We start from the raw sequence: 209,828 nt of genomic DNA, 5'->3' as shown, positions 1-209,828 counted from the left end.
AACTTCCACAATTGCACTAATACACGAGAGTAAAGTATTAAATATACCAGTACTAGGGTAACAAAATAAATAGGTTATCTGAACAGAGCAAACTAGTCTCTTCAAGCGACACCATTATAGCACATCAATATAATTTACTAAGGTTACCTTCTATCTTCATTTCTTTATTAAATATGCAACAATACAATTTTCATTAAGAGATGTGAAATCTTTCTAGACGAGTGACTTAAAAAGTGGCTAATTTTGTACAGTAAAACATGAGAAACTAACTTTCAATTAAGTTATAGCTACCCGCAACTTCTTGCAAATAATGAAAAAATATTTAATAGTCTAACCCAAAAAAGGCAATTAAATAATTTTCATCCTTATAACCTCAAAAATGACGAATTTCCATACAGAATTCCATACAACTCAATCAATAGCTTAAAAAATATTTTTTAACCTTTCGGCTTTAAAAATGACGATTGTTCCATACAACTACGCATCTCTCCTTTCAACCCTTCTTTTACATTCAATTGTAACCTATATCCTTTCTCAGGGTCTAGACTATCTATATACCAGATTTCATTTAAATCGCTTCAATATTTTGACGTGAAAGTTAAGGTTTGCTTTTTTTTGTAAATACATACATAATATACATAGAAAACACACAAACGAATACAAACAATCTTAGTTATGGATACAAATGTTTGTATCGTGCGTTGAATCGAAATTCGCAAACTTTGAAAGTAAAGTGGTGTGCTAAACTGCAGCCACCACCGAGGACGTGTGTATCCGTATTTCATTACATTAGATTTCAGTATAAGTCGATTTATAAAAAAGGATATATATAGTATGTATATTATAGATTGTTATATTTCCTCTTCTGGACTTATTATTTACTTCCATTGTTATAAACTAGATGGTTGAGTTTTAAAAACAAACAATATGTAATTTAATAGTATTTATTTATTTATTCTTATGTAAACTAGACATAATTATGACTGAATGTGACAGAATCGAAACAAGTAGAACAATAGCTCAGTACGTAACACGTTGTGTTATAATTAATGATATTAAGTAATTACAGTTAGTTCATATAAATATGTACTTTGGTTCACTTAATATATGTATAGATATTAGGCGTCTGTTGTGTACACCTGAAACAAAAAACATGTCATATGAGTGTCTCGTAGTAGACATAATCGAATTTGTCAATAACAAACTGATGCAGAGTTTAACAACACATTTAATTTCTCTTTTAGGGTTAACAAAGATTCAATTTGGAATAGTAACTAGCCGTGTAATAATTACAAGCAGTAAAAAAGTATATAATAATATAGAGGGTATATAGAAATAATAAAAACGCCTGTTCAACGCAATTAGCAAAAACTACTGACACAATGTTGGTTTTAACAATGAGTAACATAGTAAAATACTACGAAAATAATATTATTAAATTCAGAACAATTCACACAGTACCATCTAGTCTCAAATTGAACAGAGCTTGTATGATAGGTACTGAAGAATTGATATAAAATTTTTAATACATATATTATTTGTGAAAACAATACATAAACACCTTATAATTATAAGCAATGAAAGTGACTATCTATCATATAAATTAAATTGTAGTGTTTGTTTGTAATTTAAAATTGACAGTTTTTTACTATGTTAGGCACATAGTAAAAAACTATCAATTTTAAATTACACACCTAGTTTAAGTTTAATGTACACCTAAAAATTAATGATAAACAAAAATTATTTTTGTTTATCATTATTTTTTAGGTGTAAGTAATAAACCTATCTATCCCGTCATATTCGGTCCAAACGTTTCAAAGATTAATAAGAACAAATAGACAGACTGTCAAAATTACATGAAAGTATGTACGGTATACTTTCATGTAATTTTGACAGTCTGTCTATTTGTTCTTATTAATCTTTGAAACGTTTGGACCGAATATGACGGGATAGATAGGTTTATTTTTTTATTATTATAAATAAAGTTCTGACGACTCGCAGCTAACAGTTATATAAAATTACCTTTCTCTTCAGCTTGAACTTTTTGTTGTCTATGTAATCTTGCAGGGCGAGGTATATGAATCTGTATTGCATCTTATTCTGGACCATCCCGTTTCGCTGCGCCCTCACCAGTTTCACCGTGTTATGTACGTCAATGTCACAGTTGAAACCTACAACAAATTGGTCATATAATATAATCATCATATGACCTTATGAGGTCATAATATGACCCGAAAACTTAAATATATTTAAGTTATTATATAACTTTATTAATAAATAACCCTGGACAATTAACACAACGCCATCTAGTCTCACAGTAAGCAGAGCTTGTGTTATGTCTACTACACAACTGATATAAATACTTAGATATATATATTGTAAATATATGTATATATATACACAAATACAAACAATCATACTCATGAATATAAATCTTTGCACAGTGGTGTGCTAAACCGTTAGACTAGAGGGCCGCAAATATACAAACAAAAACATAAAAATGAGTGATTTTTTATAATTTATATATAACTAACTACCAGCTCCGGCTTCGTACGTGTGTATAAGTATTATACATATGTAAACCTTTCTCTTGAATCACTCTATGTATTGTTAAAAACTACATTAGAATCCGCTGCGTGCTTAGTTTAAAAGATCTAAGCGAACAGACAGTAGAAGCAACTTAATTTTATACTATGTAAAGATTAAAAATAGATGTTATTTATAAAAATAGCCTCTCTTGATATGAGTTAATAAAGAATACGCAATTTTAATTTAATATGTATTATTATTATCATACATGTAAATAAAGTTAGTAATCACAGAACATAATTACTTGTAAAACTATCCAAATCTGCTGATAAAAAATAAAGAAGTTACTAAATTATTATTTTTATTTTACTACTGACGTCAATTAAAATAGATTTTAATCCAATTTGCAGGTACAATATACTAAAACAGTGTATAAACTATACTATTTCTATAAACTTGATAAAGTAAAAATGATGAAATAAAATAATTGAATGTCACTGAAAGTATAATTAAAATAAATACTCAAAAATAATAATTATTAACTTACCAGCTGATTTTATTTTGTCGATAAGCATGTCCAGGACAATGAATGTGCCAGTCCTGCCTACTCCAGCTGAACAATGCACGCACAGCATATTCTGCAATAAAAGCATTTTGAATAACTTGATCTAAGAAATCTTCTATTATGAAGTCCCACTGGTACAAAGAGAACCAAAACTTCATTATTTACTTTACCAAAGGAATAAATAGTAGTTCGATAAAGTTATCATAGTGTTATTTCATAGGTAAACAGAGAAATGTGTTATAAAAAACAATCAATAGATTCGACAAGTTATTACAATTAATTAGATTCTGTCCGCAACTTCCTTAACTGAAACTAGCAGACTGATTGACTGTAAACATTAGAAGACTTGACGATATGAGACAATCAAATGATGCTACTGATCCCATCATTTAACTAGTAGATTGCCTTAATCTACTAGGATACAGTGGGTAAAAAAAAAATCCCCAGGTCATTTAGACTAAGCAGAAGAATAATCACGAAAAACTCTCACAATACCTGTTCAGGAGCATTTTTGCTGTGTGTGATTTGATACATTTTTCTGTTGATATCTGCGATAAAGCTGAGCACTCCGTCGGGTTCAGCTGGCGTTCCGTGATCCGGCCAACTCTGAAAATGCAAAGAGTTTAAATTAATGTATTTATGCAATTAAAAATATATGTAGCTACATACCTAAAACCCAAATGAGTTAAATTTAAAATAATCTACAGCTGAGATCCGATTTTGCAAATTTTAGTTATGTAACTCACTTATCGAAGGAGGCTATGTAATACCACGTTAAAATCTCTAGAAGCGGAACTGCAATTAATAATATTGCTATAACGGGGTTGTAAATGACGCAAACGAAGTTTCAGGGTAGTATTCTATAAAGTAGAATAAAGACACGATAATAGAAACATGACTGAATATCCAATTAAGTACATTACATACTAATGTCTTCAATAAAGACATTTTCAAAACAAAAACTGTGAATACGTACCGTAAATTGATATTGATAGATTGTTCTGCAGCATTTTTTATCGTCCGTTACATCCAGTTCCCTCAACAGATAGTCCTCATAGTGAGTTTCCGACATTGATTTCACTATGAGACCATCGAACCTCTCCTCACGCCCTGATAATGGCCAGTAACGCTCACACTTTTTCTACAAAAAAAAACAAGTTTTTTAAATAATTATAAATTTAAAGTTGTAATCAAATCATCACTGGAATTTAAAAAAAATCTCAATATTAAAACACAAGCACAAACTAACTGTTGGTAAACAGTAATCGTTGCCAATATATGTACTCGTACATATAATAGGACTACGAACGTCACGTTATCATGGAACACCCGCGATAGCACTCATACTTATTCTGAAATACCAGAGGATTAAGATGTCATGCCTTATCCTGAAATTTCACAGCCTAATCTGCATAAGCAGCCTAAGCTTACAAAGCATGCTTGATGGCCTCTGATTGATCCTCAGTCTAAGTCTGATCCGTTCGAATATAAGGCCTTCCGCGGGTTTGTAGTGCCATCTGCCCCATATCGCCCGGTGAAGCTGTAAAGACCAGCTGCGGCCAACAATATCACCGTTTACCATAAGGCGGATCGTCAACTTGTTTATCATTCAAATTATATACAAAGAACATATTTTATACATTTTCGAAAATTGTAATACACGTAACTTTGAATACGCTGTATCATTTGTATTCATTTAAGTATATGGACAAGGTTTTACAGATACTTATTTTGAAAAATAATGGTATTTTGGATTTATAATTGTGCAAAAAATCTCCATCCAAAGAATGAATTTAAACGCAATTTCTGATATATTGTTGCAAGCTTTCCGTAATGAACAATGTCAATTGTTATATTTACAACAATAAAATTTACCAAAGGCTCCCAGTAATTTTTCTAGTTATATGTCTCACGCTTCAAACTAAAAGATGGCAGGCAGATATAAGGAATATGATCCGAAAGTAACAGTTGAGATAATGGATTGTGACAATTCTACTGATAAAAGTACAAGAATTTTCCTATTTTCTAATACCTTGGGAGTTTTTCTATATAGATGTAGATACTAAATAGCAACTATGTATATATCTACATGTTTCGATACTATATTAGGCCCATTCAATATAATTATTTATTTTACTTATTAGGGTCAAAAATCTATTTTAGCACATGAACTTTACGTACCTTCCCATTCTCATATTCGTTTGTAATCATGGCAATGATTCTTACGTCTTCTTGCCATATCATCCTCCAGAAGTCATCTCTTGTATTTGAGAGGCAACCTTGCGCGGCAATGTAGATTTTGTCTTTTACTGTAAATGTTAAAATTTACATTAATAAACAAACCTTGGGGTATCAACTGTCAATTAAACTGGAAGTTTAAACATATGCTCCTAAATATTTCTTGATTGCTGATTTTCATAGGAACCCCATGGGAGGAAATTTTTATAATGTGTATTAATTACTAAGACACTACTTAAAATTCGAACCCTAGCCAATGTAGTACATTTACATACATGGTTAATTTTGTTAAAGTCACAAGAACCATTTTTGTGACTTCAACAAGATGAACTATGTACCTTGATTTCATTTCAATCCTTTCGCCTCGTGAAAACAGGATTCGAATCTGCTTATAAATTGTTACTAAATTTTTCACTGCAGATTTTAATTAAGTTTAATTTAGTTGACAAAGAATAAAAAATGAACATTGTTGAATAATGAAAATTTTAAGTGTTGTAATATAATATTAGAACATGTAAATTTTTCGTAATAATATGAAGAGAATCAAAGACAAACTTATACTTTAATTATCTAAATACAAATCACTACAATATACCTACATAAATGAAATTAATGGGCCATCGGATATATCCTATAATATTGAATTACAAGAAAAATATTATTAGATACTTCAACAGAGAGAGCGAGGTTTGTCTTAGCTACTCTATAAATGTTATGTTAAATTTAATTGTCTTATTTCATGTGATTAATCTACCAATAGTTTGGAAAGTTTTGCTGAGTTTAAAAATCAGTTTTAACTATTTTCAAATAAGATTTACACGATAAAATAGAACCGAGCATCCTTTAAACTGTCTAAATATGTCTCTATTTCTGCAAATTTCTATAACCTTGTCTCATTAACCTCGTAAACAAGGGTTGTTATTATGTTTTCCTTAATTAATGAAGGTAGGCTTAAGATCTATACATATCTAATAATTCTGTGCCATAGATCATAGGTCATTATATTTGGCAGTCTTTATATTGAGAGCAAAAATGAATCATGAAGTAATTTTAGTGCAGCTTTATTAATATAGGTGTAGATTAACTTTATTTAGTTGTGTTAAGGAGTATAGACGCTGGTCAAGCTGCTTGGTATAGTGTATTATTTTGAATATTTTTGTTCTGGTACCGTTGTTTCTGTTTTTTGCCTTTAGCGATATGTGGTGCAAATGGATGATGATAAATATTTATATAAGTATTCTAAGGCCATCATCAAACGTTTATATCCATTTTTTTTTTCATGAATTTGAATAATCGAAATTAATTAGTTTTTTTTTATTTTGAACAATATCTACCAACATATTGTGTTAAAATTTACATCTTCAGCTCTTTTTAGGTGAAACCTTATACACAAACTTACAAACATACAATATTAGCCTCGTACGACTTTAATAAAAAAAATAAAGATAAAGATGATCGGTGGTATTAATTCGGCTTGAGAAGGCACGTCTCGTATGACTTCGGTGACCTATGCCAGATCATCGACATTATAATGAACATTATAAAACCATTTATGTTGAGAATTTTAGGACATTTAAAACCTCAGTATAAGTCCTCCAGTCACGCTATATTTTTAGTGATGTAAAACAAAGCATAGCACTTATAATTCGCAAATAGGAGAAAATTCTAAAAAACTAATTAAAGAGAATGGGACTGTTTTCTATCTCTTATAGGTAGACAGACCCAATATGTCCCCCAATATATTAAAAATATTCCGATTTCCATACCAAGTAACAATTTTTATTTTTTATTTTACGATTTTTTATAGTGAATTTATTATATTACACTATTTTTGTATTATAGTATCAGTAAGACAACTGGCTTATGGTACTATTAACTTTATGTATACTAATTATAGAAAATTATATATATTGTATTTCTTACTCTGATGTATAATCCATATTACTCGAAGATTCATAAAAATCTGTTTAGTAGTTTGTGCGTGAAAAAGCAACAAACAACCATACATAATCACAAACTTTCGCGTTTATAATATTACTAAGATTTACCTGCATCACCACATAGGTTCCCATTAATTTTGTCCAGTTTATAACTCCACTTCACCTCTCTGAGTGCGTCATCTGACAGGGATTTTGACACGAGCGGAGTGGGTTTCCTTGACTCACCTCTCATTATTAAAGCTGTAACAAATGTATAGGTCTTACATATATCATATAGGCATATTAGAGGAAATAAATAACAATAATTTGGATTGACATGTGATTGCATGTTCAAGCTATTAAGGAGATAACCCACGGATATCTCTGTCAGTAGTTATGCGTAAAATTATAATACGAACTGAAAAAGGGGTCCTCTACGGATAATAACACTGAGGGAACATCCAGCCTCCCGAAAACTAAGCAAGATATAGGTAGAATATCAAGGCCTTTTGTTTCTATTGGGAATTTAGGCAGTGCGTCACTTTTCATGATGGCGATGGAACTAATAAAGGTACATGATAACCTCCAACCGACAAAAGAGAGGGGACACTAACAGAAGATATATCATCACTACTTTTGATAGCCAGGATGTCGAAAGAGGCGATTTCTACATGTCTCATCACTCGCATCTGACGGGCAGGAGTTGGCCTTCAACCGATCCACAAGTCCTTCTATAAATAACTGAATATAATATTGTATCAAAACTGGCTATTATCTGCGACTTTATTAGTGTGGATTTTTTTTTAACTAATTAAATTTAATAATAGACAATTTCTAAACATAGTCTACTCTACGTAGAAATTGTCCTTTTAGTAAATATCTGCGAAATAAAAGTCCCGTCAAAATTGGTCCAACCGTTTCAGATATTACCAAGAACAAACAGAAATTTAGACATTTTTTTATATAATTTTCTTTGAAGTAAGTTAAGTAGTATATATACTTTCATTTACATTTAGTGAAAGTTATATACATAACATATAAAATTGATTGATTGAATATGACTTAAAATATTGATAGATGCTTGTCAAGGATAATTAAATTTTTGCTCTTCTTTTTCACCATTAAGTATTTCTATTTTGATATGAACATAAAATAATAGCTTTGTAAATTCTACACAAATAATGTAATTTATTATATGCCAATCTTCATATTGTAGGTATGTACAATAATATATATTTAAATTTAGATATACTGACCATAAATCAATATTTAGTGGTTTGTTTTTCATTTAACTTATTAATCAGTAGATACTTTATGTAGGTAGGTATCCTAATTTATAACGTCACTATAAATAAGTTGTGGTATTTCCTTAGCATATTGTTTATGTGACAATAATTAATAATGTCTGTATTTATATACAATAATTTAGATTAAAGTGAGCTCATGACTAGTAATGTAACATGATTCTACATAAATATATCTCCCTATAAGAACATGAAACGCAACTTAGGTACCTATTTCAGTCCCCAAACTTGTAAGCTGTATTTCTGTTAAAGGATGATATGGTTATGATATAACAATTATAATAGTCCTTCGGATTGACAAAGCATAAAGTGGTAAACAGTCGTCGCAAAATGACGTTATGTACCTTGTGTTCAGATATCAAAGAGATCTTAAAAACATACTTGACGACTGAACAACACACATAAATACTATATATGTAAAACACGGGAATAAACAGCAGAGAAAAGATACTCCTTTAAACAATCAAAAGACAGGCAGTTTGCTAAACCTTTAAATTACCTAATTATTAAGAAGTATTAAGAATAAAAAGTAGATTGTTTCACACTCACAATGTACGCTGTCTAAGCTTTCATTTGATGACTGAACAGAGCTGGAGGAGTCACAGAGGCGAGAGGATCGTATGTAGTTAGCGTTGATGTAGTCCGCATCAGGCCTGTTATGGCAGCCACGAAGCACCACTCGGGTCTGATCGTCTAGAACAATGAAAATAATGTAAAATGACTTTTACGCCCTAAGTCCTAAAACCCAAATCCCCTTACATTTTGATAAGCACATTGTTTTGTTGTGTGATTAAAACTTTCAGATTTACAGACATCGTTATAGTAATTGTTATAATCTAATCAATTACTTTTTATTGCATCAGTAATTCATGTCACACCAATTTCAGTAATTTCAGAGTTGATCATATTTTAATAGTTAAACTTTCGTGTTTTTATACTCTTTAATAATAGTCAACGTTGGTTGCACCATTTCAAAGATTACGAAAAACAAACAGACGGACAACAGACTCTAAATTTTTTTAATAATTATTTATGTATATACCTTTATATGCATTTAGTGAAATATAATTTGTTAATTTGAAATTATAAACAGACACTTAAATTATATTATTTGTATAGTTACAAGGATAAAACATTTTTGCTGTTCTTAATATTCGAATTGAATTTGCAAATCAATTAATTATCAAAACAGAGATACAATATGGTATCTCTGTTTTGATATAAACATATGAAAATAGCTTTGTTAATTACACACAAACAAATAGATTAATTTATTATTTACTAATTGTAGTGAATAGTAAGTATGTATATTTAATTATATTAAGCAGAATCTCATACTATCACAGTTGGTTACATTTTAAAATTTAGTGTTTAGTACTAAAATACTTAAATGTGATGTTACGGAATCCATCCCACCTTGGAGGGTGAGAAGTTTTACACAAACTTAGTGACTCACCCAACCCAATAAGGGTTGGGTGAGTCACTAGTAGTCAAGCATGCAATGTCACACTTTGTTGACCCTACCCTCTTAACGTTTGACGTAATAACGAAAAGCACGAAACACGTTCAGTAACAGTCGTCAGAATTTCGCATTGAATATTTGTGGTCTTACACTGCGGATATGGACTTCCGCAAAATAACACCTAATTAAATAAAATACATAATTAAATATTCTCTTTCATCTATAGACAGAAACATTATCCACGACAGGATTAAGTTTTATGTTATACAAAATAATAGCTATACCCGCGACTTCGTCCGCGTAAATAGTGACGTTGACGAAATAATGAAAAAATATTTAATGACCTAACCCAATAAAAGACAAATTATTAAGTTTCAAGCTTATAGCTTTAAAAATGACGTTTGTTCCATACAACCTTTTAACCCCTTACAATGCTTTATTCGCATTAAAAAGTACGCTAAATCATTTCTCAGGGTCTAGATTAACTGTGTACTAAATTTCATTTAAATCGGTTCAGTATTTTGCCGTGAAAGGAGACAGACAGACAGAGTTACTTTCGCATTTATAATATTATTATATTGTATAAGTAAGCAAGTAAGGATATCAAAACCCTTACAATCGTCTTCACGTGTCGCTAATAAAGTATAAAGTAATAAACATTTTAATTTGCATGTGTTCTCCTTTTGTTTATGTGGTTGACTTTGAGAAACAAAGCAATAAGTCAAGAACGGTGCACATTCGTTTATGCGTCGTTTCACAAAACATTTCCGCTTTATGGTGATCGATTAATATGGCATTGTAAATTAGGTATGTACCTATCTATGCAAATTAAGTACGTACGTACCTCACAACAATAACTAATGCATGTCAACGAGACTATATTTTCAAACCCTTTAGATTGACTTTCATTGATTCTTACTTCTTTAGCACTTGAAATGGAAGGGAATACATATACATATACTTACATGGCAGAATATTTCTGTATCTGTTTTTGACGGAGTTTATTGGCTTTTCTCCCTCAATGGTTGTGAACACGTGTCTGTCTTCCAGCATCTTTAGTGCGTGGAACTCTCCGTCGAATCCACTTTTATTATCCAGCTTGTGTAGATCTTCGGATTCCTGTAACAACGTTTGAAATAATCAATTTTACAACACTGCCCCCATTTCAGAAAGAGTTTTACGTCTCCAACAAAACTGAAACATCGAAACCTTGATTTTTTCATAAAATACAAAACTCTAATAGAAATTATTAGTTTCGTAAAAGAATCGAATTCAACAATGTTGCAATATTAATTACTGACTAAGTTAATTAATAATTGTACATGTTGGCTGACACGTGAGTTGTGTTAGATATCCTAATAGGCTTATAAGAATGTAATGTATAATTCAGTTATTGGAATAACTTAAATCCGCATTTATTATTAATATAATTTGTACCTTATGTGTATAGCATTAAGTATATAAACATTTTATGCGTATTTAATACAAACACCTAAACTGTAATTACACATTTTCCCATAATATACAGATGTATAGGTTCTCACTTATTAATTTGTACAATGTCAACCTATAAAATTAAGTATGCATTATGTATGTTTTTTACATTCGGTCTTTCAAGTTTAGAGTGAAAAAGAACTATTGAACTTGCATTTCTTAAACCCCATCATAATGAGACTATGACAGAGGCGTATGCATCTACACAAATATTCATAATTTAGCAATCTATTTTTTTAATGATAATGGATTGATGATACCGATTTCTCTGGATAACAAACCAGACAAGGGGATTATGGTGCACATAACACATCTTATACCCATACCTCGCATGCTCGCTTATAATCCAACGTGCATGAAGGGTAGACTCGCCTTTAGGATGAATTCTATTTATTATTACGGGACAGTAAGTAAAAATAAATTATAATTGACATAATAATGTGGGGAACCGCGGTTGAATAGAATCGCGGTTCCCCCTGGAATCCATACCTATTCTTGGTGAATTTGTTACGATGGGCTAACTGACCTGACCTCGTGCTCTTCTTATGATCCTCTACTAGTACGCGGCTAGCGTAAACTGTTATTAACCACCATCATTCCATTATCATTCATATAACCATAAAGTTATGTGCAACAGGAATATGGATTGATTGGTACTCCGTGACTAATTAGCTAAATGAGCATAACACTAATTTTCGGCAGCCCGAACTGAAACGAGTGTGTACGGCGACACATTCACGCAACTATTCCGACAGTTACTCATTCCTTCATAATCACTGACCTGCATCTCCTGGACCTTCTGGTCGATGTCATGAGCTCTAAGTTTCGTGCCGCTGACTGGCTGCAACAACCTTAGCACGTCTCCAGACGTTTCAATCATGGGATACGAACGAAAGTGCTCGATCAGGCCTACCAAGTCGTCGAACTGCTCGCCGCTGCCTACGTCGTATTTATTATGCTGGAAAAAAGATATACATATATTAATCTCTCTGGTCTACTGTCAATAACGGTAATGAAATGTAATAAAGATATTTTTTCTATATCCGTCCTCTTCACAGAGAAATTTCATTAAGATCTATTTAAAATGTGAAACATAACATTTTTGTATTTACAATTTACTAATTAAAAAAAAATATATATATACTAATGTAATATTAGTACATATATTTTAATTAATAAATTTATGTTAATGGTAAAAATAGAAGTCCTAACTCTAGATTACCTACAACTTTTCTCTGCAACATGATTGGAATTAGAAGAAGGAGAATCTTATTAATGAAAACAAGCCAACGTACCCGTATAATGATATTTTACGTATATTTTGTTTAGTAGATTTTTGCTTGATGTGGGCATATATTTATATGTAGAATAAACCACTAATATAAATTTCTTAAATATTTTTTCGTGACAGCCAGATACAAACTGACGGCGTTCATAAAAGAGAAGAAAATTACTGTCAACGGATTTAAAATTAGTGTAATTTGAAAACATATTTACATAAACTGAATCTAAACTTAAGCACATAATTACATAAAGATATATGATTGCTGCACAGTCAGGGCTGGCAATCGTACAGGACACCTTGTACAAGTACAAGTTTTTTGAGTTCTTCGTGCATAGCTAAATGTTTTAAAGCTGACAACCCTAGTGAGTTGTCTATGTCGTATATTTATATATGTAGTAAAAAGTATTATATATGTAGATCCTTGTTACTGTCAATTTGAATGACGAGTAGCTAAGAAATGCTATTATTATGATTACTTGTTTACGCATTTACGTTTCGATCACCTGACTTATATTATATAGCCACTTGATTCATAGATAAGTATCACAATTACTATATCATTTATTTTGTTGCTTAACCAACTGTACACCAAAACATTTAACCCTTATTAATCTCTGTTATTTGATATATTTTCAAATGATAAATTAGCACAAATCTTAACTTGAAAATAAGCTAAGAACAAGAACTAAAGTAAACAAGGAAACCCTATTATGATACGCGACGATATTTGACCCAAATTTCAGTTTATATCTTTTCTCCAATATTCCTGTTTACGCGGGAAACGGATATCCCAAAATAGAAATTTTCTGCAAAACGCCACATACTTCTACGAACATTCTTAAAAATACAAAATGTAAAAATATTTTTATCATACTGCTAAAGGAAAGTAAGTACTTTTTATTAAACTTTAATGTTGTACGCAAAGATGAAAAAATACAGGTTTACAAACGCCCACTTGTTACATATTTTCTACCAGTGTAACATGAATATCGAACAGAATTATCAGAATTTTTGTTGGCGATGCAAATAAAAGTGTATATATTTCATTCATACTAATGTAATAAGTGCGAATGTGTGTTTTGATAGAAAAAGATATCTATACATTCTTTACAACTGTGGAATATCAACTCAGCTTCAATTTTTAAATCATATCTACTTTTTAATACATTTATATGTTAAATAGAAGTTATCGTTTTTCACGGGAAGTTTTATTTCTTATTTTACGGCACCGTTGAAGTAATTTTTTATGAAACATATTTTTCACAATCTATTCTATTAAACATGAAAACTCTATTATTAGAACCAACCAACCACAAACGAAAATGTCATTTAATACAGTTCATATTTAAATATATTTTGTTTATAAAAGTTGTCACATTATATTGTGTGAATAATAGACACTTTCTCACAACATACTTTTGTTAATTAGAATAAATCTTTGTAAATGACCTACATTTAATTGACCTATACGGTTATCACTGCCCTCGGATCATAACGCGCGAAATACCAACATCGTATACCTAACGTTACATTACATTCTATCAATTTTAATAAACCTATTTAGAAGTTAAACAATATTCTTAACTGGACGTGATCTAAGTAACATGTTCTAGCTTAATGTTCAAGGTTACAGCGTGCTAATGGTCACGTATGCCATAAATGTTTTTTTACCACGACACTAAAGGCGATCATCGTTGACTGCGGTTAAGGGATAATATGTATACGATTTACCAAAAAAATGGCGTAATTGCGACAGATTATACATTCGTCAACGTTATTTATATAGGTGTATGTAAACATATACTTTTTATATATATATTTACTTTAATAGTAATAGTGAAGTATATTATGTTGTATGAATTAATTTGTTTTATTTATTTAAGATTTTAAGGCTTTATTGTGCTTTATTCAGGGCAACGAGCAAGATATTATTTTATATTTAATCATTTTTGTCAACACGCGAATGTTTATAACTCGACCATAATTAATTTAAATTATAAATTCGAACATTATTAAGTTTCTATTTTCAAAGACTATATTTACATTTATGTTTGTCTGTATTAAATACACCATGTATTTAGTATATATAATATCTTTTTATTCATAATTTTAATGAAATATTAGCATTTTGCACTCATTCCCTATATAAATATTAATAATAATCCTAAGTCTTTGCTTCTCCTATTAGTAGTAGTAGTAGTATGTACAGTATTTTATAAAATAAAATTCAGTTAAAATTAGTTGACATTTTTTATAATACTCCTCAATTATACGTACTCTCTCAATTCATTTAGTAATATCGATAACAATCTATACCAGTATAGGGCGCATTGTAAAAACAACGCAGTAATGTATGTTTTTTTAATAAATTACAATTTTAAATATTTCCTTATTATGTACAAAGAACGCTTTAAAATTCGTGGCACGCACTGCCAGCGATTGTTTTATTTTTTAGTCGAGTAAATTATGACGTAAAACATTTAGTGACGTCATAACTTATGTTCATAAAGCTATTATTTGTACAATAGTAACAAATACTGTGTTATTGTATAATATATCAGTTTTAATTAAATTAAGAAATCTGTAAGGGTTTACAATAATACAATCGAATTCATGAAATTCATGTATTATATTTATTTGTTTTTATTATTGTAATATTTTCTATGATAATATATTTAAAGAAATTATTGAAATATACATATAAAACTATTTGAATACAAATAGTAATTTCGGCAGGACCTATATTACTTCATACTATAAATACTGCATCTGCTGTTGAAACAGCTATAAATATATTAACAGTCGAGTCTATCCTGTATTTATTAGTACTTTTACTAGACTTCAAAAATATATAATAATAAAAATGAAACTGTGGAAAAACTGTGTGGAAACGGTTTAAGGAATTGGAAGACTGTCCCCGCTATCAGTCTATAAAAGCATATACAAAATTGCCTTTAAAGATATACACGATAAATAAAGGACATTAGAAGCATTTCAGCATTCAAAAATAAATTAATGTTATTAACTCAACAAAAATTATTATAATTTAGAACAATATTTTTTATGGATTGTATTTTTGTCCAATAACAATGATATTATGAATAACAAACAGCACAAGTCAAGATAGAAAGAGACATAAAAAGCCAATAGTATATAAAAAAGTAGCAGTATAAAACAGCTGTTTTTTATACACTATTATACACAACCAAGAATTACCCAGGTTTAACAAAGCAGTCATTGCCAACTAACCGCTAAACAAGTCACTTTATGTTTTTTCTATTTACAAAAGTACTAAATACTAAATTACATTTTATATATCGTTATAGATATATCTATTGAATTGATAAAGGGAATACCCAATAACCCGTAATTGGGTAAGAACCCGTCAAACTTCCACGATGCATAATAAATACCTATCGATCTGAACACTATAGAAAGAACTAAGCGAACACGACATAGTCTAAACACGCAATCAATATTAATTGCCACATTTTCCCATACAAATCGTCATCGATTGAAAACAATGATATAATCATCTATAGTTTCCATATAGGTTTTTTATCATTACATTCGCTGTATAATTAATAAATGAGAACTGGAAACGTTTGTTTGAAATCAAACGCGAGATTTAATGTAGTCTTTGGTAAAATCTAAAATCGTTATCAATTCCAGATGAAATACAGACACATATATTATACAAATACTTATAGTGGACATCTAGTTATCCAACCACAATTATAATATATAAAATAGATTGAATTTACGCACTTATATATTAAGTTACCTTACTGCTGCGAAACAGCTCCACGGATTTTAATGAAATTCTATATGCATATGAAGTAGGTCTGAGAATCGGCTACTTTTTCATAACCGTAAGTGATAAGGATTGTTCACCCTTAACATTATTTTTTTAATTTTATGGAATAAATTTTGATACAGACCAAAAAGAATTTTTTTTATAGTATGATATTAAAAAATATATATTAATATATTTCACTAATATATATAACACAATTGTCACTCCTTTATTACCAACCTCGATTTTTTAATAACGATATTAGTACTCAAATGACTAAACAACGCTAACAAACAACTAACAAAATAACGTTGGCCGGAAGAACTAGTATCATACATATTTATAAATGGCGTTCTATTTTATATATGTATATAAAATAAAAGCACTACTTTTTTATGCATGTAGCTGAAAATTCATACTTTACCAAATATATTCTTCCTTTTAATACGAGTAATTTTTTTTCCGCACATAATCCAATTACAGGGACTTTTAATTGACAAAATGGTATCTAGCCCTAATTGACTGAACATAAGAATAATTGGAGTTCAGACTGTCGTTTTTAACTTTACATTATCTTTTCATCTGTTGTCATGTAAAAAAATTCATCAGATTTGTTATTCTTGAGTGATTTTGTACTAACAACAACCTCTTTAGAGGATCTAGCTAAAAAAATAGATGTAATACCGACTAAACTGTGAATTAAATATATCATGAATGCTTATGATAATCGTAAAGGTACTATTATTACTACTCTTTAATCAATACAATAAGGGGCGTGGATTAAACTGTTCAACTACATGAATACAAAACAATTATAACATATGGTTCTCAATAGTATAAAAGTAAAACGCACACACAATAAAAATGAAGTTGTTCTGACAAACCTCATTCCATGCGCCCTGTTAAGGACATAAAAATAAAGCATAATAAATTTTCGTGGTTCAATATAAATTACGGCTTACCTTACAAGAAATTCGATGCAAGTTTCAATTTCCTTCAATTCGAATTAAAGTTCATTGCCTTACTCATCACGGATCAAGACACTGCAACGTTGCTCTGCGAACAGCAGCTGAATGCACTTCCAGAACCGTGTCAGTCGATATATCACACTCGCTCAATATTATAACTGATAATGTTCTATTTGTTTATGCTACCCTAGTACATTTTCCAATATTTCTGTGAACTCACTGCATTATCGACCTTAAATGGTGGGCTAATTCAATGAATGCACTTCCACGCATGCTCAAATTATTCTGCTATCCTAGTACTGCTGCAACGTGATAGTCGATATCTGGATATAGTGTACCTACGCTTGCAATGCGCCGCGCATATAGACTAAACTAATGTGATAGAAGGGTAACACTTCTTTAAAAGTTACTTCCAATCACAAGGTGCGACAAATGCTTAAAAAATAAATTAAATTTGAACCAAATTTAATATCACGTTTAATTATAACGTTAAAACTAATATAATGCAAAAATTGAAATAATGTAATATTAATATAAAAATAATAAAATAAAACTACTGAATAAAACAAATTTAATCAATTCTATTATATACTCCAACTCATACAAAATTTACTTGATATTAATTTTAAATGTTTTAATAACAATAATGTATTTTATTTAGTAATAGTCAATAACTATAATTACTACTAATTATCACAATATACAGATATATTATAAAAAAGCAAATTTTACAAACTACTTCCATCTTACGAATTATCATTACAATTACAGGTTATATATTGGAAAAGAAAGAAGGTAATCGACCACATTTCATTGTTGCAACAATACCCTGTTTCATTGTTGCAACAAAACCATGTTTCGGTGTTTAATGATTAAAGACGTCGGCATCCCTCGGGCGGACAGACTGTCATTGTGAAGATTTAAAAAAAGCAGTTGATCTGACTAACTAAAAAATTGCAAAATATTCCTAATATTTTAATTCATTATTAATATTATTACGATTTTTTAATTGGGAACTAATTTGCGTGGTCGAGTCATTTTATTACAACTCTGACCATTTCATAATCTTTGATTACACAACGTTTTCAATGTCATCATAATATACACACGTATATATCTTAGTTGCACTAGATTCGTAAACTTCCTTCAACTTATGATAGCTTGGTACAATTTTCATCTGAATCTATATAACACTCGCATATCTTTGAAATGCATATCCAACATTTATTAATTTATATAGATAGTATCTATTACTGACAACTTGACCAGATTGATATTATTAGTTTAACATAATTATATTAATAAAATATTGTTTAAATGCAACAAAAATCATCATCACAATATATCATAATTTGCTATCTTGTAACATAACTATTACTTACCTACTAATTTGTTATGTACATAATTATAATAGAATATTGAGAGCAATATTTGGAAACAATTATGATTAGTGTTTATATAATAATCAGTATCAATTAATTAATCGCAATCAATTTCTTTATTCTAGTTTTATATCTTCTTTTTTATTATACTAGTAGTTATCTAGTTTTTGCCTATTATATTAATTTCAAATACAGGGAAATAATATATGTTTATATTTCTAAAGCATATAAAAAATATTTCCGCAAAATAATATTTTAATATTATACAGTTAAGTAAAATAATTACTGGTATAAATATTTAAAATTATTAGTAGTCAATAAAGTCTATATAGAGACATCATAAAAGATTATATTAAGATAATCTCTATAATACATGTCCTTGCTAGTAATAGTATTCTTATATAAAATGTTCATATTAATAAAAATAACAACTTCGGACAATTCACATAGCGCCATCTAGTCCCAAGCGAAGCAAACCTTGAATTATGGATACTAGACAATGGGTAGAAGAATAATAATTACGTTATTAAAATACATTACGTTTTGGAGCATGGTAGCATGTGGGTAGCTAGTGAATTTCAGATTCAGTATATACCAAGCGACCAGGACTTGAGAGATCTTTTACAAATCTTCCACGCATTCACGATGTTTTGCATGGATCATGTGGGTAGTGAGTGAATTTCAGACTCAATAAATACTAAGCGATCAGAATTTGGTAGAACTTTTATAAATTTTCTGCGCATGTGTTATGAAAAGAGGAGGACACAGTATGATTGGTAGAGATAGTGAATAGCAGACCCGGTGCTTACCAGGCGGTCAAAATTTATATGAAATTTTATGTTTGTCGTGGAAAGGTGTTTGGTGAAGGTAGTTAGTGAATTACAGACCCGGTGGATACCAAGCGATAAGGAATTGAAGGCAGGTTTTTTAATTATTCTGCGCATGGACGTTTTTAAAATAAATACACATAGTTAGATATAGGTTATACAGACCCGGTGCTTATACTACCAAGTGATCAGAAATTGAAAGAGTCAATAAACTTAATTTACATACACTAAGAAATCGATGATAACGTCTATGTGAAGACATTATAAGAGATAACTTTTACACAATCTCTGCGAAATTAACCTTGATTACTGTCGTTACTTGAGATGATAGTCGTTAATTAGATAACAAGAAAGAGGTATTTTTAGTAATAGTAGACTATAAAATGTCGTTTGCGAGGGTTTCTCTAAGTAGTAGGTCTTATTATATCTCAGCCGCGTCACAGCTTGCTTTTGTAAGTATATAAGGTATTTCGCTTAATTAATGTGCAATTAATTAAGTTGGGCACAGCCTAAAAATAAGTTTCATGATTCTAGCTTTAAAATTGACGATATTTCCTTACAACCTTTCATCTCCCCTTTGAAATCCTTAGAATACTTTTTTCGCGTATAATGTAGCCTATGTCCTAGCTCAAATTTCATAAAAATCAGTTCAGTAGTTGTGACGTAAAAATGCGACATATAGACAGACAGAGTTTTGCATTTATAATATTAGTAAAGATAATGACCGGCGCCAGATAGCTTAAAGTAGATATATACATAACCGCCTAAAAAGTACAACTCGCGATATGAGCCATGGGTTTTTCTGCATCGAACAAACATTACAGCTTTGAACAGTTTGAATAAAAACAAATTAATTTCGCCAATCCCGTCTAAGTTTTGAAGGAAAATAATTTATTCAAATAAACTTTATTTAAGCACTTCTGAATAATCATAGTTATCCTTCTTTTAATCTACCGCTCATCGGTAAAGCTATCTTATCACAAGAAGAATTAGCAAGAATCTAGCGTGTTGCTCTATTTTAAATAATCGTTCTAACTTTACATTTTTTATCCGAAACGTGTAAATACAAATCTATGCATAGCTAACCACTACTTCACTTTACGCAAAATCCAGTAGGAGTTTGTGTATTACGATCGTATTATGTTTGTAAATAATGTTTCTGACACTTGTTTATCTCAATAAGTGGGCTTATGTGTGTTCAATATTCTTTACAATCCTATAAAATATAATAATACCCGCTAAAAGTCTGCAAATATGTATTAAGTAGGTTATATTAAATGTTCTATATCCCTGTTCCAATTGTTAATTAACTATTAATAAATTACACATATCATTAACGACCTTATTTCTACTAATACGAATTCAATTTAAAAGAAAGTCAAAATCCGAATAACTATATTATGAAGACAAATATTAAATAAAATCAAATCAAATCAAACATTAGTTACTCATGTAGAACATTTTAAGCGATTATGAACGTAAATTTTTTTATATTAACAATTTTCCCCACCGTCCAGTTCAGTACATGGATTCAATGGAGAAGAACTGGCAAGAAAATCAATTGAATATCTTTTTTTTAAAAGGAAAGTTGATTTACATTGTTTAAGTGTCTGCGTCTATAACATTAAATTACTGTGATTGTACTATTTTTGCCATTAAAGTACACACATTAAAGTTCCAGGATAAGCAAAAGTAATTTAGGTCGATAAATGACTTTCACTACTACTTGCTACTATACCTATATAACTTTTCATTGCAAGAACTGGAACTGGGATCAATGAAAACGTGACGTCAACGTACTCGTACACTTCCTATAGAATCCTAGTCGCCTGGTACAGTAAATGCTTCGAATGGAAACTATCCAGTGTAAACTTTCCATATTGTGTTTGTTGACCACGCAACTAAATTGATATTGAATACTTTGTTTATTACGCTTTTATACAGTAATAGGTTGCTTATATGTACCTATGTATATATTTTTTATTTATTTAACATATAGAAACGAAGCGAATTGTCGATTCCAACAACAAGAACAACAAGAATTTAAACAAGAATGGTACTAAAATAATATATACATATTATTTTATATTATTTAGTTATATATACATATAAACTAGGTAACCTGACAAACGATGTCCTGTCAAAAACAGTTAAGTTTTCTGAAATTAGGCAATATTTTGCGAAACTTTTTTATCTTTTAATTCCACAAAACATTCTACTCAGTAAAACAATAAGAAGACTAAAATAAAATAGATTAAGTTTTTAGAAGTAAAGGCGTGACTAAGAAACATTTATTGATAAATATAGTAATAAAATACTCACTTTGAAAAGGGACAAACGCATACAGCTAACGCACAAATATCTACATATATAGTTAGTGACTAACACATGAACACAATTAAAACTCCACGGTGACTGTGAAGGAACTGCTCATCCTTAAGACCTAATAGCATACTGACTCATCAAACTAGCCTCTTCAAAATGACCTGATATGGCACTAGACCTTCGGCGTGGTATCGACAATCAATGACATAAGCAGTTGTTGCAAGTACGATTCGAGTATGTTTCTAAATAAATAAATATTATTCCTTCTATAAAAACTCAATATACTACTATACTATACTAGTACATTCACCTTAATATGAATATTAAAATATGTTAATTGTAATAAAAAAATTCAAGACTAATCCTATTTTGCGTTAACTTTTAACATTTTTTCTTTAAGTTTATGCAACGCAAGTAATTTGTAGAAATACTACGCATAGTCAACAAAGTTATGTCATGTCAAACACCATCTTTAAAAACAGTTGCTTTCGGGGAATAGAAAAGAATAAACCATTTCTAACGATACAAGGTAAACTAAATGTTCGTAAATGCAACAAATTCGACAACAACGCAAGTAATATATTATACTTCTTATTAAATTAAATTGGTAACAATTTAAATTAATATGAAATGTAATCGAATCGTTGTCGATTTAATTACTGATTTAAATAGATGTATCGAACATCGAAAGTGTGTCAAAAATGCACGGGGTCGACCTCAGCTCAAACATGTTGGCCTTCGAATATTCGTACTTACAGATCGGGGCTAACTTGTCGTAGAAATTAGATGTAGGTATGATAAACAAGTAAACACCATATGATGGTAGGCTCGCCCATTGCTAGAATATGCTCGGCGAAATGTGGATATTAATAATAATAATAATCCTGGACAATTCACAGCGCTATCTATTTCCAATCTAAGTAACACTTATGCATTGATAGAACAATTATATAATTTTGTTAAATATATACATAATATACACTGGAAATACCTATACCGATATAAACCATCCTACTCATGAATACAAATGTTTGTACCGTACGTGGAATCGAACCCGCAACCATTGGAAGTAAGGCAATGTGCCTTGACTCCACCACCCACCGAGGCCATCATTTCTGCTCTGTTTCCTTTCATATTTCAGTTTTGAATGTGTGGTAATATACAAATTGTATGTGTTTGCATACGCCGACAGTATTTTTGCCTTATTTTACCATTGTCACGGTTAAATACCGGATATTATAGCGGCTTTAGTTGTTTTCGAGATTCTTGATGATCTTGAAGTTCAAGTTTAAACTCTCTGCATATGTACAATCAACCTTTCAATCTACCAAATCCAATGTGTTTTTAATGAATTATTATTTCAAGTGAAAGACGTGTTAATATATACAAGAATAACAACATACATTGTATAGTATTTTAAAATTTCGTATTTCATATATAATCTCCCGAATCTTGAATAAAGTACTCTACAGGCACTTAATATACAAAAAAATCCGTACCAGATTTTCTCTGCATTCCGCACATGTTACAAAAATGTTATCCGTCCATATACATGGAAAAGTAGTTGTATAAAGTCTTAGGTACAACTAAAGTCTATTATTTAGGAATAAAGAACAGACTACGTATATCGTGGTCTTTTTTGAAACATTTTTTCGTAACGGAAAGTACGAAGTCGCAACCGAAAAGAACGGGAAAATATTTTATCAAGCTAAAATACTTATAAGACTTGTATGATAAATTGAATGGAAATAATAAATACAATTTATTTCAAGAATAAACCGACACCCAAATGTAGAATTTATATAAAATATCAAACAAGCAAAGTTAGGATCTAACAACAGTTTGGTTGTGGTACAGTTCATCTGTATCAGCCCACACGTCGTCTTATTCAATGCGTGCCTACATATTATAATCTTCTTGTAGCACGCAAAAAAAAGTATTAATAACAATAATTTCTTGATTAATATCTACATTACTAGTCGTCGACAAAAACTTTTGAGTCGAGCTTTAAATTGTGCCTCTTCAGCGGGTACATAATTTATTAAAATAATATTATTCATAATAAAACTTTAATGATTGTAATATACTGTCATAATGAGTCACTGAGAGATCCTTAACCCGATCTTTGATTTCGTTCATTTGCCTCTTCATTTCTTTTACTTGTTTTTTGTCCCCTTTTATTTCGAAATGTAAACTTATAATCGTATGTAATATAGGAAGAAATGTACTGTTAAACATTTTATTCTTACTGTTTAGGAATACGTATTTTATATTATGACATTTTATTTTTATTATAAACAAATGTTTAACAATTATGTGTTCCTATGAATGTAAGATTATGTAAGTACCTACTTATATTACTATTGTCCATAGTTCCTAGATACAAAACATACAACCAGCGTGTGGTTCATATACCAACTACATTTAGTTACTTTGAATAAACCTAACATTATTATCAATAGGCATCGCAGATTTTCCGCAATTATACCTTAATCGGTATAAAAACCTCGCTCTTCAAATCACTTATCGATCGTTGAAACTTTTTTGATTGCTGTCCTCCTAGTAGAAATTTATTTACGTAAACTTATAAATATTTCTCCTGTGTGTGTGTGCGTGTTCACAGTACTACTAATACTTGATGTCCTGACGAGCAGTATGACAACATTTGTTGTTACCCTCTGCATAGCTATGATCTCCTAGTATTGTATGGGAAAATTCGCAACAGTTATAGAAAATTCCTTAGTCATCATTAATTGTATACCTCGCATGTAACCTGACTCGTATGTATGTCGACAATCAATACAGGGCTGTACTTAATAAGCCGATTGCTTTTTTTTAAACTTTATTAAAAAAGTGTGTTGTGTGTTATTTAGATAGACACACCTTTAACATTTTTGTTAAGGGTGTGTTTATCTAAACAACACTGAATAAAGAGCGATCTTACAATATAATTCTGTTGCTTGCTATGTATCCAATGTGTCTTTGTATAAAATTATTTTTTTGGTTTATTAAACCAGGCGTGGGTGGGTCCTCATTGGGAACAAAAATTAATGCCGTAACGAGCAAAAAATGATTGCAGAGTACCGCGGGCGTAGAATGGGTTATTCGGATGTGATTATTAGTTAGTTAAGTCCAATTGTTACTGGATGTTAGTGGACAATAATGGTACCTACTCATACTACTTGATGACCACATGTCGCGATTGTTTGCATTTCAACAGAAGCAAAATGTTTAATAAAAAGTTTTTACAAAGTGACGAGTCTTTGTCATATGCAAAACAAAAAATCAAATGTAAATCAAAACTTACTACTTTACATACAGGTACTTTTAATAGAAATTTAAAATTTTTATACTTACGATTCACATAGGAAAGTAACTGACGGTTAAACCCATAACATTGAAAGTAAGGATTTTTAATGGCGGTCATCTTTGATGGCGCAGTCGCATATTATTACGACAAAGGAATTATACAGGTGCGGGTTCTCAGGGTTAAAAAACTGGTAAAGTGCGAGTCGAGCATCCTGAACAATTAAACAGGTTTACTTTCTATATATTGTAATTTAATTAAGTAAGTATGCTTTACTATCATCATCATCAATTCGTTTACTGAAATTCATATAACGAGAGAATAGTTTTGGCTTCAGTATGCTTTACTATATTTACTAAAAAAAACATTTATTACAGAATATAAACTAATATATACCTGATTTTACTATTCCTTCTTTATTTGGTGAAGTTTGACGTGTGATTCAACTAAAATCACACGTCAAACTTCACCAAAAAAGCTTTGTACGAATAGATTCCTTTCATAGCTAGTATATTAAATTTTAAAATGTATCCAATAACTAGTGGTTTAATCGATATTATTATTTAATAAAAAATTTAAAGCACGACTACATCCCTGGTTACTGGAAGTGTTTTCATGAAATTGGAGCGCATTGTGCATCTGTTTCATAAACATTATTTTATTGGTCTTTCTGTAGTAACGATGATACGACGTACTCCAATATTAACTTTATCAATAAAAATAGTCATTATGAATTAGAAACTATTTTTTTCGAACTATTCTAATGTTATTGGTAATAATTGAATTTAAATTATTAATGAATTAATTTTCTATTTGTCTGATTATCAGTGTATCTATTTGTACGTCCTGAAAACCTACCTAAAACAGTTGGAGGAAACAGAATATATATAGACAAATATCGAACATAAGATTAAATACACCTAATAGAGTGAAAATAATATTTTTGTAAACATTTCGTGGTATAGATGTGTCTGGAAAAGTTTATATTGATTGTGATTTATTTTAACAGCCTCGGTGGTCTAGCGGTTTAGCACACCTTACAGCCGATGGCCTCGGGTACGATTCTTCGCATGGTACAAACATTTGTATTTTTCAGTGTAATTATTTGGTCCATTTGTTTTCTATGTGTAGCATGTATGTGTTTATAAAATTTTATTTTTAGCATAGTTTCTAAAAAAAAATGTATCAATGTAGTTATCAATTCTTCGCACGGTACAAACATTTGTACTTATAAGTATTATTGTATGAATCGTTTATATTTTTATGTATGTGTTTTAAAAAAAATATTACATTTATCATTTTAAAAAAAATGTGTAGGTATTTACACTAGCGCGGGACTAGATAGCGCTATATGAATAACGCGAGTTATTATTATTATATTATTATATATATAATACACATGCGCAGGAAGTCACGAGCAGAAATAGTATCAAACAAGTGAACAACCCTACGTTCGGTAAGTGATTATTCGGAAAATTCCATTGGTATTCAATATAGTCACTTTGTAGTGTGGGCTAAAGGAATTCCTGTGACATGGAAACGCTTTTATTACCATCATGCTGGTTTCCAACTATTATTTGCAGACAGCACCCGTACGACACTGACGCCCAGATAACATTACAATTACATACAAATAAATGTCTTGATTTTCTAAAATAGTTTGTTTCACACGTTACAATTATAATATATACTATATAAACTATTTTGCAACTAGCAATACAAGCAAAGAGTACCTATAGTATTTTTTTCTATTTCATATTTCAAAGGCTCTTTATATTTAGAACATCGGCCCTATTCCACCCGGTGCTGTTGATGTAAAATTGTAAATGCTCGTATGTTTATGCGTCTATATATATATATATATATATAAAGGTAATGATAGTGATATGGGTAATAGACAACTGATCCCACTTCGATACATTCTTTTTGTAAATACAAATATATGTATGTATATAAGACAAGTATTAGATAAGCATATTTAATAATTAATACTCAACAATATTCATTGTTCTTAACGAGTAATATTGTCCAGTACAGTTAATTGTATTAATAGTCGACGAATACCACAAATATTTAAACAATAAAACTCAGAAACTCCATGCTTAATGACGTCATCTTATTGTCGTCATATTGACAACAATGGTAAGTAAGATAGATAAACACAGCTATAGGAGTTCGTCGAGTTTATAATTGTTTCAATTCTTATCCTGTATCTAGGTAATTATGAAATTAAGTAATGTTCTGTACTTGCCTAACATTAAGCAGCAATGTTAATTAACATAGACATACTTATTACAATTATTCATGATTTAATAAAATTTATAAAACCCATATAAATATTTTTTTTATAACCTAATAGCCTATATCTATCTGTTCAATACTATACATATATATACGTTGATTTGCCATATAAATTAAAATCGCTATTAAAAAAATAGGGATTAATGGTAGAAGGGCAAAAAATTGAGGATAAAAAAAATTACCAAAAAAAATGGTATGGTGGATAATATTTACACTTAGGAGTATAAAAATAGATAGTAGCTGATTTTCAGGCCTACTGAATATGCATATACATTTTCATAAATCGGTCATATCGTTTTGGAGGAGTATGGTAAGTATCAGTGACACAAGAATTTATATGCAAATATAGAGCAATCTTACCTGTCGTCTGATCATAACATGACTGACCCGCCCTCTGACTCGAACCGAAAGCACGTACTCGCCGGGATGCGCTTGTGACTCTCTCACCAGGAACGACCCGTTCTTGCCTTTCTCCATAATCAAATCTTCAGCTTCCTTAGCCGACATTATTCCATGGAACCACCTGTAAGGGGAAATTGTTGTTTAAACTTCAGTCTATTAAAACTATAAAAATAACTCAGAAATATTTTTTTTTATTGTGGTATATTGGTGTATGCAACGAGGCTTAAGGATCCCAGTATAGGATACAACTCGTGTTTATATTCTACCTTTACTAAATGACCTAAATTTATTTACATTTCATTTGTTTTTATTCTTATATGACTCACTAATTCCCCATCAGAATGTACAAAACTACTACTGGTACAAAAGCGTCTACTGTCCGTCGAGAATGAAAAAACCTAAACTACGAGTATAACATGTATATACATTGAGTAAATTTTATCGCTATACTAGAATTTTCAAAATCAACGAAGTCGAAAATTGCTAGAAACGATCTCACAAAAACTTTAGGAATTGCATTGAAAATCAATAGGATTACAATAAAATATTTATCAAACAAGTTGTGCACTGCTAGTTAGCCCTTGACTTAGAGAAGTAGGTAGTGCAACGTTCATGATCAGCCGACCGGATCTGTTTTATTCACAACGAAAAAATAACGAAGGTTGACATTTTTATAATATTTATTTACAAAGGAAGCTATCAAAAGATGTAATAATATTATACTCATTGCGGATTACAATATGGGCTCATAGAAATACACCGTATAAATAAAAACGAAAATCTACACACCTATTGTATGATTTAATAATTTTATCATAATAAGTTAAGTTAAATAAGTTATTATAGCTTATTTAACTTACAATTAACTTGTTCATTTGTCACTTTTTTATGAATAAGGACAACAACTATAATAACTATAAAATAAATACTTAAATTGTTTTGTAATTGATCAATATAAGTTTATTAAGATAAATCTATATACTAAACTGGACGGTAGGGAACATAAAATATATTAATGCAAAAGACTTGTCGTACCTAAGTGGCTAGAACGTCCTACATGAATGATGTTTTATTTGAACTTGAGAGTAGACTAGGAGAAAATCTAGTTTTTTTTATACTAAAAATGTGCCTTTTTGACCTTTCGTATGTACACCATCAAGTTCCTTATCATTTCTTTCCTAGCCGTTGTATTAATTTGCGTTTCAAAAAAGCAATATAGACTTGTAAAATAATTAAATTAAAATCGTTGTAGAAGTTGGTCACAAGATTTACTTTATTGGACATTAAAAGTTACGTGACCCATACATTTTACGAATATAGAATTGTAAAATGTATACGTATATCTTTCTACTACTTCCTTGGTGGAATATTTTAAAATCCTGTTGAGGCGGTTCAGTCACAAAAAGAGACAAGTAGCATGTGATTTATTAATGACGTTAACTGTGAGAACAATAATCAAAAACGGAGTTGATACATTGTATTTAAAAAAAACCACCCATGTACTATGGGAACTGCATTAATTTATTTACAATGAGATTGCGTTTCAGTGGAATGACAAAATGAACGAGAATAATATATATAACTACTGTTTTAATGGTTAACAATATATCATGCAATTCATATAGATCCTATTTTATTCATTGTTATAGAATATATCAATGAATAAATATATTATCTGCGGTATTACTACAATTATTATAAAGACAATTCAAGTTATGTACGCTATAACAATAGTAGTATTGTTGTGTTTGCTTTTAAGTTTAGTTTAACCGTCTATTGTTGTCTAAATATATTATAGTACTATTAAGATAGTTAAGTAAGTATATGTTAATATATTATTTTATTTATTTATCACTTCAAATTCTACGTAGCTAACCACTTTTGATATAGAGTAGAATATGTATAGATATATTGTGGTTTAATTGTAATATTCAATAATTTAAACATGAATCTACATAAGAATTTATTATAAGAGATAGAAAACCAAAAGTATTAATTAATTTGATTTCATCGGTTGTGTGCGTGTTTAAGTAACATTAGGTATATTTAAAATTTTCAATCTCAATATCTGTCTTAATATAAATTCAATAAAGTAGCAATTGGTTTGAAATAATGATGATTTAGTACCTATGGTATAATATTTACTTACAGTTGAAATATTTATATGACGGAAAACCTCTTGAAAGTGCTAATGAAGTGTAAATTGGTAGTCATTATCGCCATTATACGTTTGTACTTGAATATTTGATAGGACAGTGTACTTGTAAGCACCTACAGAGGTCATCTCACAGACGTCAACAACTAGCTATGTACTATGAATGTGGTAAAGTAACTAGTTCATATAAATTTAACTTGCATATCAGTACTATATATAATGTGTTACTTTATAACAGTACTTTTCAAAAATATACTTAGTTACAGTTATAGTGTTGATAACTTAAAGTAAATTATTAACTCGTGTATTAATATTAACTCGTGTAGGATAAAGTCTTATAGGTAGGTAAGTCTATATCACCAAACTGCTTAATTTATAAGCAGTTTTTCGTTCTGTAGGGTAACATAAAAGTATTGCAGTAAAATTATTGGATATGGAAATATGGCACCTTATCCGTCTACAATGACAATCCGTCACATGATGTGATGATATGGATTGTGGTACAGATGTTTCTATGAAATGTTATATAATTTAATATATTTCTTTATAACGAAAATGTTTATTTTTTGCGAGCAAGTCACTGTTTTTATTTAAAAGCCTTCACAAAACTATTTTAGACCAAGCTTCTGATAAATAAACTTGTCGCAATTGAATATAACAATACATATAACCTTATTATTGTTATTAAACAATTTATTTATCCTCAATTTTTTTTTATACATTTCATAAGTTAGTTAGCTTAGTTAAATAATTCGCAGTGCATAGGGCGTCTCACACTACGTTTGCTAATTCGCGGCCTCCACTCTTGAACACGTCTACTCCAACGACTACAACTTTTTTTATTAAACTTGAAACGACCACATCCAACTCGTTTACGATTTTATTATATGTAGGTATGACATTGTTCAATCCGGACGAAGTCAGTTCTCTAGAAATCTAAAAAAAGAAAGCTCGATCGAAGCAAGCCTGAGATATCTGTGTTGTCCAATGTGGATGGGTGACATAACAGAGTGCAGGCACAACCGGTCTAGACCAGTTAGTCCATACTAAATACTCTAGAATATAATTATGTAAATAGTTCTACTGTCTACACAATTGTATGTTTATAGTTTTAAGTTTATATAGAGGATTAGCTACTCCGTTTGCTTTTTTAGCAAATATTAGATCTACCTCCCCGTAAAATTTCATCTATATGCATATGTTTATTTAAAAAGTAATGTCGAGACGTACAAACAAATAATTGTTTATTTGTCTGTACATCTGGACATTACTTTGACAGACTTTACTTATATTACTTAGGTACTAATCGTATCTAATCGTAACAGATTCCATTACAATTATAAACAAGGATTTGTTTACTTTTTAAGTTCGCACGCCTTAACGGCTTAACCAATCGATGAAATTTTGTCTTATACATAATATTTGGGACTGGAAATGGGATGAAGGGAAGTAGTCACTTATGACCCTTTATCAAGTCATAAGTCACTTTTATGGTGGTCAGTCGTAATGACCACCATAAAAACTATATAAGAACCAAGGTATGTAGATATCACGTGATTGGCGTAAACACAAATATGCTTATGTACTATCGAATAGGTATACAATATGTCATCTACAAGCTACTTGTCAAGTAAAATAATTGTACAAGTGGTTCTAGTAAACATGTTTTTAATTTAGTGTACGTACTTAAATAGCCGTAGTACTAGCCCATAACAATTATTAGATGTTCTGTCTTTATGTACATATTGCATGGGAGGTATGTATATTTGTTTTTCCGACCATTACCCATGTTGATTAATATTTGCACAGCAATGATTTCTTTAACAATACATTTATTGCGTAAAGTAAATATTAAATTATTTAATGTACTGTATTAAAATAACGAGAAATTGTAAATTAATGAAGCTATTAATACATTTTTGAAAGTATTGTAAATAATATTTTCTCAATGACTATAAATTTAAAATGTTCTTTTAAATATTGGTACTCTCATAATATCTCATAATATAACGTAATAAACAAAGTCTAATTTATAATAAGAGATATTATTTACATGTGTAATTTTTAATCAATAGTCAATACAATATATCGACATGGAAATTCAAAACTTAACAAAACAATGTTTTTTGGGCATAAATATAAATTAATATTAATATATATTTTAAATTATAATCAAGAATTTTTTGGGAACTAATTATTATTGGTTCAAAAGCAGTTACTTATTAACTGTATTGTTCCTAAAATATTAGTTTCATTTGAAACATGTGTTATATGAAACCTGTTATATATTTATATGTATTTACAATTTTTTGTGTAAACGCGACGTATGTAAAGAATGTGAGAATACGAAAAACGTGATATCGTGAATACTTAATCGTGTTATGTTTGTTTAACTTTAAGCAAACAACTTGTTTATCTCAATAGATCGTGATTCGAATATACCCTTACGAATGAATATCGTAGTCTGATGAAAAATTATATCAATTGAACGAGATGTCCTAACTTGTTTACTAATAACTTATTATTATTTGCTGATAATGTCACATTCAACTGTTTTAATATTTATAATAGCTCAAGTATTTTTAAAATTTAAACGTCCGTTAGTAACATTGACTGCCGTCATTGTATTATAGACATTTGACATGGCCAGATAACGCTCGGTATTTTAATCTAAAATGGCAGATAGCGAGCTTAGCTAGTTTGTTATCGGCGTTACCATAACCGGACAGTAAGTAAACATAAATAGACGAACACCTATCGGTCTAAGTCGAACGATCTCCTTTTTTGTAACCAATTACATATGTATAAAATAACAATCCACTATAGCTTAATGATATGTAATACACAGCATTGCAATGTAATCGTTAGCAACCACGCAGAAGTGCAACAAAGTTGCACCGCAACACAGAGGGAGGGAAAGTGTTCCCCTTATAGGACCGGTTGGGTTGTGCTTTCGAATGCATTATAACAATGATACGACAATTCGAGGAAATAAAATGAACAATACCCATGGTCCACGTTCCTACGATCCTACCGGCGTGATTTGTTCTTATGTAAAATATGATATGTGTTAATCCGCGATATGATTTATCTGAGTCAAATATTCATTCAACTTTACCAGCTTTCTCGTTTATAATATTAGTAAGATAAAATATATGAGCACAAGTGGTCAATTCACAGTTCATCATAAAATGTTCTCTCTTACTCTTCTACTTTTTGTATCTAAATACACTCTTTGGGAAATACATTCAGTTTCATAACTGTTATATTTAATTTTCAAATCCAATACAAATCTCTGTACAAAATAATAATTATTTTCATAAAAATACTTAAAGACTTTAGTTTACAATTAAGTTATGTTATGAAATATATTGACCTTTCGAAAATATCGAATTGTAATTTTGAAAATAGAATGCTTCACAGGCTTTTAAGAATATTTTGAAATAATCAATCCAATATGGATCCAATATTTTATATAAATATTTCTTTATTTCTTTCACAGTGGATATAATTATAAATGAAGAAATTATAATAAAGAATAACTGGGCGACAGTCGAGTTCTCCGGCACGGGAATACGAAGATCAAATACCGGCCTGGGAATATTTTACAATGTCTGGCATTCCAATGGTTGCTGATTTGATCTTGCTCAATACAAATTTTATTATGAGTAACTAGCTCTATTTGTGTTATCCAGGGCGTTTTCTATGTTTAGATTATAACAACAAATAGTCATAGGGATATGAAAATAGAAATTTCTAGAATATTTTTCGGGCTACTTTAATGCTGTTGGCCGCAGCGAGCTATAGGGGGTGAGTGCAAATGGCGCTCGGAAACACTTTTTATTCATTTATGGCACTAAAATCAATAGCTATTTTAAAAAAGTGGTAGGGTTTACTCCTTTTTATCGTCAGGGAGATGATTACATGAGCAACTGTATCGATTTTAAGGCCGCGTGTAGACTCTTTACTAATATGATATTATTGTGCTAATTACACCTATCTACGTGTGGTATGTGAGTAAACCCATTTGCAGTCTGGTAATTAAACTTAATGTGTTTTTTTCTAACAAAGGAGTTTGCTATTTTGTAATGAATTTCTGTAGCAATCGTTTATTTTTTGTTTTCTCTTTACAATTTTTAAATATAGAACTCAACCGTTTTCTCTATGTACGTTCTATCACGCCATCTAGTGTTTTAGAACTAATTAATAATTAATAATAATAAAGAAAATATTTTTTTTCTGATTTCTAGAAAATAATCACTGACAAGTTTTATCGTCGTTAATCTATTGTGACCAATTACATATATTAGTATTTTAGACAGTATTAATAATGGAAAACATTAACTAGTATATTCGACAGATCGATTACAAAAGAGTATTCACAATTCAAACTTTCTTTTATTTCTCCTTGTCAATAAAATAGTGAAAATATTTTTCAATATTTATATAGCTATTGTCAAATTAGATTGTACTCAATTCTGCTGCTATAATAATATATATACATCTCCTCTTAAAGAAATTTAGCAACTGTGGTAAATGTAAACTAAACTAGACGTATGAGACTAATTTTACTATATAAAGGTCTTACTTTTACTCTTAAAGTAACATAAACTTTTAAAAATAGAATAAACTTTTTACTCTACTACGAAAGTGCCAAACTTTTCTTGAACCAATAATATGCTATTTATAAGACTGTTGTCATTTCAACAAAAGTTTAACTTTGACATACTTTGGCTTTGTCGTATCAAAGTCTTACTTTGACATACATTGAGTTTTTTCATCTGAATTCTTAATATAAAATACATCTAGATAATACATATGATCTTATAATATATAGCGAACAGCGTGTAGTGAGTGATATTTAAAGCCTTTAGCTGTTAAGCAGCTTGTTTTACAAGCTGTGTTCTAAGTAGACAGTGAAATAAGCTGTATTATCACAGAGAAGATAATATTACATAGTATTACTCAGTAGAGAGAAATAAAGGAAGCATTGCTTCCTTCATTCCTGGAGGTGATGGATACCGTTTCCCCTCAACTTGGATCATCGGCGTGTTCACCTTGCCAGTCACCCAAAAAGCTACAGGTGCTGTGACGCAAAACTCCTCAATAGGGTACTGATATAACAATTTTGAATGCATTCAATTGATTATGTTGAAATTTCTACGGCTAATTGCTTATTGTATTCGATACAATATTGTTAATGGTAGATGTGAGAATGCATTATAATGTATTATTTAGTGTGTCTAATTTGCAGTTATATCACTCATTGTTTGCAAACGAAGCGCCTTATTCAGCAGTATTAATTCAACGCGCATTTCTATAATAATTTTTCAATTAATGAAAAGCTTTGATTTCTTTCTGATTTCCTAGTACCTACGGTTTCGAATTCTCTTTAAATATATAGCTATGTACTTACTTATATTTTTTCAATTGATGAAAAACGTCAATGTGTTTTTCATTTACCTGTACCTACGGTTTCAAGTTTTCTGTAAATATATAGCTCCTATACAACCACTTATACAAATAATTTTTCAAGTGATGAAAATCTTTAATGTGTTTCTGATTTCCTAGTACCTACGGTTTCAAGTTTCCTATAAATATATAGCTACTATCTACTACTATACAATAATTTTTCAATTGATGAAAAACTTTAATGTGTTTCTGATTTCCTAGTACCTACGGTTTCAAGTTTTCTGTAAATATATAGCTACTATCTACTTACTATACAATAATAATTTTTCAATTGATGAAAAACTTGAATGTGTTTCTGATTTCCTAGTACCTACGGTTTCAAGTTTCCTATAAATATATAGCTACTCATCCAATAATTTTTCAATTGATGAAAAACTTGAATGTGTTTCTAATTTCCTAGTACCTACGGTTTCAAGTTTCCTCTAAATATATAGCTAACTACTATCATACAATAATTTTTCAATTGATGAAAGACTTTAATGTGTTTCTGATTTCCTAGTACCTACGGTTTCAAGTTTCCTTTAAATATATAGCACTAAATAGTACATATTATTTATTTGTTTTTACAAATAATGAGTAATTGAAGTAATATATTGTACCATGCGAGTCCAACCCACAACCAACTAACAAAACCGCAACTAACTCGGTATGTGCACCGAGGCCGTCATTATATTTGTTAGGTTATTTAAAAACAGAATAAAATATGCTTCATTTTTACGTAATAATAGTAAATTACTAATAAAAGCTGAATTGTAAAGTTTCAGGCGACTTATATAAAAAAGTAAAAAAATAATAAATTCTATTGGGTCTTTTGTCAGTTCTTTCCCATTGAATATGTATACTGAACTGGACGGTACGGTAAAAAATACAACATAAAACATTTTACGTTCATAAGCGACTAAAATGTCCTACAGAATAGTTGATTTTTAAATTAAAATTTGATAAATATTAATACAAAAATGAATAAACGAGTATTTTTTAAATATTACACCCATCTGGTTGAAGGAAATGTGAAAGCCCTTCAAAGTAGATTCTTTCCCATCATTGCTATGCGTACATATTTAAAAGATGGTAAGTCTTATCAGAAAGTAACTGTACTCGACAGTCCCTACTACAAGCCCGTATTTTTGGCGGCAAACAAAATTATGCCATTGTTTTTAAAGTTGGGTGAACCTAGTACGCCATGAGAACTAAATCTTATTAGATATAACATCACAGATAACATTGTGAATGGAAGGAGCGTTTCGTTGCGGACGTACTTACTCGAAAATGCGTATGGGCACGTGAGATTGCGATAGTTTGGTAATATTTACTTCTATCAAATACAGGGTCGCCAACGGTGCTATATAATAACTTGCTTTATAAACAACTCTAAAAGTATTCTTTAAATCGTAAAAAAAACTAAAGAATACAGTCAGTAAAGCAGAAAATAAACAATAATTAATAATCAATCCGTAGTGAACTAAAAATATTAAGTAAAAAGACAAAGCAAACATTCATACTCGCATAGTCAATATCATATATGCGAAAAGTGAGTGAGAGTACAAAGAGTGTCATTGTTACCATTTCACTGATAAATGGGTGAATAAATTTTAATAAAATTTGACATATAAGCAGATTGTATCACAAGAACCGATATAGGCTATCTTTTATCTTACTAAATCAAACAAATCCGGTATTAAATTCAATTATATAAACAATTTAATGGTACTTTTATATACAAATATACAGCAATAAAATATTGGTTAAATCCTTGTAGCTCATGTAATGTAACAAAGGAATAAAATGTTTACTGTATTGATACAATATACCTATAAGTACAGTTTACCTACTTTTAAAGACCGATATAGCTTTACTCAACTTTATAGAATCAAGACAACTTATGTAGGATATTTTATAATTTACGTACGCATCAGTAAAAACAATTTAGTCATAGCTTTAATAACATAATAAGGTTGTAACATTATTATGATACTTTATTATTTTTAAAAATGATACCGTAAAACTTGGATTTTTGATGGAGAGTGTCCCTTGATATATGACCGAAAGAAGAATTCAAATAACACCAAGAATAATTGAGTTTCAATTCATTTTCCTTAATGAATCTGGTGTGTATATATACTCATTAAAAATCAAATTAATCCGAACAAATCAAATTAGACAGAGGTAAGCTTGTCTTTTGAGAATATGGATTCCAATATAGGTTATTAAGCAAAATGTGGACATGTCAGCGAGTTCGACAGTAAACTATTCTTCTGACTACCCCAGTAGATACTGGAATAACAGTCGAGAATATAAAAGCTATAGAAGGTATATTTTTTTATTTCTGATAGATCTCGCGTCGTTAACAAATGAAATCGACAGCGACAGGGAATTCATGCCACACCCTGGAACCTAAGTGGTCTCGGACAGTGCGGTTTCAGAGGAGCTTCCTCCCGCGTACTTGTAGGTTATGAAATGAACTTCCAGCCGAGTTTTACATTTTTCTCACGAGACCATGAGGTTTTTCAAGATGGGTATATTAAGGCTTCCTAAGGGTTGGCAATGCTTACCTGACACCCCTGGTGTTTCAGGCGTTTATAGGCTACTGTAACCATTTACCATCAGATGGGCCGTATACTTGTTTGCCACTATAGTAGTATAAAAAAAAAAATAATGTTTGTTAAATAGCCGATGGCATCGGTGAGAGTTTCAAATCGAATAAGTTTATATTCTGTACTTTCCCCAATACATACAAGGAAACTGAAGATCAAATGGTTTTACGCATTTTTTTATTCAATTATTTTCTAAAATGTTTATGGGATTTACCAAAAACCAAAACCAGAATCAGCTAAAGGAATTCGAGGGAAAAAATATTCATAGGTATTCTCTGATATGTATATACAAATGTATATTGTGTTTTAGTTACTCGACTACGAGAAAAACAAAAGGAAAATTGTAACTACTTGCAGTTAAGATGTATTTTGGACAGTATGAAGTCTAAAATATATTACGTAGGTAGACCTATAAACTCTCAAGATTGCTTCGGTAGAATTCAATATTAACATATTTTCTCATACCAATCAAACTAGTCATATCTGTTAGTTATCTGTTACTATGTTAAACTTCTATTTCATGAGATTATATCTTCTATTTACATAATAAAAAACAATGTATGTATTTTAAATTACGCAACAGATTTTAATAAAAGTCATATTATTCAGCAATATATAGATTGATTCAAGAAGAGAAAGGTTTCTATGTATAATACATGCGTGTATAGTACAAAGCAAGCCGAGAAATTCAAAGATTTGTAATCCATGCGAAGCTGGGACGAGTCGCTGGTAAGTATATAACGTTGCCTTTGTTAAATCTTTACTTTCTACAAAGTCGTCTGAGTGGAAACATCTGTTGCGCGTATTTTTGCCGGCAACTAACTTGCTTTGTAATCCATATTCCGGTTTCAAGGGCACTCTCTTGGGCAGTGAAGTAACAAGGTATGAATATATTCATACTTTATAACTTCTAATATATTAATATCAATCAATATCTTGTATTGACGGCGTAGTGTGTTGACGGCCTTGGTGGTTTAGCGGTTTAACACGCCGCTATACTTACAATAGTCGCGGATTTGATTCTTCGCACAATATAAACATTTGAATTCATAAATTTAGTTTGCGTATTTTATATATATATATTAGGTAAGTATTAAAAAAAATATATATCTGAATATGTTCATCAGTTGTATAGTTGATCGGAAGTAAGGCGGTATTCTAAATCTGAGACCTTCTAACTTATGGAAATAGGGAACTTTTATCTATCGTTATAAGTTGGAATATCAGCTCAGCAATTCCAATTGCACATGAAAAAAGATAAATGCATACACAGGAAGTGTATCTATTGTAACAGCGGTCAGAAGTACGACCTCCGAGACGCCGTGACCGCCCGTCCTCGGTCTCAATGTTTGGTTACATCATTAGATCGACCGCCGACGCGCGCCGCGCCGAATTAGGAAGTCGCATGGTTTGTTTACGATTTTTTTTACAAAATAATCGCGGAATGTCGATCATTGTTATGGCCCATGTTTTCTTTTTTATTAAAATACACACATGTTTTTGTCAGAACATTTGAGATAGATACTATTGTTTTTGTCTGCAATAAAGCAAGCAATGAAATTGTTTAATTAATATTTTTAAAAATTAAATATAAAATCTCTTATTCGTAATACCCACAATTATTTATCGCTTTCTGTTTAATTAAGAAAGTAACTCGAATTGAAACGACAATATTTTTAATAAATTTAATTTAATTTAATTTAATTAAACGACAATATTTTTAATTGCTGTTAATAAATTTTAATGAAAATTTTTGTATAATATATAAATAATGTTTAATACTAAATTAGTTAATAAATTCATATGATTCCCAAACATAATTATTCTAACTAATTTCAAATTTTAATGTAGTCTCTCTTTATTTCATTAATTTTCTTAGTAACAATATATTAAAAAAGTACAGATTTTAGCATCAATCGTTTTTCTCATTTGTTATGTAAAAACAGTAAGACTTCTTCAGTGCGAATATAACAATATTTGTGTTGACTAAATTTGTATCACTATAAATGTAATAATAATTGGAGAAAAATTTTATGAGGAAAACGACAACAATTGGGAAAGTTTAGTAAAAATGTAATTCAACAGTACAGTGAAGATCAACGTCATAATATTAAAAAACCTATTATTGAAGTTACACGTTCCAACGACTATATGAAATTGAATATTTTTAGCATCTGTATTAATATTGATTTTTTTAAATTTCGCTACGCATTATTACAGAGCTAATACAAACAAAAGTAATGATTTATCTATAAAATTATGAGCCGGCGAGGAAGTGGGGACAGCTGTTTTCAACCGTCCTATTGATATAAAAATAGTAATACTTCAGTAATACAAATTACTTTAATTCATAACTAACAGAAACAAGTGTATGGATATAATAATTAACTTTACAAAAGACTGTGTACACGTTAAATATTTCAGTCTGCAGTTAAACATTTCTATATACTTGTATCTATGTTACATGCTTTACTTTTTATTAATGTGGCACTAAACGACACTGTGATATATATATCTCCTAAGTATTACTTATATTAAGGTCGGCAGTTCGTATTACAAATATATAGAAATTTGTTCTACTTTAGTTAACTAATATATTATACTAGCTGTGCCCGCGGTTTCACCCGGGTTAAATTTCAATATAAAGTATAGCCAATGTCTCTCATCTGATGCATAAGCTAAATTGCTGTAAAGTTTCATCGAAATCCGTTCAGTGGTTATTGCGCTAAAGAGTAACAAACATCCATATTTACAAACTTTCGCATTTATAATATTATTACAATTGAATTCGTTAATATTTATCACCGGGGGGTCAGGGGACTGGTGGTAATGTGGACTAATAACCCTATTGCTAGAAATGTACCATGTCAAATTGACCTCCACGTGGTTCATTCCTGGAAATCGTGATAAATTCATCATTTATCACGATGGGCTAACTGAACTGACTTTATGTTCATATTATCTTCCATTGGTGCCCCGTCAGCTTAAACCATTAACGCAGGCGGGTGCACCATTCCATTATCATCCATAAGAAAATTATAAATCGTCTATTGATACATTTATCTATTACAATCTTATATTTTGATAATATTTATCAAGGCTTCCACAATATTTTTTTATACTTATGTATAATTATAGTGTAGTACCATACGTTAAGAATAGTCTTGTGTGTAGGCGATTGTTTACTAATTGGTGAGTAAACATTTGTGATCGCGTATCTACAAAATTAATCCGATATTTCAAGGATAATAATAACCTATTAATAAATATCATGTGTAATTAAACCAAATCTTAAGTTAATTATTATTTAAGTTGATTGATTTTCTTATATCGACATATGTACATTGAATGCGGTCATCAAACCAATGGTCGGAATTAAATCGGAGTAACGAAGTGAAATAAAATAAGGAATTATAGGAAAATTATCGAGTTTTATGTGTATTCAAAAGAAGGATATTGCTTGCTACAGGGCCAAGAGTCACTAAGAATTTTTAATTTTAATTTCTTTTGATACACATGTATATTAATTATGAATTTTTGTCTGTATTGCAATGTAATTTCCAAAGGGTAATGTTATACGATATCAGATCCTCTTACCAAACCGAAAGTCAAGTTGGAGTTTGAAGATTGAGTAGCATTGAAAATCTCTGTTCAAATCTTGTAATGAATTATATTGTAGATGATAATATGATCTTATATATAACATCTATATATTAAATAGGTAGGTAGTAACGTATTTTTATGGACTATAATGATACGATGCACCCGCCTGCGCATCTGGTGCATCATTGCATTATACAACAGTTTACGCTGGCGGGACACAAGTGGAGGATGATAAAATAGTAGATACAACGCCAAAGATGTACAACCCTGAGAACCAGTTAACCAAATTACAAAACTCATTAGATATAACAATATCATATTCGCCCACTATGCTTCATAAATGTATAAAAACAAATAACAGAATATTAAATTGTATAGAAATTGAATTAAGCATCTCCTATAAGAAACGAAATATTTAAATCAAATGCATTGATAAGTAATTTTTACAATTGTAGCTTGTATTAATAAATCCTGAATTCAACTTATTACTTATTTTCCAGTCAAAGGAAATCGGTGGTCTAGCGGTTTATACTGTTTAAGGTAGTAGTGTACTGCCTCAGTTCCTATGGTGGCGGGTTTGATTCTTGCGCGATACAATCATATGTATTCATGATGTATGATTATTTATACACATTGCCTGAGTTTCTCCAATTATATTATTTGATTTCAAACAAAAATATATTTAAGTATTTCTATCAATTGTTTGATATTCAAAGTAAAGAATGTGCTTAGTTTGAATCTAAATGACGCTATAAGAAATAATGGTTATTATTGCTATAAGTAATAACAATAATATACCAAGATATACATTTATGTATGCACATTCATAAATCGGAATGGGAATCGGCTGTTAAAATATCGATAGATATTGTATCATATTAATCCGAGGTATAATTTAAAATCGCTATGAGTTAAAAATAAGTGAATAACAAGCTTAGGGCAAATTAGTATTAATTAGCAATATTGAATCATGAAAGCGTGGGCTATAACTTCCAAGAATAACTTAGTCCGTTTCCTTTATTATGATCATATTTTTAACATCATTATTGGTTGCAACAATAAAGCTGCTTAGTCATACTGACCCGCACCTCCGATAAATAGAAACGCCATGATGGTATTTTCATATCTCTGTAATAATATTTTTATTCATAAAACAAATGAATGCGTAACGCATTCGAAATTCAAAGTAAAAAAGTTTTTATATCTAGCACAACCATCACCAAACTAATATAGTATTGGCTTTGCATAGCAGTGACAAATAACGCTATAACCACTAAAAATGTCTCAGGACAATTCACACAACGCCATCTAGTCCCACGCTAAGCAGAGCTTGTGTAATGTACATAGATACACATATAAAATACATAGAAAATACTCAGACCGATACAAACAACCATTTAGATGAATACAAATATTTGAACCGTGCGAGGAATCGAACCCGCAAGAAATGTAAGGCGATGTGCTAAACCGCTAGACCACCGTGGCCTTCATTATCTTGTCATTATTATGAATGTAAAATGTGTGTCTGCTCGTTAAATTTTACCAAATATGGAACGGGAGTAAAAGAAAGAATTTTGACCATTGATGTGATGAAAAATTTTACGACGTAGAAGAATTTAAGTTTAATCTCAATAAAGGCATTGTTTAACAATCAAATTATTTTAAAAACTTAAAAATTTGAAATAATTTGATTTTGCACTATTATTTTCGTAACTATTTACGGGAATTCAATAAACTTACTAACGCGGGCCTTGAGAGCTGCTGCCCGCTGTGCGAGGCGTGACGCTCTAACGAACGCGACGCACTCACCCTGAAGAATACTTCCGGATGAAGTCGAAAATAATATCCCGAAAGACATAGTAAGATTAGATAGAGACAATTTTCTTCCATGGATTTAACGTGAGAATGCAGTGTGCATCCATCGTGTAGCAGAGAGGAAAACTCCGATTAGTTACCGGGACTTGTAACCCGGGTGTAGGTTTAAGGGATCCATTTGCCGACGTACATCTACACTTTCTTTCACGGCTTACGTTGACAGCGAAAAATTTTATAAGAGCCTATACTAGTACTGCTTTAGATACACGTTCTGTATCTAACTGCTTCTCTTCTTATAGAGTATTGTATAAGATTTCGCTGGTTGTTACACATTTATACGATATAATTACATCTTTTCAAATGGAATAAAAAATGTTCCTCCTCGTCTATATTCACGTTAATTTCAATTACGATGCATTCTTTATATGCAATTACAATTTTATATATATATATATATATATTGTAATTGAAAACAAGATGACAGCCTTCGCCATCGCCTATACACCCTCGGACATCCCAATATCATGTGACACTTGTTATATTATTCATGTGTTGGAGAACTAGGATATTATGCTTGTTATATCGTATAATTTTACTACCCAAACAGAGCCTACAAAGCAAATTGATGGCAGCTGAGGTATGCGACACATTTTAGTTTTTGGTCACATTATTTACAGTGCAAAATTATTGATTGTTACTTTTTGACAAATAGACAAATAGTTTCCATTCATGCATTGGATATGGAGAACTAGAATATCATGCTTCCTATATCGTATAATTTCACTACCCAAAACAGAGCTGACAAAGCAAATTGATTGGCAGCAGTAGCATTCTACTAGAATGCGACACATTTTGGTCACATTTTTAACAGTGCAAAATTGCGCCTGGTCGTTACCTTTTGACAAATAGTTCAGTTGGCATGTGCTATATCCGCTACAAAGCCCCACATAGGAATTTAAATGCTGTGTGATCGATTCTAAATGCCAACCGTCAGGGTGAACGGTTGACCGTCAACTTTACGGCGATTAATTACTTAGCGCTAACACCTTATTGCGTAATTTTATTCATATCAATTTATCTATGCTTTTACGTTTAGGATATTAAAGCTATTTATAGCTACTAGTGGTCGCAAAGTGGTCGAAACTCGACCACAAATAATTTAAACTTATAAGTCTGGACATTATTAAGGTTCTATTGTTAAAGACTATAGTCACAGGCACTGGCAGTCGCATAGGCAATAAACAAAATAGTATATATGTATATATGAAAAAATTAGTGAACGCATTTAAAAAAAATTGCTTTCTTAAAATCTTCTTTATATAAACTTTACGTGAGCGAAATTTCAGACTCTTCCGTCCGTTCGTAAAAAGGAGTACAAAATTTTTGCCTCACGCATGAATATTTGATATATGAGTAGTATTTAAAAATTGTCACGTATATAAAGTCGCGGTTCGAAAGTAGTCTTGTATAAATGAATTTTAAATATTTTATAAACTATTGTAAAACAATAAAAAAGATAATTGATATATATAAAATATATATATCAATTATCTTAAATATTAAGAAAATGTCAGTATTTTTGAATAATTGTCAACGTAGACAATGCGAGACTTTAGGTATATTATGGGCTGATATTGAAAAAACTTCGCATCTTTGTACGCCAACAAAGTAACAATATATGTAGGCGTAATTACTAGTACATTGCTATTTCAAATTTGAATACGCATAGATAATATAAGTGTTACCATTTGTTACATAATTAACGTACGACATTGAAGCAGTAATATCGAGAACATATTATTATAGGGGCATACCATCGATAATAACAACCATAGAGCAAAAGAGTTTTTAATTTTTATTTAGAACATTACAAATGTACATCCCCTTTTACATAAAAAAAAAGTAGAACGGTTAATAAACCTATTATACCTACTGAACTGTTTTTATTTTCTTTAGAACTAGCTTCTTCATTTGAAAGGTCGTAATAAGTATAATGTTTATAGTCAATTTTAGTTTTTGTAAATAAGATAATTTTTTTACCGAATGAATCAGTAAAATATACAGTTTTTGTCGACATAGGTAACCGTCTTCAAATATAGTAATAAGTAAAAATCATGATTTTAAATAATATATCTACACTTAAATGAACGCGTTTCTATGTATATGTGTGTCTATGCGTGTGTACGTATGTATGCGTTTGCATGTGTGCAATTTAGTATAATTGTTACAAAACGCTCTAAAGATGAATGTATTAATTGTTTAACCATATGTCTTGTCGGTTGTTATCTAAATTAACTCTATTTTACCAGGTACCTACCTACACGAGTATTACCTTATTGCGTCGGTGATTCCCGGCTATCAGTACAGTGACAACTTAAACAGATAAAGCTTGCACAATACACGATTCTTTAGGTAAAAATGTTACTGAGCAAGTTATGTAGTAATAAATCGTGATTAATTATTTGACAGTATTTTCTTTATATTGGGAAATTCAAATGACATTTACATATTCTACAGCTAGCTGTACCTCGCGGTTACTCCCGCGTTAAATTTCAATATAGCCCATTTGTTATTCTGATGCATAGGCTATATTACCTACTGTAAAGTTTCATGAAAATCAGTGCAATAGTTTTTGCGTGAAAGAATAACAAACATACTTATAATCTTTCGCATTTACAATATCTATTAATAAGATATTATTTGTAATTCTTTTGTGGCCGACAAGTATTATACTTATGTATAATTTGATTGTCACATCATTAAGTGTTTATACATATATAGTATTTATCTATACATTTCTCATTTACATTAGTGCACCGCCAACAATCTTTCTCTGCACCACTCATGCTTGAGATAACGCCGCAAGGGTTAAGTCTAAATTAATTGTACAGTTTATTTAGTGCATTGAAGTTAAATAAATGAAAAAGAACGTGGTTATACCAACTCTATATTTTCCTCCTGCAAATAATTTCATGTACAAGTAAATATATAATTATATTTAAGTATAATAATAAGAGAAAACATAATATGAATAAGTAACGCGACACCGACAGATCAAATGGTATTCATTACAGATCATGACGTATCGACGCAGCCATGTATGGATAAATCGAGATACGATTAAGTCATTCTTTGTCTCAAAGAGAGCAGAGCAAATACGACATCGCTCTAACCAATTAAGGAAAATATTTTTTCTACCTACTACTTTAATTACAAACCGTGTTTTATGAGTTATTTGAAAAAAATATTTCAATATCCTTTATGTCAATCATAGTAGATTGTTTGACTTTTAAATAATTTAATGATTGCAAAAGATCGTGTATTAAATAAAATATACAATTCCATTAAAATCCTAATAATGATAATTACATTTCAGATCTTTCAGTCATTCATAAAAATATTAGTATCAATATAATAAGAAAATATAAAAGTTTTGTGTTATTTACTACCCAATAATTGTAATCCTCTTATAAGTATGTAATTCTCTCACGTTACTACGGTTCGTACTAAGTGGATCGCACTTACAGATCAGATATTCTTCGAATATTTGTTCTAGTAAATAATATTTCGGTATCTATTTTCCAATAATTCTTATAACACATAAAATATAGAATTATATGATATATTTGTTTATATATAATATTTATTTTTCAAACATAACGTTACAAGAAACTAAAGGTTTCGCAAAGTCAAATTTAATGACCAGAAGTAAGAAAATGGTGTACTTATTTTCTAAATTAGAAGATCCGTTTAGCTGTCTCGTCGAGAAGGAAACGAACATGTTATAGACACGTTCGCATTCATATTTTTGTATGTAGTAAAGTTATTACGTTATTTTTTTTTTTAATTCATACGTTAAGTTCGCTTTAAATCAATCAATCTTGTAAATGGAGATCACTCTGTGTTCTGATTTTTTGGGAGTGTACAATGTCAATGGTAATGCTGTAAGACTTATTGTTCGAGACCGCCTACCGCCCACACTTGACATCTTTACAATTAGACGCACATTGAGAACATTAAATTAATGACATATCTGCTTTACAGTTCCGTAGTCAATTTATATTTTGGGTACATGTTATGTCATTTTATGTCTCTTCCATATCCACTAATGTAACGTAAACCATGTCTTGGACTGGGACACCAAATGATCATATCATTTATTAATATTTACTTTACATGTAATATTTGCGACTCAATATTTGATAGCGTGTGTCAGCATGAAGAGATGTTTTTATTATACTATACGTAACAGAACTGAAGTACATCTTATAAATTACATTCGCTTAGTCTTACTTAAAGTTTTGTATGGAATAAATATATTTGGATACATTTTATTTTTAATTGAAATCTTTAAATTAATACGGCGAAGCGTATTACGTGTACATATATTATATTATTGAGTAAACATATTGAATATAACATATATACAGAATTATAGAAAATATGTATATTGCAAGGTCATATAAATTAATTTAATAATATTACTTCTAAGTTGTGAAGTAACTTTAAGTCATTAAAGTAACTAAAATCGAAGTAAGTATTATAAACGTTTTTAATATAAAAAGGATGACAATAGTGCCTTCAATTAATCTAGCAAAGATTCCCCATCGTCAATTATAGAGGCTTATAAATATAAAGGGACTTCGGTTTATCAATGCACAGCCTAAACCGCATATTTTTTTTATATTAATTTTTAACAGTTATGTTTGAATACATTTTCTTGTACAAACAGATATCAAATATGGAAGATTTCGATGATACAGACGATGACGGGTCGGAGCTCGCACAGTCATATTAAACTGCCAGTAATTGGTAATGGAATACCTCCCTCAGAGAAAGTTTGGCAAAATACAAACATTCGCTGTGCAAACAAAAACGTGAATCCATTATACATAATAATTACGAAATTATCAACGGTGCCGCATGCAATCTGTCAATACTTAGATAATTATCATTTCAAGCAATAACCGCACGTTAGCTCAATAAACTCAGTAAAATTTTAAGTATAAATCCATAATTAATGCTGGAAAAAATGATTCACGTTCATCAATGTTCTGCATCACCACAGAGAGTAGTATAATATAATGACGTTATTTATATCCATATCCTTACATCCTATGTGGTTGTAGCCTACTCAAATATAAACGAAACGTCTCCTATGGATAAGTATACAGTATATCATGAGGAGATAAAAACCATCGCTCCAAAGAATATTCTTCAATTATTGGCCCTGACGTGCCCAGGTAGAGAATTTTGAAACAGGGCGAGCACAATAGATCTATGTAGGTTGCAGTTTTACAGGTCTTAACAACTGACAATAACCCAAAACCCTCAATAAAAAGAAATATACTATATGACGATGTCGTTATACATATAACTTTGCCAGCTTTTTAACACTTATCCATGCAGGTGATATGCCTGGATACATATTTAGTTCTCTATTGCAATGTGACCAATGATATAATGCTGATAGCATCTTGGGATTTCCATCCACATGAGTACAGAATGTATTATTTTATTGTCCAGGACCAAATATTTATACCAAATAAAATTTTAATAATATTTTTTATGTAAATGTAAATATTAATAAAATTACTTATGTTACTTGAACATGATTGTATATTAGTTTATTTAAAAATCGCCTTAGCTTATTAATAGGAGAAGTAGAAATAATAATTTGTCTTTGAGTGAATAAACTAACAAAAATTCAATATACATTTATTTCTATTGTATTTTATAATATATTACAATAATAACAATACTACCGGAACTTTGACACGCAATTCTTACTTATTCCATAAAATATCGCGTATAAATAAATAAGATGATAAAATGATAAATTAAAAATATTAACATAATAATAAGAACATATAGTTTACAGACGTAGATAGAGGTAGAGCCCATCTTCACTAAACCATTTGGCTTGATGTTACAATAGTTCTTTATTCAACGTTCCTGCACTTGATTTAATCACAGATAACATAATATTACATAATTTTATCAAAGTACTGTACAAATAAGCACTACCTATCACTATTTGTCATTGCTTTTTTCTAATATGGAATCTTAAAGACGTATTATATCCAGTCAAAAAAACTGTACTTATGTATTGCTATCAGTTATCTAGTACACTAAACACAAGCTCTACTTAGCTTAGGAATAGAGGAAACTCTTAAATAAATTAAGTTTTAAAAATTCATGACTGTTATCATGAATGTTTTGCATTGTTTCCTAAGGAAATATTTTGTATTATGTGATAAGAATCACAAAGATTCAATGCATTTTTTTAGAAACATTAAATCAAATTTTATTCAAACTATTGCTAAAAATCAATACGGAATGCATATTAATACAGTTCACGTCAACTTTTTTTGAATCAATGAGACTTTATTATGCTAAATTTTAAAGCCAAATTTGTCAGGCTAGTGTGATTGCGAAATCTAGCTGTATCTCGTCTGCGCTATACTCCTACTCACTTCTTAAGCATGAACGCCTTGCTCAACTCCTTAAGGACAGTGGAAACGATTGCACCAGCAGCCGGCACTGCAAGCACGGAAGCATCCATGCAGGCAGACAATGCCGCCGGAGCTAAGACTCCTAGCCTGCTAAACCTGGAGTTTTCCCTCGACATCACTGTCAACTTTATATTCAATAGTCAAATAAAAATTTAATAACTGGTCAACTAAAGGACTCTTACACTATCAAACGCGCGACCGTAACCGCTAAGCGATCCGCTTCGCACGCTGTTTGGATCGCAAATGCGCGCGACTTGATTTCGATTCTGCGCGGGCGCAACTAGCCGGCTCTACTGTTAATCATATGCGTAAACCAGAGAATCTTTGATGTAAGCGTACGTACAAATTACTATATTTTAATTTTATTGTATTTAAGATTATGTACCGTTTTATAATCATAATTAGATTTATTAACATTAAGAAAAAAATGTGTACCTGAAGAGATTACAAAGAGGAGATATGTGATTTGTATTTTTTACCTACGTATTGGATAATTCTGTGGAAATATTATAAATGGAAACGACGACCTTTATAGTAAATACAGTATATAACTGTTTATGGATAATTCGTGTATTTGTTTTAAGATTGAATTAACTTAATGGAAAAATTTGGAATTAATTCTAATTGGAACTGTTAGTTTTATCAATTTTCGTAACATATCATATCTCATTTTAGGGTCTTATTTGTTTAATTCATATGTCGTTTTTTTAATAATGAACATATTTTTTACTCACCTACCTGAAATAATGACATATATTGAATTCACAATGACCTTTAGTTCAAATACATATTTCCAATTCTGTAAGTTTATATTTTCTATTAATACGTGACCTGCGCAGTAACAATTTTATATACAAAACGCCTAAGGTAGGTACTGCGCAAGCATCATTGGCAATGTTCAAATTTGGAATTAAGTCAAGTACCTACCTAATGCCTTACCGTGATTCATTGAATTCTTTTAATTTCAATTATTATTATCATTTTGACTGAATTAATAATATACTTAAATTAACCGTTTATTGGCCCAAGGAGAATTATATTATACAGCTCTGGTTATCCCTCTCCTGTAATGCTGTATCCATAATGTATAAGGAACAAATCAGCACTTAAGTATAATGTTTGTATGCGTAGCGCACGTTTTGGTATACCCAATCCATAGACAATTTCATGCAAATCATACAGCGCTGTTGCATATCAAGTCAAGGACTACGACCTAATGTTTGAATTGAATTTTCTGGGAGGTTATAAGGACCTACTAGGCTATTTATATGAATAATTTTGTATGAGGACCTAACAAGTAAGCAACAAGTTTTATCAGTCCGCTTGAAGTGTGTAAGTAAATAGGCATTCAAGAGCATCATAACTCACCTTAGACCTTCGGAATGGAAGTGTATCCCAGACATAGGGCAGATTGTTTTATACCACCAGTAGTCGCAATCAAGCATGTATATATAGAGAAGGTTGCTTAATGTCACTAAGTAGTCAGTTAGATCAGGTCAGTTTATTTGATATTCTAGTTACATAAAAATAAATAATATAGTACATGTCTTATCTAGTAATAGTTATGTGCTTCTTATACTAAAAACTGGAGTGTACAAAGAAAATCGAGTACCACACTCGTGCCAGAAACAGCAAAAAAAATATTTGGAAGGTAATATAAGTATGTATATCATTTGTTCTTTACCTACAAATCTACATGTTTGTTGTAGATACACAAAAAAAAAACAATATTTAAAAATGGTAATAAACAGCAAAGTATTAAAAAGTGTTTACTAAAAAGCAGTGACGGCAATCTAGTTGTATTATTATCTAGAATAGTTTAGTTATTTAGCTCAAATTCGTAAATACAACAAAAACAATTTTGTTTTGTATATAACTTGGTCACTTCTAACTTTGTTGATATTTCTTTTCAATGTAGGTACCAAAAAGAAAATTAGACAGCTACATTATAAGAAAGTATATTTCAAGTCCGCTACACTGCAGTATTAGAAAAATAAACATAATTGAACTAATCGATTCTCAACCGCTCATCGATATAATATAGGAGCAAACAAAATCGAATATTGAAATAATGATTGCGGAAGTAAGCCAGCTCATTAGACCGGCACTAATTAAACAGTCGTACGAATCGACGACTTTGTCACTACGGAGTTTGAAGGATGACCAGATTTCCCTTGTGTTTGAGACGACTCTATGATTAATAAGTAGGCCGATATAATATCCATCATTAAGATGACGCCCATGGTAGTCTTCCAGTTTATATCTTATAATCGCGGGTTCGATTCCTTACACGTTGCAAATTTTAAATTCATGTTTCTCTTTCTTTGTATTGGTCTGCGTGTATTGTAAGTGTTTTTTGTAGCTTTGATATTGTAAGGGTGCACCTGCCTGCGCTAACGGTATATGCTGGCGGGCAAATTTAAGATGATAGGAAGCATATGACGTCGAATGGCGAACTTACCAGAACATATTAGTCAAAAATAAATAATGAATGTGATTATTTGTATCGCTTAGGCTATTTTCCATGCATTCATTTACAAAATATACGTATATAAGTATTTATGTCACTTATTTAGTACCCATTATAAATTAAAGCTATGCTGAAATTGGGACTAGATGGCGCTGTGCGAATTATCCAGGGTTATTATATGCACCAATAAAACGGCATCGTCGGCACTAATAATAAGAACACAGGTCCAGCATGAACTGTAATGTGTGAAGGCCCTAAAACCATTCATTTTAGAACATAGCTACTTTACATAAATGGTAAAATCAATGTGGCATTTTTTATATTATATCTAAAACTATATTTTTTAATGTTACTCTACTGCTTACTATATTATGTAAGTATAGGTTTAATGAAGTATTTATTATTACGTACAACGGATCGATGAATAAATAATTAAATCGATAGACGCGATGTCTCAAAACATCACGTATCACATTTGATTACTCAATAGATATGTCGTTGATCATGATTACAAACGTAAAATTACAAACTGATATCTGTTTATAAATAAAAAGGTATCCCTTTTATATATTTGTCAATGGAACAGTTACTTCTTATCTTTGATCATCATCATTACCTTTATTCCAATATTTGGGGTCTGCGCGGCTTGTCCTCTTCTTCCATATCATCATCTGCTTCTTCCTTATCCCATTTACTTGGGATCGGCGTAACATGGTTTTCTCTTCCATTCATTCCTAGTCGCAGTCATCCCGTTATTTACTCCTTTTCTTATCATATCATTTTTCACACAGTCCATTCATCTCTTTTTCGTACCTGAGGTTACAATATATGCTCCTTTTATTCATATTTTACGCAATCGTGGTTTAAGTCGTCGTAAACCCAATGATATTCCGATCGTTCCCTGTTCAGTTTAAACAGGGATTGAAATTACGACGAATTAGAAGTCCCTTCCACTAAAGACCTATCCGTCAGGCAGAATTTGACCTTCAGGCGCTCAATAAAAACTTCCGCAGATTTGGAGTTACATATAGGGGATAGGGGGCAAGTGCAGACTTGCCCCCTATCGTTTGATGAAGTTGTAAAGGCTAGCTGCAGCCAATAGTATTCTACATCGCATATATTCACAATATTTTCTCTAAAATTCAGCACAAATACATTGTTATATTATTTTGTAAAATAGATGAGTGAATTTTAAGTTTCAAATAATTATGAATAATATTTACTGACCAAGATGACGCGACGGTGCAACGGTATTAAAACAATTAAACTGCTGCGGTATAGTGTTATGTCCCAAGTTTTGATTATACATATTTAATCCACACTTTTATAGTCTTTTGTATTGTTTGTTCTTTCCTCTATTCACTCTAATTATATAAATTAATCTCTGCCTGTAGAATTTATACCGAAATAATAAATAATTAAGTTCTAGCGTATTTCAATATTGATTTCAATCATCCTATATTGATTATAATTTGTAATAGATAGAGTTATTATTATTGAGGCTATAATTAATGACAAAATAAATGACAAACACACAATATAAATGATTTTTTAAAATTATTAATTAGTCAGTTATAGGAGACAGTTACTATCAGGTGAATGGTCAGCTAATTTCGAGAATAAACTAGGTGCAAATAAAACAGCTTATGTAACAATAAGCAGTTTTTATTTTTATTTTAATTTACTTGCTTAAATGTAGATATAAATAATGCTTGATAACGGTTTTACGTGATTACAGTATAAAAAGATTTAGAAGCTCATAGTTTATATCGCTTAAATCTCCTTTCTGAACTAATAAAATGATTGTACCCACATTACTGATTACACTCACACATTACACTTCCGGCTGACTAAGATTGACATCTTAGTCAGCGTCTTATCACTGAATTTTACTCTATAATTATTTTTTTTATACTACGATGGTGGCAATCATGCATACGGCTGATCTGATGCTATTATCAGGGGTATAACGTGCGCGTTGCCGACCCTTAAGAAAACTTAATATACTCTTCTTGATATCCTGTAGTCTCATCACTGAAAAAAAGTGAAAAAAAATTGAAAGATATTTTACGTTTCAAGCCTTGGTAGCTAAGAAATTAGTGAAACTTAGGTACTGCCGCAGACGACTTTTTACAAGATTAGATTGTTTAAACGTCTAGCGTCTGTTTCTTTGTTTTCAATGAATGTTAAGTATTAAGTAGTCAACTATTAAGTTCGTAGGAAGGAGGTATGAATTACCTATTATATGTAGACCATAATCAAACCGTATAACCCCTGTCTTATATCTTCTAAACGAAGCTAATTACAGAATAATTCACGACATCCTTTCAGTGAATACCGTGACGCTACTGGTATGTGTTATGAATACATAATATATCTATTCCAACAAAGGACGGCCCTCTCTGTATAAGGGTACCGCTGGAGTCATCTTTCTAAAGGAAGGTCAATAAACAAGAACAAAAGTCACGTATGTTGGTAGGTACATAGCCGTGAGTCACTTCATGTACTAGAACAAAGTTTTAAGTTTTGACTTTCCGGTAAGTTGTAAGTGTAGAGTAAACGAATTTAATGATCCCATTAACCAGACCAAGTTCGACCTTTGTCATAACTTCAAGTAGCGCCTCCACAATCATTACATAAAATTATATTTTGTACCGATCTCAAATATGTTGAATCTATATATGAATGAAATTGAAGTGTCTGTTTCAATTTTCAAATTATTATCTTTTCTCTAAATAGATATGAAACTATATTAGGTACTAACATTAAAAACAATAATTTACATAATTTTGTCTGTTTTACTAATCTCAGAAACGGGACTTTCACTCGCAAACAGCTAATGTTATAAGGAGTATCAGTATATAATATCTATCCATAGACTAACAATGTACCTATTACTACTAAGTACTTTTGATAGCGTAACGTGTGGCAGTTTGTGTAATTAGCGTTTAGTTCCCGTTGATACGATAATTTTAGCGATATCTTTTCTAAACTCTTACTTATAAGCTTCAGATTACTATGTTACTGCTGCATAGGATACTATTTAAGGGATAAATATAATACAATCAGCAGACATTAGGAAACTTCTATGATAATTTGGAGTCATTTTAACTGTATACAAGTAAGCATACGTCTTCCATGTACCTTATGTTACCATTGCATAAACTCCAATTGATACAAACAAAAAATGGACCAAGCTGTTGGAAAATAAACACTATAGACAAACTCATAAAATCCATTAATTATAAAATATTTTATTTTAATATATTCTTAACATAAACAACATTGTTCTTATTCTCTCTAACAGAATATAGTGATTCAACGAGTGCAAAATAATTATTGCTATCCAAATGCTTCTGTTCGACCTCCCCTTTCTTAGAGAACGCCCAGTCCAATGACTTAGTACGCTTTTTGCTTAACTCCAAAAAGTCTTTAAGTGTTCCTTCTAAATACTTTCGCCTGTACACTGTGTATATCCAATCGTCGGAGTTAGATCGTCTTTTGATATCGATATTTGTATCCTTGTCCCTAATCTCGCCAACATCTGACGCGGTCACAACACTAGCGCAGCCTGAAAACTGGCCTAACTGGCGCCTGTGGTATCTCATTCGGACACCAGGACCCGTCTCCACCTCTTCGCGACGCGCCATCCAGTAGTAATGAGTTATGGGATCTCGCGGGCCCCAATGTCGTGATGGTTGGAATGATGACTTCACTTTCTGCGGACAAAATTCATTTCCTTGTAGGATTTTGTAGGAAGCCCACCAGTCTAATATTAATTCTAGACGCATCTGGCATATTATGGCGAGGTCGCGTCCTTAATATATTATACCTAGTAGAGGATAAAAAATCGCTTATGCAAAACAAATAGACATGAGTGAGCAATTCGCAGAGCGTACATTAGTAGCATAAAATGTAAAAACGGTTGGCTATAAAATTGAAATTAATAGGTACAAAATTTAGATAATTTATTAAATCTTGTTAGATAAGGCAAACGGCAAACTTGTTCTAAATAGATATAATGCTTTTGAGTTTGATTAAGAATACTCACCGATACAAAATCGTACTGCACCTGTTTGGCTATGGACACTACCGCGAATATTAGTACAATGAGTATCACTAGAGCCATCGCCGAGAATATCCCACTGGCTTCCCATGGTGGTTCCGTGAAATTCAATTCCATAAGAGAAACGACCAGCCACCACAATAGGAAAGGAGTTATGATGCCTGGCGCGGCACACCAACCCCATACCCAATATGTTCCCAGTTTAGCGCCAGTTAGGAACTCTACGTCTTCAACTAAGGCTTTCCAACCTGAAAATTTATAAGTTTTGTATGAACGATATGGAATGGTATATTTGTCTGCATCAACAGTATACGCTAGCTGGAAAGAAGAGTAAACTACCAGCGAAAAATTTACAGTGAGGTTTGGTTGTGAGTACAATTATTGTGAAACAGCGTGGAAGTCAATCTCAGTAGGCTCTGTAAAAAGCCTGTATATTTTCACCTATTTCGGCCGCCAAGCAGCTATCTTTATTCTTACAAGTAAAAGATGTCATGACTCTTTTTCTGAAATTTCACTGCGTTATGCGCTCAACAAAAACATAAACTAATGTTAGGTAGGAGGAGCAGTTGGTAAGTGATCAACAAAGCGAGATCAACCGGAATTAATGATAAATGTCATAAAGAGAAAATATCCAGTATTATTTTCTGCTGATTTCAATATTTCCATGTCAGGGTCTTGTTGTCAGGTCATAAATTTAGTCGGTTCAATAATCAACACTATGATTTAACAATTATATAATATTAAAATATAATGTTTTTTTATTTATATCTTACTAGGATTTTATTCCGACTAACTCCTTACTGTAATACATTGTATGTATACAGTATACGCCGTAAAGTCAATAGACCGCCTATACATATATTTTACTCGCATTGTTGTGTTTTTGTTTTAAGGTTACCTTGAGTAAATTCCTTTCAGTACTGTAGCCGCCACGTTCAATATATAGCATTATATATATATTGTACATGTATTTGTTTATCTATACAACTTACTAAGATGCGTAATAAAAAATCGTATTCTTTTAATCCTGTTACGATATTTCCAACAGGAATCAACGTCCATAGAATACGGTAACCATTTACCATCACATGAACCGTATGCTGGTTTGCCACCATCGTAGTATAAAAAGAAAATGGAATGTAATGGATTTATAACTTACAACTAAATAATTATAATATACCCATTTTCGATATACCTATATCTATATAGGTATATCGAAAATGGAAACTAATTACTTAATACTTAGTTTCGGTGTACTATTTAACAAATTGTACATTTTAAATCGTCCGACGTAGCATACATAGGTTACGTGGGCGGAAGTCAAATTAATATCTCAGCTTGAAGCAGAAGCAGAATTACATTAAAAATAAACCTATTAACATAGTATACATCTATATAATATTTATAAATATAAATCAACGTATAGATATACAATTAATTTTAAATAAAATTAACATAATAATACGAATTTTATAATAAGTTGGTTGGCCGAATAACTTGTTCATGTAGGTACCTAACAGCATGATTTTAAATAATTACAGTGTACAAGTATATAATAATTCGCTAGATAAAATTTTAATAATGCAATTTAATATAATAATGCGTTGTAATAAAACGGATAACTAAATATGTATTAATGATGAGTAACTTTAGATGATCTGTACCTATTCGATTTAGTGCAAAATGACACTCAACAATGGACCTAATAGTTGCGTAGGTTTTTGAAACATTAATATGTATACAACTTTTGTTATTTTGTTCAAGGAGGAAGAGGAGAGAGATGTAGGAGATGATTGTTTAAAGGAGCTATTGCTAATAATGTCCACAGCAAGTCGATTTCCACGCTGTCAGTTCTGGAAACGATCGCAGTTATTTTCTAGTAAAAAGACCCGACTGTATTCCTTATACGTACTTACTATTACTGTTGGCGACAGACCTCTTGTTTTAGTTCCTTTCTTATTTTGAACCATATTTTCATATAAAATTTTTGACATATATATTTCTATATTGTTTTCCAATTGCTGTGCCAAATGTGTGTTCTAAATATAAGATTAGTAAGTTATATATTTATTTTACTCTACTATATTCACTTCCGTTGCCATCCGTATGACCTACTAATAATATTTATGTATATTTTGTAAAACATTTTCTGTTTTATGACTTTTAAATAGAACACATTTTTTTTTTAAATGACAATTTCGGTTATGTTTTGGTTTAGCACATCGTTGTAATTCCTATGGTTGCTGGTCTGATTTCTCGCACAGTACATATATTTGTAATCTGTGTGTTTTTTTCTGTATATTATGTATGTATTTGCAAAAAAAAAAATGTACCTAAATATTTCTATCAGTTGTCTAGTACCGATATCAAAGTACCAAATATTGCATAGGTTGGGACTGGATGACGCTGTGTCAATTGTTTTTGTGCAGGTATTATAATACACAGATTACCTAAAAATATAACTCATATATGTACGTACTTATGTATTATATAAATGTCACTGTACGAACATATATTAATCCACATACTAGTATTCTAACGAGGAAAAATTTTATTATTTGTATGTAATACAATATTATGGCTAAACCTAAAAAATACTTGACCCATATGATAATACTAAGTATCAATTTTTGTACCAACTCCATATGGCCTGCGTCACGATGTACAGTTAGTTGACGAATCAAAAGTACCTACTAAGGAAGGGGGGAAGGGGTTGTTGGTAATGTGGATTGATAACCCCATTGCTAGCAATGTACGGTACATTCGACCGCAGACCGCATTCGATTACAGGTCGACCTTCACGCGGTTCCGCCTGGAAACCATCGTGTTAAATTCCTGGTAAATTTGTCACGATGGGCTAACTGCCCTGACCTCATGCTCATCTTATCATCCTCCACTGATGCCCCGCCAGCGTAAACCGTTAGCGCAAGCGGGTCCACCATTCCATTATCATCCACAAAAAAAAAAGTACCTACTAAGTTTTGAAGTAAAACCATATGTTATAAGCGCTAAAACTAACGCTCCTCGTTTTAACCCATTATAATTTTTTTTTATATTTCGTTGAATTTGATTAAAATATCGATGAATATTTTACTTACCATAAATAAAAACAAAGGCTAGAATTTCAATTATAGTTGCCATACTAATTAGCAAAGGTACAGTTATGTCTTCTAAAAGCTGCAAAGCGGGCATTCCACCTACTAGAGTAGCCAGTGCAGCTGCAGTGCCCAACAACGAATTAGCGACGCAGACGAATCTCCACTTGTAACCGCCAATTCGACGAAAATGATCGAACAGTGGGTACAGTTGTGTTAACTGAAAATTTGTTGAATTTATTTTACATCGTCAATTTTTACGTGATTAGTAATAGACTCTAGATCGGGTGTAATGATAGATAAACAATAGAAAGTATCCTAAACACGGTCTGTTTGACAAATTTGCCAATTATACGTCTCTGTCTTACTCATTGTAAGATTTAATTTTCTTATGTAATGATATAGTAGGTATATATGTACTTTCTAAAAAAAATATTTTGACGACTTTTTGGCAATTATAAATCGTTTTCATAATTATACTGTGGTTTTTGAAAACATTAATACAAAAATAATCATTTTAAAAATAATCATCTCTTAAAATATCCCCGAGCTATATTATCCATTTATTGACTTGTATGTAACAGGCATGATATAGGAAAAAATAACTAACCATTGTGATAACGCCTGATAAAAATAAAGTAGCAAACATTAATAGCGGCCACACATTTCTAAGTTCATTACTGTTGGCGATTTCGTATATCTGCAGAAGAACGGCGACGGGACTATTGTCCTTGTCGTCGCTACCTATTGCGAACCAGAACAGTAATCCGACCCAGCCCGCTAGTAAGTTAGCACCTACTATCGCCATCGCCGACCTAGAAAAATTAAGCACAGAACAAAACAATTAGCACTTCTAATAATTCAAAATAATAATTGTAATAGGTATATTAGAAAGGTAGAATGTAGTATTTCAGACAGCAAACAGCTAGTATTGTAAGTTGTGTTTCGGTTTGAATGAGGAGATATGGCAGTGAAATTACAAAGTGGCATGACACCTTAGTACTCCGAATTTGGTTATTTCGGTTTTCATGGGACTCCATGACCATCAAATGATAAAGCTACAACAACAATAAAGGCTGTATATAGACGTTTTTGCTTCGTAGTTTTAGGTAGGCCGTCAACTTGTTGTTATTTCATTTAAACATAAAAAATCGAATTGATGACCGCTAGACAGATGCTTTGAATTATAGTAAAAATTACTTCATATTACTTATGTCTACTATTACGTGCATAAATCAGAAATGCTTGATACAAGAACGATTACCAAATATGTCAGAAATTATAACATTATATGAATATAAAGTATTATATAAACAACCCTTTTTTGGTGAAGCGTAAAAAGCTACACTTCAATTTTCGCCCAAAAAAAACTTGAACAATACAACTCACCACTGCACATTAGTACTAGAGTATATACCATCTCCAGCAGATATGAGGTACCCTCCCGCAATCTGTGATGAGAGTAGGGCTTGTGTGATCGCAGCATACCAAATATCAGCACTCATAAACGATTGCCAGTCCTCTGTTTGTTGGAAATAATGAAAATTGCTTCCATCTCCTATTATTGATACAATTATTATCCATAGCAGAATAACCAAAGGCGTAAGTCCGTAAAAGCTGCGTTTCATCATTTTTACTGGATTAAAAAGCCTAAAACAGATTTTATTTATTTAGATACTAGGTATATTACGTAGCATTGCATGTGTTCATAACATTTATCGCTATAAAAATACAAACAAAATTGAATATAGACGGTATTCTGTCCTTATTTCTTTATAAAAGGTTATTTAAAACTAATCTGTAATATATAAAACTTTAATGATTATTACAAATGTATAAAAAAATTTAATTATAAAACTTTTAACACTCGTCTTTCTCTATTTTTGTTGTATTTGTCATTGTTACAAGATTTGCAAGGGAGAATATTTCAATTTATCAATAGTGGAGAGTACTATCCACTATACATATATGGACAATATTTCGATACCAAGTTAGTGTCGATAATTAACTACGTCAACAAATTTTCGACAGTTTGAAAAATAGATTTTTTTATCGGTTCTCGAATATTGTTCGAAAAAATATTGTTCTGCCAAGTATCGAGGAAGGAAGTATCACTGTATCACTGAGACGCTTCGTATACTGGTTTACAGCTAAAAAAAACAAGTAGGAATATGTCTATTTACTTACAGAAAGGGAAACGCGATCCAAAGCGCTATTATAACTGACGACATCGCCGTGTAGTATTCAGGTTGCTCGTTCACAGGCGCTAAGAATGTGTTACTGTGAACCAAATTCAACGAAATAAAATATTATGGATGCAAAAATATAACGTATGTTGGTCAACAAGTCATCTCTATATAACGGATCTTTATTACCTAATTAGAAAGAATTAGTAATAGCTAAAGCTAAGCTACCTGTAAGCTGTTCTTTATGTGATGTTTGGCACTTACCATATGGTCTGCTTCAGCTTATTTAACATTCCAGTTACAAAAAAAAACTGTACCATTAGCATTAAACCAGTAACATTAGTATTCCCTAATCTTCAAAGACAAAATAATATCTTCTAAATCTTTTTTGTACATACATAGATATTATTAAATGCCAAAACTTATATTTAATCGCTAACGTAGATATAATTATTACATTTTTGATATCGGTGCTTTATGTGCCTTGTATATTTTATAATAATACCACAAAGCTTTTATAATATCATATTGCCACATACCTATTGTGAAGTAAGAAACAAAAACGTTAATATGGAACTTGAAATAACTTACTTAAGACATGCCGATGCAGTAATATTCTCATCAACGTCCTGAAAATAACAAGTCATAAGTACCTAGCAGACATTAAGTTTATTTACGAAGTGATTTTAAGCCATACAGCATTAATTTTTATCCAGTACCATAAATATATTGTCAATTTAATAGAACAATATAACAGCATGTAATTTAAATGAATATTTCTGAAGATATTAGAAATTTAAAATGCAGGGACATAGCGGTACGGCTGTACCATATACTGTCTACTGATAAAAAAACTGTAAACGTCGTATATGAAAACATTCTGTACTAGGTAGGTATATTTTATAAAAATTGAGATGTAAGCTATCAAATCTTTCAAATTGAATCAAATTGCACACAATGTCACACAAATCAAATTTACAATCGGTTCAGTAGTTTAGTAGTTCATCGGGGACAAACAACGTGACACGTAATTTTATTATATAAAGATATATATAAATATATTTCACCATAAATATTTTTTCCGGAGTTTCGGGTTAGGTACTTATTATAAGGAAACTTTACTGTATGTTTCTTTAGTGGTTTAAAAAATTAACATATATATGTCTATTTATAAAAATAGTTGTAATGATATTTCATTATAATTATAGCTCATTTGCACGGCCGATTAAAATGTAGAAAACAGTAGGTATTTACAAAAGCTGTTTGCCTATATTGAGTAGGGATGTAGAATAGTTTATTCTGAACAAACCACTTGCAAGGAGTGCATTAATTCAGCTACATATACGTACATATATAAATATCACTCGAAACAATAGCTTACCTCAGGTAGAAAATCATCGATGCATTCCAAAAACGGTATTGAGTTGCTGAGTGTATAAAAAAAGTACGTAATTAGTAGGGCCATATGAATCACAGTGTACACAGAGCCAATGAATGAAATAAGTAGCCTGATGTAGCCAACACCTGGAACAGTAGAAGTACTATATTATAAAAAAAAATATTATAAATGAATATCATTAAATATAAATCTATTAAAAATTGATCAAAGTGTTTTTGGTGGTACCAGATTTGAAATATAAAAATGCCTACAAAAATACTAGTAGTTTTTAAGTTTTTTTAAGTAATACTACTACTACTACTACTACTTAAATAAAATTTAGTAGCACCACTACTACTTAAAAAAGTCTTGTGCCAAATACTAATATTATCTCTGTGTCTGATTTTTTCAAATTATCATAATAGAATGACACACCCATCTGCCGAAAGGTATATGCAGGCGGAAGACTAGCTAAGTTAAGGATGATGTGATGTCAGATCTGGTAGCCCATGAATTGACTAGGAATTAAGCATGTGTAGATCGATGCGACATAGGTAGTACCACTAGAGCCCTCTAGAACCCATTACTAAAACTCCTCGCTTGTCTCACACACACAGAGGTTTTTAGAGTGATGTTCAGGATTTTATTAATAGAATGTTTATGTATAATGGGCCTGCGCTAACGATTCCATTGGGGTGGCAGCAGTGCAATAAAATAGTATAAAAATCAAATTGAATCAAATCAAATCTCATTATTGTGAATTTACCACTAATTAATCAATATGGATTCTAAGGAGAATACTTTGGTTTTAGGTCGACTTAACATATTACATTGTGTTCAGGGATTAACCACATGTTTATAATTTGCTGTCAAAATTTACTTTTGCACTTATTTTATATGGACATACGGAAGTAGTGATATGTTGTATTCTTACACTATCACGACACTGGTGATTAAATACCGATTACATACCCTTAAAGAATGGAACAGCTTTCCAAATCCCCACAGCATCTTGCTGACTCAACTGACCCACAGATAACTGCAGTAAAGCGACAGGTAGGGCCAGGAAAATCATGACGAAAGTAAATACAATTCCATAAGTGAGACCTCCATAACGGAATCCATCCCTTGGTACACGCCACGTGCTGTTAAAGGATACTGCCACAGCTATTGTACATGCATGTGCCCTAACAACGGGCCAGTTTACCCAGTTCTGAAATTTACAATATATATCTTATTGAATTCTTACATACGTGAAATATATATTTATCTTCTTTAAAGAAAAAAAAACTTATCTCGCTCCTGCTGTCTGTACGCTTAGATATTTAAATAAACTCTATTCCCCCAAATTTATGTAAATTTAAATGAATATGTATTATTGTAAACATGTACAGCATTTTTTTTATTTTTCTTATCATCTCGAAATCATTCCGAATTAACGGTAGATTTGACATATCTTACATGAATAAAAATATTTTGAATTTGAATGACGACGACAAAGTACGTTGCGCTCTTTAATGTACTTTTCAATAACATAGTATCACTCTATGTATGAGTAAGTTTCTATCTTTTATATATTACAAAATTATGTATAATTACTAAGCTACTTTCAACAATTCAGTTACATATATTTTATTATCTTTTTCCAATAAAATGCATTCGATACGTAATTAATTTCTTATTGATGTATAAAGCCTGGTACAACATATAATTAAAATTAATATTTTGGATTTATTAAATCAGGAATTTCAAAAGTGTGGAAAGAGCTGCTGGTCCGTTCATTGGTCCCGATGGACAGCGGTCGGCGAGAGAAGTAAGACTGATCTCTAAAGAAAACAATTTTGTACTGTCTCATTAAGAAACTATGGTAAAATATTGTATATAAAGAGTATGCAGTATAAACTAAGTAATCATAATAATTATATTAATGTAAAGCAAAAATTTTGTACCCATTTTTACGATGGATGAATATGAAATATGCACATTTATAGTTCATATAGGGACGGAGTGCAGATGGCTAATATTTTTTTTTAATTATGCGTAAAAATACACACGTACATATTTGACACAAACACATGCATATAGTTAATCGCCTACGCAACCACTAGTATTATTAATAAGTCCACATTGCTACATATTACCTAAGTATCTACAGTATCTACATTGTACGCGTGCAAAGCCGAAGCGGATTGCTAGTTTATTACTAGTATCATAGATGGTGTTGAATAGATGTATTATTTTTTATTAATGTAATTACAGATGGCATTAATTACCTATATGGCCTAAGCGTCTCAATTTATTCATTTAGGGTTTTTATAAATACTTATCTAAAAAAATAATAAATTAGAAGATTTATCTGTTATAAACTAGACTCGGAATGTGGGCTCAAGAACGATAATCGCGTATCTCTGAATTCGCGTAAAATGGGGTGGGTGGCTTACGTCTGGCTATTAATGTATTTACATATTTATACATATATCGAATGTAGACTAGTACCTGTATAAAATACTAGATGACCTGTGTGTCTAAAGTTGAAACGCGCTATGATTTCGTTTTGAGGAAAGGAGTAGTCGAGTCCGTAGAAAATTTTTAGTACCTAATGATTTCTTAGTCTTAAATGAGAAGAAATAATTTTTTTAGAGCCCTGGTTTCTATTTAAATCGAGTCCTCTCGATTTTTATTTAAACCGGGGCTTATAATTACCAAAATCTCGGAAGGCGGAAGGAAGATATACCTACGTAGAAAGATGAATTATTAATCTGTTGGTGACAGAAATTTGATACTACGAAATTCCTATTTTCAATGTTGTCATCAAATATGGTAACTATATTACTAGTAATAATATATATAATAATAATATAAGTAATATATTACCCATAAGAAATAAATCTATCATGGTTATGATAAATTCGTTCTTCAACAATATTAATCTATTCTCAATTTAACTACAGACTTTAACGATAAACAAAAGAGTAGGTACATATGCATGTATGCGAAATTTCATACTTCTCCGTCTGCACAATTATCGTAAAATGGGGTACACAGGTTTTATTTTACGTATTAATATGTAAACATAAGTGCAATGGACTCAACATAAAATAATAAGTTTTACGCAGAAACAGAAATGATAAAATTATGAAGAGAAATTTATTTTACCTATTTATGTATAATAAATTTCTCATAACGTAATTTAATACGTCACATGACTATATTCTTTGGCTGCAGACAGAGTCTAACCTAGCACTGCATTATAACATGTTATTTGAGAAACATTATAAAAAAATATTGTTACCTTGAGCCGTAAAGAATTTAACATATCTATCGATCGCCACTTAATCGAGTCGTACTTTTCACATAAAACTTCACACCATTTTGAAAATCAGCATCCCACTCGGCTACACTATTACAGTTTTGCAACGTTTCTGATATTGGAGATAAACTGATATCAAATGTGTGGACTAAATCGATCTATCTGAATCCAAGTTATCAGTTTTGAAGTGGTATCCCAGCGGGTTTGTGTTGACTCTTATCTCACGATGGGAGATACCTATTGCACGCAGTCATAGCGACCAGTAGAAAGTGTCGAGGTAACTAATATAACCAGAAGTTAGGGAAAAGAATAATGAAATATTTGGATTGTGCACTAGTGCCTCTAATCTATTGTACGATAGTGACCAGTCTCGGTACTAGGTTATAAAATAAACAATGAGAGAAATGCAAGGTAATAGGTACATATATGTAACAATTATTGAATATGGACGGATTTAATTGTTAGATATTACTTATATAAAAAAGGCTAATAAACCGATACAGGTTCTGATAAAAATTTTGGCTTGTTTGGTTGATCTCATTAATATACACCAAAAGCGTTTGGAACGTCACTATTTCGTTTGTGAGGTCTGCGGTAACTCTCATGACTTGCATTTCCTAAGCAATAGTTTCTGTAAATATCGTACAAGGAGCAGGACATTGTCGACTGCATACGGACCAGGAGTAACCTGATATTGAGGGTGACACAGCTGAAGTCGAGAAACACAATGTGAGTTTTATGACGTATGTCGCCCGGGTTCCCACCAACATGCTGTCCCTCTTTATGAAGAACTACTGACCGGAGAAGGTAAGACTATCAGCGCTATAGTGGCAGATTACCGTGACCACATAGTCACAGTGATACAATTGAAATTTTTATTATGAGTTCATATGTATGTTAGTATATAAGATATTTATAATATGGGCCATTGATAGTCTCAATTAAATAAATATATTTATTATTATTTAAAACTTTCTTATCTAAATTAACGGGTAGGGCAAGAATTAAAACACGACTGAATTTACGAAGACTTTATTCCGAATAATTCCATATCGACATTTATAATTGATACATACAGTTGAGATCCAAATGTGATTATAATAAGAACATAATGACGGATAAGACGAGACATAGTCAAATAAACAGTATAACATACAATCCACTAAAATTACATTTTTAATTACAGCTTGGCACTTACCAACGTTTATCATCTCATACAATCTTCATAACTTTGGAAATATATTTAGGATGTAGAAAGACAAATTTTATCGCTGAAAATAAATATATCCTGGTCACGTGATATTACTACTACTACTAATTGGTGGAAATGAGTTTGTTACATTCTCACAACTTCGTACTTGGTACGTAGTACGTGCGCTATAGTTCGGGATAGAGAGACTATAGAGATTTTTGGAATCAGTAATAATAAATGATACTGATAAAAATTTAACCTTTGACAGCATATGAGTCTATCTACTAGCACCAAGCTGCGCAGAAATAGAAATATATTTAACATGTTATCAACTAAACGGCAAATAAGAAAGATCACCAATCACTTATTTTTTAACAATATTAGTAAGAGCAGATTGTAAAATAAGGCAATTGCCCATAATAAAGAAGAATACAATTTATGTGACTATGTCTTTTCTATGTGGTTTAATGAAATTTTCACTAAAAATATCAGTTTCTTGATAGTGGACTTGACGTGTCGTGAGTTCAGTAATAATATAATTACGAAACATTATAAAAACATAATGACAAGAAAAATATTCGCTGTTAGTACATTTATTTGTAGGCCGTGACCATTAATTATAATTTACCCCACATTAATCGTAACACCTCAATAGACTAATAAACCTACATATTTTAACTGTTAAAGTGCTCTAGCATATTTTTTCAAGCTATGTTTTTTATAAGAAAAAATGTGACAGAGCACCGTAATAGTGAAAAAGGATTAATATCTTGTTTTAGTGTTATAAATAATTGGAGTAATAGTTAGAATTTGCGCAAACAAGGCCAATTCTCTGATAACCGTCGCGTATACATGAAAACTGCACTCAGGATGTCATCACTTCAGTATAACATTAGCCTACTCCTAAGACTGTCATTTGTTTGCACAGATCCTAGCATCCACCACTATCAAGTAACTGTATTTTTTACTCTGTTCCAATTTACATAAGTGGACAGTAAATTAAATTAACAAGTAATTTGTTCCACTAAACACCGACTACCAATTGGCAATTTTAAGATTAAACACCCTGTTGATTGAAAAAAAAATAACATAATTGCATTAAGTTAATTATGGGCGAAAGTATTGTATACCAAACTTAAAATTACCATCGAATTAAGAACCTCCTTTAGGCAGTCGGCTGAAAATATATTTTCATAGGACCTATCTAGTAATTTATTATTAACTTTACTACGACAACGATTTACTTGACTATTGATATAGATATTCATAAAAGGCCTTCATTACAAATAAACATACGAATATGTAGCTTGTTATTTACTGTATTTCATTGTAAATTAAAATTTACTCAAACCTTATAGAAATATTTTTGAACAAATTTCAATCAACTAAAAACCATCCAACGTTTATAAAGATATTACAAAAGGTGTAAGGATTTTTTTTTTCAATAAAACAAATGGTACTTTGAAGTTATTTCAAATTATTATCTAAATAAAAAAAAGAAGTTTAACAGTCGAATAGTTAAAATGAGTCTAAAATAAAGTGTACTTAGTTGCGTGTGTTTATTTAGTAAGAAGGACCTCCTAAGAACTTCTTGACAGAGTAGTATTGAAGTTGAACAGAATCACGGAAATCGTTTTAATCTAAAGCATGGAGACTATGCATTGTAAACACCACATTTATTATTTATTACACAACACGGAAATATATTTAGTATACCGAGTTGTCACCGGCTTTATTCACGCATTAACAGGAATATTGTTCAATATGGAATATAAGAAATTTTCTGACAAATTCTAACGCCCGTCAAAAGACACACATATGGGAAGTGTCAACTCACATAACGTATTCATTTGCTGTAATCTAATACGTACAGGCGAAGTTTTTGCTGACAGAAAACATCTAACATTACCTATACATATTACTTAACATACTGTGAAATTATACATACTAATCGATTGTCACAGCATTCGAGTGGTGACTATCTAGCGAGAAAACAAATACAACAGTGCCCAAATGCAGTGAGATTGTGCATTGCACGTCAGTAGAGTCACTGTGCTGTGATGTGATTGCATAATGTGGGCCGTGTTTTACAAAAATAATCACTTTAAGTAAATTTAGTGTCAATGATATAATTATAACAAAGAATTTAAAATATAAATAGACAGTATTAACTGATATCAATCTTTAATCAACTTACGAATAAATCATTCACCCCATATCTTGTCTGTCCATGTTGTCCACCCTAAACACACGAGCGTAAACGTACTTTCAGAAACGAAAAAGCATAGATTCATTAATAAATAAAATATAATAAAACAATATTTACCTGTTAATTATCGTGAATTAATAACTTAGAGGAACGATTACATTGAGACATATATTGAGACACCTATTGTAACATCAATCGCGATAAATATTGAGACACATATTAATAACTATTTAATTTAATTTACCAATATTTTAAAAGGAATAATGTTGATTACGTATATATTCAGAAAAACGTTAATTAGTTAGTAATAGTTCGAGAGATGGTGGTAGAAATCTAAGGAGCTATATGGGGCGAATCACACCAAAGCCGCGGACCTATGGAGCGGCTGAACACCTACTCCTAACAAATACGACTTGAGTCTATCAAAATGTAAGGAGTTTAAATCCCGGCTCAGGCTCTCGTAATTACGCTACCCGTTGGATTGGGGCAGAGGATCGATCTGAGGAGCATAGGGAATCGATCGATCGGGGGGCCCCGGGGGAGGCATAAAAGGGAAAAAGGATCGGAAGGGCTCAGTGGTTGAACTGAGGGGAATGGGCACAGGGAAAGATTCATAGGGGCTCAGGGGAATAATGGTAGGTCACAGGGAAAGTATCGGAGGGACACAGTTGATGAAACAAAGGGACGGGGTAAGGACTGAAGGAAATACAGTGGATGCATAAAAGTGGCGTATAGTAAGAAATAGAAGGGCACAGAGTATATATGGGAGAGATACAGGGGAAGGACCGAAAGGGCAGAGGGGATAGATCAGAGGAAAACAGGGACTGCCCCCGTCAGAAAGGCAGGGCAGAGGCCCTGCCCCTCTGGCGGGGTACAGGCAATGGGCTTTAGGGGCAGGGGACGGATTTGAGGATACAGTAAAGAATAAGGGTATGGATTAGAGGGTCACTGGGGATGGGTCGAAGGTGTACAGGGGATGGATAGGAGGGTACTGGGGGTAGATTAGAGGGATAGAGGGAAGGTATCGAAACGTACAGGGAATGGGCTGGAGGAATACAGGGGAAAGGATCGAATGGGTATAGGAGGTGGATAGGAAGGGTACGGGGAAAGATGAGGGGTACAGCGAAAGGATTAGAAGGTCACGGGGGACAGAGTAGAGGGATACAGGGAATGGAATAGAGGGTTACAGGGGATGGAATAGAAGGGGGAGAAGTAGAGGGATACAAGGAATGGAATAGAGGGGTACAGGGAATGGAATAGAAGGGCGAGAGGTAGAGGGGTACAGGGAATGAAATAGAAGGGCGAGAGAGAAATCACTTATCATATTAATACACAACATCAATCTATAATCTAGACATATATCTATAATCTAACAAATATATGAAGCGAAATCATTATTGATTATATCATAATTTAGGCCTTGCTACTTCTAGAAAATGCAGAAATGCCTACAATGGCTTATATAAGTATAATAAGATATATAATAAAATTAAGTTTACTACTTAATAACTTGCGAATTCGGTACGACGATGCTGATTACCGACTGGCTGTTCTGTCGAATGATACGATATTGGTGTGTCCTAAAGTTTGCCACCAGCTCTCGCACTATCAAAACTTGAAATCGATCCATACCATCGTCCTACAAGCGGGATAAGCTTAATACTCTGCGTGCCGTTGTAATACATGCTTCAATGTTTCGTTGTATGATTGTCACTTACTATCGTCCCTTTCTGATAAATGTACCCGATTAAATCCGTAAATATATGGAGATGATATATCGGCGCGTAAATAGACAGCATACGAAGGATATGTCAATTGACCTATACTTTAATCAGATTAAACTTACATTGTCTTACACGATTTACAGTCAATCTCCCTCCTATCTCAATCGCACTTTCAACGCTCGCTCTTGGGAAAGAGCTACAAGTCGTTCATCACGTTTTCAACGTTTGAGGCACAATCTTAGTTTTTTATTCATCATAGAACCGCAACTCGTACCAGAATTCCTCTCAACATTTAATGGATTAAATACACACACACATTTATTATACATTTAAACATTTAGTAATATATTCGTAAGGTGACGGAGTGAGAATATATAGGTCACCACTCCTTATCACCATCAGACATGTAAGAGACGACTATGGGAACGAAGCACATAACACCAGTGCAAACAAAAGAGAACTCTAAATAAAACCCTATAGACTAAGCCTGGCTAATGTCTTATTTCTTGTTGGTAGAGACTTGTGTCTCACCGGTCACTATCTGAATCAATCGTTACGATGACGATACTACGAATGTCTGCAGTAAGTAGCTTTGACAAGCTGAATCCTCCATGTCTGTCTTCACGACGATTGTTGCGATTTTAACGTTGGTAAAAGTAGTCGCGACATGTAGACGTGTAAAAGTCATGTTTTATACAAGCAACACAACTTGTATATTCTTGTAATTGGCATATTTAATAAACAGTCTTGGATATATCTTATAACAAAATAGCAGTACATATTGTGCTATTACAATTAAAAGACGAATTAAGATTGATTACTAAATATACACGCAGTAAGATGGTGACATTATAGATGGAGCCGCGTCCACACGTGTGTTATGAAACGTGTAATACACGAATCACGAGTATCATATTTAACACTCGTCACAACGAACGCATTTAAGCGAACAATAAGTATGCAACGCTCGTCTGCACTAAAGTAAGATAGTATAATCACCTATATACGTGATATTGTTATAACTACCCATAAATAAGAGTTATTAAAGAGTCTAAGAACAGACTAGACAGATTTTTCTTTTGTAGGTAGATCTACAGGAATCAAGCTGTGAACTATACCCTAAGATTTTTCGTAGTAAGATGTCAATAGGGGACGGACTGATTTTCGATAGAAAATAACGAAGTGAAGTTTTATAAGCATTTTGGTAGTTTTACGCGGTGCTATCTATTAATGATAATTTTCAATAATTAAATTAATAATTCAAGAGGCTGATATAGTTTTTCATGTCATTCAATACTACTGTGAATGATATTTACATATTGAATGAAGCGTTGTTTCCAACGCTAAGGATGCGTGCGCATATGAACATTTCGTCACTTTGTAACATAAACTAGAACATATTCGTAACGTGTCCATGTTACAATATAGCACACAACAAAATGTTCATACATAGTACATACCCTAATAATTAAACTGAACCAGTCAGAAATATATTAAAGATTACTGAACTAGATCCATAAAATTAATATAATACACTTGTAATGGCCGTTCCAAGAAACTTATGATATAGTATTAGAGTACTTACAAATAAATATTTCATTGGTATATAATAGAAAATATTACCATTTTTATACAGTATACAAATTTTCCAGCCAGTTTACAACAAGCTGGTATATCCAATTGGTAAATTTTTTATCTCCCTAATATATAGCCCGTCGATTCTTAATTAGAATAAAATTATAATAGTGAGCAGTCTGTGTCCTATTAAGAATATTACTGGGAATAGCCGTAAGATGGAAGTAACGGATGCGGGGAGCAGACTCGAGTTAAACATTGCGTCAGGTCACAGTGAGTGTCGCTTAGAATCCCTGCGCGTGGCGACAGACGCCGCAGCCGAGAGCATACTCCTCGCCGGTAGCAGGGTGCTCTACGTGGAGGGGACAGGCTTCTGGTGTCCCAGGGAGCTGCTCGCCTTTTGGTCCTGTACCACAATTAATAAACACATAAGAAGTCATTTATTAATACGGAGTCGACAATGTGAGACCAACGTAAGAGAGCGGTCCTGAATTTCGACTGTATATGTACACCACTACTACTACTGTATATGAAACACCTAAATATATTAAATTTTATCTATAAACGCAAATAGCATTAGTTTAAAAATGTAAATTTTTTTTAAATATGAACTTTTGTTCGTCACACTAGAGGTCTCGTAAATGTGACCGACTATGACAAGTGAGCGGGATAATAAAGAATGATTTTTTGTAAATTAATTTATAGATGGCTCCTAAAATATAACATTTATATAAGAAACTTATATAGAATAAAAGTAATTTATATTAAAGCAACATGTCTAACGGATTCTGATGGCCGCGGGTTCGATTCCTCGCACGGTGCAAATATTTTAATTAGTGAGCATGATTGTTTGTTTCGGTTTGGGTGTTTATATATATATTTACAAACAAATACTACTAAATAAGTTATTACAGTTATCTAGTACACATAAAACAAGCAATGACTAGACTGAGACTAGAGGGTGATTTGTGAGTTAGTTTCTATTATTAACATTTGTGTCATAATAATACAAAGTTAAGATTCATAAATGCATTATGAATTCTTTAAAACTATGAAACATCTCCAGAAAAATGCTAGTTCGTATTGACGACACGAATCATGATATATTTTTATTGGAAAACACACTTTGGACAAGTAAACTACTGATTGCATTAAATTAAAACATCAATACATTTCATTGCGTAACAGGAATATGAAAATTTCAAACAATTAACAGAACTAGAAGCAAACTTCTATTTTATCTATTATTTTAAAATAAGTTAAGTACCTGCAGGACACTTAGGCAACTGATGTTTAGGGAGATTGGTGATGCGCTGGAAATCGTCATGGCAGGAGTTGCAGAAATGGGATGTCCCAAAGCAGAAGAACACCGCCACCTACATATTACAACATATCAATAAACTAATTCAGTGATTCATACTAACTATAAATATATGAATACATTATTATGTAACTGAAATGCATATTGTAGCATTAAGTTCATCATTACTTTGCCTTTATCCCATTATTTGCGGTTGGCATAGATGGCATCCTTTTCTTATAATGGTATCTTATCAGCTATAGTATTTTATTCGTTTTCTTTTTTACACATTTCATCCATTTCTTCTTTTATAATTCCCCCATAATACTTTAACAGATATAGCACACAAATCGGTTACGTTGTTTCTGAGATTATCGCGAATATTTGCACAGTTAAAGAAACAAAATTTCAAATAATAATTGTTTTCGGTTAAAGTTACTACTAACATCAACGTAACTAATAACAGTTACGTTGATTAAGTCCCGTAATGATAGTTTTTCCTCGTACACCTTCCATGTGCAGAGTTCCAAATTTAATATTACATATATTATGATAGCTTTTGCGCTTCCAAGAGCATCATTTCTAGTAGCTTCGGTTCTATACGTAAAACAGTCTAAACGAGAGGCTAAATGCAGAAGCTGATCCAATATAGAATAGTAAGATATAATAATATACGTACCGAGCAGCAATATCTGCACTTGTATTCGAGGAAGTCGGCTCCGTGCTTGGGGCAGGTCCTGGCTCCGGTGACGTCACTGCAGGCTCCGCAGACTAACTCGGCTGGCTCCCAGCGGGCATTGGTCTCCGCCTCACAACGGGCCAGTCCGCCGAAGTAAGCCTACATTGTTTATAAAGGTCAGTCTTATATACTAAACCCAGTATACTAGTACTAGTCTCGGTCCAGTGACAGTTTTTTTTTATGAATGACAATGCACTAATAGCGTACCTTGGAGAGCAGGCTGGTTAGTATATAAGACTAAACTACTAAACCTAGTATACCAAGATTTTTATGGGTGACCATGTAATGGTGTACCAGCCAGCACTAATGGTGTACGTAGTGAAATATCCAGTGCAGGATGATCGGACAAAAATGTCACATAATACATTTGCCGATTAAATTGTATTATTATATTTTTTAATCTTATTAAATTGAACCATGTAGTATATACATTACTGACAGACTCTCTAGTGGTGTGAACACAGACAACAAATCAAATATAACCAAGATAGGATTAGCATGAGTCAGGTTAGTTAATCATAGTAGACTCCAAAGGGGGAACAGTTGAGTTTGTCCCGGCAATGTACCATACATTGCTAGCAATGGATTCACTAGTGGCCATTAAAAACAATATTTAATTCCAGGTAATGGAAAGTAAATATAAGTATTAGATGCTTCCTTACTTTAAAAAAGAACCTAGCATAAAGATAAATAATTAGTGTTACTTTTTAATAATTAAGCGGTTATTATTACGCCACCTAGCTCACTTTGATGTCAGTTTTATCTACATTTCAATAAAAATCAGGTAAAAGTACATCATATCATAAATCTTAATAATATTATAAACGCGAAAGTTCCTAAGTATGGATGTTTGTTACTCTTTCACACAAAAACTACTGAACGGAGTTAGATGAAACTACAGTAATTTAGCTTATGCATCGGAATACATAGGCTATATTTTATATTGAAATTTAGCGCGGGTAAAAACGCGGTCACTGCTAGTATTATATATAAATTATAAGAATATATATATTACCCTATCGCATTTGTGACACACGTAGTAAGCATATCTTTCCATAGCGTAAGTAGTTGGATCTTGGGCCATTTTGCCGCGAGCTCCACCAGGTGCTGTTACTCCTTCATACTGGAGTCTCATGAGGGCCTTGCGTTTCACCTCTTCACGCAGACGCTGTATCGGTTGCAAAAGCTCCTCCAGGGCCCAGTGATCTATGTCATCCTGTATATCAAAGTTATTGACGGTCATAGTAGTCGTTTTAAGACACTAGTTTAAATTCCAAAACATAGCTCAAATTCGATGTCCACACAATAATATTATATACAGTAATTATTACGTCGCAGCAAGTCACATAAAAGTAAAAATGACTTACCTTGCATATGGGGCATTGGGCGAACGAAAATGAAATCCTCGGCCCATTCCACTTGTTGGTAAGCACTTTCTTGCAACAGTGCAGATGGAATACGTGTCCGCAGTGCAGCTGGGAAATTATATAAAAGTTAATTCCTAGTCTATGTCATTACTTTATGAATATTTCTATAATAAAAGTCATAGTAATAATAATGTCACATAGTATAATTCAATAATATCATTATATATTCAATCTTATTAACTGCAGCCATGTCAGTAATGTGTCAATTAGTTACATTACTGACCAATTCATTGGTGATGTGAATACAGACAGCAAATCAAATAAATATACTGAGACGGCGATAGATTCTCTCCGGTTACGTTGGATTCGAATATAGCTAGTAAATACGTCACCAAACGTAGACAATTAATAATATTTCTCTATTCTCCTAAGATAATAAATGTTATATATATCTGGATAACGGTTTTCCATCTTGCGTTTCCAGAAACTGGAACGCATAACCACATTGTGGAAGATATTGAAACCTTCAATAAAGAAGCTTATTCATTCTTAAAAGACTGGCAACGCACTTGGATATACGGATGTTTATGGTCGACGGCAATCACTTACCTTCGGGTGAGTCGCATACCTGTTTAACCCCTTTAATATATAAATATAGATATATTTAACGGCCCGGTGGTCTAGCGGTTTAGCACACCGTCTTACTTGCGATGGCCGCGGGTTCGACTCGGACAAACAACGGAACAAATATTTATATTCATGGTTATAATTATTAACACAAGTTTTGTTTAGCTTGGGACGCTGTGAATTTTCCAAGGATATTAGTAGTATATATATATTTACCTGTATAGCGGGCGCAGCTTGCAGAGGATCTGTGAAACAGATCATGCACATATCGTCGGCATCTTGACGCAGTGGGGTCGCGTCAGCACGACCCGAGCATCCGAACAAGCACGGCAAGCATTCCGGCTCGTGGCGAACACCGCGGCACATGTGGCCGCAACTCAACACACGGTTACAAGCCTGACGGCCGTGCTCCTGTTATAATGCATTGCAGGATTTAATATCTGAATTGCATACTGCAGAAGTTCATGATAAGATCCTTATACATAATTTTACAGATACTATAAACGTGAGTGTTTGTGAGTATGGATAGATGTTTGACTCCAGTACGCAAACACAACTGGATGGATGTTGACGAAACTTTGCAGTAATATAGCTTATACATTAGAATAACACATTGTCATAATTTAAAAAGATAGTATGCAAATTGGGCGAAATATAATGATAAATGACAAGTAAATGTGATGCAGACGACATTGCGCGGATCAGTTAATATAAAAATAATTTTCTAGTAGTTAATCTCACTAAAAATAAAAAACATGTAATCTGTATAACCCACCACCTTATAATCATCCAATTATTTTATTCTTCAAGAACTTTTTTTAAATATAAGTTGATAACAATTTAAACCTATAGGAAATCAGTGAAAAAATTAGACCCGGCTCAGAATCATCATATGGTGCTGTATCCTGGGTTCTGGCTGCTAGGTGAGTTAGCAAAAAGAACAAAGCAGTTTAAAATTCAATAGATCATAATTACCTGACATTGCTGATCAGAGCATACGTTTCCTATAGCCAATAGACCTGTGGCGCTTCGGGAACCGCAGAATCGGCAAGTACCCGCTACAGCTACTGTGCTCACGCCACCATCACTCAAATCAGCGGTATTGGGATCAAATAAGGTCTCTTTCTCTCTAAACTCCGCCAGACCCTTCAGCGTCTTCCTGTCCACTAACAACAGCAACCAGTAGAGTTTCACACGGCCACAGCCCTCGTGGATATCAACTCGAATGGCGGTCTCTTCTTCTTTGCACAGCTGTTCAGATAGATAAATAAATAAATACATAATGAGATATTTATATGTACAACTTTTTTTTAATTTTATAACACTGGACACTGAAAATGTGAACAACTCATATGTACTAGTACAAAGATGGTCGTATTGTTAAGCAATCTCTTCCAGACATCATTAAATATTGGTGTGGTGCTGATCCAATCATTAACCTATTCAATTTCACGCCAAATATCGAAGTTATTCAAAAAGTAGGTATTTAGTATCTAAATAGAATAAAGTTAAATAAACTTGCGTCTAAGTATTTATTTATGTATAACAAATGTAGATAATTTATTCTTTATTGTACACACACATATCCCTAAAAAAAGATTTCTTCCAGTAAACCTAGAAAATGTTATAGGATAGCGTTCTAACTAGATGTGTTATACATACGTGTATGAAAAAGAGGATAATAGTATTAATTAGAAATTAAATTAAGTATATAATAAATAAATATAATAATCACCTGTCTCTGATGATTACGGGCCTTGCGATGCAAATGCAAGAAGCGATCGCATTCACCGCACAGCGATCCACAGCATCGGCATTCGACAATGGCCAAAGTTGCCCCATCGTCGTGGTTTGAGCAGAATGGGCGAATTTCGACAACTTCCAAACGTGGTTCGTTGTCACCACCCACGCCATTTATACTGCATAAAAAAACATTACATATTATTTTTTATACGTGACGTTTTATGGCTCTGGAATCAGATCTTTTTGAGCCTAACTAAAACAAATGCTTAACTGCCATACATTATATAGACGTAAGTACAAAGTTTTTAATGTATTGTTACCTTAGACAATTAGAATTCTATTTATCGGATTGTTAAGGCTTGAGAAAGTAATGATTTAACGATTTGAGATTTTTTGTGGTAAAAATGCTGGTTTTACTTACATCTCAACTTGAGCCTGCTCGCAGACAGCGAGGGCAGCCAGTGCCAACCACATAGGGGGCGAGTGTACACATTTTTCGTAATCGCGTTCCTCGTCGCTGAATTGCCCCAGCTGCAGTACGTAGTTGGAAAGCGCACTGCGTGTCTCAGGTGCCCAAGCATGGGACAACTTATTCTGTTTGCATTCAGAAATTCATGAAAAGGAAGATTTACATCAGAGAGATTAAGAACAAGGCATATAAAACTAAAATATAGATTACGTAGTTTTAGACTACAAGAACAAAACAAATATTTTATTATAAGTAATGAACAGGTCGGGTCACTGTATTACATAAAAGTTGGCGAAGTAGTTGTAATGTTATGTGGACTCTATTTTCCACAATTTGCCTCTCATTTGGGCCATTGTGCGTGTAGAGTAATTGGTAAAGTAGTTATAAAAGATCATTCTTGAATAGAAGGTTCCAGCGCACTATTCTTTATATATTTAAAACACAGTGAAAGATATTATAATAAATATAAATTAACTAAGTATCATCGGTATATCTATATATAATATATCAATCGGTATCAGTTCATTTATTACATACCTCAGCCATATCGGATAGTAGTTTGGATACTAAATGAGCATGTTTCTTAGTGGTTTCCCCTTTCATGAACCACATAGCAGGCGGCAGAGCAGTCATGCTGGTACCCATAGTTACGGACTTGGCGCTAACGGAGCCCAAACCCTTTATCTTCACTTGTATAGTCATAGCTTTTCCTAGATACGCTACGAGATGGTCAAGTAGAGTGACCCTGTCGAAATACAATCAAAAGTGATGGGAAAATTCAGTAGATGTACACAAATAAATACATTTTAACTAATAACAGTCGACCGCATCACGACTATCAAACCTTACTAAAAAAAAACAATGTTCAATAGCAAATTAAAATGCAATTAATTTATATATATCTTCCTGTTCTTATACTCCTAATAGTAGCTATATATTAGTCTTTAAGCTCTAAATAGGAAATAAGTGAAGAGAAGAGCTGTTTTAACCCTCTTTCTTCGCACTTTTACAATTACTACCTGATGTTATAAAGGTTTTCATCATTTAATACATAAAATATACAATATGTATGTTATATTATTATATATACAATTATAAAAATGTTTTATTTACTTATATATGTAATATCACATTCAGTTCCACAAACGTATCTGACCACGTGACAGCGTCGCTGTTGTTGCGTAGGACAACAACAATATTATAATTCAAAATAGCGGAGTCAGTTCTAGTTTCCGCCAACGGATTCAAAAACTTATTATGTTTGTGGCTGTACTTTAAATTTATGGATTTAAAAATATTGTAGAGAAAAAAAAATTACCTTGAATTTAGATCATTTTTGTAATTCACCGCAGCTAGCATTCTCTGTGGTGAGATCTCAGTTATGATACGGCGTAGTAGCGATATCACCTGAATACATATAAAACATTGTACCTACATGCAAACTTGTAAAAATTATACAATTTACAATAATTTATATATATAAAAATAACATTTCCAATAACAAAATGCATGGAGCCTTCTAGAAAGAAACCTAAATGAAATGCTGTGCTAAAGTGGACTAGTAACACTAAATCACATGAGACTAACAAGTCATGGAAAACAATCTAACAATAATAATTGTGTGTGAGAAAAACCCACTCAACCTCTCCTTTCTGCTGGTAACTACCCCGCCGAGTGAGACAAAGACCACGGGTTTGGCCACCACACTTCCGTCATGTGTGCTTGCTTGCTTGATGAGTTTCGATAAATAATACTTCCAGGCTTGGAAGCTACTTAAACACGCAGACTACATATATATTTATATAACAATATACAATTGAATACAATATTTATGTATATATAAATAATGCAACCTTGTACTCAAATACACCGAGCGAAATTTGGCCATGTTAAGTGTTGCGGTTATCACAACGTCGACGTACTGTCAACACTTCTAACTACCCCACCTGGTATAACATCATGATTACATATATATATATATATATATATTATTATAAATGAAAGAAATATATATAATACCTGACGCTGTACTCGTTCACTGCCGGTGTGCAGCAAAGCCAGCAGGTCCGATAGCAGCTCAGTTTGCTGAGCTAGGTGGGAACGGCCCACAGCGCTGCCGCTCAAAGCCAGCAACTAAACACAGACACAAAGATGAATGATAGTTCACATATTATATGTTGCTGACGAACTGGATATATAGTTTTATACTTTTAGCCTTGTTACCTATGAGTTTAAATGCTTTTTTATATAGAAGATAGCTTAAATTCATCTCCTTAATATAGTTTTCTTTATTAAGGTCGGGTCAGGTTAATAAAGAAACGAACACTCTTTCCATATTACTATAGACATAAATATACTTCGCATGGTCGATTCCTCAAACTATGCAATTAATCATTGTATTCACAAATATGATTGTTAGTATTGGTCTGGGGTGTATATAATATTATTTTACTATGTACAGGTCTAAGCCAAGTACATAACTAAGTTATGTTTTTACGTCGTTGAGTATCCTCCTGATAAGTTTAGGGTAATTGGGTTATTGTTACCTTTCATAAGTGCCAAAGTCGGTTTGTATTTTCGGTCAATTTGAAATTCTGTATAATTAGATAATTTTTAGCTTATTATTATTATTATGTATATTCACTTACCATCGATAACATTTCGAAGCAATAATTATCCGGAGTATTTGTTTGGGGCCGCAGGACAGTATCGTCGGCGGTCCTCTCAGCTGCCTCGGCGCATAGCAATGCTGTCTCCCAGTCGTCACGGAAGTGGGTTGCCTCGCAACCAATTGCATAGACAATGTGTGACATCACCTAACAAGGTTTAATAAAAACATTATAATAATGATTTCGCCTTCCGTTTATCTGATTATTCGGGGATGCGTAGTATGTCAACCTCCAACCCTTATGCGTTCGTCATCTCCGTTTCATATTAAAAAGTTTCTTTCAATTATTGTCCCCACTCCTCAAAAATATGAAATCAGGTCCATGTAACAATACTAGTCGTTTATTCTATAGCAATATTCATCGTACTGTTCATTTTTAGTTAAAAAATATGTTGTACATAAAACATTGTATTTGTAGGTATATGTATAAATAAGAAACAATTTGTTACCCGTGACTTCGACTGCACGAACCTTCAAACCCTATTTAATTTTATGAAAGCTAAAGTTAATCTACGTCCTCTTGATACAATTGATCTTCATATCAAATTTCATTAAATTCCTAATTGTGAAAAGGTAACAACCAAACAGCCGGAGAGGCATTTATAGTATTAGTATATACCTATTATAGTAGTAATATATTAGTATATTTGATATCAACAAACAGTATACAAGTATGTCTAAATTATATACCACTTGAAATAAATATATATAAATAAAAAGAAATTAATTTACCACGTTACGTTGTATGTAAGTATATAATTTTGATGGAAATATTTATTGAGACATTTTCACACATACATATCGCCATAATATATATAAAAATTGGCATGACCACTCTAAATATTTTTAATTGTATAATAATATAATAAATATATTCTCACAGAAATTCTGAAAAAAACTTTACACATAAACACGTGTGCATTTGTACGTGCCATACATAGAAAAGAGCAAAAATACATGTGAACATATTTACCAACCTGTTGCTGTAAAGATGTAAATTTATGTCCGGAAAACAATATCCCGACGACATGTTCGCGTAGGTCGCTATCTTCAGTAGGGGCTGCTACCTCCCCGCCCACAGCGCCCTCAGTCATAGAATCACTGTCACTCTCATCCCAATCGAGCAGTTTACCGAATACCTTTAAAAACAATATATATATTAGAAAAATGTTCGCAATAATAATAGTAGATGTTAATGAAATTAATTATATAAAACATTAATTTCAATAAACATTGGTTTACTTAACAGCTGACCTGTGTGACATGTCTGTGTCTCAGAAGAAAGAGCTAATAAATATTTGGCCTTTTTGCAACATTTTTCATTTGGATATAGCCTTCCTCAATAAAAGGGGACTATGTTTCTTCAATTAAATTTTCCAACTCAAATCAGTAGTTCTGAGATTTGCACGTTTAACCAAACAAACACACTATCCGGCTCTACAATCATCATCATCATCGTTTCAGCTTTGAAGAGGACGCGGCTGATAAATGCCTGTCCCAAAAATCTCTACGACTTTCGGCCCTGTGCAGCTAGTTTACAATATTATATTTTATTTGAACCATATTTAAATAAATGTCTACCATGACACTCATTTACATTATTTTATTTTATGTTTAAATATATAAGTCATATAACTATTTATGTATTTTCGAACCGAGTGTGACAGGATTAGTGCTGTTAGCAATCCATTTCATTATAGTACTCGATCGAAAATAGCGTTATAGCGCCTCAAACACTACCGGAATATTCTTTTCGGTGAAGTAGAATATTTTAAAATGAAATATGTAATTTTTTCTTACACAAACGAGCTTCTGGCTCATTTAGTGGTATGTGACCACCGCCGTCCGAGAGCATTCGCAATATCGGGAGAATTGCAAATGCTTTGCCGACCTTTTAATAAGGAATAAACTCTTTTCTTGAAGGTTTCAATATCGCATCGGTTCGGTAATACCCCTGCTGGTAGGTGATTCTACAATATGTTTGTTCGTGGCAAAATGTTGGTTAAATATGTCGTTATAAGGCTTGAGTAATACATACCTGCGATGTTAGGAGTCTAAATACCCTTAGGGCATCACTCTCGCAAACGCCATGTATTACTTGCGGAGCAGTGTCTGCTAGTGAGTTGTTTGGATTGGGTACACTCAGTACACGAATTTGGCGTACGCGCACGGCAGGCTCGGGCCCGCGCAGTTCGCAGCGTACACGCAATGATGACGAACTCATTCCTGGCATTCATTTACAATCCATTAAAAACACACACAAATATATTAAACAGCAAATAATAATAATGTAACAAAAGACGTCATTCTTGAGAGATGCCCTATTATAAGAAAATTTATTTCGTCATCACCTCTATTATCCTTTTAAACGAACCACGCTTGGCTAAGACCCACGTGGTTTGAACGTATTAGGTACTCCCGTAAAAGGGAGATATATATAATATCCCTAGACACCCATCTAGACCATCCAGACTCCATCTAGACCCAAGCTAAGCAGAGCTTGTGTTATGAGTACTAGACAACTGATCTAAATACTTATTTTTTTCCTAAACCGATATATATAGTACCTACGTAGAAGACAGCCAGACTGATGCAAACAATCCTACACATGAATATAAATGCTTGCACAGTGCTATTAATTGGATCCGCGGTCATCGGAAGTAAAGCTGTGTAATAATAATAATAATAATCTCAGGACAATTCACACAGCGCCATCTAGACCCAAGTTAAGATAGCTAAAGCTTGTGTTATGGGTACTAGATAGCTGATACAAATACATAGATTTTTTTTTTAAATACATACATATTATATATAGAAAACACCCAGACCGATACAAACAATCTTACTCATGAATACAAATGTTTGTGCCGTGCGAGGAATCGAACCCGCGACCATCGGTCGTAAAGTGGTGTGCGGTGTGGTGTGTGTGGTTTAGTGGTCAAACCACCGAGGCCAACAAAAGCAATATTTTAAAGTTTTTTTTTAATTATATATTTTCTCCAAAATTCACGCGGCCAAAACATGTGCTGATAAATGAATAAATGACATACAAAACCACACAATTGTCTGTTGGTCTATGTAAAACTCTATTTGTAGAAATAATAGCTACAAGAATACCACATACTGTCTTTCCGGATGGAGTAGTCAAAGACATTGTCAACGTCATGGAGACCGTAGCCTTAACATAGATTTGATGTGGGTGTTTCTTTTCCCGGGTTTTCGTGTTAGCCTAATTTGAAGTCCCAACTGTAGTAAATCACTAGACCACACAATTGCTATCCCGCCATTTTACTTTTTTAGACGTGCTGCCTAGTATCAGGCGCCGCGGTCTGTTCGAAATTTGACAATAAAGAAAATAGAAAATAGCGCAGTTACGGAATGTAACATCACTACTTGCGTTTATTAACGCACGCATGTTTTATGAGCTTCTTCATATATCTAAAACCGGTGAAATTAGATCCACTTTTTAACTCTATTGAAAATATGTATACAAAAGTATAAGAATATATGTAGTTTAGAACTCACTTGGTAAAGTATAGTAGACCCAAGCCGCCGACTTTGAGTCCACTTCTGTGTCCTGCATGTGGAACATCTCAGCGGAACCACCCGCGTACAGGTAAGTTACTAATAATGTCTTGTTCTAAAATAATAAAATTAAATGTTAATCATACAGAAATATTACATAACAATATAGGTACAACAGAGGTAGGTAGGATATAAGAATTCGTCTACGTGATTCTCATAGCCTCGTTATTTCGTCCGCCAAGTAGCTTTGTAAGCTGTGACTTGGTTATAGGGTGAATTTTGCATTAGGCAGTGAAATTATTGTATCGGAGGCATGATACCTTAGTTGTCTGGAATGGAGAAGTATGAGTTAAATTGGGAGTGTACATGTACATTATAATGTAAAATCCTTAGTCCTATTAATGTAGGTGATGGTTTCCGCATACCATTTGGTGAGCCCTGGCCTGTTTACAATTCTAATTATAAAAAGCCTGTATACTTGATATTCATTATATTTCGCCCAATTTACATAATATCTTTTCAAATTATACCCTATGTGTTATTCTGGTATATAAGCTACATTATTCTTAAGTGCACAAAAATCTGTTCAGTAGTTACTACGTGAAAAAGCAACAAACATCCATAATAACAAACTTTTGCGTTTATAATATTCGTAAGTTATTAAGAAGAATTTACATTATATAATACTAAATTGTAACAGATGTAGAGTTTGTACAAAATTGTGCATCTATATCATTCAGTTCAACTATATAGTATATATAATCATAATTCTGTTTCGGTTGAAGAGTGAAGGAGTTGTAATAAGGTACATACATATGTTTAAACTCTCTCGAAGTGCCAACGCATGAGGGGTAGGGTAGTGATCACATAATAATATCTATTAATTAATCAATCAATTATTAATAAATCACATTATCGCCACTTTCCCCTTACAGCCAGATGGACATTTACCTTACCTTACCATACCTTATTTTTATTATAAAAAAATAAAGGACTCACCACAGTGTCTCTGGTATTATCAATGTGCACCGCGATAATATGTGGCTGATCTTCAGGTGTACCGCCGGCGTAAGTAATCTGGATCCACTTCGCCTTGTTCCGATCTTCGTCACCAGATTCCCAGAAGGTTTCGGTGCTGCCGTCGGTAAGAGCACCCGCCATACCTTGTCGCGATGACACCGTGATGTCACACCATCCAGTCACGTCCACGCAGTTCCAGACGAAGTTTTCCTAGTAATATTATCATTATAGTTATTAAAACAAACTATTATTATGGTAACTCTAATATTTTTATTGCATAAGTAGGGAGAGGAGGGAGGAAATTATTATAAATATGTAAAAATCGCCATTGGTAATATTAACTGAGTACTAATGACTTTTTGACGTTTGTGTATTCTTTGTTTTCATTAGTAGTGTGCTTCTTAGTTTAAATTTATTTAAATTAATGTATTATTTCATATATGTAATAATCATCTGCTAAATAAAGTGTTCGATCCTGCAAGTAATAGATAATTAGTAATAGAAACTGCTCAAAATATGTGTAATATAAATATTTAAGATCCATAATTTAGCGCAATATGATATTAAGCGAATCAGTAAATAAAGTGCATTGAAAAATAGAAAAAAAGCATTCCGCCACATTTAAGTTTTTTAAGTACATTAGATGTAATATTCAATCACGTATATATATCTAAAATCTAAGCACTTTATTAAAAAAATAAATAAATAGTACTTAAGTAAAAATATTAAAAAGAGGTAGATTGTAAGAGAGAGAATAATCTCTGTTTCTACTAAAACTATATTGTAAATTCTTATACGAATAGAAAGCCACCATTTGTGAGTGTCATAGGCTATATAACATATGTAAGTGTCATAGGCTGTTCATATATGTGTATATAACATCATACTACGACCAATACGAGTGGACTTGGAATTATAAATGTTGCAAAAACGGGGAAAATGTGACGCTGACAAAGTTGCGCGACTCGACTAGCAAATAATAATATAATACAATAAAAAACATATCATATATAGTGAATTATTTAGCCTGGATTAGAACTAGGTAAATGATATACCTTGAAGTGACAAGTGTCGTAGTTCTCTCGTAAGGCGAGGATCATCTGCTCATCGTGCATATCCTCTTCAGTGTGCGATAATATTCTGCTTATCATACTGAAAACTTGTGATCTAATCCAGGCAGCATTAACAGTTGTAATCAATTTAGTACAATACAATTAAAATCATACTTAGTTTTGCTTTTTCTATTTTCTCAAGTTCGAGAAAAGATTTCAATTCAATTCATTAAAAAAGAAATACAATATGAAATGTTAATTGCAAAACAACATATTAAAATTGATTATCGATTTGGAAAATAATAAAGTATGCTACAAACCTGTGCAAGAATGCGCGGTCATGGGCCGAGAAGTTCAGTGCCCAGCATCTGATCGCCTGCAGGATTGATGAATTAGCCGGTGGTAGGGAGGGCGCCAGAGCGCTCACTGAGCCCAAGAATGCGTGGAAGGCAGCTCGTACACCTCGAGCAGAACGCCCACCAGGACATATGGATAGACACATCGCCGAAGCAGATGCTGTTGGATACAAGTTCCGGGTTGGATCCGACAAGTGCTAAAAAATAGAAATACTTGACATATTGTAACATAAACATACGACTTTTCAATAGTAATTTAGTAATTAAATGGCGTTATACGTATAGGTGAAGTAGCAGTGGACGACTTCCGGGCTGAAATGATGGTGATGTTATTAATCTACACTATTTTAACTTAATTTTTTATAAAAATAATTTACTTAGAGAAATTCTGTAAGATAACGCTGTGTTAGGTAATTGGCCTGGATTAAAAAACCTTACTATAATTGCCGTCGTCAGTGCCGTGACCATATTATTTTATTACCAACTTAAATTTATATTTTATTATTATTTCTTGTGTATGTTAGATAATGTTAGAGGGAAATATGGGCCATATCGCCTGAATAAAATAAAATAATGTAGTATCTTATACAAAATTTATGGCCATTTTTACCTCTTTAGCAAAAGCAAGTAACGCGAGTGGTGGCGGCACAATCGACGCGTATTTGTCCAATGCGGTGCAGAACCACCACATCACGTCATGCACGCACGACGGGTGGGATCCAGTACGCAGCAGCCATGTTAGTGCCTGAAATTAATAATTTATATATTTTTCTACTCGAAAAGCAACAAAATCGTTAAGATAAGATATTAGGTGCAATAAAAATGAAGCTATTATTTTAAACGTTAATTTTTATATAAATAAATTTCTGTTAAAATAATGTTCAAATCGTAGTATTACGTAGTTATATATTATTTTCTATTTTGTTTAATTTTTATTATATAGACTCCTCCATTGTATATTAAAAGCGTCTATATAATTTAGCTTTTAAGCATACATAGTGTTGGATTAAAATCTAGTTTTGTACCAAACTATACGCAAATCCTAATTAACTTCTTGTATTAATTGTAATCTATTTTGTTTGCTAATAAATAAATCAATAAAAGTTGGAATATTTTTTAATAAAGCTACGAGATGATGGGGTAGTCAGAAACATTGCCAAAAGTAAATGAAATCTTCAAAAATTATTAAACGCTCTATAAATCCATTGGGTCATAGTATTTGATAACTAACCTTTCTGCCGTTTCGTAAATTTAAAATATATTAACCTATCAAGGAGTTCGCTACAATTACAATATGTTACATTGTTTACACAACATAATATAATTAGCCTATCTCAGACACCAGCTCCTCACAGCAAATCGATTAAAATAATAAATTTAAGTATTTTACTATAAAAAATACTACATGTATTGTTGTCATTATGTTTGTGAGGAGAAATAAATAAATCATATAATATGATTTATATATATTATTATAATTACGATTAATTTATTACCACATATAATTAATGGTTTTAAAAAATAGTACGCAAAACTCACCTCAAAAGCATATTCGCGGATAGTATTGATCCTTATGGCAGCATCCATCTTCTGCCTGTAAGCATGCAGATCACGTCGCGTCTGTACAAACGTGAGGACTGGACTTTTCATCAAAGCTGCACTGTCCACGCGGGAAGGCTCGAAAGCAGAGACCGCGTTATTCTCCTTAGATGCACCACCACCCACCAGGCGGAGTAATGCTGAGCTCGGTTGCGCCAACAAAGATGAACCGACGCCTGAAATCCATTCACTCATTTAATTAAAATCACCCCGGATCTTGGAGGAGGCACTTGGGGGGTCATGCCCCGGGGGGCAAGTTCTGCGGACGGCAAATACAAACTTAGCAGATGAATTTGAAATTGAAGAGTTCGTTAACGATAATAATGTTTTTGTGCAAAAACTTAAAATCCATAACGCTGATAATATTATCTGATTTCACTAAGAATGAACGCGTAGAGTTGTCTATGTTGATTATCGCATGCCTCTAACTTGTTACTGTGTAATTATTTATTTAAAAAAATAATCTATTTCAAAGAACAGCAGACAAGTTTCTTGATCATATTTCTAGAGATGAATCTGCATTCCGAATGAGTGGTAGAATAAAAAATATGATATTGAGTTTATTTGAATAAAGGATTTTCTATCCTATCAATAACGCCTCTTTGACAACAGACCACTGCGACGTCAAGTAAATTGTTGTGTCCAATGTATTTGAAAATACCATATAATTAACAACACTATTAATTGAGCACATTGTATGTTAATATGTTCTAAAAATGTTGGCCGGAGAGAGGGGAATCCCAGGGGGCAGCATTTTTTAATTTTTGCAGTGCAACCAAAGATATCAACATTTCAAAGTTATTATTTTATAATATTGGTAAGAACATAAATCAAATTTTTGGCTGTGAATAATCAATTCAAAAATCAAAAATTATTCATGTAGGACATTTTGGCCGCTTATGAACGTCAATTTTTTGTATCAATTTTTATATTTTTCTGCCTACGTATACGAGCGTCATTAAATTAACTAAAAAAACTTTAAAGTATAATGATCTTAGCAAATACAACAGTAAATAATAATGACTGTTGATAATAATGAAGAATAATATAAGTATAGTTGTACTTGAAAGAGTATCCTGTGCAGCAGTATGAGCAGGTGTCACGAGGGGAGGTTTCCCTGCAGCATTGGCGAGGTCTCGGCCTTTCTCCTGGCCCATTGACACTGAGCGGTGGACGCGAATGTTGTTCACGGCTGGTAGTTCCCCACCACCAATTGGGTTGGACTGCGTAACACAAAGAAATTAGTAATTACATCTAAAATAATATAAATAATAGACTTTTATAGTTTATCTTACTAATATAATAAACGCGAAAGTTTGTGAGTATGGATAGATGCATTTTCTACTCATATAATTAATCACTGTATGTTTGTTATTCTATCACGCAAAGACTACTGAACGGATTTTGTTGGAATTTTACAGTAATATATATATAATTTAAAAAGATCCTATATTAAATTGGGTGAAATATAATAAAATAAATAATAAATGTCAAGTAAGTGTAATGCAGACGAAATTGCGCAGATCCAGCTCTCAAATCACATAGGGAATGCTCAAGTGACGAATCCGTCCATAACTTTATGTTTGAACGTTATTAATGTTATATTCACAAAGATTAAATGTTTACAGTGTGTCTAATGCATGGTACACTGTGTAATATTTTTTGTTAATACTATTGAATTTTTATTTTCTGTACCGTGCCAGGAATCGAACCTGCTATCATCTGTGTACTAAACCGCTAGACCACGGATATCAAATAATAATTTTAATACACAATTTTTTTATAAATACATACATACTACCATATAGATAAAAAAATACCCAGACGGATACAAAACAATCATGCTCTTGAATACAAATATTTGTACCGTGCTAGGAATCGAACCCGCAACCATCTGAAATAAAACGTTGTACTAAACCACTAGACCACCGGGGCCGTCATATATATATATATATATATATATTTTAATTTTATACTTACGCGTGAAGTAGGAGGTGGTGGCCGACCTAGCGAGTAATATTTAGTGATGTTGTCCATAGTGATCACTGGTTTCGGGGCCGCCCCCAGTGCTCGCAGGCACTGGAATTGCGGGGCCGGTTTCCAAATGCTACGGCGTGAGTGCCGTGGGCCACGGTCCATTGCTTCCTCCCATGGGAACATGCTAATCGGCTCTAATGACGAAAAGTTACATGTTATTTGGATTTCATAAGGATCAGATCGCACTTAACATCCCTGGTATTTCATATGTTAAAAGGCTAGTCTAGCCGTAGTATTGTGATATAAAAAAAAGATTAACTTGATATGATGTAATGTGATTCCTTTGCAGTTAGTATAAATATGTATGCCTGAGCCCGTCACTTCATACAGATATAGCTTTTTTAATATAAAGTTACTAAAAGAAAAAGAACGTTAATTTTATATGAAGTTTTCTACTGAAACATATTCGTTGAACTGTTTCTAATATTAGAGCGTACAAAGGCACAGATAAATAAAGAAAATTTGTAAAAATCATTCTCATGTTTAAATACTTCGGTATCAATTTCTTTCTTACATACACAAAACTACCACATACTGTACAGGATAAGGGAAGCGTATTGAAATCGTATTTTAATACTGGGATGAGATTGTTAGTAATGTACTATGTCATGTTGACCTACACGTCGTCCCCAGGAAACAATCGTGAGAAATTCATGTTAAATGCACCACAATGGGCTACTGACCTGACCTCATACTCATCTTATTATCCCCCACTGGTGCCCCGCCAGCGTAGACCGTTAGCGCAGCTGAGTGCACCATTTCATTCTCATCCATATGAAAATTAATACTAATTATAGGTACGGGACCATCATTAAAGTAAATTCTCACTTAATGTGAATCTGACTGACCTGCTTGCGCAAGTGGCGCCAAATCAAGAAGGAACAGAGCATTGTCCTTCATAACGTTATGGTCAACCTCAGGTGTAGGAGCAGGGCGTTCATTCCCTGGTTCGGTGACGACTTTCCTCTTCAATTGTTTTATGGATGAAGCAGCCTTCAGTGACTTATCACGGCACTTGTCGCAGTAAATGTACCATAACTCATATCCTGGCAAATAAACAGTAAAATGTCAATACATACTAATATTATAAATGCTGAACTGTATTTGCGAATACACAAGTTTGTTACCTTTTCACGATAAAAAAGCCAGACTGATCGTAATGATGATAATAATAAATTTTATATTTTATTGATAATAAATTTTATGTGACAACAAATTATATAAAGGTCGCGGAAAGGCTATCACTTGTACAAAAAAATAAAGGCACAGGTAACACCTCGTGGTATTATAAATGTAATCTTGAAAATAATAGATATAATTGAAATATTTTATAATTTTTATTTTTAATTAAATAAAAAACGATAAGATTCATTTATTAAATAGGAACTCATATTAAATAGCGCGAAGTACTTAAAAATACAATTAAAATAAAAGTAACTTGGAGGAAAGAAACATAAGGTAGAGTTGTTACCTTTCGCGAGTTGTCCACAAACGGACATCGGGAAATCAACGTGCGCGAGCACCGGATCGATAGGACGATGAGTCCCAGATCGGTCGTATCCGTACAAGGTGGGATGCTTGCACCCGGGATGAGTTTGACGCAAGTGAGCCGCTATTGGTGGAGCTACACTGGCCCCGCCACACAATTCGCATACCACTGAAACAACATTACATATACGTTACAAGCGACTGTACAACTATCAAAATATATGATTTTCTATTAATATTAATTGATAAGAAAGCCTATATTAAGTATACGAGATCGCAATTGTAGTTATACGTACACGCAGCGCCAGGTCTTCCTTCGCTAGTTCGCATCGCTTTCTTATATTATTAATATTCGTGTTCAGGCAATGTGTTAAACGCTAAATATTCAGTTAATTTGCAGTAGTAGCAGAGAACAAACCTGAGTAGGGTGTCTTGGAATTTGGTTTGCTGTCGCGTTTGTTGCGAATACCACTCAATGGTTTATCTTCATTTTCGTTCTTCTCTGATTCTTCATTTTTGTTTCTATAAAATAAACAAGTTATACAGAACAAATAATAAATGGGAGCAAACATTAATAAATTGGATACATTTTCAATTCCGCCAAAAATACACATTCGCATCAGTACAAACGTAAATAAAATAATACAGCCAGCTTCATAAAGATTATTTTACTTCTTAAATGGAAAGTTAACAAATTTATATATTATGTATTAATATATATATTTTATATCAATATAAAATAATTAATCACATAATACACAAGTTTGTAACCATAACTTCATTTGGATTATTTTATTTTTCCGAACAGAAGTTATTAGTATAAATACATTGAGTACATAGAAATAATTATAGTCTTTTTGTCCAGTCGCTATGATCACAATGAAGCTGCCTGCATCATTATCGCACACAACAAAATATAATTATTCGCATATATAAATAAATATATACATAAAAATAATAACCCGGGATACTTCACACCGCGCCATTTAGTCCAAAACTAAGAGGAACTTGCACTATAGGTATTAAATAACTGATATAAATACTTATATACATTTTTTTTGTAAATATATACATATAATACACAAGAAACATACGAACAAACAATACAAACAAACTTAATAATGAAAGAAATATATATATACAAATATAAATAGTCTAGCGTTTTAACCCTGGTAATAAATAAAATTTGTACCCGAGGGCTGAAACGCTAGGCTGTGCTAAATTGTATTGAATACACAAAATGCTTAATTGAATTCCATGTACAATAGAATTTAACATCCGACTGTCTAAGAATAATATACCTAGACTGCTATCCCAGACCGGGTGACTAAGAATCTCTGGTGAATTTAACACGTGTCTCTATCTTCGGAGAATCGTCGTCTCTAGTTATCGAGTTAATAATCTCTATTTTAAGCCGGTGAAGAACCATAATTCCACTGCACTATTAACATTCTTTTTATTTAAGATTATGGTCACTATACGCCCGTTTGTACGCTATAATAAAGAGAAAACGGTATTTACTTATTTAAATTTCACAACTTACTTATCTGAGACAAACGTGAACTCCTCTGCATCGTTCATGGCGTCCCAGAGAGCAACTAGAGCGCGAAGCGCTGGTGGCAGCACATTCACAACTGAACTGCCTGCACCTGCTAAATTATATTTATTTATTTACATCACTAAATGTTTCAGGGATGCACAGGCTACGTTATGCATTTACCATCAGATGGGCGTATGGTTTTTCTTTCCAATATTATGGTATAAAAAAAATCAAATAATGCCTTTGTACAACATTGTCCGCATGGTCTCACTTATTTCAGCCACAAAGCAAGTATCTTTCGGTTTGAACGGAGTATTTACAGAGACACGGCTCCTTACTCAATCGGAATGGCAATTATAAATACTATGATATATCATCACATAACGGAGTAATGACTTTAGTATTTTTAAATGATATCCTATAAGCCATGATTGTCCCTCACTAGAGACGTTGTATCCCATTATAATTAAAAAAAACTCTTCTCAGTAGAAATCATCTGAGTCAGAACTGTGGGTACTAGGGCAGTGAAAGGAATACTCAAATACTCAATACATACATAACATACATTGATATCACTGAAATCAATACCAACAAACATCACTATAATAATGCATACAGTGTTAGTGAACTGAAGGTTATCCATAGTCTACCATCAGTTTACTTAATACTATATAGTTTGGTTTAAGATGAAGCCTGTGACAAGGCAATGGCAATACAGGGTAGAGCACGAGATCTTAGTCTTCAGGAATGGCAACATATGGTAACAGGAGCGTCACACGATAATGTGATGTCGTGATTAATTAAGGATATCCATCGATGCCGATTGCCTCTCAGTTAGGACGTCATGCGTCAGCTTGTTTGCCATATACATTATGTTTTGCCATACGTACTAGACCGTGGTCGGTCAATATTTAAGGAAATATAACACAGTAGTTTCTTCGAGTCATTCGATCATCATTATAACAATCAATTAGTCTCCAGGTACAGGCCTCTATTTATAAAACTAATCGGCTATTACTTACTTAGTATAGGGTATAAATTCAATTTTCTGTCTTTAAACCCTATGTATTTGTACTTCCTTTTTGTCGCCGCATCTTATATCAATGTACATATATCATATACATGTAGCAATTAACCATGTCTCCACTCTGATACCACTCCATCATCGTGATAAATTCCTAGTCTGTTTGCCATGAAGTGCTAACTGATCACACCTCATGCTTATTTTCCACTAGTGCCCCGCTAGCTACCATCAGCGCAGGCGGGTCCATCATTTCATTATCATCCATTAAATACATATACATAAATAGTTAGACCGATACATCATTGGTATGAAGACGTGGTTACTACGAGTATATCAAAAAAAGGTTCTGTAACTCAGTTACACAGGGGGGAAAGGAGATTGTTATTAATGTGGACTGATGATCCTATTGCTAGCGATGTATCATGTCAAGTTGACCTCCACGCGGTTTCCCCTAGAAACTATCGTGATAAATTCTTGGTGAATTTGTCACAATGGACATTTGTCTCATGCTCATCTTATCCTTCACTGGTGCCCCGCTGACATAAACTGTTAGTGTAGGCGGGTGCACCATTCCATTATCTGAAATTAAATAACAGAAAGAGAAACCAACTGCTAGTGCTGGGCTGAGGCTCATCTGCATCATCTTCGCTTATAGTCGTATCCATATCCGACTTGCGGGAGCGGCTGGCGCACGCTTCTATGCCCGCACGTGTTAGCGTCTCAAGAGCCTCATCGTTTAGGCGCAGGTATTGTCCTGAGAATAGAATAGAAAATCATTTATTCAAATAAACTTACATTGAAGCACTTTTGAATAGTCATTACATTTTTTTTTAATCTACCGCTCGTTCGGAAAGCTGTCTCATCACAAGAAGAACGAGCAAGAAACTTGCGTGTTGCTCTTTTAAATAATTTGATTATTACTTTACATTTTTAAGTTTAAGTGTGTGAATACAAACCATCAATTAGCACTAATTCTATTAAATACTCAAAGAGAACAAAAACAACAACGATAAGAAACTTGAACAAAATCAGAAAGATCTATTTCCAAGCTAAGCATTGCTCGTGTAATGAGTACTGGACAATTGATACCAAAATTTTAATACTTTTGTACAATATACATACATCTAGACCAATAATCATAATCATAAAGGCAAATATATATGCAAGAAATAAAAATCACGAACTTCAGAATCAAGGCCGCGAGATAAACTGCCTTAGCTGATAGATTGCTGTGGTTGTCAACAAATAGACGACTAGTATATAATAAAAAAAAAGGTAAAGAAGTATTTAAAATGAAAAGGAAAATAAATTAAGAAAGGCATATATTATATATACGTTAAATAGCAATTGTCTAATAATAAGTAAGTGTAGTTCTGTATATGACTTGTTATTAGCGATAGCTGTATAATTTAATTAAAAAATATAATATCTATAGTCAGATCACGTCAGGCTGTCGTCTAGTACCCATAACACAAGTTCTACTTAGCTTGGGACTAGATGGCGCTGTGTGGATTGTCCAGACTATTATGAATTATATATCATAACCATGTTTAAACTTTCAAAAGCCCGAACTTACCAGCGTTGGTAACTTCGACGGAGTGTCGCTGCAGACGTGCCGAGATTCCTTCCATACCACGTGTGACCACGCGGGTTCCTTGTTTTGGCAGTTGCGGGTGGAACTTAAGGTAAGCAGCGCAAGCGATCGCGTCGTGCACCACCCCTACAATGTTTCAATTATTACTTCAAATATTTATATTAATTCTTTTATTCTTAACTTCTAACTAGGTTCTCGCACCGGCTTCGGCTTCGTACGGGTATTATTATATATATATATATATATATATATATATATAAACTCTTCGTCTTGAATCACTCTATCCATTAAAAAACCGCTTCAAAATCCGTTGCATAGTTTAAAAGACATAAGCATACCTAGGGACAGACAGCGACAGCGACTGTGTATTATACTATGTAATAATAATGATGATGATAGAGCGAAAAAGGACGAATTAAACAAGGAGAATCAGAAATATTTATTATGATTGTACATTGTTAAAAAAATGAACGTGTAATTAGGGTTTAAAATGAGATTTATCTAATATATAATAATATATAAATAGATCTTTCATACAAACCTTCATGCCACAATAAAGCTGAAAATATGGCACGAAGACATTCCGCCTGGGCCGGACTTTGGGCGAGCTGAAGAGGCGCAGACGGCAAAATCGGAATCCCGGCCATCGACGACGATGGTGTAGAACTTCTGGACGACCCTGATCGAATGGTCACCCGCTGGCCATGCTTGTTTCTAGACCCTCGGCGACCATGCTGTATGTAAAACAAATATGTTAAACTACTGCTTCTTTTCAGCACATCCTGCTTTTTAACACGCAGTAACATAATTTTAATTGTATATCTTTGTTGTTTTTAATAGTAAATAAATTAAATTCTAAAGTAAATATATAAATAAATTATATTTATAAATACAATACATATTTATATATACATATAAAATAGCCAGAACGATAGAAACTATACTAATGAATACAAATGTATGTACCGGGCGAGGAATCGAACACAGCAGGGCTTGTGTTATGGGTACTAAACTACTGAAGTAAATACATATGCTATATACATTATGTGTAAATACATATATAATATACATAGAAAACAGCCAGATCGACATAAAAAATACTAAAAAAGTAAAATTGTTTGTACCGGGCGAGGAATCGAACACAGCAGGGCTTGTGTTATGGGTACTATACTACTGAAGTAAATACATAGATACATTATTTATAAATACATACATAATATACATAGAAAACAGGCAGTCCGATACAAACAATACTAATGAATAAAAATTTATGTACCGTGCGAGGAATCGAACCCAGCAGGGCTTGTGTTATGGGTACTATACTACTGACGTAAATACATAGATACATTATGTGTAAATACATGTATAATATATATATAAACAGCAGGACCGATACAAATAATACTAATGACTAAAATGACTAATGAGTACATATTTTTGTACCATGCAAGGAATCGAACCCTGCAGATGTTGTTTTATACGTACTAAACTACTGAAGTAAATACATATGATAGATACATTATGTGTAAATACATATATAATATACATATAAAACAGCCAGATCGACATAAAAAATACTAAAAAAGTAAAAATGTTTGTACCGGGCGAGGAATCGACTCCAGCTAAGCTTGTTATATACGTATTAAACTACTGAAGTAAATACATAGATACAGTATTTTTAAATACAAATATTATATACATAGAAAACAGGCAAACCGATAGAAACAATACTAAAGAGTAAAACTGTTTGTACCATGCGAGGAATCGAACCCAGCAGAACTGGTGTTATAGGTACTAAACTACTGAAGTAAATACATATGCTATATACATTATGTGTAAATAGATACATAATATACATAGAAAACAGCCAGACCGATACAAACAATACTAATGAATAAAAATTATGTACCGTGCAAGGAATCGAACCCAGCAGATCTTGTTTTATACGTATTAAACTACTGAAGTAAATACATATATACATTATGTGTAAATACATGTATAAAACATATACATAGAAAACAGGCAGGCCGATACAAACAATAATAAAAGTAAAAATGTTTGTACCGGGCGAGGAATCGAACCCAGCAGAACTGGTGTTATGGATACTAAACTACTGAAGTAAATACATATGATAGATACATTATGTGTAAATATATGTATAATATATATATAAACAGTAGGACCGATACTAACAATACTAATGTGTACAAATGTTAGTACTGTGCGAGGAATCGAACCCGCAGAGCTTGTGTTATACCTACTAAATTATTGGAGTAAATACATATATACATTATGTGTAAATACATGTATAATATATATATATAAACAGCAGGACCGATATAAATAACACTAAAGAGTAAAAATGTTTGTACCGTGCGAGGAATCGAACCCAACAGAATTGGCGTTATGGGTACTAAACTACTAAAGTAGATACATATATTCTATACATTATGTCTAAATACATGCATAATATACATAGAAAACAGCCAGACCGATATAAACAATACTAAAGAGTAAAAATGTTTGTAGCGGGCATCGAACCCAGCTAACTCCCACTGGAACCGTTATGGGTACTAAACTACTGAAGTAAATAAAAAGATACATTATTTGTAAATACATATATAATAATATTATATATAGAAAACAACCAGATCGTTTCAAACAATACTCATGAATACAAATGTTTGTGTGCAAGGAATCGAACCCGCGACCATCGGAAGTACGGCGCCATGTTAAACTACCAGACCACCGAGGATGTTATACATATTATATACTTAATCACAGACAACTCACCATTTCCTAGCTACATATTTATCTATAACAACTACCTGTTTCCTAGGGGATGATTCCAAGTGTTTCCTGAGCCATTTACTTAAAACAATATTTCTCAGCTAATGGTTACCTTATTAAATAAACGAGTATAATATAATTTTATATTAAATAAAGACTAATTCTGAGAACTTGATACCACTGATAAAGCCATATGTTCGTTGGAACCAGGGTGACTCGATCTCTATTCTTTCTAAGAATTGTATGTGCAATTAATAAATTAATTTAAGACAAAGTACTCCTTCTTTACGAACTGAGACACTTCCAATAATGACAATGTAAGTATCGCCTAACCTTTACGTTATTATAAAAAGTTGACGCAATATGTTGTCCTCTATTCATCCTTATCTATTATAATAATTAAAATAATCCTGAACAATTCACACGGCGCAAACTAGACTCAAGTTAAGTAGACCTTGTATTTTGGGTACTAGATTACTGACAATTTTACTTAAATATTTTTGTTTAAATACATACACAGTATACATAGACATGCCTACCCATACCGACACAATCATACTCATGAATAGAAAAATTTGTAATCAAATCCGCGACCATCAGCAATAAAACAGTGTGCTAAACCGCTAGACCACCACACCGAGACTGTCATGTTATTTATCTTAATAACATTACAAATACGAAAACTTGTAAGTATGGATGTTTGTTACTCTTTCACGCAAAAACTACTGGACGGATTTTGATGAAACTGTACAATAATATAGCTTACGCATCAGAATAACACAGGCTATATTTTTTATTAAAATTTATGTATTGAAATTTTACGCGGGTGAAACCGCGGGCACAGCTAGTATTATATAATTCATTACATACAGCGCACCATTTCCTAGCTACATATATGTAGCTTCGTATACGAAGTAGAATTTATATAAATCCATACCTTCGAGTACCTCTGTTCTACCAATTACCGTCAAGCAGCTTGATTCGTTAGATGTGTTTCGGTCAAAGAATGATTTATCGGACTGATATGACGTAGTATATAAAAAACAACCAGGACACGAAGACGATATGTACCAGGACTATGATGTTTGTGGTAGTTTTCGGTTATATAGATGACAGTTACCACTTGCCATCAAGAAGGCCGACAATTTGTATGCAATTCATGCTGCAGTTACCAGAGGTACAGTTTAAAAAGTCGTCTGTGTAAGGCATCTGACTGTCCTCTTTCAACAGGCAAGCTTTCTTCAATGCTGTGTTTCGTTTGTAGAGTCCAGATTAGGTTAAGAAACATGACTCTTAGTTCTCAGGAATGGAAACGCATGAGTGGGTGTCACATAATAATATGATGTTTATTATGCTTTCATACATACAGACGACGGTTACCGTTTACCATCACGTGGGTTCATTATCTCCCATTGCAGTTGACAGGTTCGGTGGTGTAGTGATTTATCACATAGCTTTACTGCCGATGGTTGAGGGATCGATTCCTCACATGGTACAAATATTCATAAGTATGATTGTTTCTATCGGTTGGGTTTTTTTTATGTATTGACAAAAAAAATTAAGCTCCGTTTAGCTTTTAGCTTGAGACTATTTTTTTTTATTAATGGTCGCAGGCTATTGTGAGGTGCAACAACCTATAGCACTGCAACCTGTATAGATCTATTGTGCTCCCCATTTTTCTAAGTTACCTACCTAGATCCGTCCGGAACAAGAAATGAAGGATATTGTTAGGAGCAATGGATCTCCTCAAGATACGAGTGTATACTCTCTAAAGGAGATATTTCGTTTACATTTACGTTTCGGATACAACCACATAGGATGTGTAGTTTCCTCTTCAAATTGGTATGCTGATTTTTTTTAACACAGCCTAAGTTTGCCATGTGTTGTTTTTCAATGTGCATGTAGCTTGGGACTAGATGGCGCTGTTTTAATTGTCAAAGATTTAAATTAAATATAAAATCTGAAGATTTTTGTTGAGCACAGGTATAAGTTTGCCATGTATTTATTCAATTTGCAGTGTAACTTGATACTAGATGGTGCTGTTTTAATTGTCAAGGGTTTGAATAAAAGAAAAGATAATAAAAAAACAATTTTCAGATCAACAAACTTACCCTCCTGCGATACACGGTCATAGTAGTTACGGTAATATCCCCACCGTGTTCGGGCGATGTTTGCGTGTACGCCTGCGCGAGTCTCCTACCATTGCGGGCGTGTATGATCTGACACGACCCATGCGAGTTCGACGCAACCTCCGATGGTGAAGCCTCTGCGCGATATTCATGACGGGAACCCGATGCAGACGGCTCTTCTGAGTCTGACCTCATTGGTCTATCCTGAATATCAGCGTCGATGTCGGTCTAGTAGTAAAAAAGGGGTAAGTTAATAAAAAATGATTTAATATGTACAATATTCAAAGTCAAAATCAAAATAATTTATTCTTATAGTGCCACTTATGCAAGTATTTGCACTAGTTTCATCGGTTCAGAAGAATTTGCCAGGAACAAAAACTTAGTTTTTTTAGAATATGTGTATGTCTTAAGATATTTAATACTAGCTGTTATCAAGAACTAAATCCGCTTGATTTTTTTCTAATTAAATTAAATTAATTTTCTGAAATAAAAGTACCATACGTTACTATTAAGGTTAGCTGTCTGCAAGTGAACTTATAACGTTAGCTATGTCTCAGTGAAAGTCCCGTCAAAATCGTTCCCGCCGTTTCAGAGATAAGATAGAACAAACACACAACATATATTTTTAATTATGTTTTATCAGTGTTGTATATACTTTTATATACATTTATTGAAACTCTCGTGGCTGGCAACTAACGCCATACATGGTCACTTATTACATATAACCATTTACTATTTCTTAAAAAAAATTATAGGTAGATCCAATTGGTTCGGTATTTTATTATATAATAAAACTTAATGCCAATGCATAATAATTTCTGTAATGATTAATGACAGCTAAAGGACGCAGATGCAGGGGGAGTTCTAGGCTGACGATAATCGTGATGTGCAGGTTAATCTATGTACACGGTGAATATGATCACACACACGATCATATTCACGCCGTTCCTGACACGTAACTTCCTGGTCTAAAGCGAACAGGGACCTAATTACGATGATACATGACGTAACAGATGTAAGGATGCACTTGGTTACCTACAAACTATGTATATGATACGATAACATCTCATCGTATCTATCCTTACTAATATTATAAAAGCGAAAGTAACTCTGTCTGTCTCGCTTTCACGCCAAAACTACTGAACCGGAAAAATAGAAAGGTCATAAGGTGTTTATTAATTTTATTTATTTAAGCTTTGCATTCCATAATTTTACAGTAAATAGATAGACAGGTACATTTCAAAGTAGGTTAATTATGGACCCTGTTGGGCACAGCAAGCGGAAGAGAGGAGAGGAGGACGAATAATTTTTTTTTTTATAATATATAATAATAATAAAAAAATAGTAATAATAATTAATAATTTGAGATTGTATATATTTAATTACTAAAATTGTATAATATTTAATTCAATATGTCATTTTTATATTCTAAAATTGTATAATAACATTTTTTAATCAATAATGTCTTGAGATTTCTTATAAATATTTTATCATTTTTTATCTCTTTTAAAGAAAGTGGTAGGTGATTATATATGTTTATGGATGACACCAGAGGACCACTTGAATGTAGTGCTAACGTGGAGGATGGAAGAAGGAGCCTGTTTCTGTGTCGTAAATTATATTTTTCACACCTTTCTTCGCGTGTTTTATAGAAATTGGGGTATTTTCGGACGAATTTACTGGTTTCTAAAATATAAATGCAAGTCAAAGTAAGAATATTATGTTTTTGGAAATATGGTTTACAGCTTTTACGATTGTCAATATTTACCAGTATTCTAATTAGTTTCTTTTGTAAGGTAAAGAGAGTAGGTGCGTCGGTACTGTTTCCCCACATTATTATCCCATAACTCAACCATGCGTACGCATATGCATAGTAAGTGGTGAGAGCGGTTTGCAAGTTAGTGGTTTTTTTAACTTCCCGAAATGCATATACAAACCTAGACACTTTACTTTTTATTTTCTTGATATGCGATTTCCAATTTATTTGTGAGTCAATGGATATACCGAGGAGCGTGAATTCATTGACCACTTCCAATTGCATTCCGTTATACACGAAGTCAACGTCAAGTGGTCTTCTTTGACGTGGGTGGAAGGTCATTAATTTAGTTTTATTATAGTTAATATCTAAGTTATGGTCGCGCATCCAATTAGACGTTCTATCAAGAATCGAATTAAGTTGGGCATCTAAGTCTGTACCACTTTGGCACGATGTAAGCTGAGAGACATCATCCGCGAAAAGAACACAGGGCTCTTGTACAATTTTAGGGAGATCGTTTATGTAAATTAAAAACAATATACAGCCGATAACACTTCCTTGAGGAATTGATGCGTTTACCATTTTATTATCCGATCTTATCATTTCAATCATATTCTTACTATTATTGAAGTATTCGATTTCAACTATTTGTTCTCTGTTTTTCAAGTAGGATGCAAACCATGAAAATGTTGAAAGAGTTATGTATGGAAGTGTCGTCATTTTTGTAGATGAAACGATGAAACTTTTTCATTTTTCTTTTATTGGGTTAGGTCATTAAATATTTTTTTCATTATTTGGTCAAGGTCACTATTTTCGAGGACGAAGTCGCGGGTACAGCTTGTCTATAATATATCGAATAAACTTACTACGCCAGTATAATATAACTACTTAAGTAATATAAGGTTTAAACAAACTAGATACCTGGCCCGGCTATGTACGGGTGTACATGTATTATACATATAAACCCTCTTGAAGCACTCTATGTACTGCGAAACACTGCATTAAAATCCTTTCAGTATTTTAAAAGATCGAAGCAAACAAAAGGTGGAATCAACTTCATTTTGTACTATGTAAAGATAAAGGCATTAAAAATAAATAAAAATGTAAATTTGTAATTAATAATGGTTAAAATATTATTACAATAGACGTCTTTATCATTATTATATAATAAAAACTAGTGATATAGTTCCATTGTATTCCTCTATTAAAACTATATATAAAACTGACGTTATAACAGTTTATAATTGGCGTCGTCGTATAGATATATTTTTCGTATATAAATATGAATCCGAGTTAGTTACACCATATAATTTAGGAAAGAATAAACTTCTTTTCACTTTTTATAACTATTTATAAAACAGTAAATTTAATCAGGAAATATTGTATGAAAAATTAATTTTATATATCCATTAATATTGTCAAATAGACCCATGATATGGTCTAAAATGAATTTTGTAAGAAATTGTGTATGGAACTGTTTATTGAACAATATCTCAAGAACAAATTGATCGATTTCAATGAATAATTAAGGCGACACGAAGTATGTCGAGGCAGATACTTCTGGTTATTGATTATATTATCAATAACTCGGTAATAGGGTCTTGTATATACAAAGATGCATGTTTTGCATAGCTTAGATTCAAGGTTATTGTCAGCAATTGCCGGCAATAATGTCGGATCTAATAAATGTACAGTACATACTTAGTACTGATACTGCGCCTGGAATACTAAAAGAGATCTTTATTTTAAACTAGCTGTGAGCGCGGTTTCACCTGCGATAAATTTCAATAAAAAATATAGCCTATATGTTATTCTAATGCATACCTAAGGTATATTACTATAAAGTTTCATCAAAATCCGTTCAGTAGTTTTTGCGGGAAAGAGTAACAAACATCCATACTCACAAACTTTCGTGTTTATAATATTATTAAGATAAGATTAATACATGAAAATTATTTTCAAACTGATTCGAAAGGACTGTTTTTTCGTTATATATTTATATGGTTACTGCAGCTGACCTTTCCAGATTCACGGCATAATAATAGGGATAAGTATAGATAGACAAAACCACGACGCGACATATAAAGTGGCTGATGATATACGTACCTGTAGTCTAAGACTACTCATAGGAGTTCAGACCTGGGATCTGGCCGTAAAATAATACAGGCCTCTGGAGTGGCAACTTATGTGAGATATTATAGGTTCACATAATGTAAGATTTATCATCATATATATAGGCGTCAGTTACCATATACTATTAGGAGTGCCGTTTACTCATTTGCCATTACATATAAAACAAACTATATTTATCCTGCGGCTTTAAGTCGGGTCAAGATTTGAATCTATTTGAATTGTTGTCTTCCTACGATGATGATCTGCACCTGTCTCACCCGTGTTTTGGATGTATATATTCTTACAACATAGTAATCGTTACTTTGGAATAATTTACCTTTCAAATATTACCTTTTTACAATATTAATAAAAATCTACGGTAATCTAATATTATAGAGATGTTTTTTAGTATTTATAACACAAGTTTGCACACCTCAGGTATCGTATTGACGTTGCGAACGTTCTCGCTGGCCCGGTGGACGGTGGACGGCCATTCATCACCGTTGCCATTGGTGCGTCTTATAGCCCCTCTGTAAAATGGTTAACAAAGGGTGAAATATATTCTGCCAATGAAAAAGTGATCTTAATTCCTTTTAGTAAAAGATCACGATCCAAACCAATATCACATACAATCTTTTTGATTTGAAATATATTTAGCATACTTGATATAGTTGTTGTATTGTGTATTATCGGAGTCTAGATGCAAACGGCGCTGTCCGTATGAATTCAGTCGAAAAGTATCCTATATATTAATCTATATGTGTAACATATTTAATTCGAATCCAACCACGGCTTTTTTTAGAATAACATCCAATCATCCAAGCATATAATCCATTGACGACCTCGGTGATCTAGCTATTTAGCACATCGCTTTACTTCTAATGGTCGCGGGTTCGATTCCTCGCACTCGTTTGTATCGGTTTGGGTGTTTTCTAGTATAAAAGTATGTATGTATTTATATAAGTTGTCTAGTAACCGCAATACAAGCTCTGCTTAGCTTGTGAATAGATAGCGCTGTGTGAATTATCAAAGGAAGGATATTATAAGGAACATTGATTGTTTGTGTTAAACGGTCCAAATACATCCGAAAAATTATAGATTTTAATACATTTCCAACGCCAACTGCCAGTAATAACATTAAATGATTAAGGCCATCAACCTTGGTATTCCAGCGGTTTAGCACTTTACCTAACTTCCGATAGTCACGGGTTCCATTCCTTGCACGATATATACATTCGTATATTTATTTATGAGAATGATTACATGTGTCGTATAGAGTGTTTTCTATATTATGTATGTGTAGTACAGTTGTCTAGTACTCCTAATACAAGCTCCGTTTAGCTTGGGACTAGGTTGCTCTGTGTGAATTGTCCTGGGTTTTTATTACTACGTTTAAGGTTCAGAAGTCTAATACATAATATAAATTAAATATATAATTACTTATTAGAAGTGCTGGCTTCATTCCGTAACTCTCGCTCGAGCTTGCTCGGTTCTCCGCCAAACATAAACGGGCTAGACGATCGCTCACCCTGAAATGTTAAAGTTACAATGTTAAATATTGAAACATACTATATAGTATATAGCATATAATGTTCTACATAACAGAAATCTCAAACAATTTGTCGGTACATCTGGCGTTACTTGGCAACCATCAATCAACCATATTTTTCAGTGATACACTTCATGCTTTGCCATTCAGGTGCACTACAGTGTTATGTCTATGTGCCCTAAATTTTCACTGTCATATCTCACCATAATTTTATGACTAGTATTTACACCTCATATATAGATCGCGATAATCTCAGAACCTACTACTCCATATTACATACATATTTTATTATTGATAAGACTAGTATTTTTCGGGAAAGGCAATTCATAAGACTATTATTGGCAACAGCAATAAGTGCCAAACAGTTTAGTATGCTTGCATATATGTACATACTATAAGGTGGACAGTTTCAGAGCTTTCCTCCGCAAACTTAGATTACGGTATGAACTACCTGCCGAGGTTTTCATATTCATTTCAAATTAAGGTTTCTTAAGGGTCAGTAACGCGCACATAACACCCCTGGTGTCTCAAGCGTCTGTAGGTTACGGTATCCATTTACCATCAGATGAGCCGTATGCTTGTTTGCCACTATAGTAGTATAAAAAAAAAATGGAGATAAGGGTTGATAGTAATGAGAACCAGTGAACGTGGGATTAAATTCATCACGAAGAGTGTAAACCGTTAGTGTCTCGTTCCGTTATCATACATAAAAAATATAATTAGTTGGAATACGTTACCTCGTTCTCCATGTCGACTAGAACACAGAAGGGGAACCTCCTGTCGTAATCATCACCGCAAGTCATTTGATCTGTAAGAAGAAAGATTTATGCATATTTATGTTTTAATACATATACGAACTTTTGATCATTCCTCGGAACACAATTCATTTGAAATTTACTTTCGAACCAAAATGAAAGAAACCTACTTGTATGCTGCAAAATTCATTTTTCTAGGCCTAGTATTGATTGATAGTCAATTAAAATCAACAAATAGTTCATATGAAAACTATAAATGTTGTTTCATTTTATAGCCATAGTTACCTAAACGTGTTTGTATCATATTTGGAATGATGTTGTTTTACCTCTACCTTTTCTTCAATAGTAATTAAACCCAAATTGATTACACATTGAAAAATAAGAACCAATTCTATGACAATAGCTGATTAATTTAATATTTCAATATTTTTTGGTACTATATTGCTACTAATGATTTGCATGAAAGCTATTGTTACCGCTTGCTGCGGCGTCATCATCGTCGTCAAACTTCCACGACTCCATGTCGTCAGGGTCTTCACCACATGCACTCCATAGACCACTGTACTCCAAATGCTGTAAAAATGTAATTAAAAAGATTGAATATAATAAAAAAATATTGACATATTACAAAAACTAGCCAAGTCTCTAAAAACGAGTAAAAGCAAATTTTTTGATACATATACGTAAATAGCTGTTTTTAGTATGTAATCTAGTAATATACTGAACAGAATAGAATATAATTAACTGAAATTGGCGGTAAAAGAACGGGAATGTATTGTAGGGGACTGGTATGTACGGGTATAGACTGAAATAAAAAAAGCTAGTTTATTTTTATGGTTTTTATATACCGGTGGTGGACTGCAAGACTCAGTGGGAACTAGTAGCTCCTTATCAAGGTGCCGATGATATTGGAGACACCACGCGATCTCCGCGCTGCTGTCGGTGTACGCGCGAGCCGAGTCTTCAGTCAAACGAACCCATGTACCGTCTTTGTTCACCACCTGTTCAAACATGATTCATGTTACTTATGCGTCAGAGAGGAATGTCAGCTAAGAATACTATAATTCATTCATTTACGAAATATTATACAAAACCCCAAAATTATTAAAAATAAATCAAAATAAACATAACTAAAAACTAAATTGTTTATTTTTAATTACTTTTCATTAAAACTTCATACTTAATGTTATAAATGAGAAAGTGTATCAGACTATGCGATTGATCGATCCGTATCAACACTAAAGGGCTGAATGGATCTTTTATTATAATTATTTAAATCTGGGACTATAGACCGGAATCCACTGAATTTTTTTTAAAGTCCATGGAAGGCCTGTTCTGTTTATTAACACTAGTTAGGGATACTTGGCGCAAATCTTACCTCTTCAATAAAAGCGATGTTCGCCCCAGGGGGCACACGGCCGAGTTCCTCCGCCTGTAGACTAGGGCTGGCTCTTACACGTAGTCCAGCGCTATACTTGGCGACGAATCGCCGAAATTTAGAGGGGGTTGGTTGATGCACTGCTGCTTCCTCTGCACGTACTCCTCGCTCTTCGGGTATTTCGATAGAAGTATCAGCTACCTCCACAGTAAGCTCCTTATTGAGAAAAATACATATGTATAAACAAATATGTATGTACATATGTATGTATGCAGGTATGATGTATCAGTGTTGCCCGAAAGTTAAACTTAAATTCTCGATAAAAACTAATAATTAAAATTTTTTATGTGATGATTAAGTCGACGATGAATGATGATGATGACATAGATATGGCGTATGTATATATGTAAGTATGTATGTATGCATGCATGTATGTATGTATGTATGTAAGTATGCATGTATGTATGTAAGTATATATGTATGTATGTATGCATGTATGTATGTATACATGTATGTAAGTATGCATGTTTGCATATATTCATGTATGTCTGTATGTATGCATCTATGTATGTATGCAAGTATGCATGTATGCATGTATGCAAGTATGCATGTATGCAAGTATGCATGTATGCATGTATGCAAGTATGCATGTATGCATGTATGCAAGTATGCATGTATGTAAGTATGCATGTATGCAAGTATGCGTGTATGCATGTATGCAAGTATGCATGTATGCAAGTATGCGTGTATGCAAGTATGCATGTATGCATGTATGCAAGTATGCATGTATGCATGTATGCATGTATGCATGTATGCAAGTATGCATGTATCGATGTATAATTGGATTTATGTATATAGACGTATGTATAGAAATTATGTGAGAGGGGTGGGGTCAAAAAAGTATGGCCACTGTGATCGTAGAAAGGGGAGAAAGGGGGTTGTACAACTTCCGCAATTGGTGTACATTAACTTTGTACGACCCCTTACCACCAGGAGGGCTGTCAGCTTCTATTCTACTCCTATTACAAAAGAAGGCAAGGGAACCAAGATTACCACTTGAATCTCTTTACGAGTTAAACAGTATTTAATTCCCAGAGTTAATTAATTCCTCATTCGCGTTTGCGTTCCTATATATGGCTCCATTGCGTCACTATCCTATCAAGGTGGACGGTGGATGAACTATTTATCGAATTTTCTAAATAAATGAAAATCTCTCCGAACTGATTGTAATTATAGTTTGGTTACGGAGAGTGCATCTTCTGTGCACCGTTTATAACAGAGCTTTCTTCAAATCCAAGGCAAGAAAACTGATCAGATATAAACATCAGTTGCGATTCATTGTCTCGTTAAACCACAAAAATGGTTTGTCTTCTTAAAGTCAAATCAGATAATCACAAAACACTTTTAATACTACTTACTTAAAATAAAATGTCGGTATATTCCAGAATTTTTTCTTTGTGTGTAACAAACGACCAAACGACTATTTCGAGCAACAACCGGGCAGAATATGGGAGTGTGAGCTTAACGCAGCTAGATTTTAAACATCGACATTTTAATAACTGACTGATATATGGATCGAGAACCTAACCTACTTCCAGATGACCTAGAAAGTTTTGAATTTAGCACCCAGCTAGGTGCAGTGAGGTACGGGGATGGGGGGTACGCTTGCCCGGATACCCTAGATACTGTATCCGCCCCGCCGGCCGGGCGTACTGTATCTAGCCTAGATTTAGCTCATAGCGCTCTCATCGATGTCCTGGACCCCCCTTTCCCCTGCGACCCCTGCGCGAAACGCTCCTGTTGCGCGTCCCAGGCATTCCCCCCCCCCCCCCTACCGCGCGGGGCGGAGATAAAATTGATTGCCTGAAAATTATTTAAAATCGTAATAATTTAATATTTTATGACTTTTCCTTTGTGTACGGTAAATTACCAGGCCGGACTTCTAGACTACGTGGAGTGCGTTCAATTTTTGACCCATGTCAGTCAATGATAAAAAAAAACGATTTTAGACTTTATATCAGTAACCATATGAGCCACAGCAGCGAAGCCAGTGTCTTTTTCTGAACTTAGCTTACGTTTGAATACTCCCACATATGATGATGATATTTAATGATGAAACTACTAGAAATACGAATTATGATACGGAAATGATATGAGTATATCATTTATAGTACAAGGTTCCTGTAGCCATCTTCTCCAACAATACGCGAAGTCACCATTAAAATTAATAAATCGTCACTGTAGTCCAAATCTCTGCTAAATATATTGTAAAGGACTTGCCAATATTCACCAAATTGAATAAAAGTTACACTGATACATTTATATATAAATCCTTTTGTTCTAGTCAAGTCCTGGGAATACAAAGAAATGTTGGCAAATTGTATACTTGCGTCGTCACCACACACAGAAATATGTTTTCACATTATATTAAATAAATTTAAATGATATAAGGAAACAAAGGAAAGCCCTAGGCACTTACCTGTGGTGTGGGCTGCTGATCGAGAGTGCACCTGAACACGTAGACGCCTGGCGCCCGCGGTGTCCACAATGCAATGTAAGATCCGTCGGGCTGAGACCGGATGGCCAGGCGCTCAGTGGGCACGCGCCCGTTGTTCGTGAGCACAGCGCCTGCGCCAGACCCACCCCACTGCCCACTCAAATAGCGCAGCTCCTCAAAAGAGTATATCTGGTATGGCTAAAAATGTAAATGTAGAGATACATATAAAATACACCTAATTTCTTGCCCTTACCTAATATTTAAGCCTTTGTGCATCTACAGCCAAATAACAAGTGGTAACAACTCTTGTACCAAAAATCTCAAAACGAAATTGGGTTGCCGAAGCTACATATTCATATATTACGTCATTTTAATATTTGAATACAGTAATAGTATAGTGTAATGATGTATGTATGATTTCTAAAAATCTAAACCCAGAAAAGGATTTAATTCAGATTGCAATGTATTTAATTTATTTCCTTTTTACGTAAAATTTATGGGCGTGAACGTAGTTTGGGATGATATCTTGAGAAGATATATTAAAATTAATAATTGTTTAGGCTTATCATTGAGAAGAATCCTCCTGCATTGATTGATAAAGAGAATAAAAAAAATAACCGTATAAACTCAACTAAGAACAATGATGTTATTCTTAGACAAAGACGTCGCTAACCATAACAGAAATATCTGAGAATATGAGAATAATTAACATGCCGTCGAATATGAGAATAATTAGTATGCTTTATTATTTATCAGCTGATTTAGAAGTGAGAACCGCTATTTATCAAAATTTATTATGAATTTTATATAGCTATCTTTCAGAATGCACCCGTTATTGCAGTTGCATCCGGTTAATCAATACAGCTACCTAGTTTATTGATTCTGGGCGGTGCGAGCTCGCCCGGGTCAGCTAGCATTGCATATAATATTATGTACGTTATGCAACCCAGCCCTAGACGGAACTACCTAGTGTACCTATAATAAACACGTTCAAATGATTGATTAGTATGAACAATGTATGCATAGCACATCGAGTAAGTTCAACTAACTGGTCACTGTAAATACCACTTGTGGTTAAAAATGCGTGCTTAATGGTTTTATTGCCGTTCCGTTGGGAAGACATTACCTGCTATATTATAGACATATGACACATTTGGAAAGGCACTTCATATGTATTCTAATTACAACAGTGTTTTGTCATTGTCTTTCAAATTAATTACTCTAAGGAATAAAACAATTCAATATAAGTAACCCAGCACTACTTAAAATAGGTAAATTTTGAATTGGTCCAATATAAATAATATGTATACAGATAGATAGGTAAATAAAACCAAATTTCGACCAAGATGAGTTTGGATTTAGAAAATACTTATACATAATATTCGTAAGCCCATGTATTGAGGAGGGCTATAGTTATATATGACTCTATGACTAATATGATATTGCAATAAATATGTCGCCAAAATAGGCAAAATGGACTCAGATGAAGTTTAGAGTAAAAAATAAGACACGAACTTTATTTTCCTTATTTAGTTTTCTAGCAGAACTTTAATATATTTAATCTATCAATAACTTTTATCGTCTCGTCGTTGGAAAATTACAGCCACCAAAGCAATTTGTTCTTGTTTAGCAGATAATAAAACCTTGGCATTGGGCTTTTTTAATATGCCTATTAATCTGTAATTACACTGCCTAATCTGACCCTACATGCACAGCTTAAAAACTGCTTAGCGATTAAATAGGCATGACTGAGGTACGCATGCAGGCGATTTCTTACATAGACTGTAACCACCTCTATGTAAGAATTCTACCTCCGGTAAATCCTGATGTCCCAAAAGTAAAGAAATATTCCAAGATATCGATGACGACTCTTTGCACTGTTTCTTTGCTGCTTCTTCCAAAACCTACTCTTTGTAACACGGATGTATTATCACGTCTTATTTTCCCCTTATGGGGTAATAATATTACTCTATACTCACTACTGCATAAACAATATATAAAAGTCATAACTGGCCTTTCAAAGAGTTATACAGGCCAATAAGTTACCGATCACGGTTTTGCTTGACCTACTTACGAGGGGAATTAAAAAAATTACGGAGGGGAGGCTAAATAGTAATAATTAAAACTCAAGACCAGTTTCCTTATTTAATATATTATATACACTTAACTATAATACACGTATTCATTAAATCTTTCAATTAACTTATTAACATTTACTCAGAGCCGAGAAATGTTGTTTTTGTTGTAGAAATTGCACCTCTTGACCTTTTCATGTTGGAAAATTTCCTCGATGCTCTATGTTAGTTTCAAAAACATATAACATTATATATAGTATTATATATTCATTTATAAACTTTATTTACTATACAATATTATGCCATATATATTTTACATTACATGCCTTATAATAATTACATTTTATTCAATATGTACTGTAACAATTTCTTTTATTAGTTGATTGTGCAACGTAGGCTTCCACCAAATATTTCCAAGAGTTCCATGTGTGGTTTGTCACTATTTTGGCTCTTCTCCTCCTTGTAGGTCGCTTTGATCACATTAAAAGTTCTCGAGGCTGATGTGGGTTGCATAACCCGTCCCGTACGACTCTGGCACATAATTATGTCCCATTCACATTTATATTCAGGCATATTCAGATCTAAACCTTCACTGCAGGCAATCAAAGAACAAGTAACAATACTTAACTCGCCGCTGCATCTTGTTCGGCATGAGCATTCTCATCACCTGCCTTTACCTTTATAATCTTAAGAAGAAAGTTGTTGTCAAAAATACACTCTGTAACTTACACTCCGATCTTTTCTACAAGCTTAATTTTTTTAAGAGCAGCTTTTAATATCATTTGTAATTTGTCGCTATTTTCTGTTTCAAATTAGTCACTGCCTTGCAAGTAAAGGTAACAGAGTTCTAAAATAGTTTGACGAGATATTTAAGACTTGATAATTCCTTATATTCTTCTTTCAAATTCATTCCCGGAATGATTTTTTAATTGACCAGCGTACCGCTAATAAGTGTCACAATCAGTATAGGTAAAAAAGTAGTCTTCTATCACCATAACAAATAGTATGAACGAGTTTGGGAATAAAAGTGGCTAAAATTAGATGCACAATGGCCGAAGTTAGGTAAAATGATTGATACTTAACGATAAATTCAAATATCTTTTAAATTATTAAAGTTTAAGGTATATTATTCTAAACACCATCACATCAGTTGACAACATTGATTTAGAAAAAGTATTATATTACGTACTTTAATCATTAAAATTCTGTAACTTCAGCAGTTACGCTCATTTACGCTAGTCAAAATAGGATATTATAAAAGTGGATAATAAGTATAATACAGTTCTTTAATGGAAATAGCGGTCAAGCTGACTACCTATATTATTAGAAGTGGTAAAAATCGCCTATAAACATGAATAGGAGTGCGAACAACACGTTGTCATATGACATTTCAGATATCATCATCCCATACGTTGCCATTTCAGAGGAAAAGATTGTTATGTCTCTTATCCCTTAATTAAGATCACTCCCTAATTATATATCCAAATCAAAACCCTACAACCGGAACACAGTTTAAAAAGCAAACTGCTTGATTTGACACAGAGGTTATGGGTTGAAACATTTGAGACAGAAGTACCCATGTAGACGACTATTTACAAACTCTACCTCGGTAGACTATGCAGGAAAGTAAAAGTTTTAAATAAAATTCTATACAAAACCTCCTCGGTAATGTTAACCTGCTCACAAATTATAATAATAATAATAATAAATTTATTTGTAATGTCAATTTAAAAGGTTATCATGTCATGATAATACTGATGCTTTCGTTCTTGTAACCGAAATGATACTTTTCTAAATAGAGCATGCAGTACTAGAGAACTAGAGTGGAAATGGAACATCAAGGCCACCCATTCTAGTTAATCTATGTTCTTTATTTTAAACTTACCTTCATCATTGTAATGGCCTGGAAACACATTGCATCCTTCTTACAGGGTTGGTATGGGATGTCAGGCAGGTTGCCTGGATGCCCCACTGAACTTCGGCTTTGACGCGAGTTAGCGTCTTCCATGCGTTGGACCACCACCTTAATATTTAACAGTTACTATACAAATTCAGCAGAAAACAATACTCAGATGATCAAGTATTTATTAAAATAAATGCAGCTTTCAACAAATTTTTTGACCTGTTTAATTTCATTACTGGTACACATATTATGACAGGAACAATTGTCCTCATTTTCGTTATAATTACACCCCATGAGAAGCCGGGTGGGACATCTAGTTTCCAACGAAAGCAGCTAGTATCTTTGATACAACAATGTAAGGCAGCCACGTCACGTGTTTTCGTGATAGATTCATTAAATAAATGATGAGAGGAATGATAACATGGTTCGCGGCAAGTCAAGGCCTCCGGCGTGATCTTGGAAATTATATAAATTAACCTCTTTCACACTATGTTGCTTATCATAAATTGATTAGGATAGGTTTAATTGCATTTCTATTCTCTTCCGTTATGGTTAGATAATTTTATACATAGTTGCTGTTTATGAAGCTCCTAGCAGTTACATTGTTAAGAGTGATAAAGTTATCAAAAACAGATAAATGTATCCGTAGTGAGAATGAATATGTATGTATATATACACGTTAGTTATAAGAAAAGGTATTCTTTAAATATTTCTGTATTTAAACCTAATTAAATATTTATTTGAAAACAATAAAGATATTGTAAACAGTAGCATTACCACACTAATCATGATCAAATGCTATTAAAACCAATACATTACCTACCTTCATCAATTATTATTTAAAGATCTCTATTACAGATGGGATAGTTAGAGTAATTGACTTGACAGTGTCAAATAGAATTAATACAACATCAACTCTAGAATCGCTCGACATAATATTTGAATCAAAATTTCCGTCGAACACTGTTAGGGGCGAGCTTACCTCTGAGGCTATTTATTTACCTCGTATTAGTTTGTCTTGTTATCTGTGTTTACATCTTTGGAGGTTCCAAATATAAATTAACAAAGTATTTTTAAGTCACAGTAGTAACGCTCCACTTTGGATTTTTTATTTCTATAAATAAATAACATATGGTTGCAAAATAACAGACAATATGCAGATAAATTGCGCGTGTTAACATCGCGCATTACAAGCTATTGAACCCATTGCATAAATGACCACGCGACAATGAGTTAATACAGGATAATCAAACGGAGAGATGGTCTGGCATATTGAATAGGTAATAGCAAAATTGATACATGATAGGGTACAATTGACATTCTCTGATTTAGTTATTGTAGCGTTCTTTGCTCCCGAGTCAAGTGGGCATTTACACAGTGATTGTTATACAGTGCCACTGTCCAACTCGTTACTCAAAATTATTATTAGTAATAATAACTTAGAACAAACAACTTTAGATAACACAGGGGGAAGGGTAGGTACAATTAGTAATGTGGACTACAACCATCCCATTACTAGCATTATAGCATGTCAAGTTGACTTTCACGTGGTTCCCTCTGAAAACCCTTTTGAAATTCCTGGTTTTGTAGCAATGGGCAAGTGACCTGATCTCATGCTCATCTCATCATAAAAATATATTATCCAACGCCATCTAGTCCAAAATGAAGCAGGGCTTAAACTATGGGTAATAAATAATCGAACAAACATTTTATGGATAGTTTTAATACTACCACCTATAGTCAGTATATTAATACAATAATCAATGTGACGTATGTTGTGATTTTATTTATTATCAATAGATGGTGTTTCCAAATATATGTGCACACATGACGTGGGCACTAGTTAGTCCTACATAAAATCCTTAAAAGTATTTTATGTACGATACAATTTAGCAGCCGATCTGTACGACCAATCTAGTTAGTGGATCCCATCAATTGCGTAAGGGAGGAGGCTAATTTGGTTAGTCGGGCGGACGTCCAGTAAATCGACCCGGTGCGCTGGTTCAGTGCTATACTCGTATGGTCTCATATTTCTATTTTATTCCCTTAATTCTGTTAACGATCCGCTTTGAAAATGCCTTTACACATAAACAGCACCACGACCAAATAAAAGTCTATCGTGACGCTCATGGTATTTCTTACGTATTCTCATGACTTGTATCTTGTAATTTTTCTGTCTCTTAAAATTCATTCTCGTAAACTGAATGCCATAAATGTAGTATAAAATACATCTTATTTGATACGTTCTGACAGTACCGCCGCGCTATAATGGCTGATGTCGTCTGTCTTACAACATTCGTCTTTTCTTGCTACTGGCATCATTCTTGTACACTCGTGGAGTGGATCGCCTATCGCTACTTTGTGTTGGTCTGTCCATCGCATGGGTGATCATCCACGGAGTCTACTACCTTCAAATCTGTATGACAAGCCGCCCAGCAGATACGTAATTTCTTCGTGAGACGAAACCGAAGAAGGTGATTATGTTATTGTAGATAAACACTGTAAGGCTGAATTCTTTATGAGTATAGACAAATTGATTATAAATTTAGTCCATAGTATCATTCTACTTAAACACTATATTTCCAGAACGTCGATCAAAAGGATCGACGTTCTGGAAATATAGTCTTCTCATTACGCGCTGGGTCCAAATCTCCGCAGAAATATGTACGTACAGAAATATGGTAAATAACACTGGGGTCCAAATTTTCAGTTTCATTTTGTGTAGCTTATCCATATCACTTCTCGCCAAGGCCATACATCTCCCAATATCTTCCATTTCATAAATATATTAAGTTATCTTTAATAATACTGGTTCGGTTTCATCAGCGCTTTCTAGAAATTGAGTACAAAATGCAGTTTTTACATATCCTGATGTAAGAAGTAATTAAAGGAATCATTATCGTCATGTTAATTTGTATCCACTACCGGAACCAGGCCTTCCATCATGTGCGAACTTCTGCCATCAGCATCCATCTACTCCCTGCTACCTTCTTACAGCCATCTTGCACGAAGGCGCCTGTACTCTTTTGACCGTCAAGGATTTTACTTCTCCATCTACCAACGCTATCTCACCAGATATAACGCTCCTGCTGCCCCTTCAGTCAGACAGACTTTGAGAGCTATGTCGTCCACTTTGAGCCTCCATCGAATTTCCTTTGTTCAAAATCCCTTAGAGAAACTCTAAACAAATGCATTTATTAATTTGTAAACTAAGCCTGTGAATGTCCAAATTATATATATGTGAGGTTTACATTAAGATTATTAGAAAATGACAACTGTTAATATATAACTAATGGAAAGGAATGTTGTGGTCAAAAAAGCTATTGCGATGATTAAACAATTCTAATGTCGGGAGACGCTTCATATAGCCCGCATTAGTAAACGACAAAAGGTCTGTTTTAAAATTTGTTGTTTTTTGTTAAAATCCGAGCGTTACGATAGGCTCGCCCCCTGCGACCGAGCGAAATCTGGTCATGTTAAGTGTTGCGTCCACCACGCCGGCGACGACGATTGAGGATGTCTCTTATGACTGCCCCATCTGTGTTAACAGTCCTGATTGTATATCTTTATTATGATTATTCTAAAATATTATTTATATAGGAATACTAACACTACATACATTATGACTGTTATAAGAACATTGAAAGTGTAACATATTATTTGGATGCCTATTAACATTTTCATAACATATACATACGTTAACAAAACCCATAAGTAGTTATTTATTATTACTAAGGTGTAACAACTTTAAAATTATAGGTGTACTACAATCATTCTGCGAACTTGAAACTGTTATAAAATATATGTAAATATACGAGTATACAGCTTTTTTTTTAAAGAATGATGACAAACAATTACATATATGTATATAATGTCTGTCATTACAAATACATATATAATGACAGTCATATACATATTGATAATTTGATTAATTGATAAGCATCAGTGAATTCCTAACAATAATTCTCTGTGCAAAATTAGTTAAATTTAGAAAGTAATATGATATATGTACATTGGCTCGACGATAATTCATGACGGTGCAACCCTAACACCCGATTGTGATCTAATTTACAGCACTTATGTCTTTCATTCAGGGTCACATGCATTCATATTATTTTATTCTTAACAAATAAAATAAAACTACACATTTTTTTTAAGTATCTGACGAAAAGTAGTGACCGTCGGCGTTGGCTACATTTATTATATAGGCGACAGTTACCTCTACGGACATCATGTTATCATGTAACACCCGTAATACTAATTCCGCGCCATATCATTCCGGTGTACTAAGATATAGAGGCATCATCCATGTCCTGTAATTTTATTGCCTTGTCTGTGTGGGAGATATACACATACGAAAAGAAAAATATCAATCACCCAGTTCAGTAGATTACTAAAACTGGTACTTATATGCATTTAACTACAATTTTTTATTAGGACTATATTGTATTGCCGTGCTAGAGTCACGGCAATATAATAGAGCCTGTTGCCTGCCATTACAACTATACCAGACAAAAATATGGTCAAGTATAGTGGGCAATTCAAACCAGCGGGCTTATGGAGCAGCTGAAGACCATATCATATTCATACCATACTCAGTTGAAGCCGTCTTGATTACGATCTCCGTTTGAATAGGACCAGGAATCGATCGTAAGTACGACTGCTTCGACATTTTCGCAAGCGAGGACGGTGTCCTGTGTTTTTGTGACGACGAGGTAGATACGTACTGGGAATAACAGTAGGATATTTGCTGCCGTCATGGGATTATCAGAACTTGCCTCAGGCGAAGTTGTCGGGCAAGGATATCAGTCGGGTACAAATTCATACTAAGTATGAATGAAAATAGTACTTCTAGACTAGACAAGTCTACCTCACTAAAAATGCTAGTGTTATACATATACTAACCAAAGCAACGCACAATGCGTTGTTTGGATAGGTTGGCTATTTTGTATGTTCATATATATTAATATTATGTATATGTATACATATACAATATACATATAGTATATACCTCAACTTTTAACGCGGGTGATGCAACAATTTCTCCATACTGATCACGGATGGTAATGGCCAATGAGGTCATAACTGATGGTTGTGGTGCGGTCGGTGGCGGCTTCATCTCGCATTTAGATGGTTCCACCCTGGACCTCGGAGATAGCCAACAAGCTAGACGGCCGCCAGCTGTACTCTCGGCTCCCGCCACGAAGTCCGATAGAAATTGGCGCTCAGTAGAGACGGACCTGTTAAAGAAATAGTAAAATGAATATTGTATTCTAACATAAACTAGGGGGGAATGAGGTTAGAAGTAATGGAAACTATTGGCCCATTACAAGTTGACTGACTATCCTATTTGTCTGGTCAACCTCCACGCGACTCCCCTTGAAAACCAACGTGGTTCAGTCCTAGTAAATTTGTCAGAACGGGCCTGACATGGCTTTATCCTTATCCTATCATTCACTACTCGCACCCCGCCACTTTCAGCGCATTACTACATTTCTATTGTATCATAGGCTGGCAGGTAATACTGATACTTAACCGTTTGCATTTTGACACACTTTTTATAGTTGTCATTGGAGCATACAAGATTATGCTATTTGGAATGCTAAGCATAGCTAATTTATATTATAGTCAATCGTAATTATGTGGAGGAAGACGCCATTAAAAGTCGGTAAAAATATAATACTTTAAAATAAAATCAGAAATAAATACTAATACATATTAAAGTTAATAATAAATATTAAGTTTATTTAAAAGTTAAATAATGTTAGCTTTACTTCGAATCGTGGATATTATTGAAGTATAATTTTGTTTGTAAATCAAAATCTTATAAGACAAGATATATAAACTACTCAACTTTTATTTTGCTGCTTGCTTTTTAAAGAATACATGAAGATAGTTCTACAGAGGTTAATTGTTACAGAAGGAGTAAAGGTGTTTAAACTATATATGGCTCTATACAATTGAAACAAAATTATTTTAGTAGACGTCCACACCATGCAAATATATGGATTCGAATATTCTTCAATGTGTGACTTATGTAGGTAGGCTCTGCAATGTCTAATTTAGGACCTACAATTGACACGCAAAGGGCATACAATTGCAAAATCTATTTATATTAATGACGTTAGAGAAGAATAACACATTATGGGAACTTTCACATTTAATATTAATAAGATCTGGGTAGTAAGATGACACTGGATGACCCTAATTGTATGTCCAGTACGAAAGAGTCAGATTCGTGTAGGCGCAATTGGCATAATGGGTGTCTTCATAGCGAGGGAGACTTCAAGTACCGACCGATTTAGCTGGTATATTATATAATGATAACACTTTTGTTTCTAACATGTTTTTTTTTATTACATTGGAACGGTAAACAAGCACAGTGCTTGACTGATAGAAAGTTGTAACCACTGATTACATGAATTTCATCACAGACGTACAAATACATTATTACGCCCCAATCATTCTCTCATTCCTTAGAAATAGTAACTTATAAATATAATAAAGTAAATATAATGTCTTACTCTATATAATTTAACTACCATATTTCATCATGCATTTTTTTATCCAGAACAAAGTACACATGGCCATCTAGTCCAGTGTTAAGAGTACCAGACATTTAATATAAATATTTCTTTAAATGCATGGAAAAAATCCAGACCAATACAACAGTCATACTAACAAACATACAAACAATCATGAATACAAGTGTTTGCATCGTGAAATAAATCGAACACGCAACCGTCAAAGGTAAAGCGATGTGCTCAACTGCTAGACTACCGAGGCCGAAATTAGAGTAATATACTCTATATGACATTTAAAACCTCTCCCTTTTTTAAATTAGTTATAAAAGCATAATTATTATAACAGCAAACGTTATTCTCAATTTATAAGGATCTGTTTGTATTATTGTGATATAAATATAGAATTTGATTAACAATAGGCTCCTTCACTGTCCTTCGCCGATTAGATTACAATTAAGTATAAATACAAGTACGTAAATATTATGTCTACTAAATGGTTCTGAAAATATTATGTCTAGCACTGAAAGCCATTAATTTCAATATCCCATAGCATCAATTTCCAAGAAAAAAACTGTTGAAATTTCAGCAAAAAATAGTGTCTGGTGACACTGTGACCGACAGACGGGAGGGACACAAGTCACACTAACAAAAGTATTACCTTTTTAATGGAATGGTGTAACGGCTTGTGCTAACGGAAGCGCTGGCGGAGCACCGTAGTAATGGATAATAGGATGAACATGAGGTTAGGTCAGTTAGCCAGTGATGAATCCACAAAAAAATATCACGATAGTTATCAGTCAGTCAGTCAGGAAACCTCGTGATGGTGACATTGTTATCAATGAGCCCATTATTTCCCATTACTAACTATCTTCTACCTACCACTATCATTTTCGGTTCGGTATTATAAAATAAAGATATTCTGCTGAGATGATGGCTGATAATAGCTTGGCAGGGGGAAAGGGGATAGTAATCAGAGATGAAGGAATGATCTTATTGCCTCGCGATGTACCATTTCAGGTTGACCTCCTCGCGGTTCCCCCTAGAAACCATCGTGATAAATTCATGGTGACTGTCCCACGATGGGCTAACTGACCCGACCTCATGCTCATCTTATCATCCTTCCCAGGTGCCCCGCTAGCGTAAACTTTTAGCGTAGGCGGGTGTACTATTCCATTATGATACATAAAAAAAAAGTAGCTTGCGCATACAATGTTATAGTTACTTTTATATATTTATAATTTTATTTACATATACCTATTTTATTTAAATGAGTATGTTAGATTTAAAATTAGCAAACATTGAACCAAAGAAATGATATTAAGACTGAAAGGTGCAAAACAGGAATATAGACACATTCTGAGCCTATAGACAGACGGTTATATATGATAGATGTTTGAAAGGCGAGTTTGCAAGCTTCGTATACAATACATACCAGTTTGAAACTGAGGGGATTACTATTTATTTTAACGTGTGAAAGATATTTATTCACAAGCTGCATATGCAACTGTATTGTAATAAAAACCAACAGTTTTAATCAAATATAGTAATGCAGCCAGGCGAGAACCAACACCATAGCTATTACTTGCAATAAATTTAATAATAATCTTTACTCATTATATTACAAAAGATGACCTTTAAATTGTGCATATTGAACGAACAAGGTTACTGTAAGTATTTATTCGTAGGATAGGTAAGTAAATACAGAATACAGTCGTATATGGTAAACAATAGTCGATTAGACTCTTCGATGGTTAAAACAAATAGTAAGAAATAGGGGACTTGACTTATCAAGAATATGTAACGTGGCACAGGACATGTGATGTGAGTGCATCTGTTGCATCTCTGTTGATCTCAGCGCGGTGCAAGCAACTACGATACTACCAGTATCTCCCGTTTTGAGCTGCCCGCATTATCATCGATAAAAGTATCGATAGTGGCTAGCTCATAAAAATAACAATATTCATTTAGATTTTTTTATTTAAGTGAACCTATAGATATAATATATAATACATATAAAAAAACGTTATAATAGTAGTAATTCATGTGCTAGAAGATACACCTTCAATTTTAAAATTATTACAATCTTAAATTGTGATAAAAAGTTAAGTTTCATAATTATATCTCAAAACATATAATCATCATAATCATTGTCTTGCTGAATGCAACTAAGTTTTTGGGGTCGGCGCAGTATGTCATCATCTACTGCTCCCTATAGGCTCTCCTTTTTTACACAGCAAAATGAAAATGATCAGATAGCAATCAAAAATTATTTTCTGAAAAAAATAAAAATTTCATTACCATAATTGCACGCTTATTACCTTGAAATCATAATTGCGTTCCTAGTTAATGAACCTGTCATTTAGTAAAAATGTTTTCACTAATACTAAGTAATAATTCAATTATAGCTACAAGAAGGTGACTTTAAATGTATCGCATTTAAGTTAAGTTTAAGTTTTGGTAAGAATTATAAGTAAGTATGGTAAGAAATATAAGACAAAACATTTATTGGGTAACTTTATTATATAAATATAACCCAAAACAATAATAGTTACAATTTTGGTCTCTTTAGGTTTGCGTTGTTACAAGCTGATCATAAAAATGGCTTTAGCAATTTAAGCGCATATTTGAGTCGTTGCTACAATTTACAAACAAGAAAGTTATACACTATTGTTACTCAAAATGCGACGGGGTATAGATATAAAGCCGCCGGCTCAGCTAATGTGACATAATTAAATTCGTCAAAGTTCGGGAGTTGGCAGACATTCAGTTGATTGGAGAGCTAGAGTAATTACGATAATACATACAATCTTGTGATTACAACTTACAATAACGTATAGACTCTTCTATCGTTGTTTAAAAACGGATCCAATCATTAGGCAGTTCATAGAAACAATTCACTTTTTAATTTGCAATGATGATATTTCTACACTATATGAAATTACGCCCTTTCAACTTAAAGAACGATTTTCCAAATCGTTTTAGAAATGACGAACTTCGGAAGTAACAAACAAAAAAATTCAACCGAAGTGAACAACACAAAAAATAGCAGGTTTGTTCGTAAAGTTGGTCTTATTAATATTAATTCACATACTGAATTAATAATTACAGTTAGAAAAGTTTCATCATTAAACTACAATGATGAAATCATTTCGGTCTCATTCAGCCTTAGACAAGGTAAAATCACTTCTCCACCAAGTTAATAGTTTAGATCCATTATTCCTAATTACCATTATAATGCATTTCACGCAATTGTAAAAATTAGTACATATTGTGTGAACATCGCCAATTGCCTATATAATCGAATCATCGACATCGATAATTGGTAGCGTCAATAAGTGATCAACACTAGAACAGGCCGACTGTCGAGAGAACCAGCGGAGCGGACGGCGGACGGCTTGTAACAGTCAGTCCGTGGATAAAATCCGTGGTGAGTGGTTGGTCGCGCCGAGCGCGGCACCATGTCGCGCCTCCTCGCGTTCGTCGTGCTTATTGCCACACAGACTTTAGTACGAACAGAACCTCAAGACTTGTGCCAGCGAAGCTACTGCGAGTGCAAGCCGGCAATACACCAAGCATGGAATCACATGAACTGCACCATGCCCTCCCATCAGGTACCGAATTCTTCATACATTTATGACAAACAAAAGTGAACGTGTTGTATGTACCTACCAGATGTGTTACGATTACGCTCAGAACAGAGGCTGACTAATGGCAACCAATGATACACAGCTTAAAACTCGTTTGTAGCTATGTCAGTACTAAACTTTGTTTAGACATGTTGTGAATTTGCTATGATAATGATTTTATAAGTTATATCCCAGAAAAACATAAATATATGAACGGTCTATGGCAACACTTCTTAGAAATTATATTATGATGACATAATAAACACTGTATTTTAGAGGAGAACTACATTTTTGTGGAGAATATAATTTCTTAGTCTTCTAATATGTACAATTCTTGTGTCAGTGTTTTTAATATAACTCCTACGAAACAGCTTGACCATTTCTTATGAAATTTTGTGTATATATTCAGTAGATCTGAGAGTAGTACACAAACTATTTTTCATGTGGTGGCATAGATTTTAATAGAATTATAATTTATATTTCATACAAAAGAAATAACTTTTTTATGTTTCGTCATAAAAATACATGGAACTCTACATTTTCTACCATCAACCCTTACTTTTGATAGCGATATTAGTACTTTAATTTATATGGCAAAACAACATTTGCTGGGCCTGCTAGTTATTATATCAAATTCATGGAAATTTCCATTAATTTATTCCTATAATAAATGGAATAAATTCAATTAAAAGTGTAAATATTGTCCCTTCTAAATGGAATAAGATTCGTAAATAATAATAAACACAGCGAAGTGAATGAAAAAAATAAAAATGTATACAGAAAAAAAATATACCTGTGGGTCGATCCCAACGTACCATTCCATATTCAATATTCATCAGGGGTGGTGAATTGTATACAAATAACCTAAAATAAATGTAGACATTTTACGACCACTTTAAAATTTCTTTCTGTAATATATTTAATCCTATTTGATTCCAGAAAATAACAAAATAAATAGGCAATAACATTACAATAGATGGACACGAACAATTATTATATATAATATATTGCAACATATTACTTGCTATTATAGTTTATAAACATGAAAGAGACGCAGTTAGTACATATGGATTCATTTTTTGTGATAATTAGTATAGGCCGGTTTAATGTTATTAAATATATATCACTACAGTTAGTTAAAATAAATGTCCACTTTATTGTAGTTATAAACTTCGACAATATCCTTACAATAATTATTTTTCACAATAAATAAGTTTCAATAAATAAAGGGACACTAAATTTACCTAATGTTAAAAAAGATAAGTTGGCATGCAGTCAATGACCCCCCTGAGGCGTAATATATATTAGATGTGAAATATAATAATGAATATTATACATTTTATGTTTAAACTAATAATAGAACGCTATGGCCGTCATAATTGTCTGGGTCACTATTACATATATCTACCATAATGCTTGGTGTGACCATTTACATAATAATGACAATATTAATAATAAAAATATCAGGACTATTCACAAAGAGCCATCTAGACCCAAGTTAAACTAGCTAAACCTTGCGTTATGGGAACTAGATAACTGACAGTGTACATAGATTTTTTTTTGTAAATACACACCTATTATACATAAAAAACAGCCATACCGATACAAACCATCGTATTCATGAATACAAATATTTGTGCTGTGCGAGGAATCAAACCTACCATGGGAATTTAAGCGGTGTGCTAAACCGCTAGACCAACGTAACCGTCCAATATTACAGTTTAAATTCAAATTGCTATATATATATATATATATATATATCTATTAATCTTAATAAGTATATATAATAATATTATAAAGGCGAAAGTTTGTAAGTATGGATCGATGTTTGTTACTCTTTCACGCAAAAACTACTGAACGGATTTTGGTGAAACTTTACAGTAATATAGCTTATACATCAGATTAACATATAGGCTATAAATTTCACGGGGGTGAAACCGCGGGCACTGGTAGTATTAAATAAATATGAAATTTCTAAAAGCAAAATTGAATAAAAAATATCCAAATTGAAATACCTACCAGACTATTATAATGAGATATAACGGATGTCTTTTAACATAATTGACCACGAACACGTCATCTTTACTTCCTACGTAAAACAGTGATTACTGGGCCACATTTAATATATGAACAAATCTAGAACTAAAATATATTAATAACAGCAAAAGCAAAACTGTATATAAGAACCTCCATTTCAAGAATAATGTAAATCTTATTAATATTTAAAACAACATTTAAACATTTTTAAATAGTTTATTTTTCTTGTTTAGCTTAACAGTTAATAAAATTGAAGGTAAAAGAAACCTTGTAGTAAATATAGTATCATACATATTATACTATAGGTATTCACTAAATTTTATTAACTGCGCATCAGATGATTTATATATATACTATTAGATTTACAATATTTCACAATATTTATTCATATCGGATATATCTAGCCGGTATATGCATATATTGATTGGCATACATTGGTCACGTAGAGTCGTTTATGCAATGACCTCTTAAATTGATTAGTGGCCAACTAAACGTATAATCAAGTCAAAATAAACGAATAAACAACTAGAATAAGGAAAGGAATACGAAAAAAAAGAAATTGAGATATAGCCACTAAGTATAATCCAAATCTAAGTAGGCGTAGGTCTGTAATAATTAATTCAACGTAAAGGCAGCACACTAACCCACACATAAAGACAAAAATGTTTCCTATTGTGTGTTACCTACACCATTGTAAATTATCACAAGTTAATGATCTCATTACTCATGGTACACAGCTCAATTGGTCTAACGATCCTATCTGTTACTGATAACGGTATCTGGTGCAATAATTTAAAAAGCATTTAGTATAGGTCAATAAATGAATACATTAATAGCTATATGGGACCATTTAATGTATTGTATGGTAGAAATCGTAATTTCAACATTAGGATTGCGGGATCAGGCGACGCGGGCGCCGGCAGACTGTGCTATTTGTGGTGGTCGAGGGCGGTAGCACCCGCGAATTTGACTAGTTCATGCGCGAATTCTAAACACAGACCGCATTCTAACACGACATTCTCACGTTTGGCGCAAGCGCTACTTGCACTAGTATACATAATAAATGAATAATCAATATTTGCATTTAGAAATTCAGTAGAACTACTGCTTAGTTCTTATTATAGTCCTTAATACATTTGTGACTATTCTAGTATTTGGGTCATGTTTCTAGTACGGTTTAAAAGCTCCAACAACAGTTAAGATGTTATGTATAAACACGGGTAAAACGTGTGATGTTACATTGTAATTACTGTACTACAGTACACTGTTACGTGAGTTACTAAATATTTCTTTACCGTCCTAATTATATTAATAACATTTAGGTACATATTCGAGGAAATGATTTGTAGAAACATTAGAGTTTAACATGAATCACTTCAAAATAAATATCTGCATAATTTCGTCATTCACAGTAAATTCTATTAATACAAGATTTATAGATCCATCCAGTAGATTTTAGACTAGCCGGAATAGCAAAATAGTTGATGGAAATTGACAACCGCATTGAACAGATATTGATAAAGATATGGACAATTGTATTCATACGGTTAATTTCCTACAACTATTCCACATATAACGATAAAGTCATATCAAAGACATACTCATATTTGGACAAGTGACTGATGCTGCATTGTAGCAAACTAAACATTTCGCCCAGTATCCGCTTCACTTTCTAGAACATTGAATTAATATATGAATATATCCATAACGTTAAATCAGTAAGTTAATAATGTTTTAGTTTCTGGCGGCTACTGAAAATATATTAAATAGTTAATGATTTCTTTTCTATTTATTATAAATGCACTGATATTATGAATAAACCATTATACATTGTTTTTTTTTGTAAAAAAAAAGTAATCACGCATAGCGGCACTGTGCACTATTACCATGGTTACTGCTTCTGACCTATTGTCTGACCGTCCCCTACTTACTGGATAGTAAACATAGCATTACACTAACATGATTATGGGTTACACGAATCGCCCGCGCTCCACTGCCACCGGCCCACCGCCCAGACAATACATACGGTCGTTGACACATATTGCTATTTTCTCTAAAATTTGAACCGTAGCCAATGCTGTTGAACTTTGTAATTTAGCAGTATGCTTGACATTGTCTTTGAGAATCTACAAAGATAACACATCCGTTTCAAGACGCAGTGTAAGTTGAGATGAGAATATGAAAATGGATGTACAGTGGTACGGTATAAAAGTAACGGACAAGACTAAAAATGAGTCCATAAGGGGACAAGTTTCAAATTTAATCATTGATAGAGAAAATCCTTGATTGCCACCACTGTAGCATAAGAACAAAGTTATTTTGAGTTTACATTAGTTACTTAGTTATTGAGATATACTTAATAATAATTGCATAGATTGTTTAAAATAGAATATGATACACCGGAAAGTGTCATCATAACTGCTATGAAGGAGTATAAATAGTATGAAGGGAAGAAAATATTGATCCGTTCAAGATATGGGCTAAGGACAATAACAAAACAATTTTGCACATATTTCAAATTAGTTGCATTGATAACAATGAAATAATACCGGAGCAAGAAAGTCCATTAGTCACAAGTTTATAAATAAATATAATAGTCACGATGCATTTATAATAGAATGAAATTGATAGGATTAAATATTCAAAGTGTTCTGTGCCAAACTATAAAAGGAAATTTATGCCGCACTCTATTATCAGCAGGCAACAGAGAATGGACGATCTGAGGCTAAAAATAAAATATTGTTAACTAATTTAGTGAATTCTGAAGCTGTCAATAAACTCAGCGTCTGTCAGCTGGAATTCATTTTATAATTCTACCATAGAGTAACCATGTTGAATGTATATAATAATATTATGTATATGTTTATTTAGAAAAAATTTACATAACGCAGACTTGAGCCTTGTAGATCAATTAAACAGACAGCAAGTATAAAGAATATGTCCTCCTACACATAGAACTTACCTTATACCTTAATGTGAAATATTTTTTAAATATCTCTAAACACAAAGACTACACTCACAAAAATCGTACTGTTTCGTCTTAATATTTATTAGCGTCGTTATCTGGGCGAACAGTTGGTATTGAGTCGGCTGCACATTACAGTAGAAATTACGCAAATGTCAGTCGTACTTTATTTATTTGAGCCAATTAATTAATGAGGTGAATCACTATGTAACCCAATTATTTAAATGAATATACTTTTTAAACCTGACACAAATAACTAAACACTAAGTATGAATCAGATTCAGCAAATTCTATACATAGATACAATACAGAAAAGACAATAACATAGGTTCGTAAAATTGTTCACCGACAAAAAAAATCTACAGAGCGTGAATCATAAAAAACGAATACTTGTTTAATATTACGATTATGATGGTAACAGAGTACTTTTGTGTCTAATAACCAACTTTATAATTATATAGAAAACAAATATGAAGTTTTGAATTTCATTATTATGAAAATAAAGTATAATAAAAATTTTGTGTGTAATGCCATTTGATTAGCGATTTGAACATACATACAAACAAACAAAATCTATTCTTAGATATTATATTTTTATAGACGCAATACAATTTATAGATACATATGAATGCTAAATTAAGTTCGGTATGATCTAAGATTAAAATATGAAACCAAGAATTATCTTAAACCTTTCTAGCTAAGTATTACTTACTTATTAGCCATTGTTTCTGTGGAATATACATTCTTTATAGCCCCGTAGGAATTTCGGGAAATTCTTTCTCAGTACCAGAAGTTTCTTTACCGTGTTATTTTTAAAGAATGTCTCAATTAGTCTGTGTGATTCTACTTTTTTAAATCTTACGTAGGTCTAAATATGATAATGAGCGTGTTTGTTTACATTTATCTGTGGTATATACGTAATACTTAACGTAAAGAGGGATAGAATATATTTTTGTCCTACTCAATCCTAAACAGACAGTCAGTTGCAGACTTGGATAGTATCGATATAGTTTGCCAGATAAAACAACAAAAAATACGATTTCACATTCATCTACCTATATCATTACAGACTGATACATCTGTACACATAAAATCATTGATAGAGAACAAGCAAGTATCGAATTGACGGCACTGATCAACAAAACTAACACAGTTGTGTCCACGGAATGCTCTGTACAACCGGAAGTTAATTATTATAGTTATAGTAGATCTTTCGACCCTTCCGTTATCTCTTCTGTTACAACCCATTTATAAAAAATGTATTGAACTTAACAAAAACAAATACTCCTTTATGATTATTATTTATTCAATGTAGGATTTTATTTTAGTTCATAATATATATAAATATGTTAATACAAAACCAAATTTAATGGGTTTTGTATTAACATATAGTAACGCTAATTAACACAATTGTACACGTAAACGTATTATATCCTATTTATCTATTATATATATGTTTAATCTTCTTTTAATGCAATTGACAAATGTTTGCCCTGATATATGTACATATGTACCCTGAAGAACAGTTTATCAATATATATATATATACATATACATATATATATTACATATATATATTACATATACTATACATACCTCTGTTACTATTATGTAATCTAAAATGATCGCTTATTCCAATAATGCACATAATATTGCGCTAGACGACGGACGTGACACGATTAAAATTTTAGAAGCAGCCATGGCTGCACCTGTTCCCGTACACTTATAAAGGGTGACGAACTTAAAAAAAACTAACCATTAGTAAAAAAGCAAATCAGTGGAGGTCTGTTCATTGCGCATTCAGTTAAAGTATTGGAGTATCTTTATATCTTCGGTGACTGAAGTAACGGTAACAAAGAAAGTTTTGGAGTTTTAAAAAATAACACATTGGTATCCGTATACATCCGCAACGCCACGTCTCGTGTCTCGGGAGCAACGGACAACTTATAAAAAAAAAGTTCTGATCGCTTCCTGCGCCGAGCGCGGCCAATGCTGGGCTGCTTTAAAAAGCATATTCATGTAATATTATTCTTCAGTACAATCATATGTAATCAAAATTATCTAATAAATTAAGATGATGTTCTCAAAAAACCATTTATTCAGTCATGGCAGGTCTGGTAAGAGAGCTAACATTGGACAAAGCCATGTCAATAGATTTAAGAATAATCAAATTGTGTGAATTCGATAAACCTATCCAGTTTGATGACAATATATTAATATAGTATTTTAATAAAACTCTCCTCACATTTATAATATTAGTAGGCATGATCCGCAAATCAAAACTTAACTGAATGGCGAAAGTAACCCGAAGTCTGGTCGAAAAAACTGCTTCAAAAGTATATCCTTAATTTATAACATTGCTAAAAGTACTTGGTAATTTAAACATAAAGATTCATTACGTGCCAATTCACAAATGTTACTGGTATTTTGTAAAATAGTACTCATACTTAATGGTATTAGAGAAAACATCTGAATAACTATTTATAATTATAACAAATTCTATAACAAAATAACATATCATTGTTGATAAATAAATTCGTTACAATATGCACTGTTTCATTAAATTTACATATGGGATCGTGATGGACTTGCAAAACGTTGCGATCAAAGTTGCAATGTTTGACATTGCTAACAAAATTATTTTGATGCTAAACTGTATAAATACGTTAAGTATAATGTTTAACTTCCGACATAAATTTATTTACACTGTAACTAAACTAAAATAATTACACTGGTGACAAACCACTCGCTGTTTATCAATTACACATCGGTCGGTATAAATCTTTTCTATTTACATGTTCCTTTAATATTAATTAAAATTAAATTTAATACTGATTAGTCACTAGACACTTAATAAATTAATACAACATTCGTGAACGTACAGTCAAATGTAATTATATGCATCATGTAATTGTCCTCTCTAATTATTTTGCAATAATAGTTAATGTTGTTGAAATTACACATACTATGTTGACGTCACAGCTTTCTCCTTGTTTCCGTTACGTCAAGACATTACCTCTTACTGTGTGATACCAGTTTAATGTACAAGTAGTACTGAGTTCTTAATACAGACAATTAGACTTAATGACGATTAGACATAACCTAAACTTCGGTTTAATATTACAAAATCTTTCCTATATAATGATAATTGATTATCATCCAAAAATTGACCTTACTTCCTAAATCAATATAATAACAAATTCAATGCATGTATATTTATCAACCCATGCTTAGCTGACCAGCTGGCAAACATTGAAAAATGTAACTAGTTATAAAATAAACATAGAAATACGTTCGTTCGATAACGTAAACTTTAAAAGTGGTTAATAGTGTTGCAGTTATGGTACTGCATATGCGACGTAATGTATATTATTGTACATATAATAATATACCTAAACTAATATTACAAAACACGCAAATTTCTAACGCATAAAGTAATAAAATACTTAACAGATTTTAAATATTTTTCGCATGTAAAAATCTACATCAGCAAGTAACATGAGCTATATAGTATTATAAAGAAATTTACAAATACCTACAATAATAGCACCCATGCGAACCCAAGGACGATAGCAAGTTATTTATTTGTATATTTTATCGACGTACTGCAACATTAAATAGTTTATAAATGATACAAAATTATACTGTTGTAATACGGAAACACTGCCAACACGTGAAGCTTTCTGAGCGGTCATCGCTATTAAATTAGATATGCAGTGTTCGAAAGAAACACCAAAGTATTGGTTAAATGCGTACTATTTTGGAACACATCCCAACTCATTCATATGTGTGGTTTCAGTAACGCAGTCATATTCCCGGAATAAAATCTAATATTAAATTATGCAGGATAGACGTCGGCACATTATTATAGGTTAGAGAATGATACAAAACCGAAGTTCGAGATTAATCCATTTGGAGATACTCTGAATAAAAAAAATTGAATAAAGATTATTTCTATTTATATTTTAATAATTAATTATTGTAATTTTTTATATATGCAATTAGCAAATAAAAATATATTACTGTTATAAAATGTAAATATACCACATATATTTACATATTACAAAGAAAGAAGCGAATTTTGTACTTGTAAAAGTCCTATACTGTGTTTTTTAATGGTCAGAACAGGTCAGATCACTCATTGAATCGTCTCACTAGTGGTTTACGGAGGGGCACCAGTGAGATAAGATGAGCATGAGGTCAAGTCGATTAGCCTGTCGTGGCATTCACCAAATATTTATAACGATAGTTTCCAAGGGGAAACGCGTGGAGGTCAAGCTGTCATAGTAAATAGCTAGCAATGGGATCATTAGTCCACATTATTAATAACCCCCTTCCCATCTTATACCGTTTTGATGATGATTAAAAGGTACATCATTCCAGAGTGACATATAATTAATAAGTAAGTATATATAAAAATATAAAATGAACAAAATTATGAGCACGCTGGCAATACCATGGAGCGCTACATGTTTGTTATAAATAGTACAAATTAAATCGTTATTGCCAAATTACAGAAGTTTTTAAGATACCCTAAAAAGTAGCCAGAAGTTGACCATAAAACTTTCAATAATACCGACAGATTTTTGCTAGTTAATGAACTTTATAAAATCGGTAAATTATTATGAATATGAAGAGAAATTTTTGAAAATATTTTGAACTGACAATAAAAAAATAGCAACAAAATCTTATTTGTTTTATATTTCACTAGCTGACCCTGCGAATTTTATAGAGCTTGATGATAATGGAAACACCAATAACATACTTCATTAATCTTAATGAAGTATGTTATGTCTTCTGCCATGTCGAAATTCAATATGTCAAGCGAAATAAACTGTTGCAGTTTCTAAGACGCCTATATATTAAAAATACCTTTAAATAATCCAGGTAACTGTAGTGAAACGTATTGTCATTTTATTCAAATATGATCAAGTAACTTACCTAATGTTTGTAGGTATATTTAAGTACTAGAATCGGCTACTATCTATTATCTATAACCCTAGGTAATAAGTGTTGTCCAACCCCAACATATTACATTTATTTTTGGACATTTTCTTATTTTATTATGACTTGATATTATAAAATACACAATCAACCTTAATTTTGCACCTTTCTACCACCGACCCCTATTTTTTATTAGCATATCGCTATTAAAAAATAGAGGTCTAGGTAGTACTTAAATTCATATTGCTAAACAGTGTTTGCTGGGACACCTAGTATATATATATATATATATATATTGTACATCTATAAAATATGTGTCACAGTGACGGCAATCGCATTTTGTTTACTATTAAAAATACTCTGTTGTTTACTGACAATGGTACATTTAACAATGTGTAACAATAGCGCAGCGGTAGCAACAGAGCATATGAGATTGTATCATTGTCTGTACGCAAGGCCACAAGGCAAAACCTAAGAACATAGATACTAAAAGCTATTCGATAATATAAAAAGAAATCATAACTGTAAATGTTTAATTAATCCTAATAATATTATTGGCTGAACGGATCATAATGAAATTTAAAATAAAAATGTATATTATATCATGAAGACGACCAATAGGTAAAAATAGATACCTATATACAGCTACTTAATTATATGAAAACAAAAATCTAAGCAATTTAAAATTGTAAAAGAAAAAAGCAATATGAGGCGGATTCAAATCTGTCAAATATGAAAAAAAAACAAAAATTATCTTATTTATCGACAATTTGACATTCTCAAATTCATTATGACGTCGATAAGTCGAAAGCGTTTATTACGACATCAATAATTATCAATGTCTCTCAGTGCCTCATCCGAGATTTCTGTCGTAACAGGAAATTTAATTCTGCGGTTTATAACAAAAGTATAAACTTTTAACACGAATTCTATCCACATTATCGTCGTCTAACAAGAACATTTATAGCTGATTCGCAAAGGGTTCTTAAACAAATTGTGTCAGAGATACATTTCAAATCGATTGCGATTTTGAATCTTATTGCTGAAGACATCAGATCCAATAATAACCGCGTTATAACGATGTGACCTGTTTAAACATGGTGTCAAGAGGTCCTTAGTGTATGCGATACAGTCAAACACTTATTGTGTCCGATTGAAATTGCACTTGAGGTAGTTGATAAATTGGTAGGTAATTTTATTACTTGAGGTCACTGTCTGTTCTTGTTCTTCAAATACTGATATATGACTACTTAGTCTAAGAATAATACTAACAAATATTTACTCTATACAATATAAGCTACTCTATACATAAAAAGCTTCTCTGCTTTTTTTACATAAATTAGAAAAAAATAAATATTTAGTAGTTATTATCTGCTACGCTTGGGACTAGATGGCGCTGTGTGTTGTCCAAGGCTATTATTATTATGCCTATTATTGTTTTGATTTATAATGATTTGATATTTTTTATAATAATCTCTAATGAGCCAATATGGCGAACATAAATTATGGACAACTAATTATTTCGGTTCCAAACCTGATTTTTAATAAAGAAACGTCTTATGAATTAGATTTAATAAAACTTTAAAACATAAATACGCTATAACGATATATTATTTGCAAATGTTAAAAAACAAATACAAGAACCTATCTCGCACAGAATTACGTTCGCACCCAGCCATTGTTCCATTTGACTTATGGCTCATCACAGTCAACCAAAATTCTTCGGGCATTGTGCACAATATTACGATAATTTAATATGCTTTTATAAATCACAACGTTATTTTTAGTTGTTAAACTAGAACGTAACTCATTTTGCGGTTTGATTATCATTATGTTTAAAATTCAGCATCATTTGCAGCGAGTGCGACCCACATAATGAAACAAATACATGTGTGCGTTTTAGCTAGCTCACAACTTACGACCCAGTCTGTTTAATACTGATACCTGAATTATAATGAGTTTGGTTCATATAAAGTTTTATCAACCAAACGCGCTACTAACAGAGTACAATAGTAACAACATATAGGTATTATATAATATTTTTTGTATCGGTCTGGGTAAATGTATCAATGAATTTATATCAGTTGTCCCGTATCCATATCAAGCTGCGCTTAGCTACTGACTAATTAGCGCTTTGCTAATTTTTCTGAGATATTATCATTATTTATGCAGACCTAATACAAAAATATATACACACATTTATAAATTAATTTAAAACATGTCCAACTGATAACAAAAAATAATGTTGTAATAATAAAGAGAATTTAAGTACTTTCATAAATATGGAATAAGATTACAAAATTATGGAATGACCAGAATCGACAAATAATAGTCCTATTGACGTTAATAACGACTTAAATGCAATCTGATGCCCTGAAAATATCAAAGTTCAAGAGTGAAAAACAAGTAGGTAAACAAGTTTCTTTATGCCAATCGAGAATTGGGAGCAAGTTGGCGACTGTGGGTACGTCTTGGACATTTATAAGCCGTAAATGGTCGTAGACACACGTAGTTACAAAACAAAATGCCTTCGGCAAAATGACTCAGGCGCAACACTGTAATGGACTTACATATATGAAAAAATCTTACAAATCATCTGCTCAAATAAAAATACTGTCCTGACCTATTGATTGATCTAGCAATTGGATATCCATATCCGTATGGAACTAAAACATAAAAAATATAATAGATATCTGATTAAGAAGGAATTTCCAAAATTCCGCGCAGTCAAAACAGCAGTGAACAGCTAGTAGATTTATAAAAATGGCGCCCAATTTGTATCTTAGTGTGCGTCTGTTTATTCGTTTATTTTTATTTGCTATAGCGTATATGTGGGAGCGGACGTGTCATCTCCGCGCCTTCCTTTTGTGGTCTTACGTGCCTCTGTTGATCTGTTCAGACTCGAATCGGAAATGTATTCAATCTAACTTTACATTAGTCTATAACTCTTCATTAATCGTGTTATGCATTCAGCAAGTTCACTTTTGACGCAATCGAATTAGGATGAATTCTGTATTATATAATATTAATTAGCGAATTTTTGTGTTCTTTTGTAACTTCATGGTTTGTTTATATTCCTATTTCTGTATGTTTTGTAAGAAACACAAAACTTAAAAAAATCTAAATATATAAAGTTTCAATAAAAAAAGTAGTCACTGGAGTTAGTATGAAAATAGTTAATATCCTATCCACAAGTAATTTGTTAGAGGATTTAAAAAAATTGTAAACATAATTATAACCTTACAGGTAACCACCTTTATAGGCTGACTTGTATGATTCACGCTTTCTCATTATCTGATGCGACGCGAGTAAACAGTAAAACTCGTATCTACAACAAATAAATACCCGATAATTAACGAACACTTGGACAAGACAATTTTATCGAGAACAACTCATGCACCAGATAACAGTGTTAGAAAGGGAATTATGGGTACTGTCATTGTCACCGTTCATACTGGAAGTTTCTATGACTAATAGCTGAACTGGAAATGTTAAACAATGGGTTGATGGAAAGCAAATCACTCTCACTTTTGTGAAGTCATACTAAAATTGGCGTCGGTCTAGGAACCAGCATTTGCGGCGTGACGGTCTAATCATCTAATGGGATAGGTACTCGTTGGCCCTTCCACTTTCCCCACTTCTTACGTAATTCAATCAACAACCCGTATCCGTTTGGACTCCCCTTGTACCGACCACCAGGAGAGTTATTTTGACAATCAACGTAGATAATAATACATCTTTAATAACGTGCAATTCATAGTATAAATAGTGATGAAATAGACAAAGTGACCTTAAAGAGTAAAGTCGTCGAACTAGATATAAATGTACATATGTATTTATTAATATTATATAAATTCTGTTATCAGTGAATGCACGTGTATAGACGTGTGCTACTTAGCATTGTCTAACGTTGACAAGTTCTTGTTAATAAACGAAGACAATTTTCATAATATACATGTTTATAAATATACCTTAGGAATATTGTTTAGTCATTCTAATGAAAAAAAACACGTGCAAACATTTACTTGGAACAAATACATTATTTACTATTACTAATAATGAGTAATGAAATAATGGGAAACCATTTTAGAGATTATATTAATCGTAAGCAAAGGGGATAAGCATAATTAATTTTCATGTGTTTGACGGCAGGACGGAGTTTGATCACTAACCAACGGATAGTAAGAAATATAACTACAACCAAATTTCTTTGTTACAGGTGCTCAATATAAAAGAAGGAGATATTCCAAAACAAACAATATACTTGGTCATAACTGGAGCCTCTAGTGTGACCTTCGAAGCAAACTCTCTAAGTGAACTAGACGACATACGCAAGATACATCTGTTGGAATGCTCGACGATTATCTTAAAAAAATCAGCAGCAGTCAAATTGCAGCTGGTGAATGGACTCCTCGAAATAGAAGACTGCAATTCACTCATCATCGAGAGCAACACCTTCACGCAAATTAAGGGTGAGTATTTTATAATAATACTATTACAGCATCGCGAATTCGTGACCAGAAGTCTGTCAGTTTCAGCTTACTAAGAAAATTCATATTAAGTGTGTAAATGAGAGGGCTTAGTTAAAATTACGATTCAAAATAACAAATTAAAAAATATGCTTAAATCCGAGACACGCTCCAATTTAAAATATATTTATGGATTATTGATATTATAATTGATGCTAATCCCGGCTAATAATAGAATAGAAAATTACTTATTTATTTGAACTTACATTGTAGCATTTTTGAACAGTCATCACTTTATTTTTTAATCTATAGGTCATTCGGAAAGCTGTCTTATTACAAGAAGAACGTGCAAGAAAATTGCTTTGAAATAATTTTGTTGTGACTTCAAAGTATGTGTAACTTCATTAGCGCTAGTTGATAGTAATAAAAACTATCAACTAGCACTAATTAGAGTCAAAATATTAAATACACTACTGGTTGAGTAATAGTACAATACATATATTTATTCTACTAAAATGATTGATTCAAATTGTTGTCCTCATTACGCACTTATTTTCCTTCCAACCACCATTTTTACAACCCGTATATTTATCATTTACAAACGATGAAACAGACAGATATCTGAGATACCAAATGTGTCATGCTGAAGCTAATACAAATTTTGATGCAAAATACGCAATCGCGATTTAAAATATACTAAACAGGTTGAACGCTACAATATTTCTATGCGAAATTATGTATGTATTTAAACGGTATGGACAGTAATTTACAATACATGTATATGTATTTTATCTACATGTGTCGATGTTATGGTATCGAAGAAAGATATTTTTAAACAATGTCGTATTTCTAAATTATATGTATTATATACGGTGAAGCTAATACTTAGTTACATTAGATATTCCACGTGCGCTTCCGTGATTTGAACGTAGATAATAATACTGTAATATTTAAATAGAGTTACGAAAGGTGTCCGGCATCTTTGCTGAAGGCCAGGCACGTGACAAGCTTGATGATAGATGTTGCGGTGACCATTGATGTCAAATCTAAATTTTATTTAGTTCCGATAATTTGTAAGCATCCTCAAAGTCGTCATTATCCACATCATTTACACTTTCTTTCATTAACTAATACATAGTGGATATAGTCTTGTTATCTTGTAAACTACAGTACCTAGAGAATTGACTTAAGAATTCTACTACATTTATATGTCCATTGTTAATTTTTTGTATATCTCTTACAATTTTCGTTAATTATAAATATAGTATGTAGACCATACTGCATATAACTTATAACTGATTTTTTGGTGAAAGATTTCTTAGATTAATATACCTAATGCGAGTTTACAGTTTTACCACATAAGACTGCAACAATAATATTGCTTGGTCCTTCGTAACCGGTTTAAATCCGAGGCCTATTACGTATGGCTGGCTACCGGACGGGCCCAATTATCGACTACTCATAGCTCATCTAGATGTACCACAATTATAATAAATTTTAAATATACAGAAACTTTTTTACTTTTTGTATACTATAACTTTAGTAATTGTAAATTATATCAAAAAGGTAATTTTTAATTAACCCTTTACTTAGACACTATGAAATTCATCGAATCATATAAAAGAAATTTATAGTCTAAAAATAGTCACCTCTGTATTAATTTTACATTTATTTTATTGGGCATCACTAGCAATCGTCCTGGCCATAAATAGCAATCGTCTATATACATACATGAATAGCAACAGACATCAAGTCGTCATGTACAACACGTGGTTCCCTTTAGCATTCCTGTTCCTGAGAACTAATTATTCACCAGAACTAGTAATTTCAATGCCATATATCACCCTTCAAACCAAAACATAGGCTACAAAGCCTCGGACTGGTAGCTACAATAGGTGAAACGAATATAATAAAGGTAAATTCTAAAGAGACCACAGTTGGACAATAATGATACCTACCACATGCGACATGCTGTTCAGGCACATTAAGGGGTGAACAGGACCGTGACATTGTAGGGCCCGCATAAAACAAATCAAAGTAATCCGATATGTACAGTATAGAGTCAATAGAAAGTATTGAACAGAGTAGCCTGTGATGTGCTTGATAATGACACTTGAGTTCTCGACCCCTCCGTATAAATATAATTGATTTTACAAAACACTGTTAAATATTCCTGAGAAAAAACTTCACGGGACAAGACGGCCTTGGTTGTCCAGGTGGACTGCCGACTTCCATTCCTCTCACGCTTCATTTATATTAATAAGTATGATTTTATACAATCATACTTACATATTGACATAAAAGTTGTTTCTGTTGTTTTTTTTATTTATGTAAAAATTATTTTATTGTGCATGCATATACGAAAAAAATTTTTTATAGTACCCATAACAATAACTCTGCTTAGCTTGGGACTAGATGTGCGATGTGTGATTTCTCTAAGATTATTATTATTTTTGTCAAATTTAATGCTTCTTTATTAATATTTCTTCATTAATATCTCCATTTGTAGTTCAATTTCCTATGTGTATACCCAAACACAATGTAATGCTTTATTAAAAATTAATACAAAACAATACAAGTAATCATTATTTTTATAAACGTAATATATGCATTCAATAGTATTACTTTTTTTATTCTATCATCATACTTATATTAAGGTTAGTATGAAAAAAGTTCCCATACTAATTTGGCTTGATTTTAATATTATAGAGAATATTTTATCAATAATATATATTCACCATAAATATATAAATTTAATAATAAACACGATTAATATTATTGACTAAAATAATATATGAAGTAGAAGTTTATTTGAACTCGTCTGGATTTTCTGGTAGGCTTCACAGTCGGTCGCCTTTTAAAGTAAAAGGCGGACGAAACCGCTGGACAGAATAATATATTTAAAATTATAGTGTAATAGACGACACTGAAATAACCAAGTATCAATGAGTTAATGCGAACTCAACATATGGCCAGAAGCTGTGCATTGAGAAATGACGCATGCATGTCGCATCGAAGACAAACAAAAAATGTTAGTGAGTAGCTATGTTATCGTTTGCGTAGAGTTGTCACTACGCTAATTCAACAGTTTAATAACGTAATCCTCACTAATAACTTAGTAGCCGTGTAACTTTAAAGTTTGTAAACCGATTGGAACAAAACCATAACAAATTTTTAAGTGATGCTTAAAATTCTATTAATAAATTAGTCAAAAGCACACCCAAGTCGATGAAAGCCGTTTCTGAGATTAGCCCGCTCAAGCTCACAGACCAACATATGAACTATATTTTTTAAGCAGTCTATGTATTATTGAAGATAAAATTTCATTACAATGTCGACCTCGCTGTTGTAATAGTTTAGAATGGTATTGTACGAATATAAATATGTAAATTAGTTCTAAGAAATTTTGTTAATTCTATAAGATAGAGCAATTAAGGAGGTATATACAATATAATATAATCAAGACAAAGCAGACGCCTACAGAAAACACGTTTGATAATTAAGGACTACTTCTGAGAAAAAACTAATTCCTACTTGATAATTTTAGTCGAAATCCTAAATGTAATAACAATAGAATAATATATTGAAGTGCTGTAAACGACTGTGTAGGAATGTCAATAAGTTTTACACGAGCTTATAATTAGATAGTCAGATCACAGGCGTGAATGTAATTGCATTTGACACGCTTGTTATAACTCTGTTTTAAACAGTTATGGCACGCAATTATAGGTTTTATATCAGAGACACTAAGGTCGCAGGATATACCTGATACGGGTATCATTTAATTTTGCTAGCAGTAAACACAGATGCAATCCGTGTTGATGACTAATATTGTTATTTCAGTTAACCCCCGCCCCCCTTACTCTTAATGTAAAAATATATGATTGTTACGTCCAAAACAAATCAAAATTTTTTTATATTATTATATACAAACCTGACTAATGACTATTGAATTGTATTGAAAGGTAAAAGTAAAAAAAAAAAAAACAAGTAAAACATAGTCTATAAAAATTGTTGCTATCTCACAAATAAATCGTTATAACTTTAAAATTTAAAGAAAATCCACTTATTCTTCATTGGAACCTGTTTCATCTCCTTCAATGGTATCTGTTTCGATCGACGGAGTTACCAGTGTATATAGACCTATTTGAAATCGCATGTCTTATCGAAATCCTTCAAAGGTTTTAAGTAACAAAAGTTCAACGCCATTGGTCGACGCACGACCCTTACCCGCCACGCGCAATCGGCCGGACTTAAGAACCGTTATACTACTTTATTATGTTGTTAATTCATGTTATATTTTATACAAAGTTTATTCTTATTTACGCAAATGTACCTATATTTGGACTATTGAAAATTATTTTTACACAGTTAAACATAAACAATGCTACAATATTATAATATGGCATGCAAGGCGCAACAATGTTTTAAGAAAATTTGGATCATTATAACAGTAGACATAGATACAAAAAGATGGGTGACGTGAAAATTATATGACAAGAGAGAGAATGCAGATATGACTGCGAACAAAGATGAATGATGATATGGGAAATTGAAAATATTGGTGATCATAATGAATCTTTTTGTAAATAAAATTGCTCTGTGGTGTGTTAAAAAGAAGATAATAAACCCCCTCAGTGATCTAGCTGTACAGGACACTGTTAGCGGGTTGTAGCGAGTTTTATTTCTCGGACAGTATAAGCATTTGTATTCATAAGTACGATTGTTTGTATGGGTATGGGTGTTACTATGCATATTACGTATTTATATCAGTTGTCTAGTACCCATAATACAAGCTCTGCTTACCATGGGACTAGGTAGCGCTGAATTAATTGTCCAGGATTATTATTATTATTATTATGATAAAGAATGGACATTATCATTGAAGAAGTCATGTTTTTTTTCTATTAATTTAAATGGAGATCTCTGTAGTGGTAGCCGGCAGTGAAGCGTCCGTCCGCGGATGGCCATCTAAAAATACACGTTTCCCCGACTCGGCATTCGTGTTTTACAGGATAATGACTCATGAGACGAGAGAGTGTAATACAAAAGCGTGAATATATGTTAGACAATAGGCGAGTGTTCCCCCACTATAGTTGCAGTTACAAAACAACGGCGGTTTGTTTAAATTTTCAATTTTGACGCAACAGTTTGTTACCACGTATATAAGTACATGGATGCTTTTGTATAGTTTTCTTATATTATATTGTGCAATTATATCGGCCATTGCAATGTCATTTTTAGCGAATCAAAAGCACATGTAACTCATAAATTATTTTTTTTTGACGGTATGATAAAGTATTTAAAAATAAAATCACACCATTTCACACCTTTGACTATCTTTTGTAGCCTATATATTAACCCACATCTCGCTTAATATGTATACATATATTGTTTTTGACAAAATCATAGACATAGCTTTAACATTAAACATTAACACACAAACAGTTAAACAACCAGTTCTTAAAATTGATCGCATCATTTTATTATAATGTAAACATTGCTTGGAGTCAGGAACATTTAATGATGGAGCTACTATCTATAAATAAGACATTGATAAAAATGGGAGTTTAATGAGAACAAATATGATTTTTTCATATTTTGAATTGTGTACTAAACTAATATGAGAAATTTTTAACCAAACCATTAAGAGCAACGATAGTTGCACAAAATATCTGCTGTTAAGAATATTTCAAAATCATTTTTATAAAATAGTTAAACAATCTAATAAATCCACAGAGTCTGAAAACTAGTCTAATGTCATTTACAGGACCATTGTCGGTGAACATCAGAAATTGCTACCGTGCTTCTATAGAGGGAACCGCATTCTCCTGGTTATTTGAGATAATCATCAGCGACATAGGGGAACTGACGCTAGGTGACCAGTCCTTCATGCGTGACCTCACTACCCCAAATACTAAACACGGACCTGACATGAAGGTTGGTATAAACTTTTAATTGTATAAGTTTATAAACAATATATAAAATAATCCACATCTACTTATATTATTATTTTATAATATCTAATTATGCTTATGCTGACAGCGAATATTTTACTTTGCGAAGCGAATAGAAACATCATTACAGTAATAATACTGTTCAATAAATTAAAACACAACATAAGTGCCTACGTATGGAAATTTTAAATACAACTAATTATACATATGTAACCTATAAATTTCAGATCGAGATAAGGAACGTCTCTATACCCATTATCCCGAAGCAAGCATTTGGTCATTCCGCTGCAAAAATAATGATGGAGTTGGTTGATGTAGGAGTTATCAACACTGCAGCTTTCTCCGGGAACACTTATAGCAACATCACTGCCATAAACTGCACATTTGGACTTATTGAAAAAGAGTCATTCAGCGCAAAGACACAGATAGAGTATTTAAGCTTCATAGAATGCGAAGTCAAGGAATTCTCTTCTAAAGCTCTGTTATCTGCTATTGAAAACCTTCATATATCACAATGCAGGTAATTGGCTCATTTGTTATGATTTCATTTGAAATGTTCAACAATGAGTAGACCATAGTGAGGACACATCTCTTATTTTTAGAAAAACTGCTACACCCGTGATACATAAGCGTATTCAGGTTGTAAGTCTTCATCATTTATTGCTATTCCTGGGGACTAAAGAAATCATGTCTCCGTAGGCTGTGATTCTTTGCCATATCGCACCCGTCTAACCGAAATACAACTTACAAAATAAGTTGTGACACACGTACCCACGCATTAGACTTTATACAAAATTTACCTAAGTAAAATGTTGATCAAAATTGATTGAGTTGAACAAAAGATACATCCATGGTAACAATACCATGCATGTATCTTTTGTACGTCATACACATATTACCAGCTACTGACGGATCAACTTTTATTCATATAAAAGCACAAGTGCTATTTCAGTAAAATTTGAAAGGGGAATATATTCTTTTAATTATATATAATATAAGAAATTGGAGATTGTCAGATAGTAGAGTTGTCAGATAGTAAGAGTTGGAGTTGTCTTTTCAAATAATAACATAAATGTTTATATTTGCCTCTCTATTCTATTAAGACCTTCTAATACGGACAATTTAAAATATTTAATTCATATTCCACTATTACCTTAGCCAAACTTGTTTTAAACTAACACAAACAGTATATATATAAATACAATATATTCATAAAGAGCAGCTGAAACACGTGAATGTTTCAGCTGCTCTTTATGAATATATTACAAACTGAATGTATAGAACAGGTACATTTTTATCATATCACAAATTAATACCTTCAATTCAAAATCACTAAAGCTGTACTTTTCTATATTGCAGATTTGAAAACATCGAGAAAAATGCTATTAGTGCTACCGTAGTGTCAGTTGCCATGCTGAATAACGTATTTCATAAATTTATGGAAAGAGGATTAGAATTTTTGTCACTAACTACACTTCAAATGGAACGAAATATATTTGATGAGCTTCCAACTAATGCTATAGTTGCTCCAGATGCATCCATCCATAATTTAATATTTACAGACAACGAAATTGAAACAATCAACCCAAACAGTCTAGGATTCATAGGGGAAACTATTCAGACTAATGTAGTCGAATATAAGCATAATTACTACGGTATTCGTTGTTATTGTAATGTAACACAAGTGTTAAATGAAGCTCTCGGTGTCAGTGACTCAGCGGTGTATGAAAATGAAAGTTATTGTACTGTTGAAGAATTCCCTGCGAAATGTTTCAATGTTCATGACCAAAATATGATTCTCAAGCGATATATTACAGAAATATGCGAAGCAGATACCGTAAAATGCGGGACATACGAGAATGGTTCCGAAATCAAGAACCCTAGATTCCCTCATAAAAGTGAAGAAGATGAAGGTTTAAGTGGTAGAAATAAAAAAGTTATAGGAATTGTAATAGTAACTATTTTGGGATGCATTGTCATTGCTTTGTTTATAAGCTTTATAAAATGGATGAGATTCAAAGGGTATTGTGTAAATGTAAAGAACTTTTTGATCTCATCTAATTCATCCTGTGGAACATTTTGCGATAGGCTATGCACATGCAATAGAAATAATAGCCTCGACAACGCCAGATCTATTTCACAATTATCTGTAAATGAATATTCAGAACGACACTGTCTCAATGAACCGCGAAGACAGGATCTAATTCAGGAGACAGCACTTCCAGAAACATATGTCGAAGAGCCATTAAATATGGATGACAAAACCACTCAAACATTACCTGAAGAACTCACAAAAGAGCTCTTAGAAAATTTAAAAACAAAATTAGAAGACCCAGAAAACTATGTAGAGGCACGCGAAATGATTGAACATTTATATGAGCTTATTAAAGTAGAAGAAAGTTGTAATACAAATAGCCGTACTCCAAAAAAAGAGGAAAATATATATGAGCTTCCATTTCAAAATACCACTCCAAGAATAGGTAAAAATAAAAAACAAATGATCAGCGTTGGTACCAGAACACCGTCATTAGACAAGCTGTTGCCGCTTTCGCCTTACAATAGACAGACAGCATTAGCCCACGAATATTTTGAGCCAAAAGATTTAGCTGTACATTTGTATGCTGAAATAGCTAATAGTGATAAAGAGAAAAAAATAATTGGTGCCATTCCAGATGTAATTGCCGAACAAGCTGAACCACGAGGTCCCTATCTCCGTGCAGTACGTGAAAAAATGAGTTCGGCTAGTCCTACGAGATCTCAATATAACGGGTCATCAAAAACTACACCACGTGTTAGCCCTATCACGAGCCCAATGCACATGTCAATAAAATCTAACAAATCTAATTCATCTAATTCCTCGAGTAAAATGTTAAACAGGCCGTTACCAGAAAAACCTACGGTAGACCCGGGAGAAGGCCCGTCATATCAACATGGTTGAATTAGGTACTCCAAAATTCGTTGACGCAGCGTTGGACCTAAAGAACGCCTGTGTTGATTGATCAACGTTTCTTTGCTGTGATATTAATTTGGTTTATATTATTTACCGTATGTATGTTGCAAGACGATGACGACTGATTGTGTCGCGCCTGACGCTTATAGATTTATATTTTGTAAATAATATGTTTAATCCTATAATTAATATGTAAGAGCCACACGATGGCGAAAAGTGCCACTTTAGTTTCAAGCATAGTTAAAATTTCATTACATGTGTCAGTGCTTTGCATTTTTTAAATAAAGTATCATGTTTACTTTATGTATATATCATGTTTATGTAATAACAAAATTTAATAGTCTTAGAAACATAGAAATTAATATTATATTGTACATTGAAAGAGAGTATAAGACTCTTTAATGCTACGTGTTGATTAAAAACAATTCCTTTATAAATACTACAATTATAACTGTATCAAAAGTATGTCTATTACAATTCTAACAGTAAATAACACAAAATATTAACAATCATCTAAACAGATATTTTTTACGAAGAATTCGAATATTTTCGGCATAATTAATACATAAAAGACAGTTCATTTTGTATATCATCATCAAAACAGAATTATGAATTATAGGTATTTGTCGCAAAAAAACACAATATCCTTTTACAAAATTGTCATTACCTACTTTGATCCCAAAGGTTAGTGAGTCAACTATACATCGTGTAATATATAGTATAAGACGTGATTTAAATGTATATGAAATCAAAAATATATAAAAGATTAGACGTATAAAATTATTGTGATGTCTTTAGAAACAAAATAATTATATATAACTACTTATATAGTTAATACCTTACACACTTTCCGTTTTTAAATGTAGTATTCACAGAATACTTAGATATTATACATGTATGTAAATATACCTACGTATATAAGAGTTTATTTTCAAATTTATGGTCCTGTGTGTCATGATGTATTTAGTATAGAATTTGTAATTTGAAGAATTGGTAAAGGAGCTTTAATTACGATAATTAACATTGTATAAAAGAATAGCTACGTTTATGAACTTTCTAGTTCTTATTGGTACATGTATTTTTCATATGTGTCGAATGTATTTAAACTTACTATATAAGGGCTTCAACATATATATTATATATGCTCATATGTATAAAATATATCAGTTCATCAATTTAGAAGCATTTTTGTATAATTATAATTACATTATGAAGTAAGAAGCCCTGTACTATGTAATTAAAGTTTAAGGCGTGAATCTGATGTAATGTAAAAAGGCATTCGCCGAGAGTGTTTAATACTGTAAAGAAGATGAACTCAACGCTTTATATATTAGATATTTAAGAATTAAGGATACAGTACCATTGTATAGTTGCTGTTGTTTTATGTATTGGATAATGGTACTAGATATAACAAGCTTATTGCTACTTTTATGTAAGTGAAAAACTTTCCCAAAAGAATGATAGTTTAGTTTCACTGTAGTCTATTTCCAACCAAATTAATATTTTAATGTAATAAACTGCATCATATTTGTGCTTGATACTAGAATTTCGGATAACAAAGATTTCCATCAGACCTCGCCTTAAATTTATAATTTATTTAAAGTACGCTGCAGATATCTGATGTGCCTGATGCAGTAACAATTGTGTATTTTCTATAATAATTATTATAGAAAATACACAATTGTTACTGCATAATTTCTTCAAATTAATAATAAATTCTATATTCCTAACCTTCCAAGGCTGGGTGAATCAGAACCGAAAACATAGGTAGGAAACATAGAACCGATTACACAGACTTATTACCTCTTGAAAAGAACCATAATTAATACATTTCGTACGTATTAATATACATTCACTTTTTGTTGGTGTGAAAGTTAAAAGACTACATAATATTATGTGAGTTCTGAACCAAAGAAATACCTCATCAGATTTCTGCAATGTACCATTATAGTTTATTTCAGTATGTCACGTTTTCTGCTGTTTACGTTTTCTGCTGATTCACATAGTAACTTCTGTTTCATTTATAATTTAATCAAATCTATAATAATTATGTATTATAGTCTTCCATTATATATCAGTAATGTAATTAAAATTGATATTGAACATAAATAATTATGAATTTCTTACATATAATTTAAACTGACCATTACATGTTTAAATTAAAATTACAGTTATTAATGTACGAGTAGTTGCTGCTTCCAGTGTATTACTGATATAATAAATAAATGTAAACTCTAATATACATATGTATAAGTACAATAATGTAATTTATAAATCCAAAAATGTTAGTATAAAGTGGCATTTACTAGATACAAGTGATCCAATATGTGCGATGTAATATTTTAGTGATTAATATAACAATGTATATAGATATAGATAGACGGTTACGAAGTCAAGTTCACACACAGGTGTAGCAGACACTATGTAAGAGTGACTATATAATATTCATTTCATGTTAAATACAAAATAAATGTTGAATGTGATATTGTTTTTTTTTTATTTATAATACCTCAAACAAATAGTGTTTAGATATAAATATTTATGAATAAGAAAACCAATCACAGTAATTATTTATGATTAACTTTCCTCCAAAAGTATAGAAAATATTTTATTTAATAGACCAGGCTGTCTGGAGGGTGGGATTTCCTCACATGCCCAACATTTAGATTTTTCAGGGACATATTTATACTGTTGGTATATTGAAAGTATGGTGCGGCGAAATTGTTCATAATTGCAGGCACAATTACATAACATTTAAAAATAATTTATTACTATTGTAACTCGAATGCGGCCATATTACTGTAGCCATAATAGTTGAAGACGTTGTTAACTGTGAACGATGCAGAGAACACAATATTGACTAACTCACGTTTCGCTTGACATATGTACCTATTTGGATCCGCCGTGTCAGATCAACCCACTGTCGTCTTTGTTTGGTGATATTAGTTTAGTCTGTTAGGAGTGTTGCCATTCCAAGAGTCAGTGTAAAATATAAATTGACGGTCTCTATGGCCAGTACCCATATATAAACCCAAGAATTGTCTAAAACTTACTTGTGGCCACAACCTAAATGCCTACGCTATAAAATGAGCAAATATTTGTATTGTTCCTTTCGCAACATTTTTCAACCAAGGCGTTTGAGAAATCCTGAATATAATAAAGCCGCAAAGAATCCATAATGAAAATGCTCTTTCTAGTAGAGTAGGCGTTGTGTTGCTTGTCGTGCGCAGATTAATGCTAATTAAATAGGTGTGGTCTAACAGCAAACAGTCAGCCTTTCGTCGTTGCATTTAGCTTTATGAGTTACTACTATTATAAACATAAATATATAAATTGCTGCGCGTCTCGTTTTCAAGTAAAAACTAATAAATATATATGTGTAAAATTTGATACACATGTAGAGGACTCGAATCATATTCTAAATTGAGGTAGACTCGTCTGCGTGGGTACTTCTGTCGTAACCTTTTCAGCCACCAAGCAGCTTGCTTTGTAAGCTGTTTCGGTGATAGGGTGTAATTAGGTTGCGAATTTACAAGATAACATCTTAGTCTTCCGGATTGGCAACGCATGAGTGTATCACTAGTATGTATAATAACGTGTGGTCCTACTGCTTTATGCAAATGACGGTTACCACTTACCGTTAGGTGAGCAGAGTCAGTTTTGCTACTGCAATTACTTAAAACAACTAGATAGATACAGGATATTTCATCACATACCATCGTGATTAATAACCGTAATCAAACTTTTATATCCAACTTAATTTTATAGTGAGCTAACTCGGTGCTCATTTGACTTATTTTGCCTTTAACTATGCCATCTCCTCCTCTATGTAACTCCTCAGCATTTTGATGTATACTATAAAATATTACTTTTTTCTGTATCTCAAGTCACTTCAAACAGTTGAAAACTTGGCTATGGATTTACACTGTGAATGAATATTAGAATCAGTATCATAAGAAACGTCAATTTATATCATCTGCACCTCTACCCTGGGTATATTAAAAATACTTTCTACAAAACTAATCGGAAGTAGCAATTGTATCCTACAAAAGTAGGTACCATTTTTTTATTCTATCGATAGCAATCGACGTTTTCAAGTCAACGTAGAGTCCATGATTCTCAACTTTGCCGCCAACCTATAATACTGAGTACGGTATCGCTTAATACATTTATGAAACCAACTGTACCAAACGTAAGAATGCAAGTGTGTCCAGTAATAACCAAGTAAGAATGCGGTCTAATTTATCGCACTGTGACGCGCCGGTGTCGAAAATATAACATCCGGTGCGCACGCGCAGACCGATACACGACAGTCTATGTGTCCAAAGAGACCCAATCTTTCATGTTTATTGGTACACATTTCATTCCTTGCGTTAACAGTAAGTATTGTTTAAAATTAGCCAATAGATCTTTTCTTACAGATACGTAATAAAAATGTATTTTTTCTTATTAAAAACAACAAAATGCTCTTTTTGTTTCATTTGCAGTGTAAATAAGAGTAAATCTATTAATGAATAAATATATACAAAGCTTACAATAATAAGCCGATAACGATACGGCCTTACCGGCAAATAGCCTTATTAAGAATTAAAGATATATAAGTAGCCTTAGAAGAATAAAAGATATATAAGTATATGAAGGTCTGGATAATATAAATCTCTCGACGCTATACATGTTAGTACTGTCGCGACTCTACTTTTTTTAAATAGACGGTAGATAGACGGGGAGTACTATATATAACCTGAAATTAAATAAACAAATGCCACTGACTGTAGTTATATAAACCCATCAACCAACCTGTCCGAACCTGGCAATCGTCTTCGTTACAGCGCCTATCAAAAACAAATCTCTATACGCTTATAATTGTGGCCGTACAGTCGGTCTTATAAATATATCAATTGCTAAAGATCGGAATGATCTTAGCTCGTACAAGTTAGCAATAAAATCCACGTATAATAACATTGAAAGCATATAGCTCGTAATTATTAGTAACTATACCTACTATACATCTTGGTTTTTAACTAATATCAAAATGTGAAAGAGATCCAAAATGACAATATTTTTTCCTCAGAAGTTTGCAGTTTTGAACAGATTTTGATAATTCGATTCTAAGTATGGTTGTACTACATACTTTCTAATGTGAATATCTTAAATATACATCCGGTATTTTAAAAATAAAATCATTCCAAAAATCATAAAAATACATTTCTTTTTCCAATTCTTATAAAATTATTAGCCAATTAGATAACACAAATATAGCAGTTTTAGTAAGTAGTTAAACATATTTGATTTTATATCTTTCTTTATTTAAGTTTAAGACGACTATTTCATTCGATTATATATTTTATATTCCATATATCAGCTATTATGAAGTTTAGGTTATCGTATGCCTCCCAATTCAATTATATATGACATTCACACCAAACGAAACAAAAATAATTGGAAGCTTAATGCAAAAGAAATCATAAACAAAAAGCAACGGGGTGAAGTGATAAACGATCGATAACCTTTGATATTATTACAATGACCTTTGTATCTTAACGTACGTCTTTTACAAGGACAACCAATGGGGATTCGGTTTACTGATAAGCGGAGTTTTTTAATCTTATATAGGAGAAGATCAACGATACTCAAAGAGACTCAAAACGATAATGAAGTTTTAAAAACCATTGAATAAGTTACAGATACGCAAAAGCACAATCTATTAAATATAAAGTTGAGTAGTATAGTACATTTGAAGATGCATTGTGCGGAGCCCTAAAATCAACCTAAGCGCGAATCCCATGACTGAACATGTCGTCATTGTTATATAGACATTTCATGTATAGAGACTTTATAAAGCCGTATTTACCCCTAGTTATATCTTGCATCAGATTTTAATAATATACCTGTATAATTCAGACAGCGCCATCTAATCCCAAGCTAAGCAGAGTTGCTTGAGAGCTCGCGTTATGTGTGCTACTGATCATACTCATGAATACAAATGTCAAAATCAAACACGCGACCAGCGAAAATAAAACGCAGTCCTAAACCGATGGACCACCGAAGCCATCAAGGATTGGTTAAAAATGTATCACATATTTTTGAAGAAAAATATCTAAATGTCAAAACTAGCATAAATTATTTATGCACCCATGCAAGTAGAAACCTCGGTGACAAAAAATCACTGCATATTCTTGAACATTCATGTTGCTGTAGTTGGTAACCCATAAATATGGGTAACCTAGGGTTATCCGTAGCTTATAAATCAGGTGATAAGGCTGCTTTATTTACTAAACGTAACATTATTAATTAGTGAATAGTTTAATTATGCAATGCAATAAATTATGAGACAGCAATGGGAGACTTTAGATGCAGTCGTCAATTTGGATGTTTCTATCACTGTGAACATTAAAATATATATACTTATAACATGACTCAGATTACAATGCAAAACAACACTTCCTGTCGAAATCAAACATTAAATCTTACATATTCAACTAATTCTATTGCTACTGTTAGGCTTGGTAAACTTTTACTAACCTTGTATAGAGTACTTTACATTTTTCACGTCTTAATAATTATGTTATTATTTATGTAAATGATCTTATAAAATAACCAGTGTCATAAACACAGGTCAATCTATATCCCTTATATTTTTGTATTTGTAATCTGTATTCATTGTATTACTAATTACTGCAATTACTGTCTGAAAGAACTTACGATAATGGCGCCTTTTGTTTAGCACGTTTATGTAAAGTATTCTTTTTGTAAATATTTTTCTGTGCACAATAAAGAGTTACATTATTATTATTACTCTTTCGAACCCTGTATTTACATTCATCTATATAATTTTTACGCAATTTCGAATCTTCATTACCCGTACAGTTTAGCTACTTATTCTGGCATTTCCCACCAAACATTATGTTCATTACTGGAAACAGTCACGAATTACGTAGCAATTGCAAAACCGTTTACAGTAATTTACTACATAGCCACCGTGCGACACGAATATGGATCTTACCACCATCTTTCATAACGACGTGAATTGCTTTATTATATCCAATGAATTTATCTTAATATTATATATCTGAATAAAATATGAATAATACTAGTCATCATAGGAATAGTAGCAAAGCCGAATTAAATGTATTTTTTTCTAATACAATACCAGTTCAAATTTACCTACCATTTAGTAGTTGCAAATTTAAACTGTACAATATAGCTTCAGACTGCCTCTTACAAATAATTTGACCAATCAACAAAATAAACCTTAAAGGTTAGTTAGTTAGACCCTAGTAATCCTCGGTTAGAGTTTCCCTATTTATTCAATCTTTTCTTTACAGTCTGTTAGTAATATAATTGCAATTTTCAATTGTTCAACTACAAATATGATAATATTTCGACTTTGACTATCCCTATTTATATCCTGTTAATATAAATTAGGACAGTCAAATTTTTATTTGCATCGATTGTAATAATACTTTTTATAATAGTTTCAAGTTACACGCATGTTGATGTCATACGATTTTTGTCACAATATAGTTTTTGTGAAATAATATCTAAGTGGTTTCAACGTGTGACACTCCAATTTCAACCTTAGTGTAACCATTGCACACACGTAGAGACGTGAAGGTCGCGCGAACAGAGCGGCGCACGCGCAACTATCCGCGAGCACAACCGCATCGGTCGCCGTCGCGAGAACCGGCATCATTCGACGTCCGTACGGGACTGTGCATCCCATCCAAATATACAATACGACCGGAAGATTTATTATTGACGAAGTAATGAATAAAACTTAATTTTACATACAAACTTATGTGACATTTGTCGTTGATACTATGTCTATTGTTATTGTATACATTAAACATAATTGTGTATCAGTTCAAACCTGGATTCGTGAGGTGAGTGCATAAACATCTTTATATTTCTTACATCAATTATCTTGAATAGTACAAATATGTTAGTTGAATTTTGGCACCGAGTCAAACCGGCAATCTAAAACACATGTCTACACAAAACCTTATAATTGCGTTCATGCGTCAGTTATGTTCGAGTGTGCATAAATTTTTATCATATATTATATCAGAAATATAGAGAAGCCAAAAATTGTACGTAACTCTATAATAAATCGAAGGAACGTAGATATATGGGTTGATTGTTATTCGTATTTTATATTTCGTATTGCTTGGGATATATTAACACAGTCTTTTTTACATCCCGAATGTCAAACACACTATTGTTCCACCTGGTATAAAACGATATGAACAGCAACACGGAGGAATAAACTCGTACCCTAGTAGTAAAATGCGTTCTTATTCATGAAGACATTATTTATTATGCCTTTAAACTTAATTAAAATCATTCGACTTTGGTTTCAGTAATCATAATGCATCTTAATACATATACAAATCCTTTGTTGTAATCTACAAAGGGACAAAGTCACCAGCGGCAACTAGTATCTAGTCATACACTGAACTGAATTAACATTTAATTAAATAAGATGTGAGAACTAACAAATTAATGACTCAGATCAGTAATTCAAAACAATCAGTAATATATAAATATTTTTTACCTTTCCGTAATAACTTATTGGTACTAAGTAAAAGTGTGACTTGTTAATGTCAGAAAGTTCTAAATTATGAATATGCTATTTCTCATAGTTATACATAATAAATATGATGAGGTATTGGGTTTTATACAAAACATATTAGTCATCAAATATCATTACTAATATTAATATAATATATTTAGCAAAAATAAATACAGAATAAATTTTAATTATCCAAGTAGGTGTATACTTGGATAATTAAAATGTTTACAATGCACCCGTACGAAGCTGGGGCGGACAGTTAGTTTAATATGAACACCGACTAAAATAAACACACTCGAAGAAGAGTCCATACTAATACATTTATTGCGCATCTAATTAATTTAAATGCGTATATTTAATAAGTTATGGCAATAGCGAGCTTGTCCCATTAGCCAGAGCATGAGAACAACGGCCGCTAGGAGCCTACCGTAAACAAACCGGACGGTTTTAAGAACTGCCCGTATAAATAAACATACTAATGTGCTGCATTGATTCATAGAAACAATATTATAAACATACGGCGACAATTGTGCTTACATATTTGACATTTATTAATTTTTTTGAACATATTCCATTATTTTATATTATTTCTAGTTACTAAATAACACATTTGTCCATTTCCGTATAAAACATTCCAAATATTTATATATGGTTTTGTTTTACATGTTGCTGTTTGATTTGCAATACTATTATTTATAAAATCAATAGAGGAGGAAGGATTTCTAAAACAGTTTTAATAGTTACGCATTTTGTTAAATTATATATGAGTATCTCTGGGTACAGACCAACGCCCTTTGAACTAAAGAATTATCCCACGCACAGGAAGCATTGTCATGATTTAACTGAGCCGTACACTCAGGATGAAGAAACTCAGCGAAATTGTTCCATATATATTTTACTAGCTGACCCGCGCCACTTCGTCTGCATCACACCTATTTAACATTTATTATTATATTTCACCCAATTTACATATCTGTTTAAATTATCTCTTTGATATTCTGATGTATAAGCTACTGCTGTAAAGATTCATCAAAATCCGTTTAGTAGTTTTTGCATAAAAGAGACCAAACATCCATCTACATATGCTTTCAAACTATCGTGTTTATAATATTAGTAAGATTCACAATAGGCATTGTGAATGATATACCTGGTATAAAGGACAAATAACATCATAGTAAGTGTTAACTTATAATTTAATATATACATATTTGTTACATAATTATTTACCTACAATTATATTTACAATATGCATCCCGCGACAATGTCCGTGAGAAATATATACCATCGATGTTCTTCACAATTAATTAATAGATAAAAGAATTTTTTCCCCTTATAAATAAAAAGTTCTAATTTCTATACTTATTTTTACAACACGAGAACTTGAGCAGAGAGCTATTATAGTTTTTAGTTAACTAAAAATATCTTATTAGCTATTCATTCATTTTAATATATATTTCATTCAGGATTCAAGCGATAATCTTTAAATTAAATTCTTTGAAAATCTCTTACTACTATGCACTGATTTCTTAAATATAGGTATTAATTTTTCCAATTAATATGTATATATATTTTTACAAATATAAAACGATACTTATAAGTAGGCGATTAATAAAAAAAGGTAACGTTTCATAATGTATACGAATAAATAAAATATTTATTCATATATTATTTACGATAAAATGGACTGAGTACCTCCCCTTTTTGAAACTCAATTGAAAAAAGATTGATGTTCCGATGGTATTCATGTTAATTTATGTCTGAACTGAGGCTTGCAAAATGTGCCCCAAAGCATCAATAAAAAGATACAAGATCAAGTCCACATCAACCGTGTTCAACGTTGCCGGCGTTATCGTAATATTCCTGCAGAGTTTCCTACCCTGGGGTTAAAAACTTTTAATTAATTTCAACATTTCTTTTTGGCCACTATCGATTAAAGGATTAGTAAAAGGTTGTTAGTTCTAAAAAAGTATTTGACTTTTCAGTCACATTCAAGTTAAAAACCAAATATTAAAACTAAAAATCTGTCTGACATATGTATATATATAATACTAATTATTTAAATTTACATTAGGCGTACTATAAATATTAGCTCATGTTATAAAAAAAAGGTATGATATGACATTCTCAGAATGCGGGCGTATAAAATTCAATACTTATGTGTGTAGTGTAGTATCACGAAAAGTTATTGCAAAGGGAAAGAGTAGCGAAAGTTCGATGTAACCCGGTCACTCAATTTGATATATGAAGATCAATAAAAGCCGGTTGCAAAAAACTGTATTAAAAAAGATGCCAAAATATTGAAACATAAGAAAAAATGTTAACAGTGATTAATGATTTAATTTAATTTTAACGATATGTAGATATTTTAAGGGACCGCGCCGACATAAATATATCTCAGTTAATTATGGAAAAGAAACGAACGAAAATAAAGTATGTATAAGTAATTTGTACTGTATCTAATAGAATAACAGAAATTACATACTAATCGAACAGCAACTACACCTTTAAAAAGATTTAATTATACAGAATATGTCAGAAATTATCGACACTATCTTTTCGGGACACAGCCATAGTAGCCGTGATTGATTACTATTTAATTAAACATAAATGTGTACATTTACAAATGATGATAATGTAGACATAAACTTCCGTATTGAGAACATACCGTGAGCTTGCAATACGCAATATATGTATTTGTCTAAATAATATTGTAATATTAACTGTGCTGTTTAAGCATACAATACAAAACATATAAAACGATGTCTTCAATAGTCACATTTTTATATTTCTAACACTGTTCTATTTATATCTATACATAGCATTTACAATAACTACATTTATTGCATTAATATATATAAGATTTGGGATTAAATAAGCTGTCAAAAAGGAAATAGCCTGTTTAAATTTAATGGAATAATCTCAGTTGGCCGGTGAATGCATTCAGGCAATATCATAATAATGCCAGATACTTGTGCAATGTGATGTATCATACACATGCGTTCAAACATCACAACTGAGAAACACCCAAAGAATAACTAATATTATTCATTATTTAAACTGAACTAACAATAATGTATTATAGTATAATATCTACTGACAGGCAAAGATAATATTCACCATTTGTGGTTAGCAGTATTAATATAGTTTTTTAACAATCAATTTCAAAGTTGTAGACGTTCTGACACTTCTTAGCGTATATATTTTTATTAATTCTAATCTGCTTCTCATATAAGTAACTGTATACTATATTTTTTATTACTATTTAAAATGTTGTAGGCATGAGACGAGTCTTGCAAGAGTACGAAGTAAGAGAAATTTGCAGGTAGATCCTTACGAGGCATTACTAAGTATATAACGTGTATGACATTTGGTCTCTTATGGCACAACAGGCATAGTACCGACCACGGTTCTCTTACATATTTTACCAGACAGGCCTGGTGATATGTCTATTAAGTTATTGACGTAATGCCAATTTTGATTGTACGAATGATCTACGTTGACGAATCATCAGTTTAGGATAAAAGAATACAAAATATTTATTAATATGAAGATCACATTATACAGAACAGTATTGTATTTAACACTTACATAAAAGACACGAATAACTTCGTGCATGTGTGAACAATTTACATCATACACAATAATGCAATGATGTCTAATGTTTATCTTTTTCTAACTATATAATATAATATATAATCTTTCAATTTAATTTATAAATAAGTATAATCTAAGACAAACGAAATGGAGAAAAGGTCCTTCGGTTAATCAGTCATATTAAAGCAAATTAGGTCGTACTATTCAACAGTTGACCTGAGCAATTAAGGGGGCACTTTAGTAATAATTTAAAATGTTGCGTACCTGAAATGTATGTTGTTAGAAGATCAAAATACCTATGTCAGTCTTTTCAAAAAACATTCTATTCAAAGAAACTTTTATCAACATTCCTCGAATAAAATTAACAAGGAAATCTTGAAAAATACGTATTGGTGAATAAAAGCTTTGATCAAAAAACTGCTAACCAACATTGCTCAACCGAGAATCGAACTAAGAATTCCGAAGCTGAAACCAATGTAAACATTCATTCAATGAAATGAACACAACTACAATGTTTTTGAAACCAGAACAATTAAATGTATACAATGAGACCAAGAAAGGTTCGTGATTTCTCGAGCTCGTTCTACATTGTTTTCCATAAAACGATAAGCTTTAACTTGGTAACATATTATGGAAATACCAGATACAAATAGTTTATTTTTTATTTAAAGTTGTACATTTTAAAATATAGGTAAAGCAACTACTTATATGACATAACTATGGAGTAAAAAATACGAGTGATGATACTAAATATTTCTCAAGATATATTATATAATTTTGTTATACCTACTATATTACGATATTAGAATTTCATCTCAGCTCTTATAATTTAGCACCATTTCTAAAGATAAAAAAACTTTGAAATAGTTAATCAAAAATAATTTGTAAACAATATTTATTTAATTATAATGTTTATTATATTTGCTGTAAATTACATGAATGGGTTCTTCACATACTTAGAGGTAAAATTTCACCTATTTCAAGCTGAAGATCAAGTAACCTATGTACATATGTAGAATATAATGTCCAGAAACACTCCATCATTTTATACAGCCAACATTGGTATTTACATTTCACGTATCTCGGAAACGGCTTTAAGGAATTTTATAATTATAACCAGTAATAATCGCTAAAACTATCGAAACTCAGAACTCTAACAAAGACAGTTTTAAATACAAGGTAAAAAAATGGTAAGAGCAATAAACAAAAAACCAGTTTCTATGTAGAACTAGTTTTGTTTGTACAAAGTAATTTTGGTCACACAAAAAGCCATATCGCCTGTATGCATAAGAAATCTTTCCAAACATAAAACTTATTTATAAAGAATAATGAATAACGTTCATATTTTACTATTATCATTAAAAAAAAATAACGGTGGCGCTTTATGGCAGGTGAAAAGAGTTTATTGGTCTATGTGGTTTATGTACAACATCCGACATATGTGGTTACATACTCGATGACGACCGAAACGTGCTCTGCAAAGGTTCGTGCTTAATTCATTTTCCAACGACTGCAAAAAAGGTCCTTTAAGTTTACAAAGATATACTCGATATTTTCACCCTAACAGAACCATGGTTATGCTAACAACATTGTTTGCTGTAGTAATATTTTTATACAAATTATTTATTGGGGCTCAAAAGACCATTTCCTAAACGTTGTTTTTTTTTATGTAATTTATGCTAACGAATTAAAAGGTAGTAGGTGGTAACCGTGGACTATATACATGAATAGTACCACGAATATTGCATAGCATATTATGTGATGCCCGTGTCGATATGATTTCACTCATGCGTTGCTATTTCAGAGGACTAATGTATTCTGTCTCTAAATCTTGTAATTTCACTGCCGTATCTCTACACTTCAACCGGCTTGCTTGGCGGCTGATATTAGTAAGATACCTGTCTCACTCATACCGAACTTAGATGGCTTTTTACTCTTACATCTATTAGATGTATGGTTTATAGTACCAGAGGATACTTATTGACCATAGCGACAGAAAGATCTCTTAACTTTAAAAATTACTTTAATTAAGAAACGTATTTAAACAAAACCCATTCAGATAATTTTTATAACTAAAAAGGATATGAATTTTTTTATACAAGCAAATTTCATACCCGTTCAATACAAAATATACTTGTACGCTCATCGCTCCGAGCGATATAACTTTATTTGTTCCACCGCAGTTCTGCACGTTCTCTTTATCGTTAATCTAACAATGAAAACCAAAGAATATGCCTATTACTTGGTTCAACATTTAGATGGCTATATACCGCAGTCATTTGAAAATAGACCTTATGCCTTATACAGGTATGATGTAATACCTAGAACCTTGAAAATAATATTTACGTAAATTGTATTCGAATCAAGCAAGCAAATATCATCTATAGACAACGTAGATTTGTTATTTTTACTAGAGTGGTGTCAATTATTCAATAAAATAATAGTAATAGATTTCCCAAAATGGCTGACAGAGTAATCGTAAGTGTCATTTAAAATAAAAGATATTAAAATAATACAAATACTTATAAAAATAATGGTGAAAAAATCTCCAACTAACATATTAAACTCCTTACGTTAAGTTATAGTATTAAGTTAATATGGAAATAAGAAGCTGATAAAATACTGATTCACCTACACTAAACACATCGCCTAATTCGTGCTTTTAATCAAATAGGACGCATTTAATTACTAACTAATTGAATATCTGATGGATTCTTATTTCGGCCTATAATAATAGGTTACTATATCCTTATAGACCAACAAAATGTAAGTGTAATTCATTACGCTTTCGATATTAAATAATGCATATTCTCATTGATGAGATAAATACAACACCGTAATAGGGTCCCAGTGGCATTAAAACGGAAATTGTATTAAGTAAAAAAAATGTTAATGTAAATGCAGACATAAATGTAAGTTTTACAGTATTATGAATAACGACCCTGATATCAATGACTTGTCTCCACGAATATTGTTATAAACAAACAGATTATTCCTTATTAAAACGTATTAGGTACTATTAATAATTATATATTTATGTAATAAGAATATTATTACGAGGAAATAATTGTTACTATATGTATATATAAATAAAATTGTTAGTAGTTAAATCGAATATAAATTTATTAATTGAATAATATGCAGCGCCTACGGATTTATAAAATATATTTTCTTATTATCTATAGGGCGTGCCATCATTTGTCAATGATTTGCATTGAATCATTAATGATATATCAAATGAGATCACATAGTTGACGTCACTGAGTGAACACTAAAACATGGTTTAATACGAATACCTTTAACTATAACTCCGAGTACCTGATCCAACCAATCAAGATGAATGAAACGAGCCTAGACTCATTTGAATAATTTACATTTACAAAATAACAATGACCACCTTCTAACAAAGTTACCAAGATCAGACCAACTTAATGTATTGGCGCAGATTTTACAAATATATTTAAAAGATGTTAGATATCTTTTTTTATGTCAAGCACACAAACGCAAAGGAAGAAGTATGCTAAACCTTGTAAAAAGAATGCTGACGTGAATTACGCTCACCGGTGGACGAATTCATTTGAAAAACTGTATATATTCGTGTGGTCCGAAAGGGATCGGCCCGAAAACACGCCTACGAATAGCCAAACAAGCTTCATAGTTGACACAGCCACATTTAATCACCGCTGGTACTCGTAAACTCGAGTTGTTTGTTCTTTATGACGAAGTCGGACACCAAGCGACTATTTTTCAAAGGGTCATAATAAAATCTAATAGCAGAACACGGAACGACTGAACAACCGCTACAATAACTACGGCTACTTAAATAATGAACAATAATAAATGCAAATTAGAATGGTTAGACTAATTAAAGACATACTGTTGAATATATAAGCTTTATGTTACGACCTTGGACAGAAATAATTACTGAACGTTATAATTTAAGAGAATTCTACTCGAGAAAGATACTGTTAAGATTTTATTAGACCTTTATTACTTTGGAGTTTGAACTTTATATTAGAAAAATATTATATAGAGGAAAAGTTTGGGAATTTTTATGTACAGGATAAACACCAGTACTACGGAGCCGATTTTGAAAATTCGTTTATTGTTATACAGTTTATTTTTCTAGGCAGGGATATATACTATAGAACATCACACCACAATCGAGAGGCGACAATGAAAAACGTTGTTGCGCGGATCAGCCGATTAAACCGCAAAAACCTATCAGACTTCAGAGACTGCCTAAAACAAAATTTCAACAAATCATTTCATTTTATAAACTTCATTATTGACGTTATCTCACTGCAGTAAACTTTATCTGAATCAGTTCAATAATATAAAGAGATGTAGGCAGACACTCACACCTACTTCTGCCGCATGCAGTTTATTTTACCAGCTGTGTACCGCATTCGAATCTTCAGTTGCAAAGGGAACATGACTCGGAAATTGTAGAATATTACGGAATCAGTACATTTTAAGATCTTTGTGGTTCTCCAACGATTACCACAGTTTATCAGATGAGTTGTTGTTTATCGCTCCAGTATAAAGAGACTCATTTTCGAATACATAACTAAAGAAGTCGCATATAAACTCTTTTTTATTTTAATACAAAATGATGGTATCGTATGATATCGTATCGTAATGACTTATGCATTTTGTACACAAAACTGTTTGACTCGTATGATCATTTAGTTACTTTCCGAAACGGAAATTGCACTGTCCTGTATGACAATATAATAGGGCGAAAATCTGTCAGTACTTCAATGTAATTAATATGGTAGTCAAAAGCATAGTAGATTGTCGATTTCATCGTGAACGTAATAAAAACTTGGGTACTATATAAAAGGCAAAGAAATAATATTTTAATAAGTAAGTTTAAGGGGTATCTTAGATTGTTTATGTTTGCATCGGTGTTTTCATCACAAGATACGCCGTGTTTCGTTCCAATAATGTAAACCACCGGCGAATATAATTCACGAATTTATTTCGCATGCGTAAACACTGCCTATATATTAATGCCAAATAATAACAATTGTAATCATGAGTATGAATGTCTATAATGGTGGCTTCTAAACATATTGTACCTGTACATATTTATAAAAGTCTAAATATTCATATATTACCTACTTAGATTTAATTATACGTTATGCTATACATTGTATTTAATATCGATATTATTTTATGCAGGTTTCGTATTCAAAAATAACATACAATTGTATAATCGGTCAGGACTTAACATTTTAGTTTCCATTTTCTAACTTTATGATTGATTACAAATTAGAGCACGTATTATTTAAATAAATCACATTTAAAGCAGTCGTAATAACTGGAATTAGTAATGTTGATAAACAAAACTATTAATTGCATTGTTTGCACTATAATTCACCGAACTGCAACTATGTATGCACTATTACTATGAAACCGTTATTGATGCAAATAATTCGTTTTGCTATTGTAATATGAGATGGCGGGTAACGTACGTACAAAATATACCGTTATAAAGAGGACACCTTGTTAGTATAGCACTCTTGATTCAGTTACTGTACTTTATGAAGAGATGACGGCTTCGGTGATCTACCGGTTTAAACACACCACATCAATTCTGATGATCACTGGTTCGATTCCTCGCACGGTGCAATATTTGTATTCATGCGTATGATTGTCTGTATATATCTCGGTGTATTGTATCTTCATTATAAATGTATTTACAAAAAAAATCTAATTATTTATATAATTTATCTAGTACTCATAACACAAGCTCTGCTTACTGTGGGACTAGATGACGCTGTGTTAATTGTTCAGTTATTTATTTATTTATATTTTCTAACCACGCAAAAATGTCAATAAACGTATTAAAATAGAGGTTACAATAAAGTAGAACTCTTTTCGGGTGCAAAAGTTTTTAAAAAATATATTTAACATAAATATGACTCATTATAACACACAATGATGAAACGTACTAATATTACGCTGAATTCTTATTTGTCGTAGGTACCTATTAAAAACCATAAGTACTAATGCGAATTAGGAAAATTCCTTACAGCATTGTAATAATAATTTTGTTGTTGTAATATTAATATTCCTAGTTTTCCATCGGCTTCAAAAATTAAGATAGACTAAAAAAAACTCCAAATATTATCATAAAGTTTTTCACGGAGCTCTCAAAAATAGAACGTACTTTTGCAAGACTATATTTTGTAATTATTTAGACTATTGCGTAAAATTAAAAACTACACCTATAATTACAACTCAATTATGCAATTTTGTTTATTTTCGTTCAGCTATATTCACTAAACATAACACGCATGTCACACCTACATCAATTCTATAAAAAACGGTCGAATTGTATTTTTTATTTATAACCTTCCTGGCAATTTTACGCCGTAAAGAAATTATGTAATATTGGTGATGTGTCTGTAATTTTTTGTACTGTTGTTGTACCTAAATTTCTCCAATCTCGTTATATCTTCCTTCAATGAATTTCTAATTCTTTCGGTATTTACAAACTGTCTTCTCGGTAAAACACTTATTACAATTTCCGTCCTTATTTTTTTTCGACTTGACTCCAAGTTTTTCCATACGAAGGAATCTATATCATATCTATGTTTAGATCTTTTTCTTCACATCTTTAATGACGTTTCCATGAATATTATGATTACTTTTAAGTCGCAGCTCTACAGTAAAAAGTAATATTTTTATTTCTAGTCAATTATAATTTAGATCTATTAAAAGGTTTGAAGTATAACATGTACTATACTTCCGTACCTTACGATTTCGTTAGTACAGATATATGAATACCGAGAATCAGGCAGCGTGCATGCTTTCGTGATGATGCGGCATCCAGCATTTTAGTACACCGTTATTTCCCTTCAATAAGACGGATTACATCATCGCAAAAATATTCAAAACTGTAGAGTCGATGAATTAAACCTTACTAAGATTACAAAATAATATGATAGTTTGGATACATGTATATAATATTTATTAATTTACTGCATTTAGTAATTTATATAAAATTTAATTAACATTTATGGGGCTGATTGGTTGAAGTCATACCTTTTTACGAGTAAATTTTAATACTTTATTTTCTATCTATATATATAAAAAACTATTACCGAATATGCATATATGTATAAACGCGTATTTAATTCAAAATAAAATAACTACCATGTGAAAAATTATATTAAAAAATATTGACAAATTGACTACAATTAACGGATTGAACTTTGATTTTCTTCATGTAATTTAAAATAAAAAAGAAGGCAACATTATATATAAATAACGTGATTTGTGGAACTCCAGAACCAAAAAATAATATACGTATATAATGATCTAATTGAAACCATTTCGACTACTAAACCGAGCCCTTTTGTGGTCGTGGGAATATAGCTCTTGACCTCATAAATTTATTACAAATGGCGCGCAAAACACTGCCCCGTGACTCGGTGTCCGAGACTGCGCGTTGACACTATGCACGACTCTCTTATCAATGTTATCAATTAGGTACAAAGCCATGCGTTCTCCGCGTAGGTACGTAATGGCACCTATCAGGCTCGCTTCATGATAATAGTATTTTATTTTAATTAAATCAAGACGGCCAACAAAATATAAACAATTTTAATTGTGTTTATTGTATATCAAGGCGACTATATCGGCCTATTCTTCCAAAATATGTAGTGTTTTTTACAGACAATATGCTTATTTTGATAACATTTAAAACTAAACCGTTAAGTAAATATTCAAATTCTATAATTACAATAAAAAAATACATTGTAATATTTAAAATTAATGTAGTATCCGATGTATAGTTGGTACGTTATCATAAACACAGTTTGCTAAACCCTGTAGAGAGAACGCCCTACCTATAGTTATAAATCGAGCACCATTTTATCTGATAAGACGGCACCGATAAGCCGATAATAACCAGTTGACTCACAATCAGAACAATTCCGAATGCTACACTACAACAACGCTCTGAAACGTGTGAAAATTTTATATTTCATAGCAAGGATCTATCTATCACCAAGGATATCCTGTAATTATCTGCTAATATAAAATCTAATATAAAATTTAAAGTTAAATCAAATTTAAAGAAGTTGTAGTTAATAATTCAAGAAATTGTGTATTGTTTCAGCGTTTGAATATTCCAGTGAGATGGTGACATGATTTAGCATGCGTTGGACGACGTGGTGGCAAGTTCTATTCGCGCTTACGGCGCAGTCCCTGGCGCAGGGGATCGTCCCTACCATCTGCGAAGAGGAATACTGCAGATGTGACTCCTTTACAAGAGTCATTTGCAATTGCTCAGATAATACTGTACGTATACAAGCTTTTAATTACATTAGGTGCGTCCGTCTCTTTAAGTGAAAATAAAAAATAATGTATACATTTAGAACACTTTCTTGGTTTCAATGTTTATTATAACAATTTTTATTATAACTATCCTTACCACCCAGTTCCGCTATCTGATTTAGAAGAACTAGCAATAAACTCAACTGGTACTTTTTTAATGTTATAATTATATAAATCAGTTTAAATCTTTAAAAAAAAGTAGGTATTTGTATTCTAGTTTATTTGTTTTTATTTTTAAGTGTTTACCTGTATCCATACTAATGTACATGCAAGTGTCTGTCTCTTGGTTACCATTTCATTGCGAAACAGCTTTGAAAATAAAGATGAATTGCATTACAAGGACAACATAGACTATTTTATATCTCAAAAATAAAATGAGGGTGGAACGTTTGTGCAGAATATCAGAACGTTAGACTTATTTTTAAAAAGTGTTAAAGATAAGTATTAAGTAGTTATAACCATTATTACTATATTACAAATTTACAAAAAAAATTCAACCAAACTGACAACGTACAGGGATTTTATCTATTCTTAATATGTATGAATGAATGAATTGTATAAAAAAATGTGTCTCTAATTGTATCACTACTATTATAAACAGATAAGAAAGTGACCGGCTGACTCATCGCCGTGAGCCGAAACGACATAAGGCAGAAACACAAAGAAAATTATTTTCTATGACGTCACAAATATATGGAGTATCATATTGCTATACTAATACTAAATTTTGGGGTTGTTTACTACTTGTAATTTAAACACAAAGATATATTTGAATCGTTTCTATCATTTCGTATACCTATATGAAGAAGTATTGTAATGAATACAACTTCCATTATATGAGATGCTTTCATTTCCAGGATGCGGAAATAACTCTTAGACCAGATGGGGCCTATAGAGTACCATCTACGGCAAGTGCTATCATAATACATCGTTGCCATCGAGTACATTTCCTCTCGGACACGGTTCGCGATCTGATTCACTTACGCAACGTGGAAATACAAGATTGTAACCATGTTGTCATCAACGAACGAGCCTTAGCGTGGTCACCGTTCCCCAGAGAACCTGATATGAATCCTGGCTTACGAATTTCGATCAATAATAGTACAGTAAACGAGATCGCGTCACATGCGATTCAAGGACGAGTTGACGATATAATAATAATGAGAAACAGGATCGATAACTTAAAGCCGTTTGCTTTCTCTAATCTCGTTGGTGTTAAGAATGTTGAGTTGATAAACAACGCATTCGACACTATAGGTATACAACCGTTCAAGAAGTTCTCCACATTGAACTTTGTAATGCGTGACGGGGTTGTGGGAACACTGCCTAGTAGGTTTCTCTCTAACGTAGATGTGATCGAGTTATTTCACATAGAATATGTACAGATACAGAATATAAATAGTTTAACGTTTCTTGTCAATTCACCAAAGAGGGTCCTCATCGAAAGTAATGTCATAGGCACATTGGAAGCTGATGGATTTCACATAGTCACAAGAGGGCCCATAACATTTAGAAATAATACCGTGCAAACGTTGGCACGAGGTGCTTTTCTAGGATTCACAGCTGACACGGAGGTCGCGTCAGTTATGGGTCGTCAAGAGCTGTTGATTGATAACAATACCTTGTCAGAATTAGTGCCATCTGCGTTAATGTACAACAGTACGACATTGACAATGCGTATTGGCGATCTCAATTTAAATAAGTCCTGCTCATGTGAATTAGTGGAGGAGTGGCGTGATGTGATGTATGAACCAAGTGGCATAATCACCTGTTGGTATTCATTGGAAAACCAGTACACGTCATTGCGATTATATTCTGACAGTCGGTGTGGTGAATTTAAACAGACATTTTGGATCTACGTAGTTATAGGTATAGTCGTTGTAGCAATAATATCCGTTGTGGTTATAATTTTTATAGTGCGACACGAGAATAAAAAGAAGAAAAATAAAATGCAGATTGTGTTGCCTGACGGCAAAACTTATAGAGAGACTGAAGTCCACATCGTAGTGGAAAGAGCAGAACTGCTCTCGACTGACTTTTAGCTTACGGAACATTCCGCGAGTGATTTTAGTTGCGTGTAGGTTATTCTACCTCAGTGTCACTCCGCTATATTGTGCCAATATAAATTTAGCTTATTATCAGTATTATAACGCATGCGAAAATATTTTGTTACTTCATATTTTGTTACCCATTGCCTTAAATTATTTTTGGAAATTTCTTTAATAAAATTATATGTGCGAGATTGTTTTTTATTTATACCTTTTAATCATAATTCATGAATTGTAAAATTGGAACGTTAATAGGTCCTGTTTTCAAAGAATATATATGTCAAATTCAAGTTAATGTGTTTTGTAACTTTAAATTTTTAAGCATTATTTAAAACAAAATACTGTACTCCTTCTTCATATAAACCGCATTATAGTCAAACGCAAAATTGAGGTACTTTATTATACGTATTTGAGGTATTTCGCATCACGTATAATTAATATTGTAATTACACTACTGTTATCACTTTGTCTTTAATTTTTTTTTATTTGCAAAGCGCAAAGCGATTACGATATTTTTTCTGCAATATTATGCGAATGTTTTTATTGTGCATTTAGTTTATTTTTGTGGGCGTATATGTAAAGGAAACATTTATTATTTGTAATCAAGAATACAAACATTATTACTGTACGAGGATGAACCAGCGACCTTGAAGTCGACGAAGTGCGTTAAAAATAATACCATAACTATAAGCAGAACAATTTAAAGTTCATTAAAAAATCTAAACAGAAAAAAATGTACCTAGAGCTAGTCTAGGTAACCACTTAAGATACCATCAGTTGTCGCAAAAATGGGAGCATGCTTAAATATAACCACTGTATAACTTTTCCTATATAATTATAATAATTTTTAGAATAAAAATAATTTATTGCTGAAAAGTAAATACATTTGTACTTAATTAAATACGGCAAAAAAGACCCGATTCTGCTTATGGAATTGGACCCATTTGTCCCGAGTTTGAACATAACATAAAAAATCGGGTAGCACAACACAACAACTAATCTATAATGGGGTAGTCAGAGGCAGGATCAATTGCGATTGTCTGAATGCGACTCTTCACATACACACGTTTCGCTCGGTATATTTGAATACAAAGAGATGAGGGATGACCCTAGCCGTCTGTTGGATTAATTTGATTTGTTATCGTAATTTTTCGTCAAAGGAGATACAGTCAGAAAATAAATTGATACACAAAATGTTTGGTTTCGGCCAGTGTTGAACTCACAACTAATTATGTAAGGATATAGACCATTATGCTCTCACTGTTTTAAACCAAAAGCACTTATATAATAATAATGTACCATAAAAATGGTAACAGACTGCTTGATATCGTTGTTATATAGTAGAATCTAAAGGAAAATAAAATAAAAAACAAAAAATATTAAAAAATGCTGTATTGAAGTAAAAAATATATATTTAGTACCGCTGTTGCACCTAACATAAACAAAAACAGATTCACAAAACATAAAATCATTAAAATTAGGTCAATAGTATGAGATTAAGCAAACTATAAATAATGTGTTACCGTAACATAAATTTAGGCTAGAATAATGTTATCTTTCATGTATGCTTCGTTGTATGATGTTTCATATCCACATACATTATTTTGGGCCTACCATCATCCCATTTCACCTTCTTAAGGTTTAGTTATTATTTTTCAGTTAAAGTTGAAATCTATTATTAAATCACTCTCGGACAGCTAGTTCAGTTGAGAAGAACTAGGAAGAAACTATACTGGAACATTTTTTTTTATTGTAGAATATATAGCCTGTAGATTCCTAAGTATTCAATTCCAAAGCATACCCATAATCTGTTCATGCGTAAAATAATAAGGGATTATCTCTCAGATAACCTCTCAGACATTCATCTACACATTTCATTTTATTTTTCGTGTTTCTGCACATGAATTTCATATTCATATTCCTGCATGGCTAAAAACAAAAGGTCCCATATTTGGACTTCGTTTCCAAATTACAAGGACCTAGAGCTATAACAATACTATTTCTAGAAATAATAATATATTCCAACTCACCGTATAAGGGGAAGACCTTCCAGAATTTGGTGAATGGAAGGCGGCGACGAGAGTTCCAAGCCTTTGGACAAGAGGAGGTTCTCGCAGCTGTCATGTCCCCACTCTGCACCTCTTCCACCCTCAGCACCTTGACTGGATCCCATCATTGCAAGCATTTGGACCTCAACTATAGTTGCTGGGAATAAATATGAATTTATATATAATTTTTATTTTTACTTTATGTCTTATATAACATAGAGAATATAGGAGCTTGCGGTTCACGAGATGTTAAGTGATTACCGCTGCCTATGAGCACCCCCATCACCATGGGAACTACGAAGTGTGTTGCCGGCCTTTTAAGAAGGAATCATGTCAAAAAGGCTGTTAGCCTACTGATAAGTGATAACTGACGCCCCCCTTCCATCATAACTCTAGGGATACCACTCATTCGTAGTCTAAATGGCAACTAGGACTAAGATACCTCTTATTCTGTAATTTCACCCGAAACACATCATACAAAGTTCCTTGGCTGCTGGAATTTGTGAGACATTTATACCTATGTAAATGAGTCAATAAAGTATGTTTTATATGACACAATTAAATTCTAATTACAAACTGCAAGGCAAAAAGCACTTGCGGTTACACAATACCTACAGTCATTATTAATTTTGATAAGGTCAATTTTATGGACACTCATGGAAAATAACAATTTTATTTCTACCAACAGACGTTGAATTGGATGACGTACCCGAGTTCACGAGTATATTTTGCGAATAAGTTTAAAGTCATATTACGGTTTTTTAGAATTTGTATTAGTACATTTTACTATAGTAGCAGAGGTATAGCCTAATAATATATGTTTATAATATTAATAATAACTCGGGACTATTAACACCGTGCTATCTAAGCCTAAACTAAGCTATAGCTTGAACTATGGATACTAACAACTGAGTCACTTCTTTTTAAATTCTTTTTTTTTAAACATATACATAAGGACTCAGCAATTAATTCCTTATGTATATGTTTACAAAAATAATTAGTTCTAATATTTATATGGCATGAGGATTCGAATCCGAGACCATTGGTGCTAATACAGTGTGCAAAAAACCACAACACCACCGCCCTCAATATTGGCATTCTACACAAGCACACTACACGATATTCGACACCTGCATCGGTATATTCCGGTCACGCGTACAATCATCCGTTGGAAATGATTAGACACAATGATTCATTACGCACTTATTAGGTATATGTAATTTAATTATTTTACAACTCTATATCCCTCTGCAAAATGCTGCAGCACGCTGTTGTTTTGATAATGAACTATATTTATAATTCAGCGGGTTATAAATATAATTTAGTATCAAAACAGCAGCGGGGTTGCGAATCTTGCAATAAACATAACACTTATAAGATTACCAGACACATAATAACAATAGCAGACTTCTATTTTACACTAGCTGTGCCCGCGGTATCACCCGCATGCTTTGTGTTATTCCGACGTATAAGCTATATCGCCGAAAAGTATCATCAAATGCCGTTCAGTAGTTTTTCACGAAAGACTAACAGTCATCTATCCATACTCACGAACTCTCGCGTTTACAAGTAATAAGAATAGCGGGATTATTTATAATTTAATTTTATATATTTTAAAGTTTATGAATAGACGTAGAAAAAGGACTATACGCTTGTGCCATCGTACTACATAGAATTATATTTATTGATCAGGGTATTTTCGATGCATTTATAATATGTATGTATTTTCAAAATGAAATGTATTTAAGTTCTACTAACTCAAGCCAGGCTTAGTTTGGGACTAGATGTCGCTGTATGAATTATCCTGGGTTTTAATTATTATATTATGTCCATTAATAAGGTCGCCTTATAGTAACTATGCATGTGTCCTTTGATATATTGTATGTGCTTCTTCTTTACTGTATGTTGCAAATAAAGTATATTCTATATATCTATAATGTTTGTGATTTATGTTGTTCACAACATAAATCACAAACATTAGACAGATGGTGGATGCCTTCGTTGGTCTAGCGGTTTATCACACCGCCTAACTTGGGATAGTCGCGTGTACGATTCCGGTGCTACCATTAGTATACATTAGTAGGATTATAAGTATTGATCTGGACATCTTCTTTCTTCTTCTTTTAAGCATTTTAAGAGTAGTCAAGTATCGATAACTCAAGTCAGTTTTCGTTTGGTACTAGATGGCGCTGTGTGAATTGTCCTGAGGTTTTATTATTATTATATTCATAAATGTTTTTGATATGTATGTATGTAGGTGTTTTCTTACAGAACGACAAGGGTGGTATTTCAAGGTCCGGTGCGAGTAGACGTGATGCACACGCAGATCCAGCATATACCAATTCCATTTCTAACAGCGACAGTCCCTGGCGTCGCGACGTGAAAGCACAATCCGGGTATCCAATACAGAGACAACGGAAGCCAAATCGGTTCTCCTCACTAGATAATATTAAAATATTTATTAAAATATATTTAAATTATTTTTTCAAATACCTAGTTTTCTCTTTTCAAAAGCATCTCAACAACAAACTTCTTACTGACTATTTTATTACTAGACAGAATATTTTATTTTAACTGCAATATATGTTGTCATTAAATATTTTATTGACCAAATAAGACATTGAACAAAAGGCGGACTTAATGCTAGAAGCATTTTCTGTTAATCAATCTTTGGAATAAACAGTAATTCACGAAGAATTAAGTAAATGAAGATAATAACAAAATAATAAATATGTAATTAATAATCAATAAATTTAATTAAAAATACTTAGTATTATGTCTATGGCCGAATAATAAAATGATAACATAACCAACTTACCTATTTGACTTATTGTATTCATTGAGATAGTCAGAAGCAGTCTCTAAAGAGAATATGACTTCGCGACCTGGTACAATTATAGCCTTTTTTGGCCATTCCGCAGCTCTAAAAACATATAATTTAATAATATAACTAGTCTCTTATATAAACTAAACAAAGTAATTATGTTTTCCATTGTACTTATTAAACGACTTAAATGATAAACGGCAGTGAAGAGAGTGCTCTGCGTTGCTTTCTACATCGTCTCGTGTGTAGAAAAATCGGACCCAATTTCAGATCAGTATATTTTGCTCCTTATTTCAGTGTCGTGTGTAGACAATCTTACAGTACATATACACACAAAGGTATATGTTTTGAATGTCCTAGAGATTATAGAGACAAGCAGTATAATATGTTACGGTATATATAGAGGTATATCGTTTAATTTGATTCCATAGCTGTTATATAACTTAATAAATGTACAAAAAACAATTTATTTGACTGTAAGCAATTGTTATTTCCATTTCTTGTACATGTTTGTATCTTCTTGTATTGCCATTCTAAAACAATAAAGTGTGTTCCCACTTTAACCAGTAATTTGACTACCATATATCTCTTACCAATATCCTTAGATATCATCTCATACCCTTAGACAAGTGTTAGAAAGCGTTTTGTTTCGCGACAGAAATAAGAGAGACAGAAATTACGTAGACGACTCTATGCAAAGTTGGGGAAGGGGATTGTTAGTAATGTGGACCAATAATCCTGCTAGCAATGTACCATGTGAGATTGACCTCCACACGGTTCCCCCTGAACACCATTCTGATGAAATCCTGGTGAATTTGCCACGATGAGCTAACTGATCTGACCTCATTTGCACCGTATCATTGTCCACTGGTGCACGGCGCACCATTCCATTGTCATCCATTAAAAAATAGACTCTATGCAAAGTCCGGTTAAGGAAGCAAAATAGTACTCACACGTTGGATAATTTTGGCGTGACATTAATATAAGTGCGGTTGTAGTGCATGCAGGGCGTCTCCGTCTCGCCCTCGTCCAGTACTTCGTCTGCACGACTATCCTCCGATGGCAGTTGTATCAGACGCTATGACATATAATTCGTTGTAACCAGGCCTTTACCACTAACCGTAAAATGAAATTAGACTTCCACTTCCACTGAGAATGCATATTCTCAAAAATGTAATAAATAGTTTATAGTTAGAATTCTATCTAGTAGTAAACATAAGTGCAAGACTATATTAATAAACAGTAATCACAAATGTTATCACATCCGGTTTTTGACAGTAGTGAAGAACGCAAGATGGCGCCCTATCGACGATGACTCGGACAAAAAGGGCATTATACTAGCAGCCCGCGAACGGAACGGACGTGTTGTGAACAGGTTTCTAATATAAATATCTATGGATATATCCCACAGTCATAAACTTAGCTTTTTTTTGTAAATATATATATGTACATATATAATTACGTTCACCAGTAAAGAGGGTTCTTTACTGTCCCCTATTATACAGATATCACATTTATTTCATAAAATGTTGTAGATCAGTCACCATTTTGTATAAATAGTTTTCAAAGAGACATATAGCTTGATCATTATAATACTATCATATATTTAAACTATACTAATATAGGAATGTTTATGTTGTGCAGGTATTAAATAAAATCGAAATATTAGTTACATTTTTACGGGTACAATATGTGCATCAAAATTATGTACTCCGCCACAGGACATACGATAATCATGAGCTGCATTTTGGTTTCTTTCTCGATCCGTAAGAAATCAAACTAAATTGATTGGAGGACGAATACTTAAACTATTGTTAAAAAAAATTATATGTGCGTCCAATTAAAATGCATTAGATTGGGATATTGTAATAAGCATAACTTACCTTGCGGAATGGCGGTTCCAATACCCGCATATCATACGAGCTCTGGCATCTGGGTTTGGGCACACCGGCCACGGCATATATTGTGAGTGTATCCTCGGGCTGAGCAGTCACACTACGCGGATCCATCTCTAGGACTACCCAAGACACGTTGACAGGAAACAGGACTCTATTCATGTAAGAGTAAAGTCTATGTTGTAACATGTGTAATATGTGCTACAATTGTCGTATTCATAATTCTTACAGTAAGAGTTATATTAGTTTTATTTATTGTGAAATTTGTATTATTTGATTTGGACCAAATAAAACCAATAATTTAAATTCAGTTTACAACATTTCGTTTTTTACTTTTGGTAAGTCACCGAAATGCTGTCATTGGGTTTCTTTAGAAATGTGCTGTTGATAAATATATTGGATTGAAAACTGTTAGTTTTCTAATAAATAAGTAATAAAGTGATGAAATGTTAAAATCGTATTATTTTCACAATACAGGAAGAGGTTAGAGTAAAAATATGTAAACCAGAGGCTATTTCTCGAATTTATCATACTTGTCTATATTATTTAAGTCTACTTGCCTCATGTTGGAGACGGTAGCTTGCTTATATGGATGTTCACTCTCGATCCACATATAGAAAGGTTCGGCGAGGAACCCTAAATCTTCAACGGCCGGTACAGTTATATTTATAGCAGCTACATGCGGGAGTATATTACGAATGCTCTCCAGCAGTTTTACTACGCTCTGAAAAAATGTACTAAACTGTATTAATAATTTGCTAAAATTGGTTGGTACAGAGGACCTACAAATATTGCTTTCTTTTATTTAATAAACAAAAATATGATACTTTATATAATACCTCAAACATTGGGAAACCACTCATAAACGATACTTCCTTCTCTATTTCAAATAGGCTTATACGAAATTTGATAATGATTAGAACTGTTAACAGTTTAGCCGTTAAAGCGCTAAGTTCAAAACAAATTTAAATGAAATATTTTTATTCTTATAAGTCTACAGCCAGTTCGAAATGTAGTAAAATGACTATAAAATATATTCTAGTAGATATTATTATTGTAACCACATGTGATCGTCGCATGTGGTTACAATAATTAATGTATGAAATTTCAAATAAAAAGTTATATAAACAGTTTATCAATTTAAATCGTAGTCTCTTATCTACAATATATTTGTATTTTTTAACAAATCAACTTTGAAATCTTCCAAAAAGTTCAGGAATGATTTCAAAAGAATTTTCACCATTCATATGCTACACTACTGTTGAGTAATGTAGCCTAAATTTATTATTAGAAATAATTAGGGATGAACCCCACACATTGGAGCCGGTCAGAATTTTTCTATTCTAATTTTGTAGTATCGCCCTGTGTTTCTATATCACTAGATTATATAAAGAAAACCAACCTTAGAGTCATTCAACTCTTCAAGATTGGCCAGTGTATAAGGGATAAGCGTATTGACCACCGAAGAAAAATTCAACTCGAATGAATTGCGTCGCAAATCCTCCACTGTTACTTCGTTCCGCAGAGAGCGGAAGAGATCCGCACTTCGCTCCAAGATATCTGAAGCGACGCGTAGTGTTATAGCACGAAGAGCCGTAATCTGAGTATCAGGACTGTCCAGTACATTTTGACTCTTTGATGTCCTGTTATTAAAAACGAAAATAGAGGAATTTATTAATTCATCATTCATTATTAGTACATAAACATGATATTGTCAATTACAAAATACAGTATATATGTAAACTACTTACCCATAATAAATAAAAGCGGGTATTTGTCCTCTAGCCAGTGTAGTCCCATTGAAGCTCAAGGAACATGAGAAAAATTTAAAAGTGGTTCCATCAGGGCCCATCACTGAAGGCAACCCGCAATCGCCATTAGCCGTTCGCCCACCGTGATTGCACAGTCTCAAGGCATAACGAAGATCCTCCTATAATATGTATAAAGGTCACTTATGTCACAAAGGGTAGGAGTAATAATTAAAAATAGCATGTGTTTTTGTATATTTACATAGGTAATAAACAAGGAGAGAAAAATAGGCGAGCACGGAAATATTTGAAGGATTGTCAAGATGTTCCTTGTTGTAAGTACGTATGTATGCTAATCTCAAAAACGATTTAAACGAATTGAATGTGGTATCTACTTTTATTTAACTAGCTGGGCTCGCGGTTTCACCCGCGTTAAATTTCAATATATATATTTCAATAAAAAATATAGCCTATGAGTTATTCTGACGTAAGCTATATTACTGTAAAGCATCGTCAAAATCCGTTCAGTAGTTTTTGCGTGAAAGAGTAACAAACATCCATACTTACAAACTTTATAATATTATTAAGATAGCAAACTTTCTGTAACATTAATGTATTACTTCAATCTATTCACTAATAAGGAAGTTAACCTATACTTATTCAGAATACCACACATACAGTCGAATGCTATGTTATTGATAAATATAATAACAAAGATAGTAAGACAAATGGGTGACTAACCTTTAGACAAATGGGCCGATCAAACTTTATCTGCACCATGTCGTGTTGACAATCTGATGATGTGAAAGTTCCACGTACCATTTCTACGCTCACCCAACAGTGGCCCGGATCTGTCTCCTCCCCCGTAGCTCGGAGCTGCAGCAACAACAAAATTACTTGTAATGAAATAGTGACGTTTTCATTTGTAATAAAGGAAATGTAAAAATAATTAAAAAATAACATTATTACTTATCTAGAGTAAACATAAGAAAATAATGTACAAAATAAAGTCCGCAACGCCATCTAGCGAGTAATGTACAAAGTAAATTACCTTTTAATATAATTTCACAAACTAGAACATGTTCACACGACATGGACTTTAAAGTTATAATGCATAAGGTCTATTTTTATGAAACATCATTTTTGTTTATAAATTTCCTGTTCCTTAAGCATCCTTGGAACGGCAACTTAACTGTTCATAATACAACCACCTTGACCATTTTAGAAGCTTCCAACTAGGAGAAAATTTGTCATTTTGACCTGTCTTTTTAATGGATTGATGATAATGGTATGGTTCACCCGCCTGCGCTATCGGTTAACGGTGGCAGAGCACCAGTGAAGGATGATAAGATGAGCATGAGGTCAGGTCAGTAAGCCCATCGTATTAAATTCAACAGGAATTCATCACGATGGTTTCCAGAGGCACTTTGATGTTTATATAAAAATGATCACTCACGCGTAAATCCTGGAGCAGTTCCAATGAATACTCGTAGCTGCCGAGCCCGCTAAAGACGCATGCGCCAACTAGCATCACACCGGGTCGGTCAACAGTAAAGCAGATAGCATCAGGGCTACCATTCCCAGTATTCCACGACCGGGATTGGTTCACACGCATGAACCTCGAAGGAGTAACTAAATGTTTTATAGTACTCGAATCTTGATCTTCCTATAAAGAGAGTGGGGGATTTACACACAAGTAAGATAAATAAAACGTTTATTGGGAATAAATTTTAATGTAAACATCAGAAACGTAGGTATTTAATATAAAATTGTCTCTATTTACAAACAGAGAAATGCCTATATTATTTTACTTTATATATTATTACACAAGTATGATAACATGTCATAATATTAATGACAACTGATTATACCAAATCTGATAAACAACTAGTACCTAGAATGACTACGATATCACCAAGTAATATGCTTTCATGATGTAATTCAGTTACAAGTTACACTGATTTTCTTGGGTCTGATGATTGTGTACCCCACCGATCGATACCCCATCCAAACGGGGATAGGAATTACGACGGCCTGAGCCGGGGTTAGAAGAAGGACCCCTAGCGGTGCCCTCAGACTACAGTCGTATCCGTCATTCGGCAGTTGGCCTTCAGCCGCTCCATAAATCCTTCCGTGAGTTTGAAGTGTCATCTACACTCGCCCCCTATCGTCCGGAGAAGCTGTAAAGGCCAGCTCTGACCAACAGCATTAGAGTAGTCCGAAAAAAAAAATATCACAAAGAATTATTACAAACAAATACAAAGAAATAAATTGAAGTACGTAACACTTTATGATGTATTCGAATACGTCCATTTTTCGTGTATTTACATCCAAAAGATAATGATTTCAAATCTGACGATACAAAAAAAATCTGACATATTTCTGACTGACTCTCCGGTAAAGAAAACACCAACTACCGAGATGTCTCTTCCTACTCCATTCGGTCATGACAGTAAGTTATTATTGTAGAAGACGGACGGACTAGATTCAATAATAAAAAAACTGTTAGTATATCTTGCTATTGATACCTACATCTATTATATATCTATATCAACAGTCGTAGATTTTTAAAACTTACACGTATGTTTGTAGCATTATAAGCTAATTCAGCTATAATCCTGGCAAGAAGTTTGCAACTATAGTCAGATAGTCTTCTATACTTGTCGTACTCGCCGTGGTCATGAGTCTTTGTGCATGGACGCGTCTTCATATTGTCTTTGATTGGTGATATAACAATATCTAGTAATTTTGATACCGCGTCGAACAAGTGCCAATTGGTATGAGTAGATTTGCTTTCAGTAGATTCCGGTGGCTAAAATTGCATTAAATAAAACATTAAAACAATGTACATATACTGATAACTCGTAACTTCAAATTAAAGAATTTATAAGCATTATAGATAAGCAATTTTTGTAAAATGCTGGAACAGTCTTCCATTCGACAGAAATGTTTAATTATTGTCACCTTCCTTTAAACAGCTATAGTTGTTGTAAGCAGTTTATATTAGCGACTTTTGCTATTTAGATAAAATCCAACGTCCTTCCTGGTGATACAATTTATGTTTATGTCCATTTTTATTGTAATCCATATAAGAGAAATGGCAATAAAATAGACACGCTTTCATAGTTACAATATTATAAGGTATGGATTACTAGCTATTACCCTTTTGATTTTGATGAAATAAAACAACAACCTATACTCGTCCTGTGACATAATGTCTCTTAAAGTACAAAAAAATAATCAGATCAGTCTTTTTATTGTGTATCTTATAAGAAAGCAGACAGACAGACACACTTTCACGATTATATCAATATGGATATGCCAAATTTAATCTGAAACATCCAGTACTCTGTACTCTTTTGTTAGAAAATATTTTGATATGTTAGGTCTGTACTTCATAATGTAACTTGTGTTTATTAGTATATATTATTATTAGTGTCTTTAGTTTTATTATTCAGTTATGCACTTTGTTATATACACTGATGTCACTGCAAATCAGCGACGTCTTCGATGCCATGAAGCTACGTGGAACCCTTTTGTAACTTAATAATTGTATTTCTATTGCATTTCATTTCATATATATTCTCATTAATTTTATAAAGCATTGTTTCTTTGCTTCTTACAAAGACATGTAGAACTTTTTGAGTGCTAACTACCAAACAGCATACATCATAAACAATAGACATACATATATAAGTAATAAGTTACAAAATAAGTAAGTCGAACGATTGGAGCAGACCAAGCACAATCAGAACATATACAGATTACATTCACAAGTAAGATGGATGAGCCAGATAATATTTCAGAAAGCGTCATAATCATAATTACAATACTCAACAATATACGGAAGGATTTTTTGGATTTACCTTTTAATAAATTTTATTACCAGTTTTATATTCTATTACAAACCTTTTGAGCATCCTTACGATGTGTTCTAGGGGGGATAGGAGGAGGTTTCTGGGCGTGCGACGAGCGGGGTACTGTGGCTGACTTAGAAGGCATTTCTTTCAGAACCTTATTAAAACAAATTGTCTACTTTAAAAAAATTTTGATCTTCTTAAATTCAATTTTGAGAGGCCAGATTTACTCACAACATTGTGAGTATGTACAAATAGACAATTCTTTTTAGCACCACATGACTTGCGCAGTAGTCAATTTGTGGATAAAAATTGTTACTGCGCACATCACGCGCTACTAAAACATTACTACTTTTATCAGTTTTCATACCGTATAACTTTTTTTACCCGTCGGAGAAAATTAAGGCATATACGCTATATATTTTTTTTTTATATTAGTATTATAAAATTATAATTACCCACAATTACAATTAGTATTAAGCGTTTAAATTTTATTTGATCCTTAATATATATTATATGCTTAATAATAGTTCAAGGTTCGAAATTGTTGTGGCATACGTATGTGCATATGAGTAAACCAATCACGCAGGGCAACTATGGATCAAAGAGATAATGGAAAATGTAAAATTTACTCGTTAGTTATAAAATATAATAATGAAAATTAAAATTATATTAAAACAAGTAATATTTATTATTTTAAGATTTTTTTATAATCATATAGTTTTCAACAAACGTTGTAAGTAACAAAAGTTTAAATATTTTGTTATCTCTCTTATTAGCTTCGAGTATCTATTATGCCAGATTTTCTTTCCACAAGGTAAATAAAGTCATCTGGTATTCTCGTGCATTTTCTTAATATAGTTTTTTTATATCTCAGAGACAAATTTGACATTACATGTGTTGCCATCTATTGGCAATTCTTTTAATGTTGCGGTATTATAGGAAATTAATATGAATTATATCGCTTCATCCAAATAATATGTGTGTGTTCATTTGACACGCATTAACATAAAATCTATAAATTATAGGTATTAATAAATAATTGTTGTTTTGATACAACTATACTATATAATTTGATATATTTTTATTATATATAACAAAGAAGTAATTGCCTTTATTATAAAACAAATGAAGTATGGTGTCACATTTAATAAAACATACACCTATTTGAAATATTTAGGTGTGTGTCAAAGAAAAAAATAATAGGTATGTAGCTTAATACCATAAGATATTATATGTACGGTACGGTATGTACGTGAAACTACGTTAATATTGAAAATATGTTATGGAAACTAAGTAGAAAGCTTTAAAACTAATCGTCTCAAATAAGAAACTACGATTCAACAAATCAGTATAGCAGGTACAGCACTACCCCGCTGCAACCGGTAACTGACATTAGATGATGAAAATTTGACATTCACACCTGTCAATTTAGTCTCCGAGGTTAGAAAACAGACTATAAGTAGATATATAACCAATCAGTTAGTACGTATATATATATCTCACAACGTTACACACATACAGTCACTAAGCATAACATATAAAAGAAGTAGCCTACAACAGTTAACAGACAAGTGGTAGCCATAACAATATTTTTTAAATCTTTATATAACATAAAAAAACATGTAATAAATAATACAAACCAACATACATACATATATACTTGATAGAAATCTGTATATTAGGCATAGTACAAACCACGCAGTACAGAAAGATGAACCAGTGAGTTAAACACTCAGTCAGAACTTTATGTAATGTCATCACTCTTTATACATTAGTACCCAGAAATGGCAACAATTGGGAACTACTATGGACGTCACAATTGCTGTCTTTATCCTATATACACACGCTCTTTCACGGGCGTATCGGCTTTCACACAGGAAAGAATTTGCATGTAAAGGACGAAAAAGAGAACGACAACGAATTCTTTCTCATTTACTTTGTGTATTGTTACACTCTTTCCTATATTAATACATACACGTGGAAAATAGCGAACGTGTAAAAACAACTATTGCGCCTCGAATCTTCCGTGATATTATTTATGTATACCGACTTTTTTTTTCATTGTGATGTTTGGGCTATTTTCAGGTATTTGGACCTGTAACACTGCGACTTACATAGATCTATTGTGTTCGCCGTTTTTCAGAGTTCGCTACCTAAACCCATCAGGGACAAAAATTGAAGGATATTCTTATGAGCGATGGTTTTTATCTCCTCAGGATAGAGTGTAAACTTTCCAAATGAGATATTACGTTTCAAAGGAAACTACGGTTATAACTTCCATCGATTGAACCATCAGCTTGTTTACAATTCCGGTTACAGAAAAAACGCTACATAAAGTAGCAAGAAACCCTTACTTTTAAACCATACTATACCTTGCTGTCGGGACGCCTGTTCTCGCTAAGCGTCATGTGGTTCTGAGTTATTGGCAACACATATTGCAGTACATCGCGTAGACTTCGGGACGCACACATAGCAGCACAGATTGATGCCAACTCCCGCATATGCGTCACTGGCACCACGCCATCCTGACAGATATTAAGAGAAATCATACCGAAATTTCATTAACTTTAAATAATTCTTAACATAATTATTCCTGTCAGACATTAAAATTTTTTGGAATATATCTATCCGCTTATATTTTTACAGGCATAAAATCCAATACACTCATTAATATCTGACAAAATTTGTTTTCTGTTACAACGTGTAATCTGTGACAGATTTCACTATTATAGCCATGAAATGAGAAAACTTTACAATTTGTATTACAATTGATATACTATTAGAAGCGATTCTCATAAGACCAAGTTTATCATATCAAATCAAATCATAATCATATTGTATACATTATTTTTTAAAATATGTTACCTTTCAGTTTATTTATATTTTAATACATAATTTATTTATATAATAATACAAAGGTTAATACATATTGCGGACATAACACTTTAATATACATAGAAAACACCAATAAAAACAATCTTACTCGTGAACACAACTGTGACATCGTATTAGAAATCAAACCCGCAACCTTTGAAAGCAAGACGGTGTTTCAAACCAGTAGACAATAAAAGTGGGCGGATTTTGATTCAACTATATTAGTCAAAATATTAGACTGCAGTTTATAATTATAGGCGTGGACTATAACTTTATTTAGGCCGTCAGAATAATTAGTACGACACAAATTACATTATAAAAATTGAAAACTGAAAATGTAATTTATTCAGTGAACACTTATAATAGTAAATAGTAGTAATACTTAATATATATTTTTATATTACTTATAATGAATACCTTGACGTGGAACAGCAAAGAGCAGAGATGGTTCCATTTGAGCATCGGTGTAGGGAAGAACGCGTGGAAGCAAGCCGTGATTGTGTCATGGGCCTCGTATATAATTGAATGGATCATATCAAGAGCAAACTGTACGAAGCAAGCCCTATTCTTCCCTGGTCTGCGAGGTAACATTGAACATACAGGGGTCGCTTCAGCCATGACTTCTTGTATAAAAGTCCTCGTTTCAGCTATGGCATCATAATATGACATATACTCTTGGGAATTTCTTTTCTTGTTGTGCTGCGGATGAATCTCTATGATGTAACACCTCACGAGTCTCAAACAGGCTTTGATCACATACTCTAATGTCTTTTGATATTTCATCAATGTCAGCTTCACTTCCGTGATAGGTATTTGTCCGTTAGTATCCAATAATACTTCCTTGAACATTTTCCAAGCCCATTGCGTAATAGATAATAGTGATTTGAAGCAGGAAACGGTGACTTTACGTGATACATTTTTGGATAATGAAATTATGGGTTCACCTAGATCTACACAGCGGATGGTGACTGTATGATCAGGGCTGACAGTATTGTATAGAAGGCATGGAATTTGTCCAGCGTTAACGTCAGTACCATTGTTGGATTTCTTGGAAGTTTTAAAGTGGAATCCAACTTCGTCGTTGATGACCATGGACTGTCCGGAAGACCCACAGTCTGATGAGGGGCCGTTGATGCAGGCCCAAGCCACATACCATCTATTAGCCTGTGGGGTAAAGTATTCGCACATGTTCATCATCATAATAAGTCATTATCGTCCCAATGAATATGCTACCCATCTTCAATAGAGAAAAAAATTGCATACTCCTAAGCGACTAGGCATGTGGAAATATATAGAACTTCAAATTCCTATTACTAGTAGAATTGATCAGTATCCTATTATTAAAAAAGTGGCAATACCTTGTGTGGTCAGTCACTTAAAGTGAAAAATATAAATATAATTTCCCAGATTACCGCATATACAGAATACTTACTGTTTATATTTATATTTTCATAATATAATATAATAACTAGTGAAAACATTATATATATCGTAATCTCTCTACGTCTATCTTGGTATCGGCCTATATACATTTTATTTCTCTAGTGTACAATGAGTATATATGTATCTCTATAGTGTACTCACAGCGATAGGAATCGGCACGTCGAACAGTACTGGAAATTTATCCCTGGGTGCACATTCGTACATGACTTCATCAGTCTCGGCTAACATCTCGCCGTCGCCCTCTTGATCGCCCCCCTCGTTGCCGATATCGAACAACTTTATCTTGGCTGAGTAGTCGCCTCGTCCGCCAAATAGGCCGTATCCACCTATTTTACATTAATACCTCATTATACGTAAATAAACTAGATTTAGCTCCACCCAACTTTGTAATACATATGTGGTTTGTTAAACGTACTCATTTTACCGAAGCAGTACAGCCGTCAAACAGCTTTCTTTACAAGATGTGTATTGCTTGTAGGTTAAGATCACAGAATAATTAAGATTATTGATGATCTTAATCCTGAATAGCTACCTGTGAGTGGTATCACGGGCAGCATATGATAACGACTAGTAAATGGTGCTGTGCATGTGTATAAGCGACGGTTATCATTTACCACTAGGTAGGCAGTCAGTTTGTTTGTCATTTCAACTATATAAAGAAATGGCGATAAAAATTAATGACGACGTACTGGAACAAGGTGTTTGCACAAACTACTCAAAAAATATACATGAAAAATTAAAATGCTAACTATAAATATAACATACGTACCAAGTAATATATCAGTATCGCACATAAAGCGAATAGCTTCTATAGAATGTCCCGAGTAGCCCCAACCTCCGCCGTGACTCTCGAAGCGACTTATGGTTTGAAAGTCTTCCTTGATGGGAGCTACTGGAGTAGCAGTGCGGTCACGTTTTATATCCATTATGTTTGCTCTATATTAAAGCAATACAACATTTATAAGTATAATCAAATAATATGTGATTACACTTACCATAAATATTAGTTATTATCAACTAACTACCCTATATTTCAGAGGTTTTATTGTTAAGGTTTTGTATTTAATACTATACAAATATATACTCTACTTTAATTTTAGTAGTAATCAACAAATATCATATATCAAAACTTTATTCACTTGTTCCTTTGTATTTTATGCACTGCTCGATCATTCATTCCATTCTAATGACACTTCGTAAAAATTGTGAAATATTAGGTAGAGGGACATAGAACAACCAACTCACAGTAGGTTGTCCACGTTGAGTACTGACATATACAACTTAAATCCTATTATGCTGAGACGAGTATTAACCTAAACCAATACATCATAATACCATTTACCTTGTACTATGAGTCTGGGTGAGAGAATCCAAACATCCTAATAAATGCAAAGCCGCATGCAGTCTCGTCACAGTTTGTCCCGGAACTACTGGTATAGCTAGTCCCGGATCTAGCACGTAACTATTTGACAGAATCAGATCACTTCGAATCCTATCTTCATTAGTAGACTTTAGATCGTAGGTTTCCAAATTCTTAAAGTCTTCCAATCTCCTCATTGGGCCGTAATTGGGGTACTCATCCTCGGCATCCAAGTGGTATGAGTTCCGATTATTTGTGCAGCACCGTTGCACCCTGTTCGGATCGTAGGTAAGGATGTTATAGCACTTTATCATTTTTTGGAAAGGGTGATAGCACCACAAAACATCGTATAACGGGTCGAGGCAAGTGAGGGAGTTCTCGAAGTCAGCTTGCTCCCCACCGCTCCATGGAAAAACGCTGCCATCAGATTTATTCACTGTTATGCATCTAAAATTGTGTTCGGGGCGATTTGGAAGGATCACTGAAATTATTGAAATATTTATTATTAATTCAATGCCATAAAAATAACACAAAAGATGACAACATGATAATGACAACATTATAATTATAATAAAGCAAATATATGCAAAAACTTCCTTAATATCAGTTATCAGTCTTGCGTGTGAGGATGACAAAAATATAAAATGCAATAAGCCAACATTAAAAACTTGAACACTTTCTAAAAAGTCTCTGCCCTGTTTCATCTATTGTTACCGTCATGAATATTGATTCGTTAGTTGAGTTTCGGTTTAAGGTTGAGACATTGTTCTTAAATATCTGTTGTGCGGATCGCGATTGTTACCATTTCAGATACATAAAACAGATCAATTATATATTGAACCTCTTATTTTATAAGACATAAATAAATTATTTACATATCGCATTGTGGTTGGATGTGATCGTTGAAGTGAAAATATATTCAGGCTTGAGTACGGACTGCGTCACTTGAACAAAGGTCTGGTCTCCAGACGCAGAGATGGAACTCGCTATAGATGTATACTCAGGGCCCAGGCGAGGTATTCGGCGTGGTGCACCGTGCCATACCGGATCACTGGTCGCTTCAGTTCTGAAGAAATCTTCCACAGGCGGACGACCGAGTGCGCCTTTCTGTTAAGAAAAAAACATTTTTAGTATGCTAACACTACACCTCCTGATCAGAGTGGTAATAGGCTATTTTATCTTTTAAGTATATTTTAGGGAGTAGGTATAGATAATACTTATAGAATATTTATACTACTTACTATATTCCTACAAAATTCAAAGGTTATGGAGTCTGTAGTCTATATATACATATATGTATAGTCGGAAAAGGTATAATAAGCAACGAATAATTTTTGTTCCATAACTCTCTCTGGAACCATATAATTTTTGGGTTCAAAAGTTGATATAAAATACAATAACAACGCAGAACACAACCCTAACATCACTTTTTATAAGTCCTATCATATCAACAGGAAAATATGTAAGGAAATTTACTGTTTTATCAATGCAAATGAGACTTTTTTTACGCCTCTTACTTACCATTCCAGTAATCAAGGACATTGGTTGTTTCGATTGAATATCAAAGAATAGTGTTGGCTATTGTTTGTAAATAATACATGTTTATTATTGTACGAAGTAAAATAAATACTTTCAGAAATAATATCATGCGAGATAAATTAGTTATTACAATATAATAGTGTCAGGGGCTTAATATATATATACCATATATTATATATATATATATATATCTACAATATGCAGCACATACCTGAAAGCATCCGAAAGTGTAAACCGTCCCGTCGCCAGTAAGCAACACGGTATGGTTACTCCCAGCTGCAACTGCTACACATTTAGGTACACGAACCCTCACGACCCTATGGTGAGGATGAATATCTCCTACTCCCAGCTGACCGTACTGATTTGATCCGAACGTTAGAATATCACCTGTGATATAAAATATACACATATACGATTTTATATAGTTTTTTATAGTGTTTATAATCTTACTAATATTATAAATGTGAAAGTATGTAAGTATGGATGTTTATTACTCTCTCACGAAAAAACTACTGAACGGATTTTGTTGAAACTTTACAGTAATATACCTTATACATCAGAATAACATATAGGCTATAAATTTTACGCGGCTGAAATCGCGAGGACCGCTAGTATTAGATAAATAAACTGAATACATTTAAGCAAAAAATAGTATGCAACCTAATTTAACCTGGCGTTTACTCACCATTTTCTGTAAGCAATACACTGTGGTGCAAGCCACATGCCACTGACTTGACACGCTGTCCGCCTGGTATAGGGACGCGGGCTGGCGGCAAACAACTGACTTTTACACTCGGGTCTTTCTCTACTTCCATGCTTACTGGACAATCAGGATGATGAAGTTTTGTTTTGCCCTTATCTGAAACAAAACCATAAGAATAAATCAGATATCTCTATAGAATATATTACATAAAGAAATCAAAATAACTTTATTCATGTAGGTCTATTACAGACTAAAGTAAATAATGCAAATGTATACAGCATGTACCATAGATTCTTTTGGTGGTCTTCTATTATATAAATATGGAATTAACATTACAAATCTAATGTATTTAAATTTACTTAAATAGACGTCAAATAGAACTAATGCTGTGTATATATGGAACTTAAAGACAACGGCAATCAATAATATCTAAGTATACACGCTTTTGATTAAATTGTTTTGTTCCTCACCAGGTTTGTCATCAGATCTAGAAGAACCGTCAGCATCATCATCAAGGTCAGTGACCGTCCGTTCTGAGCGACTAGTAGTTGGTTGCGCTTCAACACAACGACGACAAACGCCACATGTGCTACATCCACTGTCACCTTCACCGCAACCGCAATTCCTTTGGACCATACAATATTGATACGTGAAGCATAACCTTTGTACCCCTCTTTATGAAAATTAAAAAGTTGTAAAGTATGATATTTGGTGATATAAAGGTTTATATAAAGAAATAGTGTACAAAGGTATAAGGTAGGTTTTTTACTATAATCCTTAAAAATTGAACTAATTAATAATAAAAAACAATATACTTGCTACGATTCGTTTGACTGACATACATACACAAATACATCCGCCAAAGTTGGTGTCAATACGACATAAAAATAAGACTTGGAAGACTGACTGTCTGGTCATCTGCATTCCCCTAGGGAAGTGAAGGCGAACCCCTTTGCCCCGGTATCGACTCCGGGGGCAACAACCTCCGGGTCGAAGCTTCTTAGGGCGAGTATAATATTAAGAACAACATAACCTAAGTTACTATACTTGGGGAGAATTGTTTTTTCATCATTTTTTATTTTTTTTAATTTATTTTTTATTTTGTACCTCCTAGTATGACCCTTACAAATACTCTGAAGCTACTTGGTTTCCTGGTGCTCGACCCTAAAGTGGGGGCATAGCAGATGGCTAACGCAGGGCGTGAGGGGAGGTTGAAAGGAAAAGGAAATAGGAGAGGAAGAAAGGGAAAGGGCGGGGTGAGCCCACGTGGTAGAACTAGAATGTCACCGATCCCTAGGAACTCAGCAAATTTGGAAGAAATAAAAGATGTCTTCAGACTATCGAGTATAAATAGAGAAGATGTCGACTACTAATTTATATAAAAATAATCTAAATACAATGATGATTTTATTGTTGAAAACTTATTTTAAATATTAACAATAGCATAACGGTATATGTAGTTACAGTTCATCATATACAAAAATATAAATTTATATATTTTTATTTTGGCACAAGAAACTCTTTCCACTTACCACTTTTAGTTAACTGGGTTGTTATAAGGTAGTTCATATAAGTTATAACAGAAGCAAGTAGGAACATTATAAATGATTCTTTTTATTAACCAAAATATAAAAATCATTAGTAAACATTTTTATTTAAGGTTTTATGTGAAAATAAAGTGCTAAATAGCAAGAATTAATAGTAAAGAAAATATTAAGAGTTCCCGTTCGCTATGTTTTGTCTCGTTTTGGCTCTCTCCCTAGATCCATTTCTGTCATTAGCCTCATTATTTCTCTATCTCCAAGGTTCTGTTTTAATTACTTGTACAGTATTACTCACTCTCCGGCGATCCTGTCTGGTAGATGCGACAGGTGACAAGAGTCAGAGAATCCGGTGCACTCGAGACATATGACGCAGATGCGACAATATTCGGTAACCCAGGTATGTGTAGTACACAAATTGACCTCCTCCTTGTTTCCGCTCTGGCGACGTGGGGTGCCTAAATTTCCTGTCACAAGATAGTATATAATATGTTATTTTAGTTGACTCTAAGAAATACTTTATTAAAAAACAATTTCAAATATTTGGACAAAAACATATACCACATATATTGAATTTTTATTCCTCGTTTTATTAATCTTCTTTTCAATTTATTTTAATGTGTTTTTAGCAGAATTATCTGTTTATTGCTAAATAGTTTGTATGCCACATGTTAATAAAGTATAGGTCTCGGATAACTGAAATACAGAGTACTATCATAGTACTCACTCTCTTTGGCGAATCCAAAATCTCTACCGCATTGACCTTTATTGTTGATACCGAAGGTGTAAACGAGGCCAAAATGCGTCAATGCCACTGCGTGCGCCTTCCCTAACGCCACCTGTATTCAATTGCAAACATTAACTAATATACAGCCAATTAATATTTTTATTGAAAATAGAAAAAGGAATGAGTGGAGTAGACTTAACACTGGCTATTGGATAATAAGAGTGTGATAGTAAGAGTTAATAACCCAATACGACTTCGATTGCCCAAAACCAAATGAAATTAAGTTGATTAAAGGGCCCTATACAAAAAGAATGCCTATTATGTGTGATAATGATTAAGTTCAATATTTTTAAGTATTCACCACTCTATTACATATATTCTGGCAGTCCAGCGCAACATCGTCTGCGATACATTTTGTCCGATTTTGCATTTTTTCCATTATTTTTCATTGCATCTCCACTTAATTGAAGTTATAGGCTGTTGCGTGATGTTATACAGCCTTTCTTAATAAATTGGCTGTCCAAAACTAAAACAATTATATAAATCGGATCAGTAGTACCTGAGATTACCCCTAACCCTTCCCCTTTTATAATATTAGTATATATGTACATACGTTAGGGGGTGACGAGTGAGAACGCATGATAGGTTTTCTTTATTTCAATTTGATAGAATGTATTACATTAAATATGAGTCATGACCTGTTTAATTCTCTCGTGCCGCAGACCAACCACAAGTCCAGTGGAGTCACAGTGCATAGTGTCCTTACCCAGCATCAGGAGCAGACCTTGCTTGGTTACCAGAGCTGTTGAGCCGTAGTTACATGCAGCGTACGTGATGTAATGACCCTCGGCCTGTTTTTTAGAATGTACAAATTAAATACTTTTAACATATATTACATAATGAGTACTCTATGATATGATGAGATGGAGAAGAATATCTGGGGATTACGGAATGGGGATTTTCAAAATGGCTATACTGTTTTCTTAAGGTGTTTCAAATGTCCATAAGTTGTTTTAACCATCAACTTGGCCATATTGTTGTTTAGCACCGTAATAGCATAAAAAATTATATGACTGATGTCATATCCTTCCCATAATATGCTGATGCATATAATGAAGTGTCCTCTGACGGATAGTCAGTCTGACATTTAGTCGTGTCAAATGTAATACATAAAACGCCCATATCCATATGTAGTGTCACGATCATAGGAGATTTTGTCGACATTTTGAATTTGAACATTTTGAACGCTGAACGCATGATGTATAAGGTCTAAAATTACGAGGTACAACACTCATAGACCATGATGTTATTGCTGTGAAATAAGAATACCTTAAGTATTTTCTTGGGTCTGGTAGGCTTTGGTGTTCGCCTGTGCTTATTATTATCACCATCTTCACCGCGTCGAGCGATACCAGTGAATAATGCGGTGCCATTATCCATGACCAGAATAGCGTGAACGCCTTCGTGACCAACTGCCACCTATACAAACAACAACAAGTAAATTACCCAGGCACATAAATATGTATAAAATTGTTATATTTTTTAAATCTAACTTTTATCTTAAAGTGTTAGAGTAGATTTTACAAAGTTTGTATATTTTAACTAGGTGTGCCATATAGTACATATGTACTATCCCACGGACATAAATATGTCGATTTTTAAATTTGACTATAAACTTAAAGAGTTAGAGTGGATTTTAAAAAGTTTGTATATTTTACTAGCGCGGTATAGCATATACTAAACTTAGCCGAACTAGTAATGTGCATAGTTGCTTTGTAATAGATGATAATGAAACATCTAGCCCTCCTATGTTAATAATAAACTAGGTAACATTCTAGTGAATTATATAATGATGAGGATGAAGTCATTTTGGACACAGCATAACGTTATCATGAGAGATTTTTTCACGAATTACGATTCCGATCGGTATCGAGATAATTTCACTGCTATTTCTTACCCTTCAATCTAAACACAACTTGCGTATAACGTCTTGTGCTGCTGAAATTGGTATTTAAGACAGGTACGTGTTTGTTTGGATGTAATGTATTATGGATGATTGGTTGGATAATACTTGCTGACCCCGCAAACGTTGTTTGGCGTATAAATTAAAATAGCTATTTAAAAAGAGGGGTTGATGGTAGGTAGGGAAAGGGTGAAAATATAAGATTGTATTTTTAATGCCACATAATAAAAATATTTTTTTTATTTTTGGGGTGAGCCACCCTTATCACTTAGGGGTATGAAATTATTTATAAACCTATTCTCAGACCTACTGAATATAAAATTTCATCAAAATCGGTCAAGCCGTTTCGGAGTAATAAACACCAAACCCGTAACACGAAAATTCTATATTATATATTAAATTATATCATGTCACACTACAGATGTATTCCCTCAACTTTGTCTGTGATATAGTTGATATTGGTTTTCTTACAGATATAAAGACACAGACAAAATCATAATTTATACAATATAAATACACCTTGTATAAAGTTCGCTAATTACAATCTATACCTGTATAACTCTTCCCTTCTTGACATCCGGTATATCGTTTCTTGTGTACACCGTCTCCTTCATTAGGGTCCAGCGGCTGGTGACAGGTGATGCGGTCTTGTATCCTAAGCTAGCTCCTTTGCCAGTATAGTACACCTGTATAATATTATTACAAAAACGATTATTCTCACACGTATTCTGCACTAGCTGTGCCCGCAGTTTCACCCGCGCGAAATTTAAAGACTATATGTCATACTAAGGTATACCTCAGCTAAACTTTTTAACTTAAGTTTCATCGAAATCCGTTCAGTAGTTTTTGTGTGAAAAGTAACAAACTTCCATCCATACTCACAAACTTTCCTTTTATAATTATTATGTGCCTAACATTCCTAAAATCTGTTCTGGGTGTCTAAAATATTTAGAGCAAATTCCCAGAAGGCAGGCCAGAAGTCTATTATGTTATAAGGAATGAAATGAGTATCTTATACTTAACCATTAGTATGATCAAACCGCCATTTTCCATTTTAATCACTAATGTACTTTTACTAACATCAGTTAAAGGTTCTCAGAATAGTCACCTGTATTCACATAACGATTATATTTTAAATTTATTTATTTGCGATGTAAAACATGTCAGTCACATTTAGCTAGTCATATCCAAACAGTACTGTATACGTGTATACTACATAGCTAGATGTAAGATCTGTGATTAAGACGTTTGTAATAACGACGAAGTATACTATACTATACTACTATATATGTATAGTATATATTAAAAAAAATAAGTATCAATTATTTAGTACCCATACCACAATCTCCGCTTGGCTTGTAACTAAACGACGCTGATAGAGTTGTCCGGTATATAATTATTATAATGCATAAGTCACATAAACATATATAAGGGAATAGAAAGACTTACCTTTCCTGTAATAGTGTTCAAAAGACAAAAATCTTGACCGGCTGATATATTGACCATGCAATCGTCATCATTGTCGTCTAATTCGACTGCCACCGGTACTTCCACGTCCAAGGGTCTTCTAGAGAATCCATCGTCGAATGGTGAGCGGCCAATGATCAGTACGTGACGACGGAGGAGACTTACTGTCATTTCTTTGTATGGTCTAATAACAGCAGGCGTAGTATCATCATATCTCTCCCTAGGCCCATCCACGTCGTAATATCGTATTGTTAAGTAATCCTACGATATAAATTATAATGTTAACTTGTACACGTATCCATTAGCCAGTTTATTCTAAAAACTAATTCCAATCTAAAAACATTAGATTGCGAGACCACATCTTTATGCGCTTGAATATTTTGTTTTCTACATTTCTTGGCCCTTTAGAGAACCGATATAGATTATAATTCATTCATTCGGTTTTGTCTGGATACAGAACACAATACAATACAGAACTAGATTGGAAATTCATATTGAGATTAGAATCTAGAGCAGACACTGTATCTCTACTCTGTCTGTTACGTTACACACAAAACTAAATATTTATCAGTAACTTCTGTTCTTATGTGTATTATGGATTTAGTCAATTTATGCCTACATGTTATTCTGATATATATAAGCTATATTACTGTCAAGTTTCATCAATATCCGTTCAGTTCTGTTTGCGTGAAAGAGTAACAAACGTCCATCCAGACTCACAAACATTCTCCTTTATAATATTATTAAGATTACTCAATTATAGTCATAATATTATTATATTGAACTGAAATCACTTACTTGATTTGTAATAGACACCAGTCCAAGCATATTGCCGTCGCTGAAAATAGCAGTCTTAGGATCGAAGGGCGGTATGAGATTAAGGTCTAATGTCACATAATCCTTCACTTCGAACGTATCTTTATCAAGTTCATATAATTCGGACTTCTTTCTTGCAAGTTTAACATACAATTTATTCTAAAAAAAAATTCTAATTCAATATCAATGATTATTGTTCATAATAATACCAATATTAGCAATAGATTTTTTAATTATGTAATAGTCTAACTTAATAGTCATATAAGAGTGCATTACATATAATATAATAAATTGCTTCATAGTATTCGAACAATTCTCAATCGGATGCCCGATAATTACACCCAATTGTAATTTATATTTAATTTACACTGTTATTGTATTACATATCTTATATATAAAGTAGGTAAATTTGCAACACCCACCTTACAGTAACCTAGCCAACCATAACGTTCGGAAGGAAAGAAGTCTCGCTTGTATAAATACAAGTGTGGTCTAATGGAGATGCCGTATCCAGTGCCGAACTTTAAGAGACCTTTCGAAGTAAGCACATACAAGTAACAGCCATCAGAGGCCAGGGAGCGGACGGCCACATCTTCTGAGCAATCAGTCAGTTGGGGGGGAAGGTCCACTTGAAAGTGGCCGAATTGAGATAGATGGGGGACACCGAAGTTCAACCACTGGTTGCGGGACGATTTTCCGAGAACAACGGCTTGGACACTTCGTTGCATGATCATTAAATTTGCAGGTACCTGAAAAAGTATATTGTAAATACTATAATGTATAATATTTAGCCATTGACTTGTTTCCGATTCCAGATAGATAAAAGTCCAAGTTGCCTACTACCTTCATAACATATTCAATTTTCAGTTCAAAAGTCTACAAAATATTCAAAATTTTTTATTGAAAATATAAATACAAACAACAGTAAATATTTTCATAATTCATTTACTAATAATAATGTCAAATATCACCGCAATGAATCTTTACAGTAAGTCGAGTCAAATTACTCGAGTCAAAGCTAGTTTGAACTTTTCATAACACGCGAGCATTGTTGATATTCAAAATTTATGTGAACTACGGAAATATTTTCAGAAAACCCGAATATCTGTCACACTCACTGTATAAAAGAAAAATTAATTGCAAAGGACTTTGTAGGAAGTTGGTTAAGGGATAATCACCTGCACATATTGTTCTGCCAATTGTGGCGCGGACATAATCAAAGAAGCAATAGCATTGATAATAAATTCTGCCTCCCCTCTGGCTACAGAGAGTGCTAAAAGACAAGAAGTACTAAGTGCGGTTAGATTTGTGGGTTTCTCTGAACGCCCAGTAGGTCCACTCCCACCAGCTACTTCCAAGAGCATTGCATGAAGGCTGGATATAATCTAAAATAGAATACAATTATATAATTAGCTGTTTTAGAGAAAACATCAAATAATAGCAGCTCGCACTTTCTCTGACACCTTACAAGATATTTGAATATTACCAAAACGCATAACATTACATTTGGGAAACAGAGATAAATATGATATTATTTGTATTGTTTTATAAAGCAGTTGTACCGTCAGATCAAAGTTCTAGATAGCAAAAAAAAATTATAAAATATTGAACAGTTTGTAAAGATTTTAATTTATTATTACATTCACTTACATCAATTGGTTCTTGAGAAAGTTCCTCAGGGCTGTGACCCTGTAGTACGTCAAGCAATGCTTTAAGGGCATGCTCACAAAAGTTGGCATCAGTGAATCTTGCTTGAGATATGAGAGCAAAGACAGTTTTCAAACCCATCCCAGTCACCTGTGACAATATTTTATTTATTTATTTAAGAACCAACCAACAAAGTCGACACCTTTAACAACATAGAATTAATGTTAAAATCTCCCAATTAAAGTTTTGTCTTATATACAGGTTGGAAGGGATAGGTCAGCCAAAACGAAAACAGCTGAATCAGAGAACAGATAATATTCCCACAGTAAACGCACCACAGCCATATAATTAATGATTATAAGTTTTGGCGATTTACAACGTACTGCGCTCCACATCGCGCGGTCACGGCGCTTTGTCGAATTATCAAGTGCGTTTAATTCTGCTACAATTAACATGTGTGAGACTACAAATATTCGGTGTGGAAACCTGACCAGCTCTACGTCCTTCTCCAGTGGTGATCAAATTCCGACCGTTATTGTGTCTATACCCATATCGCGACACGTGTGTCGTCTCTGAACAAGGAATCATCAGGAGTTGAATAGAGTTCGGGTACAGCTCGGAAGCCTAGTGGTGACTCATCGGCGACCAAACTGCGACGCAATGGAGTCGCGGTTTGGTCGCCGATGAGTCGCGTAATTAAACAAAATAATATAAATCCATCAAGTAGTGAAATGGACTTCCGCAAAGTAACACCTAATTCGATTAAATAGTTTCAATAACGTTCCGTTTCACTCTTAAATCCGATACACACAAAATAAAAACAGTAAACATTTAGTCTCACTTCAACACAAAATCAAAAAAAGTTATCAACAAAAGTTAGCAGCAAAAGCAAAACTTGAATAAATAAATAAAAAAAAACGTAATCTAGAATATATACGGAATCCGATCCTGTATATAAACTGAAGCAAATTAATTAAAAGATAATGTTTACTAAACCTGAACCGTTAATAAATTGATAAGACAGTAAATAAAAAAAATATAATTGTGTATAGACCTCCCTTAATTTGAATCCTTAAAACTATATGTTAAAGTTAACATAATTAAGTATGTATGGTAGTAGGTATAAATTAATGCTTATTTATTATAACCACAATACCTTGGGCAACTTTGATATTGGTGTCTGTTGTGAACAGTCATCATTATCACTGTCGTCAGAGAATTCAGAGATGGATCCGTGAAGATGGCGCCAACGTGCCAGGATAGATTTGCGCACGTTGACAAATACGGCAAACTGCGACGGGTTGCCAAGAAGCGATGGTACGTAGCACATAGGAGTCGCATTCGCCGCCTTCAGACGGCGCTGCTTCTCCTTTTTGCCACATTTCTTCGATCTTTTCGGTAGTCTCCTATGTAATATATGTACTTCTTTATTTCTATACTGTACTGTACTGTTATACGTCCATATTTGGAAAATTACATGTGCTATGCAAATATTTTAATTTCATATATACCTACATATAAATTAAATAGATCACATTGCTATGACTTTTATTATGACATATTGTAATTTAAATAATGTAAATTAAATATTGTAATGGGTGAAAACTGTGATTGGTACAGTTTATGCTGTAAATAATATAAATGACGTAGTGGAGTAACTTGAAACAGTCATGCTCGCTATAAAGTTCAAACTTGTGGCGGCGTGGTGGGCCGGGTCGATGTGTTCCCTCTAATATGGTTGAGTGCAATGATGGCTGGCTCATCCGTCATACTCGTGAACGGGTGCTGCTTGTGGGGACTGGTCTGTTCAGGTCGCGAACACTGATTAGATTTTTTTATTTTGTATATTGCATATGCTGGTGGTCACTCTATTCTCACAAATTTGAATTTAAATGAAATAGTATTAGTGTAAATAGCTGAGTTTCTTATCAGTTCTTCTCATCTCGAAATCATTCCGAACTGACGGTAGATTTGACATATCATAAAAGTCTGTAATAGACCTACATGAATAAAGAAATTTTGAATTTGAATTTGAATTTATGACTGTAAATATAAGTATAATAATTTATATCTATTCCATAATAAAACTCCGAAGGCACTTTGTTTATATATTAAATACTAGCAACCACCTGCGATTTTCTCGGCGTGTGTATTTTTATAAATGATCTCCTGATATTTAACATAGTAAGAACTAATTAAGTTCTAAGGTTACAGCTCTGTTACGGTTCACTAATGGACGCTCACACATTTTCCGGTATTCATAGCAGGCCTGCTTGTTCTTATCGTTGTAAGTTTAAATTATTGATAGAAATTACATACTGTATTGAACAAACAAAGCATATCGATATATATCGATCATTACATTATTAATTATAATTAAATAACTAAACTATAAAAGTAATTACTTAGATATAAATACATTATTTTCATTTAACTCTTGTTGAGTTATTTAGATCACTATTTTATCTGTAACGGCTTCTAAATACAATATATGTAGATCGGGATATTATGGACTTTTTACAACTACTTAAGAGACGCAATATCATCTCAAACGGTTTCTGTAAGGCACGCCAAAATAGGTCTCAAGTTGGAAAAAATACTTCGCCCTACTTGATACTTATAGTTATACTTCATCCAATTTACACAATATCTTATTAAATTATACCCTATGTGTTATTCTAATGTATGAGCTATATAACTGGGAAGTTTCATCAAAATTCATATGTAGTTTTTGCGTGAAAGAGATAACACAACAAATAAACATCCATTTATTCAAACAAACATTCACTTTTTTAATATGAGAAGGATACATCTTAAGAACATTTATCGAGGACATTACTTTATCTACAAATGACTAAAATTATTTTTTTCTATGTTTGTCTGTTAGTATAAACATTACATTATGGTATCACAACAGAAGCCAGTGAAGGGATTTGGGGGTTTTAGTAATGTAGTATATTCCGAAACTTTTATTTGAACATATAATAATAATCCTTTTCTTTTAAGAGCCAAGAATTGCTACTATTTTCAAAGTCGTAGTTAAATAGTCTACGAATTATATTACGTGAGACGAACTTCTTTGCATCCCACGGATTCATCGTGTGGAGTGGCAAACTCCGAGGGCTTCCATAGACTTGTGACCCGGGTGTAGGTGCTCCGTTTTGCTGATGTAGGTCGACATTCAACATTCATTGTACATTCAAAAAGAATTAATTTTGAGGAAGAATATCGAAGGAACTCTATTGTGGACAATTATGTAGCCTAAATAACAGCAGAAAACAACATAGACGTGTATAAATCGACCAGAGTGGCAAATTATTAAAAAAACCCAATAGTTCTAGCAATCGGTAAAGTTGCATGAATACGTTGATGCAGTGGAAGCAAGATAGCTATGTCTGAATCTGCATTTGGCGAGCTGTTGTCGAGATATAGGCGTGGCCGGCATGTATTGATTTATGGATGAACATCCCCTCGACAATTTAATGAAAACTATTAAACGGCTTTTAAATAGTTCACAGTCACTTTAATATGCCAATTTGACCTAAACCTTGACAATTTCAAAATTTTGCCTTCCCTCTTCATCTTCTTATCTCCCCCTTTCTTATCCGTATTATTTTTTTAAATGTCATCTGATAAAATAATGATTTAAATAAATTTTAGTTGATATTTTCGTTTGTATTCATTTATTATTTGTATTTTTTTTAGTGTATTTTTTATAAATATATACCGGTCAAGGTATACTTCAGCGCAGTCGAGAAAAAAAATAGGACCAGCCTTAACAACGGTTTATTTTTCTTTAAGTATAATATATATATATATATATACTATGTAATGTAAAATGTAAAAAAGAAACGCAAAAGCACTTTGTTATATATATTTATATATATCTGTGCAACAATGTGCTGCTACATTCCTTTGTTAGTTTCACATCAGAATGTACTCAAATCAACGGATCAATACAATGCACACAAAGGAAGATGCAAATTTTGTTAACTGTATGTATATATATATATATCTCCTGCAATTTTTATTCGTGGACGAGGACAATATTCTGTAAATTCACGAAAACAATATTTTTCAACTATAACACGACTTTGTTATTTGCGTAATATTTTGACTGTATAAGGACTATAGTGGTCAAAAGTTTTAATACGACAGATATGCAACCAATGTAATAACTATATTTTTTAATAAAATACAAATATACGCTTACATTACAATACATATAAACAACATTAAAAATAATGAAAAGGAAACATCTTAATATTTAAAAGAAAAGTAACTTACTTTTAAATTAGAAACGAAATTTTATTTGTAATAGTGTCTAAGGTAGTAATTAAATATTTAATAACTTGGTCAGAAATGGCAAAACATTAAGTATATGTTTTAGCAGATTGCTGTTCATGTTCATACTTAATAGCCATTAACACTATGAGCTGTACTAACTTATTTACCATTCATATCTTATAAAACATCGGAAAAATCAATGTTATAATTTCTCAAGTGTTGCTCTCAGATTAGCAGCTTTATAGTTTTATTATTAAGAATTTTGATGATTATTTGTTGTACACAGAAGATAAAATTATTTAACAAATATTATAACATCCAAAGTAACATACCTCGTACCACTCCAGCATAATGCGCCAAAGTAGCCTTCGTAGTTCACAGGTTCCATAGATCTTAGCTCAGGAACCTGTGCCTTCAGAGCCGATCTGAAAGACATCTTGAATTCTGAAACAAAGGTACACTTTGTAAAAAGTCGTCAAAATGGGTAGGTGGTGGGTCCCGATCACCTACATCTTGCTCTTAGGAACTCAAGGTCAAGGTCTTGTGTTTCAACAAGGACAAGCCAGCATGACATGACATAGTTCTACAATTGGCGACGAAATTTCTACCACTTGTCATCAGGTGGGCCCCTGTCTTTTTTACCATTGAAACTACAGAAATTACCAGTTTAGAAAATAAACAATTCACAGAAGTAGTAAAAAAAATGGGTTTATGTTGTAAACATTACTTTAAATTAATTTACCAGCTGTGCACCCTGGCTTGTAACAAATTTCATGAAAAAATATTAAATAATAATTGTTAATGATATTATAAATACAGATTATTAGTTGTTCTCCATTATTCTTTACACATAGAAAACACAGACACCAGTTATTGTAACCAGAGTGATTATATTGTGATAAGTTTGAGTATAAAAACTTCAATCCAGAATTCTCAAAATTTACCCGGAGTCAAACCATCAGTTACTAAAATACATATATTATAATTATTATCCAGGACTATGGGTCAGTTCGTCAATTACTACTTAGTCATAAACTTAAAATTATAATAACAAAATTTAAAAGACAAAGAATATTAAGTGAAAGACATCACAAAGTTAGTTGTGAAGTCAAGAAAAACTGGACCAATTGTACAAAAGCCAATTACACAGAAAGATAACACATCAGAACAGTTGTGGAAGAAACGAAAAGCTGTAATCCTGAATCTGTATTATAGGCCAGACCCACAACTTCATCATGAAAATGCCATCATTGGATGACTGACAACTGTTGATACCCTAGCTCTTATTGAAAAGAGATGTGAGATAGAGATAGCTATTGAAGCAAATAACATTTACATAAACAGATTATATACACAAATCCATACAAGTTGAAGGGAAATTATAATACACATTTCCAAAAAATCTACAAGGAAGCTGAAAATCAATAGAGGTCAGCCAGGACACAATTGTTACCAAAATAGATAAAATTTCCAAAATATAGTCATCTGCTCTTTGTAGACCCACAATCTCACCTCTTCCAAAGTGTAAATGACAAAAGATTGTGATTATGAAAAAGAATTAAATTAGAATACCTATCAAGTATTATACAATATTTATTAATAAAAGCAATAACAATATTTTTTTATTATTATCGACCTTATGAAGAATAGGCCTTCGTAACTTTTAATAGTGGCTTGAACTGGCTACAAATGAGGTAGTAATTTGGTGTAAAGTGTCTGGGAACTGAAAAATCCAACTTTTTGATAATTTGCCATTTAATAACAAGTCCAATCACTGGTTATAAATTAACTAATCGACCCTATATTTATTTAAATTCTTACTTATGTAAGATATGTTGCTATATTCTTCTCCTAAGGTATAAAAAAAATACCAAAAGCAGTGTGAATAATAACTCAATAATTTCATTGAATACTAGAAAACAACGCAACTTCGTACCTATAGGTCGTAATGAAACAAAGACTTTATTTAAGTAAAGTCAGATACTCATCTAGTATTCAATGCAGTTATTGATTTTTATGCACTCGCCTTTTGGCAGCACTGAGCTTTCTGCGCTGGGTTAGTGACCTTCTAGTTTAATTTTTTTTAATTAAATTCCTTTGTTAAGATATATAAATTATTATACTCTATTTCATCACGTCAATTTAACTCTTAATATTTTAATTAGAATACTGTATATATGAAAAAAAATATACGAAAATATTAACACACAAAAATTCGCATATGTTTTAAGAAACTAAATTCATATTCAGATTACACCACTGCAATTTAATAATTATTTAATATATTTATTAACCTTTGTTTTATTAATTCAGAGTACCATAATGTAGGTATTTGCAATAATTTTTGTGTGCTATATATTTATACATTAAATCAAAAGTTATTAGGCATACCTTAGTCTTCAGTAGGCCACATAGTTGTTTTCACATATTAAAATTGGTTTACTTGATTTTACTTAAATCACAAAGCTATTCATAGAACTCTGCAGTAAGATGAAAAATCAATACTGAATACGTGATAGTGCTTACACTGACCGTTTAATATCGATGTTGTAAAAAATTTAATCGATTTGAAATCGATTCCTTTAATAGCGGTTTTCTATTCTTTTATTAAATATTTTGTGTGCTCTAAAACTGATTATGTACAATTAATGTGTCAAATGATAAAAGAAATCTTTCTCATGATTTACATGTATATACCAGATCAATTTATTTAACGTGCGGATAAAATTTGTAATGTGTAGTCGATATATAAAAGTTATTCGATTTTCGCATGAAATAAAATTTTAAATATTTCGCTTCTAATTATTATTAGTAAAACAATTATTTAAATCTACAATATTTTTACTATTAGGAACTTAACTTAAGAATGTGATTCTTTGCTTCATGTCTTTAAACCGTAATCACAATATGCTCAATAACAAAATCGGTTTGTAAGTATAATCTACAGTGTAGTGTATTTACGCAAGTACAATTTGTCTCAAGGAGGTGCAAGAGATATGTCTTCATTATACAAACGTTACAATTTAAGCAATGTTTTCAAAATTTATTAAAGTGGCTTAAGGAATTTCATGAAATTTACTAAACAAATTTCATAAATACAAACTCATGTAGTATATTACTCATAAACTCATGTAGACAATTAAATGAAATCAAATCTCCCATCAGTTCTAAAAATAATTAGGGCTAAGAATAATAAACTAGAAACTTTTCAAATATCATTACAATAATACACAATTATTAAAACTGATATTTAGAATTAATACAATGACCATCAGCATCATAATATTGTTTACATACCTATATAAAGATAATTTAATCAGTAGACATAACTAGAACAAACCAGTCTCCAAAAAGCATTACCCGTTCACAAATATAACGATTGAGCCTGATTTGAAATATATGTATAATGTACATACACAGTGTAGTTAGTATATAAATTTTAAATGCCATTTATTTTATTTTATTATTATATATATATATATATATTGATTGATTTGCTTGCTACTATGTTTTCTGTTTTTAGGAAGGTGAGTAAATAATCTCTTTTAGCGGCTATGTTGAGGCCACTATTATTGTGTGTTTCTTGTATTGTAGCAGCAGCAAGAATGGACGAGGTGAAATGATGAGTCGAATGATGGTTATTTACATTATGTATATTGATGAAATATTTACAATGGATACCGTTGACACAAAAGAAAAGAATAACTGTACTGTAAGCTTTTCGCCTTCTCCCGCATCTCCAATCAAACATGATGCCCCTCGCAATCAGAACAAGCTTATCGAAAACAAAATCTGCGACGGAGATCTCAAAAGAGCTGCTCGCCTTTTGTTCTCAAACGACGACCCCTGACACCATTGAGGCCTTACGGACAAAACATCCTCCAGCTCCAGTAAATCCATATTTTCTTGACCCACCAGCAGCGGGGCAAGCATGCCTTTAAATTCAAAACAAAGATGTTACGAATGCTATTTTATCCTTTAAAAAAGTTCAGCTGTAGGTTTGGATGGAATCTCACCCCAACATTTGAAAGACCTAACATCGCATACTGTGGGTGATGCAGATGAGCAACTTGTAAATTCGATCACTAAATTAATCAACTTTATGTATTCCGGTAATGTCAATCCAGAAATTGTTCCCATTATTTTCGGCGCGAACCCCATTGCCCTCACCAAAAAGGACGGAGGGGTGAGACCAATTTCTATTGGGTCAACACTACGACGTATGGCCTCCTAATTTGCTGTTCGACATATATTACCAAAATTAAATTCGGAATTCGAACCCGTACAGTTAGGGTTCGGTGTAAAAGGAGTCTGTGAGGCAGCCGTTCATGACCTACGCTCTTTATTAACTTCAGGACAGCATTGACTTGATGTTAAAAATGAATTAAATTCGGTAAATAGTTAACGAAAATAAAGCAACACCCACCGGAAATATACAATTATGTTCTTCTTAGTTACGCTGACTCAACAAATTTGTTATATCGTTCTAATGA

General features: G+C 32.5%; 5 protein-coding genes across 6 annotated transcripts; 2 read left to right on the top strand and 3 right to left on the bottom strand.

Annotated features, from left to right (window-relative positions):
- Positions 1 to 930: 930 nt before the first annotated feature.
- LOC131853017 (tyrosine-protein phosphatase corkscrew-like) lies at positions 931 to 50,487 on the bottom strand. Its single transcript, XM_059203809.1, has 12 exons — positions 50,220 to 50,487; positions 28,063 to 28,225; positions 12,293 to 12,469; positions 10,983 to 11,136; positions 9,105 to 9,248; positions 7,381 to 7,512; positions 5,276 to 5,403; positions 4,071 to 4,235; positions 3,590 to 3,700; positions 3,077 to 3,167; positions 2,023 to 2,171; positions 931 to 1,139 (listed from the first exon to the last, which is right to left on the bottom strand). Exons 1-12 carry the CDS (start codon positions 50,372 to 50,374, stop codon positions 1,119 to 1,121), a joined length of 1,590 nt encoding a protein of 529 aa, XP_059059792.1. The 5' UTR covers positions 50,375 to 50,487; the 3' UTR covers positions 931 to 1,118.
- Positions 50,488 to 55,982: 5,495 nt separating this feature from the next.
- Positions 55,983 to 66,769, bottom strand: LOC131853111 (sodium-dependent neutral amino acid transporter B(0)AT3-like). Its single transcript, XM_059203926.1, has 10 exons — positions 66,746 to 66,769; positions 64,426 to 64,666; positions 63,457 to 63,599; positions 62,667 to 62,704; positions 62,077 to 62,169; positions 61,279 to 61,539; positions 60,500 to 60,704; positions 59,893 to 60,109; positions 56,780 to 57,042; positions 55,983 to 56,447 (listed from the first exon to the last, which is right to left on the bottom strand). Exons 1-10 carry the CDS (start codon positions 66,767 to 66,769, stop codon positions 55,983 to 55,985), a joined length of 1,950 nt encoding a protein of 649 aa, XP_059059909.1.
- A 6,578-nt stretch (positions 66,770 to 73,347) lies between these two features.
- On the bottom strand, positions 73,348 to 207,811 carry LOC131853083 (E3 ubiquitin-protein ligase MYCBP2). The gene is made up of 74 exons (XM_059203893.1): positions 207,727 to 207,811; positions 205,668 to 205,779; positions 202,205 to 202,454; positions 201,052 to 201,198; positions 200,580 to 200,786; positions 199,824 to 200,150; positions 199,384 to 199,560; positions 198,568 to 198,846; positions 197,670 to 197,804; positions 196,485 to 196,634; positions 195,854 to 196,006; positions 195,156 to 195,267; positions 194,727 to 194,895; positions 193,358 to 193,512; positions 192,870 to 193,043; positions 192,396 to 192,571; positions 191,521 to 191,752; positions 190,628 to 191,126; positions 190,055 to 190,221; positions 189,427 to 189,611; positions 188,260 to 189,006; positions 187,341 to 187,493; positions 185,018 to 185,122; positions 183,687 to 183,920; positions 182,565 to 182,774; positions 181,850 to 181,984; positions 181,112 to 181,290; positions 180,763 to 181,003; positions 179,921 to 180,084; positions 179,349 to 179,514; positions 178,419 to 178,543; positions 177,460 to 177,564; positions 176,911 to 177,080; positions 174,624 to 174,798; positions 121,567 to 121,795; positions 116,538 to 116,675; positions 112,560 to 112,775; positions 110,081 to 110,296; positions 109,551 to 109,703; positions 109,179 to 109,275; positions 108,685 to 108,755; positions 107,839 to 107,927; positions 106,832 to 106,928; positions 102,513 to 102,758; positions 98,153 to 98,345; positions 97,594 to 97,737; positions 96,628 to 96,771; positions 94,997 to 95,105; positions 93,872 to 93,975; positions 93,437 to 93,622; positions 92,814 to 93,011; positions 91,909 to 92,099; positions 90,992 to 91,151; positions 89,869 to 90,104; positions 88,940 to 89,074; positions 88,294 to 88,526; positions 87,977 to 88,088; positions 86,901 to 87,131; positions 85,902 to 86,016; positions 84,415 to 84,602; positions 83,354 to 83,515; positions 82,357 to 82,524; positions 81,728 to 81,841; positions 81,027 to 81,115; positions 80,246 to 80,453; positions 79,661 to 79,833; positions 79,232 to 79,415; positions 78,472 to 78,747; positions 77,713 to 77,907; positions 76,870 to 76,977; positions 76,518 to 76,718; positions 75,443 to 75,601; positions 74,731 to 74,839; positions 73,348 to 73,869 (listed from the first exon to the last, which is right to left on the bottom strand). The coding sequence occupies exons 2-74, from the start codon at positions 205,769 to 205,771 to the stop codon at positions 73,748 to 73,750; spliced, it is 13,206 nt and encodes a 4,401-aa protein (XP_059059876.1). The 5' UTR covers positions 205,772 to 205,779; positions 207,727 to 207,811; the 3' UTR covers positions 73,348 to 73,747.
- On the top strand, positions 126,479 to 151,687 carry LOC131853080 (uncharacterized). Its single transcript, XM_059203890.1, has 5 exons — positions 126,479 to 126,690; positions 140,871 to 141,123; positions 146,891 to 147,060; positions 147,305 to 147,597; positions 148,437 to 151,687. Exons 1-5 carry the CDS (start codon positions 126,538 to 126,540, stop codon positions 150,013 to 150,015), a joined length of 2,448 nt encoding a protein of 815 aa, XP_059059873.1. The 5' UTR covers positions 126,479 to 126,537; the 3' UTR covers positions 150,016 to 151,687.
- On the top strand, positions 157,733 to 172,778 carry LOC131853081 (uncharacterized). Of its 2 annotated transcripts, none has more exons than XM_059203891.1 (3): positions 157,733 to 157,910; positions 170,328 to 170,509; positions 171,403 to 172,778. In XM_059203891.1, exons 2-3 carry the CDS (start codon positions 170,366 to 170,368, stop codon positions 172,585 to 172,587), a joined length of 1,329 nt encoding a protein of 442 aa, XP_059059874.1. In that variant the 5' UTR covers positions 157,733 to 157,910; positions 170,328 to 170,365; the 3' UTR covers positions 172,588 to 172,778. The 2 variants fall into 2 exon arrangements, with proteins under 2 accessions (XP_059059874.1, XP_059059875.1); XM_059203892.1 differs by lacking the exon at positions 157,733 to 157,910 and adding an exon at positions 170,140 to 170,228.
- Positions 207,812 to 209,828: the final 2,017 nt, after the last annotated feature.

This window comes from Achroia grisella, unplaced genomic scaffold (genome assembly GCF_030625045.1).
Source record: "Achroia grisella isolate CSIRO2021 unplaced genomic scaffold, CSIRO_AGI_Agris_v1 utg874, whole genome shotgun sequence".
In the NCBI taxonomy this organism is placed as follows: domain Eukaryota; kingdom Metazoa; phylum Arthropoda; class Insecta; order Lepidoptera; family Pyralidae; genus Achroia; species Achroia grisella.
The sequence above is the reverse complement of the archived record's forward strand: the minus strand, read 5'-3'. Positions and strand labels throughout refer to the sequence as shown.

What these genes read in the sequence shown, in the direction of transcription:
- LOC131853081 (XM_059203891.1), top strand. Translation starts at nt 170,366, where the DNA reads ATGCGTTGGACGACGTGGTGGCAAGTTCTATTCGCGCTTACGGCGCAG. An exon ending in GCAATTGCTCAGATAATACT is followed by an intron (nt 170,510 to 171,402) that starts GTACGTATACAA and finishes TTTCATTTCCAG; the next exon opens with GATGCGGAAATAACTCTTAG.
- LOC131853080 (XM_059203890.1), top strand. Translation starts at nt 126,538, where the DNA reads ATGTCGCGCCTCCTCGCGTTCGTCGTGCTTATTGCCACACAGACTTTA. An exon ending in GCACCATGCCCTCCCATCAG is followed by an intron (nt 126,691 to 140,870) that starts GTACCGAATTCT and finishes TCTTTGTTACAG; the next exon opens with GTGCTCAATATAAAAGAAGG. An exon ending in AACACGGACCTGACATGAAG is followed by an intron (nt 147,061 to 147,304) that starts GTTGGTATAAAC and finishes TATAAATTTCAG; the next exon opens with ATCGAGATAAGGAACGTCTC.
- LOC131853111 (XM_059203926.1), bottom strand. Translation starts at nt 66,769, where the DNA reads ATGTTAAATTCTTTACGGCTCAAG. An exon ending in TCGATGATTTTCTACCTGAG is followed by an intron (nt 62,705 to 63,456) that starts GTAAGCTATTGT and finishes TGTTATTTTCAG; the next exon opens with GACGTTGATGAGAATATTAC. An exon ending in AGCCTTTGTTTTTATTTATG is followed by an intron (nt 57,043 to 59,892) that starts GTAAGTAAAATA and finishes ATAAATTTTCAG; the next exon opens with GTTGGAAAGCCTTAGTTGAA.
- LOC131853083 (XM_059203893.1), bottom strand. Translation starts at nt 205,771, where the DNA reads ATGTCTTTCAGATCGGCTCTGAAGGCACAGGTTCCTGAGCTAAGATCT. An exon ending in GTTGGCTAGGTTACTGTAAG is followed by an intron (nt 199,561 to 199,823) that starts GTGGGTGTTGCA and finishes ATTTTTTTTTAG; the next exon opens with AATAAATTGTATGTTAAACT. An exon ending in AATACCACCCTTGTCGTTCT is followed by an intron (nt 174,799 to 176,910) that starts GTAAGAAAACAC and finishes ATTTATTCCCAG; the next exon opens with CAACTATAGTTGAGGTCCAA.
- LOC131853017 (XM_059203809.1), bottom strand. Translation starts at nt 50,374, where the DNA reads ATGTCGAGGGAAAACTCCAGGTTTAGCAGGCTAGGAGTCTTAGCTCCG. An exon ending in AGAAGGTCCAGGAGATGCAG is followed by an intron (nt 11,137 to 12,292) that starts GTCAGTGATTAT and finishes ACGTTGTTACAG; the next exon opens with GAATCCGAAGATCTACACAA. An exon ending in AAGCTTAGACAGCGTACATT is followed by an intron (nt 7,513 to 9,104) that starts GTGAGTGTGAAA and finishes CATTTGTTACAG; the next exon opens with CTTTAATAATGAGAGGTGAG.